General features: G+C 41.0%; 1 protein-coding gene across 1 annotated transcript; it reads left to right on the forward strand.

Annotated features, from left to right (window-relative positions):
- The first annotated feature begins 57,202 nt into the window (after positions 1-57,202).
- On the forward strand, positions 57,203-204,686 carry LOC124589806 (DNA topoisomerase 2-like). Its single transcript, XM_047131593.1, has 25 exons — positions 57,203-57,258; positions 63,396-63,564; positions 67,521-67,701; positions 70,750-70,993; positions 76,366-76,578; positions 76,650-76,823; positions 82,214-82,453; positions 82,561-82,666; positions 85,567-85,757; positions 87,479-87,610; positions 88,546-88,756; positions 88,896-89,005; positions 95,839-96,069; positions 104,116-104,363; positions 114,289-114,520; positions 120,162-120,361; positions 137,522-137,657; positions 137,738-138,037; positions 154,336-154,554; positions 156,637-156,870; positions 170,861-170,975; positions 171,065-171,247; positions 185,900-186,050; positions 187,135-187,373; positions 204,260-204,686. The coding sequence occupies exons 1-25, from the start codon at positions 57,241-57,243 to the stop codon at positions 204,382-204,384; spliced, it is 4,602 nt and encodes a 1,533-aa protein (XP_046987549.1). The 5' UTR covers positions 57,203-57,240; the 3' UTR covers positions 204,385-204,686.
- Positions 204,687-288,358: the final 83,672 nt, after the last annotated feature.

Genomic DNA, 288,358 nt, shown 5'->3' on the forward strand with positions numbered 1-288,358 from the left:
CAAAAATGACATGATACGCGAGCAAAAAAACATGTTCTAAAATTCTACAACTGATCGACGTCAGAGGTATAGGTCTATAGTTTTGCGCATCTGCTCGACGACCCTTCTTGAAAGCTTGGACTACCTGTGCTCTTTCCCAATCATTTGGAACCTTCCATTCCTCTAGAGACTTGCGGTACACGGCTGTTAGACGGGGGGGGGCAAGTTCTTTCGCGTACTCTGTGTAGAATCGAAATGGTATCCCGTCAGGTCCAGTGGACTTTCCTCTGTTGAATAATTCCAGTTGCGTTTTTATTCCCTGGACACTTATTTCGACGTCAGCCATTTTTTCGTTTGTGCGAGGATTTAGAGAAGGAACTGCAGTGTGGTCTTCCTCTGTGAAACAGCTTTGGGAAAAGGTGTTTAGTATTTCAGCTTTACGCGTGTCATCCTTTGTTTCAATGCCATCATCATACCGGAGTGTCGGGATATGCTGTTTCGAGCCACTTACTGATTTAACGTAAGACCAGAACTTTCTAGGATTTTCTGTCAAGTCGGTACATAGAATTTTACTTTCGAATTCACTGAACGCTTCACGCATAGCCCTCCTTACGCTAACTTTGACATCGTTTAGCTTCTGTTTATCTGAGAGGTTTTGGCTGCGTGTCGCCATCAGACATGACTTCAGCCATAAAGGAATGGAGGTGGTCCACAATAATGTTGTCGTAGTTCACAGCTGCCACAGTGTCTTCGAGTACTACCATAGATCCCATAGAAGCTCAACTCAGTGTTCCCCATACCATGATTCTGCACTCACCGGCCTGCATCTGTGGCGTGGTGCACGTTTCAAGCAGCCATTCACCTGGATGGTGCCGTTTAAGGACCCAACCATCGATATGGTGTTGCAAGAAATGCTATTCATTCGACGGACGACACGCTTCTATTGATCCACGGTGAAAACTCAGTGATGCTGTGCCCGATGCAATCATAATTGACGATATCGTTGGGTCATCACAGGGTCACTTAGGTGTCTTGTGATGTGGAGCTCCATGTTCAACTATGGCTGTCGAACGGTGTGCTCCGAAACACTGGTGTCTGCACCAGTTGTGTGTGGGTTTTATTTTGTCAAGTTTTATAATGGATTGATCCAACAAGTACCCTTTGGCTCCTGCAAGAAACAATTTCCACCTCACACTACTACAGAAGTCAGACGGACGCTCCTAACCTACCAACAAGAGCTGCTTGAAAAACATTCAGCAACAAATATCTTCTGGAGTCGTCCGCTGTAAGGAAAAGACACAAAAATATTCTATATTCTTACGTAACTAGTGGAATACTTGGGTACTGGAGTATTGCTAGTTAGTGTAAGAAAAACATTAAATGAACGAAAAATATTATTTATTGCAAAAAAAAAAAAAAAAATTCTGAGAAAACAAGTGAAACTTTTTCTTATAAAATAATAAATTTCCGTGTTCTTTTCGGAACAGTAGATTGCCTCTTATGGATAGGAATGCTATTATTTTACAAAGTATGGAAAGGTTCTTTTCTCCCTTTTCTTTAAGAATGTTATTTACTTGGCAGAATGGCTGAGAATTGCGACTACACAACTTGAATAACTTTTCTAGGTACGGTCAAGGCTGTCCCTTGAGAAATGTAATGGTGTGTACTGTTATGGAGGACATGTGGGGCTCGCATACGCTGTAGCGCACAGTACCGTGAGCTGCGACAACTGCTGCCTGCGTCGTTCGCTGCTGACAAATAACACAACAATCTCTTTCTATCTGGATTGACCTTCGCCAATCAAACTCTCCCTACGCCTTGATGAAGTCAAGGACTCCTATCCGCCCCTAGTCTAACTATTGGCATGGTACACCAGTCAGATAACCAGTCCGCCACGATGCCACTCAGTATTTGCTCACAGGCATTTAACTAGTACTCTGTCCGTGTTCACACTGCACAATAAGTGTGGCAGCCAACACAGTGAACAATGCTTAATCACGATGTAATGTCTCTTGCAGCGGTCTCTCCGCGATATTTTCAGAAATTTTATAAATTGTATAACTCAGTACATATCTCGAAATATCTCTTCTTATCTTACCAATTCCTAAACTTTCATATACGATGATTATCAATGCAAAGTAGTATCAAGCCCTATTATTCCTTGGAGCGTCCATTTACTCCATGGAATAGCTTCTCTGCTATCTGTTTTCTCTTATGAAAAGGAGTGAATGCTTGTCGATTAGCAGTGAAAGGAGGAGGATGTATATGTATGTATTGTTGAGCTAGTCGCCGTCTTGATGAGATTCTGTATGAGAAGGAATTTAATACATGAACTAAACTAAAGTAAGTGTGTTTGCATATTATTTAACTGATTATTATTGACAGTGTCTGCTTACTACTGTGTTGCACGGGATCAGTGGGGAACATCTGATTTACACTGGACGAACCTGCCGTTTTGTACACTCAAGATATCCAGTTACTTCAAATAAATAGGCTAACACGGTCTTACCAGCAGATCTCTGGTCTTCCCCATGTGATCACCGAAAGTTAATAATTATTACAAATGTTTTCAGGAGATTGACTGACAATTTTCGTCACACCGAGACTTCGAAATTGCTTCACTGCCTTATGGAATTTAAGTTAAGCTCAATTTAATCAGGATAGAACAGTATTGAACTGTGTGAATGTGATAAGCCTGCTTTGTGAATGAAAATTCCCTTAACATACGCATGTTTTTACTATCCTGATCAGTGAAGCTAAATCAGGCCGGTGTGAGAGAGGTTTTTAAAATTTTTTGAATAAAAAAAAAATATTAAAATGAGTGACTCAATATAGAGTATCACTCTGATTCACTAACGACAGAGGTGCTCTCCCAGTGAAGTACTGAGGAGAGACTTTGTTCCTCGCTCTTTGCGTACACATACGAGTGCACTCGCTCTCGTTACACGTTCCTGCTCCAAGAGCGACAACGGAACGGCCTCCTTTTCTGGAAAAGTTGCAAGGGTATATCATTCGCTGTCTTCACTCACTCCTCTGGCTCTTTGCGTCAGAAATATTCCGCCAATCAGCATTGCTATTTTAAACGGGAGAATGACATTTCGTCGACCAATGCGGAAATATGTAGCATCTCCGTTAGGCATATACTGTCCTCCTGTGAGAACTCCATAACTATGCAGTTGGTCCATCAAAAAATGCAGTTCTGGGCACTTCCACACAATGTAGCGGAATTTACTTTTAAGTCGAACACGGGGGTCTTTATCCCTTCGCTCTGGCAAAATCTGTCCTCTCTCTGGGCAGTCGTTCCAGCTGAAGTAGGTGTGTGTTGACTCACCCCTCTGAAGGGATGGGCCAACCAGTGGGCATCCCTCTGAAGGGACGGGCTTCCCAGCCGGGCGCGGGCTGGTTGCCTCTTTAGAACGAAAATTCCTGTGGCCGTCATGTTGTGTACGCCAGCCTCGACTTTTTCAACCTCGGTGCACACTTGCGAATTACTTATTAGATTTGCATATCGCTTACATGAATTCATACAAAATTGACTCTACCTTATCGAGTTTGGGTGAATGAAGCGTCTTGGTCTGCAGAATACGATTGTGAGGACGGAATATGTAAGAAATTAAGGTCAGGAGACCACGCCACCTTAAACAGTACTAAACTCTGTCGTTAGATCTGCCGCAGATCGTTGCCTATTCTGGATTACACAGTGGGGGATGCTCCGACCACTATGTTTTGTGATGAGACGTGATCGACCAATGCTATACGGCTTACACGTTATTTCGCCATCCTTCAACCACTTTCCATAGATCCCAACGACAGTACGCCAACAGGCGACCAGCGTCACCGTTTCATAGATCTTTGTTTCCAGTCGCAGGGCCACAACAATGTGCTCTTTGTCAAAACCGCATTTGCGGCCCATATCTTCGCTATAATTATTGCCCATTCGTCACTCTTCCCCTTACATTATTTTCTTGGTGCGTCACGTGCCCACAACACCACCAGGAGGTATTCAGCCTCCCGGTGATCAGTGGTCATAATGTTTTGCCTCGTTATTGTATGTATAAATATAGCGCCGTTACCGCTTTCAAACCGACGGATTCATCTTCAGACCGCTGTTCACGTTTATAGTACTACATTTGTTGTTGTTTACATTACCTGATTTTTTCTTTTCAGCAACTGAAGTGAACCACAAAAATATAGCGCCATAAATGTGAACAGCCGCCTGAAGATTAATCCACTGGCGCGAAAATGGACCATGCTATTTGCGTAAATAAATGGCATTATTACTATTGGCTCGTTGCTGTTTTCTTCTCTGCAAGACTCAGCTTGTGTTTTGCACACAGCCAGGTCTCAAAAGTGTCAGTTTATCAAAAAATAGCAGGAGGAAAGCTATTAATTTAAGAGCCAGTAAAACCGAGACACAATGGTTTATGTGTGGTAATGCAAGTACAGAAATGCAGCTTTAGGTTTTTAGCTACACACACTAAAAGAAAGTTTTGCATCACCTCGGTTCCGAGAGTTTCGGAACCTGTGCAGAAAATTGAAATAGAGATCAACATATACATCATTTTCGTTCTTTGTATTGCTCATGAAAACCACACTTTGCATGTTGTACCACCATACAGCGAGACCTGCAGAGGTGGGTCCAGATTGCTGTACAAACCGGTGCCTCTAATACCCAGTAGCACGTCCTCTTGCACTCATGCATGCCTGTATTCGTCGTGGCATACTATCCACAAGTTCATCAAGACAATGCCGGTCCAGACTGTTCCACCGCCCAACGGCGATTCGACGCAGATCCCTTAGAGTGGTTGGTAGGTCACATCGTTCATAAACAGCCCTTTACAATCTGTCCCAGGGATGTTCGGTAGGGTTCATATCTGAAGAACATGCTGGCCACTCTAGTCGAGCGATGTCGTTATCCTGAAGGAAGTCATTCACAAGATGTGCACGATGGCGGTACGAATTGTCGTCCATAAGGACGAATGCCTCGCCAATATACTGCCGATATGGTTGCACTATCGGTCGGAGGACGGCTTTCACGTATCGCGCAGCCATTAAGGCACCTTCAATGACCACCAGCGGCGTACGTCGGCCCCACATAATGCCAACTCGAAACATCAGGAAACCTCCACCTTGCTGCACAAGCTGGACAGTGTGTCTGAGGCGTTCAGCCTGAACGGGTTGCTGCAAACAAGTCTCCAACGATTGTCTGTTCGAAGGCATATGCAAGACTCATCGGTGAAGAGTATTTGATGCCAATCCTTAGCGGTCCATTCGGCAAGTTGTTGGACACATCTGTACCACGCTATATGGTGTCGTGGTAGCAAAGATGGACCTAGCCATGGACGTCGGGAGTGAAGTTGCGCATCATGCAACCTATTTCGCACAGTTTGAGTCGAACTCGACGTCCTGTGGCTGAACAAAGAGCATTATTCAACATGGTGGCGTTGCTGTCAGGGTTCCTCTGAGCCATAATCCGTAGGTAGCGGTCATCCACTGCAGTAGTAGCCCTAGGGCGGTCTGAGCGAGGCATGTCTCGGCAGTTCCTGTCTTTCTTTATCTCCTCCATGTCCGAACATCACTTTGGTTCACTCCGAGACGGCTGGACACTTCCCTTGTTGAGAGCCCTCCATGGCACTAAGTAACAATGCGGACGCGATCGAACCGCGGTATTGACCATAGGCACGGTTGAACTACAGACAACACGACCCGTATAACCCCTTCCTGGTGGAATGACTGGAACTGATCTGCTGTCAGACACCCTCCGTCTAATAGGCGCTGATCATACGTGGTTGTTTACATCTTTGAGCGGGTTTAGTGACATCTCTGAGCAGTCAAACGGACTCTGTCTGTGATACAATATCCACAATCAAAGTCTATCTTCAGGAGTTCTGGGAATCGGGGTGATGAAAAACTTTTTTGATGTGTGTAGTTTACTGTAGTCAACAAAAGTCACGTCTCACACGTTTTAATTTTTGGATCTCCAGAGGGAAGCACAGCCTGGGACAAACATCACGCGCCGCACAGAGTGGAGCACAGTTAAAGGCGGCATGTCACGGATTGTGCGGCTCCTACCTCGGGCACGAGCGTGTGTGTTGCTCTTAGCATAAGTTAGTTTAAGTAGCGAGTAAGCCTAGGGACCGATGACGTTTGGTCCGTTGGGAATTCACACACATTTGAACACTTGAAACCCCATGCACCTGCTATTTACACATGTTTGAAAGACTTTCTCTACTGGATAAAGTCTAGGACACGCAACAGAGAACCGAGAAAACAACAGCATTGATAAACCGTTTTTTGAGAAAGTGACACTAAGAACATTTTCCGTTGTCACTCTTCATTTTGTGTCGGCTACCTCGGAAAAGACCATTGCTCATAGCAGCACATATTTTTAATATGGGAACCAACACATAAACTGACCAGTCGCTGACTGGACGCACATAATGTTGTACGATGAGTCACGATTTTGCCTTTTTTGAAATGATGCGAGGCAGTGTGTGTAGTCCAGGTCGAAAGTGCTTCTATGACGTTTGGGGCGTTTTACATACCACGAAGGGGGCCCAGTTGTTGAGGTTTTCGATAACATGAACCTGAATGTTTACGTTATGTCATGTTAACCGGTGACCTAGAAAAGATGGAGAGACTCCGTCCCCGTCTCAGCCACAGTGGTCTGGAACCCCATGACGACTACCGCAGTCCACTTCATCCCTCTGCCGCCCCGCATCGAATCCAGCGTTATTGTGCGGTTCGCCCCCGGTGGACCCCCCCAGGGAACGTTTCACACCAGACGAGTGTAGCCCCTATGCTTGCGTGGTACAGTAATGATGGTGTTCGCATATGTGGAGAACTTGTTTGCGCAGCAATCGCCGACATAGAGTAGCTGAGGCGGAATAAGGGGAACCAGCCTGCATTTGCCAAGGCAGATGGAAAACTCCCTAAAAACCATCCACAGACTGGCCGGCTCACCGGACCTCGACACAAATCAGCCGGGTGGATTCGTGCCAGGGATCGGCGCTCCTTCCCACCCAGAAAGCCGTGCTTGAGACCGCATGGCGAACCGGGTGGGCAACTTAAACATTTACTTCAATACCGAGTACAAGGTGTACCATTTATTCCAATTCTAATGTACATCTCCTCCTGCCCAATCTATGTCCGTTTCCTCCCACCCACTATATCTTCTCCTCTTCCTCTCTCTGCCTGTTTCGTCCTTACCCTTGCCTGTATATCCGTTCCTCCTCCTGTTCTCTCTCCACATTACCACACTCACTCCGCTAGGAGGTTGCTAGTTGTAACCCCACGGTATTTTTTTCACATAGTAAGTGATATGAATACCAAGTTTGGTTGGAGTTTTTATCCACTCCCAGCCCCCATACGCACATTTAACATATTTCATTCATACTTCTGCACATAGTTGACCTATATCTCTAGCGAATTTCGCCCTCCAGTTTCGTTCTCATATAGCTCCATTTTTATGACATCATGGTTCAAATGTCTCTGGGACTTAACATCTATGGTCATCCGTCTTATGACATCATATCCTCCAAACCATGTGTCATACAATGATATAATTTTGTAGGAGCATTCAGTGGCATCTGTGGGTACTGTCACCGAAATCCGTTGCTAATAGTAGCCAAGAGGCAATAAAGTTAATGGTTATGCTGCATTCAACAGTTTTTCACGCATCTCAATGTTTATTGCGTCAAATCTCCTGAACTATGCGTCATACAGTGATATAATTTTGCATGCACATTCAGCGGTGGAAGTGAATGCTATCTGCAACGTGTGTCAGGAATAAGGTTAGTAGTAAAAAGGGTAATAAATAAAAACATCGTGGCTGTACGACAGTTTTGAGATAATGTAGTAAGTGATAAACTTCCTTTGATAATTTTGTGGGGGTTGTAAGCGAGAAAAAGTTTCGTAAATGTTTGAACGTACGTGTAAACTTTCATTGCAGGTCGCTAAATGCTCTCAATCCCAAGATTGGATGAATATAGTTTGGGTATTCGCGCATCATGGTCTACACATCTTTTTCATCCCATTCCCATGCCTTCCATACGTGGGTGGTTCTTATGCCCACAGCGATACTCTCCGGTCGGTAAACGAAATGCGTACCAAATTTTGTTCAAATTGATCCCACGGTTTACGAGCACCCTAAGTTTTCCAAAGCTCTTCTAAATTCCGATTCTAATACTGGATCTCCTATCTCCTCTACACTGAAGCGGCAAAGAAACTGGCATAGCTATTCGTATTCAAATACAGAGATATGCAGACAGGCAGAACACGGCGCTGCGGTCGGCAACGCCTATATAAGACGAAAGTGTCCAGCACAGTTGTTAGATCGAATACTGCTGCTACAATGGCATGTTATCAAGGTTTAAGTGAGTGTGAATGTGGTGTTGTAGTCGGCGCACGAGCGATGCGAGACAGTATCTTTGAGGTAGCGATGAAGTGGGGATTTTCCCTTACGACCATTTCACGAGTGTACCGTGAATATCAGGGATCCGGCAAAACATCAAATCTCCGACATCGCTGGAGTCAGAAAAAGACCTGCAAGAATGGGTCCAACGACGACTGAAGAGAATCATTTAATGTGAGAGAAGTGCATCCCTTCCGCAAATTGTTGCAGATTTCAATGCTGGGCCATCAACAAGTGTCAGCGTACGAACCATTCAACGAAACATAATCGATATGGACTTTCAGAGCCGAAGGGCCAGCACATACCCTTGATGAGTGCGCGACACAAAGCTTAAAGCCTCGTCTGGGGCCGCCGACAGCGACATTGGACTGTTGATGACTGGAAACAGGCTGCCTGGTCGGACGAGTCTCGTTTCAAATTGTATCAAGCGAAACTTCCTGGCAGATTAAAACTGTGTGCCGGGCCGAGACTCGAACTCGGGACCTTTGCCTTTCGCGAGCAAGTGCTCTACCATCCGAGTTACCCAAGCACGACTCACGCCCCGTCCTCACAGCTTTACTTCTGCCAGTACCTCGTCTCCTACCTTCCAAACTTAACAGAAGCTCTCCTACGAACCTTGCAGAAGTAGCACTCCTGAAAGAAAGGATATTGTGGAGACATGGCTTAGCCACAGACTGGGGGATGTTTCCAGAATGAGATTGTATGCAGAATGAGATTGTATCAAGCGACAACGTGACATAAGGGCAACCTTTCCTCAAACTTCTGCAGATTTCAATGCTGCGCCATCAGCAAGTGTCAGTGTGCGAATCATTGAACGAAACATCATCAATATGGGCTTTCAGCGCCGAAGGGCCACTCTTGTACCCTTGATGACAGCACGACACAAAGCTTCACGCCTCGCCTGGGCCCGTCAACACTGACATTGGATTGTTGACGAATGGAAAAATGTTGCCTGGATGGACGAGTCTCGTTTCAGATTGTGTCGAGTGGATGAACGTGAACGGGTATGGAGAAAACTTATTGAATCCATGGACCCTGCATGTCGGCAGGGGCTGTTCGAGCTGGTGGAGGCTCTGTAGTCGTGTGGCGTGTGTGCAGTTGGAATGATATGGGACCCCTGATACGTCTAGATATGACTCTGATAGATGACATGTGCGTAAGCACCCTGTCTGATCACCTGCGTCCATTCAGGTCCATTGTGCATTCCGACGGACTTGGGTAATTCTAGCAGGACAATGCGAAATCCACGAACACTCTTCTGAGTTTAAACAATTTCGCTAGCCACCAAACTCCCCAGAAACGAACATTATTTGGCATATCTGGGATGCCTTGTAACGTGCTGTTCAGAAGAGATCTCCACCCCCTAGTACTCTCACAGATTTATGGACAGCCCTGCTGGATTCATGGTGTCAGTTACCTCCAGCACTACTGCAGACATTAGTCGAGTCCATGCTACGTCGTGTTGCGGCACTTCTCCATGCTCGTGGGGGCCGTTTACTATTAGGCTGGTGTACCAGTTCTTTGGCTCTTCAGAATGTATCGACTTCTGTTTCTTCTTCTATTGCGTCATCAGACAGGTCTTCCCCCTCATAAGGCTTTAAACATAATCTTCTCCTTTCCCCCTGTTTGCTCTCACCTCTGCGTTCAACAGTGGAATTCCCACTGCACTCTTAATGCTACCACTCTTGCTTTTAATTTCTTCGAAAGTTGTTTTTGCCTTTTCAAATGCTGAGTCACTCCTTCTGACAATCACATCTTATTCGATTTCTCCTCATTTTTCATGCAACCATTTCACCTTAACTACCCTGCGCTTCCGATTTATTTCATTCCTAAGTGACTTGTATTTCTGTGTCCCTGAATTTCCCTGAACATTTTTCTACTTTCTTCTTTCAACGACCAGCTGAAGTATTTCTTTTGTTATGCATGGTTTCTTCCCAGAGATCTTCTTTGTACCTACATCAAATAACGAAGATGCAGCAGGATGGGGCTAAGTTACACTTCGCAACTAATGTCGATAAATACGCATGCTGTAACTGTAGTTCGTTCGATAAAAGTCCAGTCAGTCTTCCAGAGATCGACGCAAGCAAGCAAGCACTCAGTGCACCAGCACGTGGCTTTTGCAGGCTGGCCACGTGCTAAATTCTCTATTTCCACTCACGCTGGAAGTACCCACAGCCTTCCTCCTTCGAGGCAACAGCCTTGACGCAGTGGATACACCAGTTCCCGTGCGGTCACCGAAGTTAAGTGCTGTCGGATGTGGTCGGTACTTGGATGGGTGACCATCCATGCCGCCATGCGCTGTTGCCATTTTTCGGAGTGCACTCAGCCTCGTGATGCCAATTGAAGAACTACTCTATCGAATAGTAGTGGATCCGGTCACAAAAAAAACATCATAACGACTGGGAGAGCAGTGTGCTGACCACACGCCCCTCCTATCCACATCGTCAACTGAGGATGACACGGCGGTCGGATGGTCCCGACGGGCCACTTGTGGCCTGAAGATGGAGTGCTGCTGTGCCTGCTGCTTCCTCCTTCACATCCCTGACCAAGGATGCCCCTTGTCGCTGAGCATGAACTGCTTCAGGAGTTACTGAATATGGTGTTTAAGCAGTGTGGGGAATATTGTCACATATATATCTTGAAGATGTTACAGGAACTAAATGTACCGCTGTACAAAGAGAGAGAGGGAGAGAGCTTCGCAGATCATGCAAGAATATTTACGAAATTTACGATGCAATTAGACGTTTTATTCTGAGGAATATCACCACCATGCTTGAACACGAGTTCTAAAAAAAAGATTGTGGCACACTTGCGAAACCACCCCTGAGACACTTCGTGCACTGTTGTGGGAAATATCGCATCCTTCCCTTGTCATTGAGCACGAGCTGCTTCAGTAACTATTAAATCCAATTGAATATATCTCTAAATGCACTTGCAGAAAGAGCACTGCACAGCAGTTTACTTTGGGATGTGTCATAAGTAAATCGTTAAACTACCTGCTGGGATGGATTTCACAAATTGAGTGCACAGTTGGACGGTAGCAAATATTACGCTACTGGCCATTAAAATTGCTACGCCACGAAGATGACGTGCTACAGACGCGAAATTTAACCGACAGGAAGAAGATGCTGTGATAAGTAAATGATTAGCTTTTCAGAGCATTCACCCAAGGCTGGCGCCGGTGGCGACACCTGCAACGTGCTGACATGACGAAAGTTTCCAACCGATTTCTCATACACAAACAGGAGTTGTGGTGAAACGTTGTGATGCCTCGTGTAAGGAGGAGAAATGCGTACCATCGCGTTTCCGACTTTGATAAACGTCGGAATGTAGCCTGTCGCCTTTGCGGTTTATCGTATCGCGATATTGCTGCTCGCGTTTGTCGAAATCCAATGACTGTTAGCACAATATGGAATCGGTGAGTTCAGGAGGGTAATACGGAACGCCGTGCTGGATCCCATCGGCCTCGTATCACCAGTAGTCGAGATGACAGGCATCTTATCCGCAAGGCTGTAACGGATCGTGCAGCCACGTCTCGATCCCTGAGTCAACAGATGGGGACGTTTGCAAGACAACTACCTGCACGAACATTCCGACGCCGTTTGCAGCAGCATGGGCTATCAGCTCGGAGACCATGGCTGCGGTTATCCTTGACGCTCCATCACAGACAGGAGCGCCTGCGATGGTGTACTCAACGACGAACGTGGGTGCTGGTCGCGTCCGTGTTTGGCGACATCGCGGTGAACACACATTGGAAGCGTGATGGTATGGGGGCCATTGGTTACACGTCTCGGTCACCTCTTGTTCGCATTGACGGCACTTTGACCAGTGGACGTTACATTTCAGATGTGTTACGACCCATGGCTCTACCCTTCATTTGATCCCTGCGAAACCCTACATTTGAGCAGGATAATGCACGACCGCATGTTCAAGGTCCTGTACGTGCCTTTCTGGATACAGAAAATGTTCGACTGCTGCCCTGGCCAGCACATTTTCCAGATCTCTCACCAATTGAAAACGTCTGGTCCTTGATGGCCGAGCAACTGACTCGTCACAATACGCCAGTCACTACTCTTGATGAACTGTGGTCTCGTGTTGAAGCTGCATGGGCAGCTGTACCTGTACACGCCATCCAAGCTCTGTTTGACTCAATGCCCAGGCGTATCAAGGCCGTTATTACGGCCAGAGGTGGTTGTCCTGGGTACTGATTTCTCAGGATCTATGCAACCAAATTGCGTGAAAATGTAATCACATGTCAGTTCTAGTATAATATATCTGCCCAATGAATACCCGTTTATCATCTGCATTTCCTCTTGGTGTAGCAATTTTAATGGCAAGTAGTTTAATTAGCACTACAGATCGACACTGCTCTGAAATATTTGCTTGCATAAACAAATTAACTAAAGTGTTTAACGCCTCAATACATTTGCAAATGTTGGTTTAAACAATTTCTTTGGAATACACTCGCACACAAAACACGGCACAGCACGTGGAATGGAGATACAGTACTGCAAATAAACTCGAAAATACATCGTGTGGGAATATTGTTCGCGAGGGTCACTCCCAAAGGATTGTGTTGTGTTGGCTGAAGAGCCAACACGGTGTTGTGAATGGAGGCCGAAATGCACGCGTTTTAGCTCAGGCAGGCTGGCGTGAGGAGGGAAGAACTATACTGATGTGAGGTCTGGAACATGACAAGGAATTAGAATTCAGAAAGCGGACGTACTTAGTTTGATACTTAACTTCAATCCATTAATGATGAACGTCGCTCTTGTCGGTACATGATTCACAATATGATTTGTTCAGAATACATTCTAGTAACTGAATATGGCGCCTTGCTAGGTCGTAGCAAATGACGTAGCTGAAGGCTATGCTAAACTGTCGTCTCTGCAAATGAGAGCGTAAGTAGTCAGTGAACCATCGCTAGCAAAGTCGGCTACACAACTGGCGCGAGTGCTAGGGAGTCTCTAGACTAGACAAGACTAGACCTGCCGTGTGGCGGCACTCGGCCTGCAATCACTGATAGTGGCGACACGCAGGTCCGACGTATACTAACGCACCGCGGCCGATTTAAAGGCTACCACTTAGCAAGTTTGGTGTCTGGAGGTGACACCACAGATTGCACACTATTTTTTTTTTTTTTTTTTTTAAATCCATCTTTTATTCTACATGTCTGAAAGTTTTACAGTGTGTAGACACATCCTTTAGGAACAATATTTTCGTTTCTCCACATAATTTCCATCCCTCTCAACTGCCTTACGCCATGTTGGAACCAGCGCCTGTATACCCACACGGCATAATTCTGGACCAACCTGTTGGAGCCACTGTTTGGCAGCGTGCACAAGGGAGTCATCATCCTCAAACCTTGTTCCACGAAGAGAGTCTTTCAGTTTCCCAAACAGATGATAGTCACATGGAGCCAGGTCAGGACTGTAAGGTGGGTGTTTCAGTGTTTTCCATTCGAGTTTTGTGATCGCTTCCATGTTTTTTTTGACTGACATGTGGCTGTGCATTGTCGTGCAACAGCAAAACATCCTGCTTTTGCCGATGTGGTCGAACACGACCCAGTCGAGCTTGAAGTTCCCTCAGTGTCGTCACATATGCATCAGAATTTATGATGGTTCCACTTGGCAAGATGTCCACAAGCAAGAGTCCTTCAGAATCGAAAAACGCCGTAGCCATAACGTTTCCAGCAGAAGGTGTGGTTTGGATTTTTTTTTTCTTGGGGTGAATTTGCATGATGCCACTCCATTGATTGCCTCTTCATCTCTGGTGAAAAATGATGGAGCCATGTTTCAGCACCTGTCACAATTCTTCCAAGAAATTCATCTCCACCACTCTCGTACTGTTCCAAAAGTTCGCTGCATACGGGTTTTCTTGTAACTTTGTGAGCCACTGTCCCATCCTGGGAACCCACCTGGCACAAATCTTATAACGCCAATACTTTCAGTATTCTGCAAACACTTCCTTCCCTTATCCCAACGTAGCGTGACAATTCATTCACAGTGATTCGTCTGTCAGAAGTCACGAATTCGTTAACTGTGTGGACATTGTCTAGAGTGTGTGCAGTACGAGGCCTGCCGCTGCGAGGATGTTTCCCACTGTCTCGTTTTCACAGCACAGGAATTCTATGACAGCACGTTGCTTCTGACGAACATCAAGTGTAGCAGCCATCTTGAAGACATGCTGTGACGGCGCCACTCACGGGAACATGTTGAACTAAGTTTGAAAACAAGCGGGAAGGATGTATCTTCACACTGTAAAACTTTCACACATGCAGAATGAAAACTGTATTTTTACAAAAATAATGTTCATTTCTTTTGGAGTGACCCTCGTATAAACTTAAACTGAAATAAATGAGTGGAAGCACACTGCGACGAAACTCTGAGGACGATCCTACATCACGTAAAAAAATGTTGTTAAATGCACTATCACAGTCGTTTACTACACGAGACTCGGTAGTAACGTGGGACCCGCAAAATGGCGGTGCATCCGACAGTGGCCACAGCTCACCACAGAGTGAAGCAGCGACCGAAACTGGGGACACTTCACCGCAAAGAACGGATCAGCGGAACATGCTCAGATCAGCATTTATCGGTAGGTGGGATGGAATGCTGTACCCCTGCGGGCTCCTGAAAATACTGTTTAGGACTTTCCATCAACCGCCCTCTCTAACTGGTTCCCGCAAAATCAGTGTGTCTATATAAACTCTACCCCCTCTGTTCAATATTCGTCACTTCTGTTGTGCCTTGTTCCATGGAGCCAAGGGAGAGGATGTAGATTAGATTAGATTAGATTAGATTTACTTTCATTCCAATTGATCCGTAGTGAGGAGGTCCTCCAGGATGTGGAACATGTCAGAAAAACAACAATACATGACAAATATTTACAACTAAAACAAATAAGCTAATGTACCATTCCACAGGTCCCAAGTGGAATGATCGTCATTTTTTAATGAACACTAAGAGTCATTTTATAAATACTATTGCACTGAATTTAAAATAAAAAAGTTTTTTATTTATTTATAAGGTAAGAAACATGTAATACAACTACTGTAATACTTATTTACAATGAACACATTACTGCACTGAAATGGTGCAGAAGTTAGATTATACTTACACACTTACACACACCCAAGCACACACACACACACACACACACACACACACACACACACACACACACACACACACACACACACAAATTTTCAGTGAACACATTACTGCACTGAAATTGTGCAGAAGTTATGTTGTACTTATATACAAATCAGTTGGTTTTCCTAAGAAATTCATCAATGGAGTAGAAGGAGTTGGCCACCAATAAATCCTTTAGGCTTCTCTTAAACTGAATTTCATTGGTTGTTAAGCTTTTTATGGCTGGTATCCTCTGCCTACAACCCAACAGCATGGATGTGTTCACAGGAGTCTTGATTTACATGAACAGGAAGCTAATTAACTTTGACAGAATCAAGATTCTGTGGCACAAGCTCTTCAATAATAGTCCATGATAGCCTCACTACACTGCACGGGGTGGCCATGTGGTCTGAGGTGCATTCCCACAGTTCACACTGCTCCCCTTGCAGGAGGTCCAAGTCCTCCCTCAAGCGTGGGCGTATTTGTTGTCCTGGATCATTCCAGTGAATTCCATGGTAGAAATGCGTTAACTGCTTCGCGGTCTTCCATGTTTTAGCATGCTTCACGTCTTTGAAAGACCTCGGTGATGCAATGTTTGCTGTGGATGTCTCTACATTCCGGCATCTTCTGCAACATCTTTAAATATGAACTGTCTGCCCTTATCATCATAGAAATCCTGAGCGTCTGCAATGATGTTCACACTTTGACATGCCATTGTGGAATTCTCTGAGTATGGAGCAGCACCTGTTGGTTTACACAGCTCGTTTGACAACAGCAGTGAACAGGCAGTAGTAAGTCACATGGTCATGTACAGAACTAGAGCATATGGTGCAGCATATTCAGGGAGATTTTCTGAAGACCTTATTTCAGATTTAAGTGTACTGAAGTTTGCACGTAGCTCAATACCTTTCCCAGACTGTTTTAAGACATTGTTTAAATCATCAATATCGTATGCACCTGGTTCTATTTCCACAATGTCTTTTTCACCATTAATATCCAGATGCAGCTTGTTGTTAGCCTCGGTGATATTTGAGATGCTGTTGTACGTCTCCAGTCCAAACAACGCAATACTCCATTCACCAATGCTCAAATTAATTAGTGGGAAGTAATTTGCATGAAATACAGGTGATCGTTCTTTTAAAGTCAAAGTGTTCGACATTGCATTTGAAACTCAACTGACAAAGGAATGTTTAAAGCTATTCCTTATATAGTCTTCTTCTTATTCTTCGTTATAAACATCAAGAGAGACATGATGCATAGATGTCCGCCGAGGGGTGTATTATAGTCCTGATAGCGTTGAAAATTGGAGAACACACGTCTTCTGCGAGTGAGGTATCGTTGTAATTCTTTTGGCGATTGCAGGTCACAAAATGAGTCGAAATAATAGGTGGTATCCGCATTTTTCATAACATATGACACCCAATGGGTGCCGGGACATCCAGCAACGTCTAAACTGACAATAAGACATTCACCAGTTTTCCACATAGTCTTTGGTAACGCATCCCACACAATCACAACAGGGAATCTTGGAATGCTGAATTTTTTTCTGAGAAATTTAATATAAATGTTTGTGAGTTCCTGATCCGGTATTACTGCTAATGGGCTTTTTTTGAATTTATAAATAGAGCAAGCCATTTCCTGTATGGTTTCAACTATAGTCCTTTCCTGACCGCTGCAGCTTCTACCGTGTGGCTATGTCTTCTTGGTAACTGCACTTGGGAGTTTTGAGCGTTCTTAATTGTTTGAGCAACAGTTGCAGCACCACCAGAGAGGGACCCTACTGCCAAGAGAGCGAAGAGGGCTGGAATGAGTAGTGGAAGAAAATCACTAGACATCTTGGGTGTTGGTAGAACTCGAGGTGCTTTAATCGTTGCTCTTCCTGCAACCTTCTGCTTCAGAGCGTTTTTAGCTGCATACATCGCTGTCAGGATACAGTTCTTTAAAAACCTCTGCTTTCCACTCACCTTCTTTGTCTTCTTTTTCTTCTTCTTCTTTAGTGGACAACTTGCACCATTCATAACTCGCTTGAAATTCGTCACTCCTAAACCCAACTTAATTTTTCCACACATGGTTTTATCAACTGCAAATGCAGCAGTATGTTGACCCATACCAATATCCTTTATTCTGCATATCGCCTTAGCCTTATCAGCTAAAATCCTGTCCGCAAAGTGGAGACTTGAGAGATGTTTATTTGCAGCGCATGCAATGCCTTGTTCCATACACAATTTTTCGAGCAGATTAATCCCATTATCACCTTGTGTCACATGTATTTGAAGCTTTGTTCCAGGCCCACTGTAGTTATATCCCAGAACGTGTAATTCCACTGGCAGTTTGTCTAGAATGCCACCACTTCCTCTAATGCATCTCCTAGCACGCATGATGTGCTATTGCAGTGGTTGTGGACTGCACACACCATTATTTAGCAAATCGTTAGCATCAATCCAACTGTTTTGTGCTGCAGAAAAACCAAGCCATTTGACTGGCATTTCCCTGACACCTTATGACTCTCCACAAGATACACATCCGATTTTCAGCTTTCTTGCAACACCTCAATGTAGAAGCAACCTGCAATTTCTTCATATTTACTGTCTTCCAAGATATAAGTTCCAGGATTCGCTCTTTGCACCTTTGAAACTGTAAATGCATCTGTTGACCAGTTTGGCAGGTATGATTTCTCAAAAACTGTCTTGTGTTTTGAGATATGTAACAAATTACCTATAGAGGCGTTAAAATGGTGTTTGCTTGGATCCAGCATTTTAATGCGATAGTACGCTGTATCCATGAGTCCATTATCACAAACATCAACTGGTCTCACTTTTATATTTGGTTCGATTGTACTGAGAAATTATTTCTGGGAGGATATGTGTCCATCTTTATGAGCTGCAAAGATTAAAACACACCCAATGTGTCCTGTTATGGTTCTGTTCAAACATTCCATGGTACTCGCCTTCAGGTGGGTGAATGTTGGGTAGTGATGTATTTCAAACCACTGCATCATAGTCTTGAAATACGTATTGTAAAACTGTCCCCTGTGATCAGTTTGGAGGTTGCCTGGATATCAATTGGTCCAACAAATCCTCAAACATATCCGCAACATTTCCCCCCGTTTTTGTTTTGCCAGGTAATGCCCAAGCAAATTTGGAGTATGTATCATTAACCATTAAAATATACTTAAATCCACTATTCTCATGTGAATAATCCCTCGTACCAACAAGATCGGCCTGCCATAAGTCGTCCAACCTTTAAGCATAGCCTACAAGGTTATGTTTTGCTTGCTGACTCCATACTTATTCCATGATACCTCTCTCTCTAAGCTCAGAGATTACTGAAACAACCTCATTCGAATGAGCTGTATTACCTGCATCAGCTGATACCATGAACAGATGTAGTTCATCTATTAGCTCATTGGAGCCGTCATAATATATACTGTGGGATTCGATTGTTCACTGCTTTATACTCGGTGTCAATACAATCACAACTGCTCATATTGTTTTCACCATCAAGAATTGATTTTATATTTCTTGTTGCTCTGGATTTTTGCGATCTTATGCCACGGTACATCACTAACTGAAGAATTTATGGATTTTTCGTGGTTCTTACGAAAATAAGATTCTTTAAGTCAGGCGTTCTCTAAAACCGACTGTCACCAATCTGTACTGTGTCATGAGTTACGTTTATAGGTTACGTACTCAGCATGTATGGTCTTTCCCTGCTGACGCCAAATGTTCTATCTATCTGGCCAAAGGGCATGACGAATAGTGAATTCGTCAATGGCCAAAACATTGTTATCATGTGGATTTGCTTTTGCTGAGAGCCGTCTGACAGATTCAGTAACCACCTTAAAGGCCTCTCTTGACGTTTGCTGTCGATCCGTATGCCCCAACCTTAGCAACCGTAATTTCTCTCAGACGGCTTTCCATGCCTGAATCCCTTTCTGATTTGTTGACATTTCAATATACACTAATCAGACGTTCTTCAGCGTGAGGCTTTATATATCGACTATTCTTTCTCTTATTACGTGCCTGCTCCCCTTTCTCAATACCAAGGGCATCTACATCGGTTACTTTCTCACCAATTTCACTAATTAACTCTTTTAATGCGTTGATCATTCTCAAAAGATTCCGGCAACACGTCTCTAACTCCCTGTGCATACCTTCAGCTTTATGTACTGCCTCTGTATACCCATTCTTTCGGGTTGAGAGCCATACATGCGCGCGAATTTGTCCATGGTACAGCGTGTACTGATGTACTCACCTCTCTTACCGGGCTATATATACAGAAACTCTTGGAAGTTTCGCCTGTGCCTACCATCATTCAGTTTTCTTGTTTTGTCAATAACGAAAAACGCATACTGTGAATGATTCCAGAAATTGGCACATATCTTTAAAAAATCATTGAATGACGTGTCAGTTCCTAGATGTGTTTGGTAAATGTGTTTGAAATTCATATTGTCTTATTAGAGGGGTATAATGAGGTTTGCATTATCTCTAACCAACTGTTTGGGGATTCTGGAATATGTTTGGCTTAGATAAAATACATCAGCACATTTATGACGACCGAAACAGAAATATTTTCGAATGTGGCCTTGGTTTTGCACAGCAACATCGTGAAATATGAACACAGCACTTGGCTTTACTTTTTGAGGTGGGGGGATGGCACTGCTTTCACTGATTGTCATGTGTGAAACGCCTTTTACGCTGCACGATATCTCCTGTAATAGCTGATACTTGGGTCAAAACAGTGTTTTTGAAAATACACAAACATGTTCAAATACGACTCCATCCATGTGTGTTAGCAGTGTCATGAGGACATTGCTCTTGCCACAATTGGATGGACCTACAATAATTGGTTGTATATTATCAGGAAGGAGTATTCCACTCTTCTTCTTCTTCTTTGGCATCTTCACAGGAGCAGTCACCAACAACAAAGTCTCTGTGATGAGGATGTTTCACCCATCCTGCCATGATACCGACTACGTCAGGTAGTGACAAGTAGTGAGCATATATAGAGACACATTTGTAAGGATGGTAATAGTATATGTAGCCACTACAGCTCTGTCACTTAACCAACTGAGCTATATTGGCTGCACAGAGAATTCAGCTGTATATATATATATATATATATATATACCCATGAAAAGTAACTTCATCATTCAGTTTGATAACGACTGGTGAGGAGGTGTTTGAGGCAATTGTCTGCTGCCGGTTGATTATAGGTGCAGCATTGAAAATAATGATATTAATTAAATGTAATACTTGGACAATAATGAAAGAGGTATGAAATAACACACACACACACACACACAGAGTGTATATATACACTCACAGCACAAGGCTGCATTGATGTTTTAAGCACCTTCTTGATTTTTCTTAGGTACAGCATCCGATGTACGATATTTAAATATATATATATATATATATATATATATATATATATATATATATATATATATACACACTTGGAATAACACGGGGTTTTATTAGAACCAAAAAAATACAAACATTCATAAATGTCCGACAGATGACGCTTCATCTGATCAGAATAGCAATAATTAGTATAACAAAGTAAGACAAATCAGCATTGCCTTTCAGCATCCTTAGAGATGTCGGTCAATCACGATACACTTGTGACTTCAGGTAACCCCAAAGCCAATAATCGGATGGACTGAGATCTAGGGACCTGGGAAGCCAAGCATGACGAAAATAGCGGCTGAGCACACGATCATCACCAAACGATGCTCGCAAGAGATCCTTCACACATCTAGCAATATGGGGTGGAGCGTCATCCTGCATAAACATCGTACATTCCAGCAGGTGTTTATCAGCCAGGATGGGGATGATGCGATTCTGTAACATATCGGCGTACCTCTCACTCGTCACAATAGCAGTTTTGCTGTCCAGCGCCATCTGTGGGACATTTTGTGAACTTTGTTTTTTTAAAATTGCTACGCCAAGAAGAAATGCAGATGATAAACAGGTATTCATTGGACAAATATATTATACTAGATCTGACATGTAATTACTTTTCATGCAATTTGGGTGCATAGATCCTGAGAAATCAGTACCCAGAACAACCACCTCTGGCCGTAATAACGGCCTTGATACGCCTGGGCATTGAGTCAAACAGAGCTTGAATGGCATGTACAGGTACAGCTGCCCATGCAGCTTCAACATGATACCACAGTTCATCAAGAGTAGTGACTGGCGTATTGAGATGCTCCAGTTGCTCGGTCACCATTGACCAGACGTTTTAAATTGGCGAGAGATCTGGAGAATGTGCTGGCCAGGGCAGCAGTCGAACATTTGCTGTATCCAGAAAGGCCCGTACAGGACTTAAAACATGCGGTCGTGCATTATCCTGCTGAAATGTAGGGTTTCGCAGGGATTGAATGAAGGGTAGAGCCACAGGTCGTAACACATCTGAAATGTAACGTCCACTGTTCAAAGTGCCGTCAATGCAAACAAGAGGTGACCGAGACGTGTAACCAATGGCACCCCCTATTATCATGCCGGGTGATACGCCAGTATGGCGATGACGAATACACGCTTCCCCTGTGTGTTCACCGCGATGTCGCCAAATACGGATGCGACCATTATGATGCTGTAAACAGAACCTGGATTCATCCGAAAAAATGAGGTTTTGCCATTCGTGCACCCAGGATCGTCGTTGAGTACACCATCGGAGGCACTCCTGTCTGTGATGCAGCATCAAGGGTAACTGCAGCCATGGTCTCCGAGAAGATAGTCCATGCTGCTGCAAACGTCATCGAACTGTTCGTGCAGATGGTTGTTGTCTTGCAAACGTCCCCATCTGTTGACTCAGGGATCGAGACGTGGCTGCACGATCCGTTACAGCCATGCGGATAAGATGCCTGTCATCTCGACTGCTAGTGGTACGAGGCCGTTGGGATCCAGTACGGCGTTCCGTATTACCCTCCTGAACCCACTGATTCCATATTCTGCTAACAGTCATTGGATCTCGATCAACGCAAGCAGCAACATCGCAATACGATAAACCGCAAACGCGACAGGCTACAATCTGACCTTTATCAAAGTCGGAAACGTGATGGTACACATTTCTCCTCCTTACACGAGGCATCACAACAACGTTTCACCGGGCAACGCCTGTCAACTGCTGTTTGTGCATGAGAAATTGGTGGGAAACTTTCCTCATGTCAGCACGTTGTAGGTGTCGCCACCGGCGCCAACCTTGTGTGACTGCTCTGAAAAGCTAATCATTTGCATATCACAGCATCTTCTTCCTGTCGGTTAAATTTCGCGTCCGTAGCATATATATAGTATATAATTTAAATGTCATACATCTGATTCTTTCCAGAATGAGATTTTCACTCTGCAGCAGAGTGTGTGCTGATATGAAACTTCCTGGCAGATTAAAACTGTGTGCCGGACCGAGACTCGAACTCGGGACCTTTGCCTTTCGCGAGAAAGTGCTCTACCATCTGAGCTACCGAAGCATGACTCACGCCCGGAACGCACAGCTTTACTTCTGCCAGTACCTCATCTCCTACCTTCCAAACTTTACAGAAAGTATACTGCGGAGACATGGCTTAGCCACAGCCTGGGAGATGTTTACAGAACGAGATTTTCACTCTGCAGCGGAGTGTGCGCCGATATGAAATTTCAGGAGTGCTAGTTCTGCAAGGTTCGCAGGAGAGCTTCTGTAAAGTTTGGAAGGTAGGAGACTAGATACTGGCCGAACTAAAGCTGTGAGTACCGGGTATGAGTAGTGCTTTGGTAGCTCAGGTGGTAGAGCACTTGCCCGCGAAAGGCAAAGGTCCCGAGTTCGAGTCTCAGTCGGGAACACAGTTTTAATCTGCCAGAAAGTTTCATATCAGCACACACTCCGCTGCAGAGTGAAAATCTCATTGTGGAAACATCCTCCAGGCTGTGGCTAAGCCATGTCTCTGCAGTATCCTTTCTTTCAGGAGTGCTAGTTCTGCAAGGTTCGCAGGAGAGCTTCTGTAAAGTTTGAAAGGTAGGAGACGAGGTACTGGCAGAAGTAAAGCTGTGAGTACCGGGCGTGAGTCATGCTTCGGTAGCTCAGATGGTAGAGCACTTGCCCGCGAAAGGCAAAAGTCCCGAGTTCGAGTCTCGGTCGGGCACACAGTTTTAATCTGCCAGGAAGTTTCATCTGACTCTTTATTTATGTTGTTTGCACCTGTACAATATTTCCAATTAAACCTTTTTGATATGCAATGAATTTCATGTGCATCTCCTTCAGACCAATTGGCACCTCACAATACTCTTGGTTTTTCACACACACACTTAACCTATCCCTCTTTTGGCTCTGCATCCATGTGCAAACAAATGTAGTGCTCTAAATGATCAACATGTACACTTTACACAGATGAAAAGTTTAGAACACCATTGTATGTGGAGTCTGTGCTTGACAACCAACGACTCTGCTCTCCAATACAAGGTGTATAATTTCATAACGGAGGCAATCCATAGATAAACACACTTGTCACCCAATTTCACACATAGTGCAGAGTCATCACACACTGTTGTAATAGATAGTGTCACACCTGTAAGGTGAATGTCCAGTGGTAACACAATGGACAATACTCTGTGGTCATCTGCTGAATAATGAAGTTCTCTGCATGACATATCTCATCCCAGTCGAACTCAGATACAGGCACTTTAACACCCTTCGATGCATTTTCAGTTTCTATCCCCCCATGCAAGTCCCAATCATGATGTGCTTCTATCCTTACATTTACATGTTTTGTTCCCCTAGGAGTTAAATTTTATGTAGAACTGAAAAGCATGTGTACACTTGATACCTTTTTATCCAAAGAATCTGCACTCTGTCCCTGCACTAGCGCAGGGATGTTCTGGTGGGATGGGTTGTATATCAATGACCAGTACTGTCTTCCTTCTTGCTGTTGTTTAAGACGTCAGCAGCATTTGAGGCACTGGGAGCAGACTGTGCATCCTCATTACACAAATCAATGAGTCAGAAAGATAATTTATTTATTTATTTATTCTTTGCCCATGGACTTCAGCTGAAAATCCAGCTGAGAGTATTGGGTGTGTCATACAATAGGCTATTAACATCAAACTTGATTTCATTATATATAAATGAAACAAATAATTAAACAAAAGTAGTCTATAAGCATAAAAAGGTATTATATGTTTCACATTATATATACACAAAAATCCTAACAACATACAGAAATGATAATTTTTAAAGGTACATTTCAGTAATGTTATAACATATTTAAACACCATCTTAGTATTCACTCAGACTGTATATACATTTCTCTGTGAGATATAGTTTCAAATGATTTTTAAAACATTTTAGGTCTGTTTCTTGTTTAATGATTTTGGGGAGTTTATTAAAAAACCATTTGCCAGCTTCTTCAGGGGCAGTCATAGTTTTAGATTTCTGTTTATCATGTAGTAATTTTCATTTCCTCTTGTACTGTGTTTGTGTACATCTTTATTTAGGAGGCATTTATCGCTTGACCTTACCGCTATTATGCTTTGGTATATGTACAGTGAATATACTGTCATAATATTATAGTGTACAAAAGTTTGCCTACAGGTCTGTCTTGGTGGTATTTTTGCAATGCATCTCACTGCCCTTTTCTGAATTGTGAATATTCTTTTTAAGTAGCCAGCTTGTGCACTTCCCCATATATGAACTGAATAAGACAAATGTGGGAAGACAAGTCCATAATACATTGATCTGAGGACTTTATCGTCCACAGTCTTAGCTGTTTTATGCATGATGAAGATCTGATTGTTAATCTTTTTACACAGTGCATCTACAGTATGTGCTCCCCCCATGCCAAATGTTTGTCTATTATAGTTCCTAGAAAGTTTGCGCTGGTTAGTTCTTTAATAGTCTTTCCATTTATATTATAATTTTCACTATGCTTGGTCTGAAATACTACATTCATTGTGTTAGACTGATTCATAAACAGGTTGTTTTGTGTTAAATATTTATTTGCATTTTCGATATTCAGGAGTGCTTCCTTCTCAAGTTTCTCCTTTGTGTCAGCTGTGCAAATGATTGTTGTGTCATCAGCATACGTTACAAGTTTCTGATTTATATAGCTAGGGAAGTCATTTACGTAGAGTATAAATAATATTGGCCCAAGCACCGACACCATGTTTAACTGTTTTCAATTCTGATCTGTAGTTTGTTATATTTCCCCCACTAGTACGTCTGATTTCCGTGCATTGTTTCCTATTTGTAATGTATGATTTAAGTATGTCATAGCATTTATCTCTAATTCCATACTGGTATAATTTCATCATTAATTTTGAGTGGTTCACAGAATCAAATGCCTTAGATAGGTCCATAAAAATCCCACAAGTATTTTGTTGCCTGTCAAGTAAATTAAGAATGAGCTCAATTATATTTCTTGATGCTGTTTTTGTTGACTGCCCTTCTCTGAAACCATGTTGTGATGAATGCAGTATACTGTACTTTGTTATAAAACTCACAATTCTATTCTTTATTGTCATTTCATAGATTTTAGCAAATGTTGAGATCAATGATATTGGCCTGTAATTCCCTAATTCATCCCTTTTCCCTTTCTTAAATATTGGCTTCACTTTACTTACTTTCAGAGAATCTGGAAATATACCTTCTTCTATCGCAGAATTCAGCATTTGTGTCAATGGTTTTAATATACATTCTCTGCATTCCTTTATAAGATGTGATGTAACACCGTCCAAGCCAGATGAATGTTTAATTTTAAGTTGTTTTATGAGGTTTGACACTTCTGTATCTGTCATAGGTATGAAAACCATAGTATGATTTATATGTGGGGGACTTAACAATTTACTTACTGCATTTGTTTTATTTTGTCTTATTAATTCGTCTGCTACAGTAATATTGTATCTGTTAAAAGTATTGGCTATTTCTAGAGGGTTTGCATTGTTTTACCCACTCATCAATGGGCAGATGTCCTCTGCCCGATTTGTTACTTTTCCTCTCTCTTCATTAATGAAAGACCATAAACCTCTTGAGTACTTCTTTCCCTTATCTATAGACATCCTGATGAACGATGCTTTAGTTTCTCTGATAAAAGTACAGTACTCTTTCTTTTTTATTTTATTCAGTGTGTTGTAGGCCTCACTATTTTTTTGTTTGGAGAGGTCATAATACACTCTCAGATTATTTCTGGCATGGATTACTTCTCCAGTCCCCCAGCTTTTCGTTTTTTGTTGCTTTTTGACAAGCCTTTTACTAACAGGACATGTAACATAATAATAATAATTGAATAAAGAAAAAAAACTGGTTCCATTTGGTGTTTGCATCTTCAGATACATGTATTGTTTCCCAGCTTTCTGCCTCTAACATCTTTTTTAGCAGATTTATGTTATATGGGTAGTTCTGTCTTCTCATCTCCCATATCTTCTGCACTGAATCACTAGTCTTTATATTTATATCTATCATGATTGCAAAATGGTCTGCTAATGTGGAGTTTATTACCTGTGTGTCACAATAACATGTAGGAATATTTGTTATTGCATGATCAATTATAGTTTCACTATGCTTCGTTACTCTGGTTGGTTTATCTATTTTTATTTTTAGATTGTATATGCTCAATAAGTTCAGTAGGGTCTTAGTATTTTCTGTATTTTTAATTGTGTGTATGTTGAGATCTCCTGTAATGATCAAATAAGCATATGTTTTTAAGAGGTGTTGGATTATATCTTCCAGCTGTTCAAAGAAGGTTTTAATTACACCATTTGGTGACTGATACAAACCTAATACACAACATAAATTCCCAGCAATTTTAGTTTCCAGTGCTGTAGCTTCAAAGCCCAATTCTGTAGTATATTTTGTTATATTTATGGCTCTAGTTGATTTATAGTTAGGAAAAATGGCAACCCCACCATCTTTATAGGAAGTTCTGCAAAAACCGGCTACTTTCACATAAATCTTCAAGTTGTACATTACTATGTGATTTTCTTTTAGCCGATGTTCTGTAACAACTAGAATGTTTGGCCTATATTCCTGTAATATTACCTCTAGTTCCTCCATTTTATTGGTTATGTATTGAACATTTTGGTGAAGTATTCTAACAGTTGGCTTTAAATTTAATAGTTCCCCTTCCTGTAATATACTAGGCACTTCACTTGCTCCCTTTGCTTCTGGTACTATGCAGTGATTTTTTTCAGTTTGTGTCATTAAACCTGGTTCATATCTTTGTCCTATGTTTATATTCCTCTCACTATTGTCACACTGGTATTTAAGATGGACAGTTTTACTTACATCTTTTTCCATGTTCTCTTTCTGCTTACTCAGTACCATAAAAAATCCTCAGTGTAGCAGGTCTCCTAGTTCTCAGGCATCTGTCTTGATTGGAAGCTGCTTCTGGTGTTGTTCTCCCAGGCCTCAGGTACCTCTTCTGTGTGGTTTCTGTTGCTGGTGGCTCCTGTGCTCCCCGACTTGGTGACTGCCCTTCTTTGTTAGCTGCTGCGGCTAATGACCCTTGTATGTGTCCCTAACATGCATTTTCATTGCCTTGAGGTAGTATTATGGGGTCTGCTGTTCTGGATGCTGTTGCTGATGACGGCAGCTCTGCTGATGATTGTGGTGATTCTGCTCCCAGTGGTTTATCTGACACTGCTGCTGAGAATATCAGAGCCTTTGCTGTTGCTACTGGTGTTTGTTGTAGCTCTCCTGCAGATAATGATGGTTCCACTGTTACAGACGACTCCTGTTTTGGCGGAATTGGGATTGGAGACCCTTCCATTACAGATGACTCATTAATAAATTTAAGTATTTCGGCACTAATAATCTTTTTCCATTTTATGTTCATGTGGAGACCATGTCTTGTGAAGTGCTCTCTGTGAACACTGTTTATCTCTACAAAAGTCGTATTCTGGAAACCTCTACATATTTTCTCAAATATCCTGTTTGCTGTAACAATCTCGATGTTTACACATGAGTTTTCCATCAGATTGTGTCTCCTGGGGATACTAACAATGTAGAAATGCACTCGAGGCATCCTTTTGATGGTTTCCTTTAGAATTCTCGTTGCACGCCAAGTTTCATTACAGTAAACGTCATTTGCGCTTCCTGTTATGATGCAGCTGTTACCGGTCGTCAATATGTTGTCACTGTTTTTCAAAATTTCGCGTAGAGGCGCGCCTGGTTTGATGACGCCTGTTACATTAAGGTCTGCGTGATTTCTTCTCATAATTTCTGAAACTCCTCTCCCATGACTATCTGCAAAAATATATGTCTGTTTCTTGTATCCTTGCTTATGCATAACGTGGTTGTTTACTTTTCTTTCTTTACGAATATTTACCTTGTGTTTTTCTCCGTTTAATCCACTTGCATCTTTTTATGTGGATAGTTTGTTCATATTTTTATCCATAGACGCACTATTAACACTTTCTTTTCTTGCGTTTAATTCACTTGTGTCTTTTTGAGTGATCAGTTCGTTCATATTTCTAGTTACAGTCGTACTGTTTACACTTTGTACATTCGGTTGAGCAGACCTACGAATTTTATGGTTAGCATTAATGAGATCTTGTTGCCTTGACGATTCAGACAGTTCCCGTATGGTTAGTGCCACATTTTATATTGTTTTTATATATATTTTTATAATGTCAACTTCTTTTTGAAGTTCGTCATGCACGCTGTCTTCTAATCCCGCGTACCACTTTTCACTGGCGATCTCGCGGCCGTTACACTCTGTCACATTTACACTGTATTCGTAAATCTTCCAGTGCAAAGCAGTGTGAATGGCACAGTTTATGTTTAAACACGCATATTCTAATTCCATTTAGCACTATTTCGTCACATACAATACACTTGATTGAAATTAAGTCCTCAAAAACTGCAGAGCGTTTTAAGTTACGTATACACTTACCGCCAACTCCATGTCCTGCTCCAGAAAGTGAGCTATGTATGGAACCTTCTTATCCACAGCATCTACACTCTATGTCTACACTACAGCATGGATGTTCAGATGTTATGGGTCATATGTTGGTGACCTGTACTAACCTCCATCTTTCTGTCATTGAGGACCACCAGCAGCATTCGAAATGTTAGGAACAGACCAGGCACCCTCATCACCCAAATCAATAGGGGGATAGACAATTACAGCTTCTTTCCCTGCTCCAGCAAGTGCACTACACGATCCCATGTGGTTGTACAGGTTCAGACATGCTGGAGCTTGTTGCTGCTGCAGGTCCAGAGATCGGTGCAGGTCTTGACAAGATGGTGGCTGAGGTTGCTGTCGATCTTGATGAAGCAGAGATCGATATGTTGGTGCTCGCCCCCGCAGATCTCGACATGTTGAAGGCTACTGCTGAACAAGGAACTTTATATGCAGAACAGGACACGAAAACAACCAATAATAATAATAATGCTAACAACAGACAGAATTGTGAAATTGGATATTTAGTTTTCCGATTTTTTTCTGTTTTACAGTGCTGTGCTGGATCTTTACTGCTTCTGCTGCTGACGCTTCATGGTTCTTCTTCTGCTGCCACTGCTGGCTGAGTGAGATTGAGGTTTCAGAGCTGCTGAGCCCACCCTATATCTCCTCCGATGACGTCACCAGACACTGCGTTCTACTGGCTGTAGGCTATAACGTGTTTGGATTCGGCGTTCCTATTTATTCCCAACCTTTTTTCCGGACCACCATCTTGGATTACGTTATTGGAGGGGAGTGGGGGAGTGGCGACAGCGCCCTCTGGTGATGGTATGATGAACTAGGCCAGTTGGTCTCCAAACCTCAAACCCCAAGACCTGTGGTTCATTGTGAAATAGGGGGAAGTTGATGTGGGGTGTTACACAATTTTAAAAAAGGTAGGCAGTTCCAGAACAAGCATCTATGTGCACGAGTTCTGACATGCGTGTTCACACCATCCCACTGCATTGTCATTGTTTGCAAAAAGTATTCACCACATGCTCATCCATTATCTTTTGTTTCGACTCATTGTGTAGGAGGTTATGGATACAGTCCTCAGCTGTGTGCTTGTATCTAGAACATTTATTAAATTCATTTTTGCTCATCACCGGCATTTCCTCAATTGTACACAAGGATGCTTCTGCTAATGAGGGTGAACATCTTACCTCTTGTGCTACGGAAGATTGACTGGACTTTTATTGAATGATCTACAGTTACAGAACACTAATTTATCAGCATGAGCTGTGAAGCATAACTTAGCCCCATCCTGCTGCATCTTCATCATTTGATAAAGCATATTCGTCTTCTTCTTATATTCACCAAATATCATTGCCTTCCAAGCATTGTGCAGGTGGCTATAGACACAATCCTCAGCCACTTGATTACAGGTAATATACCCATTAAACTCCTCCTTCTCCAGCACAGACATCTCATCCATTGAACACATAGTACACAGTAAACAATTACATCCATCCTGTTGCAAAGCTCAGCACAGACTGAGCGTATTTCCCGCCATTTTTCCCCAAGCGCCATGTTGGATTATATCATGGGAGGAGAGGGGGAAGGCCAACAGCATCCTCCCATGGTGGTGTTGTGAACAAAGCCAATTGGACTCCGAACTTCAAGGTGAATACACTGAATGGAGCTACTGTCTATGACAACTCAAATTATTTAAATAAACAATATACGACAATGTATACAAAATAATGACTTATGGTCATCCTACCCAGCAGCCCAGCACGGAGTCCCTTTCCCACCAATTTCCAGATGGGGGAGGGGAGGGGACGGTAGTGGCGCTAGGTTAGCAGAAATTGCCCAATTGCCTTATTTTCCATCCAAAATTTGAATTTCTGTGATGACATCAGTGTGACGTTGCCATCTCTATGGTCCCCATCTTGGATACGCTATCTTGAATAAATTTGGCAACAATGTAGAGGGGGCAATGTTCTCTTTGTTCCACTACTCATGCTGCCAGGACTCCTAGACCACGGGTAACTGATATGATGCCATCCTCACCCAGTTGGCCTTCTGGGCACCTGACCAGCAGGTCCTAGCAGCAGCTTGTCATCCATCATGGTGAGGTTGAGCCACTGTTACCAATTGTTATCAGTTACCCCAGTTCCTGCAGCAGACACAGATGCTGCCACCTTCTCTCTCCTAACAGCAGGTCACAGCTTTCCTCTGCATGGCTACATGCACTCCAGACAGGACTGGAGACCTCCTCTCTATGGCGTTGATCTTCTACGTCAATGAGAATGCTCTGGAAATCAGTAAACAGAACTGCAAAGCTGTGAACTACCACCCCGTGACAGCTGTGTTGCTGGCACTACTGGGGTCATTGTCCACCCTTGACGTAACAGCCTACTGCATGAGCCATAGCTGCCACTCCGAAGCTGCAAGGCGTTTATGTGTCATCATCAACAGGCCTGGTGTGGGCTCCATCAGAGAGCTTAAGCTGATGGCATCCTGGGGAAGACAACTGTGTACTTGTGATTAATAAATACATAATTGACAATAATGTTTTCTCAACGCTTTTGAGCATATGACGGATCATCGCCACTGTATTCCACACAGCACAGTCGAGACAACTATAGGGGCCATGGTCTGGCGCTGTACAGTGTGCTGTCTGCTGATGGTGACTAATTTTATGATCAGGGAGCTTATGTTGTCATACGCAACCAAGTGAGACAACTGGGACTGCTCATACCAACCACATCCAAAATGTGCCATCATAGCAAACACTCATGATTGACTAGGTTTGTCGTCCATTTATACTGTTGGAAGACTGCTGTGGATCACTTCTTTTAGGATGAGAGTATTGCTGATCTTCGACAAATGCACCTTTCCTGAAGACCTCAGAATTTAGTTCAATGGCAACTGAAACATTGCTAGTCACTGGAGCCTTCATCCACCATTCCAGCTGAGATACCACTCACTGTCCTAAAGCCAGGTCCACTGTTGTGGACTTACTGTGCTGTTGACTATAGGTCGTTCTTCCACCTCTATGGGAAATATTCAATTCCCTAATGACTACTAGGTAATATGCCTAGATGAAAGGCTGTTGGACTGGTAGTGGGGGCTTTTCACCTTGGATGCCATTTGGTCAGCAGAGCCTCATCAATCTAGAGCAGGGTACAGCACAATGGTGTAGGTGAACTCGAGACAAACAATTAAATGTAGGACAGTCTTGTGGTCTATCAATCAAGAAAACAGCCTCAAATTGGTCTGCAACAGCTGCCTGAGCTACAATACATGCACAGCAAATGAGGTTTTAAATATAGTCTTGTCTTCTTATGGCACCAGCTTCGTCAGTCAGATTTATTATTTGCAATTTGTAATTTCGTGTGAGCGTAATGGAAGAAAAATGACTTTTATAAATACTTAGTGCAGTGTCTGTTTTCTTCAGTTTCTACAATGAAGAGCCAAAGAAACTGGTATACCTGCATAATACCGTGTAGGGCCCCCACGAGCATGCAGAAGTGCTGCAACACAATGTGGCATGAACTCGACTAATGTGCTGCAGGGAAGCGACACCATGAATCCTCCACGGTTGTCCATAAACCCGTGAGAGTACGAGGGGGTGGAGATCTCTTCTGAACAACACGTTGCAAGGCATCCCAATTATGCTCTATAATGTTCATGTCTGGAAAGTCTGGTGACCAGCGGAAGTGTTTAAATGCGAAAGAGTGTTCCTGGAGCCTCTCTGTAGCAATTCTGGACGTGTGAGGTGTCGTATTATCCTACTGGCACTGCCCAAGTCTGTCGGAATGCACAATGGACATGAATGGATGTAGATGATCAGACAGTATGCTTACGTACATGTCATCTGTCAGAGTCGTATCCAGACAATCACGGGTCCCATATCACTCCAACTGCACACACCTCACACCGTTACATAGCTTCCACCAGCTTGAACAGTCTCCTGCTGACATGCAGGGTTCGTTCCCGAACACGTCGATCTGCTCGATACAATTTGAAACGAGACTCGGCCAAACAGGCAACATGTTTCCAGTCATCAACCGTCCAATGTCGGTGTTGACAGGCCTAGCGAGGCATGAAGCTTTGTGTTGTGCAGTCATCAAGGGTACACAAGTGGGCCTTCAGCTCTGAAAACCCATATTGATGAAGTTTTGTTAGATGGCTCGCACACATACCCTTGCTGATGGCCCGGTATTGAAATTTCCAGCAATCTGCGGAAGGGTTGCACACTGAGCAATTCTCTTCAGTTGCTGTTGGTCCTGTTCTTGCAGGGCCATTCTCCAGCCGCAGCAATGTCGGAAATTTGGTGTTTTACCAGATTCTTGATATTCATGGTACAGACACTTGCTGTCTTATATAGGTGTTGCTGACTGTAGCGCCGTATTCTGCCTGCTTACATATCCTTGTACTTGAATATGCATACCTATACCAGTATCTTTCACACTCGGTCGATGGTCGTCTTGTCATCAAGGTGAATGGCAGCTCGAAATGTGTAGGGCACCACGATGCAGGCTGGCTGGTGGGAACAGTATTATGCCATGGGAGACATTATCCTGCGGTTTACATGGCACCTGTGGTAGTGTAATCGAAGATGTACTAATAGCTGCGAACCACTTACTTCTCTTCATGCTTGATGTCTTCCCTGACGATGATGTCATCTTTCAGCAGTGTAACTGTCCCTGTCTCAGAGCCACAACCGTGCTACAGTGGTTTGAGGAGCATTATAGTGAACTCACGTTGACATCTCGGCGACCGAATTCGCCTCATGCTAGTCCTATGGAATCCATCTGGTTCACTACCGAGCACCATCACTGCGTACGCAAGTCAGGACCCATTATTTCGCAAATTACACGACCTGTGCATAGACATCTAATGCCACATACCTCCACAAACCTATGAACAAACCGTTGGAGCCCTGATACACATAATCAATGATGTATTTCGTTCCAAAAATGAACAAACAAGCTATTAAGCAGATCGTCATAATATTTTGGCTAATCGGTGTAGACAGATGCAAATGTCCTTCAAACATGCATGTATGCATGCACTGTCTGTCCCTATGCAGGAATCACACGAACGGTGTGTGACCACTATGGGACATAGATACTATGACATATGGAAGTTTTGATAAGTCTGAGAGGCATGCTTGGATAGCTGAAGTGGTTAAGGCAACGGCTCGTGCAAATAGGGAACTCCGGGTTCGAGTTCCGGTCTGGCACAAATACCAGTTTCTCTAGGGTGACCAGACGTCCGGATTAATCCAGACATGGCCTCCTTTTTAGATCTTTGTCCGGGGTCCGAGCGGATTTTTACAGTGTCCGGCTTTTTCACAAAGTTGAGCGTAATACAGTTAAATTTACAATTCGTTCTGTTCTATTGCTCTTTTCTTAAAGTATCAATAATTGTTAAGGAATGTATGTATGTTATGTCTATAAATAATAAACTCATTTATTAAAATTGAATCTATGTTTGATGGGGAATACTGCAGATGAGGATACCACCCGTCGGCTTTGGACAAATCACATGAAAGTAGCCAATCAGGAGTGGCGTTTAGGAAGCCATCTTTGTTAAATCTTAAAACTACGCATAAATATAAAAACAATAGGTGCCACACTGTCACCACAATCAATGTTTTTAATTTAAAATAAAAAATATTGCTCTGGGGATCACCACCTGACCACCAGTAACAATTAACTACTAGTTTTACCAGTAATTCCCGGCAGTCACGTGACTTGTCCAAAGCTGACGGGTGGTATCCTCATCTGCAGTTGACCCGTTTGATGTGTCCTCTTTTTTCTTCCTTTGTCCTCCTTTTTGAAGCTGTTTGTCCTCCTTTTTAAACAGTTGCATCTGGTCACCCTAAGTTTGTCTATAGTGAACTATACAGATGATGTAATACCATGTTCACAATTTGCAAATATATTTTATATTTTGTAAGCGTTATGCAAAAACCAGTCACAATTAAAATTCGATCTCAGCTTAACTATTACAGAGACAGTAGTCTTATAGGCCAGAGAAAGAAAGTAACTGAACTATTAAATTTTACACTGTTCAGATTCTTTAGGTAAAATTTACACAAACATTAATTTCAGATTTTGTAAGTGAAAGAACAAGATCGTTTAATATTCAAGAACGATTATTGCGAAAGAAATAAATGTGCCACAGACAATTATGTTTGGCTAAACCGACGGAGTGAGAGGGTGAAAGGATATTCAAAATCTTGCGTGGCGCACCGGCGCTGTGACTTAAGTGATGGCATTTGTAAGTTAGTTTGAGGTTATTTCCCGGATTGATAGACCAGAAGTGTCTGATGTCCAATTGTTTGTATTGAGTTCCCCTACGCCACTGTGGTACGTTGTGAACAGTAATTGTTTATGGTCTGTATATGGAGTTGCTGTTGCAGCGAACAAGGGGCGATTTTTCTGATGTATGCAAGAAATTTTTGCCATTTATCGCAATCTTTTTATTACTCCATCTATGTATTTTTTTCTTTTTGTAAGCAAACCACATACTTTTTTTTCTGTGGTACTGGACTGGTCTTTCTAACAGGACCTCAATGACATATAATTTGTGCAGTTTTATGAAATATAGCGGCAGTCAAATGAAAACGAGACAGACTGTACACTGACATGGCAAAACTCATGGGATAGCAATATGCACACATATACAGGGTTACTACAAATGATTGAAGCGATTTCATAAATTCACTGTAGCTCCATTCATTGACATGTGGTCACGACACACTACAGATACGTAGAAAAACTCATAAAGTTTTGTTCGGCTGAAGCCGCACTTCAGGTTTCTGCCGCCAGAGCGCTCGAGAGCGCAGTGAGACAAAATGGCGACAGGAGCCGAGAAAGCGTATGTCGTGCTTGAAATGCACTCACATCAGTCAGTCATAACAGTGCAACGACACTTCAGGACGAAGTTCAACAAAGATCCACCAACTGCTAACTCCATTCGGTGATGGTATGCACAGTTTAAAGCTTCTGGATGCCTCTGTAAGGGGAAATCAACGGGTCGGCCTGCAGTGAGCGAAGAAACGGTTGAACGCGTGCGGGCAAGTTTCACGCGTAGCCTGCGGAAGTCGACGAATAAAGCAAGCAGGGAGCTAAACGTACCACAGCCGACGGTTTGGAAAATTCTTACGGAAAAGGCTAAGGCAGAAGCCTTACCGTGTACCATTGCTACAAGCCCTGACACCCGTTGACAAAGTCAAACGCTTTGAATTTTCGGCGCGGTTGCAACAGCTCATGGAAGAGGATGCGTTCAGTGTGAAACTTGTTTTCAGTGATGAAGCAACATTTTTTCTTAATGGTGAAGTGAACAGACACAATGTGCGAATCTGGGTGGTAGAGAATCCTCACGCATTCGTGCAGCAAATTCGCAATTCACCAAAAGTTAACGTGTTTTGTGCAATCTCACGGTTTAAAGGTTATGGCCCCTTTTTCTTCTGCAAAAAAAAAAAACGTTACAGGACACGCGTATCTGGACATGCTGGAAAATTGACTCATGCCACAACTGGAGACCGACAGCGCCGACTTCATCTTTCAACAGGATGGTGCTCCACCGCACTTCCATCATGATGTTTGGCATTTCCTAAACAGGAGATTGGAAAACTGATGGATCGGTCGTAGTGGAGATCACGATCAGCAATTCATGTCACGGCCTCCACGCTCTCCCGACTTAACCCCATGCGATTTCTTTCTGTGGGGTTATGTGAAAGATTCAGTGTTTAAACCTCCTCTACCAAGAAACATGCCAGAACTGCGACCTCACATCAACGATGCTTTCGAACTCATTGATGGGGACATGCTGCGCCGAGTGCGGGAGGAACTTGATTATCGGCTTGATGTCTGCCGAATCACTAAAGGGGCACATACCGAACATTTGTGAATGCCTAAAAAAACCTTTTGAGTTTTTGTATGTGTGTGCAAAGCATTGTGAAAATATCTCAAATAATAAAGTTATTGTAGAGCTGTGAAATCGCTTCAATCATTTGTAATAACCCTGTACATTGCGGTAGTATCAGATACACAAGGTATAAAAGGGAGCGGAGCTGTTGTTTGTACTCAGATGATTCATGTGAACCGTTTCCGAAGTGATTATGGCCGCACAATGGGAATTAACAGAGTTTTAATGTGGAGTGGCAGTTGGAGATAGGTGCATGGGCATTCCGTTTCGGAAATCGTTAGGGAACTCAGTATTCCGAGACCCACAGTGTCAAGAGTGTGCTGAGAATATCAAATTTCAGGCATTACCTACCACCATGGACAACACGGTGGCCAACGACCTTTACTTGATGACCGAGGGCAGTGTTGTTTGAATAGAGTTTCCCAAGCTAACGGACAACCAAAACTGCATGAAATAACTGCAGAAATCAATGTGGGACGTATAATGAATGTATCCACGAGGACATGGTGTCAAAATTTGACGTTAATGCGCTATGATAGCAGACGGCCTAAGCGAGTGCCTTTGCCTGCAGCACCTCTCCTGGGCTCGTGACCACATCTGTTGGATCCTGCACGACTATGATAGGGTTCAATCGCGGTGAAGACCCCACAAAGCCACGGATTCAAGTTATCAACAAGGCGCTGTGCAAGCTGGTAGTGGCTCTATAATGGTGTGGGCTGTGTTTACATGGAATGGACTGGGTCCTTTGGTCCAATTGAACCGATCATTGACTGGAAATGCTTATTATCGGCTACTTGGAAACCAGTTGCAGCCTTTTATAGTCTTCGTGTCCCCATACAATGATATGATTTTTATGGAAGTCAGTGCGCCATGAGACAGGTTCACAATTGATTGCGTAGATCATAAAATTATGCTAAAGAAACTAAAATGGTATTGAGCCGTGCGTAGCTCATGTTTGTGTCATTTCTTATTTTACATCTTGTTTTTTTATTTTTCAACTACGCACTTCGCCTTATTTAGGCATCTTCAGGTTGATCATAACTTGGCATTTCTTAGAACGATCCTTTAGACTGTGTAGCCAAAGGGCATCGTCGAATGCATCAGGCCAACATTGCCTTCGTTAAACTCAGTAAAAACTTTTCTAGATGGACGCGAGTGACTCCAAGACAAACAATACAGTGCCACAGAACACAAACGAAACAAGAGTGAAGCTGGCTGCAAATAGAATGGCAAGTACAAGTGTAACCACACTCTGCTACCAGTGAAATGCCTGGTTAAATTCGCAGGACAAACAGGTAGTTGGAAATGTGGAAAGGAGCCAAAAATGAGCGGCTGTCAGTTACACTCGAACACATATAACTTTATTTAGTTGCTCAAACATTACAGCACAAATTTCCGAGCTTAACTGTCGACTGAATATGTCATACAATCTTATGGCTTAAGGGCACAACCTTTGTTAATTTTAAAACGGTTGAAGGCCCATGATTTAAAAACACAACTACAATAAATTTTCAAAGGCAGAAGGCCCAAAGCTTTATCCTTAAATAATTTTAAAAAACGAGACTGAAGGTTCAAACAATCTAAGACTTAACAATAAGGAATTTTACCTTTAATACAGCTGAAGGTCCATGATTTAAAAACACAACTACAATAAATTTTCACAAGGCGGAAAGTCCAAGGCTTATCCTCAAAATGTTTTTATGAGGCTGAAGGCCCAAACAATCTAAGATTTAACAAGTAAGAAATTTAAATTTTAAGGCAGCTGAAGGCCCATGATTGAAGCACACAACTACAATAAATTTTGAAAGCGCAGAACGCCCAAAGCTTTATCCAAAATAAATATGTTAAATGAGGCTGAAGGCCCAAACAATGCAAGACGTCACAAGTAAGGAATTTTCAATTTTAAAATGGCTGAAGGCCCATTATTGAAAACCCAACTAAAGGCATACAAATTCAAACCATCGGCTATGAGCCATTAAAATACACAATAAAACACCAATAAGAAAAGACAGTACAGCCAGCGGCACTCAGAAGTTTCTGGGGGTCAGTCTGCACTTGAAATATTAATGTTCACCTAGGTGAGACAGGTAGTCAGCCCAATTATATCCGATCCATCGGCAACCCAACCAAGAGACAGTCAATTGACCCACTGACAAGACGACTTGCTTTCCACCCGGCCAGTACACAAGAAACTCCAATGCCAAAACGTAAAAGGTGTAGCCACCCACAACCAAGTATGCATAAGCTGTCAAAACTACACAAATGTGTTGGACAGCAACAACACAGTGAGGAAAGGACACTGCCTGAATTTTACGCCAGTGGCCAGGGCAGGTTACTGAAACGCTAACGGCCACAAGGCAGAAAATCCGCTGGTGAACTTGGACTTCAAATAACCAAAATACGGTTAAACTCCACTGGATGGTGGCCAAACTTTCCCCAACTCCAACACTCGCTGTTGCTCATGGGAATACTGCCAACAGCCAACCATGAAAGTGAATGACACAATGTGAACAGACTGGCTTCGGTAATTAAATCACCATTCAACTTTGATGTGCTGTGTCGGTGAGCCACGAACCTTGTAGCAATCACAACAGCTCCCGCACACTATGACACTGTGTAGAGACCGCCAGCATGCCCGGCCCACTGTGCCACGCGGAGATTTCCAGGCTTATCCACACCAACCGACTGACTGCCACACATCAGCAAGGATACAGCACTAAAATAACTGAGCAGTCGACATCACAAGCTACACACAGTTTCATGAACACTTGCATGAAGGACTAAACAATACTAATGGTAGGGACTGTGCCATACAAGGACAAATCACGAATCAGCACATGCAGGCAACCCATAAGTGATCGCTGGCAGCATACACGTTGTCAGACAGGACGACTGACCGTTGACCAATCAAGGTGGTCCGCAATCAAGTTATATGTATCGGCAACCATCGGGCGAGTCATGACTGTCCGGACCTCACTGCAGCCGTGCCCCAACTGAACTTCTGGCGTGTCCTAATTCGAAAACTGGCAGGTCCGAACTGCACTTCTAGCGCCTCCCAGCTCGCTGGCAGATCCGAACTAACTCCAAACACATGACAAACGGGAAGTAATAGCAGTCAACAAAGATAATACGTCAGGGCTTATATCAATAAGCACCGCTGGTGACGCTCACGGGCAGGCAAAGCGGCAACTAAGTGACACCAGTAATTGAAATTAACATAACGAGGTGGTAGTACAGTAGAAACAGGATGTCAAATGAGATATGGCACGAACATGAGCCACGCGCGGCTCAGGTATGGTATTAAAGATATTTTCCTAGCACAGGTACAGTCATATCTCAACAACAGAAAACAGAGAGTCACATTAGCAAATGATATGACAGGAGTATGATTAAATTCAGAGTGGGCAAATATTAAGTATGGTGTGCTGTGAGATTCAGTGTTTAGCTCACTCCTGTTCTCTGTCTACGTAAATGATTTACCTGTAGCACTGGAGGACCCTTCCAAAACTGTTACGTCCATTGATGATACAAGTATACTGATGAAAGGCCTAACGGGAGAAAAATGGAACAGTAACCGCTTGACCCTTATCTTACAAAAACTCATATTATGCAATTTCAGACACACAAATATGACTTGTATTCGCCAGAATCCTGGTTAGGAGTGCTTTCACCATCAGTTCACCACTAATTTTGGAGTGTTTTTCTGAAAAAATTGACCAGAGTCTGTTCGTGCGGTATCACCAAATCTAATACCTATAAGGGTCACTCCAAAACAAATGCACACTATTTTTGTAAAAATACAGTTTTCATTCTGCATGTGTGAAAGTTTAAGAGTGTGTAGATACATCCTTCCCGCTTGTTTTCAAACTTAGTTCAACCTGTTCCCGTGAGTGGCGCCGCCACAGCATGTCTTCAAGATGGCTGCTACACTTGATGTTAGTCAGAAGCAACGTACTGTCATAGAATTCCTGTGCTGTGAAAACGAGACAGTGGGAAACATCCACAAGAGGTTGAAAAAGGTGTATAGATATGCTGCTGTCGATCGCAGTACAGTTAGTCGGTGGACAAGCAGCTTACGTGATGAAAGCGGGCACGGCAATATTGAGGATTGTCCTCGCAGCGGCAGGCCTCGTACTGCACACACTCCAGACAATGTGCAGGGTGTTAACGCATTGGTGACTGCTGACAGACGCATCACAGTGAACGAATTGTCACGCTACGTTGGGACAGGGGAAGGAAGTGTTTGCAGAATACTGAAAGCGTTGGCGTTAAAAAAGGTTTGTGCCAGGTGGGTTCCCAGGATGTTGACAGTGGCTCACAAAGAAACAAGAAAAACGGTATGCAGTGAACTTTTGGAACAGTATGAGAATGGTGGAGATGAATTTCTTGGACGAATTGTGACAGGTGATGAAACATGGCTCCATCATTTTTCACCAGAGACGAAGAAGTAATCAATGGAGTGGTATCATGCAAATTCACCCAAGAAAAAAAAATTCAAAACCACACCTTCTGCTAGAAAAGGTATGGCTACGGCGTTTTTCGATTCCGAAGTACTCTTGCTCGTGGACATCATGCCAAGTGGAACCACCATAAATTCTGATGCATATGTGACGAAACTTCAAGCACGCCTGAGTCATGTTTGACCACATTGGCAAAAGCAGGATGTTTTGCTGTTTCACTGCAATGCACGGCCACATGTCAGTCAAAAAACCATGGAAGTGATCACAAAACTCGGATGGACAACACTGAAACATCCGCCTTACAGTCGTGACGTGGCTCCATGTGACAATCATCTGTTTGGGAAACTGAAAGACTCTTTGTGGAAGACAGCTTGAAGATGATGACTCCCTTGTGCACACTGCCAAACAGTGGCTCCAACAGGTTGGTCCAGAATTTTACCGTGCGGGCATACAGGCGCTGGTTCCAAGATGGCGCAAGGAAGTTGAGAGGGATGGAAATTATGTGGAGTAATGCAAATATTGTTCCTAAAGGATGTATCTACACACTGTAAAGCTTTCAAACATGTAGTATAAAAGATGGATTTAAACCAAAAATTTCTTTCGGAGTGACCCTCGTAGATTACATCAGGCACTAAAATCTTGTGTAGGACTCTAAAAAGACTCAGTTCTCAAATGAAAAGATCCACAGATCCCCATTTTGTAGAATATGTATACATTTAGAAGAAAATATTTCAGCGGGTAACTGCTAAGGTAAAACTACTTTTTAAATAGTGTAATAAGACTGTCAGCCAATAAATCAAAACTCGCATGGGAAATTGTAAAAATTGAAACAAGGAGGAGGCATGAAATGCAGAGAGTAATAGTTAAAATGCTGATAACATTAGTAGTGACAAAAAAGACCTGCCAAATTACATGAATGATTACTTTATAAATGCTTCCCAAAACACAACGCTTAAATTTCACAATCAGGCTAAACATAAATATTTTACACCTATCTATAGCGTGAAATTAGTTCCAGCTACTGAATATGAAGTAGTAAAAGGTGTTTTAAAATCTCAAATGCAAAATGTCAGCAATGTTAGATGAAGTATCACTTATAATCTACATTCCTTCACAAATTGCAAAGTTCTTGGCTCACAGTGCTAGTTTATCATTCTCTGAAGGAGTGTTACCCACACATTAAAATTTTATTAAAAAGTGGTAATAGGCCAAAGCTGAAAATTATCAACCCATATAACTCCTCTTGGCATTGTCTAAAGTATTTGAGAGATTAATGAAACATCAAATCACCATGTAGAAGTGCACAAACAGCAATAATGGTTTGCACAGAAATAAACATAATAACAATAATGTTATAGGAAAAACTTTTGATGCTGTAAGCCACGGAATACTTTTAGATAATCTAGAAACAATAGACACACAAAAGATAGTAGACAAATGGTTTCAATCCTATTTGCAAAGTAGATCGCAGGTTTTCGAATTCTCATCTTCTCATTCTAATCATAAAAATAATATTAGTATCTGATATAAGACCATAGGGTGGTGTGTTAAGCCCAATTTTGTTCCTTATTTATAAAAATGATATACAGATCTCAGAATTTGCAGGTAAGATGAAGTGTAATAGTCAGCAATGCTAAGGAATCTCTGTCTATAACAATTAATCAACTTGAGGAGGATTACCGGGTTGGTTGCACCAATAATCACACCTATTTAGCAATAGTTCATTTATTAACCTTAACACATACAAGGATCACAAAGAACTGAATTGCACATGGCAGAACAGCCAAAGATAATGCTTAGAGTCTAAAGATGAATGCATATCGATGTTGGTGTCGATTTCATCGGCGCCACATAGTGCCCCCCCCCCCCCCCCCCCCCCGCAATACGGTGTACTCTTGAGAGGCCGGGGGGGGGGGTGTGTGTGTGTGACTATGGCGTCGGCAGGGGTGGTCTGCAGGAGCTGGACCACAGTCGGCTTGACAGCGTTGTCGGGGAGCTGTGTGGGTAGATGTCGTGGAGGAAGGTTCGGCCACCAAACTTGGAAATCGTTGAAGCGAGCCAGGTGTCGTGCTGGTCGCATGGCGACAGGTAGGCGGGCAGTTTGCGGGTGGAACGGAGCGATAACGACGATGTCTCCGGTGGACGTGGCGAACACACAAAGCATGCCCAAGTCGACGTCGGGTGGGAGGGGAACACATTTCACCAGGTGGCAGGGAATGGAGGAGGTTGTGTCATGAGCAATGGATGAAGAGAAACACACAATGAACAGTGTATAATCGCGCAGTATTATTGAGATGTCGTGGATTATATCCGGGGGGACAGGTACAAACGCCTCAAGCGAGGGCACGTTTATGATTGGGGGGGGGGGCGTGAGAAACCTCGAGAGGGTGAGGCAGGCGACGGTGGAGAGGTCGAAGGGAACAGCGAAGGGCCCGGTGGCGAGGGCATGATCGTAGATAAGCTTGACGTGGGGAGCATATGGTCACTCGACGGAGTGCGTGAGACCAGAGTAGAGGGCGAGGTCAGAGGAGAGCTCGACGATTGGAGCTGGAAGTCACTCGATCGAGTGTGTAAGTCCGACGTGGAAGATGGGTCGGAGCGTCGTGAGCCACGACATTGAGTGGCGTAGTCGTGGACTGAAGGGGGTTAGAAGAAGGCTCGATATGAGTAGGCTTAAGTCTGTTGAGAGAGACTGTAACAGCTGAATCTTTCATCTGGATGTCATAGGTGTTGGCTGAGCGCCGGAGAACTAGGTATGGGCCGGTATATGGAAGTTGGAAGGGAGCACGGAAAGTGTCATCTCAGAGCATGACGTACTCGCAATTGTCCAGAGATTTTGGGATGTGAACCTTAGGGTGGGAATGACTGGCGGGCAGAGGGATATGGAGGTTGATGAAGTGGCGTCTGACGCGGTCCACGAAGGAAGGTAAGTCAGACCGAGGGAGAGAAGCGGAAGGGCTCACAAGTTCGCCAGGGACAACAATGTTGTGGCTGTATACGAACTTGGCTATTGTGCCTTTGAGGCCTTCCTTATAGATCGCACGAATGGAATGCTGAGTAGCACGAAGGGAAGGGCCTCCGTCCATAGAGAGTCGTGGCATCAAAGAGCCACCTTGAAAGTGTGGTGCCAGTGGTCGACTAGCCCATTACTTTGCAAGTGATATTCTGTGGTACGGATGCACCCGATGCTGCAAATGTTACAAATCCCGTTGAACAGAGCCAACTCAAATTGTATGCCCTGGTCAGTCGTGATGATAGCTGGACATCCGAAACATGATACCCATGACTCGACGAAAGCTCGAGCAACAGTTTCTGCCGTAATATTGGGGAGGGGGAAGCCTCCACCCAGCGAGTTGTTCGGTCGATAGACGAGAGAACATAACGAAAGCCGCTAGAGGGGGAGACAGGGCCGACAATGTCAATGTGAATATGCTGGAAATGCCCAGGAGGGATCGAAAAGGCGCCATGGGGGGGAGGGGGGGGGGGTGAAGTGTGATTGTGTACTTTGCAGCATTGGTACGCGATGCAGGAGCGTGCCCATTGCTGGCAGTCCTTGTTGACATTTCTCCACACAAAGTGCTCCGCTACGAGGCAGGCGGACGCACGAACTCCGGGATGGGCTAAATTATGCAATGCGTTGAAGACAGCTCGATGGACCGTGGTTGGGATGAGGGGGCGTAATGTGCCCGTGCTGTCGTCACACCAGATCTCACCAGAAATGCCAGGGAAGTTGGTGGGGACGAAGTGTAGTGAAGAAGTAGAGTCTGAAATCAGGTTTTGTGTTTCCTCGTCGGCGGGTTGGAGGTTAGGTAGTTCAGAGAGGTCTAACAGCGAATGGACGGCGTCGACTCGTAAAAGGAAATCAGCAACCATATTGTCAGCACTCTTTATGTGTGTGACATCGGTGGTGAACTGAAATATGAAGTCCATGTATCTGACGCGGCGAGGAGGCGGGTCAGCTGGCGGGTGTGTAATGGCCGCAGCCAGGGGTTTGTGGTCCGTTAAAACATTGAAAGGCCGTCCCTCAATGTCAGTCTTAAAATGCTTAATCCCTTCGTAGACCGCGAGCAACTCCCTGTCAAATGCGGAATATTTCTGTTGTGCATTGGTGAGCTTGTGCAAGAATAACTACAGAGGCGAAGTTTGGCCATCGATTGTCTGGCTAAGGACAGCGCCAATGGCAGTATCGCTCACGTTTGTGGTGATGAAAAGCTGCGCATTGGGATGAGGATGCGCGATGGTGCAGGCCCTGGCAAGAAGATTTTTGAGGGCAGTGAAGGAGTCAGTCATAGCAGCGGTCCATCGAACGGTCCGAGATCCAGAATTGTTGGTGCCTGCCAAGGCGTCCGTCAGTGGAGCCTGAAGCTCTGCAGCCCGAGGTGGATGTCGACAATAATAATTATCCGTCCCCAGAAAGCGCTGGAGCTCTTTGAATGACGAAGGTCTGGGTAGGTTTAGTATTGTTTGTATTTTCTCAGGGGGCAGTGAAATGCCGTCGGCAGGGACCCAAAAACCAAGAAAAGTGACAGCAGGTTGATGTAGCTGCAATTTGTCCTGGTTGGTCTCGATGCCTGCTGCCACGAGAGTGTTCATAACAGTTTGCACATGTCGAATATTGTCCTCAACGGAGGAGCTGAACACAAGAATGTCATCAAGATATGCAAAGCAGAATTTTAGGTCGAATAGCACTTTGTTGATGAAGTGTTGCCAGGTCTGGGTTGCGTTTTTCAGATGGAAGGGCATGAATCGAAACTGAAATAACCCGATCGGGGTGGTGATTGCAGTCTTTTCAATGTCTTCAGGTGCCATGCGGTTCTGGTGGTAGGCCCGTTTGCAATCAATGACAGAGAATGTGGTCGCACCTGGGAGGGAACTGGTAAAGTCGGCAATATTGGGTATGACGTAGGTGTCCATTATTGTTTGTGCGTTTAGTCGACGGTAGTCTCCGCACATGCGCCAGGACCTGTCTTTCTTGGGTGTCATATGTATGATTGTAGACCAGCTACCGGCAGAGGGTTCAACGACGCCGGAGCTTAGTAGTTCAGAAATCTGATTTTTAAGGTTGGAGAGTCGCTCGGGACAAAGTCGCCGTGGTTTACTGCAGATCAGAGGACCTGGCGTGAATCGAAGCTTGTGAACCATGCCGTTGGTGACGACGGAAATGTTGCCGGCGGCACGGGAGGCGGTTTGTTTACAATGCGTGGCGGGCGGGGCAGGCAAGGCGTGGTCGTGGTGTTTTTGCCACTTGGCGGATCCGACGGGAGCCGAGGTGGCGAAGTGTACCAGCAGTCAACGCCACAAGATGGCCGTCGGCCCGAAGCAGTGGCACCGTGGTTGGGTGGGCTCGGTAGAGCTCGTGAGCCGTTAGTGTGTCCATTGTCCGAGGGCGCGGCCTGTGGCAGCACGGTCACGGACGAATCACTTGGCATGAGTGCACTGTTTTTGTTGTCAGTAGCGGTTACATGGCGGTGGGCAGGAGCCGAAGTTGCATAGTCTGAGGTGCTGTCCCCGAGGGGTGGGGTAGGAGCCGTCAGTTCGGGAACACGTGACGCTCGTCGCGCATGCTCACTTGTGTCCGGCCGAGTGTCAAACGCTGCCGCGTTAAGAGGGTGTTGCCCTGCGGAACTGAGTACACGTTATGGCAGTCCTGACAGCACGGTTGCGAGGGGTAGCAGGAGGTAAACACACGGGGGCTAGATTGCTGGGATTGCAAGCCGATTCGGCGCACTTACTGACCTTGCTTTGTCCTTGCTGTAGTGACTGTAATTCCTTTGCTGCATCGGAAAGCTGGAGCTTTGTTTCGTGGAGCCAGAGGGAGAGCTCGAAGTTTTCCTTGTGCAGGTGAGCGACGTGTTCAAGCTCGACAAGGCGCTTGTGCGTGGTTTCTTGTAACGTCGTCGACAAGAGACGAGCATGTACAGATGAGATGAGCCCGGACTGATGTGTCACTGGGGGGTTTGCTCGACGGAGCACAGGGGAATTGAGTCTTGGATGGATGATGAAACACGGTGTTTCACACTAGGTCCGGTGAAAGTTTGTGGTGTCGCAAGAAGTCAGTGCCTAGTATAGGTTCGTCAATTTTGCACACTAAAAAAATCCACTCGAGTTTGCAGTTTGCGGAGAGTGAGACGATGTGGGAAGTTGAACCCGAGCATTGTAGTTTAGCTGAATTCACGGCTTGCAGTGAAGTATGATGAGGGCGGATGTTCGACGATGCTAAGGACGTAGGCAGCAGCGAAACATCGGCGCCTGTGTCCACTAGGAAAAGGTATCAGGACGAAATGTCTTTAATGTAAAGTCGTCCACAATTATCTGGTCGTTCCCGAACATAACGGAGCACTGTGGGTGCCTGTCATGTTGTGTGCAGGAGGTGGCACCCGCACCTACCTGCAACTGGCGTTTGGGAAGTAGCAGGGTGGTCTGCAGTTCCGTGCCGCCTCACCAAACCATGTGTGGAAGTAACAGTATGGGTAGTGTGGTTGCATTTCCTGTGGAAGGTTCGTTGCCAGTGGCAGTGGCCGAGGTTCGGTGGCCGCAGCAGGTTCGGTTGCAGGAGGGGGCGTGACAGTGGGCGGAGCCGGTGACGTCCCAGTTGCTTGTTTACTGCTTCGCAGAGCGAGCACAACGGTCCGCACAGTACAGCCCTGGCCGCGTCCAGACGCAGGGCGATGAGCCTGAACCTGAAACTTGTCAGGTAGGCAGTGGCTGGCGAAATAGAGCACTGATGCATCGTGTAGCTTGTCAGCAATTGTCACTCTTTGCTCGACAGGTTCAGGAGACCTTTGAGCCAGAGCAAAGCGGATGTGAGGAGATAGTTTATCTGACCAGATGGCGAGGAGAGCTGCGTCAGAAAGTAGATCGGCGCTGACCAGGGCACGTAGGCGCCTCCAGAGCTGGGAAGGTTTGTCGTTGCCTAGTTGCTCGACGTGGAGCACTTGCGGTATTGCTGCCTCAGTTGAGAGTGCAAGCCGATGTAGAACTGTCTCTTTGGCTATAGTGTACCGGGTAGATGAGTCCGGCGCGTCGACCAGGTCAGCAATCGAGTCCTCCTGGTCGTGCAGGTGGGTGATGAGGCACAGAAACCTGGTTGACTCGTCGAGTTTGTAATGGTCAAACACTTCGTCCATAATTCTGAACCAGGTTGTTGCTCTGCCGGGATTAAACGGCGGCAGCGTCGGTAAGCATTTTAGAATGTTCAGAAGAACAGGTTGAGTTGAGTTTGTCAGGGCACTGCCTGAATCGAGCTGTTGTTGCTGTAGTATTCCAGGAGAGTGTGCCTCCAAGGGATGTGGCAATGACAGCTGTTTGGGTGGCAGCTTGAAGGTGACATGGAAGGCCGACGCGGGTGGGACACCGTAATGTGTCAATTTCCGTTGCGGAAGCTCAACACATTGCGGGTGTGTTCGAATTGACGCGTTGTGGAAGACCAACGCGGATAAGGCACTGAGATGTGCTGAGAACGATAGCGGAATCTCGACTGGAGCCGTCGCAGGGGCGGCAGGTGAGAAAAAGTTCAAAGTTTGAGAAAGCGTGTTAGTCTGCGGAAAGCTAGACATATGATCAGAGCCGGGGCCACCTGAGTTGCAGGGAGGCTGCAGAGGTGCGGGCTGTCCAAAAGCACCGTGTGGAAAATGATATCAAACGTGGGACGAAATGTGTGACTGTTCCCTATTCATAATCACTCCACTCAAAATGGCGTGCGGATAAGGTGAAGATCGTGGCACAAAACAATGAGGCATAGCAGTGGGACGGAGGTGGAGGTCAAGCACAGATAACAAGTTATTGTTCCTGTTGCAGGCCGAGGTATTGAAGTAGGAAGGCATGTGCTGATGCTGAACCAAGGAAGGTGCATGCATGGTCGGATGCTGAGGAGGTAGACCTCTGGCCACATGGCAGGTATCCGCATGGTACTGCACGGATTGCGGCGTGGCAAATCGTTGTCCTGGCGGTAGTAGGTTGTCCGACGAAGCATTTGTAGAAATCGGCATTGGTCCTGCACTGCACGGAGATCCGTAAGAGGTAACTGCACAGTCAATGAGGGAGGGCACATGTGGCAGAAACAAAGGTGTTTGATAGCCGGAGTCATGCGCACTCCTAACCTCATTTATTGCTGCAGACTCGAACACGTCCGGCGAAATCGGCGGAATCATCGAGTGAGAGGCATTGTGTTGCAGTTCTGGCGGGTGTACTTAGCCCGTAACACGATGCATGTCGATCACAAAATCTGGCGTTAGGCGCTGGGCCGAAGTCATTGTTCGAATGCTGTGTCGATGTAATACATGCGAAAATAACCGATGCGGAGGTCGCGGACACAGTAAAACGGTGAAAACGGAAGACGTTACAACTCGGGGTCACCTGTGAGGAGGATTACCGGGTTGGTTGCACCAATAATCACACCCATTTAGCAACAGTTCATTTATTAACCTTAACACATACAAGGATCACAAAGAACTGAACTGAACATGGCAGAACAGCCAAAGATAATGCTTAGAGTCCAAAGATGAATGCATATCGATGTTGGTGTCGATTTCATCGGCGCCACAAACTCAAATACTTTTATTCATTGTTCATTGTCAACAGGTTGAGCCTTAGTGTGAAGAAAACAAACTTCATTCAATTTGTAAAAATGAATCAAACTCGAGACCTTCCGCGGATACTGGGCATAAATTAATTAAAAAGCGTACTATGTACAACACTTTTATAAATCTCTGTTGTTCAAGACTTATACTGGAAAGACCATGTAAGAGAGCTCTCCCACAGACTCAGTTCAGTATGTGTTGCTCTGAGAACCATTTCCAAAGTATGCTCCTTAGCAGGTGCTAGAATGACATACTTTGTTTATTTCCTGTCCTTTGTAACATATGGAATAGTTTTTTTTGGGGGGTAATACTAATAGTCAACTAAATGAAATTGTTACATTACAGATTAGGGCTACTTGAATTCTGTCACATAGCTCTACAAGGACTCACGACAGGCCGCTACTTAAACAGATGTGTGTGCTTACAGTACAATCTCTATACATACACAAACATGTGACAACCATTTGAAATAACCTCAGAGAACTGCAGACTTGTAGTGATTACCACAGCTATAAAACTTGCAACGGTGGCTCCCTCCATGTAGAGTGATAAAAACAGCTCATACTCAAATACGTCAGCCATTTTAGCGTCATTCTTTACAACGAACTGCAAACGTAGATAAAAATACTGGAGAAGGAAATGGCTTTTAGAGCTGAGTTAAAAACGTTTGTTATTGAGAAGTGTTTCTATAGTGTAAGTGAATGTGTTAGTTTACAGAGCTGCTGCACCCTCATTTATTGTGGAGTACTTTTTAATCCATTAGGAGTTGTACTATCTATGTTGTGTGTATCTCTGCATAAGAATGTTGCTACTTTTGGTTTCCTGTTTTCTCTACAGTGAAATATACCTCCTGTAGGATCCTTCCTAGAGGAGGATCTGTTGCAAGGATAGTTGTCACAGATGTAATGCTGGAAAATGTTCATATGTGTATATTTAACATCAGTGTTCATTTGTTTGAATTTTTTCAAAAGTGTAAAGTAACAAAGTTTTATTTTCTACACAGTCCAATCACATTAATATGACCACTGCCTATATTCAACATCAACATGCAATAACCACTCAGACGGCTGGTGACGGCACTAGCAATGGAGGGTATATAAAACGTGTTGGTGGTACGTGGGAAAACAGTGCAGTTATTGTTGAATGCAGAAACTGAGTAATTTATTTGACATCCAAAAGGGCACAATCATTGGCTTTTGGAACAAGGGTGCAAGCATTTCATGGCTAAATTTGTAAATTGTTTGTGTGTCACTGTGGACTTTGGTTAAAGTATATTGTGCATGGAAAAATGGCACTATCCAAAGCTGGCACCCAGACAACGGTGGTGCACCACGGGCAATGGATAACAGGGGTGAACGACAGCTCCAGAGATACGTGCGGGTGAATAGACACGCACTTGCTGAGCAACTCACCACCTAGATGAACCAAGGACTACCAACACTGTCTCCTCGATAACCATTCAGTGAACATCGCTGCGTATGGGCCTCTGCAGCAGGTGCCTAGTTTATGCACCGTGCTGACTGTTGCTCGTAGGTGCCGAAGGCTGGAATTTGCACATCATCAGTGCCGCAACTGGACGTCAAGTGAGTGGTTATAGGGAGGCTTTTCAGATGAACCACCTTTTATACTCCATCGGACAGATGGCCGTTGGTGTGTACAGTACTGCAACAATCATCAAAAGGGTACAGGCAGGAGCACTGTTTGGTGTAGCGTGCAGGGACTAGGCTGCCACAGGCACAGTGTCGGGATGCTGTGGGGCGGGAAGGTCGGGAGAGGGGCAGAAAACAGGATAAAAAAAGGAGAGGAATGGGGAAGGAGAAAGACAGGCAGGTGCATTAGCAGGGGGTGGCGCACAAGGGTGGGGTTACCACAAATCCTCCACCCAACAGTTTCCAGCCCCTCTGTCTATCACTGCCTCCCTTTTTGTGTGCCTCCCTTTGCCAATCGACCTGTCTTCTTTCCCCTTCACCACTCCCTGTGTCCCCCCCCCCCCCCCCCCAGTCACCCTGGCCTACTGCCTCATGATGCTGTGTGTCTTGGCAGTCTAGTCCCTGCACGCTCCAGCATACAGCATTCCCCTCTCCCCCCACCCATACCCCGATATCCTTCCCCCTTCTCCACCCCCTCCAGATTGCTCCTTCCGTTCCATGTGACAGTTGCATTCCAGTTTCAGTTGAGTGCGCAAAAGCAACTAGGGCCATATGCCATGTCAGAACCGTGGAACACAAAAACGAAAGAGGAGTTAAAAATGACTGCACGTGAAGCCCATTCGATGGAAGGAAAGACAGCTAAAAGCAGGGACTTGGACAAAGGTCCATAAAATACAACGTAGAGACAGCAGAGGTGCTGAACCAAAAATTAAATGTCCTTCACCGTGTAGCTGCCAGAGATGATGCCCATGTGTGTGTGAGGTGTGCTTGCTTGTGTGAATGAATGTGTGTATGTGCGTTTCCTTTTTTGACAAAAGCTTTGGCCAAAAGCTAATGTGTAAGTGTCTTTTTGTTCTTACTGTCTGAAACTCAATATGTCATCTTTAGGGTGAGTAGCAATCTCTCTTTTCCTTCTATTGCTGATATTCCAGCCTGAAGTTTCCATTACATTGTATTATGTTGTGGAATCCCACACTATTTGCAGATGACACTACATTTCTTGCACATGTAAGGGACTTAAGAGGATTAAGGCAGCAAATTAATTATCATCTCAGAGCAGTCCATATACCCAGAGACACTTCTCAGATTTGCTGCCAGATAACACTGTGTAAGTCCCACAAAGTTTCTCTGAAGCAACAGTTGCTCTGGATTAATATTGTGGGACTTCCACAATGTTATCCAGTGGCGAACTGAAGATGTTAATTTCCAATAAATCTGCCAGGAAAACACGAATGATTACTTTGTGTGTCTTCGTATCAATAAGTTACATTTTAATGTGTGTTAGAGATTACAATACTGAGTGTGCTTCTGCTAAATTTCAAACTCAAAATTGGCATTGAAAAGTTATAGACCTACTGATTACATTTGTACAGAGCTAGAACATATTTTATATCTATTTCTGTTATTAATATATAACAGTGACTTTCCAGGCAGTATAAGATTTGGAGGAAAAATTCTCTTCACTGATAACAGCAGCATCAAAATCACAGATAAAAAAAACACCAGAGCTCCTATTACAGAAAAGAAATAGAACCCTCAAGAATCTTTACAGTTGGGCAATACATAACAAATTGGCATTGAACATAAATAAAACAAACAGTATGCACTTCAACATAAAGAGGGAAAACAACACTGTCACATTAAGTGTATGTGATAAATCTAAAGGGTGTGTAACAAGCACAGACTGTTTTGCAGAAGAATACTGATCATCAGTTAACATGGAGTGAGCACACAAAGATATTGGCAGAAGGAATATTATCAACATGTTATGCTCTTAGGGTTTTATCATCAGTTTGTGACAGCCAATGTCTTGTGGTGATATACCGTACCTGCTTACACTAAATTCTTAGATACGGGATTCTGTTCTGGGGATCAAAGGAAGGAAACATGGATGCAATTTTTAAACTGTAGAAAAGGGACATAAGAATAATAACTAGAAGTAGCAGTCAGGCTCATTGTAAAGAGCCATTTAGAAAACTGGGCATCCTCAGTGCACCAAGTGAGATTCACCAATCTGTGGTACATATCAGCGATAACAATGCTACGCATTCCCCTAATAGTGAATACAGTGGGCAAACTGAATCATAGTAGTAATAAGAGGCTTTAGCAGTCACTGTGTTGGCAAAGCTAACCAGTAATTAAAGTCAAGCAAGAGAATGAAATAAGTTGTTGCTTCAACGTAGCTTAGCCCCTAATAGTGAACAAAAGCCCATTTAGACTTACATTTACAAAGAAAAACAAACAACAAACTCAGAACAGTATTGCTATCAGGAAATAGAATTGAATAACAAATTGCACAAGGAAATGAAAGACATTACTAAAATACATTTGTTCAAAAAGGTACCTAAAACATTTTTCATAACTAACACACATGTTCTAAAACACGATTAAAAGTTATTGGCAAGACTCAGAGCAGTGGGCAATAATGAAAGATGTTAACAACAGCCCCCTCTTGCATTTCACTACATTATTGCGAGAAAGTTGTATGTCAGGATATAATGAGCATTGTAATACTGTTTTGGTGATGCAGTATTTTTCAGGTGGATAGAGGGGAGGACAGGAAGAAAACATGGAGCATACTTGAATGTTGGCCACACAGGAATTATTGTCCAAACAGGCTGGTGCTATTGCAAAGGGTGTAGCAGCATATTCATGGCAGAGAAGTCATCAGCAGCTGAAAAATCAAATAGGAATCAACCGAATGAGATAGTGCAACTGTTCAGGCACTGGCCTCATATTTGGGAGGATGGGGTTCATTTTGTCTGGCTATCTTGATTTGGGTTTTCTTAGATTGCTGCAAGCAAATGCTGAGATGGTTCCTCCATCAAGACCACGGCAGACCACCTGTGCTATTCTTACAGAGCATACTTAAGTATTCTTTGTTTACCTATATTTTGAGCTACTGATTTTTATTGTATTACCATGACATTTCCAATATCATTGTGAGATGTTCATCAGATGAAAAAAAAAAAAAAAAAAATTGCTACGTAAACTGTGTTCCTGTGTATATTTTATTTATGTTAGCGATAACATACTGCTCAAATCATTCCATGCCTTTTCCACAACCATTTGAAATATGGAGTTCTGGTATTGGGCAATTCCTATGACAAGGATAAAAATTTTTTGTCTTCTTGCAAATCACATTTAAAATTTAATTCAATAAAGTAAAAATAGCAACAGAACCATAAATGGTACCAGTCTATACATCAACATGGTACACATCAGAAATAGTAGATCGATGTCACAGTTGCCAGACTTCAGGAAACTTTCAGATCACTTGGCATGAATGGGTTTAAAATTGGACAATAGCACAGCATATAGTGTGCACTTTGTGTATTCAGACAAATCACATAAAAATAGCTTGGAGAAATGGCATTTTATATAACAGAAGACATCAAAAGACGTCCTAAGTTATTCTATATACTAATACTATTACATTTATGCTGCACAAGTACGTGTGAATGTAATGGGCAAATTGAATCATAGTAGTAATGAGAGGATCTATTTTACTGTATCTTCTTCACAATAAATATATATATATATATATATATATGTGTGTGTGTGTGTGTGTGTGTGTGTGTGTGTGTGTGTGTGTGTGTGTGTGTGTGTGTGTGTGTGTGTGTCTCTATGTGTGTAAAAATCACAATATCGAGTGAATTTATATGCATGAATATGGATAGCAAACAAATAAATTCATTGTGGACATTTATTTATTTATTATCATCCCAATGATCACATTTGTGATATAGGATTTGTCAGGGTACATTTTAACAACTATATAATATCTTTACAAAATTTGTATCTGTGCTGAATTCATATTAATCTATCTTATGCTTAATACAATATACAACTAATAAGTGTTTTTATAACATAATTTATTATGCACTGATGTAATTTCATTTGTCACATTAACTTAAACATATATTTTATACTGTTGCGCAGAGATATTCACTTATGCTGTAATAGCATTTGTCAAGCATGTGGTTCTTTAGAGCAGTTTTAAATTTATCCTCATTTTCCAGCTCTTTGATATGTTTTGGTAGTGCATTAAAAAGTTTGATGCCTTGATTACATACATGTTTCTGGCTTTGGGTCCTTGTTACAGCTTGTATGTGGAGATCTTTACATTGCCGTGTATCGTAATTATGGAAGTCTGTATTGGTTTTCATGTTGTCCTGATTTATTTTGATCACCAACAGACATTTCAGAATGTATAATGATAGAATTGTTAAAATTTTCAATGCATTAAAAAGGGGCCTACAATGTGTTTGAAGTGGGCTGTGGGTCATTATCTGAATAGCACGTTTTTTCAGTTTGAAAATCTCATTTAGACGACAATTTGTTTTTCCCCAGAATACTATCCCATAGGATGCAATGGACTGAAAATAGCCAATATATACTAATCTGGTAAAGTCATTACTACAAACCCTTGAAATTATTCTAAGCACAAAACATGCTGAATTTAGTTTTAGTGCTAAGTTCACCACATGGTCCTCCCAATTAATCTTCTCATCAATGTGCATTTAGCGGTCACTGTGTTGGCAAAGCTAACCAGTATTTAAAGTCAAGCAAGAGAATGAAAAAAATTGTTGCTTCGACGTAGCTTAGCATTTAAAATATAGTGCGGTCTCATAAACTTGGATTATCCGTGCACGCAATGAGAATTACCAGTCGATCCAAACGCCAAAACTTGAAATAACGGCCAAAAATACTGTTCGTTTGTTAATACGTCTCCAAAGTAACAAGTATCACGAGAGGGGTACTTTATCATTGTTGCTGGCACGAATTTGATGTGGAACGTATATTTATGAAACCCAATAAATAAATTCATTTAATGATTATAAACCCACTTGTTGAATGCCCCGTCTGCAGCAATTTCAGTTTTTCACCTAATAAGCCATTTCCCAAACTAAACAATGCCATGGTATGCGTGGCATATTTAAAGGGAACAGTAGTAACTGTGACTGAGATACGGCGATTTACTAATATGTAAAAAGGTACGAAGTGTTTAAGAATTAGAATAACAATACGGAATTCTGCAGACGACGAACATCATTCTTAAGTTCAGAATTACTCCGCTACTGGCGCTGCAAGAGTTTGATACAACCAATGAGTGTGCAAGTTACGACAGCTGCAGCACGTGGGACTGACACTGGAGAATAGTGGAGGGGTCGGTTTGGTGCCAAATTCAACTGCAAGTGCCAGGTGGAAGCTGTTATTTAACAATGTCAGGCCCTCTGACGGTAAGGGAAATATTGATTTCGCAAGTTTTTGTACAAGTATAATGTGATTTCCTGTCTGGAACGAATCGTTGTCTTTTTCAACTGTATACTGGCCATTTCTTGGTATAGTTTCCGATAGAAGCCCATCAATTTTGCTTAATCAAGCGCTCTGTGCTTTTCTCGGTTTAATGTGTATTAGTTTGTTGGATTAGGTCGCCAACCGTGGGTTTATGAATGTATGTTAACTGAACCGATGAAAGACAAAAGATTTGTGCTAGTAGCCCTTTTTTCGGGTCGCTATGGGTTGTTAATTCATAGAATATGAAACTGCGACGATAGCGATCAGGAAGTTGCTCGTACAATGAATGTACACAGTGACAGTGATTTTGGCGGGATTATTATTGTTTAGGAGTCAGCCGTAATTTAAATTTAGTACCTGTTCTTAACTGTCACGTTAGTTGCACTGCAATATGAGTTGCTTTTAGTAATGACTTGTAATAGTAAACCTATTTACATTTTTAGCTGAATGTGCTAATGTGTAGATATTGTTTGAGTACCAGCGTCCAGTAACGGCGTCTGTTGTACTTGTTTGAAATGTTGCATAGTTCTAAACAAGGACGTGCCATTTGACGGGTAACGAATATTGCGATTACGGTTTTACGGAGAGCGTTTAAGGTTTTACAGGACGAAATATTGTAAAGGGAATTTGGTTAAACGTATAAATTTATTTATTCATTCATTTCAGAGCATTGAGTTAACCAGGCTATCGATGTGGTAGCGTAGTTTGTGAAACTAAAGAGTAAAGCCAATATTTAGTGTCGGCTTGAACTACAAAACACAGTTGTAAAGATAACAATAACATGGAAGTTGTTTACAAAATGTGAGGTCATCCTTTGTATGGTTACAAGAGTCTCAAATGTATAAACCGTTTCTTTGCCCGTTTTTTTAAATGACGTTCCTACATCTTTAATTCGTCAGTGCGTTCAAATGAAGGTGGTGAATAGAAAAGATTAATGCATAGATATGTGTAACTAAGATTACACGGGATATAAGTCAGGGAGGTGGTGTCTCATGATAATTTCACAGTGAATGGCAACATAGTTTAGTGATTTCACGACAAATACGTTTGGTGCACTTAATTCTGATTAGTATCCTTTGCTGTTAATTCTGTTCTAAGTGATATATAGAACTGACATGGAGGATAAGATTTTGTTTTGCAAAGATTATTTTATAGGACTGACGACAGTGGCAGCAGGAGCTACCATCCCCTACCCCTTGTGAGGTGTGCTCATGGATTTGAGGTTTTGAAAGTTCAACACTGGTAGTGGTCTTCAGCACAGACTGTTCGATGCTACCCTCCATGCTAGTCAGTTGTGTGCAAGCCTCTTCAACTCTGTGTAACTACAACTCACATCCATTTGAACCTACTTACTGATTTCATCCCTCTGCAGTTCTTGAATTGGATTTATTTGCCTGAAGACAACTGTTGTGTTATTTGTACCACCCTCCCCCCCCCCCCCCCCTCTCTCTCTCTCTCTCTCTCTCTCTCTCTCTCGACTATACAAATACCTTCAGGAAATATTTTCTAACACTTAAATTGATGTTAACTGTAAACAAATTCCTCTTTCAAAATTTTTTTTTTTTTGTAAATTCTCATTCTGGCAATTACTTTGCTGCATGGCTAATCATACTACTCTCATCCACAACTTGAGTATTTCATTTCCTAATCTAATTCCATCAGCATCGCCTAGTTCAATTTGACATCATACCATTGCCCTTGTTTTCTTCTCTTTTCAAGACATTCTGTTCCACTCAACTACTCTTCAAAGTCCTTTCCATATTTGACCCTTTTTTTTCTCTCTTTTTCTCCCTGAGCTTGAATTCCTGTCCAGATTTCCCCCAGGTTTCTTTTACTGGTTGTTCAGTGTTCAGACTGAAAAATTTTGAAATTTTGGGGATAAAGCTACAGCTCTGCCCAATCCCTTTGCAACTTCTGCTTCCCTGTCATGTACTTTGAATGTTGTAACTCCTATCTGATTTCTGTGAATGTTGTAAATGACCTTCCTAACCTGTATTTTATCACTGCTACCTTCAGAATTGCAAAGAGTAGTTCCGTCAACAGTCAAAAGCTTTCTCTAAATCTACAAAAACTATAACTGTTCGGCTTTCTTCAACCAATCCTGTAAGATAAGATACAAGGTTAAGTATTGGTTTTATTCAGGATTCCAATACCCCATATTCCGGAAATACGGAAGCGTCCGATCCCACCCGTCTGCTTTGACCCATGACGTCACAAATATGGCGGAAACAAAAACACACACACTTTCCACAAGAAGCCTAATGACACTAACGGGACAAGCGCGGGAAATTGGGTGTTTTGGGTGGGGGGGCAAACTAAATATAAACAAATTTAGACGCCTTGCGTAGCTACAACGTGTAAGTGAAGACAGCCATGCATGAATACCCACCCACCTCCCCAGGGGTCGTAACCCCTGCAACCCATAGAAGATAAAGATGCTGCAGTAGCTGATTAGTGTTTTTTGTCTTTAAAAAAAAATCTCACGGGATAGAACGAACAGATCAGAAAGATAAATATAATAAACTAAAACAGGAATTCGAGGAAACAGATAATTAAAATAAGTAATAAGTGTTTTTAAATTTAAAAAAAAATCTCATGAGATAGAACAAACAGATCAGAAAAGTAAATAAAATAAGATAAAACAGAACTGGAGACAGCCACACTCAAACCAAACTCCGCGCCGTCATGACGTCATACACAACACCCTTAAGTCACGGGTCAAAGCCGACGCGTTGGATCGGACGCTTCTGTCGACCCCATATTCCTCACCCTCTTGACCACACATCCCGATTTTCTTCTTCTTCCAGCTTAATCTCTGGTCAAAGGGACAGGTTTACACCACTCTGCTAGGGCATCCTGTGTGCTTGACTGGCAGCACTGTACTGGTCAGTTGGAACTAGTGTCATGCTTCGTCAATAATCTCCCCATCATCCATGTATGTCTTCCCAAGAAGTCCACACTTCATTGGGCCAAGCAGACGGAAGTCTGAAGGTGAGATCCAAGCTGTGTGGTGGATGAGGAAGAACACTCCATTGAAGTTTCATGAGGTCGGTGAGGCCTTATGTTGTCCTAGAGACGGAAAAGTTTGTTCATATTTTTGAGGCAATGAACATGCAGAAGTTGCTTCTTAAATATCATGAGGGCAGCACAATAACCTTAAGAGTTGATCGTTGCTACACGAGGGAGGACGTCAAACAGAATAACCCCCTTCAGTCTCAGAAGACTGTTGCCACTACTACTGGTTTAGGGTGTTGCTTTAAACTTTTTCTTTGGGGGCGGGGTGGTGTGGTGCGACAGCGTGGATTGTCAGTTTGCTTCTGTGTCTCATCATCTGTGAAGATGTTGAACAAAAAATTATCACAATCAGACTCGTAATGTGCAAGCAGTTCTGCTCAGGTAGACCTTCGTTGCACTTTATATTCTTCTATTAGGGAGCAAGGAACACAGTGTGCACACCTTTGAGTACCCCCAACTGGTGGACGTGTCATCTGTACCAGCAGAGACGTCCAGTTGAGCAGTGAGGTGTCAGTGTGATCCATCGATCATCTTGAATGTATGTGTGCTTGTTCCAATAATTCAGGAGACTCGGCTTTGTGCAGCTGGCCAGCACACGAGAGATCGGATATTTGCACAACCTTGTTGTGGCGGCGCCGCCTTGCCTTCAACTTTCTGTGCTTTCGTTTGCTGCCAGGTCTTTGTAGACATTCTGCAAGTGCCTATGAATGTGATACTCTGGTTTTCTGCCAAAAGAAACTGAGACAGCTCTCTGCTTGGAATGCACCTCTGTTACAGACACCATTTAGAAGGCTATGTATGGCACTGCCCCTCTCAGAACTTCACAAAACTACAGGGGCTCAAGTGGGAATATTCCACAATGTCCCACAACGAATTCTGCGTTTTTTAAATTGAAATTGGCAGAGAAAGTGTTGTTACTTATTGAATGCTCCTTGTATTACGAAATTAGGAATCTTTTTTACCATAAAGAGTTACCTTGGAACACTGTGAAACCTAGTTATCTGGCTGTAAAGAAACACACAGAATAGATCAAGCAACTCGTTCACTTGCACTAACTTGAAGTTTCCTTGTTAAGTGTGTGACTCTCATTAGGTTAGTCTTCCTGATGGTTTCATGCCAATTTAAAGTTTGCACTCACTGGTTTAACAGATAATCATTAGGCTTTATAAGTAATTTCCGGTTGCTAAGAAACTGGCATTGGCATACAGAACAGCATATGCATAGCATTATGCTAGGCAGATCACTCACATTATAAACAGTGACTATCCAGGCACAGAACCTTGGAGTGCTCCTCTGGAAACATTTGGAAATTCGTAACTGCACTTTCACACGGAACTCCTCAATTTAAACTTTTTTTCCTATTACTAAGATATGAGCCTTTTAAATCTTCAGTCGACCGCAACGGTCGCAGGTTCGAATCCTGCCTCGGGCATGGATGTGTGTGATGTCCTTAGGTTAGTTAGGTTTAAGTAGTTCTAAGTTCTAGGGGACTGATGACCTCAGCAGTTAAGTCCCATAGTGGTCAGAGCCATTTTAACCATTTTTTTAAATCTTCAGTACTGTAAGTTCTTGTTTCACTATTAAAATTTGATTATCCACAGAATCAAATGTTTTGCACAGATCAGGCAAAGGGCAATTAATTACGTACTGCATAGCAGAACTACAGATGTCACACAGGTTACACAGATAATGTTATGAACTTAATAAGTCTGTCAGAGCCCCACCTACAGAACTTATAAAGCAATAGCTTTTGGAGAGGTCTTCATGAAGTCACTTAATGTTTTTAGAAAGTATCTTATTGGGCACTAATGAATGGTGTGGGCTACTGTTTGCTCCATTGCATTAGTCACATTAATGACTGTACAATTGTTGGTTTATAATGGAAAGTTTTGTGTACCTGTTTCTGAGTTGGCTTCAGATGTTTCTGGCAGCTGCACGCTCTTAGGCGGCACAGTCGTATCAGTCTAGCCGTATCGATCAATCTGTGTCCAATCATATTTACAACACTCTTCTAAATGGGACAGTGCAGTATGGTGAAAACTGTTGAGATCCCACACTGATGATCTTGATTGAAGCCTGGTGTGTAAAAGGAGAGAGAATTTTGTTGATGGGAGGGATGAAGGAACTGATTCATTACACAGAGTAGGCCGTATGTCAGTTGTCAAAAATGCATTTGGTGCAGTAATACTAAAAAATGAAAGTAGAAATGTATCAACTTAAAAGGACACAGTGTATTGCTCGACTTTCGGGTGACACTCTGGTAATTTTAACAGTAAACCACATCTTGATGCACCATGCCTCTTGTAATATCTACCATTGGAATTGGATGAGCACCTCTGTGATGTTTTCACTTTTAGCAGATGTATGGTAATGTGCTGCTTTTCTCTGAATTGTTTCTTACCTGTCAGTCATCCCAGGCTGACAAGTATGGGTTGGATGAGCAGACTTAACTACCTCCTTTGTGGGTTGTCTACACTTTCTGAGGAATCTTCAAATGGATCTTTCTGGCATCTGACTAACCTCTGATGAATTCTGTGTATTCTTTAACTTTATAAATTACTCTATACAAATACTCTCAGAAATTTAATGAATGTGACTGCTTTGGGTGATTGTGAAATTGTACAATTATAGGTTGTTTCACATATTTATGCAATGTGTTAAATTTGTTTGTCGAAGTTCAGCTTCCAATCACTGCCCCAAATGTCAGTCATCTGCATTTTACTATTTTCTGGCCTTCTGACTTAGTCACTGCTATTTTTGATTGATAAGTGGGAACTTTTCTTAGAGGACAAACTGTTTTGCACATCATGATAGCTGAATAATTGCACTAAAACACACCATTGATGACAAACTGAGGGTGCTTACAAAAAGTATTACTAAGATTATTTACTGAGTAATTAGAGGGAACATATTAAAAAGACTAAAACCAAACTTCATAGTGAAAAATGACCATTTCCAAAGGGGGCAGTGGCATAATGCTACAGCTTGAATCTCTTATGGTTAAATTTTTTGCTACCACATACTAGTTGGGGTAACATATTCTGATGTCACTCTTGTTTTCCAGGACTCTTCTTCGAGGATGAATGTTGCTGCCAGTGAAGTGCAGAATCTCTCTGCTGGCAGCAACACAGCCACTGCTGTGAATAAGAATGTAAAGAACCTGAGTGTGGAGAAAATATATCAAAAGAAGTCACAGCTGGAGCACATTTTGCTGCGCCCAGATACTTACATTGGTTTGTATAATTAAATAACTTGTAAGATACTATATTGTTGGTATAAAATTGCACACAACTACAGTACAGTCCTACAAATGTATCTGATATCACAAAAAGCCATTGTACCCAACCTACTGTCAAAAAGGAAACTTGCCAGCACAGGAGGGTATTGAATGGTGTTGTGTGTCTTGAACAATTACCTACTGCCTTTGAAACCTGCTGTAAATGATGTGAATCCAAACTTGAAAGCTTCTGCCAATACAGCTGTTTAGGATAGTTTCAATTTAAATTTCAAATTGTATAACCAGTCACATTTATTATGTCACAGTTACCACCAAGTGTTTTGGAGGGTTAGTTTTGTCATCAGATGGGTTTTTGTCAGTGAATCCTTACACACCTGTGAACTTGTATAGGTGTCGGGAGGGACTGTATCGCTCAGGTGGTGGACTGCTGTAGCAGTTCTACCACTCTGGGTATTTCTCTGCTTCACTATGCCTGACTTCTATGGCAGTTTGACATATGCAGCATCTAGTGGCTGTTTTGGAAGACTAATTAGCATTTGCATTCAGTCTCAAAGCGCGGTTTCAGCTCCAGTTGCACCACCAGTTTCCCACCTTGTTTCAATTCTGTACTGACGTGTTGATCTCTTCACTTGGATTCGAAGGAATGAAATAAAATAATCTGAACCTTTTCACACTTGAAGAGTTATCACACACAGAAGACTCTTTGCCATGAAACTAACATAAAAGAATGTACAGAAATGTAATTTAAACAGTGTAAATAAACATTACTGTGCATGTGAAAACAGAAGTAACATTAAATATACTTTTTAAATAATAAAACACCCACTCCACTAGTGATGTGTGCAAAACTACGGATCTGATAGAAAATATGAAAAGATTAGACAGATTGTCTAAAAGATCCAGAAAAACTTTATTCAAAATGAAGATAAAAACATTTGAATGTATGCACAAATATTTTCCCAAATTACCATAAAATTGGACTGTGGTTGTGAAAGCAGGCCTAGAGTAGTACCAGGGTGAGTGGGAAATGTTTGTCAGACAGTGTGCACACTCAGGGAGGACTGGCTTGCATCCACAGCACACAAATAGATTTCCACTACTCTGGCATGAAAGGGATAAATTAGGTGTGGATGTATTTTGTGTTTGACTTTTGAGTAACCTCTTGCATTGTCTTCCAGTGATCATAAGATGTTTTTCCAGTTGTATTTACAGAGCATAAGATTTTTTTGTAGTTTAAATTGATACCCATAATGGTCACAACAGAGCCCAATCTAAAATATTCGCATTTAAAATTAATGGAGCTCACTTGAGCTGAATAATTTTCTATATATCGACTACAGCTAAATATGAAAAATTTAAATTGTATCAAATTTACATCAGTGCAGAATAAAATTACATCTTGCACCAGTAAAATCGTTTTGTGAATTTGAGAAAATTGCCTTCTGCCAAACATAGCATACATTAACTGCTAAGGGCATAAATGAGCAAATTAACTGATTTCTCTTGATCATTTGTGCTCTACAGTAAATTGTGTAGTAGTTCATGTAAGCAAAATGTGCATGTTTTTAAAGGATGAGTAATTAGTATAATGAGGACTTCGTACATGAGTGATGCATGTCACATTATTTACAACAATGAAGTGAAATGTAGGTAAAACAAACTGTGGACCAAGAACAACAAATTGAAGGACACAAAGAAGGTGTCATATTCAATACGATTCATAACCTAATATTGCTATTATTGGTGAATAAGAAAGGACAGTTGAGGGGCTAGAACACCATAGGAATATTTGACTGTCTGTGAGATTAGAAATTTGCAGAACAATACAGAGGATAGTTAGCACCACTCTGAGCTTCTAAATAATTAGGAATATTCACATGACCTTTCTCTGGCAAAATTTACCAACAGTTCATTTGGTCCTTGAAAAGTGATGTTAATAGACCATATTTAAACAAAATAATTGTTACATAAATCCTCCTCCTCCATAGCCATGGTGCAGCAACTATGATATATTTTCAGCAGGAAAAGTCTATGTTGTAGGGACTGCAGAAGCTTTGTATTCCAGTATTTGTCAAGATCAGAAGTGTGGCCCTATCTTAGCATAACTGCATGCCTTAGCTGAAGGTACACACCAAAAGTTTTGGCTACTTATGACACATGCGTTACTTACAGTTCCCAAAGAAATTCTGAAGATGGCTAAAAAAATTGTAGTTTTTCATGGAATCTAACAGGCTAGAAAAGAAGGGAGGGAAACCTTGACACTTCATTAATTTACTCCAGTGCATAAAATGGCAGGCAAAAATGACATTTAAAAAGACACACAAATGTAATTATTTTTCCATTATAATATTCACATATTAGTTGTGGAATGCAGTAAAAGTAGCCAATTGATTAGACAAAAATCACCAGCCTCTAACCACATACAGGGTGTTTCTGAAGGAGGTTGTAGTATCGACAATCAGACATTCAATTTAACATGTCTAGTTTTTATCGTTACAGAGGTCAGGTGTTAAGATTTAACCCAGTCCCAGAAGATGTTGAGCAAAGGCAAATGATTAAGTGCAAAGTTGATTTTTATAAATTCCAACATCAATGCAGTTTCGAATTCTCCAAACAAAATCTCTTGTAACTCTTCTGAGGTCCTGTTATCTTTTATGGGCCAGCATGGTTCATAATCAAAATGATCAGTTTCTCTTGTTTCCTGTTCTTTTGTATATTTCACCTTTCACCCATTCTGACAGGCAAATATCTAAATGTGGAGGTGTGTGGAACTTTGTGGCCAAGAAACATGACCATTTCTGGCAACTGTCTTCCAGGAAATGTAAGATTTTAAATGATATCACATAATGACAAGAATGTGGAGGGACCCAGTTATGCTGTAATTAACGTATCCATTGTTGTAGCGGAAGGAACCTCTTCTTATATAATGCTGGAAGCTCGTTTTTGAGAAAGTCTAAGTATGGCCCCCTATAAAATGACGTAACATAAAATGCCAAATCAAGATTGTCAGTCATGCTACACCACACATTTCAAGAGAGTAATTCTTGAAAATGTGTATCCACAAAGGCACTTGGGTTCCTGTCAAACCACTGGAGTAAGTCTGTGTTGTTGACCTTCATATTCTTCTCGAAGGTGTTGAATTCACTGTAATTGATAAGGTTGAAATTCCATTTGTTACTTTGATACGAGAAGTACCCTCTGCATTGTAAGCATTGATGTAGCCACCAATTAAATCGCTGTGTGTCGAGAAACTTTGTTGTTCAGAGGTGCACATTTTCTTTTACTTCAAATATTTTATTTGTATTCTTTATGCTAATCTGATGATTAGTGTGTGTTAAGAGAAATAACTTGCTATTCACTATTAATACATAGCAGAATATGGTGCTCTGTGTTATGTTGACTGTGAGGTGATTTTTCTTACTGAAGATTTGTGGCCTGTCATTCTTTAATACTCCACTCTTGAAAATATTATGTAGTAGAGATCTTGCTTTGTCCTTGCAATAGTGTAATCCAACCAGTAACAATATAAATTGAATAATAAAGTTAAGGCTGTCCATCAGTTACTGGAACTAGCTTTTAAGTACAAAGATTCGGAGAACAAGTGTAAAATGCTAACTTTCAGTACTTTAAATAGTACTTTCCGTAAGAGAAACTGGAACAGAAGTAAGGAGAAAATGTAAAATTTGTGTGTGCTAGATGGAAGAAATCTACAAAACCTGGAGGGGGAGGTACTGCTCTGGCTAATTTAGATTTTTCACCTTTGTTACTATTAATTATTATTATAAATGACTGAAGCTGTTGAACCCCCCCCCCCCCCCCCCCCAAAAAAAAAATCCCCTCCCTGCCCTCCTGCACCAAATATCTGTAATTAATAGACTAATTTGATTGCATTGTTTGTTTAGCAGTGAAATGCTTTGAGATATAATATACCTCTCATGTCATTTATTTCAGGCTCTGTTGAACCTGTCACAGAACTTATGTGGATATTTGATACAGAGCAGGAAATGATGGTACAAAAAGATATTACGTACGTACCTGGTCTGTACAAAATTTTTGATGAAATTCTGGTAAATGCTGCAGATAATAAGCAGAGAGATCCAAAGATGGACTGCATAAAAATTGATATTGACCAGTAAGTAACTGCAGTGTAGTGTATCATGGGAGAGATGTCTCTGTGCTCATATGTCAAAACAGTATATCATGTAGTAGAGTACTTATGTATGAAACCTATGTATGTGTACAATTGTGCCTTGCAAATAAAAAATCTTTGTCTTGTGCTGAAGTTTAGCCCTGTGGAACTGGATTATTTCACACAATGACTTGGCTGGCATGGTCCTTGCTTGGTGGTGGCCATTTTAATGATGCTGCTGATGTCAACCATACCCAATCCAGCTGCCTCAAAATTGTTCTTAGACGAATTTGTGCAACTGAATAGCACACTGCTTGCTCCACATCCTATGGGAACCACATGTGACGTAAGACTCCCCCGTCTTGGAGACGATGCATTGACCACATTTGCAACATGGCCAAATATGAATTTCCATTCACATACTTTTCACACATATACACTCTCAACAGATATCGTGACGATGTCCTGGCCCATGTTGTAACATTCTTGCAAACATTGGTGATTTTCTTCATACCAGAATGTGAGATTGATCAAATATTCATCTTCCTTTGACATGATGCAAAAAGGGGTATTACACTGTTGTCAAATATTTCATCATAGTTCTTTCAGAATGGCTAGCATTTAGAAACAGAACTACCCAATATTTGCTGAGAAACTGCTATTTTCAGTGCCGTTAGTTTCATACTTCCCTGTTGTAATCTTTAATCACCATTAAATTACATTCCCTGCACAAATCTTGAGAACTTAGGGGAGTAAGATTACAGAAGAACAACTTTTTTACTTACCTTCATTATCTCGTCGTCAATGGCTCAGTCTTGTCTAAGAGTACTTTCTTGCAGCTGAAAATTTAGATTTCTTAGGTTCGTGATGACAAAATAACTGTTGCAGAGTTGCGTCTTGCTATGAATATCTTTTGATTTTATCCCATTATTCTAAATCACACTGACGTAACAATTTCCACGTTCAAAAACGGGTAATTACATTGTTGTTGGCAGGTTTAGCAAAATACGTGTGTTTCCATCAAAGGCATGCCCTCCACTACTTACATTCTGTGTACTCACAATACTCCAAAGAGTTTACAAATTAAGAGTTTACAAAACAAAAGAGGAATCATTGCTAAAATATATCATTTCATAAATTAATCCAGAAATGAATTTAATAATTAGTGTTAGGTTGTGCAATTAATAATGTGAATTTTAAGTGTGCTACAAATTTTGTAATTACAAATATTCTTAAAAAGAATAGTAATTTTAACTGTTAGTAGGTACATATCGAGTGTAACACATCAATTTCTTTGTTATACATTTTAGCCTGAAATATAATACATTGTATAGAAAATCATGTGAATTCTTTTTAATGAAACAGCTGAGATAATTTTAACCTATGTGAGATTTGAGATTATACGTGGTATCTGTTCTATCGAAAAAGATAATGCTGGAGGACGACGATTCATTACACTGTCAAAACAGGGAAGTGATTTTTTTCCAGTATAAATATGAAATGTCATAAAACTAGGATCTCACCTTCTGCTAACGTTAACATACAATAATATAATCAGCGTGGAGTGTAATATATACTGTTCACAGTAGTAGAGTCACAATTGTACTGTCAAAAACCTTTTAATGTGCGAAATGGCTTGAGGTGATGTGAAGTTCAAAAGGAGCTGACTGCAAATATCAGTGTACTTGTCAGGTACTTTAAGATGCTTTATGCCAGTTTTAGGTCGTTTTATGAATTTTTTTACATCAAAAACTAGGCACAGTTTTATATTCTTGCAAATTTGCTCCTTTTTATTTTTATGAAAGATCTTTTGGGCTTTTTCTTAAATCTATGCTTTGCATACCTGTAAATTCCCCTTAATGACTGCAACATTTAGTCCTCCAGCCTGTCAGCTTGTTCTGCTTATGTATTTATGTGCATATCTTGACCTACAACTTGCCCATGTTCCATTTCATTCAGCACAAAAACTCAACTTTCAGGTACCATAGCTGCATCATCAATGAATTGTATTGTGCTAATTTTGCGTTCTTGACAAACAACTGTTCTTTAATTCAATTTTCAGTCAACAAATGAACATCAGTGGTGGAAACGAACTTGCTTAAATCTCTTGTGGTTTTGACTTATTGTTCAAATCTGTGTAGACTACTCCAATTTGCTCTGAAGAAAGGTAGGTTTCCATTTCCCTACCTAAAAAAGGAAAAACACTTTAATTCGTTATAGATTACAAAAGTCTTTCAATATTTATGCTTCTGCACACCACATACGCAACACACAATCATTTTTCAATGTGTGTGTTTGTGCCAGGCGCTATCTGTAAACATAAGACAATTGTTTTCATTGATCAAATATAAGATGCACTAGCTTTGATGAAATAAATTTCATGAAAGGCAACATTTGACAAAGGTTCCTTGTTACACTGCACCAAATGTATTTGACAAACTGATTTTTGTCAAAGAAATTTGGTAGTGTAATACCAGCCTAACGAGATGCATCATTTGAAAATTGTGCTGACAAAGCACAGTAGGCTGCAACTTTGTTCTGAATTGTTGTCAGATAATTCAACTGCAAATTTCAATCCAAATACTTTAATGTTTAAATCTTCTTAAAGTAGTTGTACATTGCTGGCCACAATACTTAAGGCTGAGTCACTCTTATGTGAATGGATTTCATTGGAGACTGCTCAGTTAAACGATGGGGCACAAAATTCCTCTTCAGCTTTCTTGCATGCACCATATGACCTGTCTTTGAGACCATGTAAAATGGAAGCACGTTTCTCCCAATCAACTAGTGTTGTATTACGATGTAGGGCCTTGTCAGAGTAATCTAAAAATGCACCCATTATCTTTCCACAGCTGTAACAGTGCAACACAAGAGACTTCAGAACTGATTTAATGCATTTTGTCAGGGATACCAGTAAAACTAACTCTTCAGTTGAATGAAGTCAATATGGGTACAGGGACCCCTTGGATAACATGAGGAATTGCTTGATTATTTGCTATAATTTTTTGTTTTTCATTAAATTATTTACATTTAGTTGGTTGTCTTTGTCAGGGAAAACAACACAATATCAGTGTGGAATAATGGTAAAGGTATACCTGTTGTGGAGCACAAAGAAGAGAAGATGTATGTGCCCACCATGATCTTTGGACACCTGCTTACCTCGTCAAATTATAATGATGAAGAAGAAAAGGTCACAGGTGGCAGAAATGGATATGGAGCAAAGTTGTGCAATATATTTAGCACGAAATTCATTTTGGAAACAGCATCAAAAGAATACAAAAGGGCTTTTAAACAAGTAAGCTGAATTGTTATCCTTCGTCTCATGAATTTTTTTTTAGAATAATTTTATGTGAAAAATAGTTTTATCATATAAACATCTGGAATTGTGGCAGAGTTGTGATAAATAGTACCCTGCAACTACTTCATTATGTTGAGGTGTTTGGATTCATTTTTCTTGTGAGCTGATTGTCATGTTAACATTAACTGCAGCTCAGAGTAGTTTGAAAAAAAAAAAAAAAAATTGCTCGTAATATTCTGCTTTGGAGGGGATTTTAGAAAGAATAATACTGGACAAGTTGCTTCTACTTCAGGCTCTGAAAATAAGAAACGGAAAAAGAGGATTGACCAGATGCACACCCCTAGGCCTATAGTAGAACCAATGATTCTGTTGTCAGTGGCAATATTGTAAATAATTTAAAAAAAAGAAAAAAGGTAGTATTCAGCAATGATTGGTTTTGGATGACTCTGCAGATAGGGAAGATCAACTTTCCCTGTGATCATGAAAGAGCTCCTACAAGGGGACTGCATCTGCTTGTTGCCACTGATTTTGTCCAAATTCACTGATTTTGTCCAAATTTGTGGTAGATGCTGGGCTTCACAAGAAATGAGTGATAGAAATTTTATTTATGAATTTTTTCATAAAAAGTGTGACAAGGAAAGTGAAAAGAATGTAATGTCCAGCATAGTGTAGAGAAAGTGAGGGGTGGGGGGGGGGGGGATGGTTGGGTGGTTCTGGTCCGTCTGCAATTTGCAATTTGAGTGGCTGTAAGACGACAAACTGCCAGTGATGGCAAGTGATCACTCGGATAACCACCGAACACTCTCACAGGGCACCTAAGAGAGGTGCGCATTTTGGGATTCGTTAAGAATACTTTTGGAAGACTTGGTGTGCTCGAGGATGTGAATGACATTTGTTCATTGCATTCAAACTAAATTACTACACTGAGGCTATTTCTAAACATTACAGAAAGAAAAGGATTTGACTGCTGGCACAACAGAAATGTCAGTCTGAGGGGGTGAGAACTAACAGAAGTTGCAATAACTACCAGCATCTTAGGGTAATGAGCAGCACTAGGTGTGAAAAAAGGTGTGATGTGGAATGTACTTGAGGTTGGCAATGAGCAACACTGAGTTGGTGTACAAATGTTATGAGAACGTCTGAATACATTAATGCAGGGTTTTTAAATTATTGGTGTCAACTGTCTGTAGTTGGCGTGCCAGTATTGCAGGCAATTTACACGCATTGTCATTCTGACATGAGGCTTTGCAATCTCCATGGTGCCTCTTGCCAACTGAATCCAGGTATTTCCCTTTCCTGTTCCTCTGCTCTGTAGGTAGGGATTTTCCTGACCTTTCACTAATGAACTCTGTTTCACTCATTGTGCAGATGCACTGACGTCGTTCTCAGTAGCGAGAATCGTGCTTGCTGCGTGTAGTAAGACATGTCTGCTTGCTACTACCATCTGCTGTGGTAGCATAAAATAACATCTAGACAGTATATGGAGTTACTAGTTCATTTTCTGAACTGAAACTTCTACCCTGGAGCAACTGCACTGATCTAGATTTTGCAACCTTCTTCAGTTAAGGTTTTCCTTGTGTAACCTAAATGTTACCACTTGTATCTGCCACCTGTATGCAATGCACTTGTTTCCTTTCCTGGTGTGCTCTAGCTGGTTTGACAGCCTCAAGCTCAACAGTGAATAAGTAAAAAAGCAATCAACACAAAAGGAATGTTGGGATTTCAAATAAATTTCCAGGAGGCATTGTACTGAGTACATGGAAACTTCACATGTAAAATTACTTTCTTTTATCATCTTACAGTTGACGATTTACACATGCTTGGGTGGTTTTCATTATAAAAACAAGGGAACCTGTTCGTTTGAGGCTGCCCAAAGGTCAAAATGAAACTTAACGGGGTACAAAGTCCTGAAAGTCTTAATTACAATCTGTTCTATATAAATTTACTATACCAAATTTTCTTTTGCCTCGTTTTCATGCCTTTTATGAAAGCATTAGTAAACACAACATATTGGACACGATTTCAGTGTATTTGCATTATAAATAAGGTGAAAATTGAAAATTTTTTAAACTGAAAGAAAAAATGTATCTGCATATGAACTCGACCTCACGGCTCTTGGATTACACTTCTGTACTCTTCCTGCTGCTTGGAAACTGTGCTGACATAAATGGTGTATAACTCACCTGACCCACATCAAAGATGCTGTTTTTTGTAACTGCTTGCCCATCTTGATCTCCCACTTTTATTTCTGACAAGGCCCTGTTTATACCATAAATGGGGACAAAATCTGTGGCGATGAGTAGGTCTGTCCCCCTTCTTAGACCAGTTTACATTGGAGGATAAAAGTAGATATCATAGGGATACTAGTTGAGGGTTTTAGTGAAAATTCCATGCCAATTGGGTTGATTAGCAGTTTATCTATTAATGGTGCACTGTCTTGACAGATAACAAACATGAGCTTGTAAGGCATTTAAATGACATAACATATCCTGATTCTTGGGATCACTTACATATGTGAATGAATGGCTGTACTAGACTAGTGTTCATTAAATCTTAGTAAGATCCAAAGTAGCTCACATCAAAAATGAACAATCAAAAAGCATGTCACAAAAGTAATGTCTTATATCTTGTTGTGTAATAAGATATTATTTAATGATATTCTTAAAGTTACAAAAATTGTTCCATCATTTTAACTATTAGTCTGTAAACCGTGTTGGTTTCTTTGATTCCCTTGTATCTGGTAGAGATTCAGATTCCCCACCACAATTCAATACAGGTATGGACTCGGATAGTGCTTAGCAAGTAACAACGGTTCTATGACTCCACAGATGGCAGAAGCTGAGGTTACAGTGCCTATGCTACATCTTGAGTTCTGTGCTTAAATATACACTTGTGGTTACGTACAACATGGCTCTCTTATCACTTGAAGCCTTACGAACATCATAGAAGTAGGCTGAAATGCTGAAACTAGTGAGGGTTGAAAACAATCCCACTTAGGTTCCACAGATAGTACTATGGTGTGGATGGTCACATCTGTTTGGCAGACATGTGTGTAATGAAAATGCTGATAATCCCCAACTGGAAGATATTGAATATATTGCAAAAACATGTTTGCAAAAATTCAAAGTAGCACCTACGTGGATAGTAGTGGTGACTGTTCCCCAGATTGTCCAGGTAACCATTCTTCCCCCTTGCACCTGTGAAACGAGTGTGAAGAAACCTTAATATATTGTATCATAAAAAGTACCCTCTGTTATGTTAAGTAGTGATTTGTGGCACATAGGTGTAAGAGGTACCAGATGTGTAGCACTCCCAAGACTGTCGCCATTTTTTTTTTATGAGTCTCACAGGTGAGATAGTATACCTTGCTTATGCAATACACAATTCACTACCATCTCTATTTGTGTGACCATTATCTGCAACAAGTGTGTACATACTCATTTTATAAATTAGTGTGAATTTACAAAACTGATATTTGCAGCTCACTAAGTTTGTTGGGTATGTTTGTGAATGTCTGCAGTAGTATTGTGAAGTGTAGTGAACATCCTTAAATGTTTCTTTGTGTTATTACAGTCAGATTAAAATTACTTCATAGTTGACGTCTGTCTACAATGTTGCCACATCCACTGCTAGCTACTACTAGATTATAGGGACACGCTCAGTGGGTCACTTCAAGAATGCTGTTAACATTTCATGCGGAGTAATTTGGATGTGTCCAGTGAGGTACGACGGAAATGGAAGATGCTGTCGACAGCTGACTTTTAAGTGGCCAATGACTGAACTGCGGCGGACAGCGGGTGTTGTAGCCCTGAATTTAAATTCACTTATTCACCTAACCACAGCTTCGTGATGTACAATGTATCAAAGAAAACGGCCATATCCAAGAAAACGGCCACCAGCAATCTGCGGCAGAACCAAAATCGCTATCACGTTGTTTGTGCCATTTAAGACCACATCTACGAGCAAACTCTAGACAGAAGAATTTGTTTCAGCGGTAAAAGCAAACTGTTAATTTCTTCTGTCATGGGTTAATTGAAACTATCCTCACTGAAATGAAATGATTTTATGGCATTGATGGCTGCTGAGTTGGCTACACAGGATGCTGCATTACCAGCTGATGAGCAGTCTGTTTGGTATTTGGTTGCATATTATAGGGGACACAAGCAGATTCCAAATGAAAAAAGAGTGAAGGGAAGAAAATGAGCAAATAAAAAGGTGAGTACGAAGATGAAAATGACATAGTGAAGTATTACAAATAAATAAATTTGAACCAGTTAATCGAATAAAAATAATAGTCGTGTAGACCTAAAGCGTCGACTGCACACAGACCATTCTGTTGCAACTGCATCGAGAAGGTTCTGACGTGATCACCAGTGGAAAGAGCAGGCAGTGCCACACCTTCAGGGAGACAGGCTTCAGAGCCACGGATCAGTGCTAATTTAACCAGCCGCCCATTGCTAGTTGGCCCAGTTCGGTGGCAGACTTACAGAGCATCGGTACTGAATAATAGGACATTACTTAGCTTGCATTCTGCAAATAATGATATAAAGTACTTGTTTGTAGGAGGCAAAGGACTTGTGAGAAGATAATTTTTTAGAAATAAACTTTTCTGTTAATTAGGAAAAGTTTTGTACAGATGATTTTGGATTCCCACCACTGGCAATTGCAACTTCTCTCCTTCCTTCCTTGTTTGTGTCTATGCTGACTCCCACAGAAGCTGATGCTACAGAAGTCATTTGATTAGAGTTAGAAAAATAGAAATTTCACTGCATTTGACAACATAAAAACCTGTGACTTTCCACACATTGTGTATAAGCTAATCATTGCCCGACACCGTTACGCAGTGGAAAATCGTATTTTTTACTCTGGTGACCTGCTCGTAACGATTAATTGCAGCCCACAAAAATTGGCTTCACGGAATGCCCTGCAAAGCTTATTTAATCCCTGTGGTTGTGATAACTATATACGACGCTGAATCGTGTCTTGTGGGGGAGGGATTAAGTAGTATTTGGTTAGTGCTGTGTATAATAAAAGTTATTTCATTAGCGTGTGCATGCGTGTGTGTGCGCTGTTTCCAGTGTGTTATGTGATGAAATATGAAATAAAAGAAATGACCCAGGATTTGGGATCTGAACACATCAAGAAAGCAAACTTGACAAGGAATTGGAAGTGAGCTAATTACTTGTTTCATGGCAGTTTGGCAATGTTGAATGGTTTGGGCGTCATGTTGAGTGCTCTGCAGGAAACCAACTCACACAGGAACGGTCAACTAACAAATAATTTTAATTGAACTACAATGTTTTAGGGAGCTCAGTGTTGCTAAAATTTACTTTTCTGCTTATATAAATATACATATTTTTAATTTACAGGTTTGGGCAAATAATATGGGCAAGACATCTGACCCAAAGATTAAGGATTTTACTGGAGAAGATTATACAAAAGTCACATTTTCTCCCGATCTTACAAAATTCAAAATGGAAGCTCTGGACAATGATATAGTGGCTCTGATGTCGAGAAGAGCTTACGATATTGCTGCATCCACGAGGGGTGTCAAAGTTATGCTGAATGGAAAACGTTTGCCTGTATGTATTAGTTTATTTGTTGTGACTGTTCTAGTAACTGCAGGCACTTACACTGTATTCTTTAACTGCAGGTAAAGAACTTCAAAGATTATGTGGAACTTTATTTAAAAAATAAAGAAGATGAGACTGGTAATCCTCTGCAAATAGTGTATGAGCACGTGAATGAGAGGTGGGAAGTGGCGATAACTATTTCGGACAGAGGATTTCAACAAGTTTCATTTGTGAACAGCATTGCTACAACAAAGGTACGTGGCATTAGTACACACTATAGTCAGATCCACGGATGATGGCGGTTCGTGCAGGTTAAGAAACGGACGGCAATTGCGCCTTTGTCGGTTCCTTGCGATATGCACGTACACATGCACTTAGCCTGACAAGTGCGTGTCGTGCAAATTATGTCTCTGACTTGCTTTTGTAGAATTTCACTTACCACCATCAGGGATAACTCAAGATAAACGGAATAAAAAATTCATGAAATAACTCGCTGTGGCCATGTTTAATGCTTGCATTGGGTATGACATTCACAGCAATTTGTTCAGAACATTCCCGAATGCTCATTCGGCTGTCTGAGAATGCATGATGTCGGTGTGTGGAATGAGCCCAAACTTGACCGCCATTGTTCGTGACTCCAACTATAGTCACATTGTTTAGCTGCACCAGGCAAAGGCTTTGTATGCAGAAATTGGCATCTTTTGAATGCTGTGCTTACAGTGTGCACACTCTCAGCTTCTTGATTGCATGGATTCTGATTTCTTAAGACCCAGAGGTAGTGCTCTGGTGATGTGTGCTTCATTGCTGCCAGTCTTATCAACCGGTGCAGTGTGTAGCAACATTATAGTAGTTGTTTGAATGCGGTTTCTTATTTCAATGCCGTGAAGTGGCTGGACGTATCATTTCTTTGGTCATTGCATCATACAGGATAAATAAGTGAAAGATAAAGGATAATTAGAACATTTATCTGCAGAAAGGGATTCAGATATAAATAAAATTAGATCTACACTGTATTCAAATTATTTGTGGTAAAAAAAGTTGTTTTGCAGTAAATTATACTATAAACAATACTTTCTGGTTCCTGAATATCTAATTTTGTAAACTCATTAGATTTCTTTTTAAGGTGTCTGACAGCATGGTACACAATACAGGCCAGGACACTATTGCAGAAGCAATGAAAAAACCATGCCAGGTGTAAGAGAATGTAAAACCTCCAAGGAGGTGTTTTACAGAAATTTAAAATTTCCAAACAGATTCTTGTCATGTATAAAGTATACCAGTGACAAGACACAATCAGCACCTTCACTGTGCAATAACAGTAGCAATGAGTGCCACTAAAACATTGTTACTGAAGACGGTTTTTCGAAATTCCTTCAGAGATGACAAAGTAAATATTCCAGAATATGAATCAACAGAAGCTGCCAATACGAGTGACTTAAAATAGAAACCCCCAGTATAGCAAAGCAACTAGAGTCCTGTCCAGATAATGTACCAATTAGGTTCCTTTTGCAGTACACTGGTGTAAGAGCTACTTACCAGTCATATACAACCACTTGCACAAAGAAAGCTGCACAGCTCATACCAGCACACAAGAAAGGAAATATCGTATGTTTGTGAATATAGGCCACACTTTTTTCTTAAATTTTGGCTTGAAAAATCGTGGTGCAGCCTATAATAAGATTTTTCCCCTCCAATCATAAACTGCCAATTTCAAAATGGCATACATGTATTTTGTGGTTTGAAATTGATACTGTTATTTATTACCGCAATTACTTTTGTAAACCATGAAAGACAGTGCTAGAAAATAGCAGAAAAACTGATGCCTTGTTGGTGAACACAGTAGCTGTGTATTTGTTCACTCTTCCCCTGCATTTCACTGTAATCTGTTTGGTATATCAAGATACTGGTGTTTGGTCTGTGTTCCCTATTTGGGGAAGTAAATAAAAACTTTTGTGTCGGAGTTGGATCATGTAATGCTGGAAAGATATTTGTTTTCATAAGCTGTAGGCCAGTTTTTACGCAATTAAGTTCTGCGACAAAGACATTATTTCATTGCATAAATCACTGAACCTGCCCCTATTAAACTTAAAATTCTAATGGTGAAATGTTTCAGCTGTCAGTTTGAACAGTTTGTTGTGGCAGCATATCCACATTTCCTGTTTTGAACTACAGAATTGAGGATGTCAACTTTTTGAACTCTTGTAAGAGTTTGTCTTCACTTACACGCCACTGACAAACATCTATATGAAACCTATGTCCAAATTTCCACTTTCTTTGTTACTTTGCATAATGTGTAGCTAACTTGAAGTTGGTCTGTTCTTGCGTAGTGTTGCCAACATAATTTGTCTGCATCATGTACATGGTAGTAATGCTCGTAATATGAAATTAAATAGTGTTGCCTGTGTTAATGATTTACTTTTTACTATAACCTCACATCAGAAGTTTAGGTGCAGCCAGTATTTGCATGCAGCCTATATTTGTGCAAATCCAGACAAATACCACTGATGTTGATTTGCAGTAAGATTTTGGAATGTTTTGTTCGAACATTGAATCACATCAAAGAAAATGTGTTAACAACCCATTCAGAAAATATTGTTCTTGTGAAACACAACTGTTTCTTTGTTCTCATAAGGTAATGAATGCCATTGACAGAGTAATTTTGTAGTAATTGGTGGGAACTAGGTTGAAACAGATTTCTGATGTTCCCCAAGAAAATGTTACAGGCCATTTGCTGGTTTTGATCCATATAAACAGATATAGGAGACAACCTGAGCAGTGCTGTTGTGCAAAATGATTTAGGCAAGATATCTGTATGGTGCAGAAAGTAGCAGTTGACTCTACATAATAAAATGTCATCTACAAGCGTATTAAAAGGAGTCTGTTAAATTTCATTTACACCATAAATCACACAAGTACCTGGTGGTTACAGTTACGAGAAACTTAAATTGGAGTGATAAGGATAATGTTGTATGGAAGGTGAGCTGAAGATTGCATTTTATAGGCAGAACTCTTAGAAGATGCTACAAATCCACAAGTGATTGTAAAATAGGCTTTCGTCTCTGCTGGTGTTGCTATGTGATAAGAGATCTTTACCAGTTAAATTGATGCACAGCATCAAGAGTTTGTAGGAAATATTGTTTTGTGCCGTCTTCAAATAGGGAAGAGATTGAGTTGGGTGGCAGTCATTAAATTAAAACATTTCTACTCTAGATGCAAACATGTTTTTTTGACTCCCACCTACATAGTTAGAAATGACCATTGTAATAAAAGAAGAGAAATTGGAGTTACAATAGAAAGATTTAAGTGTTAATCTTTCTTATGTGCTGTTAGAGTGGAATGGTAGAGAAATAGTCTGAAAGTGTTTCATGAACCCTCTGCCAAGCAGTTAATTGTGAATTGCAGAATAGTCAAAAAAGACCACCACATCTCCACCTCAGTATATTTTGTTACTTTTGTGTTTTTTCCTTTGCTGTGTTCTTGGTTTTACAGTCTACAACAGATGATACCACAAGAGATAAGATTGGCTGTCCATGCTTTTATTGTTGTGGGATGTTGAGGTTTGTTATTAAAGGGTGAAGGGACTAGACCCTTTTAACTCTATTTTGCTTCATCCGTCAACTGCTATTTTGCTTAGGGAGTATCAGAATTCCTCCACTTTGTCTACTTCGTGCTCCCCATTAGTGATAAGTTCATTGGTAGTCTCATTTTTGCTGTTCCTCATTTTTGCCTTTTTAAAAACTATCAAACTATGTTATGTACATTCCATTCAACAAATCCAGTAATTTTTTATTTTTGTCAAGAACAGCAGTGTCACCAGAAAACTTTATACTTGTTGTCCTCACTCCCAAAATTGTAATCATCTGCTGAGTCTCTCATTTATGTCCTTTCAAATTCAATGTACAAAGGGAAAAGTAGAGGAAGAAGACTGCAGTCTTGCCTCCCTCCCATTTCAAGCCAAACAATTATTTCTTGGTCTTCCATTGTTAAAATTCACTCTTCACTCTTGTATATACTGTGTGTTACCTGTCTTGCCCCACAGCTTGCACCAATTTTCTGTGGGAATTTAAGTGTCTTGCACTGCTTTACATTGTCAGACTCTTTATAAATTAACATAATCTATGTAGGTCTCTCCATTTTTACTCATTGTATATCCAGGAATGTTCATTTTTAGCAACCAGATACTGTGGCAACTGCGCAGTGGTCTAAGATATTGCTTTCTCTAAATAATAATAATAATAATAATAATAATAATAATAATAATAATAATAATAATAATAATAATTTAACCTTCCTAAGTTTTTTCAGACAGTAGACTTCCCATATTATTAGTTCTACAGTATATTATTGTTGCCTGTTTAATATCTCAAAACTGTATAAAATAGTTTTGATCAGCCATCGCTTAAAGCTTCCAATAAAACATGGGAAATCTGTCAAAATAAATTCTTCAAGCAGTGTAAGTTATTTGCACACTTCACCAACAAAATATTTTTCACACTTTGCAGTAATGAGATTTATAGTTAAAACATGTTGCAGTAGTGATGAACATTAGGTGTCTTTTCAGCAAGTTCAAAGACACACATATTTCCTGTACCAAAGAATAGACGAAACTTCTTACTCAGACAACTTTTCATTACTTCTTTTTATTTTTTCAAGAACTATAATAATAATGGTTACAGGAAATGAGAACAAAAGGTCTTTATGTTCTGGTGATCACTGGCACTCTGTTATGTTACTCAAACTGGCCTGGTGTTCCTGAGTATATGAAGCTGTGTTGCTCTGGTCCCCATATGTTCAACGTAATAATAAACATTTTGTAGTTGTTTCCCAAATCATAGAGAGTAAAAACCTCATTGAATGTTATACAAAGAAATATTTCTTATGTCATTCAGGTGGCAAGACAGGCATGTTCAAATATTTTGTCACACAGAAAAGTGCTTTTGCTTTTCCTATCTTAACTGAATACTTAACAGGTCCTCCAATTTATATTCCTTTCTTCTGTATGCAATTTTTTTCAGTAGTGTCATGTGTGACACTTGCTTTCTCATCAGAGCTCCCGAAGTTGGTGTGACGTGTGGTTGCTTGTGTGAATGAATGGTATGTGTACCTGTGTGTTTCCTGACGAAGGCTGTGGCCAAAAGCTTATGGGTAATTCTTTTAATTGTGCTTGTCTGCAACTTAAGTCACCTTTATGATAAGTAGCAATGTATCTTTTTCTTACATTGACATTCCAACTGGGAGTTTCCTTGGTTTGTTCTTGAATTCTCTTTCATTAGCAAGTATGTTTGCATCACTGACAGCCAAATGTATTAATTTCCCACTCGCAAATCTTTCGTTCAGAGGGTGACATTGCAATATTGTTGATACACATGTTTAAAAGTAAAAGAAGTATCGTAGTTTTTGGACTCTCTCCTCTCATTCTTACAACAAGTAGATCTTCCATCCTGGGAACCGAGTGACCTGCTGCTTCTTTCTATCCATCTTCCCTTTTAACAGGCTTGAAAACTTCAAAACTAGAAATCAGTACTGAAATTTCACCTTCTAGAGGTGAAGTACTGGTGTTAAATTATTTCTTATATTTCAGTACTTTTCAAAATGAAAATAATTAACATATTTTGCTGTTAATCTCATGGTTTTGCATTTTCAGGGTGGTAGACACATAGATCATGTTTCTGATCTGATTGTAAAGCAATTAATTGAGACCCTAAAGAAGAAGAATAAAAATGGTATTCAGATCAAACCTTTCCAAGTTAAAAATCACATGTGGCTCTTCGTAAACTGTCTTATTGTGAATCCGACATTTGATTCACAGACGAAGGAAAATATGACTTTGCAGGCAAAAAGTTTTGGATCGAAATGTCCACTTTCAGAGAAATTCATAAACACTGTGAGTAGTAAAACATACAAATACTTGAGTATTGAAATTTTAAGCAATGGAGTGCACAGTTTTAAAATTTCTGTGTTGATTAATCTTCGCATTTTCCTCTCCCATAGGTGCTTAAATCTGGCATTGTTGAGTCTATTCTCTTGTGGGCAAAAGCAAAAGCTGATTCTCTCTTGACAAAAAATTGCAGCAAAAAGAAACAATCAAGACTCACAGGTATGTTGTTACTTTTTAAGTTTTGAATGTAAAAAACTGAGTCATGTGCAGTCTGTTCCTTCAGGACTGTTTTTTAATATGTAGTGGGTTGTACCTATTACCTGTATCATCCTTTATTAGGTACTTGTATTAAGAATTTTTTGCAAATAGATAATATTTTGCATGCTATTATCAGTCATAGTAATCTAAAGACTTTGGACCACTAATAATTTGTCTGACTACAGTCAACCTAAATGATCGTAAATTTTTTTGTGTGTAGCTCTCCTTAAAGCACAAACCGTGTTAAGTATGATGACTGTCTCTGTTATCCTATGATTAGTCTCATGTCTTAGTGGCTCATTCAGGAGCAGTCCTTAATGGGCTTAAGTCTCTCTCTGACTTCTTCGCTTACAACTGGCTTCTGGAATTTTATAGGTACACATGCTGTATTTGAACTAGATTTGTTGTAACATTTACCTGAAACTTTTATACTCATTGTGCCTTGTTGGTGATGTGTTACACATTTGAGATAGCCTGTTTCAAAATTTAAATGCGGTAGTCATAAATTATTAAATTTGTTATTTTTTCGTGGCATTACCTGGACAAAATACATAGCACTACAACTGGTGGTTTTAGGCATAGAGAAGTTAGGTTATATGCCTTTGTGGAAAGATTTCATTTTGTGGCCTGTTAAAGATCTAGCCACCAGTGCACAACACGGAGCTGTAGTATGTAGTGCTTATTGCTGTCAGAATCATTTTCGCCCTACAGTGGAATGTTCACTGATATTTTATTTATATACTTGTTCCATAGATCTGTACATGTGAGCAAGTCACTCAGATGTGGAACGTGTCAATGTAATTAATAAATACATAGAATAAAGACATTGTTATAGTATTAATAACAGTGCACAAAAGTCATACTTATTAGCTTAAAAACTAGTCAACATAAATGTGAAGATAGCAGTTTCATATTTAGGGCATTATTGCATCTATTTTAACCTTGAACAGTAATCAAAACTTCCCACTTTGGGTTTAAAAGTGACCCAAAAATGGAAATGAGAAAAACAGGAATTTTTACATTAGGGCATTATTACATTAGTTTAACAGTAAACAGTGTCAAAAAATTTAAAAACATCTTTCCAACCTGGGTTTCACTTATTTCTCTGAAAGAATTCCTCTAGTGAATAAAGTGAGGTCTCAAGTAAATAATTTTCTAAGCTACGTTTAAATACTGATGTACTACTCCTTATACTTTTGATGCTGTTGGGTAGGGAATTGAAAATTTTCGTTCCAGCGTACTTTACCCCTTTCTGAATAAGTGTCAAGTTCTTTAACTCAGTGGAAATCCTCTTTTCTTCTGGTGTTATGTTCATGATGTAGGCAATTCGTTTCATACGGAGTGGGGTTATTTATTATGAAGCACATCAGTGAATATATGTACTGAGATGTTGCTGCCAGTATTTCACGTCGTTTAAAAATATTTCGACATGAGGTTCGTGGGGGTACACCACAAATGATTCTTATTGCTCTTTTTTGTGCTGTGAGAGATTTTCTCTGCGGCAGGTGTATTGCCCCAGAAGATGATACCATAACACATGGCTGAATGAAAATAGCCAAAGTAAGCTGACTTTGAGACGGTAATGTCATTGAAGCGTGACAAAATTCGTAAAGCAAATGTTGCAGACGTCAGCCGTTTTAGTGATTGTAGAACGTGATGTTCCCAGTTCAGCTTACTGTCCACGTATATGCCTAGGAATTTTGATAAGTACACTTGCTTTATCATCTGATCATTCTGTGTGATAACTATTTCTTTTGGGTTTTTGTGGGTTGTCTGGAACTGGATAAAATTGGTTTTTTCAGGTTTATTGAATGAAACTTCCTGGCTGATAAAAACTGTGTGCTGGACAGAGACTCTAACCTGGGACATTTTCCTATGAAAGGCAAAGGTCCCGAGTTAGTCTTGTCCCGGCACACAGTTTTATCTGCCAGGAAGTTTCACTTATTGTTGTACTGCAGTTATTTTTGGGCACTTCATGAGTTTTGTTTAATCCTCAAGCTGTGTGAAGTCTTTCCTACATGTACTCTGCAGACCACAGTGAAGTGTATGGCAGAGGGTGCTTCCCATTGCCTGCTTATTGCTACAGAAATTGTCAAAAGGTTCTTGCCAAATTGTCTATACATTGTTTGTATCTGATGGCTTCTTTATATATGAAGGGAGATTGAGAATAGCAAAGACCAGAAACAGCAAATTTTCATAACTAGCATATGTGGGTGCACGAAAATCCTTGTGGCACAACTTTGGCAAGGTGCACCACCACCACCATTACCACCATGACAACCAGCAGTTTAAAATTAACATGCTGTCGATAATTGATGATTGCTGGGAAAGGTACATATTACCTTACTATTTATTTATTTATTTATTCATGCATCCTTAGAACATTCAGCACAAACAGTATGTCAGACAAATTACAGAATGATATATATACATATATAGACATACAAAGTAAGACAGGATTAGGTGAGGATAGGGAAGGAAGTTAGTCATATCATCAATGGAACCATACCTCATATGTATGCCAATCTAAGAGGACTTCATTCAAACTAGTCTTCCAAATAAGAGGGGGCAAGTGGTTTGTGTGTGATAAGACTCCAAAATTCTTCTGCCGCTGCCAAAAGTGCACCAGGTAACAGCTGCCTTAATGGATGGGTAGTTTAGGGGAGGACCGGTTGCATAGTCTGCACATCTGCTCCTTCCTCCTTTTCCCAGTTACCTCCTCCTCCCGCCTCTGATGCTTTGTATTGTTAGGCCATCTAAAGCAGTTTTTGTGCAGCGCATTCCCAATGCAGAGGTAATCCATCGTGTCACAGATACCTGTAAAACCATTGATACTACTAATGTGTTTATTTCAATCGTAGGCATACCAAAGCTGGAAGATGCAAACCATGCAGGAACACAAAATTCTCTGGATTGCACTCTTATTCTTACTGAGGGAGATTCAGCCAAGTCATTGGCTGTGTCTGGCCTCGGTGTAATTGGCAGAGATAAATATGGCGTCTTCCCACTGAGAGGCAAGCTGCTGAACGTCCGCGAAGCTTCTCACAAGCAGGTGAGGCCGGGCTGCCTTGCATGTTGTCTGATGTTGCTGTTACACATTTGCACTGAAAGTAACGTTTACTTCTAGCAGGAATGGAGTGTACACTTCCAGAATGGTAGACAAATGTGATGTTTAGAAGACTCGTGCTGTTGGCATTCTTGATGTTAACTCTTGAAATTTTACTTAACCTGTATGCTTGTTGGAGTCAACTGTTGTTCAGCCACTGTTCATTGTAGAAGTCAACTCATTACTTAGCATTCATTATTTCTTCCGCTTGTGCTGGTATCAGTTTATTGCTTGGTTCATAAAAAGTCATTAATGTAGTTGACAGAAAACTAGTCCCACCACAACTAGTTGGAAAACTTGCTTAACTTTTGTGGTGCATTGTCCAGTTATTACCTTAGAAAGTTTTTCAGGTGACAAGTTCTTTATTTAAATGTAAGTACATTTTAGGATGTAGATAGTTTACAAAAACGCATTATTAATGATAATGAGTAATAAGAGATGTGCTGGTTTTAGTTCGTCCATCAAGATTTCCCTCTCTGTTTCCGTGGCTTCATGTCAGAACAGCACTTAAAAGCACTTCCAACCCCTGCGCCTGCACCTGCGCGTGGGCGTGCGCGCGCATTTTTGTGGATGAAATGGGTGACTACTGTCAAAGCGGAAGTACTATTGGTGGCTTGGTGTGCTTGATAGGGACAGACGTATCTATGGAACAATCTGACAGGCAGAGATTGACATCTAATAAGGGGACATTAGTTGAGAAGGAAGAGGTAAGTGGATTTGAGAATAGCTGTTGAGGTTATGGAGGAAAGAGAAAAGGTTGTCCATGCCATGAGTCTCCATCATAAAAATGTCCTCAATGAATCCGAACCAGGCAAGAGATTTTAGGATTTGATGTGATAGAAATGATTGCTCTTGGTGGCTCATAAATAAGTCGGAATAGGGTGCTGTCACACAAGTACCCATGATACCATGGATTTGTTTGTAGATTTGGCCTTCAAAAGTGAAATAATTGTCGGGATGTGGTTGGATAGGAGAATTAGGCAAGAGGGGGTGAGGGGTTTGGTGTCAGGTGGATGCTGGGAATGTATTGTTACATGGCTGCAAGCCAATGGGCATGGGGATGTTGTACAAGGACGTCGCATCCACAGTGGCGAACAAGGAGTCTGGCGGTAATGGGACAGCAACTGTGGAAAGATGGTGAAGGGAGAGAGCTGTGGTGTAGGATAGGAGGTTAAGGATTAGCATTTCCAAACTATTATCCATTTAGTTTAATGAAACTTGCTCAAACTAGTTTGTATTAAATTAGGTTCTCAGTAATGTTCACATGTAGTTTGGCCACAATAAGTTGATTTTTTCTGGTGCTACGAGTAGTGGAGAAAATTCACTAGGTGGAAGATGATTGATTTGTCACCGAATGCTGCCAATATTTCTGCGTGTCATATCTGCTTTCGTGTATGTACAGCATGCACTTATTGTGACCAAACAGGATATGTGTTCACTCTGAGTATATGATTGTCCATGCTATATATCTGAATGCTTTCTACACTTTCAGTTTAGGTTTTGAAATTTAATAGCTGTTATTCTGTAACTAAGTACATCTCCTCTATCAAATATCCCTACCCACCTTGACCAAACAAATAGTGTTTGTTTGTAATTTGGTGATAGTTTCACTGTACTAATTACATTACAGAAATGTGTAACTGTTGTTCAATGTTCTGTTCTGACAGATTATGGAAAATGCAGAAATAAATAATATAATTCGCATTGTTGGCCTTCAGTACAAGAAGAAATATGAATCGGTGAATGATCTAAAGACACTGAGATATGGAAAGATGATGATAATGACAGATCAGGACCAGGTAAATAAACTTTATTCTCTTCCCTTCCGTAAATGAACAACTGAGTACATAATCTTCTTGTACTCTAAGTAAAATTACTTTGACATTTTGGCGAAGTGAGTGGTAGAGGCCAGTGGCCATCAATTCTTTCTTGCACGCCACATGCTTGTTTTGTTGCCTATTTCGCAAGGTGCATGCAGCGTCTTGTGAAGTGTGACCGGCCACATGCTGGCAACACTCTTGGAGACTGCTCCTGAAGTTAGGTGTTTCTGAAAGTATTTTTTCCAGCAAGACGCAAAATTTCACATTGAATGGTTGCTCTCTTGAATTGGACTTTGCCAAATTTATCACGACCATTGTGCCACCGTTCAACACAGCCTCGAGAGTAAGACAATGTGAAATAACATGCTTACTTGGGAAGTTGTGTTAGATACACCATATCACTAAACTTTGTTACTTTATTAAAAGAAAATTATTTTTTGAACGGGCAACATAGAGGGAGGTTTGCAGTTTTATTTGCAAAAACTATTTTAATGGAATAGAGTAAATAAGTATAAAAAATAGAATAAATAAAAAAAAACAGTCGATATGGGGAAGAAAAGGTTATCGAAGAGGACAGTGCAAGTGATGGTGATCTTGCAATAGACAGTATTTTTAATGCCTCATTAAAGAAGGAAGCCACATGGTTACTATCAAACTAAAAGCATCTGGAACTGTAGAGAAACAATGCGGCAGTGCCAAAGTATAGCTCAGGATTGTAAAGAGAACACCTGTTGTCTAAACTTGTAATGTTATGTGGAATATTGAGTACTAACTGCAGCAGTGGGCTTGTAAATGAGCAGTACAGTTTTGTCCCTCCATGTATGAGTCAGGTGGAGATGGACACTCAGTGTGTTGGTTCATGCTGTCTTTCATATGCAAACAATTGCTTGACAAACTTTAACTTCTAATTTCAGGATGGATCACACATCAAAGGTTTGCTGATCAATTTCATTCACCACAATTGGCCATCTCTCCTCCAGCTCCCATTTTTGGAGGAATTTATAACACCTATTGTGAAAGCTTCAAAAGGCAACCAAGAGTTCTCATTTTACTCACTGCCAGAGTTCGATGAATGGAAAGCTTCAAGAGATAATTGGCATACCTACAAGATAAAGTACTACAAAGGTATTTTTTTTAATATAGCTATTTCTGTACTCCAAATGAACACTCAAAGAACAGAAGTGCCATTCTGTGTAATGAATATTCTCAACATGAATTAAATTGTTAAACATACGTCTCTTCTTTCATTTAAACACAATTTCAGGTTTGGGCACCTCCACATCCAAAGAGGCAAAGGAGTATTTCATGGACATGAGACGACATAGGATAACATTTAAGTATGGGGGTCCCAATGATGATCAGTGCATCAATATGGTAAATATTCATATGTTAATATTTTTTTTGTAAAGATAAGGCTCAGAAACTGGATTAAAACAGAATCCAGACAGATCTATCATTAGTGCTCTTACTGTAACCTATCCATGTTAGTGTCACCTATGATCCCAGTGTTTCTGTTTAATAGTATTAATCAACCTTCAGAGTTGCACTACTGTGGATGAAGATACAGCACATCCTGCATCTTATGACAGGGATGTTGTTTAAAGTGTCTTTTGAAACAAAATAAATATTTATTACTATGAAATATGGTGAAATGGGTCCCTTTTTGGTTGTTGTTGTTGTTGTTGTTGTTGTTGTGGTCTTCAGTCCTGAGACTGGTTTGATGCAGCTCTCCATGCTACTCTATCCTGTGCAAGCTTCATCATCTCCCAGTACCTACTGCAACCTACATCCTTCTGAATCTGCTTAGTGTATTCATCTCTTGGTCTCCCTCTACGATTTTTACCCTCCACGCTGCCCTCCAATACTAAATTGGTGATCCCTTGATGCCTCAGAACATGTCCTACCAACCGATCCCTTCTTCTGGTCAAGTTGTGCCACAAACTTCTCTTCTCCCCATTCCTATTCAATACTTCCTCATTAGTTATTAGATCTACCCATCTAATCTTCAGCATTCTTCTGTAGCACCACATTTCGAAAGCTTCTATTCTCTTCTTGTCCAAACTATTTATCGTCCATGTTTCACTTCCATACATGGCTACACTCCATACGAATACTTTCAGAAATGACTTCCTGACACTTAAATCAATACTGGATGTTAACAAATTTCTCTTCTTCAGAAACGCATTCCTTGCCATTGCCAGCCTACATTTTATATCCTGTCTACTTTTTGGTTATGAAATAATATATACTGAAAAACCAAAGAAACTTGTAAACCTACCACCTAACATTGTGTAGGGCACCCTCAAGCATGCAGAAGTGCTGCAACATGTGGCATGGACTCAACTAATGCCTGAAGTAAGGAGTTGACACCACCTGAATCTGCAGGGTTGTCCATAAGTCAGTAAGAGTAAGAGAGGGTGGACACCTCTTCTGAACAGCACATTGAAAGGCATCCCAGATATGCTCAGTGTTCATGTCTGGGCAGTTTTGTGGCCAGCAGAAGTGTTTAAATGTGGAAATGTGTTCCTGGAGCCACTCTGTAGCAATTCTGGACATATGGTGTCACATTATCCTGCTTTAATTGCCCAAGTGTGTCGGAAAACACAATGAATGTGAATGGATGCAGGTGATTAGACACGATACTAATGCACATGTCACTTATCAGTCGTACTTAGACATATCAGCAGTGCCATATCACTCCAACTGCACATACCCCACACTATTACAGAGCCTCCACCAGCTTGAACAGTCCCCTGCTGACATGCAGGTCCATAGATTCGTGAGGTTGTCTCCATACCCGTACACATTCATCTACTCGATAAAATTTGAAACGAGACTCGTCCGGCCAGGCAACATATTTTCTGTCATCAGCAGTCCAATGTGTTGGTGTTGACAGGCCGAGATGAGGTGTAAAGCTTCGTGCCATGGAGTCGTCAAGGGTACACAAGTGGGCCTTCGGCTCCGAAAGCCCATAACGATGTTTTGTTAAATGGTTCGAATGCTGTCACTTGTTGATGGCCTAGTGTTGAAATCTGCAGCAATTTGCAGAAGGGTTGCACTCCTGTCACACTGAATGATTCTCTTCAGTAGTCATTGGTCCCATTCTTGCAGGATCTTTTTGCAGGCACAGTGACATCTGAAAGCTGATGTTTTACCAGATTCCTAATATTAACAGTACACTCGTGAAATGGTCGTACGGGTAAATCCCCCTGCTTCATCGCTATGTTGGAGATGCTGTGTCCTATCTCTTGTGTGCCGTCTAGAACACCACATTCAAACTCCTTAAATCTTGATACCCTGCCACTGTAGCAGCAGTAACCAATCTAACAACTGCACCACACATGTTGTATTATATAGGCATTGCCAACCACAGTGCTGTCTTCTGCCTGGTTGTCTCTCTGTGTTTGAATATGCGTGCCTATACCAGTTGGGCACTTCGGTGTAGTTTATAATGTTATGACTGTTCTGTCCTGTCATTATCCAACAGTTCATCTGAAATTTAATGTGAATGCATTTATATCATTTTATGAATATCTGAAATTTCTGAATTGAGGAAGGATATGGAAAATAAAGAAAAATTGTTTCCTGTAGACATAATTAGTCACACAGTCAGTGATACTGTTTAAACAGGTGCTCTACAAAATGAATGAGTCATTGGTTTCTTTACCAGCAGTTGTACTTAAAATTAATATTTTCCAATACTAGAGAGACAGTAGGATTATTTCCTAGGAAATCTGAGTTAAAACTTTTTACAGCAAACAGTTTAGACTGCTTTCCTTTCCTCAAAACACACACTTTTTTTGTTAATACTTGCCTTGAGGTATAATAAAGCCAAAGATACAGCTTTGGCTTCTGTCACTTCTCAAAATTAAACTGGCTGTAACCAGTTGGTTAAAAGTCCGTAATAGGCACAAATGAAATAATGTTTTTTGTGTATGTAAGGTGGTATACATCGTTTGAAGAATATTGTTTTTCATAAAACACTTCTACATTTATTTCCCCTATGTCATAAGATGTTTGGCCACAAAAGTTTTACCCAATGCATAAAAATGAACTTGATTCTAGAGTGGCCAAGAAGAGACTGAATAAATTTTGAGACACACATTTAACATTGAACATAAAGTCCTTTAGTTCAGTATCAGATCAAAATCATCTTAGGGATGTGGCATAATTTCTTCTTGTGGTAGGTGGCCAGAGGCCAGCTGGGTGTCACATCTGGTGTTGTACTAAACTTGCACTGTGCATAGTAGCCTTCGGCACTTGCCAAATCTGTGATGTACAAACAAAAACATTTTATAGTTTGCATTACACAAAAATATTATTGTAATAAAATTGATAAAATACAGTGTCATATGTCATATACTAGGTACAGAAAGGTGGTTACCTTAAATTCATAAGTAAGTTTTTTGGGGAAATTTAAGTGTGTATTGAAAGGATAGACAAATGGGTAATGGAGCTGGTGTATTTGTCACAGTAGACAAACACAACTCCACCAAGACAGAAATTGAAGCTGCATGTGAGATTGTTTGTGCAACATACAATATCACGGGTGGGCATAAAATAAACGTCGTCCTCTGGCTGCAATGGCAATAATGATAATGCTTAACAAATTACACCTAGATGTTAAAGTTGTTCTTTACAGTTGTGGCACGCACTGTCACTATTTCTGTTTATACAGAATGGCTGTCTTCTAGTGGTGGTCATTTACATCCATTGCTTTGGCTCCTTGGATTTTGTTAACCACAGTCCATGTAAAGTGTTTTCAATGTCCTTTGCGAGTTTATAAACGTTGCTTAACAAGACCGAAGGAGCCACAGTAGTCAGTGAGAATGGGACTGAATATTTCAAAAGATGGCCACAGGACATGAACTGTGTAAAGAACCACTTTACTGTTTTTTATGAAGTGCTTTTTGTGTTGCTATTATAGCACGAAGTAGTGGTCTGTACTTCGAAACATGTTGCTTTACTGAATAATTTAAGCAAGGCAACAAAAATTTGTGACTAGTAGTAGTTTCTGAAAACCATTTTCCTCATTGTCTCCATAACAATCTTTCCTTTATTGATAATAAAACACAAGCTTGCTAACTTTGAACTTTCTTGATGTCCTTTGTCAATACTATGGTGTCACAATTTGGCTTTGGGAGAGAAATATCCACAGGAAGTGCAATTTAATCTTGTATGTTTCGAGGTGTACACATCCCAGGAAATCTGGGAAAAATGGGGGAATTTTTTCACCTGGGAAAAATTTGAAAATTTTTCAGGATTATGGAATTTTTCATCGTTTTGGTTTTCAGTTAATTTTTAAATTTTGTCTGACAAGAACTGATATTCTAACAGAGTTTTACTTTAGCCCACTATTGCAGAATAATCCTGCAGCAATAAAACATAAGAGAGAATTCTGGATATTTAACTGAATTGACAACCTTTAAGTGTGTGTGATTTATTATGTAACTGAAATTCCAGCTTTTTAGTGCTTCTGTGAAGGACCTAAGTTTCTCATTGTCAGTTACCACACCATGGAGACATCTTGTCTAAGTCATTTTGTAATTTGTTTTGCTTTTCTGAAGAATTTGACTGTAAACTGTACCATCCACAAGCAATCTAATGGAGCTGCTCAGATTCTCTTTCAAACCATTTACAATAAAAAAACCCTTTTTACACTTTCCAGTGGACTGACTTGAGAGTGTAAAATGAAAGTAAGTATAAAATCCTAGAAAGCATAGGAAACCAAACAAGTGAAAATGAATAAATTAAAATTACTGTAATTCTCTTTGTTGTTTAAAATATGAAAGTAAAACAATTTAAGTTTTGCCTATTTAATAAAAAGAATCTGAAGTAATTGCATTTGTTTCTGTCTAACAGCAGTTTACTGCCCCAAAATGTTTCATAGAATTTGGTTCCATGCCATTATTGTGCATAAATTTGGCATTCTGGACAAGCATTTTTCTGTATATGCATTTAAATGAATGTAAGATTCCCACATCTAATAGTTGAAGCTCACTTGTACAGTTAGGAGGCAGGAGCTCTAACATAACACTTCTGAGCTGCAGGTTGTCAGTGTGTGCTGGATGTCTGTCAAGTAGCTGCAATATTTTCTTATTTTTTGCTCCCATTTTAGCATCCAGTGCCTGAATGGTGGGTGTGAATATGGAACTGGTAATCTGTGCATTGCTGTTGGAATAAAGTTACTAAAGGAGGTACTTTCTAAGATCCATCAGCACTGACCATAACTGAAATGGTTATCCTCTGCTTCCGCAGTTTCCCACTGTGGCATTTCTCACCTTTCAAACGTAAGATCTTAATTTGCAATATGTTATAAAAAGAGCAGTTTTGTCAGTGTTTTGGATTATAATCCTTAGAGAGTACAGTTCCTTTTTTCCATTGGTCCACATTTCCTCTATCAACACTTACACTTTCACTACAGAGCTGGTTTGCAAACAGTGTTAAAAGTTTTGAACTGACCAAGCTGACCATTTGATGCTGTGAAGATGGTGATCCTTATTTTTGCTGCAAACTGAAGCACTTCTTCTCTCAGGATGTTGCCATCAAGTGGAATTCCCAACACTGTCATGGAAACAAACTGCTCCAATGAGTTTATCCAAACAATCATATGCTGATAGCTGATGGCTCAATGTCATGGAACCAGACTCTTGCATTGGCTTTGATGTCTGTCAGATTTCTCACAATCGTGTTCAAGGTAGAAGCAGAAAGACCTAGGTCCTTCGCTAATTGAGCTCATGCTCCAGCATGCAAATCTACATTGTAGAATTCACATTTTCTTCCACAGGAGTATATTATATCCTGTCCTTTCTAGTCATTTTACTTGCAGCCACTGATTAAAGTTACTGCAGAACATGACTTACAATAGTGTTCGTTTGGTTATTAGTGGTATGGTCCTATCTTTTTGGAATCATTGTTAGAATTAGAGCCCCCTTGTTATTCTGAAAGAAGCAGTCACTACATGAAAAATGTTGACCATAAATTTTACGAACTACTGGTAATGAAGTTTAATCTAATGGCACATTTTGTTTTGGAATTCTTAATGAAATATGCAACAATCATTTTTATTTTTTAGCAACAAGGCCTCTTGTCTAGTTCTGTCCATGACATGTTGGCACGATTTGGAATATCTTCTGTCGACAGTCTTCTCAACTATGGCAACTAAAATAATCTGACTGTAATGACTAGCTGCAACCTTCATTGTGCTCATTGTATTGTTAAAACAGATTTAAATAAATTTCAGTTATCTATACAAATAAACACTGCTTTTGAAGATGGCTGTATGTTTAATGGGCTTTCACGATTTGTTATTTCTGTGTGAAATAGTGCCAGTCTGTGCTAGATGTGCAGTCTTAGGTTGGTATGACTTGATGCCAGACATAAACATTTCTTCTCAATGTTCCACATGACAATTTCTGCCCTCTTTCTCACCAAAAACACCCCGGGCCAAGTAACCACTCAACATACTTCCAACCTTCCAAACCCTGTGAACCTATAATAAAGGCAGCCATGACCCAACACATCGAGAATGTAAATCTTGCTTATCACTCTAATGCTACATTACATTATAAATAACTTTACTTGTTGCATTTTCCACTTTGTTCCAAGGCTGACTTTGAACAGGAATACAATGTACTTTATCAAAAATCTTCGTGAAAATAAATGTTATAGGTCATGGTAATGTTACAGAAAAATTAAAATGTAGCAGATGTGTTGTTAAGTGTTCATATTACACCCTACTGTATTTAAGGTGACGCAAAGAGTAAATTGAAGACTGTTGAAAACAAAAAGAACAAAGCACATCAGTTAACAGATGTTGTGGGTGGATTAAAAATAGTTCAAATGGCTCTGAGCACTATGGGACTAAACTGCTGTGGTCATCAGTCCCCTGGAACTTAGAACTGCTTAAACCTAACTAACCTAAGGACATCACACACACATCCATGCCCGAGGCAGGATTCGAACCTGCGACCGTAGCAGTCACACGGCTCCAGACTGTAGTGCCTAGAACCACACGGCCACTTCAGCCGGCTGTGGGTGGATTACTGTGCATCAGTAATAAACATTTTGGTTGTTGAAGGGAGATTAATTGTTCTGTCGTGCTATTAATTACTCTTATCACCTCTATGGTCCATATATGTAGTGTTTTTATAGTTCATAATATGTGCGTATGTTTTCATGTAATAAAAATACCTTTTGTGTTGCAGGCCTTTAGTAAGAAGTGTGTTGAGCAACGGAAGGAATGGCTTACATCGTGGATGCAGGATTCGAAGAGGAGGAAGGAAATGGGTCTACCAGAACAATATCTCTATGAGAAAGACACACACAGTGTCAATTATGCAGACTTTGTCAATAAAGAACTTGTACTTTTTAGCAATTGTGACAATGAAAGATCTATTCCGTCCTTGGTTGATGGATTCAAACCTGGTCAGAGGAAGGTGAGATTCGCATATCTTTCTACATATACACTAAAACTCCTCTTCAACAAATCGCACACATTGGTGGGGACCCAAATATTTTTTCCCTTAAGTAGAGATTTGCTTAAATGTGGGTTTTGCCTAGGTACGTGGAAGGGGTGACCTAGAATCATAATTAAAGCATATTTAGATGATGTAAGAACTAGTTAATCACAAACTTACCATTAATTTGCTATAAATGTAAATATGTATCTCACTTTTTACAGAATATATTTTTTAAAAATCAAGAAGAGTTGTGTGTTTCCTCCTTCCAGCACACTGTAATGACAGAAACATCTGTGATTTTTTTTCAATTCGTCTTGTGGAACAATGTTGTCTTTATCACTAACTATAGCCCTACAATCAGCTTTTGCAAAACAGTTTAACAGTGTGTAGTGAAACACAATTGCACACAGCAACAAACTTGTGCATGGCCTGTAAAATGTCAACGCATAATTATTTCTGTCTTCTCGAGTAATGTAATTGTTTTCTTGATGACTGCCCCCTGTACTTGGCTTTAATGGAGTGTATTATGCCCAGTGCCCAGTTCTGAAGGTTGCAGATGTTTTCGTTAGTTCACATACATATAAGCTTTCAGCCACAGCCTTCGTAAGAGAGAGAAAAGCGCGCACACGCACACGCGCGCGCAATACAAGGAGATATCACTTTGTATTACCATTCCTAATAAAGAGAACCATCCTTATCTATCCCGTGAGATTTTTTTAAAATTAAAAATACTAATTCAGCTACTGAAGCATCTTTCTCTTCTGTGGGTTGCAGGGAGGTGGGTGGGCGTTTACCGTATGCCGCTGTGTAAGGCGGGTGACCTTGAGCGGGACTTAGCCGCTGGACGCGGCCGGGCGCAACACGGGCCCTAGTATTACTAGGCCCGTGTTGCTCGAAAATTCACTTCCGGTTGCGCAATACGCGCCGCCATTGCGCTGGCGCGCGGGCTTACTTCCTGCCACGCCCATGTTACTCGTTGCTGTACGCGTCGTATTATGCGTGACCTTGATTCGGACTTAGAATTTTTCGCTGCCTGAGCTGCAGCCGCCTATATATTTACTTAGCTTACTGTTGCTGGAAAATTCACTTCCGGTTGCATAACCGCACTGATAAGGAACTGATAAGGTTCGCTCTTCCGCTTTAGAGTCAGACGAGATTCTTGTCAAAGATGCTGGAGTTGGCAGATGTGTGCATAAGGTGTGCTTGCTTGTGTTAGTGAATGGTATCTTTCTTTTTCTAACGAAGGCTGTGGCTGAAAGCTTGTGTATAAGTGTCTTTTAGCTGTATCTCTTTGCAACTTAATGTGTTAACTTAATGGTAAGTAGCATTTATCTTTTTCTGCATTGTCAACATTAATATTTCTCAGAAATATTTCATTTGGATGTACAGGATGTCGGTCAATTATACGAGGGTGGTTCAGAAAGTAACCTCCGATTGGTCACAGTGCGGGTTGTGGGGGGAGTAGCGACGCCATCTGTGCGTTCACGCACTCCAACAGGTCAGTCGGCATCAAGCCGTGGTCGAGTGAAGGTTGTACCTGCGCTAGTTTAGTTTTTGTGGAAGTTTGAAATGTGTGCTGCAATAGACAACCCCGCCAAATGTGAAGTGCGTGCTGTCATATAAGGTTTTTTACAGCCAAAGGATATTCTGCAGCAGCTATTCGTCGTGAGCTTTGTGCCGTGTACGGACCAAGAGTTATGAGTGAAGGAGTTGTCCGTGAATGGGTACGTTTATTTAAAAGTGGACGAGAAAACGTTCATGATGAAGAGAGGAGTGGTAGACCATCATTGGTGACTGACGAACTCGTTCAGACAGTTGATGCAAAAGTTCGTGAAAATCGACGTTTCTCAATGTCGGAGTTGTCTACTGGTTTTCCACAGATTTCTAAGACTCTCTTGTACGAGATAGTGACAGCAAGATTGGGTTACCGTAAGTTCTGTGCACGATGGGTGCCCAAAATTCTTACCGACCACCACAAAACTCAAAGAATGGCCTCTGCATTAGACTTTCTGTCACGTTATGAGGACGAAGGAGAACCATTGTTAAACAGAATCGTGACCGGTGACGAAACCTGGATTAAGTACGTGAACCCTGAGACAAAAGAACAATCAAAGATGTGGGCACATTCAAATTCGCCTACCAAACCAAGAAAAGGCTCGCAAGATTTTTCTGCCAGAAAACTGATGGCAACGGTGTTTTGGGATGCCAAAGGGGGTGGTGTTGGTTGAATTCATGGAACGTGGTACGACCATTAATCAAGACGTGTACTGTGAAACAATAAAAAAGTTACGACGGGCTATACAGAACAAACGCTGTGGTATGCTGACTTCCGGTATCGTTTTTTTGCACGATAACGCCCGTCCTCACTCTGCTCGCAGAACAACGGCCCTTCTTGAGTCCTTCAAGTGGGACGTTATCAACCATCCACCTTACAGCCCAGACCTGGCGCCAAGTGATTATCACCTCTTCATGCATTTGAAGAAATGGCTCGGGTCACAGCGGTTTGATGACGACGAAGAGCTCAAAGATGCGGTCACAGGCTGGCTCCAGGCACAAGCGGGTGATTTTTATGCAGAAGGAATTTCAAAGCTTGTGAAGAGATACGATAATTGCCTCAATCGCTATGGAGACTATGTAGAAAAATAGTGCAAAGATGTAGTTGTAAGATGTATATATTAAAATGTTTTTATTTAACTTGGTGTATTTTTTTAAATCAACCGGAGGTTACTTTCTGAACGGCCCTCGTAAGTAATATATTCCTAGTTGCTGCATGCATTTTGGCATCTAAATGCTGTAGAAATCTTGTTGAGATTTCTTTGATTGCATCTAGGCATTGCTGTTGTACTTGTAAGTAGAAGACAGTGTCTTAATTTTCTTAAAACATGTGGGAGCTTTAAATTTCCCTATCAGTGGCAGCAGCTTCAGGCTCCCATTGCTATTTACACACAATAGTTTAATCATTCTGTCTTCCTTTCTTATCTCCGTGGTATTTTTTCCTCTTAACAGCATAAGTTTTTGCAGACAGTATAGCATAAAAACTGCTTGTTCATCTGTGTTAAGTGTCTCTGGTCTCATAACCCCGCATTGATCACAGCAGTGTAGTATTTTTGCAGTGGTTTAGAGTTTGTGTTCACAACTGCACTCCCTTCACGTACTCTGAAATGAGAGATAGTGACTGTTTTTTAAAACAGTCTAACCACCCATTTGACACACTAAAATTTCGAATTCTGATCTTCAGGGAGCTTTGTCTTGTAGAATAGTTTAGCATACAAGAATGCTGCCACTACTCATTCCTTGAAACCATTTTAACCCTCGAGCAGGTGTGATGTATGAAGTGCACCAACTACAGATAAAACTGTTTTGCATTGTTCCATCGTTTTTCACAATAACGAGCCCAGAGCTGTTCCTTCATTATTGCTTCAGGTAACAGTGATAAACTGTGTTGTTGTACATCCAAGTGAGTAGCAGTAATATAAAATAAATGCTGAGCTAAGTGAGAAATTTACATTACATGCAAGAAAATTATTCAGATTATGACCTATTACCACAATCCAACAACGAGGCAGCTGTCTGAGAGAAAATGAGTAATTGCATAAGTGGTTGGCTGGGATCTGGTGCAGTTGCACTGTTGCCTCCTTAGTGGGTCATTACTGTTGTGTATAGTGCGTGCAGAATGTCACGGCCACTAAATGCGTAGACGGCAGGGCACTTGTGTATGCTCACATGTTCTGTAAATATTTAGTGGGCACCCTCCACTCTCACACTTCCATGGTGGCCATTCAAAAAGATCTGCTGTCACCTCTGGCTTTGTTAGTATCTAAAAAGAATTTTGAAAAAAATGGAGTGGTTTATTTTCACCTGGCTTGTTATCAGTTTGTAACTTCCAGAGAAGCATCACAAGTGGCGAATTTGGAGTAAAACCTACATTTTTGTGGTTGCTATGTTAAAATTGGCTTGTTTACCAAAACGCAGTAGAGTTTACACAATTTCACCTCACTAACATGTTGTGGAGATGCAGTTGCAAAAGAATTCTGAAAAAGTGGTTTATTAAGTTTAAGTGAGGAACAGAGGAAAAGTAGGGTCAGTAGCTCATGAAAAATCACATTTTCAGTACAAAAGAAGTGTGATGTCTTCACTTATGTTGTTCCAAAACCCATAGCAATTATTGTTTCACCTGCTATTGATGACCCTTAAAAATCAGTCTTTCATCGAAAAAGTCTGTTACTGGAATAACATGGTAGATAAGTCAGTTTTGTGTAATAACCAAATGACAAATGCTCTCCGCTAAGTGTGCTGTTATTTGACAAAATATCATTTCAATATATGAAACCATTTATGAAATATGAGGAATGTTGTGGATATTTCACTCTGGCTTTCACTGGCGCAGCACGATCACAAATGTGTGATGTCAGGTCAGTTACCTCAAAATAGGTGACAGGTAGACCTCCAGCCAAGTCTAAAGGAAAATTCAGTATGTTAACTAAATTTCATATGCTGCAACATATTGTGTAATACACACCAGATGCAAAATCATAGCGACCACTATTATTCATTACAAGCTTTTCGAATTTTGCACAGTATCTTACTTCCACATACATATAATAATAACCATTAACGAAATGATGGGCATGCCATTGTGAACCTGACACATAAAGAAACAAAGAAAGCAAAAAGGATTTTTTTACCAAATAGTTTCAGTTAAATAGTTAGAGAAAGACTGCAGGGTGTGCGCCTCGGTTCTGTCATTGTTGACTGGCTGAAAGATTGACACTGTTGACCTCCTCCTGTGAACAAATGAACGAACTTGCCCAACGCTTTTAATGAAAGTTGGACTCTGCACTTTGGCCACTGTATCCTCCGGACACTATATCGAAGTGTCGATGGCAATGGAGTGATACAATGAAAGTTCATTTCATTATTGTTTTACTAAACAGTGCTTTAGCTCATATAAGTTCATTTATTGGTATTTAATTAACATAAAACAGTGATTTTTTGCTCATACCTATTTGCCTTGATAACACCCAGCCATTCTTTACATGTGTTCACAAGACAAGCGGGTACACGGTGTACTTTGCAAACAGCACACCTGCTAGAGGGTTAAAAGAACAGTTGCCACATTGCTGAATATTTGACATTCTTTTGCGGCCAGAGGAACTGCTAGCTTCAGCATTTTAAAACTTCATTGTGTGGCATTCTCAAAAAACAATGAAGACAGTGCCAAATCATACCCTGTTTTCTTTTTTTCCCCCCCCCTTTGTCCAGAAGTTTTGTTTAGATTGTCTTGGACATTGTGGATGATTGTCAGCTTTTGCTCTATCAAAAGCTTCGTAGGTTTGCATACCTTAACTCCACAAAAGGATGAATCTTACAAAGTCAGCTATATGACAACACGGTTCGCACCTTGTAACATGTTAACTGTGAAGTCAGATCACGTGAAGAGTCTCATGGTAGGCAAAGTGGAAATTGCTTTTCAATTCATTCAAAGCTTTTTCCGGTAGTACTACAATGGAATTCGATCTAGATATGTCGACTGAAAAAATAGATTACCATACACTGCCATCGTACAACATGAAGTGTGGCCAGTGTGAAACTGAAATTAATCAGAAACTCACTTGGACATAATAGGAATTGGGCAAAAGCTGGATTTTAATTTGCAGACTTGTTGTGTTTATTCCTTAAAAGCGAGCATTTTCTTAAAGCACGACTCGGTAAAAATGGGGTAGAATAACATTGTTCTTATGGGAGTTTTGGCAGAACCAATGGAAATATTTAAGTGGGATTTCCCAAGAAGTGAGTTTGTTAGTTTGGTGGGTTTTATTACAGTTTTTTGTATCAGAATTACTATCAGAAGACTTCAATGCATATGGTATTTCTAAAAAGAAGAGTTGATGAAAGGAAGTTACTGTGTCAAAATTGTAAAAATAGTTGCTCGGTGTTACTCTCCACAACAGTTCTCCCATATTTCCATTATCAGTTCTGTTTTGTTTCACAGAATTATTCCCATCCAGTAAAGAAGCTTGGCTTACGATGCTTGTTGGCTGCTTTGCCTTTGCCGATGTAAATTTTTATTGTTTTTTTGCCATAGTACCTTAATTTTAACCCATCTGTGCTCTACGAATTTGCCCTCAAAAGTATCAGTATACTTTTATTCATTTTATCTGCAACACAGGTGCATCTGTTGTTTGTGTACCACAAAAGCCGGACTTACACTTTTCTACAGATTTCTTATCTGACATCTTCATTGTAGCCTGTTTATAGTGATCAAAATTCAGTAGTAGTTCTGATACCTTATTGAGGAATGTTGAATGTGGTTAGAGGCATTGTCTGTTAAGAGATGAAATAAGCTTTTCAATAGGTAGTCCTTGGCTCACTAATGAAATGTTTATGCTCATTTCTTCTTGACAGTCGGTGATTCTCATGTGGTTTAACAATAATTAATTTCATCAGGAAGAGTGGTGTCATTGTACAGTCATCCAGAAAAGTCAATATGCTATCATTTCCAGTTTGGGTGTGGTGTGCTGACAGTGCCTTCACATCTTTCGCTTTTTGTTGCCTCCTTTTCACAAGCTATCAAAAATGTGTTAGAAGTAGTACAGTTTAACTGGAAAAATAATCGCTTCTCTATTTTGGTAGGAGGGTCAAAGTATTTTCATTCACCAGAAATGTTGTTTCTGTACGTCAGATTGTTTATAAATTTATAATGGTGTTATGACTTGGGTGACTCTCACTGTAGATAAATATTTTATTATATCTGTGACAGTCTGTTTCCAATTGCCTTGTGAATGAAATGAAAACTGCTAATGCAATGTCAGGGTTGCCGCAAGTTCTGGAAATCAGGAAAATATTTCTTCAGAAATAGATGTGACTTAGCTTTACTTAAATTTATCTTTTTGGAGATGCAATGATTGACAAAAGTCCCATAATTGAATTCTCCCTTTCTCTCACAACCTATCAAGGCTTCACATGCACCGCTAAAATGGGCAACGCGGCAGGCATGTTCAGCTTGAGAAGGAACTGGCATTTGCTGATACTCTGCTCACTGAAATGTAGTTATTAAAAATTACTCATTTTTTGTCAGTGACAGCTCTGTAATAAATAACTCCTTTGGACCACACATTCATGAACATTTTTTTGGTTGTATAGTGCAAAGTGTGGGTAAAAACAGAAACCACACAAAATTTGACAGTTCTGAGAAACAAAATCGTGTGTGTTTCTTGAAGATTCCCAGGTAGATAGAATTTTCCATCTTTTGGGTGTGCGTCTCGCACAGCAGTATTACTACTGATGTTTCGGCTGTTAATCATGCAGTCATCTTAGAGGCAAGTTGGTGACTAACTTAAAACCACGGTATATCATAGTGTTATCACCGACTTGCCTCAACGATGGTTATTTGGTTCACAGCCGAAATATCGAAGAAGAAGAAGAAGAAGAAGAAGAAGAAGAAGAAACATTGCTGTCCTGTACAGATGCTAAAAAAAGTAAAAAGGCATAAACAAAATAATATAGGGGATTGTATAATTTCACAGGGAAAGGAATAACCAAGGAGTGGGTAAAAATATGTAGATTTCTGCCACATTTGTCACAGGCAATCACAGCATTTTTGGGGTCTGTAAAACTCTTCAAAGTAGGTTGTGAATGTTAACAGTGCTTTCCCCCTCCCCCCAGTAATTCAGTTGGTTAAGTCTTAAGACTAGATGACAATGATAAGAAAATCCAGTTTTCTTGAAATTGACTCTTGTTTTGTGGTTGGTATTGCCAAGAAACAAAATAAGTCAGAAAGGTGATTTTTCTGACTTTTGTGCATGTTTATAAAGACATTCACAAATTATAAACAAATGTATTCTGGTAACGAAAGCAATTCATCACTATTCTCTCTCTCTCTCTCTCTCTCTCTCTCTCTCTCTCTCTCTCTCTGCAAAATGAGTCAGACACATTATTTTGTAGGATCACAGTTTGCTATGTGTTGAAAAACTTATACTGTTGCAGTGTTAATTTATAATAATATGCACATCATTGTTATAGGTGCTGTTCACCTGCTTGAAACGAAATGACAAGAGGGAGGTGAAAGTCGCGCAGTTGGCAGGCTCTGTGGCTGAACACTCAGCATACCACCATGGCGAACAGTCACTCATGTCGACGATTATCAACCTGGCTCAGAACTTTGTGGGTAGTAACAACATCAACTTGCTGCAGCCAATCGGGCAGTTTGGCACACGTCTTAATGGTGGGAAGGACTCTGCCAGTCCAAGATACATATTCACCATGCTGAGGTGACTGTCATTTTATACTGCAGAAGTATGCTTTTTTGCTCTCATTCAGTGCTGAAAAGTTACTAGAACTCGTCTTCATATGTCCTTTGTAATAACTTTTGAATGCCTCTCGGATTAGTTTTTGTTATATAACCTGCCTTTTAAGGCTGCTGTGCCAATTTGGAAATTAACTCCAAAATGTCGTGTACAATTCTCTAACTTCTTTTTTTGTGTGACTAGGTGATTTAAGACAACGTAAAATTAACACTTGTTGGTCTCCATTCCAGAAAAACGATTCATGTGCAGTGTGCATGTTTTTCCCCATTCTCAACCTCCAACTACTGTTGAGCTATAATTCATATGGGATTGCATAGATGAATTATCAGTATTGTATAGTATGTGTATTCCACCCTTGTTGCAGTGACATGGATATTATAACATTGGCAGTGGTAGAAAACAGAAATCATGTATATTAATTTTTAACATAAGTTATTCTTAAAATGGACTAAGAAGCATAAAATTATTTCTCCTAACCCCATACATGTAATTCTGAAAATAGGTAATTCTCAATATTTATATATGTCTGTGGAAAGGGAGAGATTGATTTTGATTGAGACTTTACTTCAAGTCATAACTGGTACCTGAATTTTGGTTGCTGCCTCCTTAAATGATCAGCTTCTGCGCCAGTTGATGTATTATAATTTGGAGGAAGTTATTGTTCTTAAAGATTTAAAGTACAACTCTGTTGGTTACTTTGCCGTATTGCGGATAGCTTTGAGCTCAAGTTTTTGTAGCTTATCATACCTAAGGGACCACTGTTGTAAGTAAATACGATCAAACAGCAGTCTGCTTTTAGAAAAGGAGATTGCTTGGTACACTAACTTCCTTCAAACTACATGTCTTGCTACATCAAAATTAGTCAGTGGAGTTGTTCAGTAACATACTATTGTACAAGATCATAATCCAATTATTGTAATTAATAAATTGAAAGGTTGTTGCATATTGAATGAAAAGTAGAGAGAATGCATTTCCTTTCCTGTATTTTTGTGAACTTTGTACACCTAAAATTCTGTCGATTGATAGCCGGCGACGACAATGAAGTTCACCTCCTTTCCCAAAAATGAGATATTTCTATTCTTCACTTCCAGAAAATTTGTATACATAATGTTTGGCAACTATTACACATACTTTACTCAGTGTTATCACTACAATAGCAATTTTCATTACATGTAACAATATGTTCTGAGCAACGGCCTAACAACACGCCCTCTTTCCACAAGATACATATTAAGTCTTTTTTTAATAAATCAGTTTTTTTTTAGTCCATACTCGATTCCCAACTACTATCGTTTTGGGGATTGCGTGCTGAAGTGTTTCTTGCTGTTCAGCTGTGCTTCACTTAAAGTACTTTTTGAATCACATATACATTTATAGTATTTACTTACATTGCTGAGCTTCTCAGAATAAAATCAGGCACAAATTAGTTAAAAAGGACAATGAGGCTCACATAACACCACAACTTGCAAAATTTAAAACAAAAAATGTGGGTCACACGCAATAGATGTGTCGTGCGTGGTTTTTCCTCAATGACGGCTACTCTCTACATGCCTTACTATTGTCTATTCCACGCACTCAACATTTTTTTTTTCAATTTTACAAGTATTGCAACAGCTGTTACAAATTGCAAGCACAAATTTTCGGGGTACCTATAAGGTAGTTTGGAATCTGTATGGTGCTAGGAGAAATTTTCATACTTTCAGTCCATTTTATAAACATGTTATTAAAAGATGATTTAAATAATTATTTCCTGCTTCTTAGTGTTGTGTGTGTGAAATTTTTCAATTGATTTTAAACATTCTGATAGATTACAACATAGTTATGAAATAAATTTAGGGTTTATTTCAGTTTTTCTTCACAAGAGTCATCCTATGTATATTCCACACAAAGATCATGGAGTTAAAAATGAGAGATGAGAGCTCGTGTGGAGACTTACCAGCAATGTTTATCACAAAACATTTACATCTGGAACAGCAAAAGATAGGAATTTCAGTGAAACATGAAGTACTCTCTGCCACACACCAGACAACAGAATTAATATTGCATTGTCATCCAGTTCTGAGCTATGTGGAAACTTTAAAACCTCTAGCTCATAGGGAAATTAGATTAAAATAAACAGCAAAATTTGTCAAATGCAGTGCCCAATAAAAATGTGGCAAAAAGATCATTTCAACTTATCTTATCGTGATGTGTATGTTCAGGGGCAGCTAAATTGCTTTCATATACTCCAAAAATGAGACCCACACTTGCTACAAAATGACTGAAATGCTTTCCTTAGTACCTGAAATAGATTATTACAAATGTTGTTGCTAAATCCATTAAGTCCACCACTCACCATATAAACTTGGCAGAATCTGGAAATAGTTGTATTGACAGCAAACACTGCTTGTAACAAGTCCATTACATTAACAACACTGTCTGTAACTTAACCAGAACTCGGAACAACTCCCTGCCACATTCGCTGTCAACAAACCACAAAAGACAAAGTATCAAAGATAACTTTCAAAGAATGTGACATAGATATTAAAATGTAAACTGTGATAATTTTAGTTGTATAGAAGGTGAAAATTCACATGTTATTTTACAATATGATTTGTATTAATAGTTGCATTCTATTCTAACAACTTCTGTTTTAATTCAATATACGAATCCGTGAGTAACTTTTTGGAGTTACTGTAACTGTTTTCTGAGTATATATATATAAAATGCTCAAGCAAACTACAAATGGAACAAAGGAATGCTAATGACTGAAACTGATATGGATGCAACGAAATTCCGTGCAAAAATAGGTATTTTTTTTCATATTTGCACAAAAATGGTGCTTGTAATTTTAGTTGAGATAAAGGCTATTTATTGATGCAGTAAAGATTACAAAGCATAACCCTTGGGTTGTTACACCATGTTCATCCACATATGTTGTTTCACCCTCGTTTCTTTGTTCTTAAACCTTGTGTACATATTGTCACATTCCTGTTAATTTAGTGATCATCCTGAGAGCACGCGTGCGTGTGCATGCACGTGGTAACAGACATTAGGGTCAGTTGTAAAATGTAATCTCTCATTAAATGCAGATTGGACCCCTCTAACCTACATGGTGGGTTACAGTAAGCAAAACTTACTACCTTAGAGATGTGCCGGGATTAATGAACACAGTGTAGTTTAGCAAGAAATTTCTGTGATCAATTTCCCTAACACAGCTAGAGGCAACTTGATTACCTCACGTCTTTTAAAAATGTCTCATAGCCCTTGTCCCTCCTGGTTTCCTCTCGTGTCGTGAGCTCTAGCACTTATGCCCTGAACAATGCATAATAGTGTGATGAGTGGGTAGGTTTAGAGGCTAACCATAGTAAGACTCATAAAATGTTAGGATGCCAACTAGTTTCGTTTGAGTTTTGTTAATCTCAAAAATTAGTAAAAAGATTTCCAGAGCAATTATATCATTAATACTTACAACATAATTACTGGTCATTAATCACCAGTTCCTGAGCACTGCAAAAATCACAGAAATGCTCCACACAATTGTAGAATCAACTTGAGATTGCACAAATAGGTTTTTCGAGGCAATTTTAACAATTAAGTGTGGCTGAAAGTGGAGTTGCAATTTACGTGCTAGTTCATGTGTTGCCACCTTGAAAAAAAAAAGATTGTAGACTGCCTTTGTTTAACACAGCATTGTACAATTGTCATATGAAACAGTTTTTCAAGAAACAATTCTGTCTTTACTCGAACGGTGGGCTATCTTATCTAACAGTGGGCTATCTTAGCTAACAGTGGGCTATCTTAGCTAACAGTGGGCTATCTTAGCTAACAGTGGGCTATCTTAGCTAACAGTGGGCTATCTTAGCTAACAGTGGGCTATCTTAGCTAACAGTGGGCTATCTTAGCTAACAGTGGGCTATCTTAGCTAACAGTGGGCTATCTTAGCTAACAGTGGGCTATCTTAGCTAACAGTGGGCTATCTTAGCTAACAGTGGGCTATCTTAGCTAACAGTGGGCTATCTTAGCTAACAGTGGGCTATCTTAGCTAACAGTGGGCTATCTTAGCTAACAGTGGGCTATCTTAGCTAACAGTGGGCTATCTTAGCTGTTTGGTGCCTGTCCTCTCTGGACACACTTCATTGGTTCACCCTTTCCATCAGTGAGCAGTGACAGTAACTAAAATTTGTAATTAGCATTTTCTAATGAATTTAATGATATTGAAGTAATTATCCACACGTTCCCATTATAATTATCATCTACAGCATGGCTGTAGTGGTATGTTAATATAAATAAGATTCACTTGTTGGTGCCTATTGGGATAGGTGTATCCTCAGTCCCTTTGTCCCAGTACAATATGGCTCTTGCTCCTCTAGCTGTTCTCACACTGAGAGACCATCTGGCACATTGTTTGATGAATCTGCTTCATGATCCTACCTACTCACTACCACCCCATAGCAAAATTTTCTTATACTGTGCATAAAAATGTAGCAATAAAAATACATCCATTAAATTATTTAAATCACTTCAAAGGTGGTCAAATATTTTTATGGCTGAATACCTCACTGCTTTTTGTGCTACGCTAATGCTGAGTGATGGTTAGTGTAAATCACTTCTCCTTTTAATATTGTTTATGAATGTTTCTGTGTTCAGACTGCAATAGATTGTTGACAAGAATCATACAGGAGCAAATCTATCGGTAGACTTTTGTCAGTATGCCCAACTATCAAAAGTGCTGTCTACAAGACATTTTGTGGAGGACACATTATCCTTAATACAATCTTCTATGCAGCAAACATCTTTCTTCAGTGACAGTTTACCCCAGAATACATTTACCTAAGTCATTAGTGAATGAAAATGGGAGAAGTCGACTTTTTGACATTTTCATCATGAAAATCTAATATTATTCACATTGCAGAAGACCTTTACCTCTCACTAAAACTAAATCACTTTTCCCCCCCCTAAATGTCGTCTCATCTTCAAATAATGGAGCTTCAGGATAAATAAAAATTAAAATACTAGGAATTTTTCCTGTTTTAATAATGTACTTTATTATACATTTTAAAGGTGCCCCCTCCCCCCCCCACCTCCTCCTCTATTCCCCTATGTGGAATTCACCAAAGGATCATGCAAATTTTTACATAAATATTACTGTCCCTCATTTTCTATTAGTTGTACTGGACAGGGGCTGACATAGCGCTGCTTTGGCAGGTTGAATATCTTCCTCGTTCACAGAATGGATTCGGGGAAATGTGTGGGATGACGTGAAGCTTGCATTTCATTCTACCTCTCTGCCGTGGGAATCTGTACTCCAGAATGGTACTGCTGCCGAGTCCTTGTAAATTGCAACATATTTCATGAAATGTTTTGTGGGGAAACAATCAACATAAAAATGAACATTTGTGAGAAACTAGAATTTTGGTGAGCCGAGGCTTGAATCTGTATACCTATTGTGGGCAGTATGTAACGGATTGTATGTTTCATTACATTCCATTCCCAGCAAAAAAACGCAGTGGAGCTTGATGGACATACAGTGCAACATACTTAGTTAGGCGAGAATATTTACAGAGGACATAGCAGGGCAGTGTCTGTATTTTATAGTATCTGTATAGTTTGATGCAGTGTTCCTTCGGACATACATACGTGTCCAAAGAAAGAGGCACTGCTGGTGTTAGACAGCTGTATTAAGTTATGAAATGCCTTTGCAAATTGCAAATACAGTTGTACAACGCTATATGAGAATGTGTGCTTGACTGGGACTCTAACTAAATTTCCCACATTAGACGAGCAGCTGCCTTAACCACTGTGGCCATTTGAGCAAACTTCCAGGACCAACCCAAGCTTCCGTATGTCCTAATGTCTACTGCACTCCACGGATTTCATTTACTAGACCGGAGATGAGCCACATGTTGCCACGCGCCAGACGGTGGGTTGCAGACTTTGTGATGCCCTAGATGATGACGCGCAACTCCTTACCGTGCCGCTTGGCACCACTCTTGCTGAGTCCCTTCCTTCTATTGCCGTTCACTCTTCTCAAAAAGTGTCTTCAAACAATTATTTCGAAATATGCACACTATAAAATACAGATGCTGCCCTAGTGTATTCCGTGCCAAAGCAAGACAGTCTGACAAGTGAAATAATATGTGTGAACACTGACACACAGATACTAAGATACATTGACATTTAGGTTGGTCATGGAGGCTTGCTCGCATGACTGAGATGGTTAAGGCAACTGCTAGCATAAAGTGGGAAATCTGTGTTCGAGTCCTGGTCTGGCACATTTTCGTATGTTACTAGTAAATCATATAGGTTTTTTACAATTGTATTCAGTTTGTGAACGCATTTCATAGTTACAGAAGACTTGAAGAAATTGGTGAAAATGTTATACGTCTAATATCTACCTACATACGCAACTGAAGAGTGTGGCAGAGGTTATTTCCCATTGCACTATATATTATTGTTTCTTCCCATTCTATTTGCACGTGGAATGTGATGAGACTGACAGCTTAAGTGTTCTCTCCATGCTAGAATTAGTCTAATCTTAACTTCATGGGCATGGTGCACTTGAGGTTGTAGTATAGTCCTAGTCCTCACTTAATACTGGTCATTGAAACTTCACAAAGAAACTTTTGATTTGCTTCTATCTTAAAGCATCTACTGGTTCAGGTTTTTCATCCCTTTTGTACTACTCATCTTTGGTTAAATCTTAACATTGCAGTTACTTGGGCTGCTCTACATTGCATACCTTTGATATTCCCTGTTGGTCCTGAGGGGTTTCACAAATGTTTTGTAAGCAATCTCCTCTGTAGACTGATTGAAGTTTTCCAGTATCTTACTGGTGAACTGAAGTATTTCAGCTGCTGTACTTACGACTGAGCCCGTTTGTTCCTTTCCATATCCCCACGAATTTAGTCCAGATATTTATGTGAGTGGACTGATTCCAGTTTTGATTCATTGGTATTGTAGTCACAGCATGCCACATTCTTGTTTCATGAAGTGTTCAGTTTCAAATTTCTGAATATTTAAAGCTGATGGCAACTTTTGCACCACATTGAAATCTTCAGTATGTGGCTATAAATTAGTCTATCCCCCCCCCCCTTTCCCTCCTCACACCCCCAGACAATACAGAATACCCCACTGTACAAAACATAATCATCAGCAAAATGTCTGAGGTCACTATTGATATTGGCTGATGAACCCTTGAACTTCATATTCTACACTATCAATCCAACACACTTACCTGGAGAACATCTGAACTTGATTTTACCTTTGTCAATGTCCAGTATCTCTGTAAAAGTGACAAATGGATTAATAAGTCGCCATTGTGCTGTTTGTAACAAGGGGACCATAAGACCATAATTACAGACTTTGATGGATCTTTCATATGTTGAGATACATCACGTACCTGGAAAGTTAAATCTTTCAACCAAATGAGAGTAGAGCAGTAGTTGTGGTTCACTGCTACCACACTGGCTGTATAGATTCAAATTCCACATGTGAACTTGGCCCTCCCATCCCATTTTCCCGTCCTTAAATTTCCTTATGTAGTATGTCGTGCAAAATTATTCAAAAATAGTACTTTTGCCCTAGTGAACTTATTAATAAATCAATCATTACAGAAAACATTCTTCAATTAATGTGTGTTCCATTTTCTACAGAATAGATTACAGAATCATCTTACTTTCTCCTGCTGTGCTAGAACAGAATTCTGGATGGTGTTTGCCACAGAAGTAGCCAAACACACATTTGAGAAGCGCCACACACATTTAATGAAAGATACTGCCTTGGATGCACACTGATTAGCCAGATGCACCAGATTGGTGCAGAATTAAAGAATGTTTTTATGGGATGTTCCCTCAAAGTGATTTCTCTAAAAGTTTCAAACAAGTCTGGAGCATTTTGAATTTTTTCATGAAACTTTTTAATTTGTGAGTCAACTCTACTACTATTTTTTTTCTGAACAATCTGACCAAATTTCCCAGATGGTTCTTGCACACACAATAAAATGTAAGAGAATATCTTTCCTGATGTAGTTATAGTATGCTGTGCTATGAAGATATGGGTAATCTTGTTCAAATTAGTTTTTGCTCCTGTTCCACAAGGGATCCATTGCACATTGATTGGTACAGACAGCTTGTTTCATCAGTATTAATTACATAATTGGGCATCAGTACTTTCGTCCCTATCTGGAAAGACACACTCTCTTTAAAGATATTCTGTACCACAAAATTGAAAGGGGGGAGGAGAGGAGGAAGAGGACGATGACGACATAATACACTGGAGTCCCTAAACCTGTACTGCCTGTGTGGTAGCCATGAACCTTAGCTGCTGTGGTACTCTCACTTGGTCGAAACAAGTTAGCAATAAGCACATGCTTCTTGCATCTGCTTGCTTAGGTCTTGGAGAGAAATATGGGAGTTCTTTTGCATGACAGATGTTTCCTGTTTTTGCAATTGGTGCTTATTTGCATGGAGAACATTGTTCTGTGTGATAAAACTCCTTGTTTCAGAATAAGTTCAAAGATTCTGAAAGAGATGGATAGCAGTGAAATTGGGTGTAGTTTCGTGGATCACTTCTAGACCCTTCCTTTAGACGGGTGTGACCCATGTCCTCTTCCAAAAACTGGGCACAGGTTTTGTTTCATTAAGCTTAAAAGAGGAACAAACGAAATCAGAAATTCAGTATAGAGCCTGATTTTTTTTTCCAAGGGTGGGCTTTATGAGTTCCTGGAGCCTTGTTGAGTTTTAGAATTTTCAGTATTTTCTCAATGCAACTGAGATATATTCACTGGGGTGCTATAATAAACTGAAACAGTTCGCCTGAACCTTACTTTATGAAGTAACATTAGAAAATGAAGTAAAGGACGCACATCATCCACTTTTGTCGGGTCACTAACTTTGGTGTGATGTAGCCTGTATGAATGACTAGAATTTCTTTGTGCTTTACGAGAGCTCTTTAGATAAGATCCTGTAGTATCAAAAACCTTTATGCACAGTCCTTTTGACAGCCAAAAGTATTTCACTTAACATTTTATATCGCTCTACACTTTTCTTGCACCTACTGTGCAGTGGTTGCTGTTTTTCTAGTAGGGTTTTTACAGATAGCATAGCATGGATACTCACTCACACAAACTGCTCTACAGGGCATACGGATCCAGATTTGTGATTCGAACCTTCCTCGAGATGAGACACCACTGTCTCTATGTGCATTACTGAACATGCAAATATTTCTACTTGGTTTTGTATACTTTTGTTCTTCGGTAATCATTGTTACAAATGCCTCGTAGTTGCAACCTGATGAGGCCTGTTTGTTGCAATTAGATGCAATATATTTCCATCGTGAGTGGTCTTACGAGCTTATGATCGACATAGTTTTCAGAGAAGTTTGTTAGTCCTGTTTCACAGGAGATCTTTCCATTCCCTTATTTACAAAACTCACTGTCGCAGTTGCCAGTCGGTTGTTTAATGATTGAAGTCTCCTCCAGTGATGACATTGTGATTGAGGAACATATTTTTTATTGAGCTGAGAGTTTTTGAAAAGTTATTGATTATGCCTGGGGGTGAATGTGATGATTGATAGGCCCACAAATTTTTCCGTCCCACTACCTGCTCCACCTTATACTGAGTGTTGTCGAAAGGACCTCGCATTTTAATGAATTTGACTTTATTGTGGATGGCAACAAATGTACCACATCATTTCTCCTTTCGATGTACGTGTGTGATTTTCCTAAAAACCTCACTATCGCCTTTTGGGTTTCAGCCAGCTTTTGTAATTAAGATAATGTGAGCTCCACTACTTTAAAGGAATGCTTTACGCTCTGGGACTTCATTGCAAATACTTCAACAGTTGGTGAATATAATTTGTCATATTGCTTACAATTCTTAAACTTCAGTTAGATTTTTGTGTGTTTCAGTCCACTGGCAAGACACATTTTTCACAAACATGATGATCCACTGTTAAAGCACAACACAGATGACAACCAAAGAATTGAACCAGTCTGGTACATACCAGTCATACCAATGATACTCGTTAATGGTGCCGATGGCATTGGAACGGGTTGGATGACAAAGATACCAAATTACAATCCCAGGGAAATAATTGACAATTTGAGGAGAATGATTGATGGTGAAGCCCCAAAACCTATGGTAAGTGTTATAGAGATAGGTGAGCTTTACATTAAATTTTTAGTCCTTGTTATGGAATAATTTGGGGAAAAAATTTGTCACTGGAATACATTAAAAATATTGATGAAGCATGTCGTTTGCCAGATTAAGTATAGTGTTCCAGGTCTTCTGTATGTACTTATTAGTGAATTCCTGTACTTGAGGTCAGACAGAATTTGCATTACTGCATAAGTGCTGTCGGGGGCATGTCCGATGTCAGTACGTCTCGTCTTGTTTAGTCATTCACAGAACTACGTGGAACATCACATTTCGTTTAGTAGTGGGATGCAATGCTGTTGGTTTTCTTTTTTACATTTGGTGTGTGTTGTATTTTTTAGATGATACAACTTTCTTCAATTCATCAGAATCCTAATGCCTAAGCAGTTTGCCCAAGGTGTAAAGGAAGTTAGGTCGTGTGGCCTTCTGCACAAAAAGAGGCAGTCTAGTGATTTGTCATCACAAGCGTTTAAGAATGAATGGAAATCTCTTATTTTTTGAAGAAAAGCAAGAGTATTCTCAGAATCTAATACGCAACCCCATTATGTTTGGTCACACCAAATTTGCCAGAGAATGACATTGCAACAGAATGCAAAAAAATTAAAGATTTGATGATGAAAGAGCAAAAATTTAAACTAATCTACATATTTATATGGGTTTCATTGTTCTGTACATCAAAAAGCATTTAGACTGGATCCCCCCGTGGGCTCACTGCTCTTAAGTGGGTTCGTGCTTGGCTACTACAGGGCCCCAACCTTTGCAGAATCTTTCCCCTTCCATGCTGCATGTCTATTGTCCTGCTGTTCTTTTTCTCCTCCCTTGGGGACCATGTCTGGGCTGTTTTTGGAAATGTATTCTGCATTTTCGGTAGTCAGTATCAGAATACTCTCCAGTGTTCTTTTTTTTTTTCTTTCTTCATTCACCTTCCTGTGCTACCTGGAAAGGCTCGAAGAAGTCAAACAAAGGCAAACGGTCTTCTTTGCCAACGCGAAGGTCCTCCTAGACGGTTTTGCCACATGATCTTGCCCAACCAACCTCCGCGTCACCGGTGCACTCCACCAACAGTGATTTCTGCGCAAGGTTCTACAGGCCGACGACAGAATAATGCTGATGCTTCCGTAGACCTCATGGAGCAGGCTCCTCCTGTCTCTCTGCCCTGTAGCAGCGAGTATCCGAAGGCTGGCACTCTGTAGCTGCTGGGGTGACACTGCTTCATTTTTTCCTCATAATGATTCCCCTCCAATGGAACATTCGCGGCCTTCGATCCAACAAAGAGGATTTGCGGCTGCCCTTAGAATCGCAGTGTCCACTTGTGCTCTGCCTTCAGGAAATGTAATTGCGTCATCGTGACTCCATTGAATGCTCACATTTTGTCGTGGTCTGTTTTGACCTTATCTGAGGTCAGCATTCCATCTCGTGGAGTAGTCACGCTACTCATACAGGCTGACATTCATAGTCAACCCATCTCCGCGACTACCTGCCTTCAAGCTGTTGCAGTTCACCTTTCCCTTTCTACCATTTACAATCCTCCATCATTCGATATCACCAGGCCAGACTTTAACCAGCTTATTGGGCAGCTACCTCGCCTCTTTCTGACTTCAATGCACACGATTCGCTTTAGGGTCTCCCAGAACCTGTCAGATGTGTCCTCTTGGCTGACCTCAACAAACTTAACCTCCTCTGCCTTAACACAGGAGCACCCATGTTCCTTTCAGACTCCATGCACACCTATACACATTTGGACGTATCCTTCTGAAGTGCCCAGCTTGCCTATAGTCTCCAGTGGTCTGTTCCCTGTGACACATACTAGTGTGTCCATTTTCTGACTCCTACCCGACCTGTGTGCACACCCAAATGACAGCTTAGTAAGACCGACTGGAGCTCCACTGCTCCCTGGTGACCTTTGATGAACAGCATTTCCCCAGCTGTGACGACCAGGTGGAATATCTTACAAACGTTATCCTTACTGCTGCAGAACGTTACATTCCTCACACTTCCTCTTTACAACATCGTGTCCGGGTCCCTTGGTGGAGTGAGGCATGCCGCGATGCAATTTGCACTCAGACGTGCTCTACACGTTTTTAACAGTCGTACAATGATGGCAAACTGCATTCATTATAAACAGATTCGTGCACAGTGTCATCACATTCTTCAGGATAGCAAAAAAGCTAGCTGGATTTCATTCACTAGTTCTTTTAACAGGTCCATTCCCTCTTCTGTCATGTGGGACAACTTCTTGACAGCTCTCTTGGACCAAGATCCACCCCAATTCCTGACCAGACAATAGCAGACTGTCATTGTTGGCTCTTTTGCTATCTCCGTCACCTTGGGCCACCATTTTGTCAAGATGTCAAGCTGCTCCCAATATCACCTTGTCTTCCTCCATCAGAAACCAGCAGAGGTGGCTCGGGCGATAACCCTCTCTTCTCTGAAGTGTGTGCGCTACAGTGGCCGCCTTTGCTATGAGGGAGCTAGGTCAGGCTCTCAATTCATCCAGATCCTCTGTCCCAGGGCCAGACTATGTTAACATTCAGACATTGCAGCACCTTTCTCCTCTGGGCAAGCACTTTCTGCTCAATATGTAAAACCGAATTTGGGTAGAGGTTACAATTCCTAGATGCTGGTGTGAAGCCACTGTCATATCCATACCTAAGTCCAATAAGGACAAACACCATCCTTCTAGCTAGTGCTCCATTTCTCTCACCAGCTGTGCCTGCAAGGTGATGAAAAGTATGGTTCATGCCTGACTGGTATGGTGCTAGTCTCGCAATTTACTAACCACTGTACAGTGTGGATTTTGAGCTTGCCATTCTGCAGTTGACCATCCCGTCACTTTTTCCACCCGTGTTGTGACTCGTTTTTTGTGCAAATCCCAGATCGTGGCCATGGTTTTCAATTTGGAGAAAGCTATGATGCTTGCTGGATAACTGGTATCTTCTGTACTCTTTTTACACGTGGGGCTTCCGTAGCTGCCTGCCCAGTTTCCTTCAGGAATTTTTAAAACACTGAGTTTTCAAGGTTTGTATGGGTTCTGCCTTGTCGGACACCTTTATCGAGGAAAACGGTGCGTCTCAGGATTCCGTCCTGAGAGTCGTCTTTGCTATTGCCATTAACCCTATAATGGCCTGTCTCCCACCGGGAATCTCTGGCTCCCAGTTTGTTGATGATTTTGTCATCTACTGCCGTTCTCCATGGACTTCTCTCATTGAAAAGCATCTGCAGCGATGTCTCTATTATCTTCACTCGTGAAGCATCAACAGTGGCTTTTGTTTTTCCACTGACAAAACAATTTGTATGAATTTCTGGTGGTGCAATTGGTTTCTTCCGCGTTCATGTCTTGGGTGTGTTGCTCTTCCATTTGTTGAGACTACAAAATTCCTGGGCTCCTGTTCATAGGAAATTCTCTTGGTCCTCCTACGTGTCTTACCTGGCAGCCCACTGTATGCTGTCACTCAATGTCCCGTGTGTCGTCTATGGTACTTCCTTGGGTGCAGATCGAACCACCCTCTTCCATTTTACCGGACCCTTGTCTTTTCAAAGCTAGACTATGCGTGCTTTGTTTATGCATCTGCACATCTATCCCTCTTATGCAGTCTCAATACTATCCACCATCGTGGTGCCCATTTGGCTACTGGCAACTTTTACACTAGCCCAGTTAAGAGTCTGTATGCAGAAGCTGCCGAACTACCGCTGTCCTACCGCTGTGATTCTCTCCTCGGCAGATATGCATGCTGTTTGTCATGCGTGGCCGCTCATCCTATGCCCACTTCTATGCTTTCTTTCATTGCCAGTACGGGGCACATCCCTCTTCTGTTACCTCCTGGAGTTTGCTTTTGGTTCTTGTGCCGGCAACTAAACTTCATGCTACCTGCAACTTTCTGGTGGGTGTGAACCCTTCACTACTGTAGCTTCATGTGTTGTTGTTCACCTTGGCCTTCATTCGGTTTCAGAGGACAGTACTCCAGCCTCGCTCTTATCGGATTCAGTTTCATGACCTTCACATGGAATTTCTCGGCAGTACCTTTGTGTATGCTGATGGTTCTCATACTGACTGTGGTGTCAAGTGTGCCTTCATCATTGGCGTTGATGTTTTTTGATATTGGCTTCCGGCACACTGCTCGGCAGAGCTCTTTGCCCAGTATCTGGCCACGCAATACATCATCCGGCAACACAGGCTTTTCAATTGTCATCTGCTCAGGCTCTGTATGCCCTTAAAAGCCTCTGTCAGCTGCACACCGTCCATCCCTTAGTGCAACAGGTCAAGGAAAGCTGTCACTTGCTCACTCTTGGAGACATTGTGATGATAGTGGGTTCCTGGTCACATCAGTCTGACAGGGAACGAGGCTGTGCCAAGATGTGCTGGCTGTGCACCAAGGCATGTTTAGCCACAAGGTGATACTCATTACCAACAAACACTGTCTGCCTGTGTCCGTTCATGTGAATGGACAGTTTGTTGCTTGTCATTCCCACATAGAAGGCTTCACAGTGTAGGCATGTAAGTTGGTAAATCACTTGGGTGCTTTCACACGTGGCTCTGCCTTTGATCGTGTACATCTTCCGGGCTACAGGACTGGAGTATGTGATGGTGGGAGGGTGCATGGGACAGGTTTTACACTGGGGGCAGTTACAAGGGTAGGAGCCAGAGGGTAGGGAAGATTGTTTGGGGATTTCATAGGGATGAACCAAGAGGTTACGAAGGTTAGGTGGATGGCAGAAAGACACTCTTGGTGGAGTGGGGAGGATTTCATGAAGGATGGATCTCATTTCAGGGCAGGATTTGAGGAAGTCGTATCCCTGCTGGAGAGCCACATCCAGAGTCTGATCCAGTCCTGGAAAGTATCCTGTCAAAAGTGGGGCACTTTTGGGGTTCTTCTGTGGAAGGTTCGGGGTTTGAGGTGATGAGGAAGTGGCTCTAGCTATTTGCTTCTGTACCAGGTCGGGAGGGTTGTTGCGGGATGCGAAAGCTGTTTTCAGGTTGTTGGTGTAATGGTTCAGGGATTCAGGACTGGAGCAGATTCGTTTGCCACGAAGGCCCAGGTTGTTGGGAATGGATCGTTTGATATGGAATGGGTGGCAGCTGTCATAATCGAGGTACTGTTGCTTGTTGGTGGGTTTGATGTGGACGGATGTGTGAAGCTGGCCATTGAACAGATGGAGGTCAACGTCAAGGAAAGTGGCATGGGATTTGGAGTAGGACCAGGTGAATCTGATGGGACCAAAGTAGTTGAGGTTGGAGAGGAAATTCTGGAGTTCTTCTTCACTGTGAGTCCAGATCATGAAGATGTCATCAATAAATCTGTACCAAACTTTGGGTTGGCAGGCCTGGGTAACCAAGAAGGCTTTCTCTAAATATTTCGCATAACAAAACAGGTTGTTAGGTTTTATACAGTCATGGTAACTCCTTGTATTTGTATCAGAGTGAGTTTATCTAAGTTTCTTTGCTGCTTCAGACACACACACACACACACACACACACACACACACACACACACACACACACACACACACACCAAAAAAAGTGGTGTTATTGAATTGAGACACCAGTACCAGTATCTGTGAAATGTGTGGAATGAACTAGTGACTTAAGATTGCCTAAACATGTTCTGATATTAAAACACTGTTTCAGATTCCATGGTATAAGAACTACAAAGGAGTCATTGAGCCTTTTGCTGATAACAGATATGCTGTGTATGGTGAGATATCAGTCTTAGGAGAGGATAAAGTGGAAATAACAGAGTTACCAATTGGTGTATGGACGCAGACATACAAAGAAAATGTGCTCGAGCCCATGATGGGAGGTACTGAAAAGGTACCCCAACAGATAGTGTAAGTAAATCAATTTACTGTAAGAAAGTTATATATTCCGTTTGTATGATAGTAATAGTTGCTGTTCAAGAAATGTTTGTGGGCCGAATGAATATACAGTGGTGTATGCCTTAATACAAATCTTCATAGGAATGTAAATGTGTAGGGGCTGATGCTCAGAATTGGAACCTTATACTTATCACCAATAATCTTTCAGTTAATCTCTACTAGGGAATCTTGACTGACAATAAATTCTTCCCAACTCCAAGGAGGTTGCTGTTAAAGATTTAATGCTGTACTTGGATTAAAATAACATTTCAATTGATGTTTCAACAAGTGTAGTAGTAGGGGCCAGTTTCCAGCTGATGGAAGTTTTCTGTGATAACATGTGCTCAGTGTGTTGTGCATTCTGCAGGTATGGCAGAGCGTTGTTGAAAAGTAGCTGGTTATGTGCCAACAGCTCTGCCCTCCTCACCCCTCTTCCACATTATCATAGCTATTTTATTTGCGCTCTGGTGTCCCTGACCTGGGAGAAGGTGTGAAGCTGTGACTCACTTTCAGATGATGAGCTGTTCAAAGTTGCAGAAGACGATGCCCTCACAACCTGCACTCTAGCTAACCCTTAAGTGTGTCTGCCATTCTCCTTGGCCATGTTTCAGTGCAATCCAATTTCAATAAATATTTTCTTTCAGGTAATTAACTTGTGTGGCTTTGACACTCGTAAATATCAAATAATGAGATGGCAGCATCATTCTCAACTTGTTCTGCTACCTATCAAAAACAGACCTTACGACTTCTGTCAATTCCTCTGCTAATTACAATAAGAAGATAGTGTTCAGGCTTGTTATTGCAACCAGATTTTACCTGAAACTATTTCAGGCTGAGTATCTCCAGACATTAACCAAACGGTTCACATTTTACTCAGAGTTCATTTCAAAGAGAAATTACTAACAATATAAAATCCTTGGATACTCTAAAAGCATTCTAGACTTCATACTGCATTGGGTTCTACAGCAAACTGAAGTGGAGTTATGGGATGCTTAACCTGCAGGTAACTACTACTTCAGCTGCATTCCATGTTTTCTCCAACATCCTGAGACCTCTGAAACCATACTCAAAAACTGCGGAAAGACTTACCTTTCCGCTGCCGGGATTGGAATGACTCCTTACCCTCTCCCTTAAAACTCACATCCTTTCGTCTTTCCCTCTCCTTCCCTCTTTCCTGATGAGGCAACAGTTTGTTGCGAAAGCTTGAATTTCATGTGTATGTTTGTGTTTGTTTATGTGTCTATCGACCTGCCAGCACTTTCGTTCGGTAAGTCACATCATCTGTGTTTTTAGATATATTTATATAAGATTATTTTGATTCGGTTTATTACATTTCTTCTCCTTAAAATTGAGTTGGTCATCCCAATGACCTTCCTTCCACTGCTAATTCTTTTATTATTTTCTACCTGATTTTTCCTCCATCTCTAAAATTAATCCCAAATGACAGAAAGTACTGACCTTCTTAATTCTCTTTCCTCTGTGTAGGTCATTTAGATCATAAGTGAGGTATTCTTTTTTTCTCATAATTGTCAATTCGTTTTCTGTATTCCATTGCTAACTGATTACATATAGAATTTGCTTCCTCCCTGTCTTGTGCTATAACTAAATCATCAGCAAATAGTAGGTGATGTAAACAAACTCCATCTTTAATTTATAGACTCATCCCATTGCACGTACGAAACATCTTGGGACTAGTGTCTTTATGGATTTTAAATAATGTTGGTGGCATGGGGCAACCTTGATCTAAATTTCTGTGAAAGTGTATTACCAGTTTTCACTTGGCATGTGTTACCTTTGTATATTTCTTGTTTGTTTTAAAGGGCTCTTCATTTGCAATGTGTAATGCTCCCCAAAGTAGTTTTCTCGAGACATTTTCGTGTGCTTTTCTAAATCCCTGAAAATTAATCCTATGTTTTATTTTTTCCCTATGTTTCTGAGATATCTCCTAATGTGAAAATATTGTCTGCACATGATCTACCAGCTGTGAAGTCACATTGTACTTCCTTAGTTTTAAAATTCATTTCCAGCTTGTTTTTTAGTTATTTTCCCAAAATTTCTCATGTGTCTATAACATAAAATCCTCAATAGTTCTAGCAGCTTTTGTGTATATAGCCCTTTTAATACTGACGGTGTTTCTTTTGCTCTCTCAAATCCTAGTTTGCTATTGACATTGCCACATGTCCTGTCCCATGCTTCATTTTTTGCTATCCTTATTTTTTTCCATCTATTCATTCTTTTCCTTGTAGATAGTTCCTGTTGCTTCCCATTCATTATTCAATCAGACTGAATGTGTTTGTCTTATCTTTAGTTGCCACCTCTTTCCTCTGACTCCCATGCTTCTTTATTTCCTATCCTTATTTTTTCATCTGTTCATTCTTTTCCTTGTAGATAGTTCTTGTTGCTTCCCATTCATTATTCAACCAGACTGAATGTGTTCCTCTTCTCTTTAGTTGCCATCTCTTTCCTCTGACCACCACTCTGCTGTACAGCTGTAATTGTTTCTCCTTATGTCCAGCATCTCTTGCTATATTTATTTATTTATTTAATATAATAGAGGGAAACATTCCACGTGGGAAAAATATATCTAAAAAGAACGATGATGCAACTTACCAAACGAAAGCGCTGGCATGCTGATACACACAAACGCAAACAAACATACACACAAAATTCAAGCTTTCGCAACCAATGGTTGCTTCGTCAGGAAAGAGGGAAGGAGAGGGAAAGGCGAAAGGATGTGGGTTTTAAGGGAGAGGGTAAGGAGTCATTCCAATCCTGGGAGCGGAAAGACTTACCTTAGGGGGGGAAAAAAGGACAGGTATACACTCTCGCCCCCCCCCCCCCCCCCCCCCCCCCGCGCGCGCACACACACACACACACACACACACACACACACACACACATATATATCCATCCGCACGTACGCAGACACAAGCAGACATTTGTCAATTTGTCAAATGTCTGCTTGTGGCTTTGTATGTGCGGATGGATATGTGTGTGTGTGTGTGTGTGTGTGTGTGCGCGAGCGCGCGAGTGTATACCTGTCCTTTTTTCCCCCTAAGGTAAGTCTTTCCGCTCCCGGGATTGGAATGACTACTTACCCTCTCCCTTAAAACCCACATCCTTTCGTCTTTCCTTCTCCTTCCCTCTTTCCTGATGAAGCAACCGTTGGTTGCGAAAGCTTGAATTTTGTGTGTGTGTTTGTGTGTCTATCAACATGCCAGCGCTTTCGTTTGGTAAGTTGCATCATCTTTCTTTTTAGATATATTTATTCATTTATTTATATTGTTTAGACCCATAGAGAATCACATAAAGTGAATCTGTGGTTGCTATTTTTCTTGTTTCATCCTCTCACTATGTTAAGCTCGATGTTTTTCAGTCCGTTTTCCAGTAGATCTTCTGGGTTGTTCTTCTGGTGCAACTTCCCAGCAGTGGATCTTCTGAATATTTTGAGATCAGTTTGATCCAGACTGTTGTTGTTTTTAGTTTCTGTGAGTACGTTAGAATTATTTTTGTTAATCTGTTGTCACTCAGTCTCATGTTGTGTCAATTTTTCCGTTATCGTGTTCGAATGTAGCTGATATTCGTGTGTGACCTTTGGAACCAGGATTTTGCAAATGATTTTCCTTTCAACTTTTTTGATGTTGTTTAGATCCCCTTTGTAATTGAGTTTTAGGGTATCTCTTGCCTACAGTGTTTCAGGTTTGATGACAGTTGCATAGTGTCAAATTTTTTGTTTGATATTCGTGCACATTTCGTTGTAGATGTTAGCAATTTTCCCATATGCTTTCTGCATTTTGACTTCATGTGCTTTTTGGGCTAATATGTTTGACCACCAGTATTGCGTGTGAGAGCTTAACTTCTCTTGTAGCAATAATGTATGTACAGTAAAACTTGCTCAAATCAGCACGTGTATTTGGAAATCCGCCCAAACTGTACCAGTATTTCAGTTCCGATGCATTCAGTGCACTTTTATGTGCTGATTTTTTTTTTTTTTTACAGAGTTGAACATGCCTAATGTGGAAATAGAAAGCAAATCTTAGAACATACTTAATGAGAAGCATTCAACGAATTCGAACATAAAACATTGGCAAACAATCTAAACAAGAACCCTAAAAAGTTTTGGTCATATGTAAAATCGGTAAGCGGATCTAAATCCCCTATTCAGTCACTCGTTGACCACGATGGCACCGAAACAGAGGACGACCGAAGAAAGGCAGAAATACTGAATTCAGTGTTCCGAAACTGTTTCACTGCGGAAAATCGTAACACGGTCCCTGACTTCAGCCGTCGCACGGACGCCAAAATGGAAAATATTGAAATAAACGATATCGGAATTGAAAAACAACTGCTATCACTTAGTAGCGGAAAAGCATCCGGACCAGACGAGATACCCTTAAGATTCTACAGTGATTATGCTAAAGAACTTGCCCCCTTTCTATCAGCAATTTATCGTAGATCGCTGGAAGAACGTAAAGTACCTAGCGACTGGAAGAAAGCGCAGGTCGTTCCCATTTTCAAGAAGGGTCATAAATCAGATGCGAATAATTATAGGCCTATTTCGCTTACGTCAATCTGTTGTAGAATAATGGAACATGTTTTGTGTTCTCGTATTATGACGTTCTTAGATAATACAAATCTCCTTCATCATAACCAACATGGATTCCGCAAACAGAGATCATGTGAAACTCAGCTCGCCCTATTTGCCCAAGAAATTCACAGTGCCGTAGACACTGGCGAGCAGATTGATGCCGTATTCCTGGACTTCAGGAAGGCATTTGATACGGTTCCGCACTTATGTTTAGTGAAAAAAATACAAGCTTACGGAATATCGGACCAGGTTTGTGATTGGATTCAGGATTTCCTAGAAGAAAGAACACAACATGTCGTTCTTAACGGTTCAAAATCTGCAGATGTAGAGGTAATTTCGGAAGTACCCCAGGGAAGCGTGATAGGACCTTTATTGTTTACAATATACATAAATGACTTAGTTGACAACATCGGTAGCTCCGTGAGGCTATTTGCAGATGACACGGTTGTCTACAAGAAAGTAGCAACATCAGAAGACTCGTACGTACTCCAGGAGGACCTGCAGAGGATTAATGCATGGTGCGACAGCTGGCAGCTTTCCGTAAACGTAGATAAATGTAATATAATGCGCATACATAGGGGCAGAAATCCATTCCAGTAGATTATGCCATAGGTGGTAAATCATTGGAAGCGGTAACGACCGTAAAATACTTAGGAGTTACTATCCGGAGCGATCTGAAGTGGAATGATCACATAAAACAAATAGTGGGAAAAGCAGGCGCCAGGTTGAGATTCGTAGGAAGAATTCTAAGAAAATGTGACTCATCGACGAAAGAAGTAGCTTACAAAACGCTTGTTCGTCCGATTCTTGAGTATTGCTCATCAGTATGGGACCCTTACCAGGTTGGATTAATAGAAGAGATAGACATGATCCAGCGAAAAGCAGCGCGATTCGTCATGGGGACATTTAGTCAGCGCGAGAGCGTTACGGAGATGCTGAACAAGCTCCAGTGGCGGACACTTCAAGAAAGGCGTTACGCAATACGGAGAGGTTTATTATCGAAATTACGAGAGAGCACATTCCGGGAAGAGATGGGCAACATATTACTACCGCCCGCATATATCTCGCGTAATGATCACAACGAAAAGATCCGAGAAATTAGAGCAAATACGGAGACTTACAAGCAGTCGTTCTTCCCACGCACAATTCGTGAATGGAACAGGGAAGGGGGGATCAGATAGTGGTACAATAAGTACCCTCCGCCACACACCGTAAGGTGGCTCGCGGAGTATAGATGTAGATGTAGATAATTGATTGTATAATGTGGAAAGGAGCCTGTACAGTACTACTGTATTACAGTTAGTTATTCACGACTCTACGAGGACATTACATTTAACGCCTCTTGTTACGTGGCGCAAAGCCAAGAAGAGGTCCTGAGCGGCGTTGCTGGGGCAGACATAAAACTGCCCCTTTCTGTGCAACAATGAATAGGTTGGGCTCAGTGTCGATACTTTACGTCAATGGAAATGGTTCGTTCGTCAGCGCTCTGTTTGTCAGCTTTCTTGTTTTCCTCATTACTGAGGCACATAGAGGAAGACTGTTGTGTATCTACCATCACTCTGCTGTAATGTGCACAGTCAGAGGTGGGTATTGTTCTGTTAAACAGTGGTTTTACCTGGCAATGTCATTATTTTCTGCCAGTTTCAGTTGACTAGTAGCACTTAAAGAGAGATGGTAACCTGATGTCAAACAGTATTGTCCTTAACACTTAACGAAAAGGTTAATGTAATTGAGATGAATGAGACACTCTCTCTGCACGAAATTATGTTGGGTTTCAAATGCAGTAAAACACACATTTATGAGGCTTTGAGAAACAGGGATATTTGGGATGAATAGAGGAAAGGGAACGAGCAGATGAAAAGAAAAGCGGAAAAGACTGGAAATGAAGATATTAACAAAATAGTGTGGGATGGTTCATAAATGCTTGGGCAAAAAAACTTACCTTTATCTGGACCCATGTTGCAGAGTGAGGCTCTGAAAGTCGCTAAAGAGCTTGGAATTACAAAGTGTAAGGCATCCACAGGATGGCTGGACAGTTTCAAAGCTAGGCACATCATCGTGTGGAATGGAGTGTGTGGGGAAGCTAAGGATGTGCAGGAAAGTGTAGCAACAGAATGGAAGACAATACTTGTCCAACTTAATTGTAAATTATGACCCGAAATACATGTTAAATTCCAAAGAAACAGGACTGTTTCATTGCGCTCTGCCTTCAAAATCGCTAGCAATTCGAAGTGAAAAGTGCACCAGTGGAAAAATATTCAAGGAAAGACTCGTAGTACTGTTGTGTGGAAACATGTTTGGTGAAATGGAGAAGTAACTGGCGATTGGAATGGTGGCAAAACTGTGTAGTTTCAAAAACATAGGTGTAATTAAGCTTGCAGTCATAATGCAAAGCAATAAAAAAGCATTCATGGTGAGTGGTCTTATGGAAGAATGGCTGGGCTCTTTCAATGCCAGAATGAAGAAAGGAAATTGCAAAGTTCTCTTTTTCCTACACAGTGCAACCTGCCACCCGAAAGTAACATTATCAAATGTTAAATTGACTTGGTTCCTTCCAGGTTTATCCAGCCTCACACAACCCATGGATCAGGGGGTTATTTACACAGTCAAGTGTCATTATAGGCGATTACTGATGCAATCTCACATTCTTCTTGGTGAAGAAGCCGAAAGTGTGTTTGCTCTTGCACTTCAGTTTCTGTCCTGGATGCTGTAAATTGGATTGGTGTGGCAGTAAAGGAAATCAAACCGAAAACTGTCACAAAGTGCTTCAACAAAGCTGGGTTTGGGGTTCAAGAACAAGACACTTCTGTGGCCATTGAAGTTCAGGAAAATATCGCAGCCATTACTGAATGAAAGCAAATGCAAAACATTTCATGTAGTGCAGATGATTACATTTGAAATGATGACTTTGTCAATTCACTCCACTTTTGCCTTAGCAACAGATTTGATAGAAATCCACAAGAGAGAGGATGGTGAAGAAGAAATAGAAGAGCAGGAGGAGGAAAAGGAGGAAGAAAATGATGTCCCTAGAAAAATTAATACGCCTGAAAAGCCATTGCATGCATAAACAATACTGTTGGAGGAACATTCGCAACTGAGCATTAAACCAGATGTTGAAAATACCACTGCAGTGTTGAAAATACCACTGCAGTTGTAAAGTTTTTATTTTCACATGACTAGTTTTGGGCTCTTACTTGCCATCTTCAGGTGTCGAACTGAAAATAGCAAGAGGCGGAAGATACTTTTTACACGTAGCAATACACATAAAAACAAAAAAATTCTTATAAAAGTTTTTTAAAAACATTTCAAAACTGCCGGTCGTGTAAGGTGCTACGAAACCTATGTTAATGCGAAAGTGACACCAGACAGTGCTACAGACGACGGCATGTGTCAAGAAATATACAAAGAATACCAGGACACTTCCACTTAGTGCTGTGATCCCTGAGCGCCGCAGTGGACATGTATGAGGCGCAATGTGCTACCAATGAGTGCAGAGCATGGAGCAGTGGCAAAAGTGCTGCCATCTGTTGACAGGGAAGTCACTATACAAAGTGCAAGTGTCGTGATATTCTTTGTATATTTCTCTACACAGGCAGTCATCACCTGATGTCACTTTTGCGTTAACATAGATTTCACAGCACCTAGCCCGACCTGTGGTTTCGAAATGAATTTTTAAAATTTTGTAAGAAATTTTGTTTTTTATGTACATTGCTACGTGCAAAAAGTATCTCCTGTCTCTTGCTATTTTCAGTGTGACACCTGAAGATGGGCGTATAAGAGCCTGAAAGAGGTCATGTGATAGTGATAATAAAAGAACTTTACAACTGTAGTGGTATTTTCAACATCTGGCATGCATAAACAATGTTATGAAATTTGCAGCACACACAAGTTCTCCCAATTAGTTGGAAGTATTGTATGGTGCAAAAAGTTGCTGAGTAAAAATATAGAAATGCTGTGTTATTTATCAATTAGTGTATTTGTTCAATTTACAGTGAATGAAAATATGCTGTGTTGGAGTGAAGGTACCTAAGTACAGTATATGCATAATTAAAATTTTTTTACTGTACTTTTGTGCAAGATACCTGACAAGTTTTACGTACCCCAGTGAGTTTTTTGTAGTCTGGAAACCTGTCAAATTTGGAAAATTATTTTAGCCCCAGGCGATCCCGTTTTGAGCAAGTTTTACTGTATATTAATTTAAACCATTAACTTTTCCTACTTGTGCGCTTGTGCTACTTGACAGCGATGTTGCTATTGCTCACATCATCGTGTGTCCTAAGCTCTTCATATGTGCTGTCGATAGCTGGGGAGTTCAGGTGGCACAAGCTATGACTGGCTGACAAAAGCAAACGGCAGTCTAGATTTCAATGCTTTGGAGGGTACCAATCTGTATTTGATGAAATCTGTGTTCATGCTTTGGTAATACCAAATTAGGCACTGTAAATGTTGTTGTGCATGGAAGATGTTTCTGAAATGCATTGTTTTTTGTTGGGTTTCATTTCCTAAAGTGCTGGGTAGTTACATGCTGATTTATAAAACTTTCACTATTCAAAAAATTTAAGTTTTACTGCTCTGAGGGAAAAACTGTTTTTTAAATCCTGGGATAGTGTTTCTGCTCCTGGGAAAAACTGAAATTTTTTTGTCCACGTATACACGTTGATTCAGTAGATGAGGGAAGTTGCAATCATATTGAACACACAGTAACCCATAGCAGCCACCACATGGTTAGGGCCATCACAATACGTCAGCAGCGTGCAGTGCTGGGGAGAGGCAGAAAATAATATAGGGCATCAATTATCCAAACACCAGTCATTTGAAATTTCAGTCAATCGAAAGCTTTCAAGTTGTCAGTTAGTTTTGTGCGTGTTGTCTAGTAATTCCACAGGCTCTGGTCAGGTCAGTTGGGGAAGCTTCCCCCTTCTTGCCAACTGTTGTTGCTGCTGTTTTATGTCTATCTTTGAACCTTGAAACACCGTAGTTCCTAGTTAAGACATAAACAGATTAAAAGTTGTAGGTCAGTAATTGCAATCTATCCATTAATTTACAGAAATTGTTGCAAATGATAAAATTTTTTGGAGTATGAAATCATTTATTGGGATTAGAATACTTACCTTAATGACAGAAGATAACAATTATTTGTCAAATCAGCACATCGTTTTTGTTCACTGCAGAAACAGTGTGGTTACTTTTCTTTAGAGTTTTTTATATGGTCACGAGTTTTAATTTTACACAAACAGTCCTCTGACAACCAAATTTAACGCTGTTTTTCATTTCTTGGAAATTTTTCACTGTAGATATCTTCATTACAACTTTATAAATCAACACTTATACCTTGACAACAGCCTGAAAACAACTCACAACTACTAATTGCTTTGGCCTAGCATCAGCCCTTAAATAGTTCGTTGGCAATTTTTGGTATTTTCAGTTTTATTACAATTTTGCATAATCTACAGTCAAAGTTTTGTATACATAATTTCACATGTGACAACATAGATAACAGAAAATAAATTTTCAATCAGTTGCTTTGTGGATTGCAAAGCAGTCATTTGCTGAATTTTATAAAGTAAACCTCTTTAACAACTAATATTTAAAAATATAAGTTTTTGCTAAAAATAAGTATTTTAATTCCATGTAATAGTGATGCTACAGCTTAATCAATTTCTTGTAGAAAAGTATTTAAATACTTGCTAAAGACCAGTAATATTAAAACTATTAGTATCTTGATCATAGTTTCATCATCTTATTCCATTTTATTAAAATACTTCATCCTGTAGATCAAATATATTATATATAATGTTAATGTACAATGATTAAATGTGTAAGTACATAACAAAGTTATTGTATTGGAATTTTTATTAAAGAGTGTGTTTTGTATACTACAGTGTGGGAGTCTTGCTCTGTTAGGTTACAACCTTCACTTGTGACACTTTGTGCTCTTGTTGGCTTGTTCACCATAGAAGCTAAATGCAAAGGCGTTTCTGATTTTGCAGTCTTATCTCTGCCTTTGAAAGATTTTTCTTGTTAATTTGGCTGTGCTTGAGACAATTATTTCCACAAGTGTACAGGCATAACTATTAACATTCTTCAATGATTCCTATAACAGGGTTCTTTGATGTTAGGCCTTTGGATGTGGTATTTCTCTTATTATTAGAGTTCTGATGATATATATTTCTAGTTTCTTTATTGATTTTTGAACTCCAGGATGAGTTTTGACCATGGCTAACTGGCCAGCATGAAACATTAGTTGCCTAGCCTTTTGATTGTATTTTTGTAACCTCTAGGCAGCACTATGGACCAAATGATTGTTCACTAACTTACACTTGATAACTATTTGTACAAAAAAATTAATTATGTAACTTCATTCTTTTTTTCTAGCTGGTAATAATTAAGACTTTGACTTCCCATCGTATCTGCAACATCTTGTGTTGTTTTTATTAGTTTTGCTCTTAGTAATTGCTGTTTCAGGTTGCATTCATATAATCTTCGTCTAAGATGCCTGATTTGTTGCTTGTTTTATTGTGTTATGCCTCTCTATTATTAGAATTTCTCATAATACACTCCTGGAAATTGAAATAAGAGCACCGTGAATTCATTGTCCCAGGAAGGGGAAACTTTATTGACACATTCCTGGGGTCAGATACATCACATGATCACACTGACAGAACCACAGGCACATAGACACAGGCAACAAAGCATGCACAATGTCGGCACTAGTACAGTGTATATCCACCTTTCGCAGCAATGCAGGCTGCTATTCTCCCATGGAGACGATCGTAGAGATGCTGGATGTAGTCCTGTGGAACGGCTTGCCATGCCATTTCCACCTGGCGCCTCAGTTGGACCAGCGTTCGTGCTGGACGTGCAGACCGCGTGAGACGACGCTTCATCCAGTCCCAAACATGCTCAATGGGGGACAGATCCGGAGATCTTGCTGGCCAGGGTAGTTGACTTACACCTTCTAGAGCACGTTGGGTGGCACGGGATACATGCGGACGTGCATTGTCCTGTTGGAACAGCAAGTTCCCTTGCTGGTCTAGGAATGGTAGAACGATGGGTTCGATGACGGTTTGGATGTACCGTGCACTATTCAGTGTCCCCTCGACGATCACCAGTGGTGTGCGGCCAGTGTAGGAGATCGCTCCCCACACCATGATGCCGGGTGTTGGCCCTGTGTGCCTGGGTCGTATGCAGTCCTGATTGTGGCGCTCACCTGCACGGCGCCAAACACGCATACGACCAACACTGGCACCAAGGCAGAAGCGACACTCATCGCTGAAGACGACACGTCTCCATTCGTCCCTCCATTCACGCCTGTCGCGACACCACTGGAGGCGGGCTGCACGATGTTGGGGCGTGAGCGGAAGACGGCCTAACGGTGTGCGGGACCGTAGCCCAGCTTCATGGAGACGGTTGCGAATGGTCCTCGCCGATACCCCAGGAGCAACAGTGTCCCTAATTTGCTGGGAAGTGGCGGTGCGGTCCCCTACGGCACTGCGTAGGATCCTACGGTCTTGGCGTGCATCCGGGCGTCGCTGCGGTCCGGTCCCAGGTCGACGGGCACGTGCACCTTCCGCCGACCACTGGCGACAACATCGATGTACTGTGGAGACCTCACGCCCCACGTGTTGAGCAATTCGGCGGTACGTCCACCCGGCCTCCCGCATGCCCACTATACGCCCTGGCTCAAAGTCCGTCAACTGCACATACGGTTCACGTCCACGCTGTCGCGGCATGCTACCAGTGTTAAAGACTGCGATGGAGCTCCGTATGCCACGGCAAACTGGCTGACACTGACGGCGGCGGTGCACAAATGCTGCGCAGCTAGCGCCATTCGACGGCCAACAGCGCGGTTCCTGGTGTGTCCGCTGTGCCGTGCGTGTGATCATTGCTTGTACAGCCCTCTCGCAGTGTCCGGAGCAAGTATGGTGGGTCTGACACACTGGTGTCAATGTGTTCTTTTTTCCATTTCCAGGAGTGTATAACTTACTGATTAGGGTTATTGTCTGTCTTTGTTACTATCACAAAGAATGATTATTCTGTAGGTTTTATCATACTGTTATATTGGAAAATCTCATTATCTGTAATTGGTATCTGCTGTCATTTATCAGCTTCTGTAACACTGTCTCCTCCTGCCTTTTCATCAGTCAGTGTTATGGTGCCTAGACACCATTGATTGACACGGAGCATATTGACTGAAAAGGTAAAGTAGTTGGCTGGCTTAACAATACAATTTAAATAATTTTCAGTTTTTAGATGTTCGGAACGGAGTACGGGACGTAATCATCCTCACCATAACTCGTTAGTTGTAGCTTGGAGGATAAAATGTAGCTATGTCATGTTCACATTCCCACTGAAACTTACAGGAAAGTATTTGAAATTGGTCTTACTGTCAGTATTGGCTTTATAAGGTGCATGTAAGTTATAACACCTCAGATTTTTTCCTCACAAACTAATCACACACAGACTGTGAAACAAGTGTCACTTCTCGTCATAATCTCCCTGCAGATGTACAAATGTTTCACAATGTCGATGCCATGAGTCCGTGGCCGCTGTGAATGCATCTTCAGGAGTCTCGTTTAATCACTGGAAAATTGCTGAAACATTAGCAGCACGGCTAGTGAATGTGCAACTCAAGAGTGTCTCTTTCGTCATCGGAAACATCCAAAAGTCACCAAGAGTCCTGTTAGGTAAATAGGCAGCACGGGTAATGATTTCAGTTACTGTAATGAAGAAACAGCAGTGTTGTGTACTGGTGTTGGTGAAAGGGCACACGCACACACAGCTTTTCCTTGCAATGCTAAAGATACGTTGCTCTTCATAATGTCTCGGTAGGATGCACCTGTCACCGTAGTGCCTTTAGCAACAAAGTTTATCAGTTTTTCACCACTGGTGCTTGCTAGTAATTTTTTCGGCAGTGCTAACTATTGTGTGTTTCGGTTAAATGAACAGGCTTTTTGTTTCCAGATTAAAAAATTGCATTCATGGCTCACCTATTGTCACAATTGATGAAAAGTCAGTCCTGTCCATGGCGGTTATACTCTGCACCCTCATTAATGTTCTAGACTGATCAAGAAAACATAGTGCATGTTTTCTAGATCTTGCGAAAGCTGCCGTTGCCCTTCTTTTCTAGATTAATCCCTCAAAAGGAAGTACAGAGTTGATTGAAATCTCAGCCAGCTTATGTTTGTCTTTGTGTGGTAACTTTATTGGGAAGTTTTCCAAAGATATAGTGCTTAGAAATCAATTTCTGAACATTAAAACTAATGTGAATTTAATTTTATTCCTCTGTGCTGATATTGCAATTTTAATCAAATCATCTGGGATGTAAATGTATTGTTCTGTCATACTAGCTTCAACATCTTTAGGAAAGAGTGAATTGTCAAATGCTACTGCACTTTTTATCTGTGCATTCTCAAGTTGTCGGGTGTACTGGTGGATACGGTTTTCCTTTTGGAGCCTGCAGCTGCAGATAATGTTCGGAATGTCAGACTCTGTGGACAACTGTGGGAGCAGACTGCAGATAGCTTGGGAAGGTAGAAGTGTTCAAATTATGGACACTCCACCTGACGATAAGTCAAAGATAGCACTTGCCAAGGGGACGGGATCAAGTTGTAAAAATATCGTGTAACGTTGGCAGTATGACAGTACAGCTAACAACTAAAGAATGTCAGCAAATTGCTAGAAAAGCATGGAGAATTACTTCTAATCTATAGTTTCTATTTTTAAGGTCAGGTGCTCGATCTAGTTTAATCAGTTAGGGTCATTTTGATGATTTGATTTTTTTCCTGTGTAATAGTCTGTAAACAGAAGTACATTTGTTTCACAAGTTCTCTCTCAAATACTTGCTAATAACGCATGATGCATTGTGAATTTGTATCGTAAAAACAAGGCTAATGTGGATTTGGTCCACTACAGCTCTGGAAACAATTGACTACCTTTGAGAGAAAGAGCTATCTGGCTAATGAAAATTTAGCTATGGACTTACTTCAGTACTACACCAAGTAAATGATAGGTTCTCTTGAGAAAAAGTAAAAAGGAGCTTTGTTAACTTCAACTCTGAGCCCTCCAGATATAGGAATTGATTTTTGATTACTGTAAGTAAGCGTATTAGTCCACATTGTCCATTTAAACCAGTATTCTTATATGTGGATGATAGAAATATGAACATCTCCAGAATGTGTATGTCGTCATAGGATGGACATCCTTATTCGTTGTACGCTAGGCTGTCAGAACCTCAGTAGTACAGTGTCACACATGAACAGTGCTAAACATAACTAAAACTACTCTCACCACAGTCTGGCCAGGTTTAAGTGCTGGCAAACCTGAGTACGGGATCAACACTGCAATTCTCTTGGTGTTTGTCACTGGAGACCTCTTGTCAGTCATTTAACACTCAACCTGCCTTTGTGTGACTTGTCCATTAGAAATGACTGCAGACTTAAATACATCATGCGGGTTGAATATCTGCTTGTCTGTCTGTTCCCCACAAACTGGTAATGAAGAGTATTAGCTAGAAGGTGCTAACAGCTGCATGGTGTGTACAACAGTAGATTCCCATAATCTTCATTGAGGCTTCATAAAGGGCCCTCCTCCAAGCTGTTGCTATAGGTGAGCTGCTGTAAGATGATCCCTTACAGTTGCAGTGGGCTGGATGCAGCAGCTTCGTGTGCCTACTGCAACCAGTCACATTGTGTGATTTTGCAGGTGTATCTGTCACAGCACCTCATTGTTACTGGATTCTAGAGACTGCTATTGTTTTTGCCTTCAGCTGTTGAAAGCTGACAACGCAGATCCCAGCTGTGAAGGATCAGCTTACACCATCTTCATTATAGAAACAATTTACAACCCTACAAACATTTAGAAGATTAAAAATAACTACTTAATACAAAGTTAATGAAGGTGCTGGTTTCTAGAGGTTAACATTTGGCTGCATCATGTTCTGTGATAAACAGGATCATGTAAAATGACAGATAAATATACAGAGATAAAAAGTTGCAGAAAGCGGCTGACCTTAATTTAGAGCTAAGGTGTCAGAAGTCCAGCACAAATAGTTTGATCACCTTAGAGCGTACCCTAAGTCATACTTGGGCCTTTCTATTTCTCTCTTGCTGGTGGTCTTCTTTAATCTGTACATCTTTTTCTCCATATTTTATATATTTCCTCACCTAATTTATGTAGTGCCGTTTGGCAACAGGAAAAGGGCAGTTTTCAAATGAACAACAGTTTATTGATTTTTGGAAGAATTTCTTATTTATACAAAGTCGAGGATTAAGATCTTCTACTTGATGTATACAGTCAAGTGTGACATTGTCATGTGTGTGGCAGCTGTTCTCTCAAATACAATTTTAAACTCTTCCAGAAGTTCTCATAGCTTGGGTCAACAGGTGTTGGTCAAACAAACCTACTTCTTTAATGACAGCTTTCAATTCCATTAATTTTCGGGGGTTGTTGTGAGGCATGTTCTAATAATCTTGGTGGCCATGGTAAATCACCAAAACTAGAAATAGGGTGTCCATGTAAAACTTGCCTGCAACTGCCATGGGTGCATTTGCAGTGTGGTGATGTTGAACCACCCTTTTGAAAATAAGCACACCTCATGTGTACTTGTTGTCTTCACAATTCTGGCAGAAAGATTGAGTCTAGCATGTGTGTGTAATGTTAGGAGTCCCCACCTTCCTTCAGTGAAAAAGAATAAATACATAAATATAAAAAAAAGCTTCAGGCAGCAGCTATAGTGCTCCACACAGTCTCTCAAGGTTAGTGAAGAGGCATTTCATGAACTGTGTGGGGTAGTTCAGCAGCCTAGTAATGGTAGTTTCTTTTCATTTATGTGAAAATGCACTGCACCATACCACTCACATACACTACAACATGTGGGTAATCATTAAAAAACCTGAAATGGTCACATTGAAGTGCTCTGTGTTGGAAGACCCTGTCTTCGACCTGCTGAAGCACCAGAATTTTTTACAGACAAAATTTTAACTCTATTAAAGACTCCAAGCTCACCTGTAGAGAGAGAGAGAGAGTGTGTGTGTGTGTGTGTGTGTGTGTGTGTGTGTGTGTGTGTGTGTGTGTGTGTGTGCGCGTGTGTGTTGTTGCCTTCGACTCCTGATGATTACCCCTCTCACAATGATGACCTTTTCAGATGTATGCCACTTCATCAGATTCTTCTGGCTTCCTCTTAAGTATGTCCACTGTTGGTATTAAAACTGTAACGTGTCTTAGGATGGTATTTGCTGGCAACGAAATACCTGCCATGTTGCAATAGCAGACTTGGCATTTAGAACAGACGTATTGTACGTGGATAATTAGTGCTGTCATCCACTATTCCACTGCTACTGAAATGGGAGACAGTTTTGATGTGAACAATGTTTGTGTAGTCTAACAGCTCTCTCTCTCTCTCTCTCTCTCTCTCTCTCTCTCTCTCTCTCTCTCTCTCTCTCTCTCTCCATCTCTCGATTTGATTGTTTCTGACTTAAAGGCGGAGTACGCTCGAATGTCATAAACAGCGAGGATAATTTTCAGCCTGCATTATTGTATTTCAGGCATTTTCAGGAGTATAATACTGATACAACAGTGCGATTTGTCGTCAAAATTGATCCTGAAAAATTGCGGAAAGCAGAACAGGAAGGGCTGCACAAATTTTTCAAACTGGAAACTACAATGATGACTACCTCCATGGTAAGTGCTGTAGTGTGTCAAATAATAGGAAATGCTAAAACTGTAGCCTCTGAAACTGACATGTTTTGTTACTATTTCAGTGTGCATTTGACGACATGCAGTGCCTCAGAAGATTCGACTCAGTTACTCAAATCCTGAAAGAATTTTTCAATTTGAGACTGATCTATTATGAAAAACGCAAGGGCTATTTAGAAGGAATGCTGCAAGCAGAATCTTTGAGGTTGAGTAACCAAGCGAGATTCATTTTGGAGAAATGTGATGGTGTTCTGGTTGTTGAAAACAAGAAGAAGAAAGTGATTATTGATGAACTAAAATCAAGAGGATATGATCCTGATCCAGTAAGGCAGTGGAAACTCAAGCAAGACAAGGAAGCATTGCTGGTAAATATATATTTCTTGTGTGTATTTGCATTAGGCAGCAGCATAGTCTCCAGTTATAAAGCTAGGGTGTTTGGGGTAGTTTTAACAAATGAATGATAATTAATTGAAACTCTCAGCTGCCGTCAGGTGGTGTTGACATACCTTGATGGGGACAGCTGAAAATGTGTGCCCCGACAGGGACTCGAACCCGGGATCTCCTGATTACATGGCAGACACTCTATCCATCTGAGCCACAGAGGACACGGATGAATAGCACGACTTTTCTCTGCGTAGTTGATTAAAAAGGAATAATCTAGATAATGGACTTCACATGGCTGTGGCTTCTTTCTTGCTTCTTTAGATATCATAGCATGTTGGCTAGGAAGTGTAACTTTACGCCCTTCAAGCTTGCACTAATTGTAACTATGAACTGAGTCACATTCCATCTGAGTATGGCCTTTCTCCTAAAACTTTTGTGTAATGGTACTCCAGTACCAATTGCTAATCTTATAAGAGCATTTGATATCACATTCCTGTTCTGATAAGTGCAGTTGTCAGAATACAGAACGACTTGAACGAGATTTTCCTTAATAGTTCTGGATAGGGTGACCACTATGCATGGGGCAAAACAATGCAACCAAATCACCTTGCGTTTCATCGAACCAGTAACGTACTGCATCACGACTTTCTAAACTATACATTGTAAAGTTATGAACAGCTGACTTTGTTTTATAATACACTGCACTTGCACTTAAAATGGAGCTACTTTCATGGTCCGTAAGTCCATGGTGTACACTGAGCAGAGCTTTCGCTGGGCTTCTTTCCTGTCGGCAATTTTTTTTTTTTCCGTTCTGTGTGTTGCTTCCACACGTCTTCACTCAACTTACCAAGCCTGTAACAACAACACAAGTCACACTGGTCTTTCTTGGGGGAAAATAAGCTAATATTACCATCTTCTAAAATAAAATTAAAAGTAGCCAGACTTAATGGTGAAACCTTCTCCGCGTGACATTTTTTCCACATAGCGTACATACAGTTGTTGTTTGGATTGTAGAATAGCCTCAAGGTACAACTTCGAGGAGGATTTCCCGCAGTAATGCAATGGAAGTTTCGGAAGAAAGTCAAGGAATTCTTTCATGAAGGTACTCTCATCTTTCTTCTTCATCTGTTTGAGACGTTTTGTATCAGGACTCAATCCATGAGTGGAATTACCCATCCAATATCGGACAGTCCATTCTTTAATCTCAAGAGTATTGAGAAACATGTTTTTGCATACTTTGTTTCCCCAGCTCATTTTTGAAATGATAAATGAGTGTTCCTTTTCTCCTGGATTTGCCAGTGTTCTTTCCTGGACATTTGGTTGGAATTACGTCCACAAGGTTGATAACGTAAACCTTCCTCTGACCCCATGACATTGTTTCCCATAATGTGTTAAATACTGTCTGCCTATCAACAGCAGAAAACTGATGACACTTCCTTTGAACGGATTTCTGGCACATATTCGAAGTACAAGTTGGACCTAATTTTCGTGCCTCTCTTGGAGTATCAAGAGTGATTTTTACCAATTCAACTTCTTTTGTACCCAATATACACCTGTCCATGCATTCTCAGAATTTTATTGACATTTTTCTTCCAATCTTCAGGATGTCGTTTAGATTTCCTTTTCCTGTCACTGCTTGTCACCATAAAATTCTTGGCCTTCACTGTCAGCATTATTATTGCTCCCATGATCTTCCGATAATTTATCCATTGTGTTTGGCAGTGAGCACCATCGCATAGCAATGAGTGTGAAGTACTGTCGTCTCTAGTGGAAACTGTGACTGTGGTTTCATTTTGAGCATTGTTGGATACAGCCACTTAAGTTTCTAAGTGGAAAAATATTTATAAATTAATTTAAGCAGACAAAGATGAAGCTCAAATGTGTGTATTTATGAGAACAGCAGCATCAGTAATACTATTAACAATAATCCCAAGAAAATTTACCTGCATCATTAGATGTTGCAGGAACAGTAACCGTTCCACACAAAATTAATTTTTCTTCGGTAAACATAAGTTCAGCATTAAAACTTTTCTCGCCTGTTGTTTGTTCTGCATTTACGGGAGATTGTACAAGAAAGTTGACAGTCTAGAAATCTTTGGCAGAAATGAATAAAGCACACGATGAGTGAAGTGGGGGCGTTGTGTTTCTTATCACAATAAGACATTTGCGGTGCTACTAACATTCAAAGGTGAATAATAAAACAATTTTCTTACCACTATCAGTCCCTCTCAGGAACAATTCTCCACTTTCGTAAGCTGATTTCAACTGAGAAACAATTTCTTCTTCAGTAAAAAGATCATCTATATCGTTGTCCATTATCATGAATGAAGCTACAAGCATGGAACCACTTTCGAGCACTGTTAAATATTTAATAAGGCAGTAACAATGTGCTGTGGCTGCGTGTGCTTTTGTATTTACGCGGTATTGTTCACAGTATCCATAGATGGTAGATACGCGATATTTAATTCTCTACAGTTCCGCGGTATTGACATCTATTTGCTGTTACATACGCGGTATTGTTGTAGATAATTTTTTTGTGGTAAATAATTAAAAATTTGGCCTCATGGCATTAAGAGCAGATGCGCGTACGGTCAACTACATCATCTAACTGGAAAACATAAAATCGGCTGTTTGTCAGTTACACGGTATTGTTTCTTCATCGACGATATACAGAAACAGTATGAATCTCAGTATTGGTCAGTGTGTGGCTTATTATGTAGGCCCAAGTGACTCTAATGTCAAGCCTACTAAATGACAAGTTATTCCCTATCAACTCACCTTCACCTTCCTGCTCGATTGTAATGAATTTCGATGAAATTGTATGTGAACATTTGCACGTGACACCAATGAACACGGGTGAAGTTTAACATTTGTCAAAGTTACTCGTGTTTGCTCCGGGTATGAGTTTGCGCAAAGCGAGTGTGGATTTATGACGATTTGGAGCTGTTACCTTGGACAATAATTTGTTGAAGGAAATGGTACGTGGCCATCTTGTTATTATCTATGCATTGTCTTAAGAATAGTAATGAAAAGAATTTGATGCACCATATTCACCCAGAATATTTTAGACAAAATTGCCTGAAAAAATTTCGAAGTCAGTATGACGAATTTGAAGCTTTGTGTGTAGTGACCTAACACAAGGTTCTCAAAATAGAAAGTTTCATTTATGTAAGAGTTCTCAATACTGATTAAACAACATGCGAAGTTGAATATTTTGTAAAAAAAAAAATGAATGTGCTATTTTTGACCTGAGTTTGCAAATAACTGTTGTGTAAGACTTTCCAAGCTGGGAATATTGCAAAAGTTACGGTTTAGATACTAAAAAAGATGTATTCGATTATCCAATACTCGCTAACAATGCTAGGTGATTCAAATAGTCGTTAGGTGCAAAAATCGCGGCACAAAAAATAAGAGCTTCAGATTCTGATATCCCTTAAAGTAAATGCATGATATCCCTTAGAGTAAATGTATGCTGAACGTGAAAATTAATATGCAGTCGGTTGGTAGCACAAGGATGTGGACTACAGAATTTCTCTCACCCACTATTTTCCAATAATCTACAAATTCATCATAAAAGTAACAATTTTATGTAGAAGGGTGAAAATAGGGTATATGTGACACATCCTTTACAAGTACAATTTACTCTTAAAGCTTCAAAACCAGTCTCATTCAGAGTGTGTTTGAAGCCCACTCCCTCCTCCGAAAGACGTGCCTGGAGACACTCCGGACAGCAGTGGCGCACCAACCTGGCTGTCTCCTGCCATAAGGCCTGGCAACCTGGCGTGGTGGTACTGAGCACCATTTCATGTCATAGCAGGACTGCCTCGGTTGACATCTGCGGCACTGTGTACAGCACAGCGGTACGCTGGCAATATTCTGTGCCTCATTTTGTTGTTCTTCGTGGCAAGCTGTCCTAGGCTTAAATTTCAGCAAGATAATGCCCGCGTGTACCCGGGGAGAGTTTCTACTACTAGTCTCGGTGCTTTGCTAAACCCTGCCTTGGCGATGAAGGTTGCCGGATCTGTTCCCAGTTGAGAATGTTTGGAGCCGTATGGGTATGGCCCTCTGACCAGCTCAGGATTCTGACAATCTAACGCACCAGTTGGAAAGAATTTGGCATAAAATCCCCTCACTGCAACATCAGACTATTCGGTCATTGGAAACTTGAATAACATCTTGCTTAAGGACCAAAGGTCGACCATTGTGTTAAGACTTACTAAATTTGTGAAGCTCTCTCTCTTCAATAAATCGTCAAATTTAATTTCTACAAAATCAGTCAAACCCTTATTATTTGTGTAAAAACTGACAAAAGTAGATCGCATTAAATTTGCTTTTAGAAAACCTTTTTACTGTAATTGACTTCAAACTGATCAGTTGGAAAGAGCAGTCAGAAAATTAAATTGAATTTCCAGTGTGCACTAACACCTGAAAATGACATTCAAATTTGAGGGAATGTACTACAGTCACAGGCTCGTTGCAGCAACCTGTCGCCTGTTTTTTTTGTTGCGTGTGGTCTTTATTTTTAAACTGATGAATAATGTATCACTATATTGTATTGATCTATGGTGACAATTGGTTTCTTAATTTAGGTTCCAGAGCCTTGTGGTGGTGCCTGTCTGTGTACAGAGCCATTTGCTAAGTGCCTTGCCTATGATTCTCAATATTGTAGTTCACATTTTACAAAATTTTTGATCCACTTTCTGCAGTTCATTTTCTGGAAATTGATATTTTGGCCAGTTGAACAAACAGTGTGGAAGTACAGCATAGTTCTGCTACCTGAGAATCATCGTGTCTTTTGGGCCAATAAAGTGGATGATCTGGTTTTAAGGATGCATAAATTTTATAAATGTACCATTTTATTATATTAATGTTGCAATGTTGAGAAATATAAAATCAGAATTGATATTAATGTTTGCGTGCTGCTCATCTACATCTACATCCTGCAAAACCACCATGAGGTGCAAGGTGGAGGGTAAGTCCCATTGTACCAGTTATTAGGGTTTCTTCCTGTGCCATTCGCATATGGAGTGTGGGAGTAATCACTGCTTGAATGCCTCTCTGCGTGCAGTAATTATTCTAATTTTATCCTCACGATCACTATGTGACTGATGTGTAGGGGATTGTAGTATATTTCTAGGGTAATCATGTAAAGCTGGTTTTCACACTTTTTTAATACTTTCGGCATATAGTTCAGGTCTGTCTCAGAGCCTTCAGTTCAATTCCTTCAGTATCTCATACAGATTAAACAAACCTGTGATCATTTGTGCTCTCCTACCCTGTATGCTTTGAGATTTCCCCCGTTAGTCCTATCTGGTATGGGTCCCACACACTCGAGCAATATTCCAGAACCGATTGTATGAGTGATTTTTAACCAATCTTCTTGGTAGACTGCACTGTATTACACCACTAAACCGAAGTCTACCACTTGATTTATCCACGACTGAACCTACACTACGTGATCAACAATATCCAGACGCCCCCCCCCCCCCCCCCCAAAAAAAAAAAAAAAAAAAAAAAAAAAAAAAAAAAAAAAAAAAAAAAAAAAAAAATATGTTTTTCATATTATTTGCTTTGTGCTGCCACCTACTGCCAGGTACTCCATATCGGTGACCTCAGTAGTCATTAGACATCACGAGAGAGCAGAATGGGACACTCCATGGAACTCACGGACTTCGAACGTGGTCAGGTGATTGGGTGTCACGTGTCATTCGTCTGTACGTGAGATTTCCACACAACTAAACATCCCGAGGTCTGCTGTTTCTGATGTGAAAGTGAAGTGGAAATGTGAAGGGACATGTTCAGCACAATAGCGTACAGGCTGACCTCGTCTGTTGACGGACGGAGACCGCTGACAGTTGGAGGATTGTAATGTGTAATAGGCAGATATCTATCCAGACCATCACACAGGAATTCCAAACTGCATTGGTATCCACTGCAAGTACTAAGACAGTTAGGTGGGAGATGTGAAAACTTGGATTTTGTGGTCAAGTGGCTGCTCATAAGCCACAAATCATACTGGTATATGCCAAATGATGCCTCGCTTGGTGTAAAAAGTGTAAACATTGGACGATTGAACAGTGGATGAACATTGTGGGGAGTGATGAATCACAGTACGTAATGTGGCGATCCAATGGCAAGGTGTGGGTATGGCAAACTCCCAGTGAACGTCAGCTGCCAACATGTGTAGTGCCAATAGTAAAATTTGATTGGTGTGGTGTTATGGTGTAGTCGTATTTTCCATGGAGGGGGCTTGCACCCCTCGTTTTGCGTGGCACTACCACAGCACTGGCTTACATTGATGTTAACGCCTTCTTGCTTCCCACTTTTGAAGAGCAATTTGGAGATGGCAATTGCACCTTTCAACGTGATCGATCATCTGTTCATAATGCAGAATGGTTGCATGGCGATAACATCCTTGTATTGGACTCGTCTGCACAGAATCCTCTGATAATTATTTTGAGCAGTTCATTCAGGGGCCCATACGAAGTGTAAATTGTTGCGATAACATAATAGACCTCTTAGCAAGAATTCCAAGTAAATTAATGAGAGATGGAACACAACAGATACTGCCATGGAACACAAAACAGGTCAGACAATGTTGCAGAAATAATGGGGAAAAAAGCATTCCAGATTTAAGAGCATAAAAGGTCAAAGACTGGCGATGTTTCACGGAAATTGAAATAATATGAACTGCAATACATGATGCTTTTAATAATTTAATAGTTTCCACAAAGTAAGTGTCTCAAAATCTGGCAGAAAATCCAGAGTGATTATGGACATATGTTAAGTATAACAGCAGTAGGGCACAATCAATACCTTCACTTTATGATATCAGTAGTAACGTAACTGACAAGAGTAGCACTAAAGCGGAGTTACTAAGCACAGTTTTTTGAAACTCCTTCACCAAGGAAGATGAAATAAATGTTCCAGAATTCAAACTGAGAACAGTTGCCAACATGAGAAACTTAAAAAGTAGATACCCTTGGTGTAACAAAGCAAGTTGTCACTCAAAGAAAAGAAAAGCCTAGGTTGTATCCAAGTTAAGTTGCTTTCAGAGTATGCTAATGAATCAATTTTTGGCAGTCGCGTGCAACTACTTGCTTAGCAGAAGCAGCACACCTAAAGAGTGGGATGTTACATGCGTCACACAAATATACAAGAATGGAAATAAAATGCAACCTTTTGAATTACAGGCCCCTACCACTGCTCTGACTTGCTGTAATACTTTGGAAAAATGCTGTTTTCTAATGTATTTAAATACCTCAAATATGATGATTTTTGTTGACACACAGCCAGCATGGATTCAGAAAAATGACTGCTCTTTGTACACCAGAAATAATGTGTAATTGAGGAGTTTCCATATTTCTAGATTCACGAAAGGTTTTTGACGCAGTTCCTTGCAACAAACTGTGCCTGTGTGTATTGTCTTGGCTGAGTGATAAAATTTGTGATTTCCTTTCAGCCAGGTCAGTTTGTAGTCATTGATGGGAAGTCGTGGGGTGAAATAAAGTGATATTTGGTGTTCCACAGGGAGGTGTTACGATTCCTCTATCTTACACATCGTTTGTATGCATTAAGAACAGCAATCTGAGCATAAGTTGTGATATGAAATGCTCAGGCTTTAGTCAGCAGTGCTCTAACATTGTTTGTGGAGGATTGTCATTTACCACCTAGCAAGGTCAGTCGACAAGAATTACAAAATGATTTAGACACAAAATTTGCATGGTGGTAATAATCACCCTTGAGTTTGAACAGTAAAAAGTGAGGTCCTCTATGTGAATACCAAAACTAATAAAAAAAATTTTTGGTGTAGATTCAGTTAATTGTCTAGGGATTACAGTTTGAAACAACTTACATGGGAGCCATCACATAGAAAATGCTGTTGTGAAGATGAACCAAGAGACTGTTGTCTTGGCAAATAACTTAGAAGATGAAATAGGTCTACTAGAGAGACTTTGCTCACTGTGATTGTCTGTCTTCTGCTGGAGTATTGCTGTGTGCTATGGGGTTGAAGGGCAACATCGATAAAGTTCAAAGAAGAGCACCTTTTCCATGTTACCACAAAATAGAGGAGTGGATATTACGTACATTGGCGCGAGTTGGAATGGCAGTCGTAATAACTAAGATATTTTTCACTGTGGCTAGATCTTTCAAAAAATTTCAGTCACCAACTTTCTCCTCTGAATAAGAAAATATTTTATTGACTCCTAACTAAATAGCTAGAATGACTATCGTAACAAAGTAAATTGGAGTGTGTAAAGAAAGACCAAGGTGTTGAATAGTCGAGAAATAGTCTTAAATGGTTTCATGAACCCTCTATCAGGCACAAAGTTTGCAGTCTCTGTCAGTACTAAAATTTAAAATAGTAGGAGTGAGATGTAAATATGTTCCTGTACTGTAAATTTTTAGTTCTTGTCTCCATGTAAACTGACCCATATTTTAGAACATTTCATTGACATTATCAGACAGTATTTTGTATGTGTGTGCATCTATATTAATAGAAACAGTTCTGTTTCAACATTTTAGTATTTGTAAAATAAGAATTTGTTTTTGATCTGCACTCAGCTAGAAATGGTTGGACATAGGTGTGGTTATTTCAGCAATAGGTACTTAGTTACAAAACAGAAAAATTGACACGCTGCATGAAGACACGCCGGTGTAACAGAGATCTTCAAATTAAAAAAAGGTCTGAAGACAAGTCTGTGTAAAGATTTTGAGCAGTTATAGACCACTAGCTTGAATTGTAACTCTCCCATGAAAGTTTGGTTAATATTTCTTAGAGAAGTGCCTTACTCATAAGCATGTGTGTTACGGGAGTGCAATATACTGCCTGTGATAAAAAGATCATATTGGGTGAACATGAGAGGGGATAAGTCTTAACTTCCTTATAATGACTTGTGGTTGCCATATCATTGGTGAGCATTTCATTTGTATACACTTTATTTATCGGTCCTGTGAATCTAGGATTGTACATTGTACAAAAGATTTTGGACCATTCATTTATTAAAATACACATTCCCCCAAGGCAGAATGTTAACAAAAGATAAAATAATACAATATTTTCTTAATCTACACATTTTATAAAAGTTTTAATCAGTGAGGCAGTTTTGTTTTTCTATTTATTCCTTTACTATATAGAAGCTGTGTTTGCCCAAGTAATCCTTCAGTTGATTTGAGCTTGTTTAATTCCATTATTTTTGTGGATTTGAGTAGTGCATTGTACAATTTGATGCCAGGGTGGAGCATGTCTTTCTGTCATATCACTGTTTGTCTGATGTACATGTGCATCATTCATCTGTCTCGTGTGGTAGCTATGTACAGATTCATTATGGGTGATGCTTGGACTTCTGCTGTTTAGTTTTTCTTTTATTATAATTGCATTTTCAAGTGTATATACATGGTAGCGGTATTATTTCATTTTTTCTAAATAGTGGCTTCCATGTTGATCTTTGATCTAACCCTTCAATTATTCTAATCTATTTCTGTACTCTAAATGATTTCTGATGAGTTCCACAATTTCCCCAAAACACTACAGCATATTTAAATACTGAATGAACACAGGCAAAATATATGATCCTGAGATTATCATGTGACGTGCAGTTTCTTAATACTCTCATTACAATACGTTTTGCTCAGTTTTTTGTTCACATAGTCCACATGTGTATCTCATTCCATGTTTTGTTGAATCCATATACTGAGAAATTTTGTACTCCCTGTTTTTCAATTTTTTGTCCCCTTATTTCTACAGGTGGATGTGCTGGTGTCATATTCTGAGTGGGGAAAATATCCATTGCAACAGTTTTTCCAGATTTAATCACTGTTTGCATCAATGTACTGTACTATCTTCTCTATGATGGTCTTAATGTCATTTTCAAAGTTTCCTTTGCTACATCCTGTACTTCAGATGCTGGTGTCATCTGCAAATTAGTATAACTTACTGTTTATACAGTATGTAAGTCGTTTACATATAGTAAGAAGAGAATTCGACCCATATGGAACCTTGGGGAACTCCGTTTGACCACTAATAAATCTGACTGATTAGTTTTGACTGTCCTGTTTACTTCATTTTATCTCTGATCTGTTTCCATGGCGGTATGATTTAATGCAGTTATGGGTTGCTCCCCTAATATCCCAGTTCTGAATCTTTCCTACTAATTCATCGTGATCAATGGTATCACACGTCTGACAAGTCTAGGAATAGGTTTGAGGTATGTTCCTGCCTATCTAGGACCTGTAGAGTTTCATACAGAAAAGAAAATATTGCTGTTTCAGTAGTGATTTCTCCCAAAACCATGTTGAGATGCTGTTAACACATTATATTTATTTATGAAATTTGACAGTCGTTTATAAGAGTTTCTATAGAATTAGTTTTCCTACCCCCATGAACCACGGACCTTGCAGTTGGTGGGGGGGCTTGCGTGCCTCAGTGATACAGATCGCCGTAGCGTACGTGCAACCACAACAGAGGGATATCTGTTGAGAGGCCAGACAAACATGTGGTTCCTGAAGAGGGGCAGCAGCCTTGTCAGTAGTTGCAGGGGCAACAGTCTGGATGATTGACTGATCTGGCCTTGCAACACTAACCAAAACGGCCTTGCTGTGCTGGTACTGTGAACGGCTGAAAGCAAGGGGAAACTACAGCCGTAATTTTTCCCGAGGGCATGCAGCTTTACTGTATGGTTAAATGATGATGGTGTCCTCTTGGGTAAAATATTCCGGAGGTAAAATAGTCCCCCATTCGGATCTCCGGGCGGGGACTACTCAAGAGGACATCATTATCAGGAGAAAGGAAACTGGCATTCTACGGATCGGAGTGTGGAATGTCAGATCCCTTAATTGGGCAGGTAGGTTAGATAATTTAAAAAGGGAAATGGATAGGTTGAAGTTAGATATAGTGGGAATTAGTGAAGTTCGGTGGCGGGAGGAACAAGACTTCCGGTCAGGTGAATACAGGGTTATAAGTACAAAATCAAATAGGGGTAATGCAGGAGTAGGTTTAATAATGAATAAAAAATAGGAGTGCGGGTAAGCTACTACCAACAGCATAGTGAACGCATTGTTGTGGCCAAGATAGACACGAAGCCCACGCCTACTACAGTAGTACAAGTTTATATGCCAACTAACTCTGCAGATGATGAAGAAATTGACGAAATGTATGATGAGATAAAAGAAATTATTCAGGTAGTGAAGGGAGACGAAAATTTAAGTTATGGGTGACTGGAATTCGAGAGTAGGAAAAGGGAGAATGGGAAACATAGTAGGTGAATATGGACTGGGGGTAAGAAATGAAAGAGGAAGCCACCTGGTAGAATTTTGCACAGAGCATAACTTAATCATAGCTAACACTTGGTTCAAGAATCATAAAAGGAGGTTGTATACATGGAAGAAGCCTGGAGATACTAGAAGGTATCAGATAGATTATATAATGGTAAGACAGATTTAGGAACCAGGTTTTAAATTGTAAGACATTTCCAGGGGCAGATGTGGACTCTGACCACAATCTATTGGTTATGAACTGTAGATTAAAACTGAAGAAACTGCGAAAAGATGGGAGTTTAAGGAGATGGGACCTGGATAAACTGAAAGAACCAGAGGTTTCAGGGAGAGCATAAGCGAACAATTGACAGGAATGGGGGAAAGAAATATGGTAGAAGAAGAATGGGTAGCTCTGAGAGATGAAATAGTGAAGGCAACAGAGGATCAAGTAGGTAAAAAGAAGAGGGCTAGTAGAAATCCTTGGGTAACAGAAGAAATATTGAATTTAATGGATGAAAGGAGAAAATATAAACATGCAGTAAATGAAGCAGGCAGAAAGGAATACAAACGTCTCAAAAATGAGATCGACAGGAAGGGCAAAATGGCTAAGCAGGGATGGCTAGAGGACAAATGTAAGGATGTAGAGGCTTATCTCACTAGGGGTAAGATAGATACTGCCTACAGGAAAATTAAAGAGACCTTTGGAGAACAGCGAACCACTTGTATGAGTATCAAGAGCTCAGATGGGAACCCAGTTCTAAGCAAAGAAGGGAAAGCAGAAAGGTGAAAGGAGTATATAGAGGGTCTATACAAGGGCGATGTTCTTGAGGACAATATTATAGAAATGGAAGAGAATGTAGATGAAGATGAAATGGGAGATACGATACTGCGTGAAGAGTTTGACAGAGCACTGAAAGACCTGAGTCGAAACAAGGCCCCGGGAGTAGACAACATTCCATTAGAACTACTGATGGCCTTGGGAGAGCCAGTCATGACAAAACTCTACCATCTGGTGAGCAAGATGTATGAGACAGGCGAAATACCCTCAGACTTCAAGAAGAATATAATAATTCCAATCCCAAAGAAAGCAGGTGTTGACAGATGTGAAAATTACCGAACTATCAGTTTAATAAGTCACAGCTGCAAAATACTAACGCGAATTCTTTACAGACGAATGGAAAAACTAGTAGAAACCGACCTCAGGGAAGATCAGTTTGGATTCCACAGAAATGTTGGAACACATGAGGCAATACTGACTCTGACTTATCTTAGAAAATAGATTAAGGAAAGGCAAACCGACATTTCTAGCATTTGTATACTTAGAGAAAGCTTTTGCCACTGTTGGCTAAAATACTCTCTTTCAAATACTGAACGTGGCAGGTATAAAATACAGGAAGCGAAAGGCTATTTACAATTTGTACAGAAACCAGATGGCAGTTATAAGAGTCGAGGGGCATGAAAGAGAAGCAGTGGTTGGGAAGGGAGTGAGACAGGGTTGTAGCCTCTCCCCGATGTTATTCAATCTGTATATTGAGCAAGCAGTAAAGGAAACAAAAGAAAAGTTCGGAGTAGGTATTAAAGTCCACGGAGAAGAAATAAAAAAAGTTGATGTTCGCCGATGACATTGTAATTCTGTCAGAGACAGCAAAGGACTTGGAAGAGCAGTTGAACGGAATGGACAGTGTCATGAAAGGAGGGTATAAGATAAACATCAACAAAAGCAAAACAAGGATAATGGAATGTAGTCGAGTTAAGTCGGGTGATGCTGAGGGAATTAGATTAGGAAATGAGACACTTAAAGTAGTAAAAGAGTTTTGCTATTTGGGGAGCGAAATAACTGACGGTCGAATTACAGTGGATATAAAATGTAGACTGGCAATTGCAACGAAAGCGTTTCTGAAGAGGAATTTGTTAACATCGAGTATAGATTTAAGTGTCAGGAAGTCGTTTCTGACGGTATTTGTATGGAGTGTAGCCATGTATGGAAGTAAAACATGGACGATAAATAGTTTAGACAAGAAGAGAATAGAATCTTTCGAAATGTGGTGCTACAGAAGAATGCTGAAGGTTAGATGGGTAGATCACATAACTAATGAGGAGGTATTGAATAGAATTGGGGAGAAGAGGAGTTTGTGGCACAACTTGACAAGAAGGAGGGACCGGTTGGTAGGACATGTTCTGAGGCATCAAGGATCACAAATTTAGCATTGGAGGGCAGCGTGGAGGGTTAAAAATCGTAGAGGGAGACCAAGAGATGAATACACTAAGCAGATTCAGAAGGATGTAGGTTGCAGTAAGTACTGGGAGATGATGAAGCTTGCACAGGATAGAGTAGCATGGAGAGCTGCATCAAACCAGTCTCAGGACTGAAGACGACAACAACAACAACAACATAGAATTTTAGAAAACACAGTAGGGAAACTGGTCTATAGTTTGACACCTCTTCCTGGCTTCCATTTTGTGTAGTGGTTTAACCTTAGCTATTTGTGAACATGTTGGAAAGCTGCCAGTTGAGGGGGACAGGTTTACAAGATATGTCAGTGGTTCAGAAATTAAGTCTACACATTTTTTACACCAAAGTCTGGTATGTTACCTATTCCTGAGAAATTTTCATTAACAAAATAACTGTTACGTGTATTTCCTACCTTTCTTGGTTTGCAAATAGTGTGTGAATTTTCATTCAACTGTGTATTATTAGTTTTTGTTTTGTTACATCCTGTTTCTTTACAATACTCAAAACCAATTTCATTTTATTGGGTGAATTTTTTATGTATCTGTCATTTTCCATTGTGTAACTTATTAGTTCCCTCAGAATTATTTTATATTTTTTAAAATACCTATCAAATTGTGATGTCACAGGTTTTCGTAACTTGGTAGAGGAATGGTTCTTCTGCACATGATTTTCTGATACCTGTAATGATCCATTTGTTTGTGTGAGTTAGTTTTGACTTCCTAATTTAAAGTGGAAATCCTACATCCAAAATATTTGTGTCGATAAAGATATTAAATTTGTCAGATATATTTCCAGCTCTATAAATATGCTCCCATTAATGTTTCTTTAAATGATACATAAATATTGCAATATTCTGATCATTGTAAGCTCTGGTCTCATATGTACTTTCCAGTTTGTTGGCCTTACTACACTTAATATTGAAACTTACGATTTGTCCATAGTGGTCGCCAAGTCCAGTTTTTATTATTTCTGCTTTGTAATGTTGTTGATTATAGTTAATTATTATTAGGTCTATTGTGCATTTTATTGAGCAAGTTTCTTGTGTTGGGGAATGTATTGTGATTTTTAAGTTATAAGAAACTAAGAGATTTAATAATTCTGTTCTTATTTTATGGGGTTTGCAAAAGACTATATTGAAGTCACTGCATATGAAGTGTTTTTTTTTTACAATTAGAATTAATGTTTTTTCCATATGTTGAAAGTTTCTCTCAATCAGGATATCTGTAAAGGCATACTATTGTTGTTTTGTGAGGTAATTCTGTGGATGGTATTTAAAAATCATTTTCCCTATTTAGTGTCTTTAGTTCTGTATTTTTGGAAGCTATTCCTTTTCTGACAAAGATTCAGTTTTCACCACATTGAAGTTGCTTTCTACACGTGTAGGCTGCTAATTTGCAGTTTTACTGTTTGTAATATATACTTTCTTCACCAACACTCAATAACACATAACACAGAAGTGTTATTTAATTGATTTGAAAGCATTATTTTCAATTCTATTAATTTATTGCACAGACTCTGAACATTCTGAAGGAACAGCATAAAATTATGAACCATTTTTTATGGATTACTTGGTTGAGCACTTACCATTGCTTTGTTTTCTGACTTCTGTTTTACATTTTTGTCTAGTACCAATAAACGATCTGTCTTACTATTGGCTATGGACTGAAATTTCACTTCTAATAGTACAAGTTATTACTATTTCCATCACAATAATGCACGGAGACTAGCATATATGCATTTGAAGCTAAATAATATAATATGCATTTTATGTGATGTGTTTGGAAATTTCTTCCGTACAAATTGAATTCACTGTGGCATTCTCATGAAGGGGATGATAGATTTATAAATCCAAATAGAATGGAATTAATATTTAACAGTAGACACTATCAGTTTGAGTGCACCACCAGGTAGCTTAGTTTCCTACCTGTATCAGAAAAGTGTGCTAAACTGAAATATTACACTGTCTGTGGTTCAAACTGTAGTTGCTTTGTGAGGTCTGATGTATTCTGTAATAAAAGTTTTGTATGTTGCACATTTGCTACCTGTGTGTGGAACTTCGCGTATAAATTTAATATTTGTATTATTCGTTCATGGTGTCAGCATCAGAAAATGGGCTTTATCTTTACAAGTAAATAGGTGCACCATATTTAGTCTTTCTGTTTAAAATGTGTGATCACATAGGTTCAGTTGTGTAGGTAAGGCAAATGACCACCTTTGTGTCACTGGCAGGATACTGGGAAACTGAAGTCAGTCTACTAGATGAATGCTTGTGCATATCATCCTAGAATATTATGGAAGATTGTGTGTGGTGGGGGGGTCAATACTGAATGTATACAGAGGAGATTGTAAGAGTGGTACCAAATTTGACTAACAAGGGAATGTTAGGGAAATTTTGATAAATCTAAATTGGCAGACTTTAAAATAATTGCCAATTACCCTGCAAAATCTTACTTAAAGTTTCAAAAAATGGCGATCAATTGTATTCTTCACTCCTGCATGACCATGAAGATAAGATTGGACTAATTACACCAAGAACAGAGGCATCTCAGCAGTCATTTTCCTGTGCCTCATACGTGATTGGAATTATTATTATTATTATTATTACATTTAACATGGATTTTGTGCCATGTGTTAGTTCTGGTGATGTAGGTTTTTTGCAATGAGACAATTAAAAATTTTATGGTTTGCATTTCTGGACTTGTCTAACCCTGTTAGATTGCTGTAGCCACTTAATCACATTGAAATGTTTAGTTACGTGTTCTCTAGCAGAAATCTTATGTACTGTTGCAGGAGGAGGCAAACAATGCAGATGATTCTCAGGAGGAGGTGACAGAGGATGTGGATAAGCTGTATGACTATCTCTTAGGGATGACATTGTGGACTCTTACTAAGGAGAGAAAGGATGAACTTTTGACAAAGCGCGATGAAAAGCTTCAAGAATACAAAATTCTTCAGGGCAAGTCACCGTCTGACCTGTGGAGGGAGGACCTGGATGTTCTCTCGGAGGAGGTAAAACTGATATCAGAAAATGACTTGGCTCCTTTTAATTTTCCCTACTTCTCTATTCTAGAAGATGAAATATCACATTGATTAACATCAACAGTAGTCTTCTGGCAGAGCATCTTTCCTTACTTGAACTGTTTAGGACAGCCAGTAAAAAGGACTACATTAAATAACAGAATTGAAGAAGTATCACCTTTTAATAAATTTATGGTTGTCGTGTCCTATGAAGATTATGTAATATAATCTACTGTTGGTGTCTTTTGAAGAAATCTGCACTAAAGTTGTTTTGATGAAGCTGATAGGTGACAGTCCCATGTAGCAATCGGTGCAGATACCTCTGGTGCTTCTGGAGAAAAATTTGTGCATAAAACATGGAACTCTTGTACCCTGGAATAAAAATTAACTAAAGTTATCACAATGGTTAAGTTTGTGTGGCTCCTAGCTTCACCTGTTCTTAATCCTTTGAGACCCTCTGGCTACAACTGTGCGCATTAAATTCTACTGCGTCGTACCTGCAACAGCAGTATTTTTTTGCGGTGCAAACCTGAGGTAAACATTAGGAGATGTTCAACCTTTGCATCATGTGCAAGTGCTGCCAACTGTTGAGTATCACTTAGAAAGTATCAGCAAGTCACTGTAGCAATGTGCAGCAGCTCGTGACAGCCAGAATACACGGATGTGGCTGGTTCACTATATTCCACACTGTATGATTGAATATTGTGGCTTTTATATTTTATTTATTTTATTTATTTTTTTTTTTTTTCTTCGTGGTAATGTTGAAAGATCATTTTGCTATTTATTACAATGGAGACTATTTTGTAAGTACTTATTTTAGTCCATGAAATGTAGCGAAGTTGACAGTTGTTTTGAAAGTTGGTACATATTTTTGTATGAATCTTAAACCTAAAATCATTTTAAAAAAATCACCTAAGAGCATTACAATGTTAAGAAAAACTTTCCTTCCTACAGAAAAATTTCTTTTCTGAAAGGGTTAAATTAAAATATTAAATTGACAAATTGTTATTAGGTACCTTAAAAAGTGAGAGAGACGTGGTTTCTGAAATCTACACAAGTAAAGTTACTTTCTAAAAAATTATTTGTGTCAAGTACCTCATTCTGCATACTCAAAAGGAATATCAACAATGTAGGAAAAGACAGATTGCTACTTACCGTAATGAAGAAACACAATGAAGACACACAATTCAGACACTCGCATACCACTTTCAGGCACAGCCTTAGTCAGTAAAACACACACACACACACACACACACACACACACACACACACAGAGACAGACAGACAGAGAGATGTCAGTACAGTTAGTGCTCATTACTAATACACTAGCATGAGCAGGATATTTCTTTCTGATCAGTAAAAAATACAAATTAAATTTGTTATGAATGTAAATGTACTTGGATGATACAGACTCCGAGAAATTATCAGTAAAAAAAGTGCAAAATCTAAATATTGTGGGATGTTTAATTTTTAAGTCTTGCAGTTTTCCTGCTTCTGATATAAAGTGTAATATATCTTATTAAAATTGGAGTAAGTGAAATACCCTACGGTGCCACGAACAAAGAACAGGCCAGAACCGATATTTTATTACAGCTCAGTTCTAAAATTTGTTGAAGAGTTCATGAAGAATTATGTTTCTGTGCATTTTTTTCTGTACATAAGTAAGTTATACATGATTAACTTAATATTTACTTAGCAGCCAGTTACTTAAAAGTTTGAGCATTGTTTCTTACTCAGAATTGTTTTTTAGTTGTAGTTTGAATTAGTAATTCAGAGCCTGCATGTTTCAACTCGTGCTTTAAACATTCCAGTTTTAGGGTTTTCTTCACTCTTTCAGTTTTATGTGGAGCATAATTTTTTTATAGCTATAAACAAACAAATTTCTCAGTGAAAAATGAGACACGCAGCTTATGTAGTAAGGTGGTGTAGTTAGCAGTTCACAATAAATTCATTCTGTAGCAAACGATTAAACTGGAAGTCATTTATCATCAGTTTCAGAAGAATATAGGATGCATTTAGTCTCACTATGATGATGATCTTGTTTACTAAGTATACCACTCATTTTTATTCTAGCTGGATAAAGTTGAAGCAAAAGAGAGAGAAGAGGAAGCAGTTGGTGTAGTTGGTAAGACTGCCAAGGGCAAGAAAGCTGTCGGAAGCACAAAGCTTGGGGTAAGCAGTCAGAAGCCCAACACTCTGCCTTCACCTAGCGGAAGGCGAATTGCTCCAAAAATTGATCCTGACCGCATTAAAAAGGCAGAAAAGGCAAAAAAGGCAGTTGCTGTAAAGGAAAACAGAGACAAACGTGTAAGTATGAGAAGTTTTTGCAGATATTTCTGTGTAGCCTCTGAATATCTATATTTTAGTAGGTTTTCAGGCATTTTGAGTTGAGCAAGATATATTATGTTGATCGAAAGCTCACATTAAATATGAATATAGTCGCCAAGCAGCAGCAGCAGGACGACACTCGCGTACAAAAAATGTTCACGTTTGCGAGCTTTTGAGCTGGTGGCTCCTGGTAGAAGGGTTGAAGGGGAAGGGAGAGGGGTGAAAAAAAAAGGACTGGAGAGGTTTAGAAAAAGAGGTAGAGTTAAAAAGTCTCTCAGAACCCCGGATTGAGGGAGACCTATTGGATAGTATGAGAAGACACAGATTTTTTTTTTTTGGGACTGTCCCGGGCAAGATTTGAAAAACTGAGAGCTGAAAAAGGAAGATAGGGTAATACGCAAGTTAGAGATTACTGGTAAAACATTGTGCTCCGCTTTTCACTCTTAACTCATGCACATTACACGTAGAAATTTTTTTCTTTTCTTTTCTTTTTGGGGGGGGGGGGGGCGAAAATACACACACAAAATGAATATGTAGAAAACTAAAACAGTGAAGAAAGGATTGGTGTGAGGAAATTCCGGGACTAAAGAAATTAACATAAATTAAGATCAGGTGATCTGTGAGAACCGAGGACATGTTGTAGTGCCAGTTTCCATGTGTGGTGATATGAGAAACAGGTGCCGGGATGAAGAATCCAGATGGCACATATGTTAAAGCAGGCACCAATATCACAACTGTGATGTCGTAGAGCATGATCTGCAACAGGATATATCGTGGGTTGCCAACATAACACCCTCTGCCTATGCCCGTTCGTCCTAACTGATAACTTGGCGGTAGATGTGTCGATTTAAACTGCCAAACAGTGTTTACATAGCAGCTGGTACATGATGTGCTGTTTCACAGATGGCTCTCATTCTGAAAGTGTGTGTTTTGCCACTCACAGGGCCAGTATAAGGTGGTGGTGGTAGGATGCGAAGGGCAAGGCTTACAGCAAGGATGGTCACAGGGGTAGGAGCTGTAGGGTAGGGAGGTGGGTGCACAAGGAACATACAGGGAGGGCTACAAAAAGCTATTCTAGCTGTGGTGGGCGAATCTCAGATAGTGTGAATCTCTTTCCAGGGTATGATTGTAGGAAGTCGTGGCCTTGTCGAAGTAGCTGATAATGCATTCAAGACCAGGATAATACCGACTGACAAGTGGTGTACTCCAAAGTTGTGTTGTGGAGAGATCAGCAGTACCAGGATTGGATGTGATGGCGCAGGAAATCTGTTTTTGAACTTGGCTAGTGGGGTAATTTAGTGCAGTGAGGACTGAGAAGAGAATGGTATGTATTGCTGTAAAGTGTCTGCATCTGAGCAAGTATATTTGCTTCAAATGCCAAGGCTGAGTGGGAGGGAGTGTATGACATGGAAGTGATGGCAACTGTCAAAATGTAAGTACTGTTGCTTGTTAATGTGGACAGAAATGTGTAGCTGGCCTTCAGTGATAAGATGAACATAAAGGAAAATGGCATGGAATTCAGAATAGGACCATGTGAAATTTGATTGGGAGAACGTATTCAGAGATTACAGGAATTTTACGGTCAGACTCAACGTGTGTCCATGTGGCAAAGATATCATTGTATGAAAACAAACCAGTGGCTTGAAGGCTTCTGGATAACAGGAAAGTCCCCTCAGAGTGACCCATGAAAAGGTTGGCATAGTAAGGGGCCATCCTGGCCCCCCATGGCCATACTGTTGATACATTTGTATGTCTGCCCCTCAGAGGTGAAGTAGTTGCTAGTAAGTATGAAGTTGATTGAGGTGAGCAGAAAGGATGCCATAGGTTTGGAATCAAGTGGACACTGACGGAGGAAGTGTTCAGTGGCAGACAAACCGTGTACGACCCGCATCGTCCCTGAGGGCTTGCCTCTCTTTGGCGGGGTCCTGCTTGGTTACCACAGGCCCCAGTCTTTGCCGTATCCTTTCCCTTCTGTGCTGCATGTCTATCCTCTTGCTACCCCATTTCATCTGTCTTGAGGAACATGCCTGGGGTGCTTTTGGGAATGTGGGAATGTGATCCGCATTTTCGGTAACTGACATCAGAACAATCCCACCAGTGGTTTTTATTCCCTGGTTTTTGTCTTTATCCTTCCTCTATCTCTGGCATTAGAGGATTCTCTTTTTCTTCCTCCCTGTGCACTCCTGAAGGCTAGCCCACACGTCTGACACGTAACAGGTGACTGGGTAATGTGTAATTCCCAGCCCCGGGTCGACAGGGAGGGTTCGCATGTACCATATTTACTCGAATGTAAACCGCACTCTTTTCAGGTTTTTGTAATCCAAAAAACTGCCTGCAGCTTAGAATCGAGTGCAAAGTAAGCGGAAGTTCTGAAAAATGTTGGTAGGTGCCGCCACAACTAACTTCTGCCGTCGAATATATGTAGCGCTGCACAGGCATGCTTTGCAGGCAAAAAGATAAATACTAGTGCCAAAACCTCTGAGTCAGTAAATAAATTTAAAAAAAAAAGGTAGAAGACGAGCTTTTTTCTCCGCCCCGAGTTTCGACCACTGCATTTTCATGCATTATCCAATGAAGTAAATACAAATTCCGTATTGTTCATCTTCGAATGTAGCATCATTTCGATGTACTACGAAAATCCGACTGGCAAGACTGTTTTGGATGTTTGTCAATATGGCCAACTCTTTGAAGTTCTGAATTTTTTCCTACCTGTGAGAAGAGATGGTTGCTAACAGGAACTTTTATGAATTGTAAATCACATGCAGTATTCTCTTCACCTTAAGAATAATACGAATATAAACATTTTGCCATGTATTCTTTCGTGTTTGCTGCTATCTCATTTGAATCCTGTCTGCCTAATAAACTACGAAACTAATGTGAGACAACAGTAAACGCGTAAGAATATACACATCATGTCATGTTTATATTCGTATTATTCTTATGCCTAATAGCGATACAGTCAGAAATGAAGCACGGCAATTGACTAGATTTTTAAATCTAAGATGACTCTAATTTCTGTGCAGAATGTAATGAACAAAAGAGGCATCTGCAAAGATTTTCAAACGGTGAAAAATTTTAGCCAAACTCTCGTTCAGAACATCTTCTATCATACGCAGACGTATTATTTGGTTCTTGTTGATCATTATCAAAGAAAGCAGCAGTGTAAGTAACAACAAATCGCAGTATCTTGCCATTGTTTCGCTAATGAGGCAATTCCTCTTTTTTTATCGTAAGCGGCGGTAGTGCGCACAAATGCAAGCCATGCCGCGAGCGGCGACAGGTCGTAAACACGCACTATCAGATTGCGACAAACAATGCATGACACAGTACAATAATGCATTTTCAGCTTAGAGTGACGTAAACACCTATAACAAAGAGAACGGCACTTATCAGATCAAAGAAAAGTAAGCAATCGATTCAAACCATACGAAGCACGTAAAAAAGGAAGGGTTCCGGTATAAATATGGACGGAGCGCCTGACGCATAGCAATGGCTACCTGGTAAAGCTTAACTGCCAAGCTTAAGACTCGAACCAAACTACTGTAGCTGCATCGTCATTCATTCGACCTAAATTGTGTCTCATATTACAATGGACCAACTTTCTTTCGATTTGGAGGTGCGGCCTAAAACTTTTCTCTCCCTTGAATTTAGAGTCTCAAATTTCAGATGCGGCTTAGATTAGGGAAATTTTTTTCCTTGATTTCGAGTCTCATTTTTCAGATGCGGCTTGGATTCGAGTAAATATGGTACCCCTCTGGTACAGACCAGGCCCAGGGAGGGGTGATTACCTCAACTGCTACACTCCTAAATTGCAGATATTTCCCTCTGTAAGGTGTTAGGCAGGTGTGACCTGAGGTTTGAATAATCACCTAACGCAAGTGAGGCCACCTCTGAAGGCTCCTGCCCCCAGTTGGAAGGATCACACTATTGGACACACTGGCAATCATGAGGATTTTCGTGCAGTGAGCCAATCCTCTTCGCAGTCAACATCTAACAAACGTAAATGGGATAAAGATTGAAAGACCCTCCCTGCTGCAGCAGTTCCTTATGGTTTCATGTACTGAAAGAGGTCAGTCCATTGCAATGGTACATCCATTCCTCATTATGAAGGGTGTTGATGCAGTTCCCAGACCTGTGAAATCCTGCTTGTTTACGCAATGGCACTTCGCTTCTGGAGACTACTTCTGATTCTCAGGCACAACTGCTGCTTGCTTCATTTCTCCACAGCTTTCCTGCTCATATTGAGGCCCATATAACTCTGAATTCTTCCCATGGTGTTCTGTTCGATGGTCTGACAGAAATAGAAATTCAAATATAAACACGGTAAAAACCCTCTTAATGTGGATAGCTGTCGGCCGAACAGCCTCTCCAACATGTTTTGTAAGCTGCTGGAATGTATGGTATGTCGGCAGTTGGGTTGGGTCCTAGTCACGTGGCTTGCTGGCTCCATGTCAGGGCGGCTTCCTCCAGGGTCGCTCTACCACTGATAATCTTGTGTCCATCGAGTCTGCCATCCAAACAGCCTTTTCCAGGCGGCAACACCTGATGTCTTTTTTGACTTACGTAAAGCATACGACACTACTTGGTGACATCATATCCTTCCTACATTATATGAGTGGGGTCTCCGGGGACCACTCCCAATTTCTATCCAAATCTTCCTGTCACTCCATACTTCCCGTGTCCTAGTTGTTGACTCCCATACTTCCATCCGTATCCGGGAGAATGGAGTCCTGTAGGGCTCTGTATTGAGTGTCTCTATTTTTAGTGTGGCCATTAAGAGACTAGCAGCAGCTGTCGGGCCCTCCGTCTCACCTTCTCCGTATGCAGACGACTTCTGCATTTCATACTGCTGCTCCAGTACTGTTGTTGCTGAGCGGCGCCTGCAGGGAGCCATCCACAAGGCGCAGTCATGGGCTCTAGCCCACGGCTTCCAGTTTTCATCCACAAAGTCATGGCATGCACTTCTGTCAGTGTCGTACCGTTCAACCGCAACACGCACTTTACCTTAATGACAATCCACTCACTGTACTGGAGACATATAAATTCCTAGGACTGGTTTTTGACGCTCGATTGACTTGGCTCCCTCATCTTCCTGGCTTAATCAGAAGTGTTGGCAACACCTCAATGCCCTCCATTGCCTGAGCAACACCGATTGGGGTGCAGATAGCTGTAAGCTGCTGCAGCTCTACAGAGCCCTTGTCCAATCGCGAGTTCACTATGGGAGTGTGGTTTATGGTTCTGCAGCGCCTTCAGTATTGCATTTACTCGACCCTGTGCACCACTGTGGGGTTCGATTAACAACAGGAGCCTTTAGGACGAGTCCGGTGACCAGTGTACTGGCGGAGGCTGGGCCAGCCACTGTAATCTGCTTTCATGTTTTACTCTCTTCTGTTTCTAACGTCTTTGTTGTTTTCTTGTCCTCTTTTGTTCCTTTGTGTTCGTTGCCTTCCCTTTGTTCTTGTGGCTTTTCCTTTCTTTCCGTTTTGTGTTATATGTTTCATCCATTTTATTCTCACACTTATGGCATTGTTTCATTAGGAACAAGGGACTGATGACCTCATAGTTTGGTCCCTTCTCCTGCCTTTAAACCAACCAACCATATCTCTGTGATCAGAGTGTCATTGCAGTCCACCAGGTTTTGAAAATGGTTGATGCATCCTTAGTGCCCACACGCCCTCTTGTTTTGACATTTGATAGAATGGTGCTTCCTTGCAAGATCTAAGCAGGCTATGAAGTTATCACAGTCAGACCGTACATTCCTAACCCGATGAGCCGCTACCAGCATCATCATTTCAGCCACACTCAAATGTCCTGTCGATACTCGGCTAAATATGTAACCTGTGGCAGGGATGCTCACGAGAGTGATTGTTCGCCACATCCTCCCCATTGTATCAACTGCAGTAGCGACCATGCTGCTTCCTGTCGAGATTGTCCCATATATCTCGATGAGCAAGCTGTCCAGAAGATCCTGGCAATGGAAAAAATGCCTTACTTACTTGCTCACATGTTATTGGCTAGTCACAAACTTGTTCTACCATCTGGCACTTAAAGTACTGTTCTTTCTAAATCTCGCTCCACGGACATGCCCACGCAGACATGCGACCACAAATTAAGCACTGCAGTTGTAAAATAGCCCAGTGTCATGGTAGCACCGCCGTCTCCTTGCCAACTGTGCAGCAAGCCACCAAACCTTCGCCCCACAGGGCAAAGTCCACTGCTACACAACCGGCATGCTGAAAAGGACAGAATGAGTACTCTTGTGAAGACTTCCTATGCCCCTCCAGCTAAGAAACATAGGAGTCTTCCTGTGCCAATGGGAAACGCTCCAAGAAGTCAAAGAAATGCAACGAGTCTACTCCTTTATTGAATCGGAGATCCTCTTAGACAGTGTCGCCACGTGATACCCTCGCCCGGCGAACCTCTGTGTCAAACTGAGGAGTCTACGACAAAAATGGTTGGTGGTGCACACTGGCAAGAGGGGGACTGCAGATGCCTCTGTAGATCTCATGGAGCAGGATCTGCACCCTGTAGCAGGGAGTCTTTGAAGGCTGGCACTCTACAGCCGCTGAGGTGACACCCCCTTCATTTCTTCCCTCCTCCCCTGCCCTTACAGTGGAACATTCGTGGCCTTCGATCTGACAAAGAGGATTTGTGGCTGATCGCAGCGTCCACTTGTTTTCTGGAGGCAGAGAACAATTGTCCCCTCACAACCATTTTGAGCTCTCGCATTTCTTCCCAGTCCCCCCTCCCCTCCCCTCCCGCTCCTCACAGAGGATGGCATTCCGTCTCATGGGAAGTCATGCTGCTCATATGGGATGACGTGCATAGTGAACCTCTCCCCCTCAGTACCCATCTTCAGGCTATTTCAGTTCACCTTTTCCTTTGTCAGTTCACCTTTTCCCTTTGTACTATTAACATCCCTCTGTAATTTGATGACACCAGGGCAGACTTTCTCCAACTTACTGATCAGATTCCTCACCCCTTTCTGCTGCTCGATGATGTAAATGCACACCATGTTGTTAGGACTCGCCCAGAACCTGTCTGAGAACTGTCCTCAGCAAACTTAACCTCCTCCTGCCTTAACACAGGAGCATCCATGTTCCTTTCACACTCCAGGCACAACCATTCCCATTTGGACCCATCCTCCTGCACTGCCCTGCTTGCCCATAATCTTGAGTGGTCCGTTCTGACACACAATAGTGACCCATGTGCTATCCTTTCGCTGACTTATCCCAGTCAAATGGCGGCTTACGAAGGCCAACGATGCCTTACTCTTCCCTGGTGGCATATCTTACAAACGTATTTCTTAGCACCGCCAAATGTTCCATTCTTTGCGCTTCATCTCTATCATGCCGTGTCCTGGTCCCTCGGTGGACTGAAGTGTGCCATAATGCAATTCGTTCATGGAGATGTGCTCTCTGCATTTTTAACAGTGATCCTACGATGGCAAACTGCATTTGTTATAAACAGTTGCTTGCACAGTTTCGTTGTGTTCTTCTGGATAGCAAAAAAGCTAGCTGGATTACATTCATTTGTTTAACAGTTCCACTCCTTTTTCTGTCATGTGGGCCAACCTCAGAAGTTTCCATGGGACCATGATCCATTCCCCCATTTCTGGCTTGACAGCAGCATATGATATCACTGGACTCTCTTGCTATCTCTAACACCTTGGGCCGCCATTCTTCAGGGATTTTGAGCTCCTTTCACTATCTTTCTGCCTCTCCATTGGAAATGAGCAGAGGTGGCTTGGGCAATTCCCTTCTCTTCTCAGAAGTGCTACAATGCTGTCTTTTCTATGGGGGAGCTAGATCGTACTCTCACTTCATCCTGATCCTCTGCCCCAGGATCAGACAATGCTCGCATTCAGATGTCGCAGAACCTTTCTCTTGTGGGAAGCACTTTCTGCTTCATGCATACAACCACATCTGGGCATAGGATACATTTCCCATATGGTGGTGTGAAGCCACTGTCCCTACCAGGTTTAGATAAGGGTATGACAAACATCTTTCTTCTAGCTACTGCCCCATTTCTGCCACCAGCTGTGTTTGCAAGGTGATGGAATGTATGATTCCTGCCCAGCTGGTGTGGTGGCTCGAGCCTCGCAATTTACTAAACACTTCACAATGTGGATTTATAGCACACTGTTCTGCAGTTGACCATCTCATCACTTTGTCCACCCATGTCATAGTTTACCTGAAGAGCTTGCACGTTTACGGACAGTGTTCAGAGACAATGGATACTTGTTCCAGCAAATTAACAGGGCATTCTCAGCTAAAACCAAGACCTGGAAAAATGGATAAAGAGGAGAATGTACAAGGAAAGTTCCTAGCTTTTGTTCCCTTCGTTGGAAATATTTACTTCAAAATAGGAAGAATCTTTAATAACATTCAGGTGAAAGTGATTTTCCGCCCATCATCTAATGTTTTGGATCTGCTGGGATCAGTGAAGGATAATTCGCAATTGTGGAAAGCGGGAATTTGTAAAATGCCTTGCCAGTGGGCTACGGCCTGTATAGGACAAACATGCACAGTGTAAGAATGTTGCGTTGCACTCATCTCCTGTGACCCAGCAAGTCTGCAATTGCAGAACATTGTATCTCCAATGGACATTCAATGGAGTATGACAAATCGTTAATTTTGGCCACAACAGCAGCTTTTTGGGACTCCGTTATAAAAGAAGCTGTTGAAATACGCATCGTGAAAAAGCCAACTGCAACAGTAGCTACCAGCTGGATAGTGCGTGGAATCCTATCATCTCCGAGATTTGCTCAAGATGAAGACTCCATAATACTTTAATAACTGCAGCGAATGACAACACTGAAGAGAGCTGATCCTTGCAGTTTCACCAGCGAGGGTACTGCCGCCGGGCTGTGTGATCCTTCTGTCACTGTGACTCTCACCTATGCGCGGCAGTACTATCAGCGTGCGATATATGGCAGAACGAAGGATGTCGTCATCAGTCTTAGATGGCAGGTGTCAAGTTGAAATATGGTGGAATGAAATTTATGACGACCGGCTGCAATCCCAAAATCTCTTCGAACAATTGGAGCATGTTTACCAACTCTTACTTCATCTAAATAACAACTGAGGATGCACTGTATTATTTGTGTATTATTTAAAAAGTAAGATTTAAATAGATTTGTTTTTACATGTCTCTTAAATCTTTTCGGAATATTTGTTGTATATTTCAGATCCCAGCAGAATATACTGTTTCGAATTCTTTCTTGCTAAATGTTAGTTAAGTATGAGTTTTGTTCCATGGCTGTGTATAGTCTTCAAATGTAGTAGTTGTTGATGCTGTTCTTTGTGAATTGAAGGTATACCCAAATGGTGGAATGGGAATCATTAACTCTTCAAACAAGTTTCTTAGTAATGAGCTGGAGAATGGCTTTTCATTATTGTTCTTGTGGACATTTTCTGTAGTTCGATAATTGTATCCATTTGCAAAAGATCTCATACATATAGCAACTGAATGTACGTAGGAATGGCGTGTAACTGTTGAGCACTTGGCTGCTGTTCTCACATTAGGGCTCAAAGGGCATAAAGTGCTGAAAACTCCTCTTGCCTAGTATTTTTGCGTGTTCATCCCACATAAGGTGACTTGAATAAAACACTAGCAAGGGCAAACTGCTCAGTAAGGTATAATTCTGACTGGCACATGTCTAATTAAGACACTGGAAATTTGTTATAACGCAGATCTAAACTCGAATGATGGTCCTCCAGGGAGAGGCAATTGGTTGAGTATTTTGATGCAAAGGATTGTTAATCTCCAATGACATGCTACAGAGTGATTAATTCGGTTAAAATGTGGGACTACGTTGATAATGTAACACCTACACCCAAGTTCAAAGCTGTGTACTACTATGGGATGTGGGTTTTTTTGAGGGCAAATCAGATATAAATGGGATTTTTGTTATGTATTGTTTCATTCTTCAGCAAAAAAATTGTCTGAACAAGGAAGAGATATATATATATATATATATTTTTTTTTTTTTTTTTTTTTTTTTTTTTTTTTTTTTTTTTTTTTGTCCCAAGCAGTGGAGAATGAAACTGCTTGTGTCAGTAGCCAATTGTACTAGTATCCCTCCATGCCCATCTCATTATCAAACTGTTGCCCTTGTAGAGCTTCTGCCAGCACCCAAAAAAAAGCACCCCAAGTTGATAAGCCTTGGAGTGTAGGGAGGATGATGAAATTCAGTTCAGTGCACTTATTGAAGTTTTGAGTCAGTTACAGCTGCATTGTGGGGCCTGGCATTGTCATGGAGGATGATGGCCTCTCAAATAGGTCTTGTCTTTTGCAGCAATATCCAGCCCTCACCCAGTTTGACAGCTTAGTTGTAATCAGCATTTGTTGTGCATCATTAAAGTGAAATATCAATTAACAAAATGACTGCGGTTGAAGATGGTAGGAAGAACGGTGGCAGCTGACATTAGATTCTTGGTTTACACTGACGCTCTCCCCCCTTTCCTCTGCCACACCATACTGGTTAGTTTTTGTTCTGGATTGTAGTGGTGGGTGCACATGTTGTCGCAGGTCAGGATCCGTCTAAGAAATTTTTCTTCTTTGCAAAACCTTGCTGTAAACATCTCCCAGACCTGCAAACTCGCAACTTCTGATCTGCAGTAAAAGGTGGGGGACCCACATAGCACAAACTTTCCTGAACTTCAGGTAATTTCTGACGATTATTTGATAGCTCCTGCAACTTATTTCAACCTATTCTGCAATTTTGGATGCACTCACCTGTTGGTTTTCTTAAACAATGTCTTGTACTGTGTGAATGTTTTCATCCATAATGCTGGTTAGAGGACGGCGATCGTGTTACTGATTTTTGTACTAGTTCTTGTCCTCCCTGAACTCTATGCCAACTAAACATGAGTCATCGAAATTTTTTTCGTGAACTGTGGCATCCATCTCTAAAAAATTGTTGCTTGATCTCCTTCACAAGCAAGAAATTTTATAATCGTGCATTGTGCAATGGTTGAGTGTACCTGTTGCTCAGACATCACAAATGCTACTGACAAACTGGTTGGGAGTGTGGAATGGCCAGCTCTCCCATTAGAAATGGTCCCCCCCCCTCCCCAAGTGTAATGGGAACATGGATACAGCCGTACCAACAGAAACGAAAAAGTTTATATTTTACTTACGCTTGTTAAGTTTCTCTAAAAGTCACTGAATTTACTGTTTATGCTGGTTCACAATAGGAAATTATCACACTTACAGGAAGAGAGAAACAAAAACTTGAACATAAGCTCATGGCCTGGATTTTGTTGTTGTGACGCACCAAACAGTTTCTGATGGGGCAATATACCATAATCTTACCCCCTTGGAGCTTCTGTGATGTGCGATATATCGTGTGCAGTTGCAGTGGGGATCCACCCACACTCTGTCAGGGGGTGTGTACAAATAAAAGATGTACTGCTCCGAAGATTTTTAGGAAATGTTAATTGATGGGCCTGTATTTGTTATCTATGCAAATGAACTATCAAAATCAAATTATGGAAAACCCAGGATGGAATGTAACAATATTATGAAAAGTACAGTTGCTACTCGTCATATAGTAGAGATGCTGGGTCACAGATAGGCACAACAAAAAGTCTCAGAAAGCGAGTTTTCTGCGAACTAGGTCTTTGTCAGAAATACTCGGGCATAAGTAGCCAGACAGTGGTGGGTGTGCACGTATTTGTGTGTGTGTGTGTGTGTGTGTGTGTGTGTGTGTGTGTGTGTGTGTATGTGTCACATTCTGAGAATCTTTTCCTTGTGCCTGTCTGTGAGTTGGCATATCTGCTATATGGTGAGTAGCAACTATCTTTTACATAATATTGTAAACTGTCAAAACGTAGTTGAAATAAGTCACCAGCTTCCCTTTGACCCTTCAGGCAGGGTTAAACTTCTCACTGTTTCAGATTCAATAACTGCAGCCCTATTCATACATAACTATGAGGGTTGGAACTTCAGTAGTGGCGATTATTTATTTACAGCTCATACAAAACAGATACGTGTTTGAAAGTTTCACTGACCTTCATAGTAGTCACCAGCATTGTGTATAACCCGTTGCCAGCGATGTGGAAGTTGTAGGATACTCTTAGCTGTGCCAGTTGTGTTGACAGCTAGAGTGGTACGGTCTATTGCCTGACGAATTTGTAGCAGTTCTGAAGCAAATGCCATGAAGTGTTTCCTTCAGTTTAGAATTTGAGTTGAACTTTTGCTTGAAATTTTTTCTATTACTTCTAGTGAGTTTTTAAAAATTTTATGGGTGGAATTTGTGAAATTTCCCGCCTGCTGGGTTCTTTCATTTTGACTACTATTTGCTAATAATGCAGCTTCACTGAATGTGGCGGAATAGGTCTTTTATTTATTATTGACAAAACACGCCACTTACAACATTTTCACTAATTACATTTTAATTTTCTAATCAATTTTGATTCTCTGTTGGTTTTTTCTTTAAATACCACAGGGTTTAACTTCGATACTGTTTTAACACAAAACCATCTTAGTTTAAAAAAAAAATTTAAAAAAAATTCTTTCAATCGTACTTGATCATTTGTTCCAGATTTCACCTAATTACATTAATCCTAAATATTCCTACCAATTGCAGGACCTATATACTTCAATAAAATTATAATTTAGTAACCAGTTTCATTATAACAATTTTAGAAGTATATGTTTACCTATACCACTACCTTTTGTTTAAATCAGTGATTCCTATTTATTTCAAATTGGATCGTAAAATACGTGTTTTAAATGGGTTTCAATGGACTGTTAAGTTTCAAATTCCTTTGTTTTATTAGTTATAAATTTATTCTAACATTTGGGATTGGGGTATCAAAGCTTTGGAGTCTTTCCTAAACTGGGTGATTGTGCTCTTCCTTGGATTTATTGGACGTAATTCTTCAATAAATTTTAATTTGTAGTACTCCATATTTATTAATTTGGTTTGGTTGAATTTTCTTGTGCTTTTATTTGTAGAATTCTTCCTTACCATAGCAGTCATTTATTATGATCTTTACAATGTAATGGTCAGACTTGTCTGTTGCCCTTGGGGCTGAGATTTCACAATGGTGAAATTTATCCATGCAGATATGTTCAGCTGCCATTTGTATTTTCTGAATTCAGAATGTTTCCAGATTTTTAATTTGAGGTTTATTTTTAAAGCATATTAATTATAAATTCAAATATATTAATAACTGAAATGTGTGACTTAAGATATATCAAACCTAAGTAATTAAGATTTAAAATTGCTTCAAACTGTGTCTCCGTCATATTAAACCACTGCACTCAGTACGAGGCAGTAGGTTGTTTCCATTGACAGCAGTGGGTACCAAGATTCAAAGGAAACATTTTATTTACAAGTCAAACACTACTGTATTAAATGCTTTCTGCCCTAGTGTACAAGTATTCATTGTGACATGGTCACAGATAATTTGGGTAACAAACTTGCAAGGTCACACGCTAGTGACTTAGACCTGGGCTTTTTGAATTGACTATCTTGGAAGGTGACATTACTGATTGCAAGGCTATTATAGCCGCAGTATTGCAAAGAATATTAACAAAAGTAGGAAAATTATTTTCTTAGATTGCTCAGTATCTGGGTCGTTGACATCAAATATTCAGCTCGGAGGAAAAAGATATGTGGCAAAAAAATGGCAATGTGCAACTGGGATCTGGTGATACAGATTATGTTACTGTTACCAAGTGTTTTAACCTGTAATTACTTAACGTGGGGAGTACAGAAGTGTGAAAACTCCCCTCTTACATTATTACACTTCATGTAGCGGATGACAATTGTCCAGTGCCAGATTAACTCAGTGTTATCTCAGATATAAGTGTCACTCTGGAATGGTGTAAAATGCAGAGGTGTCTTTAATCGTGCAGAAAAACTGTTGTGGGTAACGCCTGCAGAGTAGTTGCAGCCTGTGAATTGCAGTTTTTTGTAGAAAGTGTTTTTACAGCTAGAAAAAATTATTTCCAGCAAGGAAAGAAAGATGAGGATACTCCTGATGATGGTGTGGATGCCAGACCACTGCAGGAACGAGTAGGAGTAGCCCCAGAACAGCTGGAAAAGAAACTCAAGGAGAAACGCAAAGGTTCGTGTGCTTAACTGTGAATTATCAGTAAAGTTTTGTCCACTGAATTGTAAGTTTTTATAATGTAACTTTTTCATTTGTCTACGCAGAGACGTTGAAACAAACAAAGCTGACTTTCAAGGGTAAAAGCAAGGGGTCTCCTAAGAAGAAGAGAAAGTTTGTGGATTCAGATAGTGAAGAGACAGATGCCTCTGTGTATTCAGCGAGTGAGTCCTCGCCAGAGAACATCTCTCCCCCTGCAGCGCAGAGGACGACGGCACGTAGGACGGCAGGTGAGCAGTAAATGTCACTGTCTCTGTCTTCACCAGCTGTATTGTGAATAATCTGTGGACTCGGACATGAAGAAGACATTCAAAAGCATTTGCTGGACTTGGGTACTTTAAATAACATGACATTGGTCATTATTTTTACCCTTTCCCACATCATCAAGCCAACTATTCTGAATAGCTCTGTATGTGTAATATCAAACTACCCCTTCTGTTAGTAAAGTTATGCCACATCTTTATTCATGATCAGCTTAGTTAATATATTTCCATTAGTTACCTGATCTACTCATCTTATCTTTAGCATTCTTTCATAGCATCACATTTCAAACGTATCTGTTCTCTTCTTGTCTCCACATGATAGTTATCCATGTTTCACTCCAGTATTCTCTCACTTCAGGCAAACCATTTCAGAAAAAGGCTTAAATTATATCGAGTATTAAAGTACCCAGAAAAGCTTTACTTCCTGTCAGCATGCATTTTATATCCCCTCCTTTCCATGAAGTTCATACTATTACCTCTTTTTTGAGACATCATACCTTCTGGTCAACATATTTTCAAAGTCGTTTACAGTATCTGACAAAACTTTTTTGATGAAGCTCAGGATTTTAACTTCTTTGTACCTGAACTTAAATTCCTTTTCCAAATTTGTCCTTGATCTCCTTTGCTAAACCTTGCACAATGTAGAGGTTGAATACCATCAAAGATAAGTTACAATCCTGTCTCACTCTTCTCCACTACTGCTTCCCTTTGATATCCTTTGACTCTTAAGACTTCAGTCTTTTTGTTACAAGTTGTAGATATCCTTCCATTACCTGTATTTTATCTGTGCTACTTTCAGTATTTTGAAAAGTGTTTTCCATTCAGCATTGTCAAAATCTCTAACTCTACAGGTACTCTAAGTGTAGTGCGCCTGTCTTCAACCTGTCTTCTGAAGTAGTGGTAAGGGCAGTTTTGCCTTGTGTATGCCAACATTTCTCCACACCCCAAAATGAAGTTACTGAGTGAAGTAGTGCAGTAATTTTCATTCCTTCTCAACTGACCTTCCCAGTGGTTGACTTCTAATGGTTCTTCTGCTTTTGTATAAGGAATCTGTGAAAGTATTTTGCAGGCAGAACTTACCATGCTGATTGTCCTTTAGTATTCATACCTGTCTTCTTTGGAATTGCAATTAATTGTTGAAGCCTGAACGTATTTTGCATTTCTTGTCGTCGTACATCCCTTCTACATATTCCTTCCATTTTCATTCTTTCCTTCTTAGCTTGCCCACCTGAGCTTTTGATATACATAGTAGTGCTTGTCCTTCCTCCAAAGATTTCCTTTATCATAATATCCATGTCATCTGCCTTTCCCATATTCATGTGCACTTGGCCGGTTCTTCACTTCTCCTGTAGCCATTCCTAATTTGCCGTATACACTTGTCACTCATTTTCAGACTTTTTACTCCCTTTTGCTTATTCACTTATCAAATTTTTATACTTACTCCTTCCATCAATTAAATTCTATATTTCTTGTGTTAGGCAGCCTCTGTAGTCTTCAGTGCATAAGGGCCTGGGTTTGATTCTTAGTACTTCCTCAGATTTTTTTTTATGTGGTTGGGAGGCTTGGTACGGGGTTCACTAATCCTTTCTGAATCCAGTTCAGGAGCTGCTCGTACAAAAAAGTGGTGGCATCATCCAGATTCATTTGCTGGAAGGATTGGTGACACACTGATCACGTGTCGCGCTATTGTACATTGTTACTACTGCTATTCTACATGCAGCAGTTGGTCATTTGGAACAAGCCCAATACGTAATCTGTGAATAGTGTTCACGTTTTCACTATTACATCTCTCCAATCGACCTATTTGGCTTCTACTGTGTTGCTGTCCCCTGATTGTCAGTTGATGCTTAATGCTACCTGAGAAACTAGACAATCTCTGGTTTTCTGTGTACCCTGGTTCCATCTCCAATTTTCTACTGTTCTGCAATGAGTGAGGGTGGCAATTCTTCTGGAAAACCTGGAATCCTCAGGGAATAACATTTTACCTGGAAAAATCGGGGAAGACTCGAGGAATTGTGCATTTTTCACCTAGTACTGAAATTGAATTTTATTGAGTTTTATAAATCTCAAATTTTAAAATACTTAATATCCGAGAATGTTAATTATATAACTATTGTTCCAAATAAATTAGCAGTGTTTAAAAACTGCAGTTTAAGTACTGTGTGTGGCTGGTATACAGCTCAGCTGGGAGGAAAGAAAAGTAATTATTGCGGTATACTGCCCCCACCTGCTCCCGGAAATCTGCCTCTTCACACTCAGAATTCAGGGAATCCTTTTTTCCAAGTTTGAGTAGCCACCCGTGTATTCAGTTATAATCAGCAGTTTCGCAATTTAAATCAGGTTTTGAATCTCATTCTTACCATTATTTAATCTGTTTGGAACCTTCTGGTCTTAAAGATCTCTTACTTGTATACAATCTTCTTTCACAACTCTTAAACAACAGTCAAATTGTGCTCCAGACAAAATTATACCAGTTAATGTCCTGCATCATTCTGTTCCTCCAGTGCCTGTTCTAGGTTCTACTGCTTTTCCTTCTCTTTCCTTATGTTCATCACTGCATGATTTTCACCCTCCTAACAATCCTGAATAAGTTCCATCTGGTTGCATGTTTTTTGTATTTTCGTCACTGGTAGTGGTAGTAGGTATATACACCCCTACTAGAGATCACACAGGATAATGTGGCCCCTGCCCAGAAACGCAGTCTCGTCCTGGTCACTGGGTGAGTCCACTGCTCTGTTCCGAAGGGGCAGCTGCTTCAGTAGTGTGCCGCGTGCTGTGCTGCCACATGCCACCCCAAGTACTTGGAGTGTTCTCATTGCCCTCTGTGTTCTGAGTAGTAGGGCATCAGAGTCCCTGTGCACAGCAGGTGCAGGTAAGTGATTTGAATCATGCAGTGTCATAGAATTTTATGTTGGAAGGGGCAAGAGGCAGTGGGTGAGTAAAAATCCCATTAAAAAGTGTGGTTGAGAAGGTGACACTAGCCACTGGCGTTTCCTATTGGATAATAAAGAGAATAGACGGTGGGAAGGGAAATGTGTCTACAGCTACTTTCCAAGGCTTCTCTATTCCGGGAAATATGTGGAAGGAGAATGATAGACATTTCAATAATTTTGAGGAACAAGTTGTCAAGAGGCTGTTACATAATTTCCACATGACACAGAACCCAATAGTCACTAGCCCCATTAATGAAAGTAAACCTGTTGTTTGAAAGAGTTATTTCACCATTATGATCCTTGCTACACATGTTATAAAAGGTGGGCCTGCGGTCTCTTATGGCTGGAGGGGATTGGCACCAGAACTGCACGCGTGCACATGCACGCCGCCTAATTACCGTACATTTTGAGGAGGTGCGGGACGAGTGACTCTACTTTGTCACATCCCAAATGTCTTGGAAATTGCCACTGTGTTCATCAAACCACTGACTCTTCTGGCCTTGTGACATGGTGCATTATCTTGATGGAAAATGCCACTGCTGTCGAGAAAAATGATTGTCATGAAGGGGTGTATGTGGTCTGCAACCAGTGTATGATATTCCTTGGCCATCATGGTGCTTTGCACAACCTCCACTGGACCCACACATGCCCACATGAATGTTTTTCAGAGCATAAGGGAGCCACCATCAGTGTTTGTCCCACAGTTTAGGTGTCAAGGAGCTAGATGTTCGCCTAAAAAACAATGGATTCACAACACAAGCATACCTGCACAAAGTTAAATAAATTCAGCAAAACAGATTTTGAGTAGGGAATAGTGAAACATGTATGTTTTGTTTCTGCCCAGTTTAACTTTTAAGTGCAAATGTGTCTCGAAAGGTAATTTGGCATTTTAGCTTCAGAGGGAATATCTTCAAAATGGTGATGTATAAAAAAATATTTTTCATACAAAAGCTGATACATAATTAACATTCTTCAAAACTGTAAATCAGCGTTTTTTAGTAATTTGAAATTTTGCAAACTAACTTATCACCATCATCATCATCATTTAAGACTGATTATGCCTTTCAGCGTTCAGTCTGGAGCATAGCCCCCCTTATAAAATTCCTCCATGATCCCCTATTCAGTGCTAACATTGGTGCCTCTTCTGATGTTAAACCTATTACTTCAAAATCATTCTTAACTTAAAGACCTTTAATTGCTTGCAAAAGTTTGCCTCCTATTCCATAATCTCATAGAACAGACAATTACTTCCTCCTAGGAACCCGGTCATATGCCTTTTCTAGATCTATAAAGCATAGATACAATTCCCTGTTCCACTCATAACACTTCTCCATTATTTGTCGTAAGCTACAGATCTGGTCCTGACAACCTCTAAGAGGCCTAAACCCACACTGATTTTCATCCAATTGCTCCTCAACTAATACTCGCACTTTCCTTTCAACAATACCTGAGAAGATTTTACCCACAACGCTGATTAAAGAGATACCTCTGTAGTTGTTACAATCTTTTCTTTTTCCATGTTTAAAGATTGGTGTGATTACTGCTTTTGTCCAGTCTGATGGAACCTGTCCCGACTCCCAGGCCATTTCAATTATCCTGTGTAGCCATTTAAGACCTGACATTCCACTGTACTTGATGAGTTCCGACTTAATTTCATCCACCCCAGCTGCTTTATTGCACTGCAATCTATTGACCATTTTCTCCACTTCCTCAAACGTGATCCTATTTCCATCATCTTTCCTATCCCATTCTACCTCGAAATCTGAAACATTACTGATAGTATTTTCACCTACATTGAGCAACTCTTCAAAATATTCCCTCCATCTGCCCAAGGCATCCACAGGATTCACCAGCAGTTTTCCTGACCTGTCCAAAATACTTGTCATTTCCTTCTTACCTCCCTTTCGAAGACTGCTAATTACACTCCAGAATGGTTTTCCAGCAGCTTATCCCAATGTCTCCAACCTGTTTCCAAAGTCTCCCCAAGATTTCTTCTTGGATGCTGCAATTATCTGTTTGGCTTTGTTTCTTTCTTCAACATAACTTTCTCTGTCTACCTGAGTTCTAGTATGTAGCCATTTTTTATACGCCTTCTTTTTCCTTTTACAGGCTGCCTTGACTGTGTCATTCCACCAAGCTGTTTGCTTCCTCCTACTTTTACACACTACTGTTCCAAGACATTCTTTAGCCACTTCTAGTACTGTGTCCCTGTACCTTGTCCATTCCTTTTCCAATGACTGTAATTGACTACATTCAACTAACTAGTACCTTTCTGAGATCGCTGTTATGTACTTGTGCCTGATTTCCTTATCCTGAAGTTTCTCCACTCTTATTCTCTCACATATGGACCTGACCTCCTGCACTTTCGGCCTCGCAATCCCAATTTCACTGCAGATTAAATAATGATCAGTGTCATCAAAGAATCCCCTGAATACACGTGTGTCCCTCACAGCCTTCCTGAATTCCTGATCTGTTATTATATAGTCAATGACAGATCTGGTTCCCCTGCTTTCCCAAGTATACCGGTGAATGTTCTTATGTTTAAAAAAGGAGTTTGTGATTACTAAGCCCATACTGGCACAGAAATCCAAGAGTTGCTGCAAACTAACTTATCACCATCAATTAATTTTGAAAAATGAAAAATTTCGTTCATTTTATGGGCTTGGTGTAAAAAAAAAAAAAAATCACATGTTATAAATTTCTTTACAAATTATCATTATTATAATTACTTTCTATCATAATAATAGTTATTATTTACAATTAAAAAATACACGTATGTGAAATGATAAAACAAAAAAATATAAATCTCATATGTATGTCGGATGATTTAAAACCTTAAACAAATATAAGTAAAATTAATAATTAGAATAGTAATGAATGTTCAGATACTTTAACTAGCTGTGATGAAAAGACTCGCAGCTTATCGTCTACAGCTTATTTTGCAAAAAGGTATTTCAGAAATCGGCTTTATTACACAGGAATGGAATCTGAGGAAGTAGACCTCACTAAAATTGCCGTGACATCACAATGAGAGCAGTCAGTGAGTGAGTGTGTGCATCAGAAAGGAAATAGCACGCAAAATATGGAGTGATGCAGGGAATGCAATCAATTAAAAAACCAACAAACTGTGGCCAAGAAATGAGGGGACCACCCGGCTGCTGAGCTCTCTGCCACACATGACATCCATCATTTCAATGACTGATTCACAACCTGTGCCTTCCCACGAACACCAACTTTTCTGAATTGCGCAGGTGGGAACTTCCCTGTAATATATCCTATGTTCCCGTGACCCTCCTGACCTCAACCTTCATTAGTCATTGTCCTCACCCATCCAGCCTCCCTGTTCCCATTCCAGCACTGCACAGCCCTCATTCCACCATTGCATTCAGTCTTTTTACTTCTCTCCTTTTCCACCAACCCCCAACCCTCCCCCACTCCCCTCTGCCCTCCGTCTAACCTCCTGACGGAACATAGCTGCCGTGCCCTACCCTCTGTCCACCTTGTCCCTGCGCACTCCCCGGCAGCACTGCATTCTCTGCCATCCCTACCCTACTATTCCTGCTCTTCCCCACCTCAGCCTCCTCCTTACCCCCACCCAGTCGTCACTCCCATCGTGCACCGTTGCTGCTGCTTGCAATGTGGCTACAGTTGCTGAGATGACAGTCGTGTGTGTGTGTGTGTGTGTGTGTGTGTGTGTGTGTGTGTGTGTGTGTGTGTGTGAGTGAGCTGTGCGCGTCATGTTTCTGACGAAAGCTCTAACAGTCTTTTTGTTGCCTATCTGTGACTTAGCATCTGTGCTGTATGGTGAGCGGAAACTTTCCTTTTCATAATATTGTTAAATTATGGGACAAATTTAAGGTCAAAGACTAACCTTTCCACGCCACTGTCCTCCGAACTACTGCCTAATAGGATAACTCTAGCATGTAGCCACCCAACACTAGCACTGTTCCCTGTGGCAATTGAAAGCAAAAAAGATGTCGGATCTGACACCAATTTTGGTAGGAAGTATTGCCCCGGTTCGGAAATATTGTAGATCCGGGGCTGATGTGCAGAGCAGTCTGAGCTATAGTGGGGAAGTGTGTAGTCTCCACGTGACCCATGTTAGTGATTTTGTTTGTTTTCTCTTCGTTTACTGCTCTTACGTCAAATGAAAACAGAACGAATTTCTGTGGACGGGAGCTATCAACTGAGTCTATCGATTATTCATATGACTTCGAAACGCATCGCTGTCGATTTTTGAACACATTCTAAGTTAATTTCTGAATGAATCGTTAGTTGATTTTTGAATGCGTACATAGTGTACATGTTGTCTCTGTCAGGGGAATCCTCGTCTCATGTAGAAACAAACTTTCCTACAGACAAAAGGGGCTATACAAGCTGAGCGAGGTAATTCCGAATGGATGAATGCCAACTGCTGCCTGATTGTGTGGTTGACTGGGTTTGCGAATGATGGGCGTTGTTATAATTACTAGCTAAATCCATAGATTCAGACTACCAGAGTGGAAATGAACAAATAACAGGTAAGAAAGATTACGTATTAAAATGTCTGAGCACTTTGGGACTTAAAACCTGAGGTCATCAGTCCCCTAGAACTTAGAACTACTTAAACCTAACTAACCTAAGAACATCACACACATCCATGCCTGAGGCAGGATTCGAACCTGTGACCGTAGCGGTCGCGCGGTTCCAGACTGAAGTGCCTAGAACCGCTCGGCCACTGCAGTCAGCGATTATATATTACCTTCTTGATATATCCAAGAAAATGAAATTTTGACAGAATTTTTGGCCAGATCGCTATACTAGTAAGGGCCAGTTGTACAGTCCCCAGCTAGCAGCAGCTTTAAGTTCTTTTTTGGAAGTAGCACAGAAAATGCGTTGTACGATCATGTAACAACGCCTAACCGGAGAATAATCGCAGGATAATTAAGCCGGTGATTATGGCAGAGTTAGTGAAGTTAACCGGCGAATAAGCTTTGACATTGAAGGAATAGTTACAGAATTAAGGACAGCAAAATTCTTAGTTAGAATGAGGAAGGAGAAGAAACGGGGGAAATCACACTAATTATGGAACAATATGACAATTCAGTTTGTATAAAAATTTCGTGCCACTACTTATAGATTTCATGTTTGAGGAACTGGAGCACATGAATGAAGTGTGAAACTATTTCCTAAAGTAAAGCTTTTTGCTTGTAGTAGGCTTAATAGGCATTTGATATTGGCACTTCGTGAATTATATTATGTCGTGTTATAAAAATGACCATTTGTGCCAAAACAGTCTTGTTTATTTGGTGTGTGTTACAACTGTTGCAGTATTAGAAAGGCTTATTTTGTTTTATCTAGCAGAGTGTGACAATATAGACGTAATCAGATCAAGAAACCACACCAGCCTTGGGTCCTGTTTGTATTAATAGCTTTTTCAGTATTAGACAACGACATTTTGATTTTTCATGTAGCAAACGTTTGACGAACTTTGAGGTAAGCTATTCTTTCGCAAAAAGGAAAGCACACCATGTAAAGCTGTAGCAGGATTAGAGAGGAAAAAAAAAATTCTAGGAGCTAAGGATTGAAGATATGTGTGTTGTCTTGATTGTCTCATGTCTTTACTGGTTTTATGTATTCTATATTTAATTTTGTCACACAAAGCAGGAAGTTGTTAGCTGATAGGGAATAAAGAGTGCAAATATTCTGAAGAGGTTTTTAGGAGGAGGACAGAATGTCAAACTGGCCAACTGTAAGCATGAGAGGCACCACAGGACATTTTAATTTCCACTGTCCTGAATATGGTTTGATGGCATCCATTACAAAATATACACATTTCAATTCCACAGAGCAAAATACAGTGATGTGCAATAGGACAATGCTGTGTGAAGAGGTGTGGCACTGCACTTCGGCACACTTACAGTCAAATAACATATCTTACATTTCCTCGAACACACATGTTTTATGCATTAGACTCTTCAGAAAGATGTGCGCTACAAAATGAATATATTTTTGAAAATTTGATTTTTTCGATTTTTTGACTTCCTACCTCAAATGCTCGAGGGAGTGGCGGGGCATTACCCCGGTTCCAAAATATCGTAGATCCGGGGCTGATGCGCAGAGCAGTCTGAGTTATATTGGGGAAGTGGGTAGTCTCCACATGATCCATGTTTACATTTAGTGATTTGCTGTGTCCTCTTAGTTTACTGCTCTCGCGTCAAATGAAAACAAAACAGATTTCTGTGGCTGGGGGCTATCAAGTGAATTAATATACATTCATATAATTACAGAAGGGTAAAATGTGTTGTTAGTTGCAGATTTTATTTTATTTCCACCAAGCACTAATTGCCTTGCAGAACAATGAAGTTACTTTCGTCAGTTTGCTACAGAAATTTTCTTTTATTTATCCTTTCCACTGAGGCAGACAATATATTTGAAACGAATTGTTTAATTCCACACACTGTTCGCTGCATTTCAACTGCATGTTTTCAACTTATAGCACGTATGGCATTATGCCATAATAAAGAACCAAACATGAGATAACATAGTACTGGTACTCAAAGAACATTTACATCCCAAAAACTACATTAAAAAGCTTAATATCAGGTCGTGGCCTCCTTCACTGGGAGTCTAGACATACAAATGTGCACTTTAAATGTGCGCATTTTAGTATGGGTCACGAAATTCCAATGCTTTTGGTATTCTCTGATGTCGTGTTTCTTTTATGACATAATGTAAGATCTTCTAATGTTTTACATGTATGAACATACGGGCTCCCTACGACATCATAGCTGCGCGAGTGCGGTGACCCCCCTCATCTGGCCCTCTCTGGCAACTGCAGAAATGAACCTATTTCAAATAGGTCGCGGGAAAATATTCAGAATGGTGGTTTGAAAAGTGTTGCTATCAAAGTAAATTTCCTTTTACGCAAGTTGAGAATGTTCGATGAATTTCTTAAATCACAGAGCGTTTGACTCTCATTTAAAAATAAACTCTGATGAAGAGTCATTTAGATGAATTTCGAGCCCAGAAGATCAGACATTTAGGACTGTCGGTTAACAGGGAAAAAGTATGTTTTCATCTGGAAGAAAGTGTATTTTTAACTGGAAAATCTGGGAATTTTTTTCCTTGTCCGCGTATACATCCTGATATGGGGGACAGTGTGTTTTTTAACCAGGAAATCTGGAAAAATCTGGGATTTTTTTCTTGTCAGTGTATACACACTGCAAGTACTTCTTTTTTGATACAGTTTGCTTCGTGTAACAATGACTACGCAGTGGTCAAAATTGCCTTTCAAATGATGAACAGTGTCAAGAGATGAAGAGAAGATTGGCATGTTGGCATAGATGTACCAGGAGGTTTTATCAAGGATAGAGGATAAAATGTCTACATGTACATTGATACTCTGCAAACCACAGTACGGTGTGTGGTAGAGTGTACCCTGTAACACTACTTGTAATTTCCTTTCCTGTTCTAATTACAAATAGAGAGAAAAAAAACTGTCTGTGTGCCTGCGTGTGAGCCATAATTTCATGTATCTTATCTCCATAGTCCTTACATGCAATATATGTTGGCAGCATTAGAATCATTTGGCAGTCAGCTTCAAATGCCGGCTCTCTAAACTTTTTTTTAATAGTGTTTATCAAAAATAATGTCGCCTTCCCTATAGAGATTCCACTCATAGTGTCCAAAGCACCTCTGTAGCACTTATGTGTTGTTCGAATCTATCGGCAACAAATCTAGCAGCCCGCTTGTGAACTGCTTCGATGACTCCCTTCAATCTGACCTGGTATGGATCCCAAACATTTGAGCAGTACTCTAGAATAGATTGCACCAGCATCCTATATGCGGTCTCCTTTACACGCGAACCACTATTTCCTGAAACACTAAATAAACAAGTCGACCATTCACCTTCCCCACCATAGTTCTCATATGCTCATTCCATTTCATCTATCTCTGTGTTGTTATGCCCAGATATGGAACAACTTGACTGTGTCGAGCAGAACAGTAGTAATATTTTGTCCGAAAATTACATGTTTGTTTGTCCTACTCATCAGCATTAATTTACATTTTCTCCAGATTTAAAGATAGCTACCATTTGTCACACTGACTAGAGAGTTTGTCCAAGTCATATTTTCCTACAGTCACTCAACTTCGATAACTTACTGTACACCACAGTGTTGTCAGCAAACAGATTGCTGCTCACCTTGTCCGTAGAGGGAGAGGGGGGGCACTCCTGACGATACCCTTGTCTCTGATGAATCCTCTCTGTTGGAGGCAAATAGTGGATCCTGTTCCGTAAGAAGTCTTCGAGCCACTCACATAATTGTGAACTTCAGCCATATACTCATATCTTCGTTTACAGCTTGCAATGGGGCACTATGTCAAATGCTTTCGACAAATCTAGAAATACGGAATCTGCGTGCCGCCCTTCATCCATAATTTACAGTACATCATGTGAGAAAAGTGCAAGCTGAGTTTAGCATGAGCGATGCTTTCTAAAAATGTGCCAATTCGTGGGCATAAGCTTCTCAGTCTCAAGGAAGTTGAATGTATTTGAACTGAGAATATATTCAAGGATTCTGCAGCAAACCAAAGTTAGGGATATTGGTCTATGATTTTGCAGGTTTGTTCGTTTACCATTCTTATATACATGGACCTTTTACCAGTCACAAGTGACCTTTACCTGGGTGAGATTCATGATAAATGCAGGCTAGGTAAGGTGCCAATGCTGTAGAGTACTCTGTGGAAAATCTTTCTGGTATTCAAGCCAGACATGGTGATTCATTTGTTTCCAGATCTTGCGGTTTCTGTACAGTGTTGTCCATGCAGACGTCTGTCAGACGGTCAAATGATGGTGTGTTTGCATGATTCTCCTGTGTGAGTAAGTCCTTGAATGTGTAATTTAAAACTTTGGCTTTTGTTTTACTATCTTCAGCTGCCACACCAGATTGGCCAAAGGGACTGAATGAAAGCCTTAGACCCTCTTAGTGGTTTTACTTAGGACCACAATTTTCTTGGGTTCTCTGACAGAACTTGTAAGGTGTGGCTGTGGTAATTGCTGTATGCTTCACACCACATCTTCTCACAGATACCCAAATCTCTAATAAACGTTGCTTGTCACCAATTGTGCGTTCCCTTTTGAACTGAGTGCAACAGCATCTTCATAATTTTGTTACTAAACCATGTTTGGCCTTCCCAATCTTCTGTCCACTTTCTAGGCACATAACTCTCCAAAGCACAATTTACAGTCCGCTTAATCTATGTGATCAAAAGTATTGGCACATCCCCCAAAAAATAAGTTATTCATATTAGGTGCATTGTGCTGTCACCTGCTGCCAGGTACTCCATATGAGCGACCTCAGTAATCATTAGACAGCGTGAGAGAGCAGAATGGGGTGCTAAGCGGAACTCGCAGACTTCAAACGTGGTCGGATGATTGGGTGTCACTTGTGTCACACGTCTGTATGTGAGATTTCCACACTCCTAGACATCCCTAGGTACACATTTTCCAATGTGGTAGTGAAGTGGAAATGTGAAGGGACACATGCAGCTAAAAAGCATACAGGCTGGCCTCGTCTGTTGACTGACAGAGACCGCCGACAGTCAGAGGGTCGTAATGTGTAATAGGCAGACATCTAACCAGGCAGTCACACAGGAATTCCAAACTGTATCAGGATCCACTGCAAGTACTATGACAGTTAGACGGGAGGTGAGAAAACTTGGATTTCGTTGTCGAGCGGCTGCTCAGAAGCCGCACATCGTGCCGGTAAATGCCAAACGACACTTTGCTTTGTGTAAGGAGTGTAAACATTGGACGATTGAACAGTGGAAAAACATAATGAGCAGTGCCGAATCACGGTACACAATATGGCAATCTGACGGTAGGATGTAGGTATGGTGAATGCCTGGTGAACGTCTTCTGCCAGTGTGTGTAGTGCCAACAGTAAAATTCGGAGGCAGTGGTGTTATGGTGTACTCATGTTTTTCATGGAGGGGGCTTGCACCCATTATTGTTTTGCGTGGCACTATTACAGCACAGGCCTAATTGATATTTTAACCACCTTCTTGCTTCCCACTGTTGAAGATCAGTTCGGGGGTGGCGCTTGCATCTTTAAACACGATCGAGCACCTGTTAATAATGCACGGCCTGTGGTAGAATCGTTACATGACAATAACATTCCTGTAATGGACTGGCCTGCACAGAATCCTGACCTGAATCCTATAGAAAACCGTTGGGTTGTTTTGGAAGACCGACTTTGTGTCAGGGCACCTGATTGAACGTATGCCTGCGAGAGTGGAAGCTGTCATCAAGGCTAAGGGTGGGACAACACCATATTGAATTTCAGCATTACCAAGGGAGGGCACCATGAACTAGCAACTCATTTTCAGCCAGATGTCCGGATACTTTTTGTCGCATAGTGTATCTTCGCCCATAATCCCTCTGCATCCATCTTACTGGAACTAAGTGATGTCATTTCACTGTATAAATGAGATGCTAACAACTGTCTGCTCTATCTAGCAGAAACACTCCCTTAGCCTTCTTGACTGATTTGTTAACTTTTGTAATCATAGTTCATGTTATTGACGTGTTGGGATTCAAAGTTAAGAGATGTAGGACAGGCAAAGGTGTGAAAGTTGTTTGAGGTGGTGCAGTATCTTGCTGACTAGTAACAGATGTGGGTGGAGGAAAGTAGGGATGGTATGTCACCACAGGACATTGGCTACCACCCACTGACTGAGCCTTACTGGGTTTTGCTATGTCTGGTGGTCTCATGTTGTGGGTCTCCTGTGTTCAATGTTGCGAATGACTGGCACTCAGCCTTCCAACTTTAAATGTTGCTGTACTGTTTCTACCACCAGGCAGAGACAGCAATTACTGCAAGATCATAACTGCTTGCTTTCACCACCACAGGATGCCCCCATTACAGGTGAAACTTGTTTTTGTATAGGCAAGTAGCTGTGGTGCCCAGCTTTGCTCAGGGAGTTGGTATGAGATTGTGTGGTAGTTGAAATGAAGGGATAAACTTTAAAGTATGGCGTAAAATGATTTTGTCACACTTCACTGTCTGTTTTTGTTCACTCATTCCACTAATTTTTTGGTTCTTCAGTTCGTCACTGATAAGAAACTGATGTTCGAACACACGACTGGTCTTGCTTTGTATATTCCTACCAGAGGGTAGCGTCACTAGTGGCAAATTCCAGAACATACCAAAAAGGCCCAGAATGGTCCACAATGTTCCAGAAGATTCCACAACATTAGTGTGTCTCGTGAAATGTTCTAAAATGATTTAGGATGTTCCCAAACATCATGGATTCTTCACAAATGTTCAGGACTATTCCTGAACTTTTCAGAACATCGCTTATAATTGTGAAACATTCTGGAATGTTATGGAATGCTCTTGAATACTCTCAAACGTTCTGCAATATTTTAGAAAATTATAGAGGGCGAACCTTCCCAGCTCTTATATCTTCAAAAGCCCACCATTCAGATAAAAATTGATACCACCTTCATGACTAGGGGATGGCTACACACCATATAACTCCCTTGTTCGTACCAGGTATCGTTTCTGAGCTTTAGCAGAATGCACATCGTACACTTAATTTTATAATATATATTGATTTATTTTTGTTATATATATATTTATTTATTTATTTATTTTATATTTTGTAAATAGTGTGGGATGTCTCTTATTTGTTGCTCCAGCGGCAAAGGCGAAGTTCACATTCAGTGACAGCGATGAAGAAGAAGGAAAAAGTGATGAAGAACTGGAGCTGCATGATAATATCTTGGTGCAGGAGAGCGAAATTGTCCCACATGTGGATGCAGAATTGAACACCGCTGATGACAGCTTCATGTGAGTTGATAGCATTGGATTTAAGGGTGCTATGAATGACAGTCAATAATAATTCCTGTTCCTGCTGCCTTTTTTTTTTTATTATTTCCTCACATGATGAAATCTGGTTTTTCTCAGTTGAAAGCTTTTGTTGGCCACCACCTTCCAGCTGCTCTCTTTCCCTCTTTATATTTTTTAATTCTTTCTTCTAGGTTTATCTGATATTGTATGCACACTGTCCAAAGAAAGCAACTGTTGTCATACAAACTTTTTCCAGTTTGTTGTCATAAAATTTCATTGTATCTTTTACTATGTGAGAGCAATGTCAGTTCCTTTATAATATATCTTTATGCAGAAAAGCCCCTTTTGGTCTCAGCATTCCCATGAGGCAGAGCTCATTTCACCACTGTACTTATCTGAGAATATTTCAGTTGTTGTGCACTTCGTATTGATGGATTGGTTCCAGTAACTGTCAGTTGGATATTGTGTTGAAGCAGAACACACTCACAACTTACAATGACACCCAACTGGAAAAGCTTCCATTCATCCACTAACTGATCACAATCAGTATCCAACGGCAATGCTCTTGCGGTGCTTACAGCCTCACTGACACTTGCTGGTGATTTTCTGGTGGTTATTTTATGCTCTTGCTCTCACAAACCCATCCAACTTGCCTCAGATTGAATAAAATGACCTGCTGACTTCTAACAAGTAGTAGTTACTGAAAGTTACTACAGATAAGTGACCTGTTGGCAGCGCTGTATAACCATTCAGAAATTGATCTTCTGTAATTACATTTTCCTGGAGTCACATTGAGTCTCAGCCTTATCTACATCAGGATAGAATATGTAGCTGTGAACTGAAATTTCTGCCAAGGCCCGGACTTGTCAGCCAAATTGGCCAGGTGGTGTAGTGGATAGCACATCTAGCATCTAGTAAACAGTGTCAGCCCAAATCTTGATGCATTACTTCAGCTTCTATCCTTATTGTTCAGAAATTGCCTGTAGTTGTATTAAAAAATGGATTCTTGTTAGTGATTAGATGACGTGCATGATGTGAAATCAGATTAAAAGTGATCTCCTAAATGCAGTGGTATGTTTTGCAGGGGAGAAAATGTGGTGAGCAGTTCAATCAGAGAGCCCAGAGAGAAGACAAAGAAAGAGGCTAAACAAAAGAAGAAAGCAGTTAAAAGGATATCTGTCTCTGACTCGGACATTGAAAAAATCATTGTCAGTGATACGGACAGTGAGTTTGAAGTGAAGAAAAAAAAGGCAGCTAAACCAAAGAAGAAAAAAGTTGCAAGGATCTCTGATTCGGATGGCCCATCGACGAGCAAGCCTCAGGGTAAGTATTAATTTTCAGATAAGTTGTTTAAGAACTATGAATCACATTTACCCATAGTCATTGTAATTATATTTTGCTGTCAGTGTGTTATTAGGCTTCTATATTTTGTTTTGTACAAAGTGTAATTGCAGTGTGTTAATTATCACCCTCCCACTCCACCCACCCATGAACCGTGGATTTTGCCATAGGTGCCTCGGCATTACGGGTAGCTGTACTGTAGGTGCAAACATAATGGAGGGGTATCTGTTGAGAGGCCACGCAAAAAAATGGCCTTGCTGTGCTGGTCCTGTGAACAGCTAAAACCAAGAGGAAACAGCTGTAATTTTTCTCGAGGACATGCAGCTGTAGTTTGTGGTTAAATGATGTTCTCTTGGGTTAAATATTCCAGAGGTGAAGCAAAGTAACACAGCCCATGGGTGAAGTGGAGATGGAAGTTGTATACGCTCCTGGACAACCGGGAAAAACCCGAGAATTATTTCATCTGGGAGAAAACCAGGGAACTCGGGAATTTTTCATTGTTTTAGTTTTTGGTTAAATTTTTGTATTTTTCACTGCTAAGAACTGATACTCCAACAAAGAATATTACTGTATCCCACTACTGCAGAGTAATACTGCAACAATAAAATGAGAGAGAGAGAGAGAGAGAGACACTTTAGTTGCAAAGGTAAAATACAGTTTACAACAACAAAACACCGTGAACTAAGTGTTCACCAACAGCAAAATGTCTAAGACCTTAGGACGACAACGACTGTGCAATAATTAGTAACAATTAACTGGTTTCTATGAGTGCGGCATCACAACTGTTTACATTAGGCTTGCTTGAGCAGTTGCCAGCGGGCTCAGTAGCATGTGCAGCTGAGTGTTGTATGAGCAGTGCTTTCTCCTGCTTCCTGCTACTTGAAGTGTAGCTGTTAGCTGTATCGACAGTAGCAGCCAGATGCTAATGAGAAAAATATTTCTGGCACGTACTAGCTGCCAGATGTGTGCATGCACTGAGTTGTTAGTATAGTGGAGAGGGGGTAGTCTCAAAGTGATTCTTATTTACATTTAGTGATTTCGCTGTTTCCTCTAAGTTTACGGCTCTCACATCAAATGAAAACAAAATCGATTTTTGTGGCCGGGAGGTATCAAGTGAATTAAAATACATTCACTTAATTACAGAAGGAATATGATTAGTTTCAGTTTTATTATTTTATTTCCAGGTTTTTGGCAGTAGATCATTAATCGCCTTGCAGAACAATGAAGTTACTTTTTGTCGGTAAAGAAATTTGGCTTTTATTAATCTTTTCTGTTGAAGCACTCAATCTATTTGAAATGAAGTGTTTCATTCCAGAGTATTGACTAGTTCCAATAGTTTCCTAATTTAAAGTGCACATTTTCACCTTCTGGCATCATGCCATAACAAAGAACCAAGCAAGAGATAGTACAGCACTGGTACTCCAAGAAAATTTACACCCCGGAAACCACACTGAAAACCTTAATATCAGGTGGGATCTACTTTGTTGTGAATCTGGACAATCCAATGTCCGCTTAAAGCCAAATTATGCATTTTAGCACAGTTTACGAAATTCCTATGATATTGACGTATCCTCTGATGTCTTGTTCCATCATCACGTAACGCAAGATCTCTTAATGCTTTAGACATACAATATATGGGCTTCCTACATCGTCACAGGTGCACACGTGCAATAATGCCTGTTTCTTGGCGCTCTCTGGCAGCCGTTAAAATGAACCTATTTCTTACAGGTCTTGGGGAAAATATTGCTAATGGTGTTTTGAAAAGTGTTTCTTTCAAATTAAATTTCCTTTTATCGAAGATGAATTATGTTATGTGGGATGAATTTCTTAAATCACAGTGTGTTTGAAACTTAGCACTTTGAGGAATGGCCTTGTAGAATAATTAGAGTCCTGCCGAACAGACATTTGTCATTGTTTTTAATTTTACTGGCACATTTGTGTGATGTGTAACAAATGCAAAAAAAAGACCAATATTACATGTGAACGCTTAGCTTTCCTTGTAACAACATTAACTTTTCCTCTTCATGTGTTCGCGCTACTTAAGTGATACTGCTATTGGCTGACGACATGTATCCTATGCTCCGAATATCTGTTATAAGCTGGCAAAATCACATGACATGAGGTGTGATTGGCTTACAAAAAGACATCGCAATCTCGATTTCAGTGCTCCAGAAGCTAACGTGCCCCGTTTAGTGGAATTAGAATGTATACTTCTTTTTTTAATGCAAAAATATGCAGCATATATGTTGCTGCATATCAAAGGTCTTTCCAAAACTCTTTTTTTTCCATTTCCTAAAGTGCTCTATGCTGGTGTATTAAATGTTCACCATTCAAAGGATTGATAAGTTTTACAGTTCAGAGGGAAAATCTATGGAAACTTACTGTGACTTAATATGAAAGTGTGTTTTCACACTAGGAAAAGTGTTTTTTAACTGGGATATCCAGGAAATAATCCTGAAAGTTTTTGCCTTGTCTGTGTACACACCCTGAAGGGTTTCTCATTTTGATTTGGCAGCTCTAGCAGTGTGTGGTTGTGGGAAGAATTTCAGCGTGTCTGGGATTGCGAACATTTACCTGCAGACTAAAAAAAAATTGTGGAACTTCATTTTTTTAGGATGACAATTAACTTTCAATACCACTCACACTTACTGTTAGGTGTAGAAGCTAACAGTATTTAACATGTAGTTGATCTTACTACACAATATTGTTAACCAAATTGTGTGGTTAACAGGCTGAGAGTGCCAATCTCTATCAGACAGGTAAAAAAAGTGAAATTACCCAAATACCACCCACGGGCTCCAGTGGGCTGATTGGTACTAAGCAGCCACCTCGTTATCCTCTGCCAGCGATATCACTGAATGCAGTATGGAGGGGCATGGGGTCAGCACACCACTCTCGTGGCTGGTGTCATTTTTGTAATCTGCAGCAACGACTCTTCAGTTGAGTACCTTGTCAGTTAGCTTCAGAAGGGAAGGGTGCAGCCCATTCTAGTCCTCCCACTGAAGAAACATCCCTGGCAGTTCCGGGAATCGAACCCAGATCCTCCGCGTTGCAGTTACCCACGCTGACCACTCTGATACAGAGATCAACAAAATATGTGGCAGTACAGTGTTCATTCGTGCTGGTATGTGAGCAAACGAGCTACTTGACACTGGAACTGAATGTTCAGAAAATTGTTCTGCCTTGTATTGGTCAGCAGATCTGAACAAATTTCCACTCTGGTCTTAAGCATCTCCAGAACCCATCTGGCACACAATTCGCAATAACAGTGTGTGTGTGTGTGTGTGTGTGTGTGTGTGTGTGTGTAACATTTTGTCCATGGCATTACAGCCAAAATTCAGGTGTGCACACAGTTTCATTGTAGTAATCTGCAGACTGAAACAGATGCATCTATAGACCCTCTTCATTGTGAGGGATCGCAGGTGAGGTGGTTTGAGCAGGCTGTGGCTTGTCGTGTATACCCTTTCGATAGCTACTGAAAAACTCTGTAGGCACCATCCGTGTCATGTTATTCATATGACATACTTACTGTATAGTCTCCATACACCTTTAGCAAGTGTTTGGCCAATTATGTTCACAGCGTTAGATACTCCACATACTGTCAAACATGCAACCACAATATTGGCTGCTAATGGTAAGTGGGGTGGGACTGCAGGTATCCAATGGTGAGCACAGCATGAGGCTACAGAGCATAGTTGAACTGCTTAGTCAGTAACTCAAGAGTGCTACAGTGCTAGTGGTGTTGATACGAAGCAGAGCAGTGGCAGCAATAACAAAGCAAAACTTGCATTATATCTACAACAGTTGCCGAAGTTGACATTTCATCGAAAAGTAACCCAAGGAATTTCACAGTGTGAGAAAAAGTGACAGATGAAATACTAGCATTTGTGCAAGATAAATAAGAGGAATGCGTGGTGTTGTGTACACTCAGCTGTATGGACAATGTACTTGAAGAGTACAATGACGACGACAAGTGTTCAGCAAGTGAAAGTTACACTGAAACAGGTGTAGAGCCATGTAGATGATGATGATGATGATGATGATGATGATGATGATGATGATGATGATCCTTATCAGACAGGCCGCCTCAAATGCTGTCACTGGTGAAACATAATGGAGGACTATCATTGGCAGAGGAACAAGTACTGAACATAACTATGTATGTGGAAGATCATTCGCAGCACAGTAAAAAACATCTATGAACCGATTTCGAATAAGTCTGCAGCAATGTGTGTAGTCCACAAGAACTATGGATATTAAAGACGAGGAACAATCTTCAAGAAACTGAGGTTTGCGTGTTGCAAGGATGGTAATACGGTCTACAGGCTATGTGTGACCTGATCTTGTATGTTATGCACATCAAATTGCATATGATGTAGATTACAATAATCTAGGGGGAAGCAGCGGATATTTGCACAACTGCAAACTGCGCTACTGAATTGGAAGGGGTAAGGTAATGAAATTTCAAACAAAACATCAACTTCATGTGGCACAGCAAACTGTGGAGTTAGCCTGAAAGTTTGTAGATAAGATAATCTTATCCCGTCATTCAGTAAGTAATTTGTTCTCATCTCTGACCAATTGGGGCTTGAAGAGGAAATGCAGATTAGAGGTACCCTGAAAATCAGAGGTGCCAAGCAACATCAACCGACATCAATGCCTCGATACATTCATATACAAATATGCCAACTGTTAATCTGGTTGGTAAATTAATGGAAAGCCTTTTGTTATGCTGCAACAAGTTGGAGGTGCTCTGCACCCTACAGTTCTTTCTTGTGTGTGACCTCGCAAGGGCCCTCTAGGGGGTTCACGGTTCTTTCGTGAGTTGTGCGTGGCGCACGTGGGGCCCTGAGCTATTGTGGCCCATTCTTCATTCCCTGGCTGAATTTCCTTCACCCTGCCTCCTCCCTCCCTATCCCCACTCCTTCCCCATTGCTACCTCCTTCCGCTCTCTGGGTGTTCAGAATTTTGTCGACTTGGCTATCCACCTGGTTTCCTGTATTGGCTGCAATTTTGTTCTTTCATCCTTTGTGGCAATTAGCTCCCCACTCGAGGTTTGACCTCCCCTTCAAAATTTAGTTCTTTTAGTGTGAGCAATATGGGAAGAATTCCCTCCCTAGCATCTACAGTGTGGATTCCTCTCTCCCCTTCCGTCACCACTGTAGCCTCCTTCCACCCTGCTGGGTCACTGACACATTAGCCAGTCCATGTGGTGGGGCTGCAATGTACCCATATCACTGAGCCCCTGAGAACACAGGGATTACGCTACTAATACCTGAGGTGTTCCCTCCCCAAGTATGCCAAGGAGTGGTTGCATATCTTCATGGAGCATTGGAGCTCCCGGCAACGGCTGTCTTGCCAGGCGGTCCTCGGTGTGACTGGGTGGCGCCCGTAGGGAGAGCCCCTGGTCAGAGTGGGTGGTATCGGGGCGGATGCTTGGCACACAGTGTATCGAGCTGCAAACAGCCGTCTCTTTGAATGGTGAAGGATCCTTGAATGCTGCTTCGTATGACCAACCTTCCCTTCTGTGGCCACACCGTGGGAGGAGGGCCAGGCTTGCCATCTTGTGATGAAACCCTTTCCCAGTTACCTCATCTGTACTAGGATGGATGGGGACACATTCACCACCACCAAGCCATTGTTTTTTGTGGAGAATATAAAGGACAAGTTTGGTGAAGTGGAGTCTCTTAGTAAGATGCGGCTGGACTCCATCTTGATGTCTATCACTACTCACCATTCTCTGAATATGGGCCAGGCAGTAATTTTTCATAAGGACCTCATCCTGCAAACTGATGTGGAACTCCGGGCTATTCTGGCGTGGCATTCATTTTGTTCAACGTGTGGAGAAGGGGTGCAAAGACAACGGCACCGATACTAGCACCTTCATTCTGGCTTTAGGGGGATACCCTCCCACAGAAGGTCAAGGTTATGTGCTGCAGGTGTGATGTGAAGCCGTACATCCCTCCACCTATTCAGAGCTTTTGGTGGTTGTGCCTTCCCGCTGTATGGCGGACACTTTGTGTGGTGACTGGCCGCCCACTCCCTGAGGGAAGCCCCTGTGTTCTGCCGTCTGTGTGTCAGTTGTGCTTGACTGCCACTCCCCTCGCTCGCCGGATTGCCCAGATTACAAGAGAGAAAAGAAGATCAAAGAATAAAAGTCCGTGGTTCACCTGTCTTACGCTGAGGCTCATCAAAAGTGTCACACATTCCATCCATGTCTCACTCTCCCCTTCCCCTCACCTCCAGTTCCCATGACCTCCCATCAGGGAGCCATTCCCCCTCCCCAGCCGAAGAAGTGCCCCCCTTCTTCAGCATCTGCCGGCGATCGGGCTCCTCCCCAGCATCTCAGGCCACAAGACACACTCGGCCATGAGACATACCATCTGTGCAGCTCAAGGTGGCCTCTCTTTCAGTTCCAGATCTTGCAGAAGCCTGTACTTCCCTTGTGCCCTGCCCGGGGAGGAGGAGGAGGAGGAGGAGAATATAACTCCCATGACAAGGTGCCCGGAGGTGCCATATCGCCCCTCGCAAACTGAGTCTGACATCTTATTTATAGATGTCACCCCATCCTTGTCGGTGACTACAACTGACCAAATGACCTGATGTCCTTCTTGGCTTCATGTCTACCTTGGACTCAAGCTACGTGGTCATCACTGAATTGCAACGGATACTATTGTCACCTATCGGAAATGCAGGCTCGTCTCCTCGTATTCTGCATTCTCTCTCGTTCTTCAAGAAACGCATTTCCGTGATGACAACTCTCCAGCTTTTTGTGGTTATTAGGTGTTCTATCAGAACCATGCTGGCCCCGGGGTAGCATCTGGTGGGGTCTGCGCTTTGGGTTGCTCTGATGTCATTAGTGACTGGATTCCCCCTAGGTTCCAAATTGGAAGGGATAGCAGTTAGAATGCAGATGACTCCAGCAATCACCATTTGCAATGTCTACCTCCCACCAGGTAGACCACTTGCTTACATTGCACTGTGTACCTTAACCCAACAACTCCCATTCCCATTTAGCCTCCTTCAGGACTTCAATGCGCACCATCCACTGTGGGGGAGTGTCACTTCAACAGGTAGGGGTACCCTAATTGACCACACATCATGGACCACAATTTGTGTCTCCTGAATGATGGTTCCTATACCAAATTCAGTGCTGCTCATGACACTTTCTCTATCGATCTAACGATCTCATCTCCTGCCCTCGTGGCTTCCCTACATAGATCATCCCACAGTGATCTTTCGGACAGTGACAACTTTCCGGCGATTCTATTGTTCCCCTGCTGCCACCAGGCAGACAGCCCCCCCATGTTGGGCATTCTGCAGGGCCAATTGGCCTTTATATATGTCTGCTGTCCACTTTGACACCTCCGTCTCGAATTCCATTGATGTAGTCATGCAAGGCATCTCTGCCGCTATTCTTCATGCTGCTGGCACTACTGTCTCCCTTTCCATAGATCCTCCTTGTCGTCGACTGGTACCGTGGTGGACCATGGTTGTTGCAGTCGCTGTCCAGGACCGCTGATGGGCGCTGCACTGATTTAAGTGACACCCTTCACACACCAACCTCCTCACTTTTAAGCATCTCTGTGCTAAGACTCGTTACCGTATTAAGCAGAGTAAAAAGGAATGCTCGGAGTGCTATGTTTCCTCCCTGGGGACGTATGCCTCATCATCGCAGGTTTAGTCCAGGCTCCGTAGCCTTCTGGGCTGCCAGCAACAGTCAACTGTCCAGGCTCTGAAATACCAAGGTGCTCTATGCACTGATCCATTGGTCCTCACAGAACACCTCTCAACACACTTTGCCGACGACACCCACCCCCCTCCCCCCTCCCACCCCTTCCAGACGTCTCTGAGGTCTTCAACCACATTTGGCTCACAGGTGCTTCTCCTTCACAATGACGAGACAGTAAAATTACGCTGTCCGGGAAAAACCCAACGTTGCTTCACACCCATTGCCCAATTAGCCTGACGAATGTACTTCGTAAACTGCTCGAAAGGATGGTCAACTTCAGATTTTGTTGGTTACTCAAATCTCGGGGCCTTTTGTCCCCCATATCAGTGTGGCTTCCGGGCAGGGTGATCAACTGACTATTCACTCTGATTGGAATAAGCCATCTGACAGGCTTTTACTCCCCGCCAGCACCTTGTTGTGGTCTTCTTTGACCTACATAAGGCATATGACATGGCTTGGTGCCATCACATTTTAGTTACCCTCCACGAATGGGGCTTCCGTGGTCCCCTTCAGATTTCTATCCGTGAGTTTTTATATGACCGGCTCTTCCAGGTTCGAGTTGGCACTTCACTCTGTCTCCCTCAGGTTCAGGAGAATGGTATCCCACAGGGTTCTGTGCTAAGTTTCACACTCTTCCTCATTGCCTTCAATGGCCTTGTGACCCCTGTTGGGCCTCTGGTTACCCCAGCATTGTACATGGACGATTTTTGCATCTGGTGGAGCTCCCACTCAGTAGCTTCTGCTGAGTGCCAGCTCTGAGGCGCCATCTGATGGGCCTCTACGTGGGCAACAGCCAGTTTCCTCCTTCCAAAACGCGGGTTACGCATTTTTGTTGTCAACCGACAGTACACCCCGATCTAGAACCTTATTTACGCAACCAGCTCCTCAACGTTGTAGTCCTGTTCTTGGGGCTCATTTTTGATAACAAGCTGACATAGGTGCCCCACATTCACCACCTAAAGACTACATATAAGCGGAAGCTTAATGCTGTCTGCCTCCTGGCCCACACATCTTGGTGTAGACTGTTCCACTTTTCTCAGTCTTTTCTGTGCCCTGGTCTTTCCAGGCTAGATTATGGTGGTCACGTTTATGGCTCATCGGCTCCTCCTGCTTTGATACTCCTTGACTATGTCCATCATTGTGGGGTGCATCTGGCTATTGGTGCTTTTCGCACTAATGCTGTTAATAGGCTCCTCACAGAAGCGGGGATTCCAACTCTACACATCTGACAGAGCCAACTCCTTGTTTCCTATGCAATTGCCATTCGCCAATTCTGTGACCGTCCTGTGTACCTTGCATTCTTCGTCAGTGATGTATGTATCCCTCCTAACACCCGCCTGTGGGTGGGGTTGCTCGTTGGCGTGCATCTCACTTCCCCCCGTCTGGATCTCCATCTCCTCTCACTGGTCTGCACCATGTGTCTTTCCCCCACACCACCCCTTGGATGGTGCCTAGACCACAGATTAGGACTTGTCTATTCCAGGGTCCTAGGGTCTCTGTCGCTCCTGCGGTTTTCCAGCATCTTGTCGGTGGCACCCTGGAACTTTGCAAGGATGTCACAATCTTTTACACTGATGGTTCTAAGACTATCGATAAGGTGGATATGCTTTCATGTCTCTCACTGGCTTCGAACACCATTTATTACCGGGGTCATGTAGTGTGTTCACACCAGAGCTTCTAGCCATTCACGGGGCCCTCCTTTTTGTTCCTCAGGCCTTCCTCCACAGTGTTATAATTTGTTCAGACTCCATGAGTAGCCTGCAGGCTATTGACCGATGCTACTCTTGTCACCATTTGGTATCTGCTATCCACGACCTTCTCTCTACCCTCGAGCATGCCGCCTGTTCAGTCGTCTTTATCTGGGTCCCAAATCATGTAGGCATCCCAAGCAATGAACTGGCTGATCGTTTGGTTAGAGAAGCAGATACTTACCACATTTCCTTTCAAGATTCCAACTGCGGATATGTGGATCTACATCAAATCTCTCATTGCCCATAACTGGAAGGCCATCTGAAGCACTACTTCTCATAATAATAAACTGCGCACGATTAAGGAATCTCTGCAGTTCGGTGCTCTTCCTTGCGTTCCTCTCAGGAGTAGCCACTGTTTTATGCTGTTTACTCATTGGTCATAACCAGCTCACACATTGTTTCCTCTTATGTAATGACCCACCCCCAAAATGTGGTCGTGGAGCCAGTTGAAGATATCTCGCATATTGATGGAATGTCCCCTTCTTTCGGCCCTTTGTGTTAAGTATAGTCTTCCCAATTCCCTACATTTCATGTTAGCAGATGAACCACGGATGGTGAACTTGTCCTAGGTTTCCTCCGTGAAATTGGTGTTTGTTTTCAGATACAAGGTTGTCCTTTACCCTTGGAGCAGGGGCGGGTTGGTTGTGGTTCTGACTTCTTTTACAGTCTTCTCGGTCTGTGACCCCATGGCCCTGCCACCCTCCCTTTTTCCGTTTTTTCCATTTGGTCCCACATATTATGCCTTTACTGTGTGTTTTACTGTTAATTATTTTATAATTTGACTCCTCTTACTGTATCCGTCCACTTTTCGCAGATTCTTTTTCTTCTATCACTCACTCCAGAAGTGTGAGTCTGATGACCTCCCAGTTTAGTCCCCTCTCAATTATATTCCCATAACCCGTCTCAATCAATCAATCTTGCAAGGGAAGTAGGGAATATTTACGTCACAGCAAGCAGGAGTGTTTGGGAGCAAACTATGTCTTCTGAAAAATGTTTGACATTGCGTTTCATACCACTTGAAACCACTGGACAAATTCAGCCTCTGGATGTTTGCTTTTTCTGTGCCTATAAAATATATTATCACTCTATCTGCAGCTATGCTTTAAAAGGACAGCCAGTTTTGTGATAAGCTCCACAACAGACTGTTTGGCATTCAGTTGCATGCCGTGGCATTCCATCAGTTCTCATTACCCTGTTAAAACGGTTTGATTCTATATGCATTCTCTAATAGTGGATACTTGGCTGAATGTCCTAAACAGTTTATAACTCCCAAGGAATGTTTTTGATCTTGGGGTGTGAACCTTTGTGATCCATGTGGCATGTTATTTTTCATTTGGTGTTAATGGTGCACGTTAATGGTTTGTTTTGAACATTCTCGAATGTTGACAAAGTCTATTTTGTGACTTGTTGATACATACATCCCATTAGAGGTCGATCTCTGCACCTTCCGGACACTCATTTTGTCACTCTCCTGATGCACATGGGGAGTCATTAGCAACTAATACTTTTTCTGTTGGAACTGTTGACAGAACACTTTCAAATAAAGATTGAACTTGCAACCTTGCACTCAAGGGGTTCCTTGTTAGTGAACACGAGGAATAGCAGGCATTCATTGTGGAAAGACTGTTACAGCTTTGGTCATCTTGTGTTGTCCAGTATCCCCATCACTGTGTACATCTCTCTTCGATCCACCTATCATACTTGTAAAGGATTGTCATAGCAACCTGCCATATGAGAGCCAAACATCAGTTTTTCTGAGAGATCACTCCGTTCAGACTCGCGTAGTACACTGTGACATCTGTCGCTTGCAGTGGTGATTCCTTTCTTAACGCCACTTCAGCTATTAAAGAGAAGTTCATCACTGACCATTCTTGCAACCCAAGTGTGTGTAATATAGAAACTTCTTCTCCTTCGACTTTTTTTTTATTGACTAGGTTGCTAATCTGCTTGCTTTTAATTTCATGTAAAGAGTAGTAGCATTCCAGGAGTGTTCGTTGAAATAATATTGACAGTGCAGATGCTGTTGATTTGATTTTAACAGGGAAGCTAAAACAGCTAAGGTCTAACCCGCCACTGCCCGCACCGAAACTGTTTATTGTGCGGTATCGCTCCCTGTATACCTAGTAAAGCCAACCAATGCCCTCAAATAGTGCAGAGTGTTCCTTTACCAGTTCTTTGTTAGACACAATTTCTTCAAGTCTAGTTACTCTCCAATACCATGCATTCGAAGATAAGGTGTGATGCAGTTTCTTCACACTCATCACAGATCCTACATTTAGGGTCCTCTTCTGTTATACCCATTGTGTGTAGGTGTTTTTAGAAATTCCCATGACCGGTCATCAGTCCAGTCAGAGGTTTGATCTCTTTCCTGTTCAATTCCAGGATTACAGAGCTTCTTTTAAAACATGGCTTGGGCATCATTACCTTACCATGGTTTTGTTTATGAACCTTGGTCCAATATTCTACATGCTGTTTCCTAAGCCAGTTCCATAGTTCTAATTTGATCATAGCCTTGGTGATAGTCAGGACAGGTTCCGATCCAATAAATGGAGTTGTTGCCCCCATCCTAACCAATCTGTCGGCTTGTTCTTGCCACAGATCCCCGAGTGGCCAGGGATCCGCACTAGGTTTACCCTATTGCTTCCCCCTAGCTCCACTAGAGCCCTGTGGCATTCTGCAACAATCTTAGATCTTGTTGCATGAGCTGCCAATGATTTCAGGGCTGCCTGGCTGTCTGAACAGATGTAGATGCCATGGTCCTTGTAGCACCTACGCATATTCTCCTCCACACATGCCCCGAGTGCAGTAATTTCAGCTTGGAATACAGAGGCCAGATTTCCTAGAGAGATGATTCTCTCCAGTCTTGGCTGAACCCCGTACACCCCTGCCCCAACGCCTTAGTCTGTTTTCGACCCATCGGTGAACCAAACGATGGCCCCCGAGCAGTGTCAAACTGTTTTTTCCCCACTGCTCCCTACTTCCAATTATTATGTTGTAAGGCTTGTTGAAGCAGTTGGGAGTTGTTATAATGTCGGCAGGCATTTCCCCATCCACTCTTATATTTACCTCACTCACTGTATTAGTGTGTCATTCTGGATATCTGAATGAGACACAGTTCTTGCCAGTTTCAAGTCTGTGCACCCCAGCTGCTGCCTCCTTCTTGACCCAAAGGTGTAGTGGAGACACGTCCAGCACGGCTTCCATTCCAGCGGTTGGTGTGCTGCTAAATCTGCATGTTATGGCTAAGGAGGCCGATCGCTGCACCTTAGCAATCTGCTTAGCTGCAACCTGCTGTTCTACCGTCTTCCACCACACTACGGCCCTGTAGGAAATCCTAGGTCTGACCACTGTGGTGTATGTCCAGTGCATACCCCTGGGGCTTAGGCCCCAGTTTTTGCCACAAGCCCTTCTAGTAGTCACTAGAGTACTTCTTGCCTTGGAGCAGATACTCTTAATGTGAGGGGTCCATGTCAGCTTCTCATGTAAGGTTACCCCTAGATATTTCACTATCCCCTTCTCACGTAGAGTTTTATTGAAGAGCTTTAGATTCCAACTTGAGTGTCGAAGCCCGCATCTCGTGGTCGTGCGGTAGCGTTCTCGCTTCCCACGCCCGGGTTCCCGGGTTCGATTCCCGGCGGGGTCAGGGATTTTCTCTGCCTCGTGATGGCTGGGTGTTGTGTGCTGTCCTTAAGTTAGTTAGGTTTAATTAGTTCTAAGTTCTAGGCGACTGATGACCTCAGCAGTTGAGTCGCATAGTGCTCAGAGCCATTTTGAGTGTCGAATATGTCTCTTCGTAAATGGCAAACAGTCTTCTTAGGATTAACCCTCGGATCCTGTTTGTTGCACAAATTTTGCACAATGTCCAAACTTCCTTGTGCCATATTTCTAACCTTGTCAGTAAATTTGCCAAGTATTACTATGACAAGGTCATCTGCGTATCCTTGACAGAAGCATTGTCTGAAATTTAATTCCTCAATGAGTTCATTCACCACTAGATTCCACAATAGAAGGGACAAAACTACTACTTGTGGGCAGCCTTTAGTGGTGGTAATTACTATCTTTTCATTCATCACGGTAGCCTCTACTTTCCTTCCACTGAGCGTGGCCCTGGTCCACCTGCATATAGTGGTCCCCAGGTCATGCACCTCTGCTGCAGGTAGTGTTACCAAAGGCCCCCTTGATATCCAGGAAGATGCAGAGGGCTATTTCTTGGAAGTGAAGGGCTTTCTCCACCTTCCTAGCAAGTTGGTGGAGAGCTGACTCGCATGATTTACCTGGTTGATGTGTGTGTTGATATCCGTGTTGGTTTGAATGTAGAGGGGCCCTACTTAGTCTCCTCTCTCCAACATATACATTAACCTGAGTTTTCCAATGTTTCGAGAATGATAGAGGACAGACCGATTGGTCTCATATCCGTGGCCTTGATATGATCAGTTCTCCCTGGCTTTGGATTGAAGATAACCTTCACTTCCCTCCAAGCATTGGGAATGATTCATACTGCTAGGCTAACTCTGAATAGCATGCATAGGGCTCTTATGAGCTCTCCTTCTGCCTGTTGCAGGAGAGATGGAAAATTTCCATTTGGCCCAGGTGACGTGAACGGTTGGAATGTTCCCACCGCCCACTGGATTTTATTAAAGTTCACACACTCCTTGGCCGATTCCCAGTCCTCTCTTTGAGTGCCTGAGAACCATTTTCTCTCCGGGATCACATTCCGGACTGTGTTGTCCGGCAGAGCATATTGAGGAAAGCGAGTTTTGAGGAGCAGTTCCAGTGTCTCGTGTGTTGTCTTTGTATATTCTCCAGTCTCCTTCCTTAACGTACCTCTTGGATTGGTTGGTACTCTAGTGAGAATCTTGTGAAGTCTGGCTTGTGCAGCTGTACTCTACACTTCCTCACAGAATGCCTTCCAGGATGCCTTCTTTGCTTGTCTGATCGCTAGATTGTAGTTGACGAGGGCCTCACGATATTTAGCCCATTGTCCTTTGTCTCGCAGTATTAAACGCACTCTGTACCTGTTTTCTTTGCGTTTCAAAGTTATTCCACAAAGGCACACTCCTGTTTGTGCACTACTTGGTGATTGTGCAGTTGTCGTGACATGAGGTCACTATGGCAGAGGTAACACCCTCTGCTACTTCCTCAAATTGTACTGGATTCTGTATCGAGGTTTTAATTTTCGATAAGCCTAAGTCGAGGTCCCTCCTATATGTCTCCCAGTCCGTTTTCCTGGGATCCCTATAGGTCACGGTCTGTCTGATTCCCATTTCAACCTTGAATTTAATGTATACGTGGTCCGATGAAGCTGGCTCCAACATCACATGCCATTGTTTGACATGGCTGCCCTTCATCATGGAACTAAAGGTTGTGTCAATTACTTGTTCCCTTCTGCTATTCCTGAATGTAGGTTCATTGCCCCTGTTCAGGACCTCTAAGTTGTTAGCTAAAAGGAATTCAAGAAGGTACTCACCTCTACTGTTGGCGTCCTTGGTGCCCCATACTAGGTTGAGGGCATTGGCACGCATCCCACCAGCAGTTGGTCACCTTGCCGATGGCAAGTCTCTACCGGTCTCCTCACCTCCGAGGGAGGAGGAGAGCTGTCTTCGTAAGGAAGGTATGCTGAGGCCAAAACAATTTCCCTCATGATACCTTCCTCACATTATTGCATTTTAATGGTCAATAAGTCCCTAGAGCAGAAATCCATCATTGGCATGAAAGACATTTCATTTATTACATAGATGCATGTTCTGAAGTTTCTTAGATTTCTAGCATAAATCAGCTTACCTTCAGTGCCACCGATGCCTGATACACCCCCTTTATATAAATAGGGTTCTTGTATCAGGACCACGTCCACTTCTTGCCTCCCCAGGCAGCGACTCGGGGCAGTAGATGGCCCTTTACTGTGCGGCAGACTAATCTGCAGCACCTCCAGTCTCCGTCTCGCTACCACCTTTGAGAAAACTGACGGTAACCTGCGAGAACCCTAAAAACAATTTCAGGTCCTGTTCCTTCCAGGGGGGACTTCTCTCTGACCTCCACTACCAGGGTTCGTCCTCCTGGTTGATCACTCTCCAATCTTCTGTTGAGACTTTTGGGTTCAGGGCCCTATTTTCCCGAACAGTCTTAGGAGAGACTTCCTTAAGGAACTTAGGTACCCATATTGATATCTTTGCAGTCTTAAGAAGCTCCGCTGCCGTTTTAACCAGCAGCTTTGCATCTTCCCACGGGGATATCGTGGGCACCTAGTCCTTGAGCCATTCTAATGTGGGCACCCCCTCACAGACAAAATTGAGGGCACAACGATCTAGAGGGACACTCCTGAAGGTGGGTCCTGGGCCAGTGTCGTCCCCGTCCCCCCCAGTCTTCTCAAAGAGGGCCATCTGCAATAGTTCCTCCTGCTGCAAGGTGATGGCCACATGTGGATAACCTTCCTGGATAACTGCTATCCAAAAAACAGAGACTGAAGTACTATAGGTCTGTTTCCCTATTTGTTGCCTCCATTTTTTTCTGGACCTGCTTAGCCAGGGAGGAGGGAGTCTATAATTCCTCCTTTATCCACTTGCTACCTGTCTTTCAACCTGAGACAGTTTCATCCTGGGGGTCTTACGTTCAAGTCCCTTTAATTCCCTTCACTTGTCATTAGGAAGCCATTCTTTCCCTTCCTTTTTCCTCTGTTCCCTGAGTAGTTTCCTCCTCTGGGCCCCAGACAAGCCTTTGATCTTTATCTGGTCTAGCTTCTTGGTTGCAGTTCCCACTTCTGGCTCAGGTCTAGACCCTGATTCAGTAGTGGGAGTGCCTTCCATTGGTACTGATCTCAATGTTGTGATATCTGAGGTCTCAGTTTGTTTTTCTATTATGTTTTCTTTAATCGTGTCCATATGGGTCCCACGAGAATTGGGTAGGACTAGAAATGGATAGGGAAGATGGGAAGTTGTGGGACACATTGTCTGATCCATCGGCTGAGGCCTTTCTGGTAGTAGTTCCTCTACCTTCGGCATAGCTCTCAGCTTCACGTGGATACGCAAGCCTCTCCACCCGCACGGACAGTGCTTTATCAAAGTGGTGTCCCCTGGAGAGGGCAGATGTTACTTTTACAGAATGTCGTGGCACTTCCCAGTTTGTCTGCTAGTTACCACAGCTACCAGAAATTTCTTTATCACTATTGCCAGTCTGCTTCCTTTTCGTATACTTGTGGTCTGGTTTCTGTAAAAGTTGTAGGTAATCCTTCGGTCCTGATATTTTATCCCCCACTACCTTTTATTTTTCTATATAGGGCAACAAAGAAACTATGGTATAAGATTTTCACTTGTATAGAATACACAATAAATTTATTTCATTCTGAGGACTGCATAATGTAACAGGTTCATGGTCATACTTCTGTGTTACAGAAATAAAAAAGGCGGCCTCGGACAACGATCTTGAAATGGAAGTGGAAAGAGTAGCTCCAAAGACGAAGCCCAGTCGACCAAGGAAAGCTGCAAACTACATTGTAGATGATGACAGTGACTTCTAATTCCTTGTGTACATTTTTAAGTGCTGTTTTTACCCTTCACTTTGTTCAGTTTTGTGTATTTTAAGACAGTCTCCTTCACTCATAAATGTATATTGTTTTCTAATGATAGATTGGTGACTAATATGATTTAGTTTTCAGCATTTTGGACATTATAGTGTTACAAACTCTGTATTTTAAATTCAGCAAAGCTGTAGACATGTCGGTGCTCAGTGGTTTATGACTGTGTATTGTGAACAGAAAAGGAGCTTCTTTGCTGTGTCATAGCAGTATGTGCTATGCTTTTATATTTTTATTTTATTACAGAAACTGTGAAAACGAAAAACTGAACTGCTTGGAAACTAATATTTTGCAAGCTTAATAGCGTGATTTTAATAAGAAAGTAGTAGTACTATTGTTACTTGTTTTGCTCTTTATCATGCAACAGTTGTCAGTGAAAGAGAAGACTTTTTGAAGTGTTCTGTCATTTTTTATTCAGTGTTGTTGTATGTGTTTAATTCGATTGTATTTAAACTGGTTCATAATCAAGAAAACTGGTATTAAATATGCTATTATTTTTGATTCAATGGACAGTTTACAAATTAAACAGTGAATTCAACTTTGTAGACAAACCCAATGATTGGGTGACAATAGTTTGCACCTTAGAATAATCTCAGTTATCTTGAGCAAAGTTTTTACTGTAACCCACTTTTAAAGTTTGTTTTACCATTATTACTGTATTAGACATATTTAGCATAAAAAAAACCAGTTTTAAACTATTTATAAGTTGCAGATGGTTTAATCATTAATTGTACTGTTGAATACTTGAAATGTATGTTTTAGTAAAATACAATAAAAATGTATTGTTTTGTAATACTGATGGTACTGTAGGGAGTACAACTCTGGCTTTATAATTACATCTCAAATTATGATATACTCCACAGGGATGTAAGTCAGACGCATATAATGGTGCACAATTCACTAACTAAAAATCAGACCACCTGTATGGTCTGATTAACTTTGTTATTAACATTTTGGTGACCAGCCTCGACACAGATTGGGCCACATCACTGTATTCAAAAGATCGAGCCACAGTCTGGCTGCAGTTTTCTCAAACACAGGTGTACACGCTGGCAAGCCATCTGTAGCCTCGGGTACATCATTACAAAGCAGTCGCATTCCTACAGTACTGGTATAAAACACCTACCCACAGTCGTAAGAGGATGGACTCTTCATAATTCATTGCTTTGTAGTATACAGTACAAGCACTTTGAGACAATCTTCAGTAACAGTTTGGGTAGAGATGAATGAAAGACACACTTTTGGGTTTTGTTAGGACTCCTAATATAAAGTTGTGATTATTGCTTTAGAAATATAGTTACAGTTTCTTTGCCTATATGTGCCCTCAGTCACAGAACACATTTTAAAGTTTCAGCTGTAGAACTTTAGATCACCACTAGATGGGCCAAAACAAGAGGGTGCAAGCCCATCTCCTCGTTACCAGTGGGCTGTCATCCTAACATTTTGTACTGACACACATTGCGGGCTGGTACTCTATCCTTTTGATTTTTCCCTGTTTGCAGAGTGTTGATGCCACCTGCGTGTGGTGTTGGGATTTTGAGGTGCTAGATTGTATTGTGGATGAAATCTTCCCAGCACTGCACTGTGATGTGGTGACAGAACTAACAGCGCGCGCACACACACACACACACACACACACACACACACACACACACACACACACACACACACACACACACACAATGCCTTTTCTGTGGCATCAGCCATTTTCTTTTATGTTCTCTGTAATTCTGTCTTGCTGTGTATTTATCAGTTATATCTGTTTCTAATGGGTACTCTTTTTGAATTGCACTATATTTGGTGTGTAAAAGTGGGCAATCTCTTTTTGATGAGAGCAGTTATACAAAAGTCAATTACATTATTTACACATAGTAGTTATGCTAGTTCCTTAGATACCGTGGCCTGTCAGCCTGTGCATGTGGGTCTTTGTTGTGACATGGCATTAGGTAATACATGGTCAGACTGTTGTTGCACTTGCTTGGGAAGGATCCACACAAAATAACCCCACACAACTCGAACAAATCAGTACAAAATAGTTATCAGAGTGCCCCTTGATTGTTCATACTAACTGCATTTATCTATTACTAATAAAAATGTTTTTCTCCCACTGTATGAAGTGTTCAAACAACTTGAGAAGCTGGGTAATGTCTTGTGCCGTGGCAGTTGTCGAATATGTCGCTGGGGTACATATCTGAAAGTTCTTTGAGCAAGCTCGTCAGACACCCAGCGCTCTTGTATGTGATGTGGATTGGTCATGGTGATGCTGTTATGTGGTCAGCTCAGTCGCAAGATATAATTTTGAAGGCCTCTCATTTCAGGTGTGATGTGAAAGGTTCAGCTTGAGGTGATTGTGTTTCTCACGTGACCAAGTACAGCCAAAGAACACAGTAACCATTCGAGGCAGTAGTTTCCCCAAATGCAGCTGTCAGCATTTTTATTGATGCAGGGTTGATCATTATTTCTCCAGTTGTAAGTTGGATGTCATCCTACTGTGCTTATTTAAAAGGTCTTTAAATAAATAAAACCGAGAGGGGCCAAGCTATACTCAACTAGAAACAGTTGCATGTGGATCCTTGGGGATTTTTTGTAATAAGGGAAGTAGGCTGTGGTGGGAGACTCTCATTATTGGCTAACATTTCATCTCGTAACATTGGAGACATCTGTCTATAATGAAAGAGTTAATATTTTCAAATATAAAAGAGCTCAATAAGCCAAACTGTTTATATGTAACTGTGCAATGGTCGGTTCATGATGTCAGCAGACTGCTGTGTAACATTGTGGAGTTGCACTGATGTAGCACGGAGCTTGAACTGTGGGAGAGTTGCCGCTGTTTTAAGTAGCACAGATGCCCACATATTTTTTAATTTGACTCCTGTACCTTTTCTGTTAAAACTACTTTTGTGCCTTTGTATTTCTACGGTCTCTCGATACACCAAAGAATAGTAACAATTGGACATGCGCCCTTGCCACGCTAGCAGTACACAAAATCTCTAGCATTTGCAACTGATTGTATACAGAATGTTGTCTAAGGTACAAACTACCAAATGGAATGTCGGAGTTAATTACGACTTTGAAGTTTTATTCTCAAGTTGAGGTGAAACCTAACTTGGTGTAATCACTCGTGTCCGGGTCTGTAGCTAAAGTTCATCTCCCGTAAACAGTATCACAGAACAGGATCGTGACAGAGAGGAGACCTGTTCTGTATTCCAGGAGGCCCACCAGATGACTCTCCTTCTGTCACAGCGACTTCACTTAATCATGTGGACCCCCCACTGTGAGCAATTTGAAGTATGCTGCGCTGCTGCCACTGTAGCATTGGCACACGGTGCTCGAGAAGGCAGTGGCGGTGTCTTCTGTGTGGTGACCGTGCCTTATGAACATGTGGCACAACACAGAAACTACTAAATGCATTGATATGCAATGTAAAAGTACATGAGAGCAATTTCATCTGAGCATCACAGGTAAGAGGGTAGATCAAATATGAACTGACTGTTTATTCTGTGTCTTTGGTTGGTAGGACTGGGCTAACACTTCCAGTAAGCTGGGGAGAGCCAACCAGTTCACCTTCCCATCCAGTTAATTACAAGTGCTCATTATGCCGGAGCAACAGGTGCACCTGCATGTTGCACAATGCATTACTTTCTTGCTTGTGAATGAGTTAGTGGTGGAAGTTTTTCAGTGATAGTGTACAGTTTGGGAAACTGTAGAGGTCTTGTGTGTCTTTCTGGCATAAGTAGTTAAAGAAAGGGCGAGAAGCAGCAAATTAGGAACGTGATCACTGTCCTTGGACAAGCATTCCGAATGAACATTTTGCATAATGGTTTGTGCACGAGTCAGTACTGCGTACTACTGCAAGTTGTCGAACTTGATATAGCTCTCGTGTATTGTGTAGTGTAGGCCTATACCAAGAAAGTGCACTGGTGGAAAACATTTTTACTCCATTTACCTCAATAAATTTAAATGGCTGAACAGCATTTTATGGAACATAGGTAATAGCCATCCAGATTAAAATGGCTTTTAAACAAAAAAAATAAACAACCTCCACTGAAATCTAATCTTTCATCTGGGAGATATGATGCTACAGCCATATGCGTTAAACATGTAACATCCATCTGTTTGCATTGGGGGTTAAAAACAGAAAAACCTGTTGTAGTGTATGATGGGAGAAAGGTCATAGATAACTGAAAATGTTTTCCTTTTATGCGACCCACCTTGCTAACTTGTTATAATTGATACCTCACAAGGATTGGGATAACTTTAAGGAAAAACACACAAGGTGGACCCCACAAAAACACACAAGGTGGACCCCACAAATTTTCTAATTTGTTGTTTCCTGTATTAGACCTTACTGCTTAACCATAATATTATAAGTAAAATTTACAATAATAAACTCAAACCATTTATACCATTAAGAGCAGAGCTTGAAACCGGGAATAGACAAGTAAGAAGTCACACCAATTAGGCATGGTTGCAAGCAGGTTCAACAAAAAATATATTATCTGTAAAATGAATTTCAATGACTGCCACTAAATGTACTTAAAATTCCCAAACATGGGTGACACGGTACACAAATGGATAACGCCCATCCAAAATACAGAGAGGAGAGCAAGTCACACCGCTAATTGTGGCTATTGAAAAGCCCTTACAATGTATATGCCTTAGTAAAATTTCCTTCAGCAATAAAAATACAGTCCCCCAAAATACAAGCAAAGCTGGGAAGGTATAAAATTTAAATGTGACTTCCAACTGACACTCACCAGCAGAAACATGATCCTTAAATAAATGTACAATTGCCCAAAATACAAGATATACTGAGAAATACAGTAGGTGGCAATCACAGCCAACTGGGAACAAGCAAGCAAGTTTCTCAGCGAGCTAAGTAAAACGCCTTAAAACGTAATGTGCTCAAGATGTAGCAATAAGAGTGCAAGGTTTAAATGAGTAGTTAATGAGCAGGTATAGTGAGGAATAAATTAGGGCTTGTGAAACTCACCTTAAACCTCAAAAGCTTACTGGATTCACCAAATAGGACTGATTAATAGTTCCCGATTAATCAGTGGCGCTCCGCTGTAGCACGCATCATACGGTCAACATTACTTAACTTAAAGCACTACCATCCAGCTGGTAGAGGCAAGAGTTTGTGGGTCTAATCTCCCCCTCCCCCCCCTCCCCCTCCTAATCACAAGAAACAAAAAATAACGTCAAAGGGGAGACAGCTGTAATACCTCTGCCAAACTGAATATAACTACACTCTACATGTACCAATTGATACCACACAAGGCTTGGGATAACCACATCATCTGTGAATAACCTCACAGAGCTCCAGCATTATCCGCTAGTATACGTTGAACTGCATCTGGAAGGAAGTCCTGAACTCGCAAATGTGGCCCAATACTTAGTAAGTCCATATTTTATTTACTAAATGACAGTGTGGAACAGTAGCAAATTCCTTCCAGAAGCAAAAGAACACCGCATCACATTAATCCTGCTAATTAATCAAACGTGATGGGGGGGAAAAAGAATGTTAAGATTATTTAACCATGGACCTAGTTCACTAACATGATTGTTGTAGAATAATTTAATACCTTTAAATTTCCAAGTAAACAAAATGAAGTAATAGACTTGGAGAGTCCCCAACTAGATATTCTTTGAAGTTCTGCTTGTGCTGTTTGTCCCTGAAATCCTGAAGGCAGTCGATTGTGTAACTGCTTTGGCCTTCGACTTCCACAGTGCTGCTAGTCTAAATGACCCAAGTAAGTAAGCAAAAAGTTAGTATGTGGAATACTGAACCCTCTAGATGTGTGTCTATCCTCTGCAAGCCACTTGGTGTGTGTGTTGTGTTGTGTGTGTGTGTGTGTGTGTGTGTGTGTGTGTGTGTGTGTGTGTGTGTGTGTGTGTGTGCGTGCGTGCGTGCGTGCGTGTGTGTGCGCGCGTGTGCGTGTGGCAGAGAGTACTTCTGCTACCACTCTCTCTACACTCCTTCCCTGTTCCATTCAGAAATGCTGCAAGGAAAGAATGATTGTAGTTTGAACTCTAATTTTCTTGTCGGGGTTATTTCATGAGGTGAGATAGTATGTTTTCCAGTCTGTGTGGAACACACACACTGTCGAAACTTCACTTGTAAACCTCTCCATGATGTACAACACCTATGGTGTAGTATCTGTTACTGGAGTTTGTTGAGCACCCACAAAACACTTTTGTGCTTACTAAGCAATGCCGTAATGGAACATGGGAATACTCATTGGATTTTCCATCACTCTGTTATTAATCATACTTTGTAAGGGTCCCATACTGATGAACAGTACTCAAGAATTGATTGAACAAGTGTTTTGTAAGCTACTTGTTTCTTGTACAAGTATCATTTCCTTAAGTTTCTCTCAGTAGAGTGAGCATAGCATTTGCTTTTCTTAGCATTTGTTTTATGCGATAACTCCTCTTTAGAATGAGATTTTCACTCTGCAGCGGAGTGTGCGCTGATATGAAACTTCCTGGCAGAGACTTGAACTCGGGTCCTTTGTCTTTCGCGGGCAAGTGCTCTACCATCTGAGCTACCCAAGCAAGACTCACGCCCCGTCCTCACAGCTTTACTTCTGCCAGTGTCTCATCTCCTACCTTCTAAGCTTTACAGAAGCCCAGATGGTAGAGGTCCCGATTTCGAATCTTGGTCCGGCACACAAGTTAAGGCTTCTTCACACCTGAGTGGAGTTAAGTGTTGTTTTTTTATGTTTTGTGCTCTTCATATTCTAAGGCCACATCTGTGCAAATGTGGAATTGGACCTGTTATATACAGGGTGTATACGAACCGGGAGATCCGAGAAAAACCTGAAAATTTGTTCATCCGGGAGAAAATCGGGAAAAACTCAAATTTTTTAGAATTCCGGGAATTTTTCAGTTAAATTTTTGTGATTTTTGACTGGTAAGAATCAATACACTAACAATGGATGTTACTGTATCCCGCTACTGCAGAATGCTACTGCAGCAACAAACCATGAACAAGAGAAAAAAAAACGAAAATAAAACTTACATTGGCACGGAAATGCGCCATATACAACAACAAAACAGTGCTCGTACGAGCGTCTGCCAACAGCAAAGTGCGTCAAAGGCTTTAGGAAGACTGAAATGCTTCATAACATGCGCAGTTGAATCCCGTATGAGTAGTATCTTCTCCCGCTTCTGGTTACAGAAGTGTGGCTGGGCGCCACTACTTAATATTGCCCCGATTCGGAAATATCGTAGATCCGGGGCTGATGCACAGAGCAGTCTGAGTTGTGGTGGAGGGCTGGGTCGTCTCCACGTGACCTAGGTTTACGTTCAGTGATTTTGTTGTTTCCTCTTCGTTTGTTGCTCTCACGTTAAATGAGAACAAAACGGATTTTTGTGTATTTTGTTAAAATACGTTCGTATAGTTACTGATGGCCAAAATATGTTATTAGTTTCAGATATTATTTCCACCTTTCTGACAGTCAAGCATTAATCGCCTTGCGGAACAATGAAGTTATTTTTGCCGGTTTCCTGTAGAGATTTGGCTTTGATTCATCGTTTCTGCTCAGGCAGTCAATTTATTTGAAACGAAGTATTTAATTTCACACTATTGGCTAGTTTCAACTGTTCACTACATTTAAAGTGCACGTATGGCATTATGCCAGAATAAAGAACCAATCATGAGATAATACGATACTGGTACTCCAAGAAAATTTATTACATACGAGTGTGCATTTTAAGCCGAATTATGCCTTTTAGTATGGATCACGAAATTCCGACACTTTTTAAGTATCCTCTGATGATGTCTTGTTTCGTTTATGACATAATGCAAGATCTTTTAATGTTTTACACGTACGGCCGGCCGGGGTGGTCGAGTGGTTCTAGGCGCTACCGTCTGGGAACAGCGAGACCGCTACGGTCGCAGGTTCGAATCCTGCCACGGGCATGGATGTGTGTGATGTCCTTAGGTTCGTTAAGTTTAAGTACTTCTAAGTTCTAGGTGACTGATGACCTTAGAAGTGAAGTCCCATAGTGCTGAGAGCCAATTTTTTTTTACACGTACGAACGTATATATGGGCTTCCTGCGTCATCGTAGCTGCGCAAGTTCGGTGACGCCTGTTATCTGGCGCTCTCTTGCAACTGCTGAAACGAACATATTTCTAACAGGTCGCGGGAAAATATTGTGGATGGTGGTTTGAAAAGAGTTCCATTCAAAGCAAATTTCCTTTTGCTCAAGATGAACTACGTACGATGAATTTCTTAAATCACAGAGTGTTTAACTCTGATTTAAAAGTCAACTTTTTGAGGACGACCATTTAGAAGAATTTCGAGCCCAGAAGATCAGAAATTTACGTCGTTATCAAAAATTTTACTTGCGCATTTGTGTGATGTGTCTTAAAGTGTAACACGCGCAAAAAAGATCAACATTATACGTGGAAGCTTGACTTTTCTTGCAGCTTATTAATCTTTGAGACCAATATTATCTGTGAATGCTACGTATATTAATTTAAACCATTAACTTTTCTCATTTGTGTGTTCGCGCTACTTAGGAGTGATCTTGCTATTGGCTGACTACATCACGTGTCCTATGCTGTCATCAGCTGGCGAGATCACGTGACATGAGCAATTACTGGGTTACAAAAGCCCATCATAATCTCGATTTCAATGTTTCGGAAAGTGACATGCGCTGTTTGGCGGAATTGCAATCTATACCTTCGTAATTCGAAAATATGCAGCGTACGTCTTGCGCTGCACATCAAAGGTCTTTCAAAACATGTTCCCCCACTCCCATTAGTCTAGTTTCCTAGAGTGCCGGGAAATTCTATGTCGGTATATAAAACCATAAACGTTCAGAGGTTTGATGAGTTTTGCAGTGCTGAGGAAGAGTATACTGTCGCTTAATACGGAAAAAAATCCATTTTCACCTGGGAGAAAGTGTGTTTTTAACCGGGAAATCCGGGAATTTTTTTCCCTTGTCCACGTATACACCATGAAAAATTTCTTAATACTACTTTTCCATCTCACGTTTGAGAAGTTGGTGCGTATGAATGAAATGTGAAACTATTTCCTAACATAAAGCTTTTTGCTTGTAGTAGGCCTAATAGGCATTTGATATTGGCACTTTGTGAATTATATTATGTCGTGTTATAAAAATGACCATTTGTGCCAAAACAGTCTCGTTTATTTGGTGTGTCTTACAAAATTGCTCCAATATTAGAAAGCCCTATTTTGTTTTATCTAGCAGACAGTGACAAAATAGACGTAATCAGGTCGGGAAACCACACCAGTCTTAGGTATTATTTGTGTTAACAGCTTTTTCAGTATTAGATAACTACATTTCGATTTTTCATGTAGCGAAACGTTTGACGAGCTTTGATGAGGTAATAGATTCTTTCGCAGAAAGGAAAGCACACCATGTAAAGCTGTAGCAAGATTAGAGACAAAAAAATGCTGGGAGCTGTGGATTGAAGAAATGTGTACTTTCTTGCTTGTCTCTTTTCTTTATTGGTTTTATGTATCCTATATTTAATTTAGTCACACATAACAGCAAGTTATTAGCTAATAGGCAATAAAGAGTGCACATTTCCTGAAGAGTTCTTGTTCTCCCGATTACAAATAATCCCATCCGCTACTAATTGCCGGTTCTTATTTTTTTTTAAAAAAAAAAAAAAAAAAAAAAGGAAAAGAGGGGTAGGATATCAAACCGGCCAACTGGGAGCAAGATAGGCACTACAGGACATTTCAATTTCCACTGTCCTGAATATAATTTGATGGCATCCATTACAAAATATACACGTTTCAATTCCACAGAGCGAAATACAGTGACGTGCGGTAGAAGAATGCTTTATGAAGAGGCGTGGCGCTGCACTTTGGCACACTTACGACCAAATAACATGTCTTACATTTCCTCGAACACATATGTTTTGTGTTTCAGACTTTTCAAAAAGACGTGCGCAACAAGATGAACATATTTTTGAAAATTCGATTGTTTTTTAGTATTGACCTAGTTCGCAAATATCGTAGCTCCGAGGCTGATGCGCAGAGCAGTCTGAGTTACAGTGGGTAGTCTCTACGTGACCCGTGTTTACATTTAGCGATTTTGCTGTTTCCCCTACGTTTACCCTCACGTCACATGAAAATAAAACGGATATCTGTGGCAGGGAGCTATCAAGCGAATTAAAATACATCCACATAATCACAGAAGACTAAAATATGTCATTAGTTTCAGATTTCATTTTATTTCCACCTTCCTGACTGTCAAACATTAATCGCCTTACAGAACGATGAAATTATTTTTGTCTGTTTGCTAAAGAAATTTGACTTTTATTAACATTTTTCCGCAGAGGCAGCCAATGTACACTCCTGGAAATGGAAAAAAGAACACATTGACACCGATGTGTCAGACCCACCATACTTGCTCCGGACACTGCGAGAGGGCTGTACAAGCAATGATCACACGCACGGCACAGCGGACACACCAGGAACCGCGGTGTTGGCCGTCGAATGGCGCTAGCTGCGCAGCATTTGTGCACCGCCGCCGTCAGTGTCAGCCAGTTTGCCGTGGCATACGGAGCTCCATCGCAGTCTTTAACACTGGTAGCATGCCGCGACAGCGTGGACGTGAACCGTATGTGCAGTTGACGGACTTTGAGCGAGGGCGTATAGTGGGCATGCGGGAGGCCGGGTGGACGTACCGCCGAATTGCTCAACACGTGGGGCGTGAGGTCTCCACAGTACATCGATGTTGTCGCCAGTGGTCGGCGGAAGGTGCACGTGCCCGTCGACCTGGGACCGGACCGCAGCGACGCACGGATGCACGCCAAGACCGTAGGATCCTACGCAGTGCCGTAGGGGACCGCACCGCCACTTCCCAGCAAATTAGGGACACTGTTGCTCCTGGGGTATCGGCGAGGACCATTCGCAACCGTCTCCATGAAGCTGGGCTACGGTCCCGCACACCGTTAGGCCGTCTTCCGCTCACGCCCCAACATCGTGCAGCCCGCCTCCACTGGTGTCGAGACAGGCGTGAATGGAGGGACGAATGGAGACGTGTCGTCTTCAGCGATGAGAGTCGCTTCTGCCTTGGTGCCAATGATGGTCGTATGCGTGTTTGGCGCCGTGCAGGTGAGCGCCACAATCAGGACTGCATACGACCGAGGCACACTGGGCCAACACCCGGCATCGTGGTGTGGGAAGCGATCTCCTACACTGGCCGTACACCACCGGTGATCGTCGAGGGGACACTGAATAGTGCACGGTACATCCAAACCGTCATCGAACCCATCGTTCTACCATTCCTAGACCGGCAAGGGAACTTGCTGTTCCAACAGGACAATGCACGTCCGCATGTATCCCGTGCCACCCAACGTGCTCTAGAAGGTGTAAGTCAACTACCCAGGCCAGCAAGATCTCCGGATCTGCCCCCCATTGAGCGTGTTTGGGACTGGATGAAGCGTCGTCTCACGCGGTCTCCACGTCCAGCACGAACGCTGGTCCAACTGAGGCGCCAGGTGGAAATGGCATGGCAAGCCGCTCCACAGGACTAATCCAGCATCTCTACGATCGTCTCCATGGGAGAATAGCAGCCTGCATTGCTGCGAAAGGTGGATATACACTGTACTAGTGCCGACATTGTGCATGCTCTGTTGCCTGTGTCTATGTGCCTGTGGTTCTGTCAGTGTGATCATGTGATGTATCTGACCCCAGGAATGTGTCAATAAAGTTTCCCCTTCCTGGGACAATGAATTCACGGTGTTCTTATTTCAATTTCCAGGAGTGTATTTGAAACGAAACGTTTAATTCCACAGAGCTAGTTTCAACTGTTCACTGCATTTCAAGTGAACGTTTTCATCTTTTAGCACATATGGCATTACGCCATAATAAATAACCAAACATAATATAATACAGTACTGGTTCTTCAAGAAAATTTACATCCCGAAAACCACACTGAAAAGCTTAATATCAGGTCGAGGTCTACTTCGTTGGGAATCTGGTCATACAAATGTGCACTTTAAATGTGCACATTTTAGTATGGTTCACGAAATTCCGATGCTCTTGAGTATGTATCTTCTGATGTCTTGTTTCTGTTATGACGTAATGTATGATCTTTCAATGTTTTACGCGTACGTACATAAGGGCTCCCTGTGTCACGGTAGCTGCTCAAGCGCAGTGTCGCCTGTTATCTGCGCTCTCTGACAACTGCTGAATGTGTGTGAAATCTTAGGGGACTTAACTGCTAAGGTCATCAGTCCCTAAGCTTACACACTACTGAACCTAAATTATCCTAAGGACAAACACACACAGGCATGCCCGAGTTAGGATTCGAACCTCCGCCGGGAACAGCCGCACAGTCCATGACAGCAGCGCCTTAGACCGCTTGGCTTATTCCACGCGGCGCAAGTGCTGAAACGAACCTATTTCTAACATGTCGCGGGAAAATATTGCGAATGGTGGTTTGAAAAGCGTTACTTTCGAAGTAAATATCCTTCTACGTAAGTTGAACTATGTGCGAGAATGTACCATGAATTTCTTAACTCACAGAGCATGTGACTCTCATTTAAAAATCAGCTCTTTGATGACGAGCCGATTAGAATAATTTCGAACCCTGAAGATCAGACATTTATGTCATTATTAAAAATGTTGCTGGCACATTTGTGTGATACACATTAAAGTGTAACACGTGCAAAAAAGATCAACATTATATGCGAAATCTTAGCTTCTCTTGCAGCTTATTAACCTTAGAGACCAATATCATATGTGAAAGCTTTGCTTTTTTTGTAGCAGCACTATGTACATTAATTTAATCTATTAACTTTCCCTGTTTGTGTGTTCGTGCTACGTAACGTGTCCTGTGCTCTGAATATCCGCTGTCATCGGCTCCGGGATCACTTGAAATGAGGCCGGCCGGAGTGGCCGTGCGGTTCTAGGCGCTACAGTCTGGAGCTGAGCTACCGCTACGGTCGCAGGTTCGAATCCTGCCTCGGGCATGGATGTGTGTGATGTCCTTAGGTTAGTTAGGCTTAATTAGTTCGAAGTTCTAGGCGACTGATGACCTCAGAAGTTAAGTCGCATAGTGCTCAGAGCCATTTGAACTTGAAATGAGCTATGACTGGCTTACAGAAACGCATCGCAATCTCGATTTCAGTGATTTGGAAAGTAACGTGCGGTGTTTGGTGGAATTCCAAGGTGTACTTTCGTAGTACGAAAATACGCAACTTACATGTTGCTGTACATCAAAGATATTTCCAAAACGTATCTTTTTCTCTGAGTTTCGTATTCTAAAATGCCCGAGAAATTCTACGCCCGTGTATCAAAACCTTAACCATTCAAGGGAAAATAAACCGTCACTTAACACGGAAAAAGCGTGTTTTCGTCTGGGAGGAAGTGTATTTTTAACCGAGAAAAATCCGGGAATTTATCTTCCTTGTCTGTGTATACACCCTGTAGTAGAAATCCTTGGGTAACAGAAGAGATACTGAATTTAAATGATGAAAGGAGAAAATACAAAAATGCAGTAAATGAAGCAGGCAAAAAGGAATACAAATGTCTCAAAAATGAGATCGACAGGAAGTGGAAAATGGCTACAGGGATGGCTAGAGGACAAATGTAAGGATGTAGAGGCTTATCTCACGAGGGATAAGATAGATACTGCCTACAGGAAAATTAAAGAGACCTTTGGAGAAGAGAGAATCACTTGCATGAATATCAAGAGCTCAGATGGAAACCCAGTTCTAAGCAAAGAAGGGATAGCAGAAAGATGGAAGTAGTATATAGAGGGTCTATACAGGGACGATGTTCTTGAGGACAATATTATGGCAATGAAAGAGGATGTAGATGAAGATGAAATGGGAGATACGATACTGCGTGAAGAGTTTGACAGATCACTGAAAGACCTGAGCCGAAACAAGGCCCCAGGAGTAGACAACATTCCATTAGAATTAATAGCCTTGGGATAAACAGCTCTGACAGAACTCTAGCACCAGGCTGCAGATTCCTTGACTTGCGCCAATGGGCGGTTGGGTTTCGGGTTCTGCTGAATAGGTCAGGTGTCCACTATACGCAGGAGGCAGCTACACGGGTAGCAGGGGCTGTGTGGCGTGGATTGGGCAGTTTTTTGGTTAGAGGGTCTCGGGAAAACACAAGAAGGGCTTGCCACAAAGGGTGCAAGCCGAACACAGGGAGAATGTAGATACAGAAATCATTGGTATAACAGTCGTAAATTGTTTTAGCTGTGTTGGGAAAGTAACAGAGCTCCAAGTGCTAATAGAAAGCACTGATGCTCAAATCGTTATGGGCACTGATAGCTGGCTAAAGCCGGGTATAAGCTCAGCCGAAACTTTCGAGAAGAACCTAACAGTGTCCCGAAAGGATGGGCTAAACACGGTTGGCGGTGGCGTGTTTGTTGCTGTTAGATGTAGTTGAACTTGTTGAAAAACTGAGGTAGATACTTCCTGGAGTTAGTATGGGCAGAGGTCATTGTTGGCAACCAGAATACAATAATTGGATCCTTTTACCGACCTCCCAATTCAGGTGATACAGTTGCTGAAAGGTTGAGTTTGATTTTAAACACGTACTCTACTCATACGATTATAGTTGGTTGTGACTTTAATTTACCCTCAGTATGTTGGCGAAAATACATGTTTAACTCCGGAGGTACACATAAAATATCATCCGAAATTGTGCTAAACGCAATCTCTGAAAATTATTTTGAGCAGTTAGTTCAAGAGCCCTCGCGAATAGTAAGATTGTGAAAACACACTTGACCTCTTAGCAACAAATAACCCTGAGCTAATAACGAGCATCAAAACCAATACAGGGATTAGTGAACACAGGGTTGTCGTAGCGAGACTGAATATTGTAATCCACATATCATCCAAAAATATACGAAATATATACCTATTCAAAAAAGCAGATAAAAATTCACTTGACGCCTTCCTGAGAGACAATCTCCACTCATTCCAAATTAATAATAAAAGTGTAGACCAGATGTGGCTCGAATTCAGAGAGATAGTATCGGCAGCAATTGAGAGGTTTATACCAAATAAATTAAGAAATGATGGAGTTGATCCTCCTTGGTACACAAAGCGGGTTAGAACAATGTTGCAGAATCAACGAAACAAACATGCCAAATTTAAACAGACACAAAAGCCCCAAGATTGGCGATCTTTTATAGAAGCTTGAAATTTAGCGCGGACTTCAATGCGAGATGCTTATAACAGTTTCCACAACGAAACTTTCTCTCGAAACATGGCAGAAAATCCAGAGGGATCCTGGTCGTATTTGAAGTATGTTAGCGGCAAGAAACAATCAATGCTTTCTCTGCGCTATAGCAATGGAGATACGAGGTGCATTCAAGTTCTAAGGCCTCCGATTTTTTTTCTAATTAACTACTCACCCGAAATCGATGAAACTGGCGTTACTTCTCGACGTAATCGCCCTGCAGACGTACACATTTTCCACAACGCTGACGCCATGATTCCATGGCAGCGACAAAGGCTTCTTTAGGAGTCTGTTTTGACCACTGGAAAATCGCTGAGGCAATAGCAGCACGGCTGGTGAATGTGCGGCCACGGAGAGTGTCTTTCATTGTTGGAAAAAGTCACTAGGAGCCAGGTCAGGTGAGTAGGGAGCATGAGGAATCACTTCAAAGTTGTTATCACGAAGAAACTGTTGCGTAACGTTAGCTCGATGTGCGGGTGCGTTGTCTCGGTGAAACAGCACACGCGCAGCCCTTCACGGACGTTTTTGTTGCAGTGCAGGAAGGAATTTGTTCTTCAAAACATTTTCGTGGGATGCACCTGTTACCATAGTGCCCTTTGGAACGCAATGGGTGAGGATTACGCCCTCGCTGTCCCAGAACATGGACACCATTTTTTCAGCACTGGCGGCTACCCGAAATTATTTTGGTGGTGGTGAATCTGTGTGCTTCCATTGAGCTGACTGGCGCTTTGTTTCTGGATTGAAAAATGGCATCCACATCTCATCCATTGTCACAACCGACGAAACGAAAGTCCCATTCGTGCTGTCGTTGCGCATCAACATTGCTCGGCAACATGCCACACAGGCAGCTGTGTGGTCGTCCGTCAGCATTCGTGGCACCCACCTGGATGACACTTTTCGCATTTTCAGGTCGTCATGCAGGATTGTGTGCACAGAACCCACAGAAATGCCAACTCTGGAGGCGATCTGTTCAACAGTCATTCGGCAATCCCCCAAAACAATTCTCTCCACTTTCTCGATTGTGTCGTCAGACCGGCTTGTGCGAGCCCGAGATTGTTTCGGTTTGTTGTCACACGATGTTCTGCCTTCATTAAACTGTCGCACCCACGAACGCGCTTTCGACACATCCATAACTCCATCACCACATGTCTCCTTCAACTGTCGATGAATTTCAATTGGTTTCACACCACGCAAATTCAGAAAACGAATGATTGCACGCTGTTCAAGTAAGGAAAACGTCGCCATTTTAAGTATTTAAAACTATTCTCATTCTCGCCGCTGGCGGTAAAATTCCATCTGCCGTACGGTGCTGCCATCTCTGGGACGTACTGACAATGAACGCGGTCTCATTTTAAAACAATGCGCATGTTTCTATCTCTTTCCAGTCCGGAGAAAAAAAATCGGAGGCCTTAGAACTTGAATGCACCTCGTACTATCCAAAACAGTGCTGCGAAAGCAGAGTTACTAAACACAGCCTTTCGAAAAGCCTTCACAAAATAAGATGATGTAAAGATTCGAGAATTCGAATCGAGAACAGCTGGCATCATGAGTAACGTAGAAGTAAATATCCTCAGAGTAGTGAAGCAACTTAAATCATGTAATAAAAGCAAGTCTTCTGGTCCAGACCTAACAGATTTAAATTTAATAGTTGTAGCTTTGTACTCAACTAAGATTGGAGGCAATTCAACAGATGATTTTGTTAACAAGTTAGTGTCTTTATGTGAGACAGTCTGCAAGTATAAGTGTAGGATACTAATCTGTGGAGATTTCAATTTGAATTTTCAGTTGTCCACTATCTATAACTCATATGTACATAATTTATTAAATTCTTTTGGTCTTTATATTACAACCATTGAAATAACAAGGCCACATTATAAAGGTACTGGTACCTGTCTTGACAATATAGTTGTATCAAATGAGTTAATGCATACTAACAAAGAGATAGAGGGGCGGGCCAGTACTTACCTCAGCTCAGTACAGCCAATAGATACACAAAAAACAGAACCGAAAATTTTCGGTTCTGTTTTTTGTGTATCTGTCGGCTGTACTGAGCTGAGGTAAGTACTGGCCAGCCCCTCTATCTCTTTGTTAGTATTTGTTTCACATCTTTACATGAGATTTTCCATTAATCACTTTAATGCATCTCAAGTCAAAGGTAACTAAGACCCGAGTATCTGACCACTGGCCACTACTTCTTACAAGGGAACCTCCCAATCACACCCCCCTCAAATTTAGTTATGAGTTGGCACAGTGGATAGGCCTTGAAAAACTGAACACAGATCAATCGAGAAAACAGGAAGAAGTTGTGCGGAACTATGAAAAAAATTAGCAAAATATGCAAACTGAGTAGTCCTTGCCCAACATAGGCAACAACATGGACGACGGAAGTTCAGGAGCGCCGTGGTCCCGTGGTTAGCGTGAGCAGCTGCAGAACCAGAGGTCCTTGGTTCGAGTCCTCCCTCGAGTGAAAAATTTACTTTCTTTATTTTCGCAAAGTTATGATCTGTCCGTTCGTTCATTGACGTCTCTGTTCACTGTAATAAGTTTAGTGTCTGTGTTTTGCGACCACACCGCAAACTGTGCGATTAGTAGACGAAAGGACGTGCCTCTCCGATGGGAACCGAGAACATTTGATCATGAGGTCATAGGTCAACCGATTCCTCCACAGGAAAACACGTCTGATATACTCTATACGATACTCGTGACGGCATGTGCGTCATATGACAGTAATATGTTGTCGACCCACCTAACTTGTACACTTGGCAAATGGGTAAAAAGATTCTTCTATCTTGCCCGATTTAGGTTTCCTTGTGGATGTGATTATCACTCCCAAAAAAGTGATCGCATCGGACGGACAGATATAATTGTCTGAAAACAAAAAATTAAAATTTTCACTCGAGGGAAGACTTGAACCAAGGACCTCTCGTTTCACATCAGCTCACGCTAACCACGGGACCATGACGTTCCTACGCGTGGACTCTCCTTGATATTGCTTATCTCACATGGACTACTCAGTTTGTGTATTTTGCTTATTTTTTTCATAGTTCCACATAACTTCTTCCTGTTTTCTCGATTGATCTGTGTTCAGTTTTTCAAGGCCTATCCACTCTGCTAACTTCTAACTAAATCTGAAGGGGGTGCGATGCGGAGGTTCCCTTGTTAGAACAGTTATAACAAGAAATCGTAACACTGACTCAGTGCACAGGCAGGAAAGAAAGTATGTGTGATCAGTTATGATAATCAAAATATGTTTAATTCTCATATTGATAAAAGTAATTGGTTGCAGGTTTATCGAGAACATGCAATAGACAGAAAGGTGGAAGAACTCATATCTACTCTTTCTGTATATGCTAAGATGTCCTATCCTATTAAGTTACTAAATAATAAAAAGGCACTTAGAGTAAATAAGGTCAAGAATGAAAAGGTGTTGAAGATCAAGAGGGAGTGTCATCAATATTATGACTGGTATAGAAGTACAGGTTCTCAAGTATTTAAAGACTTGCTCACAGTGAAAAAGAAAAGATTAAGACAGGCCTTAAAGGAAGCTAGGTGAAAAAAAAATGAAGATATAATACTAACATCTGAAAATAAGACACGTGCAATGTGGAATATCATTAACAATCCGTGCAACAGGAAAATGACTTCACAGGCTGAAAGCAGTTATCTGAATGCTGCACAGTTAAATACATTCTTCCCTGAGAAGGTGCAAGAAATGATAAAGGTGATTGGCACTTCCAATATAGCCACTGACCATAAATACTACCTGAGAAACACCACAAAGCCTGAAAGTACATTTAGCTTTAAACTGGTCAAGGTACAGGATGTTACTAATATACTGAGGAAAATGAAGAACAGTTTTAGTAATGACGTTTATGGTTTAAGTTCAGCCATGTTAAAATCTGATTTAGTTCAACTGCCAGAATTGATAACACATGTAGTAAATACATGTATTTTGGAGGCTTAGTTCCCAAAGGCACTAAAGTTTGTTAAAGTCACTCCAATACACAAAAAAGGCAGCCTCTCAAGTTGTGATAATTTTAGGCCTGTTTCAATTGTGCCAATCTTGTCTAAAGTGATAGAAGCTATATTAAATAATCAAATAGTAAAATACTTTGAAGAAAAAAAAATCTTCACTGATAGTCAATTTGGTTTCAGATCAGGGTTACGAACTGTTAAATCTGCCTTATCACTTTTAACACAGTGTGTGAAGCAACTAGAAAGAAAGCTAGTCGTTCAGAATAACTCTTTGATTTATCAAAAGCTTTTGATACCATGTCTCATGAAATCTTATTGAACAAACTGCAATTCTATGGCTTTACAGGAAGTGCTCTGGAACTGATAAAATCTTATCTAAGTAATAGAGTGCAGAAGGTGGTTTTTAATGGTGCAGAATCAGATTACTTACCTGTGGGCATGGGTGTCCCACAAGGTTATGTACTTGGCCCAATTCTATTTATTATTTATATAAATGACTTGCCATGTAACATAGTTGGGCCGTCAACTAGGACTTACTTATTTGCAGATGATTTTGCAGTCTGTATTACTGCAGAAACAGCACAGAAGGTGAAATATGAAGCAGACCAGTGCACTATAAAAGTTGAAAATTGGTGTAAAGCTAATTCCTTCTGTGTCAACCGAAAAAAAAAATACAAGACCTGTATGTATCGTGGAATAATAAGACTGAACTTGAGCAGAGCTCAAATTCTGTTTATTTCCTTGGAATCTCAATTGATTCAACATTATCCTGGGGTAGCCATATAGAAAAAGTGGGAAGCAGCATTAGCAAAGGAATATTGGCTCTAAGGAAGCTGCGTATTTGTCTAAACATGCCAGTACTTAAAGTGGTTTATTTTGCTGTAATACACAGTCACATTTCCTATGGTACAATACTGTGGGGACATCAAAGCAAGTCAGCTAATGTCTTCAAACTACAAAAGAAGGCAATAAGACTGATATGTAGCTTGGTACCCAGAGCTCACTGTAGGCCAAGCTTTAAAAAAATTACAGAGTATGACCCTGCCGTCAATATTTATACTACAGTGTGTAATGCATATTAAGGAAAACTATCCAAGTTATCAACAGTATGACATGCGACATAATTATAACACAAGAAACAAGCAGGACCTAGTTTCTTTCCGATGTAACTATAAAAAAAACGCAAAAGTGCTTCTTATACAAGTCCACAAAATTTTTTAATGCCAACATATCAGGGATCTTCCAATTCAACAACTCAAAAAAAAAAAAAAGGTAAAAGAATTTCTTCTTGAGCTCAGCATTTATGAAACTGATGAATTTTTAAGGGAGGCAAAGAATATACACTTCGTGATCAGTTTTTATATGCATCTATATATGAGTAAGTCTGTAATTGGCTAAATTTACTATGCAATATCAATTTCTACCAGAAGTTTCTCTGTTTTGTATTTGTGTGAAGGTACCATAATTATTTGTGTAATATTTATATTGTGTAATATTTTTCTTGTTTTTGTAATTATTTGTGTAACATTTATACTGTGTAATATTGACTTTTGTAATGCCTCAGATGATCTCTGAGGTCTCTACAACAATAAAAATCAATCAATCAATACCAATTAGGCTCCTTTCGGAGTATGCTGATGCATTAGCTCCATACTTAGATACTTAGTAATCATATACAACCGTTCACTCGACGAAAGATCTGTACCCAAAGACTGGAAAGTTGCACAGGTGATGCCAATATTCTAGAAAGGTAGTAGGAGTAATCTACTTAATTACAGGCTCATATCGTTAACGTTGATATGCAGCAGGATTTTGGAATGTATATTGTGTTCGAAGAAAACTGTCTATTGACACACAGTCAACATGGGTTTAGAAAACAGCGTTCTTGTGAAACACAACTAGCTCTTTACTTGCACGAAGTGCTGAATGCTATTGACAAGGGATTTCAGATCGATTCCGTATTTCTGTATTCCCGGAAGGCTTTTGACACTACCACACAAGCGGCTTGTAGTGAAATTGCATGCTTATGGAATATCATCTCAGTCACATCACTGGATTTGTGATTTCCTGTCAGAGAGGTCACAGTTCATAGTAATTGATGGAAAGTCATCGAGTAAAACAGAAGTCATTCCTGGCGTTCCCCAAGATAGTGTTATAGGCCCTTTGCTGTTCGATATCTACATAAACGATTTGGGAGATAATCTGAGCAGTCATCTTTGGTTGTTTGCAGATGACGATGTTGTTTATCAACTAATAAAGTCACCAGAAGATCAAAACAAATTGCAAAACGATTTAGAAAGGATATCTGAATGGTGTGAAAATTGGCAGTTGACCCTAAATAACGAAAAGTGTGAGGCCATCCACATGAGTGCTAAAAGGAATTTGTTGAACTTCAGTTACATGATAACTCAGTCTAATTGAAAAGCCGTAAATTTAACTAAGTACCTAGGTATTACAATCACGAACAATTTAAAACGAAAGGAGCACATAGAAAATCTTGTGGGGAAGGCTAACCAAAGACTGCGTTTTATTGCCAGGACACTTAGAAAATGTGACAGATCTACTAAGGAGACTGCCTACACTATGCTTGACTGTCCTCTTTTAGAATACTGCTTTCATTTCTGATTTCCAGAAGTAATAGGAGCTTCAAGATAAAATAACTGTTTAACACTAATGGATCCTTACCAGATAGGACTGACGGAGTGCATCAAAAAAGTTCAAAGAAGGGCAGCACATTTTGTATTATCGCGAAATATGGGAGAGAGTGTCACTGAAATGATACAGGATTTGGGCTGGACATCATTAAAAGAAAGGCGTTTTTCGTTACGACGGAATCTTCTCACGAAATTCCAATGACCAGCTTTCTCCTCCAAATGCGAAAATATTTTGTTGACACTGACCTACATAGGGAGAAACAATCACCACGATAAAAAAAGGGAAATCGGAGCTTGTACTGAAAGAAATAAGTGTTCGTTCTTTCTGTGAGCTATGCAAGATTGAAATAATCAGGAACTGTGAAGGCACTTAAATGTGATTTGCAGAGTATCCACGTAGATGGTGAGCAAGATGTATAAGACAGGTGAAATACCCTCAGACTTCAAGGAGAATATAATAATTCCAATCCCAAAGAAAGCAGGTGTTGACGGGTGTGAAAATTACAGAACTATCAGTTTAATAAGTCATGGCTGCAAAATACTAACACGAATTCTTTACAGACGAATGGAAAAACTGCTAGAAGCTGACCTCAGGGAAGATCAGTTCGGATTCCATAGAAGTATTTGAACACATGAAGCAATACCACAGTCTAACATACATATCTAACATGTTAGACTGTGACAATACTGACCCTGCAACTTACTGTAGAAGGTAGATTAAGAAAAGGCAAATCTATGTTTCTAGCATTTGTAGACTAGCAACTTTTGACAATGTTGACTGGAGTACTGTCTTTCAAATTCTGAAGGTTGTAGGGGTCAAATACAGGGAACGAAAGGCTATTTACAATTTATATAGAAACCGGATGGCAGTTATAAAGAGTCGAGCCACACAAAAGAGAAGCAGTGGCTGAGAAGTGAGTAAGACAGCCTATCGCTGATGTTGTTCAATCTGTATATTGAGCAAGCAGTAAAGAAAACAAAAGAAAAATTCAGAGTAGGAATTAAGATCCATGGAGAAGAAATGAAAACTTTGAAGTTTGCCGATGGCGTAATTCTGTCAGAGACAGCAGAGGACCCGAAAGAGCAGTTGGAACAGAATGGACAGTGTCTTGAGAGGAGACTATGAGACAAACATAAACAAAAGCAAAACGAGGATAATGGAATGTAGTAGAATTAAATCAGGTGATGCTGAGGGAATTAGATTAGGAAATGAGACACTTCAAATAGTAGATGAAGTAGCTGTTTGGGGTTCAAAATAATTGATGGTCGAAGTAGAGAGGATATAAAATGTAGACTGGCAATGGCAAGGAAAGCATTTCTGAAGCAGAGAAATTTGTTAACATCAAGCATTGATTTAAGTGTCAGGAAGTCTTTTCTGAAAGTATTTGTATGGAGTGTAGCCATGTACGGAAGCGAAACATGGACGATAAATAGTTTAGACACGAAGGGAAAAAATGTAGTGCTACAGAGGAATGCAGAAGATTAGATGAATAGATCATGTAACTAATGAGGAGGTACTGAATAGAATTGGGGAGAAGAGGAATTTGTGGCACAGCTTGACTAGAAGAAGGGATCGGTTGGTAGGACATGTTCTGAGGCATAAGCTTGCACAGGATAGGGTACTGTAGCGTGGAGTGCTCCATCAAACCAACCACAACAACAACAAAAAATACAGGGTGACAATTATTGAATTATGTGAAAATAAACACAAATTATTTACAAACTATGGCATGCACATACTTTATTCAACATGCAAATGCCACTGCAGATATTCGGATTTAGGGTGTGACACGTTCAGTATGCCTGCCACCATTAGTGACGATGTGGCACAGATGAATAGCGGAGTTCTGCACGACCTGCTGAAGTGTTGGAATGTCGGTGTTGTCTATGACCTCCTGAATGTATATTTTCAGCTCGACAACAGTTTTGTGGTTGTCGCTGTATACCTCGTCTTTAATATAGCCCCACAAAAAGGAGTCGCACGTGTTCTGATCCGGAGAATATTGCAGCCAATCGAGGTCAGTGCCTGTGACCTCTGTGTACTCCAGAACCAGAATGCAGTCCCCAGAGTGCTTCTCCATGACATCCAACAGTCTCCCGCTTCGACGGGGTCTAGCTCCGTCTCGCACGAACCACATCTTGTCACTTTGGATAATTGGGATGAAATCATCTGCCAAAACCTTCACATACCATTCGGTAGCCACAGTGCCGTCAGAGAGTATCGTACCGATCATTTTGTGACTGGATATCGGACACCACACAGTCACCCGATGAGGGTGATGAGACTTCTCGATCGCTAAATGCGTATTTTCTCAGTCCTCCAAATGAGCAAAATTTGCTTATTGAGATCCCATCCACATTAAAGTGGGTTTCGTTGCTAAACCAAACCGTCACACCCCACAGCCAATCGAGCAGTTTGTAGATCCTAACATAAACCATTCAGAAGTTATGGCGATGTTATCTCGGATGACATCAGTGCTTTGTAATGCCCGACAAACGAGCATATCACTCCTAAAGTTTCTTCTGTGTTGTCAGTGTTTCCCCACTTCGCTGTAGGAAATGTGGCACAGGACTTTCTCGCCCCCACATGTTACACATTCCCCTGCTTGCATGTATGCCCACTTGACATTTTTCCCATTAAGTGTGCCACTCCAATCTGTTGCCTCACCCATCTGTTTACGTCTACATTACTGCTTCTGCTACACTGTAAAGACTGTAATCCCATTCTTCACTGCAATACTAAGCAGAGGATGGAACAGCATAGATTAAACAGTCTCTCTTGCAGGCTTGTTGCATCTTCCAAGTATTCTGCCAATAGTATGCAGTTATGGTTCACATTCCCCAATGGTATTATCTATGTTATTATTCTAATTTAAGTTTTTTGTAATCCTCAGGTACTTCACTAAATTGGCAGCCTATAGATATGTGTCATTTATTGCATAACCAATATTTAATGGATTTCTTTCAGTACTCCTTTGCATGCCCTCACTCATTCCATTATATAAGGTGAATTGCCACTGTTGGATAATGCAATTGGTTTTGGCCTTGTGAGGACTTTAACTAGAGGGTAAATGACAGCATGACCAGAAGTGACCACCATTCGCAATTACTGGCCATATCTGTAAATCACATTTCGACCAGTATAGAAAATGTTATCCATAAAAGGATTTATAGTAGGAAAAATGTTGAATACTTCCAGTACCTAATCAGCGAACAATCTTGGAGAGAAGTATATGATACCTCTATTTCCAACGAAAAGATGGAAAATTTTTTGAAGATTTTCAAGCATAACTTTGACATAGGTTTTCCACAAAGGAAAGTGATTTCCAAAAGCACAGATAGATTCAAAAACTGGATTACATCAGGCATTAGAGTATCTTGTAAAAGGAAGCGGGAACTTTTTATGCAGTCAAAAACTCACAGCAGTCCAGAATTTATTATTTTTTTCAAATAATCAAAGCTAGTTTTGAAACATGCCATAAAAGAGGCAAAAATTAAGGAAAATGACAAATATATTATGAAGTCATCCAATAAAACTAAGTCCATGTGGAAAGCTGTGCAGGATCTTACGGGGAAGAAGACAACTCACAAAAATATTGTGATATCACATGATGGCAAGAATGTCACTGACCCTAGGGCAGTTGCAAACAGTTTCAATTCTTATTATGCAACTGTTGCTCGAAAATTAGTGAAGGAAAAATTTGGAAATCCACCTAATACAACATGGAAAGGACTTTCATCTATTGAAATAAATAATATATCCATGTTCCTCAGTCCAATAAGCCCAACAGAGCTTCTAAATACCATTAATTCACTGAAGCATGAAGTATTCAACTGGTATTGATGATATTCCAGGTTATATTATAAAAATAACTGCAAGACAAATACTTTTGCCTTTATTGGACATATGCAATTCATCATTATCATGTGGTGTCTTCCCTCGGCAACTGAAAATGGCAAAAGTAATATCCCTATATAAAAAAGGTGATCATCAATGTATGGGTAACTATAGGCCTGTATCTCTGTTGTCAGGGTTTTCAAAAATTATTGAAAAAGTGTTCCTTTTAAAACTAATTACATTCTTCGACAAGAATAATATTATTTCTGGATGTCAACATGGCTTCAGACCACAGCGATCAATTGAAACAGCCACTTTCAGCCTGATAGACCAGGTCTTAAATGCAGTGGACATCCACAGAAATATCTCTGATTTATTCTTGGACCTAACAAAAGCTTTTGATGTGATTGGTCATTCTATACTCCTGAGGAAGCTTGAATGGTTTGGTGTAAGAGGTGTGCCAAATCAGTAGATTAAATCATATTTGGAATATCACTCTCAGGTAACTGAAATTAAGTACATGGAAGGAAATGAACTCCAGGTACACATTCCAGAACCGTGTGGACTAAGTCATGGTGTTCCACAGGGCTCCATTTTAAGCTCCTTTCTGTTTTTGGTCTACATTAATGATTTCCCATCACACCTTAGGGATACTGAACCAGTACTGTTTGCAGATGAGACCAGTCTGTTGATTGAAGGGAATAAAGAAGAAAATCTTACTACATCTGCAAAAGATATTACAAAAGGAGTGTCTGAATGCTTTACCAGAAACAGGCTAATAGTAAATCCCCAAAAAGCAGTAGTCATGAATTTCCACACTGATCAAAATAAAAATCCAGCACAACCTGTAATGTGCATAGATAACCAAAACATTAGTGCTGTCAATGAAACTAAATTTCTTGGGATTCATATCCAGGAAAATCTTAAATGGAGCACCCATATCACATCCCTAAATTCAAAACTAGCAAAAATGAGCTATGTAGTAAGAATTCTCTACAACAATACTAGTGCAGAAACAGTTAGAGCTGTATACTTTGCTCATGTACATTCAATACTGAAGTATGGTATCATTTTCTGGGGAAATGTACACCAGGCCATAACAGTTTTCAGGAAACAAAAGGCAATTATAAGAATAATGAAACAAGTGAGCAGCAGAAAACCATGCAAACCTTTCTTTAAAGATCTAAAGACCCTACCCCTTCCCTGCATTTATATACTGGAAGTAGTCATGGATGTCAGAAAAAAGCATACTGAGAAAAGAAAAACCTTTTTCCTCAAAACAAAAGTGTCCATGATTACAGTACCAGGTCAGACAGTGACATACATGTTAATCATTGTAACACCACATTATGCCAGAAAGGTGTATATCATGCAGGAACAAAACTTTACAACAGATTACCAAGACATATAAAATCTCTTCATGAACTATGAAGCTTTAAAAAGTCTGTGACAGCCTACCTTCTGAAAAACTGCTACTATTCAATCTCAAGGTATCTTATGCAAGAAAAAATGTAATTTGTGAAATAAGTTTTATGAAGTGTTGGCAGAAGAGCCAACACAGTGTTGCTAGAGGAGGCCGAAATGCACGCGTTTAATTACACGCCGACTGGCGCGAGATCTGGAACAGTTAAAGGAATTAATAGTAGCAAATAAAGTACGTAGTTGATATAATACTTAACTTTAATCCATAATTGTAGAACATCTCTCTTGATGGTACATGTTATAACCCCAATATAAAATAATATCCAATGCTATGGCGCCTTGCTAGGTCGTAGCAAATGACGTAGCTGAAGGCTATGCTAACTATCGTCTCGGCAAATGAGAGTGTAGTTGTCAGTGATCCATCTCTGGCAAAGTCGGCTGTACAACTGGGGCGAGTGCTAGTACGTCTCTCTAGACCTGCCGTGTGGCGGCGCTCGGTCTGCAATCACTGACAGTGGCGACATGCGGGTCCGACGTATACTAATGGACCGCGGCCGATTTAAAGGCTACCACCTAGCAAGTGTGGTGTCTGGCGGTGACACCACATTTTAAATATACAGTATTTCAAAAATTTGTAATTATTAACTGTTTAGATTCAATTTGTCATAAAAATTTAAAAACTGAATGTTTGACATTTGAAAAACCAATAGCTAAAAAGGTTTTCTGTGCAATATCCTGTGTTCAATATATGTACTGAAAAAGAGATTTATATGGACAAACAAACAAATAAATAAACAAACAGTCTAAGGGCTGCTCAGATTGTCTCCTAAATCATTTATATAGATTAAGAATAGCAGAGAGCCTGTAACACTTTCTTCAGGGACACCAGGTAACACTGCAGTTCTACTCAATGATGTACCGTGTGCTACTACGAACTGTGACCTTCCTGTCTGGAACTCACAAACCCTGTTGCACGACTGAGACGCTGCTCTGTAGGCATGCTATTAAATTAGAAGCTGTGCTTGTGTGGACTGGTATCAAAAGCCCTCAGGAAACCCAGATGTCTGGAATTAACCTGAGAGCCTCTGTCATTACTTCAGGTGAATAAAGAGCTAGTTGCATTGCACATGGATGATGTTTACTGGACCCATGCTGATTATATGTCAACAGATTGTTTTCTTTGAGGTAATGTTCAAATTCAGTAAATGCTGCAAAATCCTACTTCAGATCTGTAACTCAGTGGATTACTCGTATTCCGTTTCTTGAGTAATGGTGTGATTTGTGCAATCTTTCTGTCTTTAGGTACTGATCTTTCATTGAGTTAGCAGTTGTATACGGTTGCTTTATATGGAGCTATTTTTTCAGCTTACTTGAAACAGTATATATCTGGTGTACTAGCTGGATGTGAAAACTTGAGTTTATTAAGTGATAAGAGTTGTTTCACTATACTGAGCATATCTGCTTATATGTTACTGATGTAGGCAGCAGCTCTTAGTTTGAATTGTGGAATTTATTACATCTTCTTTGGTGAAGGAGATTAAGAAAATGGTATTTTGTAAATTGTGTAAGTGGAACTGTTATTGGTAACATTACCATCACAGTCACACAATGATGACACTACTTATGGCTGGTGTGTGTTAGATGATTTTCTGCCAGATTTCAAGACAGTTTCATTGTGGAAAATTGAAAGCACCTCACACTGAAATCTGTGCTAAATTTAGAGCTTTTGTAAAATTTCACCATTGTTGGGGAATTTGTGTTCCATTAAATTTTCTATTCTCTTTCCATTGCTTCTGCTGTAGGGGTCTGGCCTGTTTTGTGTACCACAGAGGGTCATTTGCGTTGCTTGTTAACTTATTTGGCATATCTCTCTCAACTGCTGTCGGTACTATTCCTTTGAATTTAAGTCACTTCTAATCTACACTTACATCCTTAGTTTGGAGAGACACTCTCCAAGAATGATGTAAAGTGAGTTTTTATTTGGTTTGTTAAAGACATATATATATTGTATTTACTTTTGGTGGATCTGGATATTAAGCTATTCAGTCTCAGTACAAACATCTTTTTTCCTATTTTTGTTGCGATACTCTCTATTTGCTCAGTTTTATTTGTTGCCTTGAGGTTGAGTATATTTTTAGTAGTCTCTACTCATTGAGTGGGCTCAAAATAAATTTTGGAGAAAGCATTTCATACAGTTTTGGACGATGTTTTGTAACTACCACTGGATTTGAACATTTGTTTTCACTGACATATTGAGGGTAGATTTAAATCACCAACAAATATGATTGCATGAGTGGAGTACCTATTTGAAATGAGACTCAATTTAACTTTGAACATTTTAACAGGTGTGTAATCAGTTGGCATTGATGAAAGGAACCAGTTATTAATTTGTTCTGGTCACATGTAACCTCTATCTATACTAACTCAACAGGAACTATTTCAATTACGCTACAAGATAAACTGCTACTAACAGCAAGAAACACATTGTGATGAATTGTATTTAATCTCTCCTTTGTGAACCCATTGGGTCCTATGAGAAAATTCTGTGTGACCTAACCTCCAGCTTCAACCCGCTTTTGGTACCTGTGACGATTTAACCATTAGTGCTTTCTATTAGCGCTATGGGCTGAGGTTTTTTCCCATTATAACCACAATATTTTGTTACAATGACACATACAGTTTCCAGGTATACTCTATTGCTCTTAGGCATGTACCATCTGAGAGTGGAGCCCACTTTGTTCCTTCCCAGGTTCCTCTAACATAAAAAAAACCATTCGGCCCACTCCACACTACCTGTACAGTTGCCTCCTACATGTAGTGAACCGTGACCTTTGAGAGTAATTGATACCGGCCACTCTTTGGTGCTAGTCCAAGAATCTGCAGCCTACATGATTGCAGAACTGTGTGAGGCTTTCGTCTCGGACTCCAGGTTCGGCTACATAGTGGAGGTCTGCGATCGGTCCTGTCGACGGTGCTGGGCCAAAATTTCTTCAGATCTGAAGTGATATATGGCGTTAGTACTGACGTAAGTCACCACCTGCTGTGGGCTGCAAATAGTGCTCTTTGTGGCATCCAGAAGGACCTGCTCCACATCTGGGATGACTGTCGGCAGTGTGCTCACAGAATGCACATATTCTCCCTGCCTGCCGTGTTCCTAAGGGGCCACATCAGAGCTACCGACTACCGATAATCCCACACTCTGTGAAAGACCGGACGTCGTGAGCTAGAGGCTTCCTCTGTGACGAGGTGAGTGAGTGCATCCGGTTCGGGATCTCGTCAGCTACAGTACGTTTCTAAAACTCCCATCTGTCAGTCCTTTCAGTCATTCCCTTGAAAGTCTTCGGCCGCCTGCCGTCCCTCAGAATGGCCGTCCACTCTACCACAGGTGGGAGGTGACCCTGGGTCAGGGAATGGCTGCGGTGGCCACAGTAGTGAAGTGACAGGGAGACGTGTGAGACGTGCTCGGTGCCCCTCAGATCTGCGGGTCTGCCCACCCCGGAGTGAAGCCCGTATGTGAAGGCATCCGGCTGCATGAACAGAGCCTGCCGGCCACCTGGAGCTGTGAGTTGAGGGTCGCCGACTGGGCCCGCATCCGAATACACCGGTCGCAGTTCCTATCTGCACGAAAGGTGGCGGACCTCTACACTAGACAGTTACGAAAATTCAAAACTGTACCTAATGAGCAAATTATGTGTGAGAAATTTACAAAATTAAACTACTCCACATAAAGGTAAATTAAAATAAGTTGCCTCTGTTTGAAACTCGTAAAAGTAATACACCAACAACAGATGTTGTACCCCTGTGTGGTGCTGCTGGGACAACAGCTGTCACCTCACGCCTATACAAGGAGCCCAGCAAATAATTCCCCCACACTTTATCTGACACACTCTCCTTTCTGAGTATTGATCCCACCTCCACTTCGTTCCCAGTACGTCTTCCACTCCAGTCTGTTGCCCGAGCCGTCGGTTTGTCTTCCTCCTGCACTTCTGTAGGACCAGCAGAAATTTCCTTTGCCCCATCTATCAAACATTCTCCTGCCTCGTAATTCGTCTTTGGCCCCCTTTAAATGATTTACTGAAATTCACTAATGTTGTTGCTACATTATTATAGTATTCCTGTGATCTGTAAGCACAATTTTTTCTGTCAATATAGCAGTAATTTCAGTATATTCAATGTGTAAGGACTTCAGTACATTGTAAAAGCTGTTCCAGGATTTGCTGACTACTTGTTTTAGAATTAATTTCTAAGATGAGCAGACGTCACTTCTTTCGTGTACTGTTGAAAATTTTTAGCAGTATTTATTGTTTCCATCATGTTTGAAGCTCGATTTAATCAGATGCTAGCTTCATCGAAAGAGTGGCTAAGCACTGTGTTTATAAAATGAATGACATGGCGATGCCTTTTGTAATTTGTCAGAAGTATTACTCTCTTGGCACTTAGGTCAGATAAAAAAAGAAAACTGGGTTACATGTCTGATGAAATGTTGCAAACTGCCATCCTCTCTTCTACTTGTTTTTCACGTTATTTACTCCTGTCTTTATAATGTCTCAGAATTTATTTGGAAATAAAACATTATTTACAAGAGACCAATCTGTGTTCATGTAATGTGCTGTAATGCACCTGATTCTGCTTTATGACAGGAGCTGCTGTTGTGCCAGTACAGTCACTTATCGTCTCTCGACTGTCCTCTACTCTACGCGATTCACGATGCTGTCGGATATGTTCATATACTTCCACAATTGCTGTTTCATAAAGTGCACTGAGGGGATCTCACCCTAACCACAGAAAGCATCTGCACATTGTAATATCAATCTGTCTGTACGTAACTGTAGGCACTACGTGTGACATTATGCGGTGATCTCCGGGCACTCGGCAGACCCGAAACACTTCCTTCAGCTCCTAAGGTACGGCACAAATGGTCCTTCTGAGTCACTCGCTCCTGGACGTCCATTGTCCGTCGGTGCTGTCGTTCGCACGACCTCAGCCACGGCTTAATGTTGTCGACAGAAATACAAGGGTTTTGAGCAGCTGCTAAACTGTTGTACACGGTTCTTTTTCTCTCTCTGTGCACAATCAATGTGCTAGCTGGACTTTTAACTTGAGAATGATTCCGTTGACTTATTTCGTGAGATTTTTTCTAACCACTTTCCCGAATCTGCCTAGCCTCCGTATAGCTGAGGTCATTGTGTCGTAATTCCACTTCAGAGTCCCATCGCCAACAGCTGACTTTGGCAGCTTAACAAGTGCCGAAGTGTGTCACTGATGGACCCACTCTGCTTCTCTGCTGGCAACACAGTACAACCCACCTCCTTTTATGCTGGAGAGCCCAGCTCTCGGGAAGTCTAGTGGTCAGTTCCACTTTGCCTTGTAGCGACCAGGTCCTTTTGATCAGGTAGTGCATTTAGTCAGTACTTGTGTAAATACTGTGACCTGATACTCAATCTCACAGACTGACATGAATTAGAGTCCACAAATTGTAATATATTTTACTATATATTTTCAAATAATGCAAGTTGAGACTAACGGCAGACAGATGCCAATTTTTAATGTGTAAGGCATTAAAAAGGCTGAGGGTCACTCTGGTAGCAGCATTAACGTATAGTGGAAATTGCTGGGAGAGATAGAGAAATGCACAAAGTTGGATCGGGGTGGAGACTGGACTGGGAGGCGTATATGAAGTAAGTGGAGGTTTGCAGGAGGTGAGACCCAGAGAATGTGTGACAGACCAGCTGAGAGAGTTCTCTGCTGCAGTCTGTATAGAGAAGTGAGACAAGGGAACACTCCAGGCTGGGCGATGGAAGTTCAGGAGATGTGCAGTAAAGACAGGGATGCTTGTAGCCTGTGACTGGAATGCCTGGAGAAGTCTGGAGGGAAACTTTGCCCAGCGGTGGAGCTCTAATGTCTCGTGATGTGAGCAGAGTAAAAAGTTATTTATTGAGAGGGGTTTGAATTGCAAAACTGAAACTTCATCTATAACTCATTAAGTAAGTAACTGAAGGGAAATATTCATGTGAGGATATATAATTGCACATATAATATAATATAATAATAATACCCCAAGGCAGTGTTTGGAATATGGTTTATTTATTTAGTTAAAGAATTTGTTGGAAAACTAACTGCAGTGTATCGAACACTGCATATTTAAACAATTTGTGGTTGACAAGGCAGCATGAAATATGTAAACAGTTGCAGGTTTGTTTTATTGTGATAGTGCATGGAGACACTAAGTGTGCTTAGTTCATATTTGCTGCCAGAGTCGGGGACGGTAAGGCTGTTATTTTTTATTTTCCTCACTCTTTGAAGCACACTGTTGTCTAAAGACAGACGGGAAAATCAGAACAATGACATATCTAAAAGTTTGTGACACATTTTGAAACCACCGCCACTTTCTGTAGATGGACAAATTACTAGAATTTCAGTGGCAAATGAATGATTTAATAAGCAGTCTTCTATTAAAGTGGTAGTAGGACCATAGTTTTCTAATAATGCAGATACACAGAGGAATGCAGTAGGGAACTACAGTTCATCATAAGACAGCCAGTTAGGGTGAAAGATTCCATGGCAAGTGAGCTTTCTACAACACAGGCCTGTACAGAAAAACTGAACTTGCATTAGAATATTAAAAATAGCTGGAAAACTAGAAAGTGGAGTTTCTCCAGAATTTTTTAGAATCATATCAAACTATTTGTGGTATTTAACATTGGAGTTGTGAAGTCACTGTATGATAAATGTAAAGAATTACAAGAATCCAATTGCTGTGTGCTCGCTTCGTTAGACTTATTGATCCGAGCATGTCATTCTCAGTGTTCCATTCATAGTGTTTCTTCTGGAATCTGGATTATGTCTCATAGACCTAGCATTGGTATACAATATGTGTAGTGTACAGTACCTATATGTACAGTAGCGTTATGTGGTGCAATCAAGATTTTTGCATGGCCTTATGTGGATGTGTAGTGTGTGAACAGACTTGTGAGATTATTTAATTTTAATTTTTTGTCGTGTGTGTGTGTGTGTGTGTGTGTGTGTGTGTGTGTGTGTGTGTACGTACATTATTGTCAGCATAAAGGTTACTCTTGTGTGATTAAAGCAGTTCAAATGATTCATCAGTACATGTAAAATTCTCTACAGAATAGTATACGCTTTTCTACTGAATCTCTTATGTGCAAAATAATAAATTATACAATAAAACTCAATAGCAAGTATATATGGAGAAAATGTGCCTAGATGGAAAGAAAGTAAATCTAAAGTAGATAATCAAACAAAGAGAAAGTAGATAAACGTATTATGTGACTTAATATGTAAATTTATCTACCTAATTGCTGTTTGCAACTACCCCAGTACATCTTTGAGTTTTGCCTGCACTGGATGCAAAAGTTGCCTACACGTCAGTCACGTACAGCCAGTTGTCCCTTAGTTAAACGATTCAGCCAAAATATAGTTTTCACTATTATTATTGTTAATGATAACTAATGAAATAAAGTTACAATTTCATACGATCTTATTTAGAGACACAACACTTCAGTGTTCACACAGTCTCCATCTTTTTCCACACCGCCGCTACTGCTGTTCTTCCGTACCACCTCGTCATGCGCATACTCCCTCCCAATTGTCCCCTCTCTTGTGTTGACCTTCCTTATATAAATATTTCTACACAAAATAGCTTCTCGGAATTTATTTATTTCATTCCTAGCTGTACTATTTGTGAAGGAGAATAATGTGAGAATATCATGTTTGACCCAGCCTGAGGCAGCCAACAGCTGCTCGACAAGTGGGGGGAGCTCGTCCCTGGAATGTCTTGATGATTCTGTCTCAGGTGAGCCCACACATGAGCTACACTGCACTAGCAATGCTGCAACACCAGCCTCTGTACACGATACAGATTACTGTTCCCTCTACTAAATATAAGCTGTCAAGCAATAACAGTATATATAAAAATTTGTTTTTGAGTCACTACCACAGCAGCAAAGTACCAAAGAAATACAGCAAATAATCAATTGATGACGACCAGTATCTTGAAAACAAGTACATAGTTTACAAAATAAGTAATAACCGAGATTGTAACTTCTCACTACAGGTTTTATTATGACAATGATGCAATAAATAACTAATATTTGTAGGTTTTCACTCACCGATTTGCAGTGACAGTGGAAAAGTTCCATCCAACTCCCCATTCTCAATGTTGCCAGAATCCTTACCAACCGTCTTCGCCGTCGTCATCACTGAGACAAATTGTTCGCTCTTTGTAGTCACACTGGTACCTTCCGTTCTCTGTGCTGCTCGAATAACTTTTTTTCAGAGCTTGACCCTTATCCTCAGTGAGGCTGCACCCACAGTTGCAAGTGCTTCAGCAACAGCGTTTCCAGCTCTCTTATCGTGAAGGAATCTGTGTTATTCCTTATGTACATCTTCACACCACTCTGCACCAACTCGATGAGGTTGAAATGGCAGTGATATGATGGCACCCTCATTACAGTATGGTGCTGCTCCATGGCAATTTTGTCTACTATGTATTCAGGCATCATAGGCTTATTTTCTTTAGCGAGCAAATATAACAGAAGCTTTGTCACGCTGGTATCTGCAGCAATATTTTTCCCCTGTAACCGCTGCACTGTAACTTATTTGTGGTCATTTGTTGTTGGGGCTTTGTTCAGTGTCACTGAAGTGGAGCCCTGTCCATTACAATTGTTGTAGGGACAAAAAACTGTTTTAAAATGTTCCTGAACCGCTCAGTGTATTGTGAGTTGTCCGTGCCTATACGGTAATCGCATGTGTTTTTGGACCGAAAAACTAAAACTGCTTCAGGTATAAAAACTCTTGGAAGAACCTGCAGGGACCATAGTTAATCCAGTTCCTCTTCCTGATGGCTGATGACCACTACTTCTTGGAGCATCATCCATCCAACATTTACTGGCAGCTTTCTCGGCATTAACCAACATTTTATCTGCGTATATTGTGGAATAAATGTCCTTGTCCACAATTTTGTGCAAAAATATGATTTTCGCCATTTGAATATGTGCCTTTTCTACCAGGACTTTCCTACCATCTAGTGCTACATAATGGAAACAGATACTTTTCAGCACAACTTTTAGTGACTTTTCCCACCCCTGAAAAGTTCACTTTCTTTTAAGCATAAATTTGCCTGCAAATTGCATCAGTCTGGATATAAAATAAATTGGTGTTAGGATGAGGGTGCTTTTCCTTCTGTCCAGGAGTCACTGAAGATACATTATCTGATGTCGACAGAGGCTGCTGAAACTTTGCACTCAATGTGTGTGTTTCAGGTTGGCAGTGTAACAGTTTAACAAGTGAAGAATTAAAAGTGCAAACCACCAGGCGTGAGGCACAAACCAATCCCAGTGCAGTAATCGCTTCATGTTGTGTTGTCAAAGCTCCCACGTTGTGGGTTTTATTTTTGTGTGTACTTTTAACAATGTGTGATGTGGTTCATTTCAACCAAGTGCTTCCATTGTTCTGTGCTTTAGAAAATTATGTTACTTAACAAATGCCATGAAAAGAGTTCATTCGCCTAGTGACAATCCTTTGCATTGACATGTGCCACTAAACAGCCAGACACTGGAGTAATTACAGAGCACTTGTGAGTATTATGAGCAGTAGAAACTGTATGTAAGTACTTACATACAGCCATCAGTTGCTGCCCATAAAGTAGTGGAACACGCATCAAAATCTCTTGGAATTATTGCAAGAACAGTAGTAGTGAAGGGAGTGTTACTGCAAAATTTGAGAAATGTACACTTGAGCGTAACCATTCCAAGGCATCTGAATCAGATAATGTATTTTTAGTGACTCCTGGACAGACGAAAAAGCACTCTCATACTGTCACCGATTTCGAGTCTCCCAGGCTAATGCAGTTCACAGGCAGATTTATACGTAAAAAAGTGAACTTTTCAGTGTTGGGAAAAGTCACTAAAGGTTGTGCTGAAAACAATGTGTTTCCGTTACATAGCTCTAAATGGACGGAAATTCCTGTTAGAAAAGGCACACATTGTAATGGCTAATGTATTCTTGCACAAAATTATGGATAAGGACACTTATTCCACAATATAGTTACACAAAACATGGGACAGGGCTCCACTTCAGTGACACTGAACAAAGCCCCAACAACAAAATACTGCAAATAAGTTACGGTGCAGTGCTTGCAGGGGAAAAATATTGCTGCAGATGTCAGCATGACGAATCTTCTGTTATATTTGAGTGTTAAAGAAAATAAGCCTACCATGCCTGAATACATAGTAGACAAAATTGCCATGGAGCAGCACCATACTGTAATAAGGGTGCCATCATATCATACCATTTCGACCTCATCGAGTTGGTACAGAGTGGTGTGAAGGCGTACATAAGGAAAAACACAGATTCCTTCATGATAAGAGAGCTGGAAAGGCTGTTGCGTGAAGCACTTGCAACTGTGGGTGCAGCCTCACTGAGGATAAGGGTCAAGCTCTGCGAAAAAGTTATTCGAGCAGCACAGAGAACGGAAGGTACCAGTGTGACTATGAAGAGCGAACTTTGTGTCTCACTGATGACAGTGACAAAGACGTTCAGTGAGGATTCTTCCAACAGTGAGAATGAGGAGTTGGAACTTCGCCACTATCACTTCAAAATAGTGAGTGAAAAGCTACAAATATTAAAAAGAAAAAGTTTCATCCATTGCAACTCGAGTGCATGACTGTCTAGCAGCACACGTTGATGCAAAGCATTATAACTCGGCAATCGAACTCTTTCCTGCGGCATTTTCCACATAACAGAATTTTCTAAAGCACAGTACAACACAAGTATTTGCTAGAAACTAAACACGACACCCATCGGTTTTACGTACACACAAAGCTAAGCCGGCAATGCGGGGGCTTTGACTCGATTACTGTGCCAGAATCGGTTTGCACCGCATCTCCATTAGCTCGCACTTCTCATTCTTAACTCGATAAGCTGTTATGTGCCAACCTGAAACACGTATGCCGAGGGCAAAGTTTTAGGGGTCTAAGTATATTTGACGTAAAGTGAAAATGATTGCCTCACAATGTTCACTGTTTCAGAAATCGTACAGGATGTACTAGAACTCTGACAAATTTGTGGAGGCTGTTCATCGGTTCTGTCACATTATTTTGGCAGCATGGACTCACAGTTTCCAGCAGCTCGTTACAGAGTAACAGTGAAAGTAAAATTTATTTGGTTTGTAACTCGTATTACATTCAGTTCCACGAAAAGACCCACACGCCAACGAAAAAGTGTATAATATGCACACGCCAAAATCTACGACATAAAAAATGCAGATAAATGCAGCACCTCTCAGAAGAAACAGCGACACAGCTGCAGTCCCTGCACAACTGGCTCAGAGTAGTGTCACAGTTCTTCTCATTTGCATAGAGTAAAACAGTACAGGAGTTGCACATCAGTACACTCTTAGTCAGCAATGTATTCGTACTGCTGCGTGTCTCACTTTTCACAAGTGACTAACAGTACCAGAAAGAGAAACCTTGTGAGCAGCACTGAGTGCGAACTGCAAACGAGAGAGTAAACAGGGCAAGTATGTCGTTCATTTCCAAACAAAAAGTACAGAGTACATCTTCGATGCTTGCAGTATTGTGCTGGTATTTTCAGTGCAATACAGATACTAAGCTAATCTGCCGAGAAACCAAATGAAATTCAATAACTCGGTAACGACCTGCTGGAGACGGTGGATATCTTATGCCAAAGTGCTCAGAAGGAAACCCTGAAGGACCTCTGAAAGTTTGTCGAGTTCTGGTTCGTCCTGTATAGTGTACCTGTCTTGTCAGGTTTCAATTGGAGTCTGTGTCCTGTCCTGAGCACTTTTCTTCATCTGCTTGTACAGATGTCCTCCATCATTTCAAGTCTCCTCCTACCTCTTTGTCTCATTCCTTCCACTTTCCCTTTTCTTTGTTGTAGGCGTTTGCTATGCAGTATATGTCCCAAATGGGGCTGTTTGCTCTTTCTGATCACTCTCGACAACCTCCTTTCTCTCCCCATTTTTTGCACCAAAGGTAAAAGGTGACACAAGATTTACACACACAATGCACTCACAAATCAATGGTTACGATAATGAGAGGTGGTCAGATTAAAAATGCTACATTTTGAGTGGGCGTGAAATTTACTGAGACAGTGAGTGAGCTCTTAGAGAATTCTGTTGGGCAGTATGGTGGAGAGGGATGTGAGCTTGTACTGTGTGGACAGAATATAATTTACAAAGTCATTTGGTTAAAAATTGCAGAACTTTGATGTTAAGCTGTTTTCCATCACAGAGGCACACTGAGATCTTTATTGTTCTACATTATAATGAATTATGTAACTGCAGAGTTAGAGAAACAAACATTGTGGAACCTTTTGCATACTAATGATGCAGTCATTGTGTCTGATAATGTCGAGGAGATTGAGAAGAATCTTGAGCAATGGAGGAAGTCAGCTGAAACATTCTGCTTCCACTTAAATTAAAAATGAGTAGTTCACAACGTGAAACTTCAGTTGTGAAGCAACACGAGTAGCTGTTACGGAGGTCGGCAATGGTTCGTACGAATCGAATGTTATTAGCTTCTACAGTTAAGCAAGCTGTGGAAAGACTTGCATGGGGTAGTATTGTTCGGTCCTCTAGTAGGCTACCTGGGGATAAGTTGACTCTCAGTGCATACTTATAATACCATCAGTCAAGAAGCTATATGGTACCACTTTTAATTTATGTGGTTTACTTAATTGTTTATTTATAACAATGATAACAACCAATTATTGATGAAAGTCTTTAATTGGATAGATAAAAAAGCTACTCGCCAAGCAGCAGTAGAACACACACATAAAAAGCTGTTGTGATTGGCACGCTTCTGGAGCCAGTGGCTCCTTCAGGCAGAAGGGTTGAAGGGTGAAGGAAAAGGACTGGAGAGGTCTAGGAAAATGGGTAGATTTTGGGAAATTCACCCAGAACCTCAGGTCAGGGAGACTTACTGTATGGGATGAAAAGGAAAGTCCATCCAGAACTGCGGGTCCTGGGCGATTTACCATATGGGATGAGAAGGAAAGGCTTTCCTTCTTATCTGTACAATAAGTCTCCCCTGACCCGCAATTCTGGGCTACTTTACCAAACTCTACCTCTTTTTCTAGACCCCTCCAGTCCTTTTGCTTCACCCTTCTTCCTTCCCCTTCAACCCTTCTGCCTGAAGAAGGAGCCACTGGCTCCAAAAGCTTGCCAATCACAACAGCCTTTTACGTGTTTGCTCTGCCGCCACCCGGTGAGTAGATATTTTCTCTATCCAAATAAATAACTGTTTATTTAGTTTGTTAATGAAATGTTAACAAATTTGTTGTTGCGTGGAGTTTCTTCTTTTGCAGGGCTTCTGAGAAATATGTAAATGTTGAAACTGGTTTATCCAGTGAACAGTATACACTGCTGGAAAAATGACACACCCTCAAGGCAAGGTCATTTTATTGACAAGTAATATGACAGGCAGTTCATCACTGTAAGAGCACACGATAACAAATGCAGAGCAGATGAAACAGAAATGTCACAGTGGAAGTTGCCCGAACATCTTGCCTCAGTATCGTCAGCTTTGTCGCCGTCGTTTCTGTCTTCCATCCAAAGCCCAGTTCAGTGCAGCTCTCTGGATCAATCCTACTGTGTGCCTCACAGTTTCCATATAAAAAGTGCAAACCTGTATCTGCTTAGAGCTGCCGACACCCATATTCGAGCCTGCGTCTCCGTCTAAAAGTTTAACCCCGCACACTGCCCCCCTTTACCGAGGCAACGAGTCCCCGATGCCTCCATACGTGTCCTGTCAACTGATCCCTCGTATTACGTGAGTTGTGGTGTAAATTTACTTTCTCTCCAGTCCACTTCAGTATTTCCTCATTAATTATTTGTCCTACCCAATTGTCAACATAATTCTGTAGCACTACGTTTTGAAAGCTTCTATTCTTTACTAGTCTGAACTGTTCGCAGTGCATGTACACTCCAGACATATACCTTTGGATAAGACTTCCTTAATTTAAACTTAACATTTGATGTCAACAATTTTTCCCAAAAATGCTTTTCTTGCTGTTGCTAGTCTTCATTTTATACTCTCTCTATTTTCACCATTGTCAGTTCTTTCACTGCCTAAATAGCAAAAATCTGCGACTACTTTTAGTGCCTAATTTCCTAATCCAGTCCCATGTTTATCTTTCCATATTATTCATTTCTAACCTTCCTTTAAGATGCTATCCATTTTGATCAACTGGTCTTCAAAGTCGTTTGCCAACTCTGAGAGAATTACAGTATTGTAAGATAACTTCATTTTTTGCCACTTCTTCCTAAACTTTTATACCCTTCCCCATTTTCTCCTTGTGTTCCATTACTGCTCGTTTAATGTACAGATTGAATATTGGAGTGAGTCTCACTCCCTTCTTGACCCTTTCTGTGTCCTTACTCTGCTATAATCACAGTTTTTTTTTATATACAACTTGAAGATAACTTTCAGTTCCCTGTATTTTACCCGTTTCTTTGGGAATTTTTAAAGAGTGTATTCCAGGCTGCATCATCAAATCTCCCCGAAATCTACAGATACTGTAAATGTGGTATCACCTTTTTTCAGTTTACCTTTCAACATAAGTCGTCTGGTCAGTATTATTTGGCACATTCTTATGTTTTATCGCAACCCAAACTAACATTCCTCGAGGATGGCTTCTAGCGATTCTTCCATTATTCTGAGACTAATTTGTATCAGTACTTTCTGATCATTCCTTTTTGTATCTATTGTTTGTTAATAACCACTAGACTGACCACCTACCTTCTTTGGAATAGGAATTATTAAATTCCCCTTGAAGTCCGATGTCACTTTTGCACCCTATTGCTGTGTGCACCAGGTGCAATAACTTTGCCGTGGCTGGCTCTCCTTATGACCTCGATAATTCTGAGAGAATGTCGTCTGTTGTGAGGGCATTCTTTCTACTTAACTCTTTCAGTGCTCTGCCGAATTCTTCTCACAGTATCATGTCTCCCACCTCATCTTCATTTATTTATTTTCAGTTTCTGTAATATTCCCTCCATGTACACATTCTGCATATTACTTCCACCTTTCAGCTTTTTCCATCATTGCTTAATACTGGCTTGCCATCTGAGTTCTTGGTATTTATGCAGCCGCTCTTCTTTTCTCAGATATCTCTCTTAATTTTTGAATAGGTGGAATTTATTTTTGCCTACAGCTTCCACTTGTCCTCTAGCCTTTTGGACTTCCTATCCATCTCATTTTTTGGACTGTATTAACATTAGCCTGCTTCATTTGCTGCTTTCTCACACTTCCTCCTCTAATCAGTTAAATTTAGTATCACATACCCATGGATTTTTAATGGGTTTTGCCTTTTTGTCTGTTTTGCCTTCTGCTGTGTTCACTATTTAGTCCTTCAAAACTACCTGTCCATCTTCTGTTGTATTCTTTTGACCTATTTCAGTCAGTTGTTGCATTAACTAACAAGAACACTTGATTCTTGTAATTTATCCCAGTCCCACATCCTTAAATTTCCACCTTCATGCAATTTCTTCAGTTTCAGTCTGCAGTCCACAACCGACGAATACAGTCAGTTGAGTGGTCAAAAAATACCGAGGTTTCAAATTTCATATTCCACTAGGCTTATATTGTGCATTTATGTATAGAAGTGAGATAACACAAAATTTTATAAAAAAAAAATCTTCTTTCAGAGATCGCTCAAGGGCACAAAAGTTTTGTAATACGAGGAAAAAAATCTCTCTCTTGATGAATGTGCAAATTGTGACACGAGAGCAACTTCTGAAGAGGTAGAGGTCTTTTCAGTGTTTGGAAATAATTTGAAGAAGAAACAGTTTCTGCTCCTCATCCTTCACCAGCGTTCCATTGTAGTTTCGGATCAGGCCAATAGTGCATTCTGCTGTGTCATTTACTACTTCCATCTGAGAGCAGTGGTGAAGAAGCTCTTTGAATACCAGATGATGTAGCTTTCTGTAGGAGATAACTGTAGAAAAGATGCTGATTTCATTCTTCTTTCTTTCACAATATTCTGTAATTTCAGGTCTTCCAACTCTTTCAACTGATTCATTATCTTGTATCAATAAGAAGTACCAAATATTTGTGGGCATTGCAAGTTTTTCACCATGTTTTCCTTTCTCTGTTTTTACTCCATCATAAAAGAAAGCTAGGGCAACCAAGTGCTCAGAGAGAAACCAAAGGTTCCTGCAAAGAGCCTTATACGCTTTACTAGCTACAGTTTTGTCGCGGTAATTCTCGAGGAGAGAAGTAAGTCTAATACCATTTTAAGGACTTCAGATACTAATATGTGCTTCATTCCACTCCCAAGTCAGTTGTATTCTGGATTTCTTATTGTGTTAATTTAAACTGATATTGGAAGAGAAATAATTTCAGTGCACAAAAGCATTTTGCGGTACAGTGAGCGTGATGCACGGGAGCAGGAGATCGAAATGACTTGCACCGCCAAGGAACAATAAGGATAATTCTAAGAATTCTTTATAATCATCTCTTGGTTGTTGAACTTGTAGAGGATGTGGTAAGTAATCCAGCATTTCGTTCTGCAATTTTTTCATTACTGTATCCGCAAACAGTACATCCAGTGCTATGGGATAATTAGAGTGATTAATTGAAGACCATTTTTGTTGAAAATGTTTGAAAACGTTGTTTCTGGACTTGTAGATGTAGCAAAAATACAGGAAAATAGATCTGATAATGGAAAATCTGGGATGGAATAATGACAGTATTATGAAAAGGGTAGTTGCTACTCACCATATAGCAGAGATGTGAGGTTGCTGCCCCCCCTGCCTACCCCCTCCACACTCGTCCCGGCCTACCCTGCACTCCGTCTGATCTCCCAGTTGCACCTAGCTGCCCTACTCTCTTCCCGCCTTGTCTCTGTATGCTCCCACCAGCAGTGCTTTACCGTGCCTTACCCCAACCCAGCTATGCCCCCCCTTCCCCTCCCAAGCATCTTCCTTAACCCCGGCATCCAGTGTGCATCTCCTATCATGCACTGTTGCTTGCAGCTGCCCTTGGCAACCAGAGACTGTGTTTGTGTGTGTGTGTGTGTGTGTGTGTGTGTGTGTGTGTGTGTGTGTGTGGTGTGTGTGTTTAGTCTTTGACCGAGAGCTCTGTTAGACAATATTTTTGTCGTGCTTATCCACGACTCAGCATCTCTGCTGTATGGTTGAGTGGTAACTACCCTTTCAGTGATGTTGGAAAATACATCTGATAATATGATTTCCAGAACATGGTGATGGCAAACAATCTGCACTGACTCTGTACCGAAAGTTTCTCGGATCTTTGTACATGTACTTTTTGATGCCCAGTGTTACTAGCTGTAGTATCGAACACAAGTCCTTGGTAATGTTTGACACCAATTCCACTCTTTAATTAAATTTCTGCATGCCTGAGCCTGAGATTCACAAGCTTTTCTTGTCTGTTTCCAGTAAGGAGGACAGCAATTTGGTCACCTTTTTATTTTGATTGGTCTCGGCCTCCTGACTGAAGTTTTAGACACAGTTAAATCGGAAACATTATACAATGGCTTCAGTTACAAATACTGCTTCGTCATGTGGAAGATTGACTCTATCCAAAATGATAACAACTTTAGGTGACTCGAATATGTTTACGTGTACATTTGGTGGTACGGAGGGAACATCTGCAGGTGGTGATGTCGAAGATGTACTTAATGATTTGGATGGTCCGTATTCGTCTTTGTCATCAGTTTCAGTAGATGACAAACATGATGATGACATAGTGAAAGAAAGGATGATTGTGACTCCTTTTGTGGATAAATTCATTTCTTCTTACCGAGCTCCCTTATTCTACATTTTTCCTCTCGCTTCCTCATGTTGGTTTTGTTAGCTGCTGTCTTCAGACCAGCTCCTGACATACTAAAAGAAAAGACATATTTTCTTTGCTTTTGAGGAAATAGTGTGTCTTCTTCTGTATAATCTCTTTTATTGCAGCTTTCCTAGCAATATCAAATAACTTGTTCATGTAATTTAATTGATCAACTCACCAAATGGTGGCAAGGAAGCGCCCACACAAAAGGATCAGGACGAACAGGTGTAGGCAGAGGGTGTATGCAGGTGACACACAATATCCTGTTGCAGAGCGTGCTGTACGACACGACAGCCGTGACCTCAGTGCCTGTTTCACCAGACACACCATCTAGATTCTTCTGCCAGTCACCAGTTTCTCAGAACTCCACAGTTGGGAAACAGCACTACAATGTGTCCTCGGTTCTCGCCACCCACCTGGCCTTCCTTTCAGTGACTCCTTATAAAGGTCCCATGGCGTACTCTTGTCAGCTGGCAAAGAAACAGTATTATTTACGTGGCCCCAAACGAGTGTTCGGCCTGTTCTGTAACGTGTATTACTGGTGTCCAGTCAATGTGTTCATTGTTACACTAAATCTGTACTTCATTGTATCTAATGTGTTTCTCTACAAAGTACTACGTTCTATTAACTGCATTTGTTCTCGCTATAGCACTACAGACCAGACAAAGGCACTGACCAGAGAAGGTTACACAGAATTTCTACGGTAGTTGCAGCCCACCTAATGGAATACTGGTTGTTCAGCGAGGAACTTCTTAGACCGAGTACATCAAGAGTTGATACCACTTTGTGAATGAGATCAGCAGTTGTAAAGCAATCGTAGTGTGTCATTTCAGCACTTATTCTGAGCCTTACATTTTGCAAAACGGCAAGTTTTAAGAAAATACTCAGGTAAAGACAACTACTCATTATGGCAGCTGACAATCTGCCTCTTTGTTGAAACCTGTCACCCAATCGCGAGTGCCACTCACGTTCAGGACGTGACAGTACCGCGTGTACGTGCACCGAGTGAGGTCTTTGCAGAGTTATTGTTCAGTACAAAGAAAATGAGGTAACTGTCACCACACCTGTAATCATTTATGTTCAACTCTGTCTGTTGCAGGATCAGAGAGTAAGATTACCAGGGAAAGAAGACAACTCACAAAAATATTGTGATATCACATGATGGCAAGAATGTCACTGACCCTAGGGCAGTTGCAAACAGTTTCAATTCTTATTATGCAACTGTTGCTCGAAAATTAGTGAAGGAAAAATTTGGAAATCCACCTAATACAACATGGAAAGGACTTTCATCTATTGAAATAAATAATATATCCATGTTCCTCAGTCCAATAAGCCCAACAGAGCTTCTAAATACCATTAATTCACTGAAGCATGAAGTATTCAACTGGTATTGATGATATTCCAGGTTATATTATAAAAATAACTGCAAGACAAATAGTTTTGCCTTTATTGGACATATGCAATTCATCATTATCATGTGGTGTCTTCCCTCGGCAACTGAAAATGGCAAAAGTAATATCCCTATATAAAAAAGGTGATCATCAATGTATGGGTAACTATAGGCCTGTATCTCTGTTGTCAGGGTTTTCAAAAATTATTGAAAAAGTGTTCCTTTTAAAACTAATTACATTCTTCGACAAGAATAATATTATTTCTGGATGTCAACATGGCTTCAGACCACAGCGATCAATTGAAACAGCCACTTTCAGCCTGATAGACCAGGTCTTAAATGCAGTGGACATCCACAGAAATATCTCTGATTTATTCTTGGACCTAACAAAAGCTTTTGATGTGATTGGTCATTCTATACTCCTGAGGAAGCTTGAATGGTTTGGTGTAAGAGGTGTGCCAAATCAGTAGATTAAATCATATTTGGAATATCACTCTCAGGTAACTGAAATTAAGTACATGGAAGGAAATGAACTCCAGGTACACATTCCAGAACCGTGTGGACTAAGTCATGGTGTTCCACAGGGCTCCATTTTAAGCTCCTTTCTGTTTTTGGTCTACATTAATGATTTCCCATCACACCTTAGGGATACTGAACCAGTACTGTTTGCAGATGAGACCAGTCTGTTGATTGAAGGGAATAAAGAAGAAAATCTTACTACATCTGCAAAAGATATTACAAAAGGAGTGTCTGAATGCTTTACCAGAAACAGGCTAATAGTAAATCCCCAAAAAGCAGTAGTCATGAATTTCCACACTGATCAAAATAAAAATCCAGCACAACCTGTAATGTGCATAGATAACCAAAACATTAGTGCTGTCAATGAAACTAAATTTCTTGGGATTCATATCCAGGAAAATCTTAAATGGAGCACCCATATCACATCCCTAAATTCAAAACTAGCAAAAATGAGCTATGTAGTAAGAATTCTCTACAACAATACTAGTGCAGAAACAGTTAGAGCTGTATACTTTGCTCATGTACATTCAATACTGAAGTATGGTATCATTTTCTGGGGAAATGTACACCAGGCCATAACAGTTTTCAGGAAACAAAAGGCAATTATAAGAATAATGAAACAAGTGAGCAGCAGAAAACCATGCAAACCTTTCTTTAAAGATCTAAAGACCCTACCCCTTCCCTGCATTTATATACTGGAAGTAGTCATGGATGTCAGAAAAAAGCATACTGAGAAAAGAAAAACCTTTTTCCTCAAAACAAAAGTGTCCATGATTACAGTACCAGGTCAGACAGTGACATACATGTTAATCATTGTAACACCACATTATGCCAGAAAGGTGTATATCATGCAGGAACAAAACTTTACAACAGATTACCAAGACATATAAAATCTCTTCATGAACTATGAAGCTTTAAAAAGTCTGTGACAGCCTACCTTCTGAAAAACTGCTACTATTCAATCTCAAGGTATCTTATGCAAGAAAAAATGTAATTTGTGAAATAAGTTTTATGAAGTGTTGGCAGAAGAGCCAACACAGTGTTGCTAGAGGAGGCCGAAATGCACGCGTTTAATTACACGCCGACTGGCGCGAGATCTGGAACAGTTAAAGGAATTAATAGTAGCAAATAAAGTACGTAGTTGATATAATACTTAACTTTAATCCATAATTGTAGAACATCTCTCTTGATGGTACATGTTATAACCCCAATATAAAATAATATCCAATGCTATGGCGCCTTGCTAGGTCGTAGCAAATGACGTAGCTGAAGGCTATGCTAACTATCGTCTCGGCAAATGAGAGTGTAGTTGTCAGTGATCCATCTCTGGCAAAGTCGGCTGTACAACTGGGGCGAGTGCTAGTACGTCTCTCTAGACCTGCCGTGTGGCGGCGCTCGGTCTGCAATCACTGACAGTGGCGACATGCGGGTCCGACGTATACTAATGGACCGCAGCCGATTTAAAGGCTACCACCTAGCAAGTGTGGTGTCTGGCGGTGACACCACATTTTAAATATACAGTATTTCAAAAATTTGTAATTATTAACTGTTTAGATTCAATTTGTCATAAAAATTTAAAAACTGAATGTTTGACATTTGAAAAACCAATAGCTAAAAAGGTTTTCTGTGCAATATCCTGTGTTCAATATATGTACTGAAAAAGAGATTTATATGGACAAACAAACAAATAAATAAACAAACAGTCTAAGGGCTGCTCAGATTGTCTCCTAAATCATTTATATAGATTAAGAATAGCAGAGAGCCTGTAACACTTTCTTCAGGGACACCAGGTAACACTGCAGTTCTACTCAATGATGTACCGTGTGCTACTACGAACTGTGACCTTCCTGTCTGGAACTCACAAACCCTGTTGCACGACTGAGACGCTGCTCTGTAGGCATGCTATTAAATTAGAAGCTGTGCTTGTGTGGACTGGTATCAAAAGCCCTCAGGAAACCCAGATGTCTGGAATTAACCTGAGAGCCTCTGTCATTACTTCAGGTGAATAAAGAGCTAGTTGCATTGCACATGGATGATGTTTACTGGACCCATGCTGATTATATGTCAACAGATTGTTTTCTTTGAGGTAATGTTCAAATTCAGTAAATGCTGCAAAATCCTACTTCAGATCTGTAACTCAGTGGATTACTCGTATTCCGTTTCTTGAGTAATGGTGTGATTTGTGCAATCTTTCTGTCTTTAGGTACTGATCTTTCATTGAGTTAGCAGTTGTATACGGTTGCTTTATATGGAGCTATTTTTTCAGCTTACTTGAAACAGTATATATCTGGTGTACTAGCTGGATGTGAAAACTTGAGTTTATTAAGTGATAAGAGTTGTTTCACTATACTGAGCATATCTGCTTATATGTTACTGATGTAGGCAGCAGCTCTTAGTTTGAATTGTGGAATTTATTACATCTTCTTTGGTGAAGGAGATTAAGAAAATGGTATTTTGTAAATTGTGTAAGTGGAACTGTTATTGGTAACATTACCATCACAGTCACACAATGATGACACTACTTATGGCTGGTGTGTGTTAGATGATTTTCTGCCAGATTTCAAGACAGTTTCAATGTGGAAAATTGAAAGCATCTCACACTGAAATCTGTGCTAAATTTAGAGCTTTTGTAAAATTTCACCATTGTTGGGGAATTTGTGTTCCATTAAATTTTCTATTCTCTTTCCATTGCTTCTGCTGCAGGGGTCTGGCCTGTTTTGTGTACCACAGAGGGTCATTTGCGTTGCTTGTTAACTTATTTGGCATATCTCTCTCAACTGCTGTCGGTACTATTCCTTTGAATTTAAGTCACTTCTAATCTACACTTACATCCTTAGTTTGGAGAGACACTCTCCAAGAATGATGTAAAGTGAGTTTTTATTTGGTTTGTTAAAGACATATATATATTGTATTTACTTTTGGTGGATCTGGATATTAAGCTATTCAGTCTCAGTACAAACATCTTTTTTCCTATTTTTGTTGCGATACTCTCTATTTGCTCAGTTTTATTTGTTGCCTTGAGGTTGAGTATATTTTTAGTAGTCTCTACTCATTGAGTGGGCTCAAAATAAATTTTGGAGAAAGCATTTCATACAGTTTTGGACGATGTTTTGTAACTACCACTGGATTTGAACATTTGTTTTCACTGACATATTGAGGGTAGATTTAAATCACCAACAAATATGATTGCATGAGTGGAGTACCTATTTGAAATGAGACTCAATTTAACTTTGAACATTTTAACAGGTGTGTAATCAGTTGGCATTGATGAAAGGAACCAGTTATTAATTTGTTCTGGTCACATGTAACCTCTATCTATACTAACTCAACAGGAACTATTTCAATTACGCTACAAGATAAACTGCTACTAACAGCAAGAAACACATTGTGATGAATTGTATTTAATCTCTCCTTTGTGAACCCATTGGGTTCTATGAGAAAATTCTGTGTGACCTAACCTCCAGCTTCAACCCGCTTTTGGTACCTGTGACGATTTAACCATCAGTGCTTTCTATTAGCGCTATGGGCTGAGATTTTTTCCCATTATAACCACAATATTTTGTTACAATGGCACATACAGTTTCCAGGTATACTCTATTGCTCTTAGGCATGTACCATTTGAGAGTGGAGCCCATTTTGTTCCTTCCCAGGTTCCTCTAACATAAAAAAACCATTCGGCCCACTCCACACTACCTGTACAGTTGCCTCCTACATGTAGTGAACCGTGACCTTTGAGAGTAATTGATACCGGCCACTCTTTGGTGCTAGTCTAAGAATCTGCAGCCTACATGAGTGCAGAACTGTGTGAGGCTTTCGTCTCGGACTCCAGGTTCGGCTACATAGTGGAGGTCTGCGATCGGTCCTGTCGACGGTGCTGGGCCAAAATTTCTTCAGATCTGAAGTGATATGTGGCGTTAGTACTGGCATAAGTCACCACCTGCTGTGGGCTGCAAATAGTGCTCTTTGTGGCATCCAGAAGGACCTGCTCCACATCTGGGATGACTGTCGGCAGTGTGCTCACAGAATGCACATATTCTCCCTGCCTGCCGCGTTCCTAAGGGGCCACATCAGAGCTACCGACTACCGATAATCCCACACTCTGTGAAAGACCGGACGTTGTGAGCTAGAGGCTTCCTCTGTGACGAGGTGAGTGAGTGCATCCGGTTCGGGATCTCGTCAGCTACAGTACGTTTCTAAAACTCCCATCTGTCAGGCCTTTCAGTCATTCCCTTGAAAGTCTTCGGCCGCCTGCCATCCCTCAGAATGGCCGTCCACTCTACCGCAGGTGGGAGGTGACCCTGGGTCAGGGAATGGCTGCGGTGGCCACAGTAGTGAAGTGACAGGGAGACGTGTGAGACGTGCTCGGTGCCCCTCAGATCTGCGGGTCTGCCCACCCCGGAGTGAAGCCCGTATGTGAAGGCGTCCGGCTGCATGAACAGAGCCTGCCGGCCACCTGGAGCTGTGAGTTGAGGGTCGCCGACTGGGCCCGCATCCGAATACACCGGTCGCAGTTCCTATCTGCACGAAAGGTGGCGGACCTCTACACTAGACAGTTACGAAAATTCAAAACTGTACCTAATGATCAAATTATGTGTGAGAAATTTACAAAATTAAACTACTACACATAAAGGTAAATTAAAATAAGTTGCCTCTGTTTGAAACTCGTAAAAGTAATACACCAACAACAGATGTTGTACCCCTGTGTGGTGCTGCTGGGACAACAGCTGTCACCTCACGCCTATACAAGGAGCCCAGCAAATAATTCCCCCACACTTTATCTGACACACTCTCCTTTCTGAGTATTGATCCCACCTCCACTTCGTTCCCAGTACGTCTTCCACTCCAGTCTGTTGCCCGAGCCGTCGGTTTGTCTTCCTTCTGCACTTCTGTAGGACCAGCAGAAATTTCCTTTGCCCCATCTATCAAACATTCTCCTGCCTCGTAATTCGTCTTTGGCCCCCTTTAAATGATTTACTGAAATTCACTATTGTTGTTGCTACATTATTATAGTATTCCTGTGATCTGTAAGCACAATTTTTTCTGTCAATATAGCAGTAATTTCAGTATATTCAATGTGTAAGGACTTCAGTACATTGTAAAAGCTGTTCCAGGATTTGCTGACTACTTGTTTTAGAATTAATTTCTAAGATGAGCAGACGTCACTTCTTTCGTGTACTGTTGAAAATTTTTAGCAGTATTTATTGTTTCCGTCATGTTTGAAGCTCGATTTAATCAGATGCTAGCTTCGTCGAAAGAGTGGCTAAGCACTGTGTTTATAAAACGAATAACATGGCGATGCCTTTTGTAATTTGTCAGAAGTATTACTCTCTTGGCACTTAGGTCAGATAAAAAAAGAAAACTGGGTTACATGTCTGATGAAATGTTGCAAACTGCCATCCTCTCTTCTATTTGTTTTTCACGTTATTTACTCCTGTCTTTATAACGTCTCAGAATTTATTTGGAAATAAAACATTATTTACAAGAGACCAATCTGTGTTCATGTAATGTGCTGTAATGCACCTGATTCTGCTTTATGACAGGAGCTGCTGTTGTGCCAGTACAGTCACTTATCGTCTCTCGACTGTCCTCTACTCTACGCGATTCACGATGCTGTCGGATATGTTCATATACTTCCACAATTGCTGTTTCATAAAGTGCACTGAGGGGATCTCACCCTAACCACAGAAAGCATCTGCACATTGTAATATCAATCTGTCTGTACGTAACTGTAGGCACTACGTGTGACATTATGCGGTGATCTCCGGGCACTCGGCAGACCCGAAACACTTCCTTCAGCTCCTAAGGTACGGCACAAATGGTCCTTCTGAGTCACTCGCTCCTGGACGTCCATTGTCCGTCGGTGCTGTCGTTCGCACGACCTCAGCCACGGCTTAATGTTGTCGACAGAAATACAAGGGTTTTGAGCAGCTGCTAAACTGTTGTACACGGTTCTTTTTCTCTCTCTGTGCACAATCAATGTGCTAGCTGGACTTTTAACTTGAGAATGATTCCGTTGACTAATTTCGTGAGATTTTTTCTAACCACTTTCCCGAATCTGCCTAGCCTCCGTATAGCTGAGGTCATTGTGTCGTAATTCCACTTCAGAGTCCCATCGCCAACAGCTGACTTTGGCAGCTTAACAAGTGCCGAAGTGTGTCACTGATGGACCCACTCTGCTTCTCTGCTGGCAACACAGTACAACCCACCTCCTTTTATGCTGGAGAGCCCAGCTCTCGGGAAGTCTAGTGGTCAGTACCACTTTGCCTTGTAGCGACCACGTCCTTTTGATCAGGTAGTGCATTTAGTCAGTACTTGTGTAAATACTGTGACCTGATACTCAATCTCACAGACTGACATGAATTAGAGTCCACAAATTGTAATATATTTTATTATATATTTTCAAATAATGCAAGTTGAGACTAACGGCAGACAGATACCAATTTTTAATGTGTAAGGCATTAAAAAGGCTGAGGGTCACTCTGGTAGCAGCATTAACGTATAGTGGAAATTGCTGGGAGAGATAGAGAAATGCACAAAGTTGGATCGGGGTGGAGACTGGACTGGGAGGCATATATGAAGTAAGTGGAGGTTCGCAGGAGGTGAGACCCAGAGAATGTGTGACAGACCAGCTGAGAGAGTTCTCTGCTGCTAGACAGTCATGCACTCGAGTTACAATGGATGAAACTTTTTCTTTTTAATATTTGTAGCTTTTCACTCACTATTTTGAAGTGATAGTGGCGAAGTTCCAACTCCCCATTCTCACTGTTGGAAGAATCCTCACTGAACGTCTTTGTCACTGTCATCAGTGAGACACAAAGTTCGCTCTTCATAGTCACACTGGTACCTTCCGTTCTCTGTGCTGCTCGAATAACTTTTTCGCAGAGCTTGACCCTTATCCTCAATGAGGCTGCACCCACAGTTGCAAGTGCTTCACACAACAGCCTTTCCAGCTCTCTTATCATGAAGGAATCTGTGTTATTCCTTATGTACGCCTTCACACCACTCTGTACCAACTCGATGAGGTCGAAATGGCATGATATGATGGCACCCTTATTACAGTATGGTGCTGCTCCATGGCAATTTTCTCTACTATGTATTCAGGCATGGTAGGCTTATTTTCTTTAACACTCAAATATAACAGAAGATTCGTCATGCTGACATCTGCAGCAATATTTTTCCCCTGCAAGCACAGCACCGTAACTTATTTGCAGTAATTTGTTGTTGGGGCTTTGTTCAGTTCAAAGCATTATAACTCGGCAATCGAACTCTTTCCTGCGGCATTTTCCACATAACAGAATTTTCTAAAGCACAGTACAACACAAGTATTTGCTAGAAACTAAACACGACACCCATCGGTTTTACGTACACACAAAGCTAAGCCGGCAATGCGGGGGCTTTGACTCGATTACTGTGCCAGAATCGGTTTGCACCGCATCTCCATTAGCTCGCACTTCTCATTCTTAACTCGATAAGCTGTTATGTGCCAACCTGAAACACGTATGCCGAGGGCAAAGTTTTAGGGGTCTAAGTATATTTGACGTAAAGTGAAAATGATTGCCTCACAATGTTCACTGTTTCAGAAATCGTACAGGATGTACTAGAACTCTGACAAATTTGTGGAGGCTGTTCATCGGTTCTGTCACATTATTTTGGCAGCATGGACTCACAGTTTCCAGCAGCTCGTTACAGAGTAACAGTGAAAGTAAAATTTATTTGGTTTGTAACTCGTATTACATTCAGTTCCACGAAAAGACCCACACGCCAATGAAAAAGTGTATAATATGCACACGCCAAAATCTACGACATAAAAAATGCAGATAAATGCAGCACCTCTCAGAAGAAACAGCGACACAGCTGCAGTCCCTGCACAACTGGCTCAGAGTAGTGTCACAGTTCTTCTCATTTGCATAGAGTAAAACAGTACAGGAGTTGCACATCAGTACACTCTTAGTCAGCAATGTATTCGTACTGCTGCGTGTCTCACTTTTCACAAGTGACTAACAGTACCAGAAAGAGAAACCTTGTGAGCAGCACTGAGTGCGAACTGCAAACGAGAGAGTAAACAGGGCAAGTATGTCGTTCATTTCCAAACAAAAAGTACAGAGTACATTTTCGATGTTTGCAGTATTGTGCTGGTATTTTCAGTGCAATACAGATACTAAGCTAATCAATTGGAGTCTGTGTCCTGTCCTGAGCACTTTTCTTCATCTGCTTGTACAGATGTCCTCCATCATTTCAAGTCTCCTCCTACCTCTTTGTCTCATTCCTTCCACTTTCCCTTTTCTTTGTTATAGGCATTTGCTATGCAGTATATGTCCCAAATGGGGCTGTTTGCTCTTTCTGATCACTCTCGACAACCTCCTTTCTCTCCCCATTTTTTGCACCAAAGGTAAAAGGTGACACAAGATTTACACACACAATGCACTCACAAATCAATGGTTACGATAATGAGAGGTGGTCAGATTAAAAATGCTACGTTTTGAGTGGGGGTGAAATTTACTGAGACAGTGAGCGAGCTCTTAGAGAATTCTGTTGGGCAGTATGGTGGAGAGGGATGTGAGCTTGTACTGTGTGGACAGAAAGTAATTTACAAAGTCATTTGGTTAAAAATTGCAGAACTTTGATGTTAAGCTGTTTTCCATCACAGAGGCACACTGAGATCTTTATTGTTCTACATTATAATGAATTATGTAACTGCAGAGTTAGAGAAACAAACATTGTGGAACCTTTTGCATACTAATGATGCAGTCATTGTGTCTGATAATGTCGAGGAGATTGAGAAGAATCTTGAGCAATGGAGGAAGTCAGCTGAAACATTCTGCTTCCACTTAAATTAAAAATGAGTAGTTCACAACGTGAAACTTCAGTTGTGAAGCAACACGAGTAGCTGTTACGGAGGTCCGAATCAATGTTATTAGCTTCTACAGTTAAGCAAGCTGTGGAAAGACTTGCATGGGGTAGTATTGTTTGGTCCTCTAGTAGGCTACCTGGGAATGAGTTAACTCTCAGTGCATACTTATAATACCATCAGTCAAGAAGCTATTTGGTACCACTTTTAATTTATGTAGTTTAGTTAATTGTTTATTTATAACAATGATAACAACCAATTATTGATGAAAGTCTTTAATTGGATAGATAAAAAAGCTACTCGCCAAGCAGCAGTAGAACACACACATAAAAAGCTGTTGTGATTGGCAAGCTTCTGGAGCCAGTGGCTCCTTCAGGCAGAAGGGTTGAAGGGTGAAGGAAAAGGACTGGAGAGGTCTAGGAAAATGGGTAGATTTTGGGAAATTCACCCAGAACCTCAGGTCAGGGAGACTTACTGTATGGGATGAAAAGGAAAGTCCATCCAGAACTGCGGGTCCTGGGCGATTTACCATATGGGATGAGAAGGAAAGGCTTTCCTTCTTATCTGTACAATAAGTCTCCCCTGACCCGCAATTCTGGGCTACTTTACCAAACTCTACCTCTTTTTCTAGACCTCTCCAGTCCTTTTGCTTCACCCTTCTTCCTTCCCCTTCAACCCTTCTGCCTGAAGAAGGAGCCACTGGCTCCAAAAGCTTGCCAATCACAACAGCCTTTTACGTGTTTGCTCTGCCACCACCCGGTGAGTAGATATTTTCTCTATCCAAATAAATAACTGTTTATTTAGTTTGTTAATGAAATGTTAACAAATTTGTTGTTGCGTATAGTTTCTTCTTTTGCAGGGCTTCTGAGAAATATGTAAATGTTGAAACTGGTTTATCCAGTGAACAGTATACACTGCTGGAAAAATGACTCACCCTCAAGGCACGGTCATTTTATTGACAAGTAATATGACAGGCAGTTCATCACTGTAAGAGCACACGATAACAAATGCAGAGCAGATGAAACAGAAATGTCACAGTGGAAGTTGCCCGAACATCTTGCTTCAGTATCGTCAGCTTTGTCGCCGTCGTTTCTGTCTTCCATCCAAAGCCCAGTTCAGTGCAGCTCTCTGCATCAATCCTACTGTGTGCCTCACAGTTTCCATATAAAAAGTGCAACCTGTATCTGCTTAGAGCTGCCGACAGCCATATTCGAGCCTGCGTCTCCGTCTAAAAGTTTAACCCCGCACACTGCCCCCCTTTACCGAGGCAACGAGTCCCCGATGCCTCCATACGTGTCCTGTCAACTGATCCCTCGTATTACGTGAGCTGTGCTGTAAATTTACTTTCTCTCCAGTCCACTTCAGTATTTCCTCATTAATTATTTGCCCTACCCAATTGTCAACATAATTCTGTAGCACTACGTTTTGAAAGCTTCTATTCTTTACTAGTCTGAACTGTTCGCAGTGCATGTACACTCCAGACAAATACCTTTGGATAAGACTTCCTTAGTTTAAACTTAACATTTGATGACAACAATTTTTCCCAAAAATGCTTTTCTTGCTGTTGCTAGTCTTCATTTTATACTCTCTCTATTTTCACCATTGTCAGTTCTTTCACTGCCTAAATAGCAAAAATCTGCGACTACTTTTAGTGCCTAATTTCCTAATCCAGTCCCATGTTTATCTTTCCATATTATTCATTTTTAACCTTCCTTTATGATGCTATCCATCTTGATCAACTGGTCTTCAAAGTCGTTTGCCAACTCTGACAGAATTACAGTATTGTAAGCGAACTTCATTTTTTGCCACTTCTTCCTAAACTTTTATACCCTCTTCCATTTTCTCCTTGTGTTCCATTACTGCTCGTTTAATGTACAGATTGAATATTGGAGTGAGTCTCACTCCCTTCTTGACCCTTTCTGTGTCCTTACTCTGCTATAATCACAGTTTTTTTTTATATACAACTTGAAGATAACTTTCAGTTCCCTGTATTTTACCCGTTTCTTTGGGAATTTTTAAAGAGTGTATTCCAGGCTGCATCATCAAATCTCCCCGAAATCTACAGATACTGTAAATGTGGTATCACCTTTTTTCAGTTTACCTTTCAACATAAGTCGTCTGGTCAGTATTATTTGGCACATTCTTATGTTTTATCGCAACCCAAACTAACATTCCTCGAGGATGGCTTCTAGCGATTCTTCCATTATTCTGAGACTAATTTGTATCAGTACTTTCTGATCATTCCTTTTTGTATCTATTGTTTGTTAATAACCACTAGACTGACCACCTACCTTCTTTGGAATAGGAATTATTAAATTCCCCTTGAAGTCCGATGTCACTTTTGCACCCTATTGTTGTGTGCACCAGGTGCAATAACTTTGCCGTGGCTGGCTCTCCTTATGACCTCGATAATCCTGAGAGAATGTCGTCTGTTGTGAGGGCATTCTTTCTACTTAACTCTTTCAGTGCTCTGCCGAATTCTTCTCACAGTATCATGTCTCCCACCTCATCTTCATTTATTTATTTTCAGTTTCTGTAATATTCCCTCCATGTACACATTCTGCATATTACTTCCACCTTTCAGCTTTTTCCATCGCTGCTTAATACTGGCTTGCCATCTGAGTTCTTGGTATTTATGCAGCTGCTCTTCTTTTCTCAGATATCTCTCTTAATTTTTGAATAGGTGGAATTTATTTTTGTCTACAGCTTCCACTTGTCCTCTAGCCTTTTGGACTTCCTATCCATCTCATTTTTTGGACTGTATTAACATTAGCCTGCTTCATTTGCTGCTTTCTCACACTTCCTCCTCTAATCAGTTAAATTTAGTATCACATACCCATGGATTTTTAATGGGTTTTGCCTTTTTGTCTGTTTTGCCTTCTGCTGTGTTCACTATTTAGTCCTTCAAAACTACCTGTCCATCTTCTGTTGTATTCTTTTGACCTATTTCAGTCAGTTGTTGCATTAACTAACAAGAACACTTGATTCTTGTAATTTATCCCAGTCTCACATCTTTAAATTTCCACCTTCATGCAATTTCTTCAGTTTCAGTCTGCAGTCCACAACTGACGAATACAGTCAGTTGAGTGGTCAAAAAATACCGAGGTTTCAAATTTCATATTCCACTAGGCTTATATTGTGCATTTATGTATAGAAGTGAGATAACACAAAATTTTATAAAAAAAAAATCTTCTTTCAGAGATCGCTCAAGGGCACAAAAGTTTTGTAATACGAGGAAAAAAATCTCTCTCTTGATGAATGTGCAAATTGTGACACGAGAGCAACTTCTGAAGAGGTAGAGGTCTTTTCAGTGTTTGGAAATAATTTGAAGAAGAAACAGTTTCTGCTCCTCATCCTTCACCAGCGTTCCATTGTAGTTTCGGATCAGGCCAATAGTGCGTTCTGCTGTGTCATTTACTACTTCCATCTGAGAGCAGTGGTGAAGAAGCTCTTTGAATACCAGATGATGTAGCTTTCTGTAGGAGATAACTGTAGAAAAGATGCTGATTTCATTCTTCTTTCTTTCACAATATTCTGTAATTTCAGGTCTTCCAACTCTTTCAACTGATTCATTATCTTGTATCAATAAGAAGTACCAAATATTTGTGGGCATTGCAAGTTTTTCACCATGTTTTCCTTTCTCTGTTTTTACTCCATCATAAAAGAAAGCTAAGGCAACGAAGTGCTCAGAGAGAAACCAAAGGTTCCTGCAAAGAGCCTTATACGCTTTACTAGCTACAGTTTTGTCGCGGTAATTCTCGAGGAGAGAAGTAAGTCTAATACCATTTTAAGGACTTCAGATACTAATATGTGCTTCATTCCACTCCCAAGTCAGTTGTATTCTGGATTTCTTACTGTGTTAATTTAAACTGATATTGGAAGAGAAATAATTTCAGTGCACAAAAGCATTTTGCGGTACAGTGAGCGTGATGCACGGGAGCAGGAGATCGAAATGACTTGCACCGCCAAGGAACAATAAGGATAATTCTAAGAATTCTTTATAATCATCTCTTGGTTGTTGAACTTGTAGAGGATGTGGTAAGTAATCCAGCATTTCGTTCTGCAATTTTTTCATTACTGTATCCGCAAACAGTACATCCAGTGCTGTGGGATAATTAGAGTGATTAATTGAAGACCATTTTTGTTGAAAATGTTTGAAACGTTGTTTCTGGACTTGTAGATGTAGCAAAAATACAGGAAAATAGATCTGATAATGGAAAATCTGGGATGGAATAATGACAGTATTATGAAAAGGGTAGTTGCTACTCACCATATAGCAGAGATATGAGGTTGCTGCTCCCCCTGCCTACCCCCTCCCCACTCGTCCCGGCCTACCCTGCACTCCGTCTGATCTCCCAGTTGCACCTAGCTGCCCTACTCTCTTCCCGCCTTGTCTCTGTATGCTCCCACCAGCAGTGCTTTACCGTGCCTTACCCCAACCCAGCTATGCCCCCCCCTTCCCCTCCCAAGCATCTTCCTTAACCCCGGCATCCAGTGTGCATCTCCTATCATGCACTGTTGCTTGCAGCTGCCCTTGGCAACCAGAGACTGTGTGTGTGTGTGTGTGTGTGTGTGTGTGTGTGTGTGTGTGTGCGTGTGTTTAGTCTTTGACCGAAAGCTCTGTTAGACAATATTTTTGTCGTGCTTATCCACGACTCAGCATCTCTGCTGTATGGTTGAGTGGCAACTACCCTTTCAGTGATGTTGGAAAATACATCTGATAATATGATTTCCAGAACATGGTGATGGCAAACAATCTGCACTGACTCTGTACCGAAAGTTTCTCGGATCTTTGTACATGTACTTTTTGATGCCCAGTGTTACTAGCTGTAGTATCGAACACAAGTCCTTGGTAATGTTTGACACCAATTCCACTCTTTAATTAAATTTCTGCATGCCTGAGCCTGAGATTCACAAGCTTTTCTTGTCTGTTTCCAGTAAGGAGGACAGCAATTTGGTCACCTTTTTATTTTGATTGGTCTCGGCCTCCTGACTGAAGTTTTAGACATAGTTAAATCGGAAGCATTATACAATGGCTTCAGTTACAAATACTGCTTCGTCATGTGGAAGATTGACTCTATCCAAAATGATAACAACTTTAGGTGACTCGAATATGTTTACGTGTACATTTGGTGGTACGGAGGGAACATCTGCAGGTGGTGATGTCGAAGATGTACTTAATGATTTGGATGGTCCGTATTCGTCTTTGTCATCAGTTTCAGTAGATGACAAACATGATGATGACATAGTGAAAGAAAGGATGATTGTGACTCCTTTTGTGGATAAATTCATTTCTTCTTACCGAGCTCCCTTATTCTACATTTTTCCTCTCGCTTCCTCATGTTGGTTTTGTTAGCTGCTGTCTTCAGACCAGCTCCTGACATACTAAAAGAAAAGACATATTTTCTTTGCTTTTGAGGAAATAGTGTGTCTTCTTCTGTATAATCTCTTTTATTGCAGCTTTCCTAGCAATATCAAATAACTTGTTCATGTAATTTAATTGATCAACTCACCAAATGGTGGCAAGGAAGCGCCCACACAAAAGGATCAGGACGAACAGGTGTAGGCAGAGGGTGTATGCAGGTGACACACAACATCCTGTCGCAGAGCGTGCTGTACGACACGACAGCCGTGACCTCAGTGCCTGTTTCACCAGACACACCATCTAGATTCTTCTGCCAGTCACCAGTTTCTCAGAACTCCACAGTTGGGAAACAGCACTACAATGTGTCCTCGGTTCTCGCCACCCACCTGGCCTTCCTTTCAGTGACTCCTTATAAAGGTCCCATGGCGTACTCTTGTCAGCTGGCAAAGAAACAGTATTATTTACGTGGCCCCAAACGAGTGTTCGGCCTGTTCTGTAACGTGTATTACTGGTGTCCAGTCAATGTGTTCATTGTTACACTAAATCTGTACTTCATTGTATCTAATGTGTTTCTCTACAAAGTACTACGTTCTATTAACTGCATTTGTTCTCGCTATAGCACTACAGACCAGACAAAGGCACTGACCAGAGAAGGTTACACAGAATTTCTACGGTAGTTGCAGCCCACCTAATGGAATACTGGTTGTTCAGCGAGGAACTTCTTAGACCGAGTACATCAAGAGTTGATACCACTTTGTGAATGAGATCAGCAGTTGTAAAGCAATCGTAGTGTGTCATTTCAGCACTTATTCTGAGCCTTACATTTTGCAAAACAGCAAGTTTTAAGAAAATACTCAGGTAAAGACAACTACTCATTATGGCAGCTGACAATCTGCCTCTTTGTTGAAACCTGTCACCCAATCGCGAGTGCCACTCACGTTCAGGACGTGACAGTACCGCGTGTACGTGCACCGAGTGAGGTCTTTGCAGAGTTATTGTTCAGTACAAAGAAAATGAGGTAACTGTCACCACACCTGTAATCATTTATGTTCAACTCTGTCTGTTGCAGGATCAGAGAGTAAGATTACCAGGGCGAGCCGAAGAGGTAGGCAGAACAGCAGCATCATCGTCGGCAGCTGCGGCCGGAGCACCTGACGTCAGCTGCTGTGGCTGGGCCAGACGCACTGGCTCCTGCACTTGCTGCTTGTGAGCGGCGGCGTGGGCCAGTGCCGGTGGCAGCTGGTGGCGAAGCCCTCTGACAAGTGCACGGGTCTGCACACAGGTACGTTTGTCGTCCCACTCCAGTGCTCTCTAATACATTAATGCACAGTAAATTACTGATACCAGTTGTGACAGTGCCCTGTGAGTGAGTGGGTGGTGTTTCCTTCAGCAGGGTCCGAGCAGCTACACGTGGGCAGGGGCTTGCCAGGTATCGGGAGCTCCAGCACTAGCTGCACTATGGAACACCTTGGGAAAATAGCGTTCGGGGCTGGAATGAAAGCCGTTGTAGACTCAGTATGTCTGCCAGGAGGCCTAATCCGAGATGTGGAGACTGCCTCGCCTGCAGCTATCGAGCGTGTGGGGTGCAATTGTCTGCAAGTTGGGGTTCACGCTGGCACCAAAAACGCCTGTCACACGGGTTCTGAGGACATGCTCAGTTGACACAGGTGACTGGCGGAGGTGGTGAAGGCTGCTGGCCTTGCACGTGGTGTGCGCGCGGGGCTCGTAATTTGCAGCATTGTTCCCAGAGTTCATCGAGGTCCTTCAGTTTGGAGCCGAGTGGAGGGTTACGACCGAAGACTTTATTGACTCTGTAACAGTCGTGGCTACAGATTTCTAGACCTGCAGTATCGGGTGGGAATCTGTAGGACTCCCCTTGAAAGGTTAGATGCACTAAAAGGAAGCAATTATTCGGACAGCAGAGTACTTGTGGAGGGCACGTGGTGTTTTTTTAGGCTAGGTGGCGGTCTGAGGTACTCTGATAAACACTTGCCAGTTGATAAAAGAAGGGCAGTCAGACAGTGTTCAGAGTAAAGATAATTTGATCGTCAAAATTTTATCAGTAAGTATTCGTAACGAGGTTCCCGAATTTACTGCCTTCCAGGAAGGTTCTTGCACTCAAATTATTCTTGGGACCAAGGGCAGGCTGAAACCCAAAGTGGAAAGCTCTGAGATATTTAGCAAATCATTAAACATATTTCAGAATGACAGATTAGATGCCATAGGATGGGGAGTGTTCCCTGCAGCTGACAGAAGTATTGTCTTGATAGAGGCCGAGGTTGATTGTGACAGTGAAGTTATATGGTTGCATATAACAAGTCTAAGTGAAACCAAGTTAATTGGTGGATGTTTTTACTGGCCATCTGAATCCACTGTGACAGTTCTAGAGTTATTCAAAGAAAGCCTACAGTCAGTAACACATAAGTACTCAGATCGTGCAATACTAGTTTGAGGAAGTATTAACATACCGATTACAGACTGGGACATCTATGGATTCATTGCAATGGGTTACAGACAGGCAGTCTCGCGAAGTACTCTATGGCAATGGCCCCTTACTTAGCTTGCATTCACTGTGGTTTTCTCAGTCAGCACAAAGCCCCAAGCAACTGGAAAAATATACAGGTGACTCCTGTATATACGAAGGGTAAAAGAACAGACCTGCAAAATTACAGACCAATATCCCTAATGTTGGTTTGCTGCAGAACCCTTAAACATATTCTCAGTTTGAATATAATAAATTTTCTTTGACATTGAGAACCTTCTTTCCACAAATCAACGCAGCTTTAGAAATCATCGCTCATGTGAAACTCAGCCTGCCCTTTCCTCACAATATGCTGTGTACTATGGATGAAGAGCAGCAGGCAGATTCCCTATGTTAGATTTCTAGAATGCATTTGACACGGTGCCACTCTACAAACTGTTAAAGAAGGTACGAGCATATGGAAAAGATCCCACATATGTGAGTTGCTTGAAGCCTCCTTAAGTATGAGAACCCAGTATGGTTTCCTCAATACTGAGCTTTAATCTGCAGTTGAACTCAATTTTAACCAGACATCAGTTAAAATGCTAATAACTCTTGAAACTATTGCTCACAAGAGCACGACACTCCAGCTCCTGTGGTTGTTTAGGCGTCCTCAACACAAATCCACAATAAAAGTAACAGTTCATCACAGAATGCGATTTCAATAACCGAAATGCTTTGAACAGTGGGGTCACAAGTAACCATACACGACTTGGCTGCAGTGGCAAGAAAGTCCTTACAACTGGCCAGACAGACCTCATGTCCTTGCACATCCTATGGCCACAGGAAGTTTACCTCGGGAGAGCTTACCAAGTTGCATTGCCAAGGAGCTTTAAAACAGTTTCAAACAGTACAGAAAAGAGAAAGGTGACACCACTGCATATATAAACTTGGATTTACATATAATTAGTCTCTTGAGTAAAGAAAGAAAAAGAAAAGGAAAATAATAACTGAGTTGACCACAGTCAAAGAATGGAAGACGATAGACCACAAAGATAGAAACCCTTCCTACCCCTCACCCCAGTATTCCTCCCTGTAGGAGGGAGTGGGGGCTACTTGATTCGAGATATTTGAGTTTGTCAGTCCTACAGAATGGACATCACCAGCATCACTCCACAGGACCTGGAAAGTGACTCTGGTTCCTCACTGTGGAAATCTATGACATCAAAAATTACATAACCGCTAAATACTTAGTTAAGTGTAGATGTGATAAAAGTCTAAGAGGAAACTCATGACCGTATCGTATAATCGGAATATGGCTGCTCACATTCTCAATCATCAGCTGGTGAATGAATGATTTTAATATTGAGTATTTCAGGACAAACTGTCCTCAGATACCTGTGAAACAAATGATATGAAATCACATAGTATAGTAACAGCACTGCCATGGCGCTTCACAAAACTATCCACAGGTTACAAATAAAGACACATATCAGATGCATCGAGTTGTACACATGAACTGAAGGTATATGATACATATATAACTGTCAGAGATGTACTAACAGTTATACAGTGATAACAGCATCACAAAGCAAAAATTTGTAAATCACTGTCCAATAAAACTATTACGACCCACCCAATACAAAATAGTGTAACCCTCTTATCGCATCATTATCAACAAGATAAAATATGCACTTTCTTTTTAGAATGTTGTTGTTGTTGTGTTCTTCAGTCCTGCGACTGGTTTGATGCAGCTCTCCATGCTACTCTATCCTGTGAAAGCTTCATCTCCCAGTACTTACTGCAACCTACATCCTTCTGAATCTGCTTAGTGTATTCATCTCTTGGTCTCCCACTACGACTTTTACCCTCCACGCTGCCCTCCAATGCTACATTTGTGATCCCTTGATGCCTCAGAACATGCCCTACCAACCGGTCCCTTCTTCTTGTCAAGTTGTGCCACAAACTCCTCTTCTCCCCTTTTCTATTCGGTACCTCCTCATTAGTTATGTGATCTACCCATCTAATCTTCAGCACTCTTCTGTAGCACCACATTTCAAAAGCTTCTATTCTCTTCTTGTCCAAACTATTTATCGTCCATGTTTCACTTCCATACATGGCTACACTCCATACAAATACTTTCATAAACGACTTCCTGACACTTAAATCTATACTCGATGTTAACAAATTTCCCTTCTTCAGAAACGATTTCCTTGCCATTGCCAGTCTACATTTTATATCCTCTCTACTTCAACCATCATCAGTTACTTTACTCCCTAAATAGCAAAACTCCTTTACTACTTTAAGTGTCTCGTTTCCTAATCTAATTCCCTCAGGTACAGCCGAATTAATTCGACTACATTCCATGATCCTTGTTTTGCTTTTGCTGATGTTCATCTTATATCCTCCTTTCAAGATACTGTCCATTCCATTCAACTGCTCTTCCACGTCCTTTCCTGTCTCTGACAGAATTACAATGTCATCGGCGAACCTCAAAAGTTTTTATTTCTTCTCCATGGGTTTTAATACCTACTCTGAATTTTTCTTTTGTTTCCTCTACTGCTTGCTCAATATACAGACTGAATAACATCGGGGATAGGGTACAACCCTATCTCACTCCCTTCCCAACCACTGCTTCCCTTTCATGCCTCTCAATTCTTATAACTGCCATCTGGGTTTTGTACAAATTGTAAATAGCCTTTCGCTCCCTGTATTTTACCCCTGCCAGCTTCAGAATCTGAAAGAGAGTATTCCAGTCAACATTGTCAAAAGCTTTCTCTAAGTCTACAAATGCTAGAAACATAGGTTTGCCTTTCCTTAATCTTTCTTCTAAGATAAGGCGTAAGGTCAGTATTGCCCCACGTGTTCCAACATTTCTACGGAATCGACACTGATCTTCCCCAAGGTCGACTTCTACCAGTTTTTCCATTCGTCTGTAAAGAATTCGCGTTATTATTTTGCAGCTGTGACTTATTAAATTGATAGTTCGGTAATTTTCACATCTGTCAACACCTGCTTTCTTTGGGATTGGAATTATTATATTCTTCTTGAAGTCTGAGGGTATTTCGGCTGTCTCATATATCTTGCTCACCAGATGGTAGAGTTTTGTCAGGACTGGCTCTCCCAAGGCCGTCAGCAGTTCTAATGGAATGTTGTCTACTCCCGGGGCCTTGTTTCGACTCAGGTCTTTCAGTGCTCTGTCAAACTCTTCATGCAGTATCATATCTCCCATTTCATCTTCATCTACATCCTCTTCCATTTCCATAATATTGTCCTCAAGTACATTGCCCTTGTATAGACCCTCTATATACTCCTTCCACCTTTCTGCTTTCCCTTCTTTGCTTAAAACTGGGTTCCCATCTGAGCTCTTGATATTCATACAAGTGGTTCTCTTTTCTCCAAAGGTCTCTCTAATTTTCCTGTAGGCAGTATCTATCTTACCCCTAGTGAGATAAGCCTCTACATCCTTACATTTGTCCTCTAGCCATCCCTGCTTAGCAGTTTTGCACTTCCTGTCGATCTCATTTTTGAGACGTTTGTATTACTTTTTGCCTGCTTCATTTACTGCATTTTTATATTTTCTCCTTTCATCAATTAAATTCAATATTTCTTCTGTTACCCAAGGATTTCTACTAGCCCTTGTCTTTTTACCTACTTGATCATCTGCTGCCTTCGCTACTTCATCCCTCAGAGCTACCCATTCTTCTACTGTATTTATTTCCCCCATTCCTGTCAATTTTTCCCTTATGCTCTCCCCGAAACTCTCCAGAAGCTCTGGTTTAGTCAGTTTATCAAGGTCTCATCTCCTTAAAGTCCCACCTTTTTGCAGTTTCTTCAGTTTTAATATATAGTTCATAACCAATAGATCTGCCCCTGGAAATGTCTTACAATTTAAAACCTGGTTCCTAAATCTCTGTCTTACCATTATATAATCTATCTGATACCTTCTAGTGTCTCCACGGTTCTTCCATGTATATGACCTTCTTTCATGATTCTTGAGGCATTGCGCTCAAAGAAACCGTGTATTCCGGAAATCGTGTCTCTCACTTGCTTACGTAAAATTTGTCGCTTAACACCACTATTAGCTATGACAACTGGCAACAAATGAATAAAAATTCACTAAATAACTTGCTACCATCATGTTTAATGTTCATATTTGTTACGAAAATCACGGCAGAGCACTCGGAACACTACTGCTCATTAGCTGTCAGAGAATGTGAGACGCAGGTGTGCAGAATAAGCCTAAACTCTACTGCCTCATTCGTGAACCCAGCTATAGATGAATATTATTATACAAGGTGCATCAGAAGTTCAGTGAGTGATCTCGGGAAATAAAGGAAACAAAAAGTTACAAACAAAATACCTTTACTGGCCTCAAAGTAATAAGCATTTTATATCTGCCAGGAAGTTTCATATCAGCGCACACTCCGCTGCAGAATGAAAGTCTCATTCTGGAAACATCCCCCAGGCTGTGGCTAAGCCATGTCTCCGCAGTATCCTTTCTTTCAGGAGTGTTAGTTCTGCAAGGTTTGCAGGAGAGCTTCTGTAAAGTTTGGAAGATCGGAGACAAGATACTGGCAGAAGTAAAGCTGTGAGGACCGGGCGTGAGTCTTGCTTCGGTAGCTCAGTTGGTAGAGCACTTGCCCGCGAAAGGCAAAGGTCCCGAGTTCGAGTCTCGGTCGGGCACACAGTTTTAATCTGCCAGGAAGTTTCATTTTATACAACATAGTTCTGGCTGTAAATCTGTTACAAACTGTCAGCAAACACTTCTTGTGGAATTGTGATTGTTCTACAACACCGTCTTTATCTCCAGATTTGTGACAAGTAGACCTCTCTTCCTTTGCCCGCCTTCTATTGGGTCCAGAAAGGCTTATGCTTCGCAGACGTTGAGCGTGACCACGGTGCTTCGAATGATTCCACGAGAAGCATTTGTTGACAGCTTTCAACAGCTTTACAGCCATTATCAGAAGGGTTTGTGGCTGATGGTGATTGCTTCAAAGGCCAGTAAAGCTATTTTGTTTATAACTCTTGTTTTATTTATTTTCTGAGATCATTCACTGAACTTTTCAGACGCACTTGGAAAATACGGCTGAGAACCGCAGGCTGCAAGAATAACCGAATCAGACTGCATTTTTAAAACCACTGCTCTAAAGGCACACAGTGTTCCCATTTCTTCTTTCTGCCGTTCCCTTCTGGCCTTATACTTTTTTAAATTCTTCTTCCTTTCTCATCCACATCTCTTCGATTTTCAGTGGGCCAGTTTACCAACTTTAATACTTGTTCTGATCGCCCACTTTTTCTAATAGTGAATACGGCTGTCAAATGTCATTCAAAACTACCTCCAACTCGAGCAGAAATTCCACCAAACTTGAATGTCTACTTCCACAATAACCCCTTATCCTAGGACAATACCTCAAAATCAATATATGTTTAATTAAAATTATTTGAAAGGTTTTCTAAAAATTTCCAGTTACCAACAGTCCATTGTCGGTGTTGACAGGCCCAGACAAGGCGTAAAGTTTTGTGTCATGCAGTCATCAAGGGTACACGAGTGGGCCTTCGGCTCTGAAAGCCCATATCGATGATGTCTTATTGAATGGTTCACACGCTGACACTTGATGGCCCAGCACTGAAATCTGCAGCAATTTGTGGATGTGTTGCACTTCTGTCACATTGAGCGATTCTTTTCAGTCTTCGTTGGTCCCATTCTTGCAGGATCTTTTTCCGGCCACAGCAATGTCGGAGACTTGAGGTTTTACTGGATTCCTGATTTCATGGTACACTTGTGAAATGGTCGTATGGGAAAATCCCCACTTTATTGCTACCTCAGAGATAGTGTGTCCCATCGCTCACACACTGACTATAACATCACGTTCAAACTCACTTAAATCTTGATAACCTGTCATTGCAACAGTAGTAACCAATCTAACAACTGCACCAGACACATGATGTCTTATTTAGGTGTTGCCGACTGCAGTTCTGTATTTTGCCTGGTTACTTATCTACGTATTTGAATACACATGCCTATTCAGTTTCTTTGGTGCTTCAGTGTATATCATGGTCGTAATAACTTATTTAATCTTTCGGAACACATTAATAAAATCTACATGTGTATCCAACACTTCCTAGCACCAAAACAAACTTATCCACATTGGATATACTGCTCAAGTAAATCTAGTAGGTAAGTGTCCTTGCTCCAATCATTGCCTAGCAATTTCTTCCTTACCCTCAATATGTCCTAATAAGGCCTTCTAAATATTTAGCTCATTTTAAATGCTATTCGATAAATTGTGTATATCCATCCCATCTGCTACAGTATGGTGTGTCAGGACTTAGTACAACAACTTAATAATATCCAACAGTCTACTTTTAAACGTACTTCTGCATTGCTCCACGCCTTCTCTATGTAGTGAGTAGCTATCTATCCTAATATGTATTGTTATTCCATCCTGAATTTTCCATTGTTTGATCTTGTCTTTTGAGAATATATAATTAACTGTTTACAGTCAGGTTGACAGTTCCATTTTTATACGCAATAATGCATAAAAACTGACTTGTAGCTTGGCAGTTATTTCAGTTACCAATTAAGTTACGGGTATGGTTTTCTTTCCATAGACAGTTTTGTCACTCTGCCTAGTCACAGCTGCACTAAAAAAAAACATGAAATAATATTCCAACTGAAATTGTGGTCATAAACAAAACTATTTAATACTTTTCAACAAACATAAAACAGATAATTTTTGATACATATGTTGTCACACAGTAAATGAATTGTGTTAACACAATTTAAATATAAATATAAAACACTAAGTATGCGAAGATTTTAGCTATTTGTAGGCCTGTAAAGCCCAACTCGCCACAGTGAATATAATATAGGATGTAAGGTTCTAAATGATTATAAGAAGAAACCGCTGATACTGTAATAACAAAAACACAAGCTACAGGTATGTAAATAGCAGCTAGAGTTATCTGTATCATATACTTAATTATTTATTCTTTTGTCGATTTCTTCATAATTTTTTTCTTTTTTTTTGGACAAATTCAGTTTGACCTCAGGATGCATTCTGATGAAACATTGTTTTCCATGTTATTCCTGAAGAGCCTTACTTTTCCTTTTTTTTTATACAAAAAATATCTAGAAATGAAGCACAGATATGTCGAAGAGTCCAATAACAAGGAGTTGTGGAATGCAGATATATGTAATAAGAGAAAAATTTAGGGTAACTTTTGTGTGAAGTGCCACTGTTCAATGTTTATACATCGTAATGCCACCAGACACACCACTAAGGCAAAAAAATTATGTGGGAATAATACAATACAATATACAGGTACTGTACAGTGTTACATATCTGCAATGGTTAGGATTATCACAGAACTGGCATACTGCAACACTATAGTTTTCTAGAAGCTGCAAACAGCCAAATGTTTGCATACACCATCCCCCATTTACTACAACAAGGGGGTGTAAAAGTATTTCTCTCACAGTGAAAATATTGCTTGCACTTTCTACGTAATTATCACTTTCTTGAAATTCTAGATTACATTACTATGAGATACTGAGATTTAAAAAAAAATTAAAGCATATAAGCAGAGCAAATATGCCTGTAAACGTCACAACATTAAATACCTATTAAAGCAACTGTAAAGCTAATGTGTCCAATCAGGATGCATTCTGATATATTGTACAACACAACAGCATTCACAGATTTTACACAAAGTATTAAAATATGAAACATTATACAAACAATTAATATAGTCCTTTTTCTATTTTGTATTGATAAAAATTGTGCTTATAAATTCAATCTCTCTGTTTTTAAACTGTATTTATGACTAGGTATGAAAATATATTTTTTTGTTTCTATTTCAGTTTTAACAAATGACTGCATATTTAAATACACATAACAGAAGTTTAGACAGTTCTGTTTACAAAATATATTTCCGGGTATTAAACACTGAGTATTTCCTACAGTTTATTAAACTCACTCCATTCACTCATTCATTCGTTCATTCATTCATTCATAATGCTGCAGCTACTAGTACTAGGATTAATAGTTATTGCAATAATAAAAAACATGGTCCCAAAAACACTTGGTGATATTAATAATTAATGGAAAATAATGTTATATTCTCTCTCTCTCTCTCTCTCTCTCTCTCTCTCTCGCGCGCGCGCTCTCTCTCACTCTCTCACACACACACACACACACACACACACACACACACACCACCTGCAAAACACTGATATTAACAAAAGCATACTACAGGCCTGATGTCATCTTCTCATATGGAGTCCAAGTGCTTCACACACACACATTTCTTTATTTTGCCTTACAATTTTCTACACCCAACAAGATTAAACATATCTGTTCAAACAGACCAAACTGGCTATCATTTCAGTAAGAGCTAATTAGTGATTTGGCGTTTCCTTTATGTGAAAGGGGAACTTGATTGTGCACAATCAGATTTCACATCTACTAACATGAGTGCTGCTTCCACTCATCAAAAGAATAAAAATAAAACTTATATATTCATTCCAAAGCAAGGAACAAAATTTCATTTGCCTTCTGTTTCGAACACACCAGTAACTGCTACAAGCACAGACTCTAATGAAATGTGAAAGCAGATACAGTGAAACTTGAAACGCAGGGTTGAAAGTTAATTTAGAACTATTCAGGTATGAAAATTGTGACTGGCCTACCATGCAAGAAACACCACGATTCACATTCACTTCCAAAAAATCAATTAGACCACAACTCTGTTACATATTTGGGTACTGCTGCAACTATTGCATGGAGTTACATTTAAAAATGGCAGTTTTGTGAGGTGGTAATTAATTTCATCTGCCATATGGTAGAGTTTGAATGCAAGTAGCTACGGAAGATTTGTTCTGACCTTTATCTCATATTCCACATGTCTAAAAAAAACTTAAAGATTGACTGCCAGGAGGGGTTTTTTTTTTTTTTTTTTTTTTTTTTTTTTTTTTTTTTTTTTTTTTTTTTTAATACACAAAAAAGTCTATGGTTTACATACTTAGGAGTTGTTTTTGCTGATGAAATGTTTTTCTGATGTCATACCTGCAGATGCCTTATTTTATAGCACAATATCTGATGAACTGTAACTATCCTAAAGAGTACTGAAGGGAAATTTAAACCAACTACTTTCATATGTAAATTGCAGTTTGTTGTAAAGTTTTCACAGAATAAAGACAATCGGGTTGAAGATTAAACCCTGCTCTGCCTATCATTACCGTACAGAAGAGATAAACTGGACACAACACAAGTTTGACATCCTATGATCAGTACTTTAATACTAGCCGACAAGTCTCTTAAAATGCTGTCTCAAAATCTGACCACAGAAGACACAACCGCCAAATGCAAAGTAACAGTACTGAACAGACATTGCACATTCTGAGAGAGCCTTTGGTGGTCTACATTCAAATATGAGATGATATGTGAGAAAATACGATGACGATAAACGAATACTGAGAAAGTTCCTTCAGTTTCTTATTTGAAAGAGGACTCATTATCAAGAAACCATAAAATATGGAATATACAGTCAATATCCTACATATCACTAAATATTATTCTTTTTCTTCTTATTTATGAAATAAAGTTAGAGATAAACTATTCCGCATTATTCTTGCGTATGCCTTATTGTAAATTCAACAGTCCTCTTTCCCATTCAGTTACTCGGAGAAGCCGATACTACTATCATATATTATTTTCCTCTATCTGCATTCTATTACGTATCGAGACTGAGCAATTTATGTTATCGCAACTAGTCAGTGACCGAGGCACACACTGAAAACTAGTAAAAAATCGACATGACTAGTCCTCAAAATAGAATACAACGAATTGAACTGCTGACAGAAGCCATGAGCATTAAATGAGCAGTAAGCAATACATAATAACTAAATATGCTGAAAAGTAATTCTTTTATGATGCACAATGTCCCTCCATGTCAGCACCACACACATATCGCTAAAATATGTGATAACCTTGAATTAAATACGATTATTATTTGTTGGCAGCTTATCAGGACTAGAAAAGTATACAGAAAAAATTGCAAAAATGTTTGAACAAAAGCCATGTATTTCCTTCCAAGCTGCCAACAGCTCAAATTAATTACACATCTAGCAACAATATCGGAAGTTGTTCAAGTGTGAATATTCCAACAATGAAATAAGCCAACAGATCTGATACATTATTTGTCAAGTTTAAAATGTGAGCTTACAGCAAACATCAACTGTCAGGTACTATGCAAATTAAAAGAAAGTGTAACATTTAGTTTTCTGTGCAAAGGTGAGACCACCCCCCCCCCCCCCCCCCCCACACACACACACACAAAGGAAGAAAGAATTTATAACTAGTTAAAGAAAGACATTGGGTATCAATTCAGACTGGTATTCCTACACTAATGACTAGCAAAGGGCACTAGCACACATACAACAGGACAACAAAACACCCTGGTGTCACACCCCAGTCCACTTACATTCCTCTTCACACTCTATTGCTTTTGTGTGCGCATTTGGTTAATGTAATCACTAGAGAAAGTGTTTTTTGAGCATTTTCACATTTTGGCTATACATTTACTAGGTCAGTCACCTACTTGCCTACAACCTCCACACGAGGCATTGATGAGATAATTCTCCTAAAGGAACTACAGAGAAAGTAGACGGAGATAGTTCAGTATGGGAATGTAGTAATACGTAGCAATTACTTACCTCAGTTATTATTTGCTTTTTATGTCTTAAGTGTACAGCAGTTTCACAGATTCATACATCAGAAGCATTTCACTTTTATTTACAAAGCATAAGTGTGGGTACTGTAAATGTAAAATAGTTCTACATTTTTCTGTTTATAGATTAAAAACATTTTTCCTTATGTATCTGGCAAACAGTGTTAAATAATTCTTTTTACGTATTCTCAAGTCAACATGTTCCTCCTCTTGTTGTTACCAAAGGTTGAAGGAGAAAAAGAAAATTCTACGGCTTTTGGAAACCTGCTCATTCTTTTGCTACATTTGTAGTTTTTACACTACACTTACTTTTGTAAAATGCAGTGCGAAGATCAGTAGTAGGAAGTTTTATGAAGTGCACAAAATGCAAATACATCAAAACAAAAAGTGAGTTCCTAAAAGCTGAAAAATTGGGGTCGGTGAAAGTCAAACTGAGGTCTCCCTTCCCCCTCCCCCTCACCCCCCTACAGCCTCTGCTGATGGCATGGGAAAAACCAGTAGACTTTGGAATGAGTTGAAAGGTGTAAGAAACACTGTAAGTATACTGTACACCATCTCACAAGGAAAAACTATTTTTAGTCTATAAATGGCAAAATGTGAAAGTCCGACTTACAGTATAATTATAGAACCACCATTAATGACGCTCTGTAAATAAAAGCAAACACGTACGTTGCAGAACATTATTAAATTGCAGATCACTTAAGACAGAAAAAAGGAATAATAATTGAGATATATACCCCACCACAGAAGGTGCCCATCCGAACAAACATATTCATTACCTATCCACGAGGCACTATAACAGCCGAGAATCTTCCACAGCTCAAGCGTACAGTCAGAACTGTGGCAATTATTCAGACACCGGCATACAGAAGCGTGCAGAATTGCAGCCGGGCACTCATATCGTGACTCGGCAGTCGGGAGGTACTGCCGCCGCCGCCACGACCGACGTCCGACCGTCTGTTGCGGCATCCGCCACGGCAACACCGTGGTGTACCGGCGGCAGGCCCACTACTACGTTGCCGCCGAACTGGTGATACTGCACATGCAGCTGGCGGTGCACAGCTTGGGCGTGGTGGTAGTCACTCGGAAGCACCGCCTGCTGCTGGTTCTGGTTGTGCTGCTGCAGCTGCAGCTGAAGCGTCTGGTGGAAGTGGAGATTCTGCTGCTGCTGCTGCTGCTGGTAGCTGTGGTGGTTGCACAGCTGTCGGCTCTGGCCCTGAGGGTGGTGGTGGTGGTGGTGGTGGTGGTGGTGGTGCTGCTGCTCCAGCTGCCTCTGCTGCTGCAGTTCGTGTTGCCAGCGCTGCTGCTGCTGCTGCTGCTGCTGCAACTCGAGCTGCCGACGCTGCCGCAGATCCTGCTGCGACTCGTGCCGGTGCTGCGGCTGCGGCCGCTCGCGGAAGTGTTCCAGCTCGAGGTGCGCCTCCCGGTGCCCGTCCTCCGGGCACTCGCCCTGCCGCCGCTCGAACTGCGTCCGGTGGCAGTGGTGGTGGCGGGCGGCCTGCGCACCCTGTCTGTGGCAGTGCTGCGGGAACGGCGCGCGGGGGACGCCGGGCCGGATGCGCCCCGGCACCGCCCCGACGCCCGGCACCTCCCGCTCGGCTTCGGAGGCCGAACTGCGCGCGCAGTACGACTTGGGCGGGAAGGGCCGCCCCTCCAGCAGCGACACGTCCACGTCCAGGTCGCGCTCCACCACCTGCCACGACCACGGCTCGAATATTGCCCAGCTGCGTGAAGTCTGCCGCAGCCACACTCGTCGCTGTATGTGGAACCGCCAGCCTCTCAGGTAACTGCACACACAATTCCGCCGATCGATAATCTGGCGGTCATTTCCCTTGTCTGCAAAAGTGCAGCCTCGTATGGTATTTATTTATTGATTGATTGATTTTTATTGTTGTAGAGACCTCAGAGATCATCTGAGGCATTACAAAAGTCAATATTACACAGTATAAATGTTACACAAATAATTACAAAAACAAGAAAAATATTACACAATATCAATATTACACAAATAATTATGGTACCTTCACACAAATACAAAACAGAGAAACTTCTGGTACAAACTGATATTGCATAGTAAATTTAGCTAATTACAGACTTACTCATATATAGAAGCATATAAAAACTGATCACAAAGTGTATATTCTTTGCCTCCCTTAAAAATTCATCAGTTTCATAAATGCTGAGCTCAAGAAGAAATTCTTTTACTTTTTTTTTGAATTGTTGAATTGGAAGATCCCTGATATCTTGGGGTATGGCATTAAAAATTTTTATGGACTTGTATAAGAAACACTTTTGTGTTTTTTTATAGTTACATTGGAAAGAAACTAGGTCTTGCTTGTTTCTTGTACGAAGTGTCGTCGGTCATAGTTCTGTAAATATAATAATATAGTACGTTTCTAAATTTTTCCATTTATAGATTAAAAACTTTTTTCCTAACAAATCGACATTCGAGCATCACGACGTTTCAGCTTTTAGAAACAGACTTTTTGTTTTGCTGCTCTCGCACTATTTGCACTTCACTTTTGTAAAACTTTGTACAAGTCATCTCCGTGGCACTTTCCGACACCTGCGCTGCCAGTTATGCTGCCACGTTTTCTACATCCTCCACCACCACAGCACAAGGATCCTGCCACGAACGGTTACACCGCTGTACACGAGATGCGAGCATCCCACCCTCTGGAGCTCCGGTGGTGGGTGCACATTTGTGCACTGAGACCGTTTTGTGTGTTTGCCAGCTGAGTAACATTTATAGATTTTCACAGTGGCCAGGGCTCAACATCTTCTGAATAGACATTGTGCCGAATTGTGACAGATTTATAAATCTCTTGTATCTGTATATATTTCTACAATCAGATTAACTGTTAGCAACTGACACTGCTAATTTGACGACAAAGTTATGTATTATTTTTACTACATGATATTATATGTCGAATAAACTAGTATCTGAATACTCTGTTCACGAACAGCATCTGTTCCTTGCTCCTGTATCCACTAACGAACTGCACAGTGTGCAAAGGAAGCTGTAACTGTCTTCGTGTAACTCTTACAAAAATGAAATGAGGTGTAAAGGATACAAGTAAGTGCAGAAAAAGGAAAAAAGAAAAATCAAGTTGCGTTAATGAGCAATGAAGTCCCTTTTTTATTTCAACCTTTGCTAACAACACAAGGAGAAAAGTATATTGGCTTTTGAATATGCAGAAAGGCATAATTAACACTGTATATCAAATATAGAAAGGATAATGTAATTAATCTATAAACAGGAAAATTTAGAAACGATTTATGAATTTTATATTTACAGAAGCACCACTGATGATGTATTGTAAATGAAAGTGTAATGTGTCTAGCGTAAAAATTGATCAAATCACAATATGCTTAAGACAAAATAAATAAATGCACAAATAAAATAAAAAATAAATGAGACAATTAACTATTAAGTATTACTACATTCCCTTATTGAACTATCTCCATCCACAATTTTACAATACTGATATTAGACGATTAGGAAATGGAGGTCTAGTACTTAACCCAGACAAATTTGTGTTCTAAGGAGAAATGTGAACAATAGATGCTGCCAAGTTAAGAGATACATTTAATATGTGCTTCCACAGACACTATTAGGACTTCTGTGTTTATTTACTGGAATGCCTGGAGGATTGAGCACTCTCCTTTGTTTTGATGGTGTGGGCGATCAATGAGGATGAGGTACAGAAGTTGTTTAAGATAATGGCCTGACATTTAATGTAAATAACTGCTGGATGAGGAGGCACAACAAGGAAAAAGGACAGATGTATATGATACCTGACACTTAGTGGGAAGCAGCAGAAAATGATGGAAAGTTCCAAAACCTGGGGAGTATAAAATATAAAAATGGAAGATACGACAGAGAAATCAGCGAACATGCTAGGCAAGCTGATAACTTAAATCTCACGAGAAGTGTGAGAGGAATGTTACCGAACAACAAAGAAGTCCCACAGAAACGTTAAAAAGGTGCTGTACTAAACATATTATATACCAGTTGCCTTGTACACTGGAGGAAACTGGGTTCTGAGGAAAAGAAAAAAAGCGAGGTGCAACCAAGTGAAATGAAGTTTTCGAGAAGCTGGGTAGGTGTAACAAACAAGAAACACTGGTGAGATAAGACTGAGAAACAAAGATTAAAATGGTATGAACATGTTAACAGAATGGATGAGAAGAAGATGTCTAGTAATATGCACACTATGAAGATGTAGAGCAAGAGACTGAAGGGAAGGCTATTAGAGAAGTGGTGAAAAGGAGTTGAGGAAAGCATCCAGTAGAGATGACAAAAATGGATCGGACTAGGGACAGTGAGGTGATGGGGATGCTTGTGTGTGTGCATGCATGCACTTGTCCCTTCTATGCCTATGCCTCTTCTATCCCTGAGTAATGATCTGCTGTCATACGCATACACCCCAAATAATGTTCTTCTCGGGTATGCAGCCGGATCATAACGTCTTCATGACACAATATTTCCGCGGTCCAACTGGCCGCCATCTTCAGGTGAGAGTGCAGGTGCACGATCTCGCCGGAACTGACTTCCTAGCACAAGCTGCGGTCCCTATATAGGCCGCAGGAGACCCACAACGCGTGCGCGAGAAGGTGCCGTAACTGCCCTCTAGCGCAGTAAACATACCGTGCCGCCAGTGGTGGAAATAGGCGAAATCGAGATATCGCTGTCAAAAATTAAAAACTTTTTAATTCCGATGATCGAAACACAGACCGTTGTTTTTTGATGTCAGATAACACCGGGTCCCAAGTCTTACTTAAAAGATAGCCCTTGTCTCTATTAATAAGATTGTCAGATAAACGAATCTCTATGGATTCTTTTAAAACACAGTCCCAATAGCGAGATGCAGGGGCAACCATTTGTGTCTTGTCATAGAGCATTCTGTGTCCCTCAGTGAGACAGTGCTCCGCCACTGCAGATTTCTCAGGTTGAAGCAGCCGTGTGTGCCGCTGATGCTCAACACATCGGTCCTGAATGGTCCGGATTGTCTGCCCAATATAAGCCTTCCCACAGTGGCAAGGGATCTTGTACACACCGGGCTTCCTCAAACCCAAGTCATCCTTTACAGAGCCAAGGAGCGCTCTAATCTTGGCTGGCGGACGAAAAATACTTTTGATATGGTATCTTTTCAGAATTCTTCCTATATTCGAGGAAATGCTCCCAGCAAAAGGCAGAAAAGCCACCGATTTGCAGGTATCTTCTGGTGGTGCAGGCGAAGGTCCAAACTGGAAAGCACGATGGATCTATTTATCTGTATAGCCATTCTGCTTGAACACAACCTTGTTGTTGTTGTTGAGGTCTTCAGTCCTGAGACTGGTTTGATGCAGCTCTCCATGCTACTCTATCCTGTGAAAGCTTCTTCATCTCCCAGTACCTACTGCAACCTACATCCTTCTGAATCTGCTTAGTGTATTCATCTCTTGGTCTCCCTCTACGATTTTTACCCTCCATGCTGCCCTCCAATGCTAAATTTGTGATCCCTTGATGCCTCAAAACATGTCCTACCAACCGATCCCTTCTTCTAGTCAAGTTGTGCCACAAACTTCTATTCTCCCCAATCCTATTCAATACCTCCTCATTAGTTACGTGATCTACCCACCTTATCTTCAGCATTCTTCTGTAGCACCACATTTCGAAAGCTTCTATTCTCTTCTTATCCAAACTAGTTATCGTCCATGTTTCACTTCCATACATGGCTACACTCCATACAAATACTTTCATAAACGACTTCCTGACACTTAAATCTATACTCGATGTTAACAAATTTCTCTTCTTCAGAAACGATTTCCTTGCCACTGCCAGTCTACATTTTATATCCTCTCTACTTCGACCATCATCAGTTATTTTACTCCCTAAATAGCAAAACTCCTTTACTACTTTAAGTGTCTCATTTCCTAATCTAATTCCCTCAGCATCACCCGATTTAATTTGACTACATTCCATTATCCTCGTTTTGCTTTTATTGATGTTCATCTTATACCCTCCTTTCATGATACTGTCCATTCTGCTCAACTGCTCTTCCAAGTCCTTTGCTGTCTCTGACAGAATTACAATGTCATCGGCGAATCTCAAAGTTTTTATTTCTTCTCCATGGATTTTAATACTTACTCCGAATTTTTCTTTTGTTTCCTTTACTGCTTGCTCAATATACAGATTGAATAACATCGGGGAGAGGCTACAACCCTGTCTCACTCCTTTCCCAACCACTGCTTCCCTTTCATGCCCCTCAACTCTTATAACTGCCATCTGGTTTCTGTACAAATTGTAAATAGCCTTTCGCTCCCTGTATTTTACCCCTGCCACCTTTAGAATTTGAAAGAGTATTCCAGTCAACATTGTCAAAAGCTTTCTCTAAGTCTACAAATGCTAGAAACGTAGGTTTGCCTTTCCTTAATCTTTCTTCTAAGATAAGTCGTAAGGTCAGTATTGCCTCACGTGTTCCAGTATTTCTACAGAATCCAAACTGATCTTCCCCGAGGTCGGCTTCTACTAGTTTTTCCATTCGTCTGTAAAGAATTCGTGTTAATACTTTGCAGCTGTGGCTTATTAAACTGATTGTTCGGTAATTCTCACATCTGTCAACACCTGCTTTCTTTGGGATTGGAATTATTATATTCTTCTTGAAGTCTGAGGGTATTTCGCCTGTCTGATATATCTTGCTCACCAGATGGTAGAGTTTTGTCAGGACTGGCTCTCCCAAGGCCGTCAGTAGTTCTAATGGAATGTTGTCTACTCTGGGGGCCTTGTTTCAACTCAGGTCTTTCAGTGCTCTGTCAAACTCTTCATGCAGTATCATATCTCCCATTTCATCTTCATCTACATCCTCTTCCATTTCCATAATATTGTCCTCAAGTACATTGCCCTTGTATAGACCCTCTATATACTCCTTCCACCTTTCTGCTTTCCCTTCTTTGCTTAGAACTGGGTTTCCATCTGAGCTCTTGATGTTCATACAAGTGGTTCTCTTATCTCCAAAGGTCTCTTTAATTTTCCTGTAGGCAGTATCTATCTTACCCCTAGTGAGATAAGCCTCTACATCCTTACATTTGACCTCTAGCCATCCCTGCTTAGCCATTTTGCACTTCCTGTCGATCTCATTTTTGAGACGTTTGTATTACTTTTTGCCCCCTTCATTTACTGCATTTTTATATTTTCTCCTTTCATCAATTAAATTCAATATTTCTTCTGTTACCCAAGGATTTCTACTAGCCCTCGTCTTTTTACCTACTTGATCCTCTGCTGCCTTCACTACTTCATCCCTCAAAGCTACCCATTCTTCTTCTACTGTATTTCTTTCCCCCATTCCTGTCAATTGTTCCCTTATGCTCTCCCTGAAACTCTGTACAACATCTGGTTCTTTCAGTTTATCCAGGTCCCATCTCCTTAGATTCCCACCTTTTTGCAGTTTTAATCTACAGGTCATAACCAATAGATTGTGGTCAGAGTCCGCATCTGCCCCTGGAAATGTCTTACAATTTTTAAACCTGGTTCCTAAATCTCTGTCTTACCATTATATAATCTATCTGATACCTTTTAGTATCTCCAGGGTTCTTCCATGTATACAACCTTCTATCATGATTCTTAAACCAAGTGTTAGCTATGATTAAGTTGTGCTCTGTGCAAAATTCTACCAGGCGGCTTCCTCTTTCAATTCTTAGCCCCAATCCATATTCACCTACTACGTTTCCTTCTCTCCCTTTTCCTACACTCGAATTCCAGTCACCCATGACTATTAAATTTTCGTCTCCCTTCACTATCTGAATAATTTCTTTTATTTCATCATACATTTCTTCAATTTCTTCGTCATCTGCAGAGCTAGTTGGCATATAAACTTGTACTACTGTAGTAGGTGTGGGCTTCGTATCTATCTTGGCCACAATAATGCGTTCACTATGCTGTTTGTAGTAGCTTACCCGAGTTCCTATTTTCCTATTCATTATTAAACCTACTCCTGCGTTACCCCTATTTGACTTTGTGTTTATAACCCTGTAGTCACCTGACCAGAAGTTTTGTTCCTCCTGCCACCGAACTTCACTAATTCCCACTATATCTAACTTTAACCTATCCATTTCCCTTTTTAAATTTTCTAACCTACCTGCCCGATTAAGGGACCTGACATTCCACGCTCCGATCCGTAGAACGCCGGTTTTCTTTCTCCTGATAATGACGTCCTCTTGAGTAGTCCCCGCCCGGAGATCCGAATGGGGGACTATTTTACCTCCGGAATATTTTACCCAAGAGGACGCCATCATCATTTAATCATACAGTAAAGCTGCATGCCCTCGGGAAAAATTACGGCCGTAGTTTCCCTTTGCTTTCAGCCGTTCGCAGTAACAGCACAGCAAGGCGGTTTTTGTTATTGTTACAAGGCCAGATCAGTCAATCATCCAGACTGTTGCCCTTGCAACTACCGAAAAGGCTGCTGCCCCTCTTCAGGAACCACACGTTTGTCTGGCCTCTCAACAGATACCCCTCCGTTGTGGTTGTACCCACGGTACGGCTATCTGTATCGCTGAGGCACGCAAGCCTCCCCACCAGTGGCCAGGTCCATAGTTCATGGGGGGAGTAATGGACCATCTGAATTAAAACACGTAGTGTAATTAAAGTAGCCTGCATTGTAATAATGAGGAAATAATTATAATATGAAATCCAAAATTGTACAGTACTATAAGAAAATTACAAATTACACAAGGATATAAAACTAATTTAAGATACCTCAAAAATGTGTGTAAATACTAATTTTATGTGTATAATTGTAGGTATATTGTATTGTATATGATTTTTGCTGACGAAATCCACACAATGTAAATTGTTACATGGATTAATAAAGAAATCAATCAATCAATCAAGCTAAGCTGCAAGCACTGTGCTGCATTCTACGCAGACACGACAACTGATAAGCTGTCTGTCCACACGAACAACCAGTGACGACCTGTGGTCGACAAACAGGTGGATCAGCCCGTTGCTGAACACGCTACCCGACACACTGTTCTTCAGTTCGATGACTGCTTCACAGCTTGTGTCATCAGGATCCTTCTCACTGACACCAGCTTTTCTGGATTGTGCAGGTGGGAACTTTCCCTCCTGGCCTCAACTTTCCTTAGTCTTTGTCCTTACCTTCTAGCTCCTTCCGTGTTCCCATCCCTGCACTAGACAGTCCTCTATTCTACCCCTCTCCTTTTCTGCAAACTCCACCCCTGTCCTCAACCTAACCTCCTAATTGCACCTAGCTGCCCTACCCTCTCTTCAGCTTGTCCCTGTATGCTCCCAGAAGCGGCACTTTACCATCCCCGTACCCCTACCCCTACCGTGCTATCCCCCCCTCCCCGCCCCAGTTTCCTCCTTACCCCCACCACCCAGTTGCGTTTTCCATCACATGCAGCTGCTCACGACGTAGTCTCGGCAGCCGGAAACTGTGTTCATTTGTGCGTGAGCTGTGTTTGCGTGAACACGTGTGTGTATGTTCTCTCTCTGGCGAAGGCCTCGTTGGCCGAAAGCTCGTTGTCTGACAGTCTTTTTGTTGTGCCTACTTTCCACTCGGCGTGTCCACTATATGGTGAGTAGCAACTATCCTTTTCGTAATACTGTTACATTCCGTCCAGGATTTTCCACTGTTGAATACTACCTCAGCAAACAACACGTTTTTCC

This window comes from Schistocerca americana, unplaced genomic scaffold (assembly GCF_021461395.2).
Source record: "Schistocerca americana isolate TAMUIC-IGC-003095 unplaced genomic scaffold, iqSchAmer2.1 HiC_scaffold_73, whole genome shotgun sequence".
Lineage (NCBI taxonomy): Eukaryota > Metazoa > Arthropoda > Insecta > Orthoptera > Acrididae > Schistocerca > Schistocerca americana.

Bases quoted from the DNA above. Each gene is read 5' to 3' on its own strand.
- LOC124589806 (XM_047131593.1), top strand. The intron at 70,994-76,365 runs GTAAGCTGAATT...TTTAATTTACAG, and splicing joins ACAAAAGGGCTTTTAAACAA to GTTTGGGCAAATAATATGGG. The intron at 82,667-85,566 runs GTATGTTGTTAC...TTTCAATCGTAG, and splicing joins GAAACAATCAAGACTCACAG to GCATACCAAAGCTGGAAGAT.